General features: G+C 39.9%; 10 protein-coding genes, 10 non-coding genes and 3 pseudogenes across 31 annotated transcripts; 19 read left to right on the top strand and 4 right to left on the bottom strand.

Annotated features, from left to right (window-relative positions):
* The first annotated feature begins 330 nt into the window (after positions 1-330).
* On the top strand, positions 331-9,189 carry cacfd1 (calcium channel flower domain containing 1). The gene is made up of 5 exons (XM_063890077.1): positions 331-884; positions 5,525-5,597; positions 6,249-6,374; positions 6,529-6,636; positions 7,069-9,189. The coding sequence occupies exons 1-5, from the start codon at positions 773-775 to the stop codon at positions 7,157-7,159; spliced, it is 510 nt and encodes a 169-aa protein (XP_063746147.1). The 5' UTR covers positions 331-772; the 3' UTR covers positions 7,160-9,189.
* A 4,158-nt stretch (positions 9,190-13,347) lies between these two features.
* si:dkey-34e4.1 (carboxyl-terminal PDZ ligand of neuronal nitric oxide synthase protein) lies at positions 13,348-67,982 on the top strand. Of its 2 annotated transcripts, none has more exons than XM_063888891.1 (11): positions 13,348-13,941; positions 15,275-15,346; positions 41,089-41,181; positions 41,380-41,438; positions 43,598-43,706; positions 44,839-44,980; positions 46,986-47,158; positions 49,794-49,955; positions 52,045-52,243; positions 54,554-54,878; positions 60,868-61,056. In XM_063888891.1, exons 1-11 carry the CDS (start codon positions 13,837-13,839, stop codon positions 60,905-60,907), a joined length of 1,479 nt encoding a protein of 492 aa, XP_063744961.1. In that variant the 5' UTR covers positions 13,348-13,836; the 3' UTR covers positions 60,908-61,056. The 2 variants fall into 2 exon arrangements, with proteins under 2 accessions (XP_063744961.1, XP_063744960.1); XM_063888890.1 differs by lacking the exon at positions 60,868-61,056 and adding an exon at positions 65,934-67,982 and having other exon boundaries at positions 13,349-13,941.
* Positions 67,983-78,305: 10,323 nt separating this feature from the next.
* On the top strand, positions 78,306-181,336 carry garnl3 (GTPase activating Rap/RanGAP domain like 3). Of its 2 annotated transcripts, XM_063889801.1 has the most exons (33): positions 78,306-78,340; positions 98,266-98,358; positions 107,863-108,321; positions 133,644-133,713; positions 147,163-147,237; positions 147,955-148,054; positions 150,498-150,616; positions 151,440-151,504; positions 152,630-152,693; positions 152,831-152,857; positions 153,221-153,296; positions 153,804-153,902; positions 154,004-154,107; positions 156,060-156,168; positions 156,292-156,337; positions 156,956-157,062; positions 157,157-157,272; positions 157,800-157,904; positions 161,524-161,598; positions 162,948-163,062; positions 163,188-163,214; positions 164,331-164,435; positions 165,527-165,643; positions 166,810-166,961; positions 167,814-167,972; positions 168,307-168,373; positions 168,694-168,801; positions 170,019-170,137; positions 171,383-171,518; positions 173,587-173,646; positions 176,320-176,538; positions 178,258-178,378; positions 178,863-181,336. In XM_063889801.1, the coding sequence occupies exons 3-33, from the start codon at positions 108,224-108,226 to the stop codon at positions 179,026-179,028; spliced, it is 3,126 nt and encodes a 1,041-aa protein (XP_063745871.1). In that variant the 5' UTR covers positions 78,306-78,340; positions 98,266-98,358; positions 107,863-108,223; the 3' UTR covers positions 179,029-181,336. The 2 variants fall into 2 exon arrangements, with proteins under 2 accessions (XP_063745871.1, XP_063745872.1); XM_063889802.1 differs by lacking the exons at positions 78,306-78,340; positions 98,266-98,358; positions 107,863-108,321 and adding an exon at positions 127,961-128,190 and having other exon boundaries at positions 157,782-157,904.
* A 4,348-nt stretch (positions 181,337-185,684) lies between these two features.
* Positions 185,685-188,628, bottom strand: ptges (prostaglandin E synthase). Its single transcript, XM_063888811.1, has 3 exons — positions 188,440-188,628; positions 188,246-188,328; positions 185,685-186,720 (listed from the first exon to the last, which is right to left on the bottom strand). The coding sequence occupies exons 1-3, from the start codon at positions 188,554-188,556 to the stop codon at positions 186,471-186,473; spliced, it is 450 nt and encodes a 149-aa protein (XP_063744881.1). The 5' UTR covers positions 188,557-188,628; the 3' UTR covers positions 185,685-186,470.
* Positions 188,629-196,694: 8,066 nt separating this feature from the next.
* On the bottom strand, positions 196,695-214,868 carry usp20 (ubiquitin specific peptidase 20). Of its 4 annotated transcripts, XR_010166294.1 has the most exons (26): positions 214,697-214,868; positions 214,285-214,387; positions 213,793-213,846; positions 212,812-212,874; positions 212,588-212,728; positions 212,367-212,469; positions 211,712-211,781; positions 211,493-211,606; positions 211,280-211,379; positions 209,478-210,003; positions 208,538-208,687; positions 206,280-206,392; positions 205,429-205,601; positions 204,004-204,098; positions 203,881-203,914; positions 203,736-203,781; positions 203,460-203,640; positions 202,548-202,674; positions 202,293-202,462; positions 201,515-201,596; positions 201,166-201,274; positions 200,972-201,074; positions 200,546-200,614; positions 200,293-200,461; positions 199,865-200,000; positions 196,695-196,829 (listed from the first exon to the last, which is right to left on the bottom strand). XR_010166294.1 is itself a non-coding variant. In XM_063889772.1 (25 exons), the coding sequence occupies exons 2-24, from the start codon at positions 214,360-214,362 to the stop codon at positions 200,304-200,306; spliced, it is 2,859 nt and encodes a 952-aa protein (XP_063745842.1). In that variant the 5' UTR covers positions 214,363-214,387; positions 214,697-214,868; the 3' UTR covers positions 196,695-200,000; positions 200,293-200,303. The 4 variants fall into 4 exon arrangements, 3 of the variants coding, with proteins under 3 accessions (XP_063745842.1, XP_063745843.1, XP_063745844.1); XM_063889772.1 differs by having other exon boundaries at positions 196,695-200,000; XM_063889773.1 differs by having other exon boundaries at positions 196,695-200,000; positions 211,301-211,379.
* Positions 214,753-218,766, top strand: LOC134868758 (large ribosomal subunit protein eL8-like). Its single transcript, XM_063890061.1, is given in 9 exon segments — positions 214,753-214,925; positions 216,634-216,758; positions 216,947-217,096; positions 217,317-217,457; positions 217,684-217,763; positions 218,012-218,142; positions 218,446-218,515; positions 218,629-218,644; positions 218,647-218,766. Coding segments are annotated over 9 exon segments (987 nt in total). The 3' UTR covers positions 218,748-218,766.
* Positions 216,804-216,877, top strand: LOC134868996 (small nucleolar RNA SNORD24). Its single transcript, XR_010166361.1, has one exon. It is a non-coding gene; the product is annotated as a small nucleolar RNA SNORD24 (small nucleolar RNA).
* Positions 217,160-217,229, top strand: LOC134869002 (small nucleolar RNA SNORD24; annotated as a pseudogene).
* Positions 217,534-217,601, top strand: LOC134869012 (small nucleolar RNA SNORD36). The gene has a single exon (XR_010166373.1). It is a non-coding gene; the product is annotated as a small nucleolar RNA SNORD36 (small nucleolar RNA).
* LOC134868989 (small nucleolar RNA SNORD36) lies at positions 217,811-217,886 on the top strand. Its single transcript, XR_010166355.1, has one exon. It is a non-coding gene; the product is annotated as a small nucleolar RNA SNORD36 (small nucleolar RNA).
* Positions 218,767-224,644: 5,878 nt separating the features above from the next.
* LOC134868757 (large ribosomal subunit protein eL8-like) lies at positions 224,645-230,776 on the top strand. Its single transcript, XM_063890060.1, is given in 12 exon segments — positions 224,645-224,650; positions 225,259-225,342; positions 225,649-225,700; positions 225,703-225,747; positions 225,934-226,082; positions 227,264-227,369; positions 227,558-227,707; positions 227,929-228,069; positions 228,296-228,375; positions 228,633-228,726; positions 228,915-229,064; positions 230,700-230,776. Coding segments are annotated over 10 exon segments (867 nt in total). The 3' UTR covers positions 228,687-228,726; positions 228,915-229,064; positions 230,700-230,776.
* On the top strand, positions 225,791-225,864 carry LOC134868995 (small nucleolar RNA SNORD24). The gene has a single exon (XR_010166360.1). It is a non-coding gene; the product is annotated as a small nucleolar RNA SNORD24 (small nucleolar RNA).
* LOC134868993 (small nucleolar RNA SNORD24) lies at positions 227,415-227,488 on the top strand. Its single transcript, XR_010166359.1, has one exon. It is a non-coding gene; the product is annotated as a small nucleolar RNA SNORD24 (small nucleolar RNA).
* On the top strand, positions 227,771-227,840 carry LOC134869000 (small nucleolar RNA SNORD24; annotated as a pseudogene).
* On the top strand, positions 228,146-228,213 carry LOC134869001 (small nucleolar RNA SNORD36). The gene has a single exon (XR_010166365.1). It is a non-coding gene; the product is annotated as a small nucleolar RNA SNORD36 (small nucleolar RNA).
* LOC134869015 (small nucleolar RNA SNORD36) lies at positions 228,423-228,493 on the top strand. The gene has a single exon (XR_010166376.1). It is a non-coding gene; the product is annotated as a small nucleolar RNA SNORD36 (small nucleolar RNA).
* LOC134868992 (small nucleolar RNA SNORD24) lies at positions 228,772-228,845 on the top strand. Its single transcript, XR_010166358.1, has one exon. It is a non-coding gene; the product is annotated as a small nucleolar RNA SNORD24 (small nucleolar RNA).
* LOC134868991 (small nucleolar RNA SNORD36) lies at positions 230,555-230,623 on the top strand. Its single transcript, XR_010166357.1, has one exon. It is a non-coding gene; the product is annotated as a small nucleolar RNA SNORD36 (small nucleolar RNA).
* Positions 230,777-230,899: 123 nt separating the features above from the next.
* LOC134869014 (small nucleolar RNA SNORD36) lies at positions 230,900-230,965 on the top strand. The gene has a single exon (XR_010166375.1). It is a non-coding gene; the product is annotated as a small nucleolar RNA SNORD36 (small nucleolar RNA).
* A 1,789-nt stretch (positions 230,966-232,754) lies between these two features.
* Positions 232,755-241,218, bottom strand: LOC134868080 (nematocyst expressed protein 3-like). Of its 3 annotated transcripts, XR_010166240.1 has the most exons (4): positions 240,852-241,218; positions 235,111-239,512; positions 232,998-234,966; positions 232,756-232,878 (listed from the first exon to the last, which is right to left on the bottom strand). XR_010166240.1 is itself a non-coding variant. In XM_063888958.1 (2 exons), exons 1-2 carry the CDS (start codon positions 240,922-240,924, stop codon positions 238,884-238,886), a joined length of 702 nt encoding a protein of 233 aa, XP_063745028.1. In that variant the 5' UTR covers positions 240,925-241,218; the 3' UTR covers positions 232,755-238,883. The 3 variants fall into 3 exon arrangements, 1 of the variants encoding a protein (XP_063745028.1); XR_010166239.1 differs by having other exon boundaries at positions 232,755-234,966; XM_063888958.1 differs by having other exon boundaries at positions 232,755-239,512.
* Positions 241,219-242,701: 1,483 nt separating this feature from the next.
* Positions 242,702-247,507, top strand: LOC134868756 (complement component C9-like; annotated as a pseudogene).
* Positions 247,508-260,276: 12,769 nt separating this feature from the next.
* srek1 (splicing regulatory glutamine/lysine-rich protein 1) lies at positions 260,277-273,317 on the top strand. Of its 5 annotated transcripts, XM_063888944.1 has the most exons (13): positions 260,423-260,536; positions 260,684-261,629; positions 261,787-261,936; positions 262,381-262,503; positions 262,846-262,961; positions 263,050-263,196; positions 265,214-265,392; positions 265,560-265,690; positions 265,781-265,895; positions 265,988-266,092; positions 269,607-269,678; positions 269,814-269,928; positions 270,947-273,317. In XM_063888944.1, exons 4-13 carry the CDS (start codon positions 262,473-262,475, stop codon positions 271,121-271,123), a joined length of 1,188 nt encoding a protein of 395 aa, XP_063745014.1. In that variant the 5' UTR covers positions 260,423-260,536; positions 260,684-261,629; positions 261,787-261,936; positions 262,381-262,472; the 3' UTR covers positions 271,124-273,317. The 5 variants fall into 5 exon arrangements, with proteins under 5 accessions (XP_063745011.1, XP_063745010.1, XP_063745014.1 ...); XM_063888941.1 differs by lacking the exons at positions 261,787-261,936; positions 262,381-262,503 and adding an exon at positions 270,525-270,565 and having other exon boundaries at positions 260,277-260,536; positions 260,684-260,817; XM_063888943.1 differs by having other exon boundaries at positions 260,684-261,936.
* A 228-nt stretch (positions 273,318-273,545) lies between these two features.
* LOC134868064 (interleukin-31 receptor subunit alpha) lies at positions 273,546-281,422 on the bottom strand. Its single transcript, XM_063888939.1, has 16 exons — positions 281,246-281,422; positions 280,934-280,990; positions 280,730-280,786; positions 280,532-280,643; positions 280,287-280,450; positions 280,037-280,182; positions 279,095-279,236; positions 278,843-278,931; positions 278,518-278,725; positions 278,229-278,414; positions 277,505-277,636; positions 276,809-276,970; positions 276,528-276,671; positions 276,344-276,425; positions 276,171-276,252; positions 273,546-276,061 (listed from the first exon to the last, which is right to left on the bottom strand). Exons 1-16 carry the CDS (start codon positions 281,325-281,327, stop codon positions 275,591-275,593), a joined length of 2,316 nt encoding a protein of 771 aa, XP_063745009.1. The 5' UTR covers positions 281,328-281,422; the 3' UTR covers positions 273,546-275,590.
* Between the last annotated feature and the right edge of the window lie 6,936 nt (positions 281,423-288,358).

Below are 288,358 nucleotides of genomic sequence, written 5' to 3'. Positions count from 1 at the left end.
GAGTGGGGATTTTGTTCTCCAGCAAGTCCAATAAAAGAAGATTAAGAATGGATTTATTAAAGGTTACTACAGAAGGAATGATGACAACAGGTAAAACGCGTTCAGTGTTCACATGGGCATTTCATTGTGATTTCTGTGCAAACTTGAAACATTTATTTTGCTGTTAATAATTTTAAATACAGGACTTCAACTTGTAATTTCGTATTAAGACCTTATTGGATGGGTAGTTTTAATCAAGTGGAACATCTGGGTACTTTGAATACTACTAACATTCAAATGTGGTGATAAGAAACGTAAACAAACCTTGACGTGCGTCAAATCCTCCCACAATGCACCGTTCTTATCGGCTGAGTAGCCAGGGGGAACAACGGAGCTGCTAACTGAACCCAAACAAAACGAGGGGATTGTTATAAGCTTTTTAAAGAGACTTTGGGGAAGCTTTGCTCATTTATCTGATTACTAAAGGAAATTTAATACGGATTCTGTTTTGATATCCACTGCTAGCGGCAGCTGGTGGCTCTGCTGTTAGCATCAGCTAGCCGGTTAGCTGGTACCAACTGACTTTGTTGAACAAACAAAGGAAAAAACGAATTAAATATACTTTACATTTTGGATTGTATACAGCAGTGCTGAAAGGGAGCGCTTTGCAGTACTAAACGAGTCCGCAGTTAGTTTTTGTTATACTTGCTCACTTAATTAAGCTAGGTTCATAGAGGCTTCACATCTGTAAATACGGTTTAGCTTTTTTGGCTGACATCGATATAAAAACACAATGAACACCGAGGAGAAGGCAGCAGCCCCCACTGCACCCGCTCCGGAGGATGATGGCATGACATGGTGGTACCGATGGCTCTGCAAAATAGCTGGAGTTTTGGGAGGAGTATGTAAGTAAATATCAAAGTACTATTTTTTGTGGATTGATGAGTTACCTTGCACTAAATTGTAATGTATGTATAACCCACTGTCTATATGTTTCTGTAGTATATTTCTGTTGCTTAGTGAAATTGTCTATTAGTCTATGAGTATTCATATTGATTCAGTATTTTCTTTGTATTGTGTATAGTTTTCTCTCTAGTGATAATTGTACTTTCTATCTATCTATTTTCTTTCTACACATACGATAAGCCGAGATGAATCCTTTCATATCTACATGTACAGTGAATACAACTATTGAGGGTGCCAGTTTAAAAATACTTTTTTGTGTGACAGGGAGGTACATGTATTGTCTTGTCAGCATACTTTTATACTGTTTCTGTGTTTGCATTACCTGCATTAATATAAAACAGGACAGAAAGGGCATCAGATTGATATTTCGGGAAAAAAAACAACATGTTTTTTGGTTGCATATAATCCTCACTGTAATTGCTGAGCCATGCCAGACTAAAGCTTTGTCACACCCCATTGTCCCCTCCCTGCAGCAGCCAGTTTTGGGCACCGCCTGTTTGCATGGCTTGCTCATTCCATAACACTATGATATTCCTGGTTTTCAACTGTATGATATGAGCAAACAGTCCATAGAAGGTATGTGTACTCTTCCCCTCACAGACAGGCGATTTTGACTGCTGGCTTTGCAGTTTTCCAGCAGCATTGCAGCTCTCCTTCTCAGTGACACCAGAGCCACAGTGCCTGTATCACATTAACCACCTGGCATTGCATATTCAATGGCCTCTGTATTATTAAGGAGGCTGGATGGTCTAAAGAAGCTGGATATACTACATTATTCTTCCATTGTTTGTGATAGTGTGGGCTAGTCTCAACTGACAGTTAGCATTTATACACTATAAGGCATATTTACCCTCTCTTCTCACTGAGGTTCAGTCTTAATCTGCTGTACATTGTCACCTGTCAAATACAAATACTTTGTGTTGGTATATCTGGCCACAAACCATTTTAAAATTTGAAAGGTTTCAGCATTTTAGTTGAAGAAATGTAGACCTTTTAAGTACCATATCATTATACATGAGAAATAATTGACAATAGTTAATAAAAAGGCCAAGGCACATATATATCTTATTTACTCCACGGTAGTGAAATAAATGTGGCATGTGGGCAATTTTACTCCCTCGAAAAGTTCTTTCTCACATTTGACTTGTTAAAGAAGTAAAAGCAAAAGGGAAACAAATAGCATTTTGTTCTAAAAAGTAAATCATCAGATATTTTTTTTTGTGACAGCAATTATTTTAATCCTGTTTTTTTAATAATAAATACAACAGAAGTGCCTGGTTGATTGCTTCGTGTTGGATGGAAAACAACTAATGATTGCATTCAAAATATATATACAGTGGGGCAAAAAAGTATTTAGTCAGTCACCAATTGTGCAAGTTCTCCCATTTAAAAAGATGAGAGAGGCCTGTAATTTTTATCATAGGTATACCTCAACTATGAGAGACAGAATGAGAAAAAAAAATCCAGAAAATCACATTGTAGGATTTTTAAAGAATTAATTTTCAAATGATTGTGGAAAATAAGTATTTGGTCAATAACAAAAGTTCATCTCAATACTTTGTTATATACCCTTTGTTGGCAATAGCAGAGGTCAAACGTTTTCTGTAAGTCTTCACAAGGTTTTCACACACTGTTGCTGGTATTTTGGCCCATTCCTCCATGCAGATCTCCTCTAAATCAGTGATGTTTTGGGGCTGTCACTGGGCAACACGGACTTTCAAATCCCTCCAAAGATTTTCTATGGGGTTGAGATCTGGAGACTGGCTAGGCCACTCCAGGACCTTGAAATGCTTCTTACGAAGCCACTCCTTCGTTGCCCTGGCGGTGTGTTTGGGATCATTGTCATGCTGAAAGACCCAGCCACGCTTCATCTTCAGTGCCCTTGCTGATGGAAGGAGGTTTTCACTCCAAATCTCACGATACCTGGCCCCATTCATTCTTTCCTTTACACGGATCAGTCGTCCTGGTCCCTTTGCAGAAAAACAGCCCCAAAGCATGATGTTTCCACCCCCATGCTTCACAGTAGGTATGGTGTTCTTTGGATGCAACTCTGCATTCTTTCTCCTCCAAACACGACGAGTTGAGTTTTTTACCAAAAAGTTCTATTTTGGTTTCATCTGACCATATGACATTCTCCCAATCCTCTTCTGGATCATTCAAATGCCCTCTAGCAAACTTCAGAAGGGCCTGGACATGTACTGGCTTAAGCAGGGGGACACGTCTGGAAGTGCAGGATTTAGGTCCCTGGCGGCGTAGTGTGTTACTGATGGTAGCCTCTGTTACTTTGGTCCCAGCTCTCTGCAGGTCATTCACTAGGTCCCCCCGTGTGGTTCTGGGATTTTTGCTCACCGTTCTTGTGATCATTTTGACCCCACGGGGTGAGATCTTGCGTGGAGCCCCAGATGGAGGGAGATTAGCAGTGGTCTTGTATGTCTTCCATTTTCTAATAATTGCTCCCACAGTTGATTTCTTCACACCAAGCTGCTTACCTATTGCAGATTCAGTTTTCCCAGCCTGGTGCAGGTCTACAATTTTGTCTCTGGTCTTCTTTGACAGCTCTTTGGTCTTTGCCATAGTGGAGTTTTGAGTATGACTGTTTGAGGTTGTGGACAGGTGTGTTTTATACTGATAACGAGTTCAAAAAGGTGCCATTAATACAGGTAACGAGTGGAGGACAGAGGAGCCTCTTAAAGAAGAAGTTACAGGTCTGTGAGAGCCAGAAATCTTGCTTGTTTGTAGGTGACCAAATACTTATTCTACCGAGGAATTGAACAATTAATTCATTAAAAATCCTACAATGTGATTTCCTGGATTCTTTTTCTCATTCTGTCTCTCATAGTTGAGGTATACCTATGATAAAAATGACAGGCCTCTCTCATCTTTTTAAATGAGAGAACTTGCACAATTGGTGGCTGACTAAATACTTTTTTGCCCCACTGTATATCCTAGGACTGGTTGACTTACCACTGCTGTGTAAATTGCTTCAGCTGTAACACTTCTAAAATGTGTGATGTTGCCATATCACACATTATTTCAGAACCCCACACACACATTGACTAAAATCTTTCACGTCTTCTTTACCACTTATGAAAACACCAGCCCCGAGTTCAGGCTTATCCCATATTCCACTTTTCACACATTTCAGATAACATGTAGTAAGGGATTGATTTTAGGCCGGTTCCATTAATAATAATAATAATAATAATAATAATAATAATAATAATAATAATAATAATAATACATTTTATCTGAAGGCGCCTTTCTCGGCACTCAAGGACACCGTACATGATACACACACAAAGACAATAAAAGGAATCAACAACGCAAGTAACAAATAAAATAAAAACAATAGACGGTGACAGAGGAATTGACATCAAGTGGAATAAGCAGTTTTGAACAGATTTGTTTTGAAATGGGGGAATGAATCCATGTTTCTGAGTTGGGGTGGTAATGAGATCCAGAGACGGGGAGCAGAGTGGCTGAATGCTCTGCTCCCCATGGTGATGAAAGGGGACAGACAGGTGTATGGAGGAAGAGGATCTGAGGGAGCGGGAGGGAGTGGGAACATGGAGGAGGTCGGACAGATATAGGGGGGCGAGGTTGTGGATGGCTTTGAATGTTAACAGGAGGACTTTGAATTGAATACGGAACTGAACTGGGAGCCAGTGGAGCTGTTGGAAGACAGGAGTGATGTGGTGGATGAAGGGGGTCCGAGTTATGATGCGGGCAGCTGAATTCTGGACCAATTGAAGTTTATGGAGGGTTTTTTGAGGGAGGCCGAAGAGGAGAGAGTTGCAGTAATCCAGACAGGAGGTGATGAGGCTGTGGACAAGGGCGGCGGCAGTATGGGGGGTAAGGGAGGGGCGGAGGCGATTGATGTTTCGTAGGTGGAAGTAGGCAGACTGGGTAATGTTATTGATGTGGGATTGAAAGGATAGTATGCTGTCAAGGAGGACACCCAGACTCTTAACCTGGGGGGAGGGTGAAACAGAGGAGTTGTCAAAAGTGAGGGAAAAGCTGTCGGTTTTGGATAGAGTGGATTTGGTGCCAATGAGGAGAACCTCGGTTTTGTTACTGTTTAGCTTAAGGAGGTTTTGGGGGAACCAGGTTTTTATTTCAGAGATGCAATCGGTGAGGGAGGTGGGCAGGAGAGTGGATGAGGGTTTAGTTGTGAGGTAGAGCTGGGTGTCATCAGCATAGCAGTGGAATTGAATGTTAAATTTGCGGAGGATATTGCAGAGGGGAAGGAGGTAGATGATGAAGAGGAGGGGCCCCAGTACAGAGCCCTGTGGCACACCTGAAGTGACGGCGGAGGGGTTGGATTTAAAGGATTTGAGTTGAATGAACTACTTTATTTTTTAGTTCTAATTATTTGTATTTGTTTTGCTTCTACTGTTTATAGCGCACAGCCTGTAATAAAACAAGTGTAAATAATAAAGTGTAAATACAACTAGTATATATGATAGTTATCATGGCTTTTATAAATAATGGTCTGTTCTAATTTTCTCATAATCTATCATCATATGTCTTATATTAACAATAACCGTGTTACTTTGTCTTTCCTCTCCCAATCATGCAGCCTGTGCCGTGTCAGGAGTGTGGAACTGTGTCACTGTAAACCCTTTAAACATTGCTGCTGGAGTATGGATGGTGTAAGTCTTTAGCATTTGTTATGCTTACTTAAATTTAACTTTGAAAAATAGCTTTTTTCATTTATGTGCTGTTGGTATTCAGTAAAAAATCTAAACAGGCATATTATAAAACCACTTATTTAGACTGTACAATGCTCTGTATGCTGTTATTCATTCAAGCTCAGTTCCATTTTGCCACAACACACAGTTAAAGTGTGGTCTCAAACAGCCTGATGATTATAAAATAAAAAGTGAAATAAAAACTGCAATACATTTCATGATCCATAAGAGAATTTTTCTGCAGATTTACAGTTTTTGAATAAGCATTATGTACTCATATCACCAGTTCCTTTATTCTCTTTTTTAATGTATATTTTTATCATGTAGACATGTGGACACAACTTGCTGCTCAAATAACGGAGGAGTGAAGAAATTCTTGTCGAGAACCAACATGTTGTAACAAAGACTGCATTGAATTTTCCAGAATTTGAAGAATTTAGCACAAGACGCAGCCAGCCTTGGTTAACTTTTCTTCCCAGATAAAAAAAAACTGTCTGCATTCAAAGCTCAGCTGAAACGTTACCTAGGCTTTAATAAGATGAGAGAAACGATTAATTGTGAATGTAGCTGATAATTCACTGCTGTGTGTGTTTCCTCTTCTTCTCTTTCAAGGTTGACTGCCTTTGTGCTGTTCCTGTGTGAAGTCCCATTCTGCTGCCAGTTCATAGAGTTTGCTAATGCAGTAGCAGCTCGTGCAGACAAATTCAAACCTTGGCAGAAAGCCTTCTTCTACTGTGGGTAAGAACTATGCAGCAATGTCAACAGAGTCCGTACTTTACTCAAAAACATTGCGGAAGCATTTAGAGACACTCTTGGGAATGTTGCTGTTTAACTCCAGCATGTACTTAATATAATTTACTGACTTATTATCCCTTTTATTGTTCATTTTCAGGTTGGCTCTGTTTCCCATATTCTTGAGTTTCTCCCTCACAACCTTGTTTGGAAATGCCATCGCCTTTGCTACTGGAGTTCTGTACGGCCTAGCCTCTTTGGGCAAAAAGTAAGATGTTTTAAAATGTAATGACGTAATATGCTCTTATGATGTTTCAAAATTAATGTCATCTATTTCATAAAACACAATTTATTTTGAGTATCTATTTGAACAGCTGTGCAATATAGACATTGTGCAACTACTCATATGTCTTGATGTTTCCTTCATCAAATCACCCCTCTAAAAGGTCATATTATAACAGGCTCTCATTAAATTCCTTATTCAACATTAGAATGACTTCATAAGATCTTTATTTGATGCTTCTAACAACAATAATGAGCCTCTTTTTTCATTTACATTAACATCTGACAAGGTGAGCCATGTCCTAACCTTGCAATTAACAATGTTATGCTTTCTTTGTTTTTACCCCCCCTCTCCTTGGTCATAACTTTTCATTACCCTCCCCATCTTGCCTCTTGTCTTCCCTTTTTCTTTCCTCAGAGGAGACGCAGTGTCTTATGCCAGACTGCAGCATCAGAAAATGGGGGATGAAGAGAAGATGACAGAAAAGGCAAGCGGGGCTCCAGAGTGAGACATCTGCCACCACCTTTCTTTAGTCCTTACTGCCTTCCATCCATACAACGTCCTCTTCCATGCTCCTCTGCTTGTTCCCATTTCTGTCCCTCCATACTTATGGTACTGACTTTATTTATTTACTTAAACTGCTGTATTCTTGTCGTCCTGACCTGAAAGTATCCTAACAGATTGATGTTTGGTTAAGTCCAGTATTTGCTACCTGGCGTGTAAATGGGATCTCTCATTGTGACTCGACACCTTAGATTGTATGTTTTGATTGTATGGTTTTTAAGAGTTATTATCTTCTCCTGGGTTGTTTATATTATTGGTTACCCTTTGTTGTTTTTTGTTGCCGTTTACCCTTTTTCTGCAGGAAAATTGTGAGGTACACCTTTTAAGCCCAAGAGCCTTTCAGAAAATCCCAATAGGAATTAATGTGATTGTAAAATGTAGATAATTGACTTCAGGTTATTCGGTTTGCTTTTCAGTTTGCTTATAGAGAGTGGATAAAGATAATTCATGGGGTTCAGACTTGTTCTGGCAGCACACACACCCACATATCAACATCAGCTCTTTTGTAGCTCTAACTTCATTATCATTGCAAAGGGTTAGGCAGCCGAGTTTCCAAAGAGTTTAATGTGAACTCTGCAATTTATTTAAAAAATGTATTATCAAGAAGTGAATGTACTGAAAATGAACATTTGAATCCGAGGACTTGTTATTAAATTGTGATATATTTGTATTGAAAGAAATGCTTTAAAAAATAATTTAGACTTCAATTCACTAACCCAGATCTTTAAATTCCGTCAAGTGTTTCCTTTAGTTTTTGCCTGTAGTTTATCCAATTGTACCTTCATTAGACTTATTTTACATAAATCAAATTTGTAAGTATTACAATATTACTTCCCAATACAAAAACAAAAGTCTAATTTGCCACCTGAATGCATTTCCAAACATATATAGGCATTAGGGATATTTTTTGCATTGGAGAATGTATCTGGTATACCCAAAGATAAAGAAAATGATTACTTTCGTATATATTTTCGTCAGTTGTATTTGGCTCAGCACAGACATTCCTGCACTAAACCTTTGGAGGGAGTTAATACAAAATGTTCAGTGCATGTGTCAGCTTGTTTTCTTATATTTCCTCATGAAGAAGCAGCTGCTATCAAAGTTGTGGCTGCAGATTTCGTGGTACATTTTGTAATGGAAAAAGTGGAATGTGCACTAGTTTTATTTTCATTTTAAAACATTGTTGCTATTGAATATGCTGTTTCTTTTTAAATGAGGAGTCTTAATTAGTACACATCACCAAAACCCATAAAATATTCCCTGAGGGGAATGGATCTTTATTCAGGGACTTATTGGTCTGTATCCCACACTGTCACCAGAGCCATGGTTTGCCTTTTGTCACTCAAATGAGGTCTGCAGTGTTCAGCATTGTACAATTTGTGTTTGTGTTGTTCTGTTGCTTTTCCTCTGTTGTGTCATAATAACAAGGATGTTTTGGGAATAACTGTTTACCCGTACCTCCTACAGCTTTTTCTATCCTAAGTCTTTGACTGGCTGCTCAGTGACTGAGTGGATTATTCACACATTACCACCAGCTCTCAGGTGTCATACTTCACAATGCACAGCGTACAGATACAATATAATTTATGCATAAGTGGATGGTAACTAGCATAAGCATTACACTAGAACTACGAAATGACTATACAATTTGAGCCAATGAAAAAACATTTGTGTTGCACAAAACTTGCACATGTGATTAAACACTACACACACACCAGCAGTATTACAGTCTGACACTATACTCTCTTACACTACAGTTCTAGGATGCAAAATAAAAAACACTACTTCCTCGTCCACAGCCATTCATCCGGTTTTATTGTTTTTGCAGTGACATGCATCAAAGAATCCCTTGATTTGATTTATTTTACATTGAGTGCATATTGTTTGCTGTAAGGGATATGTGTATAATGAGTGTTGTGATGTGAATCATTATCCTGTTCTCAATTAGGAAATTAAACACACTTGCTACTACTACCATGGTGTTTGCTTCCTATGTTTACTGCCACCCCCGATACCCCCAACTCTTCCATGCCTTGACTACTCCTTTAGCACCACCATTTATGATTTAGTTATACAGTTTGACCACATTAGATGGATTAACATTTTGCTAAAGACATTAAAGGTTTTGTGCAGATAAATCCTGTTGACTTAGATTATTCATTGTTTTTTCTAGTGCCAACAGCAGGTTCTAGTTTTCATTAATTTCATCTACCAGATCGATTGCACATTCTTAGGTGTAGATCAATAGATATTAAATGCTGCCACACAAAATATCCTAGTGACTGCTGTTCTTTTGGCTGCTTTTTAAATGAATATATGTTAATAACTTTTGGGTGGATTGATGTGAAATTGTGTACAGATATTCATGGTCCACAGGAGACGCAATTCAACAATACCAACTCCCCCAAAAAATCAATTCCTATAAGCCTAGGCTGAATTTAGTGCTAACTTGCCAATGTTAACATAAGCACATGGTAAAGATGGTACAATTAAAGTTCATTCCTAAATTTTTCTAGCTTGGTCTCAAGTTGTCACTTTTTATTGGTTGTCAATCCGAAGAAGGCGTGTCTTAGCTGTCAGCTGTCAATAAGAGCCAATCTTGAGCTTCTATTTATTTGGGCGGGATTTGTTTGGGCTTTTATTTAACCGGTTTCGGCCAGGGTTCCCACCTGTGGAAAGGTACACCAAGGATATTCAATAAATTGGTCTATTAATAAGTTTGGATTCAACCAAAAAAGCTAACAAAATGGCCTTGGTAAATCATCATTTCCCAGTGCTATGTGGCTGAAACTGAAGGGAAGCAAGTGAAAATACCATCCTAAATTAATATAAATGATGCCATTAGCCCTTCATATGATGTGGACTTGATTATGGATCTGAAAAAACAGCTAGCGTTTTATTTTAATAACATTTGAGTATTTACCTCTGCCAGAAAGGATCCACAGAGGATGCATCTGGTTCCAGCAAGTCTCCATTGAAACAAGTATGGGATTAGACCCCTTTGATACCTTGCTTTAAAATGTGTGATATTATTCAAATGAGCACTTTTAATACAATATTAATCAATTAAAGTGGACCTGATGCCAAAGTGTAAAGGTTTATAACATCACTACTACAACTGCATACAAATCCAATTAAATCTGTGAGGTGGGCCTTTTGAATTATGTGTCCTCAAATGAATAAATCTGCGATGTTAACAATAATTCAGTTATTTTGGATCTGGTAGTTGTCCTCGCTTGTTGCTTTGAAATCTTGCACATCAAAGTGATGATTTTGAGAGAGGTCTTTTTAAAGCCAGTAAATGCTACTAATTGGCATTCAGCCTTTTTTGACTCACAGTGTTTGTAATTGTAAATTAAGCTACTTCAGATGTGGACCTTTTTTAATGAGATGCTTTCATTATTTTGTGATACCGCTGTTCATGAATTGCTCTTGAAAAGCAGATTTTCTAAAATTGCTCTTGTAACAAATAGCCTTGAAGATTGAATTAAAGCATTTAATTGACTTGTGTTTTTTAAAAGGACACAACCAGTTTTACCATTTGAATTCATTACTCTAAGTTTTTTCTCTAAGAGAACAGGGTACTTAGGCAACTTTTTCTTGAAGTTTCATGCTGAGCAACTGTGCATTTTAAACTTTAAAGAAAACAAAATTACGTACTTAAGTACTTAATTAAAAGTATTCCTTTATTGATATTATCTATCAGACAGATATGATTATGTTTTTGATTATTAGTGATATTATCACTGTAGACAGAACTGTCCAATTAACAGATAACATATTCACTTCTGTAAATACATTCATAAACAAAGCTTTTTTATTAAGTGAGGATCAGTTATAAAGAAAGAATGTGTGCCTTTTTGTAACCGTAAATCATATTTGGAGTACACCACCAAAGGTATAGAAATAACAAACTCTTTAAAGCAAGTGTGACATTTTACCCGTCAGAGTACCTTCATAATCCTCTTAAAGGTTTATACTTCTGAGAGTCAAAACACTTATTTCATGGTTTTCCTTTTTTTATTAATGATGAAAGAACACCTGAAAGCGGATTTTACTTTGACTGCTGAACATGTCAGCCTCATCACACAACTCCAAGTTACCATGGTGTATTTTATCTATATGCAGGAAGCGAATATGCATTTTTTTTCTTCCTGAAATGTCAAACTAGGCGTAGCTCTTTAAAAATGTTGTGATTTTTAATCGAACCCTTTCTGGGTTAACATTTCTAATATAGTAGAATTCAGAAATGCCTCCCTCTCTCAGAACCATTGGATTACTGAAGACGTACTGTATTTAATTTTACATCTTATGTTTTGCAATTCTTCGAGTTGTCTCAAGGTTTTATTCTATAAACAACACATCTTGTTTTACTCTCCTTGGATTATTGTATGCGGATGACTGAAGTGTGCTTAGTTTTATTGTTACATGGCACCACAGTCATATTGATTGCAAGCCGTATTAAACTGTTGTTTATGTGTTTCTAAAACATTATGTTTTACTGGTGGTGCCTGTTTGATGTATTAATCAAGGTAATGATTACCACATCTCCACATTTAATTAAAGTCTCAGTCATATCCCTCCCTGTGAGTCAGCTTCCCTCTCTTATAAAGCTTATTATTTGTCAATATTAATATCTTACCCTTTGAGTGCAGCTTGTAGGGAGTCCGTGCTTGTTTCTCATATTGTTATTATTATTATTATTATTATTATTATTATTATTATTATTATTATTATTATTATTATTATTATTATTATTAGATCTTAATTAATCTAATCTGCAAATATTTGTCTGAATATGTCCCACCTGCTACATATGAACTGTATATTTTTGGACAAATTAAAGTACTCTTTTATTGTATGTATTATTAATCGTGTAACATATCTAAAAAACATCTCAAATTGAATGTTTAACTTTTGTAACTTATAGTGACTCAACGGCAGAGGGCGCCATTGCATTATTTCCATAACATGTTTTAGTGTTAATTAAGTATTTAACCTTGTAGTTAATTAATCATGTGATATTTTACTACTAGTACAAAGAGAGTGCGCTCTTTTAATGAGAAACTAAGCATGTCTTCCAGGCTTATTATTAGTATGCACATGCATAGGTTAAATGTTAATACCCACAGCTGCAGCAGTAATATGACTAACATGGTGAGAGGTGGGAGCTTCATAAAGGCTGAGCATCTTAAAAATTAACATAATTTCCACTAAACAACCAGTATCTTATTGTCTGACCAGAGATTTAAGTTTGCAGTTTATATACACATTTACAAAAACAACACATTTATGAAAACTATGGCTGTTACATTTCTGGACTATTGTTATCCATTAATATACTTAATGGGTTCCAGTGGGGAAAACCATGATGATGAAAACGACCAAATGAGGTTTGTGTGATGAGTCTGAATCCCTTGATTATAATCCTCCTGACTTAAGACTTGTGGCCTACAGTAGAATCACTGCATGATGCCATTAGGTAAAACTGTCTCTATATATGAAAGGGAAAAATGTGTTGTTTTAATCACGCAATTTTTTATGACATAACAAAATATTAAATCTCTCAGAAAAAGTAATTGGATCAAGTACAAATACAAAATACAAGTGACTGCGAAATTAACCTAAGTAAACGTACCCATTATGCAGAATGGTCCCTCATTATGATGTACAATTATTGGATTGTTTTATGTTCTTTTGGGATAATACATCTATAACAATGCAGCAGATTGTATAAACTAATCATATGCAAACAAGTACAATATCCCCCCCCCCCCTACAGTACACGTACCTCATATACTTATGTGCAATATTTCAGCAGTGGTGTAAGAAGTACTCTTATCCTTTACTTGCATACAAGTAGAGATACCATCGTCTAAAAATGGTTTTGTTTATATCTCCATACTGTAGGTTTATTTACTTACAGTGGTGCAACTTAACTAAGTATTGTACTCAAACACAGTTTTGAGGTACAGGTACATTTTATACATTATTCTTCTACTTGAAAATAGTTTGCAATAAGACTATAACAACTTTGAAATGGCATTATTCTGTTGAAATTGAATTCCACTGTGCAGAATTTCTCCCCCTCAGTAAATCCTCCCTTGTTCCCAGGAATACGTGAATAAAAGTGTCTCCTGAGGGCAGGACTCAATGACTGCTCTCCTCCCAGCTCCGGGTTGCATCATGCCTGGGAACTTTGCTCCAATAAGGGGCTTGCTTTGTGACTTGTGGAGGGAGGCGGGTGCAGCGGTGCCATCAACAGGACGGGAATAAAGAAAAATAGCCACACATGAGCAACATCACCCACGGAGAGGAACCACTGTGTTGGATTTCCCCCGCGGATTTGAAACAGTCCACGTGTTTTTTGCGTGATTTGTGCATGGAAGGAAATCCGTAAGTGTATCGGTGAATTGTCACAGGAAAAAGGGGCGCCCAAATCTGTCCCTCCTGAGGACGGGACCTGTTTTTGAAGCTCAACAACAATGGACTGCGTTTCCACCGGGACCCTCTGTTGGAGACACACGTGGGATTTTAGCGCTTCAAACCCGGACGACATTTGTGTGTTTTAGTTTAGTTTAACGGCGTGTCGTTGAGGGGGGTCGGTGACTGGAGCCCGTGATGCCGGCGAGAAACAGGTATAACCTGGTGGATGATTTGGCGGACTCGAGGGTGCCGCTGCATAACGAGGAAGCGTACCAGCATGGGATTTCTTTCCAAGCCAAGGTGAAATAACATTTAAGAAAGGCTTTTTTTTTTAGAACCGTGTGAGCACACAGTGAATTCAGAGTAGAGTTGTTTTGGAGCGGAGTGGCAGGTGCACTGGAGCCTTTCATCCGGGGCCCAGCATGAAGTTTGAACGCATGGAATTGTAGTACTCAACCACACACATGTGGTGTATTGTTGCACGTCTTATGTGGATGATTGTTTATGTGTAATCTCTAAACATTTAGATGTATTTTTGTTTTTGGTGCTTACAAGTAGTGGTGGAAGAGGATTCAGTCGCAGTACAAGTATAGAAATACTCAGGAGGCTAACATTCATGCATTCAAAATTGTACTTTAGTTAAAATAATAAAGTATTGTAGCAAAAAATACTAAATGTTCGAAAAACACTCATGCATTTCAAAATCATACATTTAATTTATTGGCTTTTACAGCATATCACTTTCTTTTTGCGGCTAGTTAAGACAGAATTTCACTACTTTATATATTGCTGTGTTGGTTATCCTATAATAATACATCAAATTATGTGACTTGATATATTTTAGGTAATTTGAATTAATGATCTTAACCTGCAAAACACTTTATTACAAAATGAATGAAGGGAAGTACAAGTGCAATATTTGCCATAAAAGGTATTAGAGTCCAAGTATAAATAGAATAAAATGGAAAGACTCAAATGTACAAATACCTCAAAATAGAACTTAAGTAGTCTAAAGTACTTGAGTAAATGCACTTAGTTACTTTCCACTGCAGCTCAAAGTGAAGTGAACTGAGTGTATTTTCAGGTTTTCCCTAGTCATTGAATTATTAACATCTCCGAGAAGAAAGCTTGACAGTATTCTGTTTTTAGTGGCACTATTCACACAGCAATCTGTAGCTTTATTTTGGGCTTTCTGAGATGTTTTTTTCTATTTTTGGGGGGTAAGCAAAGAAGAGCGCAGTGGTAGAAAGGGTTAAATGGGAGTGTTACTTGTAATAAAGTTAAATCACAAACCTTTTAATACCCTTTATGCTGTTACAGTAGGACTGCATATCAACTAGGTTTCTCATCCATGTTGTTTTCTTTCTCAATATTGCTTTATTTGACTGAAGGTCACATCACACATCCATCCATGTGCCACTGTAGCAGCATGTCCATAATTACATAAAATGATCACCAATTCGTTTTTAAAAAAAGCATTATTACAAAATGACATGGGTTTATGGGTATATGGACCAACTAACAGATTATTTAACCCCCCAAAAACATCGTATCTAGGAGCTGTTAAATGTGCAGCTGTAGGGTGGGGGATAACATCTCTGACTGTCTTTTATTGTGTTTGTGTTTTCTACAGTATGTGGGGAGTCTGGACGTGCCCAGGCCCAACAGCCGGATGGAGATCGTGGCGGCCATGAGGAGAATCAGGGTAAGATGTAAACACAATATCATGTGTGTTTAAGAGCGCACACTCAACAGTCCTGTGATGATCTCATTTGAACTCTTATTACAATTACACACTTAGCACACACATCCTGTGTGTGTGTGTGTGTGTGTGTGTGTGTGTGTGTGTGTGTGTGTGTGTGTGTGTGTGTGTGTGTGTGTGTGTGTGTGTGTGTGTGTGTGTGTGTGTGTGTGTGTGTGTGTGTGTGTGTGTGTGTGTGTGTGTGTGTGTGTGTGTGTGTGTCCGTAGTGACGCATGCACTCACTGGCTGGACAACAGATCACGACTTCAGGGAATGCAATGCAGGGATGATGTCTGCATAAAGAAAAAGTAATAAGAGATCTCTCGGCTGAATCATGTGTTGCCATTTTCTATAAATGTTTGTGAAAGTTCAAGGACACAGTGTGTGGGCATGTTAATGCTACCTTTGATTGAAGTCGGTGTGTTTCCTTTCTGTTGAGTGGGTAGTAGCACTCTGTCGCCTGGCATTTCCTCATCTTATTCATACTATCATATTATAGCCAGGCTTGTTGGTTTTTCTTCTTCCCATAAAGCATCAGCAGTCAGTAGTGTTACTATGGGGATCATGTAATCATTTTTCCCTTTCATGTCCCAGTGGGTCAGCATTTTCCTCTAGGAGCTAACACAGAGCAGTATCAGAGAGCCGGGTTGTTCTGTAATTTAAGCGTGGCTCACTGTGCTCGCTTGTTTCAGACATGACAAGGCGCTTTACCCAGGCTGAGTTTTATTGTTACTGCTACGACAAAGCCATAATGTGCATTTATCCTCTGAGAAATGGGTGAGTTTAAAGGGGCCCTTTTCAGTGTTTTCCCTTTCCTATAGTGTGTTATATGTTTTTTTTGCATGTCAATGGTTTGCAAAGGCCAAAATCCCTGTTTTCTCTCCTACACACTCCCCCCCTGCCTTAAATGCCTCCATTGGACCTCCAATGAATTTTTTCATAGTGACATCACTTTGTAAAACTAGTGCTTCTATTGGGTATGCTTAAACACATTGTACGTGAAAGGCTAAGGGGCTTGACAGCTCTAAGCGGTTGACAAATCACAACAGAGCTGGTCAGCTAACCAATCAGAGCAGACTTGGCTTTGGTTTCTGACAGAGGGTGAAAAGAGGTCCTGCAACACAGGCAGTATGAGAAAAATAAAGAGCTTTCTGAACATTAAAGCATAGAGACATGTTCCAGTAGAGACACTAAATACAAATATGAACCTGATAATCCTCCCGTGTTCTTTTCAATGCTTTGTTTTTGCTCCTTTAGTGTAAATGATAGATGTTGTAGAAGGCTGCTTTACTAATTCAGAGTAAGTGTGAGGCTGTGTGTATAAAATCAGAGAAACCCTGCTGTTACAGAAAGATATTTTAGGCAGAGACAGACTCATTGTGTGTGTGTGTGTGTGTGTGTGTGTGTGTGTGTGTGTGTGTGTGTGTGTGTGTGTGTGAGAAATGGGCAGATAGTGTCTGTTATCTCCTGAAATTCCCAAAGCTGACACATCAATAAAGTTGTAAACTAAACATGATCATAGAGGTGATACATGGCAGGCTGAGGCAGAACATAAAACATCAGGTATACCCAGGCAGAGAAGATGCTTTGATGTGCTGCAAGAAAAAGATGACAAGCTTTTTATGTTTATTTATTTACCTCATGCTGCTATTCAAAGATATGCACTCATTAGTGCTTGTTTGTGTCCGAGTGTGATGACGCAGACATGCTCTGTGTCTTAAGTACCTCTTGAGGTCTAAAGAAAGCTGAAATTAATAATGAATGAGTTACTATTCTGAAGTTGCAACTCTCAGGCTATTGTATGGAATATCTTTGTTTTTAAGTAAAACAGAACACTGCTTCATAAAGTCCCCTGTGACTAATGTGAACAGAGAGTCTGCCTGATAGAGTGGACCGATCTATAAAAAAACAACCTCTCATTTATTATATATATATTTATAGAGTCATGTGTGTTTAATGCATTCTCTGCTGACTACAGAGATGATGCTATTTTTAGACAGACCATTGGATTGGCGTTTTTACTGTGTCATGTTATCTTTGAATTACATTACTTTTACTGTGCCAATCAAAGGATACTATAAAAATGTGTTTCCTGACATCGCAATATATTTTTACTGCAAAACTCCTCAAAAGAAGTGAGGAATATTCACCCTACATCTAAATTAAGGAGAAAAAGCTTCACTGTAATGAACTTTGGGAAGCAAATTAAAAGATCAACAACTATGTGCTCTTTGAACAAGTTTATGCTGTAGTTAACTCAAAAGTGCATTGGTTGTAGGTTAAAGATTTGAATAGCGATGACGCGGCCAAAATATCCCCCCCACAAAGCATGGTTATTAACAAAAAGGGCTGTTATTTCAGGATTGGATGGGTAGGTTGCAGACCCTTCAGTGGATTGAGTTGAACACGGGTCTGTATTATTTCTTTTGAATCCAGTTTTTTATCTGGAGAGGGAAATTGTGTTTTTTTTAACTTCGTTGGAAAGTCGTGTGTGTGTGTGTGTGTGTGTGTGTGTGTGTGTGTGTGTGTGTGTGTGTGTGTGTGTGTGTGTGTGTGTGTGTGTGTGTGTGTGTGTGTGTGTGTGTGTGTGTGTGTGTGTGTGTGTGTGTGTGTGTGTGTGTGTGTGTGTGTGTGTGTGTGTGTGTGTGTGTGTGTGTGTGTGTGTGTGTGTGTGTTTTTTCAAACACATGGTAAGCACTGATTGTTTCTTGTGGCCAAACTCTTCTGTAGGGTGACCCCTCCCACACTGTGCCTACACTGAATGAATGCAAACACAATTAGAGGGTGGGCATGCGCTCGGCATTGGCTGCCAAGTCAAACGTGATTAGCTTTGTTCAGCTGAATATCGACTTACTTTCCTGACTCACCTCATCTCGTTTCACTGAAACCTTGTCTTTTATAAAAAAGAAAAAGCACTACCGTTTAGATGAGGGACTGAGTGCAGAGTGTGATTAAAGAGTGTGGAATGAACTGATGGCACTGAGGACAGAGACTCCAGTCCTGAAATCAAGAGGGGTTGCTGCGTGGTGGCTGGCAGAGCCGTAGTCGTTTCATCTCCATCGGCTAATCTGTTTAGTCTCAGTGGATGTGAGGAAACAGGAGCAAACACAAGCAGAGAGGGAGAGCAGCCTGATCCTTGCTGAACAAACACTGAATCTGGTTTTGACAGTGCTAGTTCAGTGAAGTCCTCACACACCTGCCATTCCCAGAGCTAACAAAAAGAAAAAGACACAATTTAGTATCCTGTGGATCTTTTCAGAGTTGTTTTGTTAAACCTTCTCCCATTATGTCTGATTGGTCCTACTGTGCTGGTTTATAAGAATTACTTTCATTCAGTTTGACCGGTGGCTTAGAAACCGACCCAGTAGTGAGGTGTGTGTGTGTGCGCTCCAGTGCTTTATAATAGAGAGACCCCTTGCATTGTAACAACCACCACAACTGATTATCGAGGGCTGAATGATAAAAGCTGCATCCCACACGGAGAAATTTGGTTGCTCACTGCTTTGGAAAAGGTTTGTGCATGTACTGGAATTTCCTTGGGAAACAAGCAGGCCGCTGTCTCCTCTTAAAAAAAAAAGAGAGTTTTTGCTTACCATCTCCTCACTCTCCTTCTACCAGAATAAACTGTCTCAATTTAGCACATCTTTGCTATCTCCTCAGTGCTGACAGGAATAGATTAAGGCTGAGGGCAGGCTGTGCATGCCTCCCTTTGAATTTTGATCGGCTCTAATGGGATTTTAAGCCTCCCTCGTGTCCGTCAGGATGCAGCCTCCGTCCTCACGCTGCCAAGAGTCTTTCTGGAAATTGCCTGGCTCCCTTTGGACCCCTTGCTTATCCGGACATCTCAAGTTAGAATCATTCTCTGTCTTGCATTAAAAAAGCAAACCATATCTTTTTTTGGAGTTCCTCTATTTCAGTATGGGGCAGTTGAGCCTTTTTGGGAGAGCTGTCATGATTCAGAAGTAGATCTTTGACTGCCAAGAGGGATGCAGTGATAAAACAGGCTCTCTGGCCATGTCAGTGCAACAGAATATTTGTTTATTTTTAACTTGATGTGTCAAATCTTCAAAACTTTACTGGAAAAAAAACAGATTTTGAGAAAATGCCCCCTCAGATTTTTTACCAGTCGAATAATCAAGCTGGGCTAGGGCATGTGTGTTTGATGTTAACCATCTTCTCTTCTCTATGCTCATGTGACCACCTGTCACTGTGGCAGCACTCAACTCCATTTGCCTGCAGCCAAAATAAATAACTTCCACCAGACGAACAGCGAAATATCCATATTTCACTTTCACCTTTGGCAATATTTTGACTTACTTTGTATTCACTCAGGGAGACATTTCAGGACAGCTGCTGCATTGAATATCTCTCTGTTATCGTGGGCTTGTTTAGGCCATTATCATTGCCAAACAATATGGTGAATGATAATCCCACCTTATGCTCACTGTGAATCACATTTTTGTTTATCAATCACACATCCTGCAAGTCCCAGAAAAACCAGGGGGAGAAATGAGAGCACAGATTAACCCTGGGGGTAACAGATCTTAAGCCAAGTGAGGACAGGTGTTGTTCTATGTGCAATCACATGTGTGAAAGTGGGATATGTACTATTTAGGGGGGCATGACATATATTTGGTGGGGGGGCATTGTTTTCACTTTGTATTCATGGTAGTTTAATGGCAGATGTACAAGAGCATAGTGGCTGACCTATATGTGTACTGGATCAGACGTGATTTTAGCTTTGAAAGGGCACAGCTACTCTTTGTTTAACCGAACCCCCAGAGAAAGGGGGGGCCCATTCTTCTTTACAAATAATTAATTCACAATACATGATCAGCGTTTTAAAGTGTAGTGCTGCATGATCTGCTCTGTTAAGACCCGGTCACACCAGAAAGTGGCACAGTATATGCATGTGGCAATAATTCAATGTGATAAGGGAAACGCATTGGGATGAATTCATCAAATGTCTATTTATTTTTTCTCTATTATTACAATTATAATCTCTGCACTTAAGTACCTTATTATAAGAGAAAAAACTCTTAACGACATTTCACAAGTTTTTCTGACATAGACGAAACAACTATTCCATTCATCAAGAAAACAATCAACAGATTATTTGACAACTAAAAATGGTTGTCCAAAATGCTAAATTGCAGCATTTCCATTGTCATCTGAAGATTTCTTGAAAATAGTTTTTCTTAAATGCTGGTGTGACCCAGCCCCCCCTTTTTAAGTTTACATTAAACCTAATGCTGCACACTGGAAATTAGCTGACATCCGCACTCTATGGGAAACAGTGTTTTATTTTGCCAGCAGACAGTAGAGTCACAAAAACATGACCTCAGTTAATTCATTTTCTCTTCATGCTGAGGTGGATTTTTTACCTTTTTTAAAAAGAGCATTTGGTGCATTTCCCGAGTGAAAGCACTTAAGTTAATGTTTTATCGTGTATCTTTTTTTTAACTGTTTGTTACTGTGTGTGTTGGATAAATGTGCTGAAGGGACAGCAGGTCTTTGCTCACATGGATGGACAGACAGGTGGTGAGTGGTCCCTGCCTCCATAACCAGCATCATGTTGCACGCACACACAAACACACAGTCTTATGCTATCATCATCTCCCCTCCGGCGCCGCTGTGTCTTTCAGTGCAACAATTAGTCAAGTTTTATACACTCAGATCTCCCCACGCTCACCCAAAACAAGACCCTTGCAAAGAAAAATACATTTCTAAAACCCGGAACTCCATCCTGCTGCACAGCCTGAAGGCACATTTTCTTCAAAGACATTCCCTGACCATCGCTATCTGCTGCCTCAGCCCACTCAGGGTCTCTGTATTGGATACATCAACATAAAGCTTGTTATTTGTAGTATTTCCAGACTTGAAAATGTGATTTTCTAAAAGTTACACAACACAGATGCTGGATAAAACCTTCCAAATCTAATGTTGGCATTGTCAAACCAGGTCAGATGTGTAATTTGTTCTCTGTTTGGGAGAATTGCAATATGTCAGCAAGTCAAAGCTTATAGTTGTGTAAAGTGTAAAGGTCCCAAAAGAGCTCATAGCCAGAAACTGATTATATGGACAGTCATTTGTTACTGCCATCTGCACAGCCTGCTGTAACTTATCTCCAGGACAAACACAACTTAAATCAACAGACCAGACCGGACACGTGTGTGTGTTTGGGTGTGTGCCTATACACCTCTATGTTATATCTGCATTTATTTAAGTGCAATTGCATTAGAGTATTCATGTGTCCTTGGGTTTGCACAGAATAATGGATTATGAGTTGTAAAGGCAGAAAAAGTGTAATATTTACAAATGGTGGGCAAACAAATAGGAACATGTAACAATTTGCTCGATTATTGCGAAAATGGATTGAAATGATGAAGATTTATGGCATTAATGTCTATGGCGCTATTTTATGCAACATGACATGCTAGGTTAATATACTGTATATGCCTGCTAGCTGTCCATTCAATGTTAAAGGTCCCATATTATGCTTTTTGGGGTTTTCCGTTTCCTGTAGTGTGTTAGTTATGTTTGTGTGCATGTAATAGGTCTGCAAAAGCTAAAATCCCAAAGTTCAGGCCAGAGGGAGATTCACTCCCATATCCCTCCCCCCTGCCTGAAACGCCTCGATTGGATTCCTTTCTTTACTTCCTGGTTCAGTTCCGTATCACACTGACCTCAGCGTGATAAAGAACTGAATAAGCCAATAGCAGTGCAAGCCGCTCCATAAAGCCGACCCCAGCAGAGGAGCCATGGCGAGGAGAAGCAGCCACTTTCGCTGCGAACCAAAACTTGCTTTGTTTGCGATACCTAAGGAAGAAGATGTGAAGACCAAGTGGAATGCATTTATTTTTACCACTATTCCCCCGGAGCAAAAACCCAAATTATGGTTGTGTTCTCGACATTTCACTGAATTGTGGAGCTGTTGTGGGAGTTGAGCCGCAAGCACATTGCTAGCCTCGGCAACGTTGCAAGCTAACGCTATCAACGCTGTAACAATAGTATTATGTAGTAGTGTTTGTTTCAACACGGACTTGTTAGAGTGTGACACCTATGAACGGTAGCTGGACAGAGTTTGTTATACTAGGTTGTGAACCAGTGACGGATTTAAATAAACTGTAAGCAAACTGGAATATGCTTTAATCGTCCATTCTGTGTCGGGTAGAGACAGGGCAGAATGAAACATGGTGGCAGTGGAAACTTAAAGAGGACGGAGCAGAAAAACGGACTTCTACGGTGCAGCTAACTACCTAACGTTAGCAGACCGGCTAACAAGAAAATCGCGGGAGTTGAAGAGGACGCTCCAGTCAGTCGGCAGTGAAAAATGGAAGGTTTGAAACCTCCACCGACATTGTGTTTGGACACCAGCAACATAGCGAAGGCTTGGAAATCATGGAAGGAGGAGTTTACACTATACATGGATCTTTCCATGCCTGAGGCGGCAGAGGATGTAAGAGTGAAACTGTTCTACTACCTGATCGGAGAGACCGGTAGGGAACTTTGTGAAACTTTGATGAGCGATGTGACTTCTCCCAGGAGGAAACTCAGTGAACTGATTGGAAAATTTGATGAACATTGCAACCCTAAGGTAAATGAGACAGTAGAAAGGTATCGTTTTTTCATGAGAAATCAAGGACGGGATGAAAACATTGATACATATGTAACTGATCTCAGAGTGTTAGCCAGCACATGTAACTTTGGAGACATAAAGGACTCACTTATACGTGATAGAATAGTATGTGGCAACAACAACTCAGGACTGAGAGAGAGAGATTACTCAGAAAGGGAAAGCTGACATTGGACAAGTGTCTACAGTTGTGCAGAGCTACAGAGTTGTCACGTGAAAATAGCGAAACCATTGGAGGAAGCACAGTGGAAGAAGTACACATAGTGAAACAGACAGCAAGGCAAGATAAAAACATGGACACTGTGTCATGCATGTTCTGTGGGAAGACACATGAAAGGAACAAGGCCAAATGTCCAGCCTTTGGAAAGCGCTGCAAAAAATGTGGTAAAGAAAATCCCTTTGCAGTCAGGTGCTAATCCAATACAGAGAAATGGAAAAGAGGAAAACAGGTACACTATGTGACTGAAGAGGACAGTGATGATTATGAGGACGTCATGAGTGTCAATACTACAGAGATACTGACAAAGACTGGCAATGAGACCAGAGATGACGAAGCCAAGAACAGCCAGCTTTTTGCAGGGATGCTGGTAGGCAAAGAGCTTGTGAAGTTTCAAATAGATTGTGGAGCTACCTGTAATGTAATCCCCATAAATCTATTGAATCCAGACACTCAGATGGAACGCACAAAGAAAGTGCTGATTATGTACAACAAAACCAAGCACTTGGAAAATGCAAGGTGAAGGTGAGGAACCCGAGAAACCAGAAACTATACCGGCTGGAGTTTGTGGTAGTGAATGAGGACTGCAAACTGCCACTGCTTGGCAGGAAGACAAGTGAAGCTATGAAACTGATCAAAGTACAATATGAGAACATTCTAGCTATAGACAGCATCGTAACTGAAGAGGAACCATCTCAGTGTGAACTAACCATCAAACAAATAAAGAAGGAGTTCGGAGATGTGTTCACAGGTGATGGCTGCCTGGAAGGAGAGTACAGGATTGAGATCGATGAGAGGGTGGAGCCAGTGAAACTTCCTAAACGACGAGTCCCTGTTGCCATGATGACTCCACTGAAGGAAGAACTAAAGGATCTTCAAAGGAGAGAGATCATCACACCGGTGGAGAAAAGCACGGAGTGGATCAGCAGTCTGGTCACTGTGCAGAAACCTAATGGGAAGCCTAGGATATGCATCGACCCCAGACCACTCAACAACCTTCTCAGGTTTTTTGCAGATATTATAAAAGAAAATACACCTACTGAACTGGTTATAGTTTCCCCACAACTTATAATAATAAATTAGGTTTACTGGGGCTCTTTCACAAACATCTGCTATTAGTTTTAAAGTCAAGAACAGCTTTTCTAATGTCCACCAGACCATATTAACCAGACCATATTAACCATTTGTACCAAAACGAAACATACTTCCAACACCAAATGTCTAAATCAGCACTGAATGAAAACCAGCTAACGTCTCTACATCGCACCAAGTGAGCTACGGCGATTTGTTTACTTCTTGCTATTTGCACAAACCACACATCAGGGCAGTGGTGGCGAAGTCCATAGGGGCTTGGCCTGGGAACTGGAAGGTCACCAGTTCAAGTCCCCGAAAGACCAAGTGCCACCGTGGTGTCCCTGAGCAACCTACACTGCTCCCCGGGCGCCGTACATAATGGCAGCCCACTGCTCCTAACACTAGGATGGGTCAAATGCAGAGACCGCATTTCGTTGTCCTAGTACTTGTACTCTGTGCAATGACAATAAAGTTGAATCTTTCATCTTTCATCATATGAAACTTCAGACTCCACAGATTCCATTGGTATAAGTTCATCACTGTACGACCAAAACTCACTGAACTAGCAGCCAAGAAAGAGCAAGAAAACGCCTTCACTTCACAGAGCCATAGCTATAAACAGTTTTACCTTTGCTGTTTGTGATCAAAGTTGTGTTCAAGGGCACAAAAACGCTGCTGAAGGTTAATCAGGTGTCTCTGTCTCACTTTGAAATGATTACTGATCATTCATCATTATTTATTCGTAATAAACTGGTACGGCACAACAAGCAATGCCGTTTTTTTCAGTTTTATTCAGGGGCGGGACATTTGACAAATCTCTAAGCGGTTGACCAATCACAGCAGAGTCGCCAGCTAACCAATCACAGCAGAGAGCGCTTTTGGAAAGGTGGGGGCATGGGCTCTTCACAGCGTTTTCAGGCAGAGTGAAAAGTGGTCATTTATGCACAGACAGTGTGAGGAAAATAAAGCACTTTTTCAACATTGAAGCATGTAAACATGTCATAGTGGAGCAACAAAATACATATGGACCTGAAAAGTAGCATGATAGGGGACCTTTAAAACGAAGTACACTGGATATAAACTCCCCAAACAGGCGAATACATACCAGTTTCACCCACTGTCTCTGCTACCTCTCTCCATGCCTGGTTCCTCCTGTTTGTGTCCCTGTATGTGAAAAGGGACTGGTCATACAAGACCGGGTGATTCCCTACAGTTATAATTTTTTCTTTTTTCGTTCATTTTTGGGGAAATGAGCTTTCCTGGCATCTTTACATACACGCGGTTTGATTGACTAGCACTTGTAGTGGCATATTTGCATACGCGGGATTTTATTGGCTGGCGCTTTGGTCGATCGTTGAAAAGTTCAACCTTTCTCAACTTTCACCTTGAGCAACGGAGCCGACGCAACGGAACCACAATGCAGTTCGGCAACGCTTGAAGTCACCCCATTCAAAGTGAATGGGTAGGTCCGTCATGCGCCAACGCAACGGAACCATGTGTACGGGCCTTAAGAGCCGTTTGTCTCTTTCTCTTTCTTTCTTCTTTCTAGGGACTGTGTCTATATTAATTCAAAGTCATTCTCCGGTCTGTAAATGTACAAATTTGACCCAGTCACCAGGATTGTCCTAACAGATTTGAATTAGAGTAGAATTTCAATTGCATGTTGGTTTTCCTCAGCTCGTCTTTAGATGAATGGTCCTCTCGAGCATTTACTCCCTCTCGCTATTATCCTACAAATCTGAATTAACCACAAATGTCAGGCTGCTCCTCAGGTATCCCTAGCAACCAGCTCTGCCACAAAAACATGTTTCTCAACTCCTTTTTTCGGATTTGGGATAGGCTCACAGTTTGGTGCAGATTAAGAACCTGTGTTTGAGTTTGTGATTATAGCTGCACAGTAGCATTAATAGAAGCAGCACTATTATTTGTATACGTTTTCACAGAAATTAAAGTACTTTTCACTTATTCTCCATCTTACTTAAAATAAGCATGAGCAGGTTGGCAAGTCGCAAGTCGCAACCCTCTGCCTGGAGGTGTTTCTTCTAAGCATGAGTCGACAGATAAACTAGGCCCATTGTATTATGGGTATCGTTTGTTTAATAATGATTGAGGAAAGTGCTGCAGGCTTTTGAGCTGGCAGTTAGGCTGCCCTACTTTACTTTTTTTGGAGTCTTTGGAGTGTGTAGTGTCTTCTCTCATCTTGTTCCAGCATGCTACATAGCAACACTCAAAGTGTTTTACTCGTGCTCTGATATCTTTCAACTTTCCCATCCTCCCTCCTGATTCTCTTGTTGTTTCCTTACCTTCACCTCTCTTTCATTGTGACTGTTTTACTCTGTTCCCCTTCTCTTGTGTCAAGTCTGTGTTGGTTAAAACATACAGGAAGCAGTCAGGGTTTAAAAGCTTTGAGCTCAAGTTGATTTTAATTCGCCTCCTGACTTCCTCTTGTAAACACCTCCATTAACCCATTATTCACTTCATACTTTTATAGCTGGATCATCTTCCTAATGACTATTGGAATACCAAGCAATCATGAAGCAATCATGTTTTTCATATGGAGACACAGCCTGATAGATAGTGAAGTCATCTTCCCCTCACCTGACCTGAGGCAAGGATGTAAATAGGCTTTTACATGGATGTGAATGCTAGATGCAAATTTTCATCTAGCATTTTTAGCTACATTACATTACATTTTTCGTTTAGCTGAGACTTCTTTCCAAAGCAACTTGGAAGCAAGAAAAGTGCAGATTTATTGGCTGTCCTGGTATCAATGGGGAGCCAGTATGGCAAACAGGGTTGCAATGTGAACAGGTATGACATAATGGTTGCTTACTACAAATATTAGGGATGGAAATATGTTTAGACATCCTTACAATAAAAATGAATCTAAATGATTCGCAGGAAAGAGATGGCATTTTTAACTACACTGCAAAATGGAGACTCTGCAAACAGACACGGTTTCGCAACTATCTCACTTGTTATCTCACTTGTATCTTGCTTGTTCCTTACAAAAACCATTGTGTAACAATGAGACATTGGGGTTTTATGGAAGGCTATGTGCTGGACATTTTCTTGGTAAGGCAAAAAAAATAGGATTTCTCTGAGATGCCACTGATTTTCCATTTTATCGTCATGATTTTTTGCTAGGTTTATCAAAAACATCAATTTAATACAGAAAAGACTATCATATTTATTTATGATTTAATTGTATTTTTCGTAATACATCAGGTGCACTCTACATCTACGGTTTGCCGCTCAGTCTTTCTGTTGTCACTAAAACCTTCAGTCTATCTGTTGAGGTAGATGGATGTGTGGTTCCTGGATGCTTTTAGGAATCCATGACTTGTCAGTGGGATTGTGTTTTTGGCTTAATCCATTGGGAGACACACAATGGTTGCTGCCTGTTATCCTCTAATTGGATAAATGATGTGAGCAAACTGCCGCCGCTCACCCCACGGACTCTGAACTGCTCCATCCTCACAGCCGCTAACGGGATAACGTATTCTCTGTAGTCCAGATGACGGGGCTAATGTGACTGTCACTTAGATTAACAGCATCTCGCTCTCACAGAGGACCATGTCCCTGTCTGTCAAACTGTCCAATTACTAATGTCTGTCACTGATGGCAGCATCGTTTTTTCAATCAAAGCTGCATTCTCAGGGTTTTCATAGAGCAGAGAAGGTATAACGATACGATATGATAACACTTAAATGTCAAACCGAGTCTGACATTGTTCTTGCATCACAGCAGCTCCATTTGCAACATTAACAGGGACACATATTGAGACAGGATACAAGGGAACAGACATTTAGCACAACACACGATCACTGGAGAGTAACCTGCCTTAGACCTTCTATCGTACTTTAGACCTTAGATTTAACTATGTATCTGATTTTTGGAATGAGTGGTTGCGTCTCTGATTTGTTGGTAACAATTCATATTCCCCTTCCAGGAGATGGTTGGGTCCAGAGACGATGTTGTTGGCCAGCCTCAATATGTTATTATGATGGACTGATTCATAACCTGCAATCTTTGACCTGATTTTCAACTGGTGGAGCAGTTTTGACTTGAAATACCTGACTTTATATTATTTATATAACACTCCGCTCAGCAGTTTTTTAAGAAGCTGTTTTGCTGCATTCATTGTTATCTTCACTTGCATCAACCCATCAGGGCAGGATAGCTGAATATATAACGAGGGAGGAGACAACCCATAAACCTAATCATATGCACTGGAGGCATTAGCATATTTTTGGAGTGGAATCTCTATTTCCCCAAACTTTTTTCATCTTTTCTTTTTTGCTTCCTTTGAATATTTTGATCCCAATTGGATTTCATTATAATCTTTGACTTGTCTGGCTTTCTGTGTGTTTTGGGTTATAATAAATCCTGCGCTCCTCTGATCTCTTTCTTATCTTCCTGTCAGGTTGTCTCTGTCTTCCCTTGCCACCCCCTACAACACATCAAATAGGAGTGTGTCGTGACTTCCCAACATCATCCTGGCTCTATTATCCCTGCTGAAAATGTTCCTGAGCTGACCTTCTCTAGCAACATTTTGCCACAGTTACAATGGGTAGGAGACAAAGAGATCTCTGTCACCAAATGTCTGTCCCTTTTGGACTAAATAACACCAGCGTAACATCTTTAAAGGGTCTCCCTCTTGTTTTTGAGTAATAACATCACTCAGATCGTACAGTGATCATCATTATCGCACTGTGTCCTGATTACTGCTCCTCTCTAAGTCCTTTGATTCTGCACAAAAGGAATTCAGTGCTTTTGATCCCTTTGATTGCCGTTAATTCACTGCAGTGCATCACTGTTGGACAGTCACAGAGCTTCAGCAACAGGGATTTTATTTGGTGGCTTTCTAACTAGGGCAGGCAAGATGAAGAAAATCTAAATACCTCTATCGTGACAATATTGTAGAGTTGACTGTTATATCTTAAAAAAATATGAACAGAATTATAATTTTGATAACTAATCATCAGTAATATTGATTTAATGATCAAAGGCAATTAATAGAGTGGAGTGGGAAAAATACTTGTATCACTTGCGGTTCCTCATCTCGAAGTTGATGTTTTTTTTTGTTAGGTGTTTGTAGTTAAAAGCCAGAAATAACATCTCTGGATAACCCAAGATTACGAGATGTTCATGTTTTGTTGTATCAGATAAAACATGACATAAAATACTCCACCAGTGATGCAAAGCTAGAATTGTCTTGTAAGTTCTGAAATATACTCCACTTTACTGTAATGTAGCCATTAAAACCAGGAAAAGACAACAATTCCCTAACAATATCCAAAATGTAAATGATATCTAGTCTCATATAATGTCAATATAATGCCCAGCTTTACCTTCCACCTACTGATGGCTTGTTTTTTGTGCCGTTATTTAGCATATTTCATAGGTGTGAATGCATCTCACTTTGACCCATGGAGGGATGCAGACAGACAGAAAGACAGACAGCAGTCAGTAGAGTGGAGCTGACAGTCATCAATCAGAGCCATGTGTTGGCACACTTTACCCAACCTTCTGTTGTCATGCATACATGAATACTGGAAGAGCTGTCTCAGTCCTCTCAGACACGGATTTAAGCTACTCAGTCATCATTGAGCTTTATGAAAGCTCTCTCACACTCCTAAAGCCTCTTCCAAGGGGCTTTTTGGGGCCATGTTTGCATGTAAGGCACAGATGGCACTCCTGATTGACACCCCGTGTTTACCCCCTGAAAACAGGGTTAACATGCGGTTAATCAGGCAGTTGCATTTGGCCTCAAACCTGTCATTGTTTAGTAAAGGGTCATCTACCTCCTCTTTCTCCCTGATTTCCTTTCATCGTGTACCTTATTTGAACCATCTGTAGTGTGTGGTGTCATGTCCATTCACATTTGTGTTTCCCTCTTGTGATGGTGGACATTTGGCATTAGATATGTGCCAATAATCTACATTTGTCTCTGTTTGGTCCAACTTTTCTAATTGGAGGAACAGCAACCAGAGCAAGTTTATAGTTTGTCCACTTAAAAATGATTTAAAATAATTGAGTTCAGCTTTTGATTATTATATTTTAATAAACTGGCAATGATGTATCATAACTATTTTACAAATACTGTGTTTCTACTCAAGTCTATCTTGGTGTAGAAGCTGCTGCTCTAAATGGAGGTCAGTACTGTAGGTAAACTGTACAGGAGCATAACTGTGTTTTTACAGTATATGGGTGTAGATGGCTCCCCCCCTGCACTGGCTCCTGGGGGGATTTTAGAGCCTGTGATCTGACAGCGATGGCCTGTAATCCTATTACTCTGACTGCTGCTCTGCCAGACTCCTGAATGGACGAGCATTGCTCAGCATCTCTGTAACGCCAAGGTCCCTAAGTTCACCTCCGGCTGAAAGATGCTGTGTTTCCCCAGTGCTTTACCTTTCCTCAGCTTCCCTCTAAGGCTTTTTTAAATAAAAACAGATGTTTTTTTTTAATTGATCCGTTAAAAAGGTTTTACCTCATCAGTAAACGCTGAGGCGAAAAAATGCTTATTCTTAGATCATGGTTAAATCCTACACTTCCTAAATCCTAACTTTTTATTGGTTATGTAACAACATACAAGCTATAGAAAGCAGTAGCATACTTCACTAACCAGTTTTTCCTCTACATGTAGTGCACTCCCACTCTGAAAAATCCAGGGTCTAAGGATATGCGAATATGAATGTTTACAGAAGATGAACTACTAGATACAAAATCTCTCTTACTTATTTTACCATGATTGGCTCTCTGCTTGTGATGTCACAAGAGATGCTTGCATGTGCACCTTTTAAACTCATATCTGAGGTAACAGAGTATGTTTCCTCTTCAGCAGATACATTTCAAAGTGCACCTCGTACACCTTTCTGCAGAGTGAAGGTCAAACATCCAATTGGAGTAACAGTAGTCTAAAGTTTGTCAAATTTCAACTAGAAATGAATGTGTGCATATGAATATCTGAAGATATCAGTCATTGTTTTTTTTATAGATTTCATGCCATCGATCTGCTTTCTAATTGGCACAAAGTATCTGATTTATTGTGGCTCACATTTTCATTTCAGTGGAGTCACTTAAGGACTCAGATCTGAATATAAAGGAGACTCTGCCCTTTCACTGGCTGTAATGAATTGGAAGAGGTTTAAGATGAGCATTTTTCCGACTTTCTGCGGTTATATTAAAATATAGTAAGTAACCATTTTAAGACTAAGTCCATTTATTATTTTGGCTGCAGCTTAGAATTACATTAAATAATCAATTCATGGTTTGGTCTTTTGAAAAGTATACCCTTCCAATGCAAAGTCTTCAGATGTTTTGTCACTCCAAAAAAGATATGTATGGTAATGGACTTTTTGACCCCTCAACACGCTTTACATACTAGAAGTCATTCACCAATTCACACCCATTCATACAGAGCAGTAAACCTTGCTCTAGGAAACTAACTTTCATACACATTCACACACCGTTGGCCATGCCATCGGGAGCAAATCGGGGTTAAGTATCTTTCCCAAAGATACATCGGCATATTGACTGCTCGGGCTGGGGCTGAACCCACAACCCTCTGGTTGAAAGACGGCCGCACTTCCTCGCAGCCAGAGTCGCCCCTTGAATGGTGTTTTCTGATGGCATAAAACACAGAAATGTTCTTATTTTTCTATTTTGAAAACTGCGACCAGAGCATGCTATTCTTCTAAAAGTGGCAAATGGCAAAAAGTCAATTCGTAACATTTTGTAGGTTATAAAATAATGTAAATAAAGGAGTTTTAGGACTGAAGAAATCCGTTTGTTCCAGTTTCCTTTATGAGTGCACATGTGGATGTAAGTAGTGTGTATCCAAGTGCACCTTCTCATTGAGTGTGTGTGTTTGGCATGCTCAGGTCGTTCCTTTGTATTTCCTCCCATGTGACTAGCCCTGAGTATCCGCTGTCAGCGCCCTGGGACTGGCTGTCCTTTCACTGCCTGTCAGTGAGTCACTCAGGCGTGGGTCCATTGATAGGGCGCAGCGCTGGAGGACTGCCTGCCCGGGCCTGCACCGACGCTGCGCTGCTTTCCCTGACAAGCTTTAAGTGTAGTTGATTCCCATAGCTCTCGCATGCCTCTCAACTAACAATAATACTACAGAATAGGAAGTCAGAAAGCCCAACTGCTTCAACTTAAATAAAGGCTGTAAGACTTTCTCAATGTGATGAGGATGGAAGAAGCTGCCTCCTCATATTTTGATAGTGTGCGCTGAAAAAACTGAAACGTTGACTTTAATTGAATGTATTGTCAGCAAATTTCACACAACAGTATTAGGTTGGTTGAAATCAATAATATTAAGTTGAACCTAATATGTATTTATTTAAACTTAATATTATTGCTTTCAACTAACCTCATACAGTTTTTAAAAATCAGTTGAGATGATATATTTAATTAAAGTCAACTTTTCACTTTTTTCAGTGTAGATAACAGATTGTGGGCTTCGATAGGGTAATTCCTGGACTTTAACAATCTCTGCTGCTCCCCCGTCTCAAAAAACCCAAAACAAGCGTGACTCGTATGGAAAATCCATTTAGAACAGGGTAAAAATATAATCATTTAATTATAATTAAAGTATATCTTTGTTATGGATTAAATCATAAACCGTGCGCATGCATAAAACAGCATTGTAACCCCCCCATGTTATTGTTCTGTTTTTATTATTTTATTATTTGTGTTTGTGTAATCCTTGTTTTGTATCTTTGTCTTTCTTTTTATGAATATCTTTGAAAATACACAGTAAAATCTGAATGTGTAAAACGTGTAGTTGATTCCTCTGCAAAGCTAGCAGCTGATTCATCCTGCAGCACATTTTGCTATTTTAATCCATGATGGCTTTTCGTTCTGACCTTGCCGCTTGATATTAAGGGAAACAATGATGATCAATTAAGAGTAGCACATAATCTGTTGTCTGAGTTCAAGCGCTTTGATTTCTTCCCTGCCTCCAACCAGACGTATTAACACAGACCACAGCATTGATCCATTTTTTCTGTCAGCCTCTATAAACACACTTGCAGTGCTAGTAATGAAAGTCATTTATCTACACAAGACACCGCTGTAGCTCCCAGGTGGAGCAGGAGCACTCGGTGCCAGCTGTGGTTGCTTATCTGTCTTCCAGAATAGTATCACTAAAACTAAGAATAAACACACTTAACAAAGACTGAGTTAAAACTGTCCCAACCTCTTCTTGAAAGTTACACTATTCCTGTTGGAGCTGAATATGGCTTTATATTATTGAATAGTTAAAGTTAAATATAAAAATAAAAAAAAGATTTGGTAAGTCTTATGTTTTAGGTAATACAAATAATTCTTCATGTATTTTATTGAAGGCAGTTTTGGCACTAGGTGATTTGGGCACCTGGTGATCATGTATATATTGAAGACAGGTGGTAGTTTGGATAAGAGCCCCAGCATAGGCATATGGTTTTTTGGCAGGGTGATTCAAGTACAATTTATAGAAAAGGCAGCAAGAAGTTATATTTAGAGGAAACGTGTTTATTGTACCTTTGATGGATCATAGAAATAAATGTACGAAAAGGATACTGCTGCCTAGACTTGGATCATTTCCTAAGATTTGCTAACGTGTTCCTCTGCTGAAGTTTAATTTTGAGTTTTATTTCTTTATGATTTTTGCCGCTACAGTGCAGTATATTGCAGTCTTGCGTGTCACCCTGCTGTCTTGGTGCAGTCCCCGTTACGAAGCCCTTTAGGCTGTCTGGTTCCTGTTAGCACCGCCTCTCCCACAGGACAAGACTGCTGCTCACTCACTGGAGGCTGCCAACAGACCCAATCCATAATATGTGCACTCAGGCGGGAACCACTCACGTAGGCACAGACAGGCATCCAAATGCAAGCAGTTTTTAAAGATGTTTTCATCTCCTTTATCTTTATTCTTTCTTTCACGTAACACTCCCAGTGTGCATAAACCAAACTCCCATCTGTTTCTGGTCGGAGCCAAGGTCGTCGTCTGGGGCGACTGTCGACGTAATTGCTCCCTTATCACACTCCTGCTGACTAATGATGGGCCGTGCCAGTTCACTCCGGAGGTTTGGACTTCTGCAGAGTCATGGGAGTCACTCTGTCCTCCCCGTTTAGCTGCGGGGCAAAGAGGCCTGTCTGAAAATACCCCTCACAGTGAGAGACTAGTTGAGCAGCAGTGATTTAAGTCTTTGTTTCTACTAATGGGACAGTGTAAGAAGCGGAGCAGCTTGATGGCCGCTGTCTCCCTGATAAGCTTTAGTTGATTCCTCTGCAAAGCTAGCAGCTGATTCATCCTGCAGCATGTTTACTATTTTAATCCTTGATGGCTTTTTTATCGCGACCTTGACACTTTTCTTTGTGAGGGGAAATAAAGATGATCAATTTAGGTTACCACATCCCCTCACAGGTAGAGAAACTAGTTGAGCAGCAGTGATTTAAATCTTTGTTTTGACTAATGGGACAGTGTAAGACGCAGAGCTTCTTGATTGCCAAAAGCAGTGGTTAAATTCCGTAATTAGCAGTTGAAGTTAGACAAAATACGTTTTGTTTTTCCGTTAACTTGAAATTACTTCCATCAGCTTTGATTTCCACGAAGCGTTTTTCCTTGCCAGGATGTTAGGCAGCTGTTGTGATTCTCAGCTCCCAACAGTCATCTCTTTGTTTACCAGATTGGGGGAGAAACAGTGAAATTCCCTGGTACTCCCCAAATCCAGGGTTTTGTAATGAAGGGGTTGCTAGGTTGCGATCTATGGGGCCTATTGTGTACTCCTGTATGGATTCAATGGTACTACAGGGAGCATCAATGACCCACCATGCACCCCACATTCCTCTGTTTTACAGGGTCGAGGAAGGGGAATGGAGGGGGTTGCCCGTCATTTAAATCCTACTCAATGATTCACTCTAAAAATATCCATGAACAGCAAGAAGAAAAACTGATTTGTCTTTTTTTCAACTTTTCCATTTTAAGAGTTCTTTGAAGCTAGACCTCTAAGTATCATGAACTAAAGGAAACTGTGACCTTTCATTAAGAGGCTGCTGACATGTTCCCTTTTGGAGCCAGGTTTCTTTCTACAGTATCCGCAGCTACTTCCACGTAATCATTTGGAGCCCTTTTCCTACAAGGAGGTGTACATATGTTCACTAAAATACGTCATGTCCTCTGGGGCGTCCTCTAAAGTTTACCCTCCTTATCCCTCGTGGTGGTCAAGATTAAATCTTGATCTCGGGATCATGAGATCCAGATTTCTCTGTGTGTGAAGTTTGATTATTCGTCAAGGGCCTTAAAAAGATATCATGGTGGGTAAAAATATTTCATATTTGGGGCAAATGTGTTTCCTCGAATGTTGACTTCCTACCACTCTTTGCCCTTTAAAGAAAAGTTTAAGATTTGGGGAAAAATAACAATCAGATATTAGCTTAGCTTACTTAGCATAAAGAATCTATGAAACCATTTAGCCTAGCTTTGTCCAAAGAAATAACTTGTAAAAGCATGTCTTACTCCCTCCAGGAAAGGAACATTTCATCCACACGTGTCTTGTTTTCATACCACAAGTGTATCTGTAGCTAATATTTGCTGGCAGAATATATTATAAACAAAATAATTTCTAAGAAGCTGCTCTGAAACTGTCTGAATTCTATTGTCTTTGCTCGCTAAGAAAGTACTAATAAAAAGTGAGTGGCCCCTTCTAGTTGGATCTTGTACTATGGTTCTCTCTGTTTGGAAGCAGCTAACTAAACATTTACAATACCGGGAACACAAACTCCACTGAGAACCAATTTTCCCCTTCTTCATTTTGTGCACATAGCAACAACCATCGCTATTCCGTCTGACAGTTTCATTATGGATTGCAGAGAGCAGCGCTAGCTAAAATTTGTTACGCTGTCTGGGAAGACTGATGAGTCTGACGGCCTAAAGGCTCACATCCAAAGAAGGATTTGAAATGAATCGTCTCAGTCTGAAGCTTGAGCCTTGCTGTATACTGAAACAGTCACAGTCAGCATTGGAGGCATAGTTTTAAGACAAACCTTAGAAGTGTGCCTCTTTGAATTTAAAGTCCATCTCCTGTTCAATCCATCAGTTATACGCTTCTCATCACAACTCATAATTCCTAATTCCTCTAGTCTGTCCTCCTAAATGTCTCAAACATGGATCAGAAAGTAAACTGAGCTCCTCTCTGGAGTATAGTTTTGCCTTGCTGAACGTTTTCTAACACGGTGAGGCTTCCAGGGAACTCATGTCATGAACTTTGTTTTTTTCTCCTGCTGTTGATAAAAGGAAAAACAAAACAATCAAAGTGCATTACAAGCTTGAATATTTCAAAACAATTTGCACTTAGATAAGCAAAGGAAATATAAAAAATTCATGCATCCCAAATCCCAGTTTGCTTCACCAGAATGTTGGCGAAAACTGAATTATGAAAGTGCATTGTGTCATTGTATTGACACTGATGTGGTAGGAAAGGTAGTCGGTGGTTCTGTAAGACTGTGTGTGTCTATGTCTGTGTGTGTGTGTGTGTGTGTGACTTTGAAAGTCACTCATGTATTGAAGTTGTTCTTTTTTGCCTTGACTTTTTGTCTGCAGTTAAACGAAACAAAAAAACATCGCTATCGTTTATTAGACTTTGCTACAAGAGTTTATATGGTGTCTCTTTAGTGGTGTTAAAACACAGTATTTGGGTTATTAATATGAACAATGCTTCCTGTTAGTATAGATTGTTAGCTAGCTTAAAAAGCATTGTGTTTACAAGATCCAGGACACGTACATACCTATATAGTGGCGCAGGAACGAGGCCTAAAACCCAGAAGTGAGTTAGCATTTTACCACTTCCAGTTCCCTCGTCTCAGAGTCAAGGGATTTCTCCGTAGGATTTTGGAAAATAGCTCGAAATAAGGTCTGTTGTTGACACAAATTTAAAAGACGGTTCATGTTTCGTTCTACGACATTAAATACACCAGCAGTGATTTATCAAACAGGTTTGTTTTCCACAGATCTTATTTCATACAATATTCCAAAAGCATATGGAGAAATTGCAGTGCTTTTTTGTCGAGGGAACCCATGCTCAGTTTACTTCCGGGTCGGCTTACAAAAATACTTCATGCCTGCACCATTCTATATAACCTGTCGATTGGAGGGTCGAGAAAAATCCTAAAGGTGCCCGTCTTGTGCTTTTTTGGGTCTTCCCTTCCCTTGAGTGTTATATGGGTTTTTGTGCATGGTAAAAATGGTCTGCAAAGGCTAAAATCCCTGTGTTCCCTTCAGAGGGAGTTTCTCTCCCACACCTTTGTTTACTTCCAGATTGACATCACTGTGTAACACTCACGCTGCTATAGGCTAGTTCTCCTAATGTCACAGTAGAGGCTCAAAATACTAGTATGAACCTGAAAATAGGTATTAAAGGGCCCCTTTAAGATTTAAATGTCTTTACTCACTCCGTTTGAACTATTTTAGAAATAGGATGTTCATTTACATATTCAGATATATTCTGGCCTCATCGTCTTTCCATTTTGTTGGTATTTTTGTCAGGTTTCAATCCCTAAAATCAACCAACTCTGCTCAGTCACCTTTCTTTGAATGTATTCCTCTCAGTCAGGGATGGGCACAAATACATCAAAATGTATTTCCAAATAAAATACAAAATACCCACCTTAAAAATGTATCAAAATAAGCTACAAAATACAGCAGCCAAAAAATGTATCAAAATAAAATACTGTATTTTTGTATTTTCAAAATACTACAAAATACTTATTTCTAAAAACCTTTTTCGTCTATCCCTTCACTTGTGCACACTATCTGGAAAAACATCTGAAAGCAAGAGACTCCTTCCATATTCAGTTAACAGATTAGATATGCTGACCCCTCAGGTTAGACATCCCAATATGTTTGCCCTTACTCTATTGTTGTAATAGATTGCCCACTATGAAGCAGTGACAATAACTCAAAGACAAACAATCCAAATTGATGATTTATTTGGAAATGTAAGCTACAGTAGGTAGCATAAACACCACCACTACCACACTTGGTGGGTTTCATCACAATGCACAACAAAAAAGTAAAAATAATAATAATTTTAAAAAAACAGGTTGTCACATTAATACTGTAAAACAGGAAAAAGAAAGGAAAATGGCAAACTCAAGTGTTGTGATCTAAGCATGTGCAAAACAGTGTGTATAACCTAACAACAAGCAGGAAATTGCCGTGAAAGGAAGTGTGGAAAACGGATGTGACCAAAAAGCCTCCTTTTTTAAAGTATAAAACCTATTTCCTGTGAGCTTTTGCAGTCTTATTCTAGGTTCATACAACCCAAACTATTTCATGATCATGTCCTGTAGGTCCTGCCTTGTCCGTAATGTTTGGTTAATTGTTCCCGGGAACATCGTGCAGCTTGATTAAAAGGTCACAGTTTGCAGGATGTCCTTACATAACAACAGCTGTCTCCTCTACTTCTGTCTCCTCCTATCCACTCACCTCTCCTCTCATCTTCAATTTTTCATCCTCTTACCCTTTCCTTGTTTCCACACTGACTTTCATTTTACCAGCATACTCCTACACTTTAAAACAAGTTCACTTGGCTGCAGTGAGAGTACAACATTAAATCTGTTACTAATGCTGTATATTAACATTTGGCAGTGTAGTAAACGGCAGACTGGACATTTAAAATGTTTGTTTTATTGTTGTATATATTTTGTGTGAAAGGTAAAAAAAAAAACTGGTCACCTAACATTTTCTTCACAAGATTTAATAAAACCGGATAAATTGGAGATCAGTACCACTCATACTAATACTTATAAGCTCAACCCGACACCTTTAGCTTAGCATAAAGACTAGAAGAAGGATGGAGCTAGTTTGGCTTGTCAAAAAATGTCCTGTGACTTCTTTTTGGTTCAGTTTTCTTTTGTATACAGTACAATGATATTTGACAGGAGAAGCAGGAAATCCTCTCATTTGAAAAGCTGAATCAGAGCAAATTGGATTTGTTTTACCATTTCTGCCAGAGAAATGTCCAACAATCATCTCTCGCTTAATCTACTAGTACTACTTTACTACTTAAGCTTCTCTTGGATAACTGGACTTAAATTCACACTGTACATTTTAGATTTATATTCTGTTTAATATTCCATTCCTTACACACTTAATGTATATATAATATCCAGCTTTATAGTTTGTTCATATTTTGTGTAAACTTTTATTCCAACATGTATATTTTCTACTTTTTTTAATGCTATTTTATTTCTGTTGAGATGTTTAGATTTGTAATAGTTTATTCCTAGTCTTTTAATTTCTCTAATGTACAATCAGTTGTGTTTTTGCTACTGTAACGCAAAAATGTCCCAAATTGGGATCATAAAGTACTTGTCTGTCCGTCTTGTCCATCTTAATTTAATCAGTAAGCTTTATTGGTACAGACATGAGAATATGTTTTAACTTGAGAGAGCTAGCTGTTTCCAGTTGTTATGCTAAGCTAAGTTTCCCACAAGCTGAGTCCTTCTTCATTTAAAACACCAATATAAATGTGGTAACAATCTTTTCACAACATTTGTGACAAGAAAACAAATAAGCTTCCTTCGTTTGCACAATGTCAAACTGATCATTTCCACGTGTGTTAATAGCCAGAGCGCTGTTTTCCATTGCAGTTTTCATCGACCTTGTAAGCTGTATGAAAGCAGCTTTTTGTCAAACACCTGCATTGTGTCACACGGTGGATGCCTGTGGCTAACTACAGGGGAACCAAGCTTCATGTCTAACAGTGAAACTAATTTGAGTCGACAGGCCAGACTTCCTAAGTTCCTCTGCAGAAAGCTGGCCAGCTGACGAGGTGGAAACATGTTAGTCGCTCCTTGCCGACCCAGCTGTTGTGAAACACTCACATCCTGGGCCTTCACTTCAGTGATCATTTAGCTGGTAGATGTTTCCCTGTCAGGCAGAGATGGGGCCACATGACCATTTCTTGACACTTTCTAATTATAATATAAATATCAGCCATGTGACAGGTAGTCGTCCAGAACATTTTAGAGGACACATTTTTGACCTGTTGATACTGTTTTTCGTGACAGTCAAAGTGAAGTCCAAGATCCATCTCTGTTATCGAAGTGTCCTCTCACTGGAGTCCGAAGAGAGGACTTTTCTTTTAGTTGGCTTTGTTCCCAATCTCAACAGACTTTATCAGTGCTGCTATAGTGAGCTGCCAAGCTAGTGAAGATGGTGATATACTAAAGTGCACTGCAGATCCTGTTGTAATAATACTGTCAGATTGATCGCGATTATGCCATAATTCAGGACATACAAGAAATAAGTCGAAAGGGTTGAGCGGTGCAGGTACATGTGAAAAAACTCATACTTTAGCGGGCAACAACTTTGATAATTAATTCATGTTTAATCACATTTTCTTTAAATGTGCTGGTTTTAGATAATCAAGTGTTAGTGTGTTTCTTTTGTGTTTTTATAACGCCATGAAGAATATTTTGGGTTAAGTCACTGGTTCAAACAAGGATTTTTAAACAAGTTTAAATCATTTAAATAATTAATATACTCATTGGTTGCAGTAAAGTAAATGGTTTGGAAAGTTTTGACTCAGTTTTGTGGAACCAAATCTTCTCCATCAAATTAACAAAGCTACCTTAACTGTTGTGCAATTTATCTAAAACTGCCGCCTGTTGCAATCAAATAATATTTATTATGACTTATTCCAAACAGTGAAGATAAAATACTTTTAATAGGTAATACTGCTATCCTGATGTTCTTCTTTTTGTCTGTTTTTTTTTGTTTTTTTCAGTATGAATTCAAGGCCAAGAACATCAAGAAGAAGAAGGTCAGCATTGTGGTGTCTGTGGACGGGGTGAAGGTGTTACTGAGGAAGAAACAGAAGGTAATCCCCAGTAACAAACTAAGAGGACTAAGATAGGACTGTTTCAGTAATGCTGAGCAAAGAAGAACAATCTTTCAGCTTTGAATGAGTTTGTAAAATGGTTGCTTTAATACACCAGTACAACTGAATGATAATAAATGAATGTCTTGTTATGATGTTTTATTGATGCTTAATCACAATCATCCGTCTCATATACAGAGGAAAGAATGGACATGGGACGAGAGCAAGATGCTGATCATGCAGGATCCTATATACAGGTCAGTCAAACCTCAGTCTCTTAAAATGACATGTTTATGTAAAACAGAGACAAAGATTCAGAGAAATGGCAATTATTTTGACTGATATTGCAATTGAGTCAAGATATTAAAACGGATGATCATTTTAGATGATCCGTACCAAATAAATAGTTTATAGAATATGTTTTGTAGGCTGAGATATCTCTCCAGCTCCAAATTTCTTCATTCAAAATGTTATTTATTGAACCCTGAACAAAAATTGTTCTTCCTGCAATTTGAATTTGTCATTGCTTTATATTGACTATCAATTATAATGTTGATTAATTGTGCAGCCCTGTCACACACACTGAGGATTAAACTGCCAACTCTTGTCTTGGTGCTTTTTAGTCCCTCCCATCGGCTTTACCATGCAGGACTAATGTGCTTCAATGTACTTTACTGTATGTGTAAATGCACATACTACATGCATTAAATGGCATAATGAATAATCTATAGCGTGTGCTCGTCGTAGGTAGAGCATATGTTTGCCAGTATGTGATTTTTTTCCTAGGGAGGCATCCTACTCGCATTATGTTCACAGTAATCTGCTGTCTAAAGCCATCCGGACAGCAACGTTTTAGTTTGTTGTCTGTGCTAAGAAACCTATCACTGTCACCTGCCCTTTACATGATGGTATTACCCAATCATGACAGGCTTCTGAAGCTGCCAGAGACTGCTGAAGAACTCACAGAAATTCATCCATAAAGTGTCAAAATAATCCTCTCTGTCAGGTGATGAGAGGGAACATTTAGGATGGAAACCTTTTGTCTTTTTTATTTTTTGGCTCTCTTCAAAATGATGGTTAATAATGCAACCTCTCCATGGAAATAGACATCTGTGAATCTCAGCTTGTGTGAGATGTGTGTTTGTAAATTATGCATTTGTGTGTGGGAGGATCTCATTTTGCAAAGCCACACCTCATCAAAGGACGTGTGTGTATGGTACAAATATTTGCACTTGCCTGTGATTCTGCGGGTGTTCCAGTGGAAACGCATGCAGTAGTACACCCTGCAGTGTCAGGGGACTTTCATGAGTTGATGGTCATAATGGGGGGATGATGATGCAGGCTGATCCTCGGCTCTCACGGTTTACTGCAGAGAGAGAGGAGTGAGAACCGGACAGTATGCCTGTACAGGATAAGACACAGTAGTGGAGTATTCTACCGTAAAGACATTCTTTATCCCTGATTCATTTAATCTGTTGATCGATAAATAATGTTCCATATGCTTGCTTTATGCAAATATGTATCATCAGAAAGAAGAAACAGCTAACTTACCCAACACGACGACAAGGAATAAAATAACTGACAAGCCCCCAATTTAGCTCTAGGGGAACCTAGACATACCATAAAATGCACGCTCCCCAATCCAACTATAAATAGTCAGTCAATTAGACAAAGAAAATCCTTTTAAGCATTTTTTATGTCTTCACAGGTAATGCCAACAAACAACATTTCTTAACAAAAGTACCCTAAACTTACCTAACAAGAAAGACATATAACTAATCACTAGCTTCTAACCTAAGCTCCTACCGTCATAAACAGGAGAAAACAGACTCTTAAAGAAAATGGCTTCTCACTCCTACAGTACTACTGTTCTTACTTGAAATTCAAAATTGTGACCAAGGCAGAATATTTACAACTATACAAAAGGTTTACTCAGCAAATTCGCCACACAGTCCTAAAGATTCACCACTATATCTACAAATATGGGTCTCCAAATTACCCGATTCTGACTCTGATGGGAGCAGGCGAGCTGGAAGAGGGCCTGAGGGACCGCCTTGCTGCAACTCAAATAGTCCTGTGCCTTCATGTGGACCAATCAGAAATTAGGAGGCAGCCAATCTGCTCACTCACACACAGGAGGAGAGAAATATCTGACAAAAACACTCATAACACAAGGACCAAGGGTCATAACAATATTTATTGTTTGAAATAAATCAACTGAACAAAACCGTGAGAAAACAGTCCAAGATGCTATTTTAGGAATGTTTTTGTTGAGAGCAGTACCACTGAAATTCTATTTATTAATACCCATTTTGATACCTAATAAATAATTGTCAAAATTCTCCCTAAAAATGATTTTAATATTGTGAAGCTACTGTAACCTTTGCATGCTGAAATCTAGTTTCATGTTTTCCAGGATTTTCTACGTGTCTCATGACTCCCAGGACTTAAAGATCTTCAGCTACATCGCCAGAGATGGATCCAATAACTCCTTCAGATGTAACGTCTTCAAGTCAAAGAAGAAGGTACCACAGAAGTCCACTCGCCACTGACTACACACACACTCTTCTGGGGAATAGGGTTCATGCAACTACTTTCATGTTTCATCATCCTTGAGATTTCCTGTTTAAATAACACTGACCCTCGTACTGAATGAACCCATCATAGAGGGAGAAGAAAAACAAATGGTACAAACTGCAGCAGTAGCTCTCAATCTAACAGCTGTAAGACGTGTTGCATTTGGATTCAGGCCTTCTGAACTGTGCGCTTATTCCTCTCTCTACCCAATTTGCTGCTGTCACTGCTCATGATATAAATCTCCTCCTGCTGCATGCAGTGTTCGGCAGGCTGCAGGACACTGCTGCATGCAGACTGAAAAGTGATATCAGTTTTCTGCGACTGAGGGCTGGCCATCTCTTATTCCATTTTAAATGTTCTGATTATGTCAGCTGAGTTAATCGAATTTGGTTTTAATTTGTCATCCCGGTGGCTTCGTTGATATCCTGTGGTTCAGCCCTGGGGATAAAAAGCCTGCAGTGAATACAGAGGAGAGGATTCAAACTGCATACTTCCACAAACAACCGTTAATCTTAAGCATCTCGCTGCAGTTGTGGCTGAATTATCTGCTGCAGTCTTGGCTCACAGGTCTGGTGTTATCAGTCAGCTGTAATGAGAATTGTTCCACAGAAGGGAAGTTATTAGTCTCTGAATGGAGGTATTCAGCTGCGTGCCAAAGAATGACTGCGAGTGTTCATGCTTCCAAAGACGGCAGCAAGTGATTTCAAGCAGCCAGCAGGAACTCATCAGCATTAAGTATTTCTTCTCTTAACACTGACTTACCTTTTTTGTTATTACTATTGGGGCTAAAGCTCCGAGTATGTTTTCTTATTCTTTACAAGAAAGTATATGAACAGGCGTATGTGGGCGTGAAATCATCCCTCTTTTGAGTTCGACCTATGAGGAAAAATGAAATATTACTGCTTCGGTTTTTGGTTTCTTTTCTTTTTATTGATTGATCTTCTTTTTCTTTATTTTTCTATATGATTTGCTTATACTGTATGTAAAAATATGAGTTTATATTCTGGACAAGTGCATCTGTATTAAAAAGAAACACTGACCTTTTATCTCACACTCTCCCTCCTGTCTCCCCCTCGTCAGACGCAGGCCATGCGGATAGTGCGTACAGTGGGTCAGGCCTTTGAGGTGTGTCATAAGCTGAGTCTGCAGCACGCTGAGCAGGACGCAGACGGACAGGCGGACGGAGAGAGCGACAAGTCCACTGAAGAGTCCAGCAGTCATGGTGAGGCCCACCTGGAAGAGCTTACTGCTATCTGCTTATACAGAGGGTTGCATGTGCAGGGTACATACAAATACAATCAGACAAATAAACAGTTTGAGTTATTACATTGTGATTGAGTCGACAGAAACAAAGGTTTTTAACGTTTCTAATTCATTCCTGAAAGGGAACTAAGAGAGCTCCAAGGTCAAATGCACTATTTCACATTTTTATGAAGGTGAAAGATAATGTATCCGTCCTTTTATTGGATCCGCTTCAGAATTCAATGACTTGTTCCTTGGCCCTGGCAATACCACTTACATTGACAATTTGCCAGTAGTGTTTTATAATCCTGCTGACACTAGTCCACTTATTCCTGGACTTTTCAGCTGACTTTGTGAGCAACAGTCTATTTGTGCAAGTTATTGTGTTGTTTTTGTTAAGCAATGTGTAAACACCTATGCACCTTCACCCTGTTAGCCAACAACACCTTTAGCCACAAATTTAGATCATTTTTTTTTTATCTAGCCTTATCGTTGGAAATATTTTATGGACTGTTTTTTTAAATAAATGAGGTAATGCATATACCCAGACTTTTAATTGGAGAATTAATTGAAACGTTTCCTTCAACTCATTAATTTGTAGGAAGCCAAATGCTATAAAATGTATTGAGTTTTTAATACATGTTGCACTTTAACATGTGCAACATGTATAAACATAGAACAATCATGAAAACGGGGTATTTAATACATTTAAAATGCAATATTAACATCTGAACATGTAGTACAGTAACTAAATGTGTGTAGCAGAGTTTTTTGAGTTGTGTGATTGGATCCATACCGCTGATAAACAAAAAAATAAAGGCTTAACATCTAGAAACGGGGTCATGACCGAAAGAACGAGATCGCGGATACAAGCGGCTGAAATGGGATTTCTCCGCAGGGTGGCTGGCATCTCTCTTAGGGATAAGGTGAGAAGTTCAGTCATCCGGGAGGGACTCGGAGTAGAACCGCTGCTCCTTCGCGTTGAAAGGAGCCAGTTGAGGTGGTTCGGGCACCTAGTGAGGATGCCACCTGGGCGCCTCCCTAGGGAGGTGTTCCAGGCACGTCCAGCTGGGAAGAGACCGAGGGGTAGACCTAGGACCAGGTGGAGGGATTATATCTCTTCGCTGGCCTGGGAGCGCCTTGGAATCCCCCAGTCAGAGCTGGTTGATGTGGCCAGGGAAAGAGAAGTTTGGGGGTCTCTGCTGGAGCTGTTACCGCCGCGACCCTGACGGAGAAGCGGGAGGAGATGGATGGATGGAATATCTAGAAAGCAAATATGGATGTGTTACACTAAAACACACATTTTACATCAGTAACACATTTATCAATCACCTAAATAGTACTCAAAGGTACTTTAAATGTAAACAACATTTCAACGACAGCAATAACAGCTGTGTATGCACACAAAAAATGTATCTGTTTTGAACAATGTCTTTGTGAAAAAAAAAATCCATTTCTGAGCCTTTTATTGATGATTTCAGTTAAATAAGCCCACCTCTGTCGCCCAGCTGAAGCTTGACCTTTAATTTCATGCCTCTTTACGACCTAAATGAAGCCATCGAACCTCACCAGCACATTAATTCTGCGCAGCGGTCAAACGGCATCAGCACAGATGTCCAGTTACACACACATAAACAAATAAACATAATTAAGAAACGACATCACACTCCTGTTGAAGTGAATGTTCTCTGAGGATGATGAGTTCATTTCATGCTGGAGGGTAACAAAGGGAAAAATCCCTCTAATTATAACTTTCACGTCATGGGACAACACAAGAGGTTGATTACCAGTAATGAGAGTCATTTGCTAAGGAAATGAACACTTGTGTGGCGCTAAGCTACATTTATAGACAGGCAGAGTTGCAGTGATCTGCTCAAAATAGCAATAATTCAGGGTTTAGTTTAAATGAAGGCTTTCTGGTTTGCCATTTACATAAACCGTTAGGGCCATGTTTTTCCTTATTGTCTTTGTTTATTCTTTCACAGATCGTAAGCTGACGGGGACAGAGCAGGGGGAGGAAGAGGAGGACAGCAAGCTTAAAGGAAGACGAGGGGGGGAAGATCCTTCAGCCGGCACCTCGCTGTGTGAGAAGGCCCTCAGTGAAATCTTGCAGAGCCTCACCGAACTGAACGTGGTCAAACCTGGACAAACCATCATTGTAAGATACTGCAAAACACACACACACACACACACACACACACACACACACACACACACACACACACTGCATTGCTCAGGGCAGGGACACTATGCTGTGCTTGATATCTTATAATTGTCTTGCGTCTGCCCAGTATAGAGACGCACAAACTGACTTGTTTAAATTTGAAAGGAAACAAATAATGGAGATTACTTAACATCACATAACAATAACATGTTACAGGCAATTTGATAATACGTACAAATATAATCTCCCTTGATCCAAATAACTTGACGAAACCTCAAGTCTTTGTTATCGTTTTAATCAAGAGAACCCCAGTCACAAAAAAAAACTTATTGTGCATTTGAGGGAAAGGAAGCTAAGTTTAGTTGACTTGTCGCATGGGATGTATCTGTGAAAGTCCCTATAGGGGTCAAAAATCGCGAGGAAATGAATGTGGCTTTTAAAAACCAGTAACTGGTTCACTGCAAAAACTCCTGATATTGCTAAGGCTGGCTATCCTATATCTGGCCATAAACTCTAACTGAACTTGATTTTGAGAATAATTTACTACCCAAGAGCTGCTTGTGTAAGATGCTGAATCTTGTTCTAAGAAATCTTATTGTTATTCAGAGAAATCTTATTAAGTCTAATTATCTCACTGCGCTGGCAGATTATCGCAGTGGTTTCAAGCCTGTGTCAACTCAAATCGAACTTTTTTTCTATTTTTTTTCATAGTTAATGTAACATATTAACATGCCTTTTACATCTCAAGCAGTGCTTATATTTCCTGACAGTCGCAATACAGTTAAATCTTACAGCAACAGAAAGTAAAAGCAGCCTTATTATAATAAATTTGCACCATAAACACCACCGTTTATGATATTGTGTTGCGATCACATTGGTAGTGCTCCCCTTTATTATTGACACCTGCAGCGAGTTGAGCTAACAGCACCACACTCAATGATTCCAGTCTTACGATTGGCTCCAGGCTGCTTCTGTCTTTGAAGCTGCAGGAAATTACCTCCACTGTGTTTCATTGATTCGGCTTCAGTGATGTTTTGATGCTATTATCCAGGCAGTGTGTTGCCAAATGGCTCATTGACCGAGAGAAGTACAGTGTAGTGCTTCATCATGTCCTGCAGTACCTGAGCAGATCATCCCCTGCAGCTCTGCATGACTAACAAAGGCTGGCAGCAGACACTGTGCGTGTGGAAAAACACGGTCACACACGCATTACGTGAAATGAAAGACATTTTTCTGTGGTGCTTGAGGTTTAATAGAATTGAAATCTTTACGGAGTTTGGAACTGAATTTCCTTGTCTGTGACAGGATGAGGAGGCTCTGGTGTGTCACAATGTTTTCCTTTTGGATTTGTCTCCATAGTGAGAGCGCAGGAGACACAGCTGTTATCATGCTGAAAGAGAGAGGGGTTGGATCGCAGAGGAGAACCTGAATATTCCTGTTGGCTGTGAAAGGGGGGACACTTAATCCGAAAAAAAAAAGAGTCTGCTCCCTTTGATTTCTGAGAAATGCCACCCTAATCCCGTCGAGGGGTTCATAAACATCTGCTCCGTGGAGATAAGAGAGGAGAGAGGGTAGGAAAGGGATGGAGGGAGGTTTAAGGAGAGTTCAGGATAATGGGGTAAAAAGAGACTGGTCAAAAGATATGGATTACACAAGATGCAGGTTGTTGTGACAACACCAGGGTGGACACAATAACAGAAACACCACCAAGACCAGAGGAGTTGAAAAATTTGTTTAAGACTATAGTTTGAAAAGTTGTTTAAAATTGTAATTAAAGGCCTTGAAAAGCTATTTTATCTATCAGGTTCTCTGTAAACAATGTGGTGCTACATGAGCCACAGTTTCAATTACTGCACATTTGTTGTGTTTTTTTGTTGAGCTCCTTTTACTGGCAGAGCTCAGTTTGAAAAAGGGTGAAGTGAAAGTTTTGGGATAGTTTGCTAATGTTGCCAAGCCACTGTCAATCCAACCCTGAGAAACTTTACAGAGTGCTGCTACGCCCTCTAGTGGCGTCATGTAGGAGTTGCGATATATTATATCTACCATTCTTCCAATATCGGCTGTCTCTAAATATTGAACTGCCTCTGTTATCAGTAATGTTATCACAGTTTCTTAATTTTTTTAATGTTGTGTTGATTCGTTTTCCATTGGTTTAAGATTCGGTCATGGATGCCCTTAAAAACGGGGATTCATACTTAGATAATAATTTCTGAAATAATTGTATAAGAAGAGGGTGAAATAAAACGCTGATTTATTTGTGCTACCATCTGGAAAATGATCTTAAAATCCATGGAGGATTGGAGACCAAGATAAATGGAGACTTTGGGAAAAGAGTGTATCGCAATGATATTATTTTAGTTCTGATGAGGGGTTACTCTCAGGCTCAATATCAGTGGGTCTCAGTCCTGGTCTCAGTCTCTCTGGTGGTTTCTATCCTTTTGGTTCCCTAATTGCATTCGTCTGGTGTTCAATGTTTAAAAATAGCTCCTATTATATAGCGAGGATATATAACTGGCAGCACTTTGGGTCCTGAGGGCCAACATGTCCGAGGAATCTATGATGTGTTAACTACCTTGTACTTAACTATTTTCCCTCCAAAAACGTTCTGTATATTGCTGTGTGTGCTCAGGACTTTGATCGGAGGTCCCTATTCACCGTGACTTCCCAAGGAATAACTCCCAGCAGCCCTTGCTCCCGGTCTCTGACTCCGCTGGCATCGCAGCATTACCTGCAGCTCCTCCAGCAGCAGCTGCAGCAGCAGCAGCAGCACACACAGGTGGCCGTCGCACAGGTAAGAAAACACACAAACGGTTATACACAGGGTGCAGGTTGGGTAAACACAGCAGAAGGTCTTAATGACCAATTGTAACCATCAACTGTACTACACCTACAGCTCAGATTTAGGGATACATCTAACATGTTTTTTTTATTATGGATGAATTGGATGATCACAATGCCCCTTACTATCCTTTAAGAGTCTAAATATTTATTAATTTTAGTTCTAAAATAGGTATTATTATTATTATTATTATTATTATTATTATTATTATTATTATTATATGGATTTGTATTATTATAATCATTTCTTTAAAAAATCTATTTTTGTATTGCTCTGAACATATTTTCCCTTTACTTTTGTAGAATTAAAAATGACATCACACTACAGTGACTTTTACATGTTTGTATTAATTCAATTTTTACAATATGGTATGATTATCATTATTTAGATTTTTATTTGCATCGTTTAAAATGTATATATTTTTGTTTTATTGCTCTCAATTAATTTTCCCTATTACATTATTTCTGTATCAATACTATAACATTACACTAGAGCGACTTTTTTGACCTACAACCCCAAACCATATTTTAAAGCTGATATTCCTGGAAAAGGTCAATACCCATTGATCCCACCAGGTTTCCACCTTTGGTACTTCAAAAAAACAGGCACCAAACAAAGTATTTCCAATGTATTTATCTCAAAGACAGGAAGAAAATCTGCTTATAAAACAGAGAATTTGATTTCACAATTATTTGCTTTAGGAATGACTGATTGATTTAAATGTAATTGTTTTTTCCTGTCGATCAAATAGTCGTTCCATCTCCACTCGAATTGGTTCTTGTCTAACTGCACAACCAATCCTATTCAGCATTTCAATTAATGAGATTAACATTTTTTATAGTCTTTGCCCTTTGTACAATCTTTTATTGATGACAGCTTAAATCAAAATCAATATTCTCTTTTTACAGGGGAACACAATAATCAGTACGGCATAAATTAAACTGAATGCTCACCTGTTTCAGCAGCATGTACCTCTTATTGATCTCTGGATTGATCCTGACTCAAACTGTGGACTTAGCTCATTCTGTGTGTCATGAATTATTATTTATTATTCTGCTCATTCAGTGACACTGATGTCATCTTACTTTTGTCTTCGTCCTTCGTCCTGCCACATTTAAATATTATGATGTGTTCAGGCAAAATAAATAATAGAAAGAAGAATCAAACAAACCACCCACAAATACTGCTCAAATAGCTTGTTAGCCTCATGCTATCATTACTGTTTGTCTTTTACTGATGCTCCCCACCAAGGGGCAGCACCAACAAAGTAATGGAAGGACAGTAAGCGTAGCATAATGAAATACATGTTTAAACATTTGAGCCTCTCAAGTGATTCATTTACCCTCATGTATAGCGTAACGGGAGGAACTGCAACACAAATGCATATTTACTTCAGTACTTCCAGTCTCATGTGGTGGATTGCAATGCCACAGCCAAATCGACCCGCAAGTTAATGATGCGGCTAAAGAGCCATCCCATTATTCATTTGAGTTTCAGTCTTGAAATCATAGCAAAGGGCAATGATGAAATAGATGTAATCCAAATAATATAATGAATCAAAAGTGGAATTAAAGATTGATTAAAAAAAGAATAACATAAGTCTTGCCTTACAATTCATTTGTAATTTATCCATCACAATATTGATAAGTTTTATATTCAAATAACACGAAGTGCAATATTTGTCTGTATTGCAATTTGAATCTCAATTCAGATTCCTTCCTGTGATTTGAATATTGCATTGTGGTGTGAAGTAGTCTCGCCCTACAAGTGATGTTATCAAACATATTTTCTTGATACAATTCCTGACAAAAGAAATGTAAATTTATAAATATTTTTCAAAGAAATAGATCAAATTCTTGATCATTCTCACAAATATTGAAAATCATATTGCTATAACAACATTAGTCTAAATCACAATTATATATATGTTTTCTCTTTGCTCTAATTCTTACCATTGTAATCCATAATGCATCTTGATTTTGCCTATAAATCAAATCAAACACACCTAAACAAACCCACGTTCTCTCTGTGTTGGCTCCAGGTGCAGCTGTTGAAGGATCAGATGGCTGCAGAGTCGGCCGCTCGTTTGGAGGCTCAGGCCCGGGTCCACCAGCTGCTGCTGCAGAACCGGGACCTGCTGCAGCACCTGGCTCTGCTGGTGCAGCAGCTGAAGGAGCTGGAGGCCGACGCCCCTAAAACCCAAGCAGGACCCCTGCCAGAGCTACAGGCTAATGGACTCGGTAAGTGACCGCTGGGAGCAGATGAACTGATGTCAGGTCAGGTTCCCCCTGGTTCTGCTGGCCGGGTCATCGCTCGCTCCTCTGCTGGCCGGGGGACAGTGCAGTCACTCATGACACACATCGTGACCCCGCATTGGCTTTCTGCCTGCAAACATCCTCAGCTGTGTTTGATGAGGCAGAAGCAGAGCTACCGGGACTGAGCCCCCCCCCCCCCCACTCTGCAGGTGAAGGAGTTTCCCTTTGTGCCACCTGGGCAGCTGTAATTGAGCATTGTTTCCTTTATCTAAAAAAAGATAATCCTCCAGGTGTGAGCAAAACCAGTCGAAGCAGTGTGTAAATCCTAGAGTTTCTTTTTTAGATGTCTTGATCCCAGTATCAAAGGAGGCTTTCAAGTCATGCTTAATGAAGACTGATTAAAAGCCCTTGATCACGTTAATGATAAAGAATGAGGAGAAATGGGAGAGAGTGAGTTGGTGCTCAACATGGTTTGTAAAGATGATTCTTTAGTTTTTACATAAGCATATATGAGTTTTCACATTTTCTAAATAAAATACCATTTGTGTAAAAAGGTTAATGCCGTAGCAGCAAAATTTAAGCGGTTTAGCATGCCTGCTTTAGCTTATCGGCTAATAGGTAATACAAATTACAGCTTAGACTGATGGGATAGTCATTAGTTTGCAGCTATATACGATATCATTAATAATTTATTGTCAGTTAAAATCTGAAAAGGTTCAGATGCTCTACTTACAACAAGAACAAACACCAAAACAAGAAACAAGGAAACGTCACATCACCATCACTGAAGACAACAGTACATTCGACCCGGGATTTAACTGCGTTTCATTTGAGGATTGACTGCTGCACTAAAGAGTGCTTCAGTCTAACCTCATTAAATCATGGTCAGGACATTAGAAGAATATTTTTAGGCGTAATAAAAGTCTGCACCAGCATTGGACCAACCAACAGACAGATGCATGAAGCTACATTATTAGTTTTGCCGATAAAAAAATACACTTCATGTCCACTTTAATCAATCTAGTTCAACTATGAATCTAATATAGCATTTTTAATTGAGAATGTTAGTGTTTACACTGTTAGCGTAGTGATCATTTAACTACATGTTTGTTACTGAAGTGTTAGTGGTGTTGTTGTACTAGCTGCTTTGCTTTTGTTTTTTTAATGAGCTTTCTCCCAGATGTTTTTAATGTGGTTGGGAAAACATTTAAACCACTGCTCATTAATTGCAAAAGAATGGCAGACCAGTTAAATACTCCTGCCAACTATATTGATTTCTCCCCCCACCCAGATCACTTTTTTGAAACAGTGTAAAAACAACATTCTTACAAACAATAGCATCTCTTTGTAAAACCAAGAGCAGATTACATAATCAGAGTGGATTTAAAACCACATTATCTCACACTCACAGACTGTTCTCACTGAGTTTTCATTGTGTAAAAACCTTTATTTTTGGTGCACACACACACACACACACACACACACACACACACACACACACACACTGTCCTAAGGGAGGATTTTTGGAGGAGGGATGTATTTACAGGAGTGAAAAGAACTGCCCTTCTCGCCAAAATAACAATGAGTAACCACACACACAGTGGGCAGAGCTCTGTGTGTGAGTTTTGACGTGTGTGTGAATGTGTGCAAGTTTTTAAAATGCCACATTATGTTTAATGCTGGTTTTAATCACGTTAGTCCCTCTGATAGAAAATGCTAATCTCAGACATGGCTGGACTTAAATCTCCCTCTGGCACCGAGCCAACTTCTCCATCCTGTAATGAGAGTCAGGGCTCAGAGGGATCTTCAGAAATATACTGTATGAAAAATAAAGAAAACGTTTTTTGTTGGGTTTCGTAGCTGCACAATGAATTGGAATTTAAAGAGGCCCTATTATGCTTCCTCCAAAATCTCAATATGGTGAAGTGCAATATTCAAATCGGTGGAGGTGCATCATTTGTTCGATGCTAAATATGCTTAAATATGAATTTGGGATTATTGTGTTTCCTAGACGTCGTGGCATACAAATCGTATTTCCACAAATGTAATAAAATGATTTTGTTTGGCACAGATCCCTTAAAAAAAAAGCACACCATGATCTTTTTAAATGTGTCTTTGAATGATAATGAGAACGGCACAAAAATAATCAATCCCTCTAAAATTGTCATTCATATCGTAATTGCAAAATGACTTACTCTTCCAGATGATGCAGCCCTACGGTTAACTCTAAAATGCTTAGCTGTTGTGTTATTTATTATTGTGGCGTTTTGTTGATATATTTTCTGCTTCTTCCAGATGGTCCTCAGTCCCCGTGCGGCTCAATAACATCAGCAAAGGCTCTGACTCTGAATCTGAAGAAGAACTACATCCAGACGCTGGACCAGCTCATCACCTCCACACCTGCATGGCCTCTCCAATCCTCCCCCCTCTCCCCCTCCGCTGTGGACAGTGCTGAGTCCTACCTGAACCTGCTCAACCTGGAGAACAGCAGCGAACCTGCAGCGCCGTTAAACGGAGACGCTGACTCCTTCATCAGGGCCAACGGGAGCGCAGAAACCAAGGAGAGCTGCAGTGAGATCGTCCCATTCACGCTGAGGAACTCCGCCAACATGGATGAAAAGTAAGACCACTCTGCTTTTTTATTTAGAAAATAAAGTACTGCACCAGATCACAGAAATAAGTAAATCCAATGAAATGTTTTGTAGCAAAGCAAAAGGTTAAAGGAATGGTTCAACATATTGAGAAAAGGCTTTTTTATGCTGGTAAAGAGTTTCTCTTATGTCTGAGAAACACATCAATGGTTTATTCTGGCCTTAGAACTGTCGACATTTAAACATTCAGTGTAAGTTAGTTTGCTACTCCTTTCTGTTCCTCCATACTATTCTTAGTTTTATTCTATTTTTGAGGTTTTTTTGCACAATGTTTTTTGGGGATGTAAACAGGAAGTGTAATGCTGTGATGGAGTCAGTTAGCTAGCTGTTGGCTACGACTTGAGCCCTGAGGGATTTTTATGCCTTTGTGTTGATTTTCTTTTTGAAAATTAGCACCATTAAAGGTATACTCAATCAGCTCTTAGCATATCCTGTTTGCAATTCAACCAGAGATGATCTGACACTTTCACTGGGTAATTTAAATATTGAAGGAGACTATTATACTACATTTAAACTGTAAGTCACACTGAATCTAGTGTTCAGATTTCACTGAGTTATGAACCCAAAAAGGATTACACATTTTCAAATCAGAACAAATGGTCATGTTAGCAGTTGTGTACAAATCACAAAGTATATATAACATGTGAATTAATCAACTTTAAAGAGGCAAAGTACATTTTGTTACATTTGAACAGAGCCAGGCTAACCTTATCCCTCTGATTCCATTCTTTGTGCTAAGCTAAGTGCCTGCTGGTTATATCTTCATTTGTTACGGATAACCATGGAAGTAGAATCCATGTTTTCCCATCTCACTCGTTGCTAGAAGGAAAAATAAGTCTCAACATGTACAAACTATTCCTTTTAATGTGCAAACATGTTCCTAATGTGGTAGCAGTCTGTTTGTATTTGAGACGACAGTGACACACGCAGCCTGTAGCTTTTAGTGTTATTAGTGCAGAACTGCTACACTCAGCAGAAACAGCCTGCAGCTAATGAAAGTGTGACTGTAATCAGGGGATTACAGAACACAGGGAGGAAAGGCTCTAGTTCAGACAAACAAAGAAGGGATCAGGTTTGAGGTTGAAAGAGAGAAAGGGAATCAGAGAAAGGATGAGATTTAAGAGAAACCCGGAAACGCCATCAACTCCAACTGTTTCTATTTCTGTCAGGGTTTGGGGAAACAGGACCCAAGTGTAGTAAAATGAACGGGAGGCAGGGAAGCTTTATTTAAATTAAAGCTGTACTTTCAACGAAAAATAACCACACCAACACTAACCAGGGGATACAGGGACACTGGAAACAGGAGCAGACAGACGGACGGGCAGGAACAGGCAGGTAACAGGTACAACATCAGGGAAGAAATGACGACGACTGAACAAGAGACAAAAGGGGAACCAAGACTAAATACACAAGGCTAATCACCAAACAACACACAGCTGGAGAGGGGAGGAGAAACACAGGGGCAACAGGTGAACACAATGACACAATCAGGGGAAGGTGGGAAACTAAAGACAGGGAGTGAAACTTAACCTGACACAAGAGGGGAAAACCTTTCAAAATAAAACACACAACACAAAGACATGACGACACGAAACCAGGATCATGACATTTTCATGGAATAACTCGATCTGAAAAGCCATGAAATCGTGCGTTGAGAGAGAAACTAAGTTGTTTTCTTAGGAATCATTTATAGTGAGTTTTCTGCTTTACAGGGAAGTTTCTATTTCTCAATCTCTGGCACATTTTATCTTGCAAAGTACTTCCCCTTCTGAACTTTAAATTTAATGTCTGAATGCTGTGGCACTGCACCAGCAGCTCTTACCTTGATGCACATATAGGAGCCACAGCATCTAATAAGTTTTTAATGAGCTTTTAATCTCATTAAGGAATCTCATTAAAGCCATCGCAAAGACCAGGAATAGCAAACAAAAAAAATACTTGTACTACATCAGATCCAGCAGGACAAACTCTTTAGTCCTTTCAAATGTATCCCCCGCTCTCTCATCCTCGCACTTAATTCATCTCTCCTCTCGTTTTTCACTCTCCCTCTGAAAGCAATCCCCAGCGAATCCTCCAAGGAGGGCATGTTCAAGTTGATTTTAGAGCAGACAATGAGAAACATCAGGAGTTGACTCAGTGGTGTAGTGTGTCTTTGGCGTGCTTGTGGAAGTTGTACGTCTGCTTTGTTTTGTGTGAGGCTTTGCTCCCAGACTCACATCCTGTGGTGTCCTGCAGCATTCACTCCCAGCCCTTCACAACCTGAAACTCTACCCCAGTCTTCATGTCGGAATATCTTTTTTACTTTCGCATGTGAGGGAGAGGGAACAAAAGGGAGCTTCAGATCTCTCCCGAAGAGAGGCATTTTGTGACCTTATATTTCCAAGTGAACATCACTTTCATCTGGGAATGTTTTGTGTGGCAGGCTGAAGCCCCCCAATTTTCCCTGCCTGTCTATAACTCTTCTTTCTGAGCACCACATTTTCAATTATGTGTCCTGAACGCTTAACAGAAGATTTAATAGCTTAGAAAAATACCAGCGGGACGTTTAGTGTTGTTTATTTTTTTAAAGGGACTTCCCCTTCTCTGCCATCCTCCCCCTCTTCTTTATTGGATGCTGTTTGTCTCTCCTGAGTGACATCATTTTTCTGTTAATAGTCGTAAATGCTGGATTTATTCACAAATGGCACATAAACGTAATGAAAAGTCGGGTTATTGCATCAGACTTCTTGATGTGATCTTTCGGTGGCTATAATCTCTGTTTTTATGCAACTATACATCTTTTAATCGCACTAAATCCTAGGGACAACAAGACAAAATGAAGGTTATGTAAATGGGAACTTCATTATGTTATTCTGTTTCCACACAAATCTCCTCTGCATTACCTTCATCAGTCAGTCTCCCTCTCTCCCCCTCCACACGGCACATTTTATTACTTCCATTTGCTTTTGTTCTCTGGATTTCCCCAGCGAATCGATGTTTACAGCTTGAGTGGCCTTATTTTATGTTCTGGATAGCAGACAGACACTCTTCTGCCAGCCTCTCTCTCTCTCTTCCTCCTCTTCCTCCTCCATGAGCTGACCTCCGCTCTGGGTCAAGAGCTGCTCATGCAGGGTGATGGAATCCATTCATTTCACATTATTAGTGCAATTTAGCTCTAAATCACACAGTTATTACGCCCAACATGGTTCACATCCTTGTGTGCTCTCCAGCTGGCAGGCTGAGTCGAGTGCTATATGATCTTTGCATATGGTATGCTGGCAACGCCAACGCTAAAGCTAAACATGTAGTGAGTCACACTTTCCACGAGAAACAGGCGAGGCAGAATCAGGATGTCACAGTTAAAATACACACTGTGGGCAGAGGATTCCACTATGGTATTTGCAGCTTTTTTGAGTCATCACCCCTCTTTATCCTCTTTATTTATGCAAATACTATATTAGTTTTGGTCATCAACCAAAGTTTTGGACAATTTAAAATGTTGACCTGATGATGGCGCTAAAGGAAAAGTTAAGGAAAAATTCATAATTTGTTACTTTATATTTGTGTTTTGTGTCTCTCCTGTGACATGTCTCCATGCTTTAATATTCAAAAAGTTCTTTATTCTTCTCAGACTGCCTGTGCTACAGCACCTCTTTTCACCCTCTGAAACCAGAGCCCAGTCTGCTCTGATTGGTTAGCTGGCCAGCTCTGTTGTGATTGGGCAACCGTGTAGATATGTCCCGCCCCTTAGCCTATCACGTACAATGTGCTAGCCAATAGTAGCCCGGGTGTTTTATATCACACACTACAGGGAAGGGAAACCCATAAAACGTAAAAGAGATTGCTATTCATCCTGAGGGGAACATAAATGTATTTTCCAAATTTTAAGGCAATTTATCTAGAATTTATCAAGATATTTCATTCAAAACTATGCTACATATATTCAGTATTTTCCTTCTGTAATCACATGAAAAGTCAAAGAATCACAAAAAATCTGCCAGAGAAATCTTCTCCACATAAATATCTGTATAAATGTGTTGCGTAGCGATGTATCCAGTATTTATTTCTTGAGATATTTCCATCTCTACCAACATTGCTATCCTTAGAGACATGTATCTTAAACTGCAGAATGCCCACACAGGGCAAAAACACACACATGGTGGCTATAAGAACACTGACTATATATTATTCACCAGTGAGTCATGCTTTCCTCTGTTATCCTATAGACTGCTCTCCTTCTCTCAGTATTGTATGTTGCATAATCACATTTCCTGACCCATCTGCCGGTCTTCCTCCCCCGTATGCTTCATTGTTTTCCATCTTCATCATCAACATCATGAGACATGCACCGGTCGCGCCGTCGTGATTTGATTGCAGCGATGTGATATGAGTTTAATTGACCATGTTTGCAGGTGTCTGCAAGCCTGACTCTGCTACACTGCATCGTTCTCACACACACACATCATTTTTTTATAATCTCAGACCCATGTCAGGCTGAGTAAATATCCTGAAAGCTGTCAAATCGGCATGTCAGCCACTGAATAGTGTTTGACGGGGACTCTGTCAGGCTTTAGGATTCAATTGTTTGATTTTTTAAAAGTTTTGTAGTCACTTTGCGGGTCCTGTTATACTCTCACGTTCAGCCACCCACTTTACCATCCCACACACACAAATCTCTAATGTGCTGTGTTCATTTCTTTACCAAAGCAAGACGCTTTCACAAAGGCCCAGTGTCTCTTCTGAGATTGAACCTCCTACTTATACATCTATTTCACAGAGGAAAGGATTTTAGACATGACTAAGCAGGAGGACGGAGATGTTTCCTTTTTTCTCCACCTGTTGATCAGCTCCTACTGGTTGTTATTTAAATAAGTGTTGTGCTGTTATTTCCTGCTAGCGTCCTGATTGCCTGAGTTATTCCTGTTCGTTGAATGGTGAAGTAAATCAGCATGCTGTGATTATGAGTCATTTGTTTTGCCGACACAGAGGGGTTCCTTATCATTTTCTTTAACACCTTTGCCGCGTTTGCCTCTTTATTGATTTTCATGCAACATTAAATAAATTCTGGCAGTGAAGAGCCTGACACATCTCTAACAATAAAAGTGAAATCAATGACAGTAGATAAGTATGTTTTCACTAACCAACTACGTTCTGCTGAATATTTTCCAAATACTAGATATTGATTTAGCCATTCCTTGTTTCGAACGCCCTTTTATGGACATCATTGATATTTGAATAACTCAAAACTATGTTGATAATTTATGATTTGGTCATTTTGTGCCAATTTTGAAAACTGTTTTGATTCATCTAAGTCTAGAAGTATCGTAATTTAGTTTAGATACTGTATATCTGGTTCTTTGATTTAAAAAAGAAAAAGAAGGACCTGTCTCCATAACATTTGAATGTCCCTACAACTTCTCAAGTCCCTTTTCAATAAAAACATCCACATAAACCAGTTCTCGTACGTATAGTAATATTGGGAGCAGTAGCTAAATTGTTATAGCAGTTCTTCATGTAAAAATGTTTTCACCTATCAAATATGGAGGTTTACTGCTTATTTCTTTTGAGCATCATATTAAACTGAGTAGAATTTGGTAGGACTGACGAAACAAGAATTTTAAAGACTTCTCCATGGACTTAGAGAAACTGGGTTGGGTACTATAAACTAATAATGTAAAAAGCAATTGTCAGATTGCAGCCATTACTTTTTGTAGCAGTAGCATAGTGCTTTTTGTGTACACCTTCACAGCATTTTGAATTGTGTATACCATTTCAATTTGATCCTCATACTGCTGATTTCTACATTGCACCTGCGTCACATTTTAATATAAAATTGTCAGATCTGTATTAATTGTATAAAATCCTACACTTTTAATGTGCTAAAACGTGCAGAATCACTGACATAGGCTTATAAATTCCTATCCCCTGACATAGTGTGGTGCTCCTCTGTACTCTAACTGTTGCCTCTCTTTGGTACAGGTGCGAGGACCCTCTCCTGCTCTTCCTCTTCCTCCTCTAGCCATCCCTTCATTTCCCCATCAGAAACCCCTAAATAACTCTCAATCGAGCAGGCTGCTTTCTTAGACACACACTGATAGAGAAACGTTGACTTTAATTAAGTATATTATGTAAGCAGATTTAACATGACTGTATAAGGTTAGTAGAAAGCAATGTTATTAAGTTGAAACTAATGTTTTTATTCAAACTTCAAATTATTGCTTTCAACTAACCTAATACAGTTGTGTGAAATCTGTTGACAGAATTAAATGTAAAAGTCAACGTTTCAGTTTATTCAGTGCACAGCTCGTCTATTACATTGCCCACTCCCACACACCAGCCTTACTCCCTGGAGCTCTGCCACTGCCTAAGCCCCTTCCTCTTCCTCCTCTTCCTCTTTCTGCCCCTTCTCCTCCCTCTATGTGAGTATTTTTCATGACATCCAGCATGTGGACTGTGCACTGGGCATGTGGTGGTGAACAGTTTGGGTGTTAGCTGGTTCATGTTCAGGGCTCACCCCTGATTCTCTCTGCTAATGACTGAATAATCTCCTCCATTTACATGCAGATGTGGTTCAAACCACATTTGCATGGAGTTAATCAGGAAGCCACACATGTTTAATGCACGACAGCTCTGTCTGTGATTTATGCACTTCTGCAAGACTGTGAGCACTTGTTTTGTTTCGCACACTTAGAAGAAATACTCGTGTCAGTATTTGCTATTATCTTGTCAGTGGAGGTTCCACCTGAACAGTAAAGCTGTCACATCCGAGGCATAGGAGAATACCCAGTATGCACCTGTCTGGTCTTCACTGTGTTACAGTGGAGTTTGTTTTGTATTTGTGTGAGTGTGTGTTTGGCGTCATGTGCATGTTTTTTGCTTTACTGAGTCTGACCAAATAGTCTCCCAGTCTGAGGCAAACGCCATCAGAGATCTCACATGTGCTGTTGCACAATTGGAAGAGCAGCATTAGAAATATATCTCCATTTAATCATTGCTAGTAATAGCGGACAAAAAAAGCTGTATGTTTGTGTTAATTTGAATGAACTCAGCTAATTCTTTTATCAAGTCTTAGTCCTGCGTTAGATGTCCTTGTCAGTTTTTATTTTATCGAACAAACTCTTCCATTAAGTTAAAGTTTATTAAAGGTCTTTGCCTTTTTAGTTTTTTGCTATTTGAGTTAGTCATCAGATTATATTGAGTATTTCAGTTCATTTTAATCTAGTTAAAGTGAACACTTTGTTTGTTATCCCAAGCTATGTTATCAAATTATAAACTATAACTTAAAGCCTTCTAAAAAAGTCTAAAATATTAGACAGTTGGTGTTAAATTGAGTTTTTGTCTTATCATGTCATGTTTGTTATTCAAAAAAAGATAATTGATAAAACACTAGTAATAGTTTTTTTTAAATAAATGAACACTGCTTTGAGTGCATTTCATTGCTGTATTTAGCATCAGAATGGAATTATAACTTAAAAACCTGGAAGATGTGAAATAGTGTGTCTTTTAAACTGCATTTCCACTCAAAATAATCCCACTGAGCAAGAATACCCAATACATTTCTCACTGATGGATTGCGTACAGTATTTTTAGTAAATGTCAAGTCTCTAGAAGTCCATTTTCTATTCCGCACTGAAATGAGCTGAAGCCACGGGCCATTTAGATAACATTTATAACATTTAGACATTCCTCAGCAGTCGTATGAATTGTACGTGAGCAGCTGTCATAAAATGGCCTTTCTGGAACAAGCTCATAATCATTTCTTTTAGTTTGACAACTTGCTACAGTGAGCACAAGATGAGGGAGTAATGAGTCGTTTCTATCAGCCCCACACTGACAGTAAGAGAGGTGCTTATGCTTTTACTGAGGAAATATTCAGTTTAATCAGAAGACAGGGGTTTAATAAAGTTTATAGGCAAAGAAATCTAATATTTCTGGGATTGTATGGCCTTTATGATCATGCATACTCTTAATCTCTTAAAAAGATATCCACATTACGATTTCCAAATATAATAAATGTAAAACAAAAGGCAAAGGAAGAGAGAGATGAAAGGAAAGACAAAGAGAGAGTTCTAAAAGGCAGAGGTAGAAAACTGAGAAGACACAGTAGAGACAGATGAGGCAGTGCGGTGTGGGTGTCAGTGTGACAGAAACAGGAGTGCTGAGTCAAAGTTATGATAATGAGAGCAGCCTGCTCCTTGATCCAGCTGCAAATTCATCCGTAAACCTGGCAGCACGCACTGAGAAATACCAGCACAAGAAACCAAAGCTGAATCACAATTAAAACCCGGCTGTTTATCTTTGAAAGCCTCAAAGAAACAGTTGCTCGGTAAAAGAAAACAGGTATCCAAGGGTGTCACAATGCGGACTGTGGGCCAATTATCACTCAGCCTTAAATGAATCTTCTCAAATTAAGCGAAAACTACAATTAGTATGAAGAAGTATTACATTTTATTTTAAGTTGTAATATTCAAAAAAGTGTATTTTCATTTATTAAGAATCATCTTTGCTAGTTGTAAAGCAAACGTTATTTTAGTCCGTTTTTACAGGCTTTGATACTTCATTACATCATCATACTTCTACTACTACTATATGTGACATTTTACAAGGATACAAGTTCAAAAAAGAAAACTGGTAAACCCAAAATGTTAACACGTGTAGTTGACATTAATTAGCTCTAAAATGTTTGGTTAATTTGCAAATATAATTACATACCTCATTACTTATGCAACACAGTGTGTAAACACTGAAACTGAAATATTGGCGGTGGTGGCAAAGTGGTAAGGGGCTTGACCTGGGAACTGGAAGGTCACCACTTCAAGTCCCCTAAAGACCAAGTCTTACCGTGATGTCCCTGAGCAAGGCACTATTCTCTACACTGCTCCCCCGGGTGCCGTACATATGGCAACCCACTGCTCCAAACACTAGGATGGCTCAAATGCAGAATGTAAAATTCCCCTCTGTGGGACCATTAAGGGTATCCTTCTTCTTGTTTTTCTTCTACATGCACAAAAACCTATATAACACACTGCAGGAAAAGAAAATCACCACAACATTATAGTAGGGCCTCTTTTAAAAGTATTTCTCAGGGAAAGGGAAACTTTGATCTGCTGAAGGGCCTAGAGGGAACATCACAGGAATCATGAAAGAAATGTGGATTTAGTACCAGATTTATTTTTAATCCATCCAAAAGTCAAGGAAGTGAGTATGAACAGTGAACGTCTGAACAACATCTAATTAAAACCCATACAGTGGTGGTTGTGATATTTCAGTCTGCACCACAGTGTTGTATCACATTGTCATCCTAAGGGCCAAGGCTAATAAAAACCACCGATGCTTCCTGTGACCTTGGAGTCAGTGAACTTGACTTCTCCCTCACAAGGCTTTGTGCTTCTCCTTTTGTTCGCCGGGGAAACACTGTGTGATTATCTCTGGTGATGTTTTCCCAGCGCCATTATAACGAATCTGTCATTACTGTATCAACACCCATCTGTACAGAAAGGATCGAGACATCAGCACATCGCTTAAGCTCATTACTGAGAGCAGGATCCAGCCGCAGACCAGATTTCACGGGGGAACCAAGTTAGCATCTAGCACTATAATGTAGATGGGTGGAGTCAGAGCTGAAGCGAGGCGTGTGTGTGTGTGTGTGTGTGTGTGTGTGTGTGTGTGTGTGTGTGTGTGTGTGTGTGTGTGTGTGTGTGTGTGTGTGTGTGTGTGTGTGTGTGTGTGTGTGTGTGTGTGTGTGTGTGTGTGTGTGTGTGTGTGTGTGTGTGTGTGTGTGTGTGTGTGTGTGTGTGTGTGTGTGTGTGTGTGTGTGTGTGTGCGGGGCCTCATTTCCAACAGAATGACTGTAATTGTGTGTGGTTGTGGCTGCTGGTGCTTGTCGTGGATTTTCTGTGGTACATTCAGAGAGACTGCAGTGTAGCTATTTCTGGTGTGAGGAGGGGAAAGCCTGCAGCTCTTTTATCGCTTCCTTAACCCAACACTCTTTTTTTTAAATATATATATATATTCTATGGCTCCCTTTCTTCGCTCCCTCCTCTCTTTTCTCATCGGGGGAGCTGTGGGATGTAGATAAGTCCTCAGACTGCAGGAACAGCAGGAGCAGGGAGAAAGGGAGAGTTCCTGTCTTGTTTAGTAACAGCTTGCGTCACAGAACGACTCAGGTTAATGGGGTAATAATGTGATCGATGGGGGGGGGGACTGGCTGCAGGCTGAGTCTCATGCACCTGCCCTGTAGAGAGAAAGCTGTATTATTATAACGTGGACAAAAAAAGGATTTTATAGTGCTAGACCTGAATATAAATATATATAAAAATATTCAGAATCAGAGGTATTTATGTTGTATAAGTATAAATCACCTATCTGTGCTGTGATGCAGCTGGTATGCTGTTTCTGCGCTTGTGTTTTCAAAGCACTTTGTCAGGCCTAATACCAGGTTCAAAGCCTTTATGTAGGTCTATCATTTATCCATGATGGGAAAAGCTCTCACAAGCTGTTATTATGCTCTTGTATTAAATAAAAAACAATGCAAACCGCAATACTGTGGAATAAATATTGTCTTTAATTAAACCGAAAGATGTGTGGCCGTTTATCTCAGCCAAACAGTTTACAGGGAGGCTCAGAGAAAGGAAGAGCATAATGTGTGTGTTATGGTTAAAGATAAAGTGGTTTCAGGTAATTTAGCAGTCTTGACATCTTTCCCCAGGACAAAAATTAAAAGACACTTTAGGACAGACCTTTTTTAATATATCTGGTGTGGTCTGAATTATGTCAAACCGCAAGATTAAGCTATCTTTGCTTATTTGTTGTCTTTATGAACCAATAACAAAAAGATGATCCCGTAAACATCCATATTCCAAGCTTTTTTCAGAACATATGAATCTGATTTAGTGTTTGCCTCTTAAACTTATCTGCCCCATTGTTCAATGATCCTTAGCCAGCTGTGTTTCAGTGTGATCGTGCCACTGAAGCCTCTTTTATCTGAATTTATGGCATTTTGTCCGACTTCCCTAACCAAACTCCCTCTGTTCCCCATCTGGCAGATATAAACAGATGATCCCGAAACTCGACCCTCCGCCCTCCATGATCCGAAAGCGCTCCAGCAGGACTTTCTCTCCGGGCTCCGGAGAGGTCACAGGTAACGACGGGGGCCCCAGCAGCAGCAGCAGCCTCTCGTTACCCGACATCACCCCAAGCTCCCTGTCCTCCGCCGATTTCCACTCCCTCAGTAATGGCGAGAGCAGCTCCTGCTCAGCCAGCGAGGACTCGGGGGTCCGGTCCGAAACCAAGTCTCTGCTGTCACCTTTACGCGATGACGACGACTTGTTTGGGGACCGTGGGACGTTTTTAACGGCCTCCAGCGGCTGCGACGATCTCTTTTCCTCAGAGTTGTACCCTGCTGATCCCACCTCACAAGCGGACACTAACGAGCACCCACCGCCCTTCTCCTCCCCCATGAACGACACCTGCCTTCACATCAGCTTCTCCGAGGACGAGCTGCTGGAGAACAACCAGGAGGAGCCCAGCGTCCCTCAGAGGAGTTAGGAGGACCAAGACCCCTCACTTATCGACTCTTAATGCAATACTTACTGTCAGACCCTCTTCTCTTTGCACTGTGCTCCACATCAGGACCTTTAATTATTCCGTCCACTTTGACACAGTCCAAACATAGCATATTCCAGTTAATGATCATTAATCTATTGTATAAATGATTAGCCAATGGACAGATTTAGTATTTTTGTAATGAATTCTAATCTAATTTAACTTTTTAGTGACTAGAATGTGAAGCAGAATACATGTAGCAATTCTTGCACTGTTGAGGTCACACGTACGTTAGAAAGTAAGGGAACACATTTTATTTTTGCTAGTAGTCTACCTTTTAAAATGTTGTTTTGTATGATGCTTCTGCTGCGGTGCAAACTATTGTGGAAAATATTGTTTTCTGCAGATCTCAGAGTGATCAAAGTGATGTTGGGAAGAGCCTCGCCTTCTGAAAAGCACCTGACCCGACGATGGAGGTTAAAGACAGGAAACAGGAAGTCAGGATAAAGGAAAAAGAGAGGATAGAAGTAAGCAGTGAGTTCATTCATCCACATCACTTTGTGGCTGTGGGAGGTGTTTAGTTGTTATTCACAGAGTTGAGATGGTTTAGGAATGTTTTAAGCTATTTTTTTTTTTTTTTTTAGACTTGCAGGCTTTAAAGCAGGAAATAAATGCCATAAACGAATAGATTTTGTACTTGGGAGTTGTAACCCTTCAAAAGCATTTAATTTATCATATTTTAGTTGTGAGAAACAACAAAGTAGGAACGCAAACCCTCCGAAAATCATGCAGGAAAGCTTTGTATGTGTCAGTGTGGAGAGTGGGTTATTAAATGCCCCCTCACACACAATGGGAAGATAATTGGGCAATCACAGAGGACCTTGGAGAAAGACAGCTTGGCAGATAGATTTTGTCGCGCTGCCTCAATCTTAGAAATCCTGAACCACCAGCAAAATGTTTCATTAAGAGCTGTCAGGGTCAATTAAGCTGACACTGTATATACGGATATCAGTATAGAGCTACAACAATGTGTCAATAAGTCTTAATAAAGAAAATTAATCTACTGTAAGACAATTTACTCTGATTAAAGTCCGATATTAGGCACAAATGCCCCAAAATATACTGGTTTGAGCTTTTTAAATGTAAAAATTACCTGAATTTTAGGATCTTTTTATATTTTCCCTGAATATATTTAATGGATGAAGTGTTAAGTGATTGGCAGATAATGTAAGTAATCATTTTCTGCATGTATCTGGTCAACAAAGCAATTTTATTTGAATGTACATGCAAGTTGCAAGATTTTATGCAAAGTCTTTTTAGTAAATTGAGTGCCGGTCCAACCCTTAACAGGTAGAAGAAATAGTAAGTGGACAGGAGAGGAAAAACAGTGCAGGAGAGATAAGAGGGGCATGTTACGGTGCAGGTGTTAAACGCCCGGAGGCTAAGCTTTTAGCACCCAGAAACGAGGCTTTTCTCACCATCCAATGAGGCAGGAAGCTAAAACAGCAATAACACCTGGAAGAAAATAATAATAAAGAGGAATAGTGGAAGTACTTTTGCACTTGTTTTCTTTCCTGCTACAACACTGAATCCAGAGTATATTTGCAAAATCACACGCTGAGGTTTTCTGCAGGATATGGAGCAAATGTAAAGGTGTTTAAAGGGTCATTTAACTGCTTTAATTACCACTGCATATTTTTCCTGTCTTTCTTTTTTACCCCCTGCAGAGGTGAATGCACTGCAAGAAGATCAAGGGTGGGATTTTTTTATCTGCAAGGCCTTCATCTGAATTTCTTTTAGTATTCCAACAGGTGCAGTGGTGGAAAATGATAACAAGCTGCTCACAGCTGGATTCAAACCGTCGAGTAACGGTGCAAAGACAGGCCATTAAAAACAGTTTGCTTCATGTCTGCGTTCTGAATGGGAACAAGCTCTCCTCCTCTTTCCCTTTTTACTCTGCATTCATTGTCACATTTGGGTTTAAATATTCATGTATCTCCCACATGCGTAACATTGTAGAGACTTTCTGTCACTTTCTCCAAGGTGTTCTGCTCTCGAGGTGTCTTTTGAAGGCGAGCTGTTTCTCCCCGAGTGTAGAAACTCTCGCAGGTCACTGCAAGCTCCATGTGTTTAGTGGGAAGCAGTAATGAGAAACTGAAAGAGAGGAAATCCTCCAGCTCCAAGGTGTTGCAGCGCTGAGATCTCAGGAGTACAAACACCACCCGAGGCGCAGGCTACATGGGAGAATCGTTGAAGTGTGTTGTGCTTCACGCCCGCTTTCAACTTCTCCCAGTGGATCATCAATAATGCAAGATGTCCGTGCAGCTCAGGAAAGCAAAAGCGTCTTCCCTGCTTGCTTGTTCTTTCTCTCAGGAAAGACGTGGCCTGCAATACCAGCCTGCCTCTGATCTGCCATCAACCCAGATCAGAGCTCGACTCAGACATGGCTTAACATAAACGTTTGGCGTCCATTTATGCGCCTATTAATGCTGCGGAAATTTCTTCAGTCTTTGTAGCCTGTGATCAAAGCTGTGTGTGTGTGAGGCCGTTGATCACAGACACACATGGCGACCAGCGGACCAAGATCAAGATAAGACCACAGATTTTCTTCTTGCTTGTAGACGATTGCAAATTGTTAAAAAAAAAAGGCCGAGCGCTACAGGCTAATTCTGACAGAAAGAGGTACAAAAGTACAAGTTTTCTAAGACAAATATATACCATAGTTGTAGTAATATCAAAAATGTTCACATGTCTTCGCTATAACTTAGTGTGCAATGATACAACATGATACATTTAAGGAGAACAATGAGCGTTTAGAGTGGATTTAGCTAGTTCATTTAATGATTTTGAGTAATAAACTTAATCGACTCAATTTTGGTGTAATAATAAACTTTTATACATTAAAATATTCTAAGTTTAGTAGTTTTGTTGTAGTTTCTGCAAGTTTTTTAATGTTTATTTTACAGGAGCTGATTTACTGTATATGGCATAAAATGGTAAAAACCAATGTTGAAAAGTCAGATTTACAATGGATGCTTATTTTTTGAGCTACATTGAAATAAAAATGTGGTTTTCAAATCCTCTGAATAATTTGAAGCCATGAATGTGCTATAAAATTGTTGAGGAAAAGAATGATGTATACATATTTGTGTGTTTGATTTGTTGTACAGGTGATTTAAACCAAACAGAAATGCTTCAGACTGAACAGAGCTGCCCTGTCTTTCTGAGACTAGCCTCTGAATGTCATCACGGCTCTATGAGGAACACAGTCTCTCAGATATGTAAACAGTGGCGTCTGGCAGATGGAGCTAGGAATAACAGAACAGAGGAGGGACTGTGCGGCAAAAACAACACGACGGTCTGCTAGCTATATCTTCAGTGTGACATTTAGATTTGCTGACATTTATCTTCCTTTTAGAACGCGTATCTGTAGAGGTTATTAATGCAGTTATTCTTTCTCTTTTGTTAAAAAGGGGGAGACAAGTTCGTCAGTGTGGGAGCTTTAGGGGAGGCTTGCCTGGAGTCAGGCCCTGTAGGAACACAATCACATCCCGGGTTCAAACCATTTCCTTTCCACAGAAATGTTTTCCCTCTAGTCTAGTGAAGGAGAAGTAATACTGCTTTTACAGCCTGCCCAAAAAGGTCGGCCACAGTTTGAAGTCTGAAAGCCAAGAGTGTTTGCTCTAAGAGATCTTATACAACCGCGCCTTTTCCAAAAGCTAAATATACTTCAAGATGACCACACTGGAAAATAATGTTTGCTTTTGCTCTTTCTTTTAGCTAACAGGAGTTTCCCAGGGAAAGTAACACTGCTCTAATTTGTTCAGCTAGTTGAAAAGAGCTGTGCAGGAGATGTTGTTTCAGAGCTGCTTCTGATGAAGTCCAGGGACAAAGCTCAAAAGGAGGTGGGTTCAATTGTGTTATGTTTCTGTTGACTCTAAAATACCTCCACAAAGGCCAATGATGCATTATTGTTCTTCCCTAGTTTTGTAGTTGTTTTCGGTCTTCACTGTGTTCATAGCTTTAAGTCTTAACGATTTTACAAAGAAGATAAGTTGTATTTTGGTCCTCATTGCAGTTAAAAAAAACGTGGCAATCATGCATTTTTAAGAGTCTAGAACCATTGTTTTAGATTATTCCGACAACACATGTAATGAATGCAGCACAAATGCTATCTTGTAATGTGTACGTAAGTGAAAGGAAAATAATGCTGCCGCTTTATTCCGATTCACTGTAATGTGTTCCTCTTCAGCCCAATATACACCATTCAAAAACATAACTTTTTATTTCTTACATACAATTATTTTTACTGTTGAATCAATAGTGCAAAAACATTTTTGGAAACATTTGCTTTCTTGCAGAGTTAGATCGGAAGTTTATACATTTCTCCAATTAAGATTGGTCAGTTTTAACACCTGCACCTGGCCAAAAAATAGTCCAGAACATAACCCCACCGTTAAGCCACAATGTGCCATTATTCCATCCATCAATACGGTTATGATTCAGGTCTGTTTTCAGCCGGACTACTCTCTTGATTCTTCTTGAACTTAATGTAGTGTTGAGATCAAGTCAAATGTATCTTTGTATTTATAGAAACAGCCTTGGTCTGCATCGTTCGAGTAAGGGTGGTATTTTTGGTAAAAAATTAAGCAAACCAGAAAACAACAAAGATATTGTGTATCATCTCATCCTACTCTCCTAGAAAACATATTAGCATTTTCCCCCAAATATTCTATAACCCATGATATGTGCTCAACTTTAACAGCTCTGATACAGATAATGCATGTTCAGAAAATACAGAGCAACAGCAATGAACACCCAGTCACATGTGAGTCTCGGCGATGCAGAGAAAATGACTGTTCTTAAGTTGTTTGAATAACAATGTAAACATCCTTTTGTTGAAAGCCAAACATCCAGCAGGAACGTCAGGGTAATGACAATTGATGATTTTGCACAGAAAGTAAGGAAAATGGGTTTACAGCACAATATGATCTCTGGCAGCTCCGACTTAACACTCTGGATCTGCTGCAGGCGACTGGCAGCTTCTCACCAGGGATCGGAGGGGGAGGAGCGAGGAAAATAACGGCATGTTACTTACGGAGGAGCTAACACGGGTCGGAGGTTTGGCACCATTTGGTATTTGTGGGATGTGGTGCATAATACTAACGTGTTAATATTTCTGATAAGCACATTGTTCAACTGTGATTATTTTGTGTTTTTACAACCTTTAAACCTACACCAGGGAGCTAGATGATTATGTGAGATGAATATTTTAAGTAAACATGGTCATTTGCTTTATGATAGAACACTATAAATAGATATTTTACTCAACAGCAACCAACATTTACTTTGCTCATGTTACGGTCCTCGTGTGACACTCCAGTACACACAGTTTGTAGGTCACATGACACACACGTCCTTGACTTTGTACGTTTTTACCAATATTACTTTGTAGACACACTGTTTTAAGTTAAAACTCTAAATGATAAAGCAGCATGCTGTTGTTCACAATGTTCACTTTGGTTTAGCATTTCTGGATTTGTATTTTTGCTTGAATGACTGGAATAATTCCATCTGATTAGACATGCTTTGCTTTCTAAAGGACGTCCCACAGCAGTGCCCCTCTGAATGTGGTGGTGGGCTGGGTGTCATTTTTCATAACATTTCTACCTGTTTGCCTCAGTTCTTCTGGCTTATTTGCTTTTGGTTAAACATTGAAGTCTTGTAGTTAGACCACCCAAGCATAATATACATTTGTGCTGCACCTCCCAAAAAGTCCTTGGCCTAATTCATTTCCAGAATGTGGCTTATTTGACTTGGAGATGTCATTTGTCTGATCACAAATTAGTTTTATTTTATGCTGTTTTTGCCCCTAGCTTCCATGGCAGCATCTCTGCAGCCAGGCATTTTTCCTGTGAAATTAAATGCCCTTTTCACTAAGGATCACCTAGTTGGTCATTCCTGTTTATTTATTTTAATTTTCCATGAGAACATTTTGAAATATTGAACCCAGTCTTGGTAAAATACACTGCCTGGCCAAAAAAAAGGTCACACACTCTAATATTTCGTTGCATCACCTTTAGCTTTGATTATGGCACGCATTCGCTGTGGCATTGTTTCCACAAGCTTCTGCAATGTTACAACATTTATTTCTGTCTTGCTTTAATTTTTCGCCAAGATCTTGTATTGATGACGGGAGATTCGAACCATTGTGCAAAGTCTTCTACAGCACATCAATCGGGTTCAGGTCTGGACTCTGTGGTAGCCAATCCATGTGTGAAAATTATGTCTCATGCTCCCTGAACCACTCTTTCACAATTGGAGCCCGATGGATCCTGGCATTGCCATCTTTGAACATGCCCGTGCCATCAGGGAAGGAAAACTCCATTGATGGAACAACCTGGTCCTTCAGTATATTCAGGGAGTCAGCTGACCTCATTCTTTGGGCACGTTGCTGAACCTAGACCAGACCAAATGCAGCAACCCCAGATCATAGCACTGCCCCTACAGGCTTGTGACCTTTTTTTTGGCCGGGCAGTGTAGTTTACCACAAACTAAAATTGCGATTGTCTGAAAGCAAAATCAACCTTTTACAGCACATTAAAATGCACCAAAAATCATTGTTTTAGTTTAAAGGAGATCATTTGTCAGCATTGTGTTTACAGAATGTTTGCTCTGCCTCCAAGCGGCCAAAAATGCTGTTTTCGGATTATTAAGCTGCACTTATCAGGCTTAACTATCAGGCATAAATAAATAATATACCCTTAATGGTCCCATAGAGAGGAAATTTACATTCAGCATTTGACCCATCCTATTGTTAGGAGCAGTGGGCTGCCATATGCACGGCGCCCGGGGAGCAGTGTAGGGAACAGGGCCTCGCTCAGTGACACCTCGGTAGTTCTGTCTTTTTTGGACTTGAACCGGCGACCTTCCAGGTCCCAAGCCAAGTCTCTATGGACTTTGCCACCACTGCCTGTAAATAAGTGATTAAACAGTGAACATGAGTATAATAATATATTAAATAAAAGCTTAATTATTGCTGGCATTAGATGTGGCTTCATTCAGCATTGTTTCCCCATCAATTCGGTGTACACAAATAGCAAACAATGACTTTTTAATAGTCAATGTCTTTCTTTGCTTTGACACTCACAATTGGGTCAAACTGTAAATGGTTGTTGACTGAATTTATCCATAAGTCATTTCTCATCCTCTTACAGCCCACAGGCACAATTCTAGCTTACCTTGCTCCATTTCCCTCAGCTTTCCTTTGGCCTCCTGTCTCCCTGCTTCAGCATTGTGACTCTGTTTTACATGTTTGCCATGGTTGTAATGTGTTACAGCGACTTCTTCTCATGGTTAGCAACACGTCAATATCTTCTAGAGGAGCATCCCGCTTGCATATTTCCCAGCAGTGAACAATCACTTCATTAATATCCTCCTTCTCTTTCTGTGTGTGACCTTGCCTTTAATCTGCCATCTGGACAAAATGCTGAGCAAGGCCTTCACACAAGTGGACAGAGAGAGAAGTACTCACTGCGATGAGAAAATATATATTTATAAACTGCTTCACTTGCACTCACCGGCTTATCCTATCTTCAAGCGCTGCTTTGCCTTCAAAATAAAAAAGGATTTTATTTGATAATCCTTTGTTTGAGAGACTTTAAGTTTGTGTCAAAGTCTTAGCTTGAACTGTGATTTTTTTTGGTTCATGTTTTGCAACAAATTAGTCAAGAATTATAGAAGATGGTAAAAGAAAAGCTTACATGCAGTCCTTTAGTAAAAGGAGCAACAGTACAATGTGAAAAATACTGTGTTAAAAGTCCTGAAAATCTTGCTTAAGCAAAAGTACATAAGCATTAAAATATAATTAAAGCACCAAAACGTAAAAGTGATCCTTATGCAGAAAAGCCCATTTCAGAAACATACATATGATAGTATTTGATTAAAATCAGTAACTTGCTGTAGCTTGTAAAGGTGGGGTTTACTGTATTTGTATTAAACCAGCTTATCCAACAGTATTATAACTAATATAATTAGTTGATTTATATTTATATAAGCAAACCTCTTGATACACTTGACCCAGCTGAGGAGCTGTGGTTGGCCTTTGTTTTATGCAGAACCTTTTGATGGTAAAAGTTTGTTCATGCAGTGAAAAGCAAAGTTCATCCATCCAAGAGTGCTACGTTTACATTTCTCACAAAAACCTCATGAGGGTCCACTAATGCATTTGCAAGTCCTCCCAGGGCCTAGAAATACACGCAAATACATAAAAGGCTGTGACAAAGATCTCAAAACAAATGACTTTTAGACAGAGGTGAATGATACAACAGATTGAGGCACAAAGAGGTAACAATTACCATCCCAGTTTAACATGGAGGCAAACTCACAGGGATTTGAGCTTTTGCAGACCATTTACATGCACAAAAACCAATATAACACACTACAGGAGAGGGAAACCCGAGAAGCATAATAGGGCCCCTTTTAGATCGTTTAAAAAATAATACTTCGTAATTGATTTTAGATGGTTAATTGGTGCTTTGACTTCAGCAAATTATCTAAAAACTTCTTCCACCAATGTAAGTATTTAGCTGGCAGTTACAAGTTAGATCAGAGAGTTGAAATCCATCACATGCATCTTCACTTTCCGGAAAGACCCCTACCCACCACGGAACAACATGACAGGACTGTACACGCTGAGCGATGTGGTGTGTTGGAAGTTTGCAGGTTCAAGTCATCTTTATTACATTATACTAAAGCATGACTCAGCATTTTCTGCTGTTTCCTCTGCCTGTCTGTTCATTAGATGAGATGCCTGTCACCTCTGATCAGACCCCATGTGCCTGCTTTTTAATTTGTGTGCCTGCCTGACAGTAATAACAGCGCCGGCACACAGCGACGCCCGCTCACTCAGCTGTGCTGCTTCAGCTCTCTGCAAAGCTGATACCTTTTCACACGCCATTTATTTTATCACATCCCAAAGAGAGATCCGATTGAACTGCAGCAGCAGGGGAATCCTGGAAAGAAGCGACAAATACAAACAAAGCTGCTGGTTTCTCTGGAATTTACTCAAGCTGTAGCTTTCCAGGCTCCCTGTCACTCCTGGATGTCTTATGATTGTGTTGACTTTAAATATTGTCTTTCAATCAGTAGTAGCTGTAGTCTTTAGCCGCAAAATTTAGAGTTAGAGTTTAATATAATTGTTTTCATTAAATGATCAATTCACGAGCAATATTATACTTTTTGTTGCTGTTTTATCTGCTAATGTCATGCAAATTCTCCTGAGTTAAAAATGCACACGATATGTAGTAGTGTTCACTTTCTAACAGTAAAAATTTCACTAAAACTTTTTAAATACTATTTGTCCCTGATTTATAACATGGGATGTATGTTTTGTATCTTTGCTGTTAAGAATTTCATATATACATAAAAATAGCAATGCATTTTGAGGACTCATTCTGCTCATTTTCAGCTTCATATCTGTATTCAGTGTTAGAGATACTGAATACAGATATGAAGCTGAAAATGAGCACAATGGGACATGTCTCTATGCTTTAATGTTCAAAAAGCTCTTTATTTTTCTCATACTGCCTGTGCTGCAGCACCTCTTTTCACCCTCTGTCTGAAACCAGAGCCCAGTCTGCTGTGATTGGTTAGCTGCCGGCTCTGTTGTGATTGGTCAACCGCTAGGAGAAGCCTATCACGTACAATGTGTTGGAGGGCTAGCCAATAGGAGCGCAAGTGTTACATAGTGATGTCACTATGTTATGAAAGTAAAAATATTTTAATATTAGGTTTTATAATATATACAATTCTCATTATCTATCATTTCAAATTGCTTCTATTCATTATCTCCCTCACCTTTCAAATATATTCCTCAGCTCTCCTACCAGCAAAGAAACTTTTTTTTTAGACTCCCTGAAGAATATATAATGACCGTACCCCACCCTACCTGCGGTCACACTTGTTTAAATGAATTTGTCCCTTTATGGAGATGAATCAGATTAGCCTAGTGACAAATTGATTGGAGCGATGCTGAAGCAGCATGTGCACCTCTCTCTGGAGGGACACGCAGTGGGAAAACATCCCGTCTCATTTGCAGCATCAATCTCACAACTGTCACAAATAAAAGTGTGTGTACGCAAGGACACACACTTTTATTCTTCATGCCATAAACACATGAGCCAAGGAGCATTGATTTATCTGTTTCCCTAAAACTGATTTAATGTCTTTTAATCTGCCTCTGTTTTTTTTTATAGGGTGCGGTGACTATCATTGAAGTAACTTTGTCATGTTGCTAGGCAGCAGCCACACAAATGCCCTATTATTCACCATCAGCACATCAAACTGCATATCAGAAAATAATACTCTCTTGTTGTTTTAAAGCGTTGGTCTTGAAAGCTGCAGCTGTCATCAGGCTCATTCAAATGCATGACTTTGATTGGACTGCGGCCTCTCTATGACCCTACAGTCTTTCCTCCGGTCTACTTTCTCTCTTTTTATTTAGTTTTATTCTCATTTTGACTCAGATTGGTATTCTGCTCCCATTTCTGTGTATTTAGTCTGCTCTTCTCCTAATACAGTGCATCTTTTTGTTTCTTTTCACCTCTTCTCCCTTTTGACCCCCACCTTCTGTCATAATTAACATTACATACTGCAACAGCGTTCTGTATGCTTCACCTGCATACATCCTCAATAATATACAATATGTCCAAAACTCCGCTGCCCGCATGCTCACCTCCACCTGGCGCTCCGACCACATCACCCCTATCCTCCACGACCTCCACTGGCTCCCCATCAAACACCGGATTGACCTCAAAATATTACTTCTCACCTACAAAGCCATCAACAACCTCGCCCCCACCCTACCTCTGTGACCTCATCCAGCAACACACCCCTACCCGTCGCCTCAGGTCTGCTGATGCTAATCTTCTACAGATCATAAGGACAAACCTCCGGACCTGGGGTGACAGGGCCTTCGCTGCAGCCTCCCCCTCCCTCTGGAACTCCCTCCCCAGTCACATCCGAAAGGCTCTCGAATCCTTCAAAACATCTCCCATTTATTCATTCTAGCATCCAAACACTATTCATCAGCCCCCTTTTTAGTCTTTGATGGAACATGTTTATACTTTCTGCAGTCTTCAAATCGAACAGGAACTTGTTCTACCACTTTGGAGATTATTCTCCTACTACTTTTTCCTTTTATTGTTTCTTTTTCCTCCACATATTAGTTTCATTTTCCTCCATAATGGTGCCTTGAATGCATCTCACTCACACCTGTCTGCATGTCCCACCTGGGGTTTCTTCGTTAGATTAGGCGGTAATTGACGGAGGCAGATGTAACCTGAAAGGCAGAACATGAAGACTAAAACTGTTTACTCTAATCGACTCACTGGTGCAGCTGCTAGTCACACACACATCATGATATGTTATTGTAGCGGGGTTCTATTTCATACCTCCACAAACACAGGCATAGTCGGAGAAGTAGTGATGTTATTTTATTTTGCCGGTCTCCCAAAGTGAAAACTAAATGAAAATAGTGTAAAAAGACTGGAAACATAAATAGTTTACCATGTAACACAAATATTCACAACAAATGGAGTTCCTCAATAACTCTGACATACAATAACTCTCAAAACAACTCTCACTGGGTCTTACAGGTGCTACCTGCTCTGTAGCTTCCCCAGACTGACCCCCCATCCCAGGCCAAAACAGCCCCTTTTAACTGTATAGCCCCTCCCACTGGGCTTAACTTTCACATACCACCAATAGATTCATCTCGCAAGCGCGCGAGAATTCACTACTTAAACGGAAGAAATGGTGCGCCCCGTCTTGCCAGCCACTCTTGCCGGAAAAGGAGACGGTGGTGCATATGCGTCCCACACTTCAGGAACTGTCCGTCTAAAATCAGGTTTGTGTAAATGTATGATTAAATGCAACGAGAACGGCCAAGTGTGCACCCATGGTCGCGCTACTAACACAGAGGAGAAAACAGTTATAATAGTGAGGTTTGTCAACCAACATGCAAGAACAGAAGGGAACAGGGAATGTGTGTGAATGTGAACGTGTATGTGTGTGTGTATGCGCTGCCCGCAGCATGTGACGGAGCCGATCCGTCACAACCTCACTATTATTGTGCAGCTAGTTTTTGTCACTCTTTTTGAAGAGTTGTCAACCTTAAAAAAGACTTTCAGCCTGACTCTAACGTAGCTTCTGTCTCTAAATAAATGCTACAACAGGGTTTTTCTGAATGTTATACCAATTGTAAAAAAGATAATTGATGATAGCTACCATAATACAGGGATAATGCATATTGTAATTTTAGTTTTCAAGATGTTGTGCATGTGAATGCATTCAAGACCTTTAAACAAGTCTACATCCACGCTAATGGCGCTGTGAGGTAGCTTAGCTAAATGCAAACTTTGACATCATTTTACGAGCATAAATGTTCCCACAAAATGTTATACCCATTAATCCAATAGTAGTTCAGCATTGCACAGAGACAGATGTGTTTCTTTTATCTAATATTGTCTATATTTATATAACTATATTCACCCTGAAACGCTCTGTTTTTAGCACCTGTGTCTTTAAGCTTCTCACCCTAAAAAAGCAATTAGTGAAAGTATTGTGTATATTACAAATTATTTATTTATTATTGGGACTACTTGGATGCATGCAGCCTTCAAATAATTGTAGTACAGCATCCATATCTTGGTAATTGCATGAATAACGGATGCTCACCACCCCATGTAACAACTTGTTTCTAGGAATGCTGAAAAAATAGAAAACTGACATTTCTTAAAGGCTGCTAAATGAATTGAAATCATAAGCTTAATAAAAAAGCGACACTGTTGCATTATCTTGAAAGAAATGTGCTAATGATAAAAAGAAACACAAATGACATAATGGACTCTTGCACGCACACAGAAGGCGAGGAGAGTGTAATTCATTCGACAGCAGGAGGAGCAGAGTGTGATGAGAGGATGAAGATGAAGAGTCTGTTGTCTCTCTGTTTGTCCTGACGTCTGATCTCTCCGGATACCTTCACATCTTTACTCTCTGATAAAAAATGACATTGTTCTCACATCCTCCTCCTCGTGTCTTACTATCTCAATTCAAAAGGAGGGATACTACTGTTTGTGTGTGTCCATGTGTGTTTTATAAGCTAGAATGAATGACTAACCACATACAGAAAAATATGCAGTGAAACGAAGCATTGTGCAAGGAACAATAAGAGAGAAAAAGTCTTTGGACTTCAATTTGTTTTCCCCCTCTGTGATATTTATCCAGTGGAGGATATTTTACTCAAAGAGGATCTCTTAAGCTTTTTGGGGTTTCCCCTTTCCTGTTGCGTGTTATAAATACTTAGAGTGACTGTGGCTGGTCACCACTTTGGTTTTCTTTTGAACCAGAAAGTTGCTCCTGATAGTATAGCCAACTTTAAATGCATGTGTGTGAAAGAAAGCTTCCCTAGAGCAAGTGGTACTGCTCTGCATGGATGAGGTGTGAATGACTTGTAGTATTTAAAGCGCTTTGAGGGGTCGAAAAGACCTGATAAAGTGCCATAGAAGTGCAGTCTATTTACCATATGTTTCTGTACATGGAAATGGTCTACAAAAGCTAGTTTCTCTCCCACACATCCCCCCCTGCCTGAAACGCCTTCATTGGACTCCTTAACATACTCCTCACTATGTAACAACCTCACTTCTATTGGCTAGCTCTCCAACACATTATAGGTGATAGGCTAAGAGGCGGGACATCTTTAAGCGGGTGACCAATCACAACAGAGCCGTCCAGCTAACAAATCAGAGCAGACTGGGCTGTAGTTTCTGACAGAGGGTGAAAAGAGGTGCTGCTGCACAGGCAGTATGAGAACAATAAAGAGCTTGTTGAACATTAAAGCATGGAGACATGACACAGTAGAGGCACTAATTATGGCTTCTATAAGTAAATGTGGCAGTACTATCATCAAAACAAATGAAACTGTTCTGTTAGAAGAAAAAGAAAAAGTTCTGCATTCAAAAAATAACTTCAGTAAAAGAACAAATCAAATCAAAACAGAGAGCCGAGCATCTTCAGTTATGGTAATGAGAACAATAAAGCACAGCCGGCCCGTCACAGGGAAGGGGACATGAAGGACAGATTTGATAGTCACACTGTGACAGGACGAGCTACAGCCTTTAGACGTTCTGACAGTTTCCATGCAGACTCGCCTCCTGTGACTCTCAGATTTCCAGTTTCCTCTTGATCCTTAATCACAGCGACAGAAAAACACAAGCCAAGACCAAAACTGTCACGATTTAAAGTTTCTAGATTAGAAACTAAATTATTTTATATTATATTATTCTAAAATAATATCAAAAAATCACAATCCCTGGATAAAGTTATAGCTAGAAAATGTTAAAAAAGTTATGAGGAATCTAAGTAGCCTACGTTTTCTTCTTCTTCCGGTGCATGCTCGGAGATTTTCGGAGGGCGAGTTGAAGAAAGGAACGACACTTGTTGCGTTATATTTTCCGTTTATTTTTGTTTATGGGTGTTAATATAATATAGTTTATCGGTGGTAGTTTAATTTGCTTTACTTTTTGTGTCTTTTGGTGGTGGTTTTGGGGGGTTTTGCGGGCTTCTCCTGCCGGTGTCTCGCCGGCCGGCGTCTGACGCCATGGTAAATGGAGACTTTTCCAAACTCACGCGGAAGCACGGCATTAAAATATCGGCCGGCTTCCCATGCACTGTGGAGGATATCGGGCTGGCTGTGGGGTATAAGGTCGGACACAGCAGCATTAAGTCCCTGGCGTGGATGAACAGTGCAGTCGTGATCTTTCTGGACCAGGTGGAGAAAGTGAACCGCGTTATCGAGACGGGCATCACGGTGAGTGAAATGTTTGTGCGGGTGCAGCCGCTGACGCTCCCCGCAACCAAAGTGGTTCTATCCAACGTCCCTCCCTTCATAACTGATGAGTTCCTCAGTATCCAGAGAGCTATCCAGACACGGGAAACTTGTTTCTCCGGTGAAGAAGATGCTGTCTGGGTGTAAGTCTCAGTTACTGAAGCACGTGGTGTCTCATCGCAGACAGGTCTTATATGATACTGAACAATCGGAACGCGGAGCTCAACCTCCGTTTTTACGTTAAAGTAGATGATTATGACTACGTGATTTTTGCAACCTCGTCAGTTATGAAGTGTTTTGGTTGCGGGGAAGAGGGGCACACCGTGATTGACTGTCCGGGGCGCGGGGACTCGACTCCGCCTGGTCCGGATGTCACTTCTGCCTCCGTGCCGGTTGTAGTGGAGCAGCGGGCGGCGGCTGCTGCTGCTGAGGGAGGGGTGTCTCCAGCGGCGGTGTCCGCTAATGCGACCGCTGTGGCGGTGGGGGGCTCCCCTCCTGAGGCGGCTGCTGCTGCTGAGGGAGGGGTGTCTCCAGCGGCGGTGGCCGTTAATGCGGTTACCGCCGCTGTTATGCTCCAACAAACGGTGCAGAGAGGAAGCTGTTTTTACAAAAAGTGAATGATGTTTTAAACGGCTGTGCCACGGAGGATTTTTTATTCTTGGGTGGGGATTTTAATTGTACGGAAAATGCATCTTTAGATCGCAACCATGCAGAGCCGCATCCAGCATCCCAGCATGCTCTGAGGCAGCTGGTCCACTCCCACGGCCTGGTAGATGTATGGAGAAGGATGCACACAGATGATAGGCAGTACACCTGGTCCCACATCCGAGAGAATAGGATTTCATCAGCCAGACTAGATCACATTTATTGCTTTAAGCATCATTTTAATACTTTTAAAATGTGCAGTATACTCCCTGCTGGTTTTACAGATCACTCTTTGCTTCTATGCAATGTTTTCATTAGAAATGTTTTACCGAGAAGTGCTTATTGGCATTTTAATTCGGTTTTAACATTTGATAAACATTTTAAAGAGGCCCTTATTTATTTCTGGAGTGTTTTTAGACAGAGGAAGGGAGAGTTTAGCAGTCTTAGGCAGTGGTGGGACCATGGTAAGACTAAGAATGCTCTGTCAACAGCACACCCTCAATGTCACACAGGACAACATCAGATCTATGAAAGACCTGGAGAGTGATATAGTGGAACTAGAAGCAATAAGCAAGTCCACAGGAGATCGAGGATATATTGACATCCTCAAAGAGAAAAAGATGGCTCTAGCCAGCCTGCTGGACGTTAAAGTTCAGGGTGCACTGGTCAGGTCCCGGTTTTTAAACATAAATGAGATGGATGCTCCCACTAGTTTCTTCTTCGGCCTGGAGAAAAGGAATGGACAGAGGCGGGTAATCCACTCACTGCTGTCAGACACAGGGCAGGAATTAACAGAGCCAAGCCAGATCAGGAGGCGAGCTGTGAGCTTTTATTCCACCCTCTACACGAGTGAGTATAATGAGGACGAAACGCTCTCAGAGGAGTTTTGTGCGGAACTACCTCAGGTCTCTGAGGAGACTCACAGCTCACAGGGCTGTTGACGACGCAGGAGTTGCAGGCTGCACTGCAAGGCATGCAGGGACGGCGCGCTCCTGGTATCGACGGCCTCTCGGTTGAGTTTTTTAAAGCGTATTGGGACATCTTGTCTCATGACCTGTTGGACATTTTTAATGAGAGTCTGGCCTCTGGCTCTATGCCAATGTCCTGCAGCAGAGCGGTGATCACGCTGCTGCCAAAAAAAGGGAACTTGCAGGACATCAAAAACTGGCGCCCTGTGTCTTTGCTGTGTGTGGATTACAAGCTTCTGTCCAAGGCTTTGGTCACCAGGCTGGGGAAAGCTATTGAGCAGGTCATCCATCGGGACCAGACCTACTGTGTGCCCGGCAGGTCCATGGTGGACAATGTTCACCTGATTCGAGATGTTTTGGAGGTCTCCAGCTCATTGGGCATTGATACTGGTCTGATTTCTCTAGATCAGGAAAAGGCTTTTGACCGCGTTGAGCACAGCTTCCTCTGGAAAGTAATGGAGAAGTTTGGGTTCAGCGCTGGTTTCATAGCTAAGATCAAAGTGTTGTACAATAAGATTGAGAGTGTGCTGAAGTTCAACGGTGGGCTGTGGGCTCCTTTTAGAGTGTGTAGAGGGGTCCAGCAGGGCTGTGCTCTGTCTGGGATGCTCTATGCACTCTCCCTAGAACCCCTCCTCTGCAAAATACGCTCTAAATTGCAAGGGCTGTTTTTACCTGGTTTTAATGGAAACACGGTTTTATCTGCGTATGCGGACGACATCGTTGTTTTTATTGGTAACCAGAGGGATGCAGACATTTTAACCAATACAGTGACAGATTTTAGTTCAGCATCGGCAGCGAGGGTCAATTGGAAGAAGAGTGAGGCTCTTGCTGTCGGTGAGTGGCGTGGCTTCCCCAGGGCATGACATGGAAAAGAGATGGCATAAAGTACCTGGGTGTGTTCGTAGGGAACACAAATATAGTCCAGAAGAACTGGGAGAAGATTGAGGAAAAACTGTCCAAATGGAAGTGGCTGCTCCCACAGATGTCTTTTAAAGGTAGAGTTTTGGTTTTAAATAGGGATGCACCGAAAATTCGGCCACCGAAAATTTTCGGCCGAAAATGGCCCAAAAGTGCATTTTCTGTTTTCGGCCGAAACACTTTTGTCACCGAAACAACAAGGCCGAAACAGAACGTTGTGATGATGACGCAAGCAAAAAACCGCGAACAGCACTCGGGCCAACATGTCTGCGGTGTGGACGCAATTCACTGTGTCTGAAAAAGAACAACGAATAGCAATTTGCAATACGTGTAAAGCCGAAATTTCTAGAGGGGGTATATCTGCAAAGAGTTTTTCCACGTCGGGTTTAATTCATCATCTTAAATCAAAACATCCCGATCGCTATTCTGAATTTGAGAAAAACGCGGCACAGAAAAGGAAAGCCATTCCGAGCACACCGACTCCGTCTGTGGCAGACGTTTTTGAAAAGGCCAAAAAGTTTCCCAGTGATGGTGCCAAGGCTAAGGGCATTACACAAAAAATGATGGAATTCATTGCCTTAGATGATCAGCCGTTCTCTGTTGTAGAGGACGTGGGATTTCGTAGGCTGATAGAGCACATTGAGCCCCGTTATGCCATACCGAGCAGACGACATTTCTCAGACGTATGTTTACCTGAGCTGTTCAATGTTGTTGCAACTCACGTCCATGAGCTTATGGCATCTGATATTTCAGCAATCAGTTTCACGACCGATATATGGAGCTCAGACGTCAGCATCACGAGTATGCTCAGTCTAACTGCACAGTGGATCGACACAGATTTCAAGCTGCAAAAGATTCTGCTTAATTCACAAGAGTTTCGATGCACTTGACTTAAATGCACTTTGTTTTTTTATGAGAGAACATATTTAATTTTACAATATTTCAGCAGGCCAGTCAGTTTACAGGCCTGTACATTATTATTTCATGTAGGCTACACATGTGTGGTCAAGTTAAACATTTAATTTTATTTTATATTGTGCATAATGTCAGTTCTAAATAAATATTTTCATAATTTCGTGATTTATTTATTCTTTGAATTGCAACGCCTTGATTTTTAGTAAGGTTAGCACACAGTCATAGCCATAAATGCAATGGTACTAATAATTGGAATAATAATTTATTTCGGTGTTTCGGTTTTCGGCCTTGGTTTCCTCATTTTCGGTTTTCGGTTTCGGCCAAGAATTTTCATTTCGGTGCATCCCTAGTTTTAAACAACCTTGTGGCATTCCAACTGTGGTACCGTCTTACCTGTGTAGACCCTCCCTCAGGCCTACTGGCCCAAATACAAAAGAAATTGGTAGATTTCTTTTGGGATGGGCTACACTGGGTGCCACAGGGGGTGCTGTTTTTATCTAGAGAGGAGGGGGGACAGGGCCTTGTCCACTTGGCCAGCCGAACAGCCACTTTTAGAATGCAGTTTCTGCAACGGTATCTTACCGGCCCGGCTGATTTGGTGTGGAGAGATGTGAGCAGCTGCATTCTAAGACGCGTGAGTAACCTGGGGCTGGATGCTGCTCTGTTTTTAACTGATTTAAACATTTTAAAGTTAAGTGGGTTACCTCCCTTTTATCAGCGTGTTTTTAAGTCTTGGGCCCTTTTTAACCATAAAAGGTGTCTGTCAAGTTATCCAGATGTTAAGATTCAGATTCAGCTCTGCCCAAACTTGAAAACGGCTTGTTCAACACAAATAATGCAAGGGGACAACTCTGTTCCGTTCTGGTGATTTATTTTCTTTCAGATTGATGGCACAAAGTGAAATTCCAGAGGAAGAATAGGTTGATAACCTTTAAGAAACAAAAGTATGCATCAGTATGCATCAATCATGATCATTAAACTAAACATCTCATTTAAATTCAACACAGATCAAAATCAAACAGAAAACAGCAAACATATGATTCTTTCAAACTAAATATTTGAAGTCCATACCAGTTGCGTCTGTGGTTGAACATGAGCTGTCAGTAGGCTGAGGAGACCGAGCAAAGAGGGCTCGCCGAGCTAACTCCAAACATTTTATACTCATGCTTGATTAGAGGTGCGCAGGTGAAATCGGTCCCTCCAGAAACATGGGTTGCATCCTGTCTGTTGGGCGTCTGGGTGAGCTCTCTCTGCCCCCTTCAGGCCTGGAGTTCCTCCACAGATACTGGTCCTATGCTCACACTTGTTTGACGCCACACCTCCCACTTGACCTCCTGGTTCTTGAACCCAAGGAGGTCACAGCACCTTAGTGTTGGGCAGGGTTTGTTTAAGTTGCCCTTTCAGTGTTGCTCTTCAATCGGAAGTATGACAATGATACGCCTGACATCTCTGTGAAAAACTGTAGCTGATATTTTGGTTTTGAGTCTTTTTGCTTTCTGGTTTTGAGCAGGCTTCATAGTTGGGACAGGGTAGCTAGGAAAAGTTCTGACGTGAACATCCCTGACGATGCCCTTCTTGTCAGCGTTGACATCGATCACTTTGGCGAGCCTATACTGACCCCTCAGGGCGTTTTGGTCCGCTAGCCAGACAACATCTCCAACTGCCACATTCTTTTGCACTGTGTGCCACTTAGTCCTCACGAATAGGTTGGGCCCAGCTAACTGACTCCATTTCCTCCAGAATCGGTCGATTTCTGTTTGAATAGCCCTCAATCTTCTGTAGGGGTAGCCTTCAAAGTTAAAGCTTCCAAGATCTCCTCTGGGTCCAGTCCGTCCAAGCAGAAGGGTATTTGGGCCAATGTAGTCTATGCAGTCCTCCCGGCTCTGCACCCTGGCATCAATTTGGAATCTTCCTCCACAGAGCAAAAGTCCTGTGTCCTTGTCCTTGTACACGACAAGTCTGTTCAGTGTGGTGTCTGGAAAGGTTTCACCTTCTTGAGCCGCAAGGAATAGATCCCGGAGTGCATCTTCACATTCTGCAATGGTGAGTACAGCTTCTTTAGCTCGGGACGTTATCTCTGGTGTTGAAGGAATTCCCTCCCACTTTGGCTTGCTAGAGCCTGAGGTCTTTGTCAGTAGTTCCTTCCACTTCTTTACAGCTCTCCATACCCAGGCGATGACTCTGGTCAGCTTGGTCAAATTGCTGAACTTCCTGATGTCAAGGATTCTCTCCATTGCAGAACCAGCTGGTACCCTCTGGAATTGGATCTTGGGTTCAAACAAGTGTGAGCATAGGACCAGTATCTGTGGAGGAACTCCAGGCCTGAAGGGGGCAGAGAGAGAGCTCACCCAGACGCCCAACAGACAGGATGCAACCCATGTTTCTGGAGGGACCGATTTCACCTGCGCACCTCTAATCAAGCATGAGTATAAAATGTTTGGAGTTAGCTCGGCGAGCCCTCTTTGCTCGGTCTCCTCAGCCTACTGACAGCTCATGTTCAACCACAGACGCAACTGGTATGGACTTCAAATATTTAGTTTGAAAGAATCATTTGTTTGCTGTTTTCTGTTTGATTTTGATCTGTGTTGAATTTAAATGAGATGTTTAGTTTAATGATCATGATTGATGCGTACTGATGCATACTTTTGTTTCTTAAAGGTTATCAACCTATTCTTCCTCTGGAATTTCACTTTGTGCCATCAATCTGAAAGAAAATAAATCACCAGAACGGAACAGAGTTTTCCCCTTGCATTATTTGTGTTGAACAAGCCGTTTTCAAGTTTGGGCAGAGCTGAATCTGAATCTTAACATCTGGATAACTTGACAGTTGATAACCACCTTATATCCAGCGTGGCAGTGAAGACCCCAGGATTAAAGCCTGAAGAAAGGAAAGCTGTCATTGCAAAGGGAGATAATTGAAGATCTGGAGAAATTTCCTGCTTTAAGAGCAAACCAGCCAAGGAAAGTCATGGACATGATTCGAACCATTGAGAAGGCCCTGAACGATCTCACAGAGCTCGGAAACACTGGAGCCATAAAGAATCCTCTGGTGATAAGATCCATAGAGAGCAAGCTGCCAGACAATATGAAGAGAGACTGGCTCGTATTCATGGTCAACCCAAGAAATGGCGTGACCCCAGACACTCACTTCGACAGCCTTCTTGGATTCCTGAAGACCCAAGAGGAAATTCTTGAGAGACTGGAGCAGCTTAGTGTGGGTGAAACGCCTGAAAGGAAACTTACTTACCTGGACAAGAAGTATGCCTCCACACGTTCCACAAGGAGGGGAGGATGTATTATCTGTGGAGATGAAAAGCACCGGGAGAAGATTTTCTTTTGCAAGTGGTTTAAAGAACTGAAGCCTCGCGAGAAGCTGAGTGCTGTGGAGAAGTTGGGAGCATGCAAGCGATGCTTAGTCTGTCATGGAGAAGATGAGTACTGTAAAGACACTTACCTGTGCAGGAACAGGGACTGTAAAAAAGGGAGCTCTTCGGACCACCATTTCTTTCTTTGCTCAAGAGGAGACTTCAAGATGAAGGAATCTGATGGAGGAAAATCCACCTGGAGAAAGCAAAAGCTCACAGAGGAGCAAGTAAAATTGATGTCTGAACTCACTCCGGAAATGGCAGAAAGATTCAGGAAAGCTTTTACCAACACCACTGCAAGGGCCAACTGTGTTGTGAAGGATCAACGTGGAGTGGTGGCGTCAAGAACACCTGAGCTACCAGTCATTCTAATGCTGTTAGAGGTAACTGCCAATGCAGGACAGAAGATTGGAACTCTCATTGACTTAGCATCAGACACCAACTACGTCACCCACAGTGCTGCCAGGAGATTGAATCTGCTAAGTGAAAACATCACGCTAATCGTCCATGGAGTTGGAGGGATGGCCATGGAGGTGAAAACCAAAAGATACTCACTCAGAGTGAGGGTCAAGACACCCAACGGCACGGAGAGAGCTCATGAGCTTGTCTGCTATGGCTTGGATGAAATCGCCAAAGTGCACAGAGTAATCAAACCAGAGCAACTCAAAAAATTCTTCCCAGGAACCAACCTGGAAGAGCTCAAAAGACCAAAGCACATTGAGCTACTCATCAGTCACTGGGAAGGAAGACTTGCTCCACAAAGAGTGAAGGTGATTGGGGACCTTGTCCTTTGGGAAAGCCCATTAGGAAAGACGGTTGGTGGAGCGCATCCAGACCTCTTTGAAGAAGTGGATATGGCTGCGCATACATCTAAAACACACTTTGCGCGATCCATGAGAACTGCAGCAGTGAAGTATCAAGAAATCACTGAAGCACAGGAGTTCAAAGCTGAAACCAAAAGTACGGTTGCTGGCAAAAAGTTCTTGGACTGGTGGAGATGGGACAGCATTGGAGCAGCCTGCGAACCAAAGTGTGGAGGATGCCGGTGCGGCAACTGTCAACCAGGAGGCAAGGAAATGACTCTGAGTGAAGAAAGAGAGCTGGAGATCATAAGGAAAAGGCTAACCTACATCAGAGCAGATGCGCACAGTGATGGACCACACTGGGACACCAAGTATCCCTGGATTCAAGATCCAAGTTCCCTTCCCAACAACAGGAGTGGGGTGGAAGCCACTTTCTTGAGGACAGAGAAACAACTCAAAAAAGAGCCAGAGTGGAGAATGGCATACACAGCTCAAGTCCATGAGATGGTGGAGAGAAGAGCAGCAAAGAAACTCACCAAAGACATCACTGCAAGCTGGAAAGGACCAGTATGGTATGTCAGCCACTTGGTGGCACCAAATCCGCACTCGCTCACAACACCCGTGCGACTGGTATGGAACAGCAGCCAGAAGTTTAAAGGGCTCAGCATGAGTGACCTTCTGCTGAAGGGGCCTGATGTCCTCAATCCCATCCGAGCAGTACTACTCAGGTTCAGAGGAGGTGTCCATGCTGCCCTTGGCGACATCAAGAAAATGTACAATTCTGTGTGGCTGGAAGACCTGGAGATGCACCTCCACAGATTTCTCTGGAGAGACACTGAGGAGGGAGAGATCGAAGAGTATGCCATTACCAGAGTCAACATTGGCGATCGACCAGCAGGGTGCATTGCACAGCTGGCCATGAGGGAGACAGCAAAGCTGCCCATGTTTGCTCACCTGGAGGAGGAACGTAGGATCCTTGATGAGGATGCTTATGTCGACGATGTCCTGACCTCCCATAATGACTTGCTAAAGCTGGACCAGAACACCAAAAGAGTTGAAGAGATCCTGAAGGCAGGCGGCTTCTTCCTCAAGCCCTGGGTCCGGTCAGGCCAAAGTGGGAGGCAGGAGGTTGTGCCAGGAGAACAAGGAGCAGAGGAAAACAGAATACTCATTCTTCCAAACCAGATGAGGGAAGGAGACAACAAAGCCCTTGGAATTGGATACCTCGTTGAAGAGGATAAACTTTACCTCATGACCTCAATCAACTTCTCAAAGAGGAAAAGGAAAATGAGAGTCGGCCAAAATCTCCTTGGTGAAGAGGTGAGAGAGAACACTCCAAACCCACTGACAAGAAGACAACTGCTAAGCCAAGTAGCAAGCCTGTATGACCCAATAGGCCTTGTCACACCTGTCAAACAGAAGGGTGCTATTCTTGTCAGGAAGGCATTTCAGGAAGCTGGAGGCAAAGCTCTGACCAGAGACACTTGGGACAAACCTCTGTCTGAAAAATTGAGGGAAGAAGCTATCCTGCTGTTTGAGGAATACACACGTCTTAGCCAAATCACCTTCCACAGAAGCCTCACACCAGTCGATTGGATTGGAAAACCTTGGGGAGTAACATTCTCTCATCCCAGGATCCCAGGAGACCTGAACATTGCTGACCTCGTAACAAGAGGATCAAGGCCAGAAAACCTTAAAGAGGATTCTGTGTGGCAGAAGGGACCAGACTTTCTGAAGGACCCTGTGGAAGAGTGGCCAAAAAAGTCAGCCAAAGAAGTCGCTGCATTTGCCAAAGAAGGCATAGACCAGCTCCAAAGGAAGTCTTTCACAGCAGCACTGACCAGAACCAAGGTCAAAAAACAAAGTGATGTCCCTTCTTTTACTGCAATGCCAGAGTCTCCAGTCTCAATTCAAGTGATGAGTGACCAGGAAGATGCACAGCAAAGTAGCCCTGATGGAAAAGACTGACTCTCTGCACTGGTTGTTAAAAGAGCCTCTGATTCATGGAACCAGGCTGGACGTTAGCAGCAGCGAGACACCAGGACTGGCGGTGGCGCTGTGCAAATCTGGGACCCTGAGCCATCAGCAGGTGGTGGATGCAGTGGGGCCGGAGCTGAGCGATGCCCGGGCCTTGGGCTCTCTGCTGGGTTTACACTCTGTCCGGGTGGCCCAGAGAATCCTGCAACTCTGGAGCTGGAGCCTCTGCGCTGAGGAACAGAGACTGTTAAGGAGCTACGGACAGGGCAGAGCCAAACCAGACCCAAAAGACCCGTTCCCGGAGATATACCTGAGCCCAGGGCTCGGAGAGCTGATGGGCCCCCTGCTCAAGGTTGCAAACCCAGAGAAAATGACCATACACAAAGCGGACAAAAAGACTATATACATGAACATTGTCAAAACCATAAACAAAAATGGACTGAAGGACAGGGCCTCCACTGTATGGAGCACTAGACTGGGTGCCGGAAACGGACCAGGCCCACAGTGGAGGATTCTGTACAAACCTCCCTTTAAAGAAAGGTACTTCCGACCTCCAGTGGAGAATTTTACACGGCGCTATCGCCTCCAATTCTTTTATTTCCATCGTTAATCCTGCTGTTATTAACAACTGTCCATTTTGTGGTTTTAGAGAGACTGTTTTCCTTGTTTTTACAGAGTGCCAGAGACTCACGGGTTTCTTCTCTCTTTTAACATTGGTTTTTAGTCTTTTTAGTATAGTTTTTACCAAGAGCGTGTTTATCATGGGGGCTCCATACAGCAAGACAAGCAAAGAAAAGTGGCAGCTCCTAAACTACCTCTCTGGTGAAGCAAAAATGGCTATCTACCTAAGTAGGAAGAACAGAGTGGAAAACAGGAAGGGACAAGAAGCAAAAGCGATCTGGCTGTGCAATATCAGAGCCAGACACTGGCTAGAGCAGTGTTTCCCAACCTTTTTTGAGCCATGGCACATATTTCACGTTAGAAAAATCCCACGGCACACCACCAAATAAAAATGTCACAAAAAGTTTATATAATGAAATATAATGAAAATGTAGTCTCATTTTACTTACTCAATGTGAAACCTGGGCTTGTTTAGTTGAACACAAATCTGATATTCTTGCAGGAATTGAAGAAAGGCAAACACGAAGATCTTCCTCAACAGCTCTGAGTCTCTCTCTTTTCTTAGTCTCTAAAGCCTCCTAAGGCCCAAGATGTTTTTTTACATGCATTTTTTATTTCTCTTTGCTATTTGGGCTTTTTGGAACCTAATTAGAATAAAAACTAATTTTCATCTTTAGATGTGGTGTACTTTTAGAGAAAAATGATGTCCACATATGTGGATTCTTGTTCCGAATCTCCATAAAACACAATTAAGTCACCTTTATGTAATAGAATGAAAAACTATTTATTTCCACCTTGAACAGCAGTTTTTTTCACATAGACACACATTTTTGAACATGTTTTGATCAGAAAGTTAAAACAACAGGGAAACATTTCATTTTCACACACACACACACACACACACACACACACACACACACACACAGCAATGATGTCACAAGGAGTACATGTGGAGATTCATGTAGGATCATGTACACACCTTGAAAATCACTGCCATCTATGTGTGAAAAACTGAGTAACAGTTGCGTTCGGTTTGTAAGCACAACAACACTTTGCAGGTAACACAACGCACTCGGGTTCTTCCAGTGCAGCCTGGTTGTCTGCAGCGCATCGCATTCTTCAGGCCAATCATCTCTGGGAGGTGGGCATTAGCCCTTCTGCGGACGGAGACATGGGGCAACTCTGTCACATGACGTTTTACCCCTTGATTTGAATCTTCCTCTGAATCTTCCTCCGATAGGTCAGCATCTGCACCGTGATGCTGGGCCAAGAGGATCTTTGCCACTTCCATACGGAACTGGAGGAACTGGATGTGTCTTGTCTTTGGTCCAGCACATATTGCATGGTCTTTGCGGTAGAGTAGCCAGCTGTTGGCTAAAGCCAGATCGGTGAAGTGCATTACCATCCGCATTGTCCACTTCTTAGTACGGGTGCTCATGCGATAGTAACTAATCATTCTATCTATCAAGTCAACTCCACCCATCTTGTTGTTGTACTGACGGACAATGCTTGGTCGCGAGACAGTGACGTATTGTTTCATCTTCTTGTCCCAGCGCTGGCAGGTGTCTTCAGGCTGTGTACCATGAACAACAGACATCATCAATACTGGTTTGTTGTCATACCACTTGACTACACACAACTTTCCATCTTCAGCGGACACTTCTGCTGAGGTACCTCTTCCTGCATTTTTCATGTCTTTGTCACTGGGTAACTTGTGGTTCGCTCCAGTGAGTCGGTTCTTCATTATTGTACCTGTGATGTACAGCTCCTTCTCCATCATTTTTTGCGCACCTTTGATTGTGGTGAAGAACCGGTCGCAATATACTTTTGTGCCACGTTGAAGAGTTTGGCACAGACGCTCGATGACTAAGCTTGCCAAACCCAGGCCCTCGGGTTCTTCAACCTTCTCAATCAGTGAATTTGTACCTTGATAGAGCTCAAAGTCGAGCACAATGCCATCTGCTGTAGCACAAACAAAGTTCTTTATGCCAACTGGGTTTGGCTTCATTGGCAGATATTGCCTGCATGGACAGGCTCCCGTGAAGGGTATCATCTGCTCATCAATTGATGCGCAATCAGGACGGTTCAGAGACTTGCAGCCTAGCAGAATCCGATCGAGAAAAGGCCTCACCTTCCAAAATTTGTCAGACTTCCTCAGGTCTTCAGGCACATCATCATCAATTACCACTTTTATTGCTCCCCTCAGTTTGAAGAATCTGGCTCGCGTGAATCTGTCAGTGATGGCAGTGATTTTCAGTGCTTTGGACCAATACATTCTTATGGTTGGGTACCTGATGCAGGACATCCAAAATGCAGGCACCAAAAAAGTGGTAAACCTCATCAACTGACATGTTGAGTGGGTCCCCCACTCTTAGACAGTGTCATTACATTCGAACATTCTGAAATCAGTGTCATCAGATCTCTATCTATGTACTGTTCAAAATAGTCTAGTGGGTTCCAGCATGTCTGTCTAGATCAGTTTCGTCCTGATGCTGATACTCTGCAAGGTTTGGCATCAATGGAGTAGCCTTCCAGCGTATTCCACGTCCTGCACAACCAGAATCAGAATGAAATAGTATTTATTGCAGTAAGTTACATTTTACCCATGTAAGCAAAATTGTATTGGTGCATAAAATACTTTTACATGAAATTTGAAGATTTACCCTCAAGGCGTGCTAAAATAATAACAATTACCTTGTTTGGACTCTCCCTTTTTCTTTTTTTTGGTTTTGCTTGGTCCTGGTGTCGGCTCCTCAGAGTCATTTTCTGACCTATCAGTCTCAATTGTCTCAGTTCGACGTTGACGCCTGGGAGTGCTGGATGAACCTGTCCCTGTACTCTCTGTCCCTGTCAATGAACCTGTCAACAAGTGTTGTAAATAAGCATTTTGCCTTCAATCCTTTGCGTAGCCCGAAGCCCTAACTACATAACATAAACAAAAATCTACTGGGTCTTGGCTAACCATTATCTGCACCACGGACACGTTTACGTCCTCTGCTGTGCTCAGTGGGCTCAGGAATGGGGTCCTCATCATCACTACTGTCACCCTCATCCTCACTGCTGCTTTGCTCCTGTGGTGATGGTTGGTAATTTTCATCCAGGATGGGATCATCATTGTCAGACAAGTCCAAATCTGAGTTGTTTCCATCAATTAACCCAAGTAGCTCCATAGCTTTTTGCAAGGAAAAACGCTCTGGAAATAAAAACATGACAAATTCACATACAAATCAATGACATTCATGTACTTATGCATTATTTATTTGTACATTATTTCAGTGGTACAATGAACAGCTTTTAGCTGCAGCAGAGTTAGCTGCAAGCTAGTTTAGTTTACTAGCATATTACATTTTACTGACATTTTTAACCCACTAATCTATGTATGTATATATGTATTTAGTGATTGAATTGTTATTTATTATATTTAGACAATGTACAGCTTTTTAGCTGCACCAGAGATACTTTTTTTCTCATTTTACATGTGTGCATGTTTACTAGCATATTAGCTGTTTTGAGGAGCGTTAGTCCATAAGTACACATACGTGTACTTAATGTTTAGTGATATGCTAAGTTCTTATTTTTACAATTTTTTTTCCAAATTTGCTTGTCACAACAAATGTCCAACGCTTCTATAAATATCTAAATAAGAATAAGCCATAAAATAACACAGGACTTCTTACCTGGTCGATGTTTGTGTTTGGAGCGGCCACTTGAATCTTCCCTCATGTTCGCCGCCATTTAGAATTTTACCGTAGTATGTTAGATTCTTCTGACACCACCAGATGGCAGTGTAAGTGCCCACGTACATGTCCATAACAACCCCAATTCAGCAGTGAACACGATTGTGGACATATGAGCTAAAGAGTGCTGTCCACGCATGTGACCGCTAAGCCTTAGGAGGTTCTAAAGTAGTCATGCTTGAAAAGCCCAGCTCACACAGATAGGTGGTGGAGAAAGGGAGAAGAGCTGAAATTGCTTTGTTTCCCAGAATAGGAAACTCCTTGGCAGCAGTCAGCCAAAAACTGTCCAAAGGTAGATCAGCAAAGCTCAGCTTTAGACCACGATTCTGTCTCAGTTCAGTTATTTCTTCCTGCTCCTGCAATGTCATGTCCCTTCCAACTGCAGTTGAGCTATATGGGTTCCTCACCCAGTCAAGGCAATCAGTGGAAAGTGAAGGGAAATAAAATGACAACCTCTGCTCAAGACTTTGCAGATGTTTACCTATTGTCTCACACAGTGCAGCACTGTTGACACTCGGCCATTTCTCTTGCCATTTCTGTGTGTTTTGGAACATTTCAAGATTGGCACTTTCCACATGTTGTTTCCAGAGCAGCACCTTTGAACGAAATCCCTGTATTTTATCTGTACTTGTGAGCAGGTTTTCATTTCGGCCTTGCATTCGTGTGTTCAGGTCATTCAGATGTTGAAATATATCTGCCAGATATGCTAGTCTTGCACACCACTCATCACTTGAGAGCAACTTAGCGTCATCATACTTCTCATTTGTCAAAAACACTTTAAGTTCCTCCCGCAGCTCATACACACGAGCTAAAATTTTGCCACGGGACAGCCACCGGACCTCCGTGTGCAGCAATAACACTTTATGCTCCGCTCCCATTTCTTCACACAATGATGCGAACATGCGGCTTTTCACAGGTCTCGTTTTCACAAAATTTATCATGCGCACAACATCTCCCAGTACAGGAACTAGGTCTTCTGGCAATGTTTTGGCAACGAGTGCTTCCCGGTGCAGAAAACAATGCGTCGCGATGACATCTGGATGTTGTTCTTTCACCCTGTTAACAAATCCTTTGGTGCGCCCGACCATGGCAGCTGCTCCATCGGTGCACACACTTACGCAGTCTTGCCACTTCAGTCCTCCTTGTTCAATGTACTCTGACACAACTCGAAAAATTTCTTCTCCTGTTGTTCTTTCTGGCAATTCCTTGCAAAACAGAAACTGTTCTCTGATGGTGTCTCCGTCTACAAAGCGCACATTTGCCATAAGTTGCGCATGTCCACTGATATCCGTAGATTCATCAAGTTGTAATGCAAATTTAGCACTGATGCGCAACTTTTCCAAAACTATCTTTTCAATGTCTGCAGACATGTCTTGAATACGTCTGGAAATTGTATTATTTGAAAGAGGGACTTGGGCTAATTCTTTAACGGCACCAGGGCCGAGCATCTCTTGCAAGATAATTTTGCATGCAGGCATTATTAATGTCTCTGCCACGGTGTGTGGTTGTTTTGATTTGGCGATGAGTTCAGCAACTTGGTAGCTAGCTTTAAGAGCTTTTTCACCCGTCTTGGTGGTTTTCCTCAATAACGCTGCCTGTTTCCCAGTCTGTTCACGCAGTTTAACAAAATAGTCTGTATTCTTGTTTTGAAGTGACGGGTGTTTTGTCTCTAAATGGCGTTTGAGTTTACTTGGAACCATGGCACTGTTGGACAACTTTTCCCCGCACACCAGGCATAGCGGAGTTGGAGCACTTGGTTCCCCGGTAAAGGTAAATCCAAAGGCAAGATAACTTTCACTGTACTGTCTTGGGCTCACCTTTTTTGTTTTCTTCTGACCAGTACTCGTGCTAGGGCTTTCATCTGGGTCGGAATTTTCTTCAGGACCCAGGTCAGATTGAGTACTTTTTCTTTTCAAATATTTATCCATAGTTATCACCTGCACTGTCTCACTCGAAGCATGGCTATGAACTTCCGGCTGCTGCGGGACATATCACTCTTCTTCTTTGTATTTTTTAAGACCGTTGGCAACCAAACCAGCAACAACTAGCATTACCGTCACGACATATCGCTCTGATACACTGCCCTCTATTGGAAGAGCATCGAATTGTTTTGCTGTCACTACATGCCGCTCACTTAGAACCAATCAGGTGAAATTGGATAATTTTCCACGGCACACCTGATGATTTGTCACGGCACACTAGTGTGCCGCGGCACAGTGGTTGGGAAACACTGGGCTAGAGCATCGTTTTTATAAACACATCGGGGACTTGGAAGCTTTTAAACAACGTTGGTGCTATAAAGACATTGTATGTTCTGTGGTTAATGAGGATTTGCACTTTACACAAGTTTTTAAGGCTTAGCTTTTTTATTTATTTATTCTAGGTAAATAGATTTTTATTGCACAATAAAGCACTTTATTTGATGTAAATGTACATTTGTTAAACCTGTAATAAAGTATTTTTGTAAAAGTCAAAAAGTCTTCTTCTTCCTCTTTATCTCCTTATGGCAGACTGACCGATTTCAGTTTAGGCTGAGAATAGAGGTGACAATTGACAGAAACTGTAAGAACCATCACCATTTTCTTTTTAGGGACGAGTAGAGGAGGAATCTCAAATAAGATTGCATTTTTATCGCTGTGTGCATTAGCTCTAGACAGGAAAAGCCTCTCTCAGGTGATGGAAAGCTGTAAAGATTGGGAATCCCTGCCTGCAGCGACTGCACCTGCTCACCTCTTGCTCAAAGGGTAACATCAATACTGTATTTCCTCTTGTGCACGCCATACGGACAAATAGACATGTGAAAAGTGTTCCCATCTGCTGTATCTGATGCAAGAAAGAATAATGTTTCTCATCTCGGAGCATGCAAACGGTCAAAGTGACATTTAAAGAGGAAGGATGAGGTTATTACATGCATGCATCAGACAATCCTAATCCCCTCTCTGGGAGACACACAGACCTCATGAATAACTGACATCTGTTCCTCTCATCCTCCCACAGCCCCAGGAAGCCATCAACGGCCAGATCTGCTGCAAAACGGGAAGAGGCTGATTTGCATTGCTGCTGCGTAAAGGACGTGTTCTGCAGATGAGAGTAATTATGTTGAATTATCCTGTAAAACTGAGCATTGTGTAATAGGCTTATGGAGGAAATCAGCAGAGAGATAGATAGCGAGCAGAGAGGATGTTGACAAGTTAAAGAGAAAGATGGAAGACACGTATTTAGTCATCCACGTCTCCATCTGAGGGATTTCCTCTGCAGAAACATAACACTTCAATAAACATTTGTTGTATGTTACAGTCGGAGGGATGACTTTTTTTTTGTCCTGCCTTTTTTTTTGTCCTGCCGACATCACTATGTTCTGGAAGTAAACAAAATAGTCCAATGGAGGATCCAATTGTTAATCCTTTCTGTACTGTCTGGAGTAGAATGGTGGACAGATATTGGCACTCAAGGAGTCGTAGTCCTCACATTGCTAACACCAAACATTGCATCCTTTATACAGTAGGACTTGATGAACTTTGGGCTGAGAGACACTGATTGTTGGACAAAGTCAGACCGACACAACTATTTTTTGGGGGGATTTGTTGTTAACAAAAAGAAGAATAAAACGATTGGACACACTTATCCTAAAATGTCTCTTTTTAAGATTCTGCTCTTCTGTTTCTGCCTCTGTTTTGTTTCATCTAAAAGAGTCTAGTTTACTTTCACCTGGGCTCATCTTACAGCCTATTGGTATACTTTGGATGAGTCCACTGGGAGATGGCAGACATAACTCCAAGTGAAGCGATCCTCTCTGACTCTCTTATCAAAGCTGCTGGAGGGGAAGCACTAGAGTGGCACCATCTGCCCGTTCATCACTGCCCCGACTCTGATGAGCTCAGAGTGGGAAAGAGTGTTACTGGCATCCTGATAGGAGTAGGTTTGCGAGTGTGTGCATTTGAGCGTGTGTACTTTAGAGGCTCAGTAGTGATAAGCTGTGAGTCACCCTGTAGGTATAGGAGCCAGGGAACATAGAGACCTACAGACAGAGTTTACTAAAGTGAGTCAGCAGGAAAACTCCTGCAGGCGCTCCTGCTTCTTCGTCCTACAAATACATACTTTTGCAGTTCTGCCAAACCTTACTACTTCTATTTTATTATAAGCTAACCCTGGTAACCACAGCATGCATAAGCCTTAAAGGGAAAATTCTCCCCCAAATCCAATTGTTCATTTCTTTTCAAAATCCTAAGATAGGTTAAAGCCCTACACTTTCTAATGTATTTTCTAAGGCTTGTTTTAGTCTACATGCTTTTTATGTATCATCATAATCATCTCTTGCATTATCATCGTCACTGATGCAAAAGGCAACACATTTTCTTTTGACAAATTTTTTCTTCCTGCATTTAAGCTAATCTAGTATTTAATTCACATAGAAGACAGCACTATGTTTCTTTGAAAACAACACTATCATTGTAGTGTAAACGAAAGCACGCTAGAGTGTTTTAGTGTGAGTTGGAAGTATCAATCGTTGAGATAAAACTAGATGTCGTGCTCAAAACACCCAAAAAAACCCCAAACAAAACACATTTGAAAACACAACAGAATGTCTCTTTCCAGAAATAGTGTTGCTCTGGATGATTCTCAGACCTTACTGTCAGCAGTTTCATGTAGGAACTATTTTCTTTCTGACAAACTACACCGTGAATGGCTGTTGCTTAGGGTGTAGAAAGTTGTCTAACAATTGGAGGGTCTTTGGTTTGATCCATGGCCCCTGCAGTCAACAATTCATTGGGCAAGAACAACAATGTGATATTGGCCTCTGTAGAGGTGCTTTGTACATCAGCTTGCATAAAAGTGTCAACTAAAAAGAATGTAATGTAATAATACGCCTGCCAACCATGTCACAGAGCAGAAAGAGGTGTGCACAGACAAGAAGTTACTCTTTAGTGGGTATAGTTTGGTTGTTTTGGTAAAAAAAAATAAAAACGGGTCATAATATCAGGAACAAAATTTTGCTATTTAATTATTCAAACGTAATTTTTGGGCGCTTTAAGGACCACAAACTCTTATTCAAGTTATATTGGAGAGAAGGCAGATCTCTCTACAGCTAAAAAGGGGTGAACTTTCTCTTTTAATGAACAATAGAGGTAGAAACGTGCTCAAATGAGAGTTTAAACTCACCATGATACAAAAATAGATACATGGTAAGTTTCACATTCACACACACATTCACCCACACATTCCCACTGACAGCCATTAAGACGACATCTGTGATCACAAAGAGCAGACTAATTGCTTGTCCTCTTCTCCATGCTGCTGCTGAGGAGGGTTCAACTTTAACCGACACTCAGAGAGATTCAAGAGGCGGTCTGATGAACACCTGCTCCATCAGATCCAAAACAATAATCCTGATGAGACGACGCTTTGATGATTGATTTTTGTTGCGAGTGAGTCAGAAAGGTGTCGATATAACTCTGCATTGTTACTTTGAGCAGATTCGCTGCAGGGTCCTTTCTCCCTTAATTATCTCCTTATCTCCAACATTATGCTAATGTTAGCATTGTTAATCAGTCAGTTGGTCTACGACTTTGGTCTAGATGAATCTGGTAGACTTTGGTCCCTGTTCTACCACAAACACGTTTTTTATTGAAATACCTTAACAGCAATTGGATGGATTGCCATTACATTTGGTACAGACTTTCATCCAAGGCCAACTGGCAACAATACATTTTTTTCCAAAAAGTCATGACCTCAGCTGACCTTTCAATTCGTAAAAACCAACATACTGAACACAGTACCGTGAACCTAATACACATAACACCAGCTATTCTTATTGTGTGTGTGTGTGTGTGTGTGTGTGTGTGTGTGTGTGTGTGTGTGTGTGTGTGTGTGTGTGTGTGTGTGTGTGTGTGTGTGTGTGTGTGTGTGTGTGTGTGTGTGTGTGTGTGTGTGTGTGTGTGTGTGTGTGTGTGTGTGTGTGTGTGTGTGTGTGTGTGTGTGTGTGTGTGTGTGTGTGTGTGTGTGTGTGTGTGTGTGTGTGTGTGTGTGTGGCACGAGAACAGCCTCACAGAGCTGCTGTCCATGCAGATAATTAATGCAGTAAATGTAAAGTATAAATCACCAAATTGTTCAAATAAAACGTTTAAAATCATTGATCTCAAGAAACACACACGTTTTTCTTCTTGTTTCAAGTGTTTTTTATTTTTTGAAATGTAACCATTAGAGAGGTAAATAAAGACTCAAGCACTTTCGAGATGGCCAGTTAGGAGGATGCAGGTGCAAGATAAGTGGAAGAAAGATGAAGAGGAGGTGATTGAGAACAGAGGATTCCTTACACAGAGATTATTATGTGCTCCTGTGGGAGGACTGAGATTAAACAGATGAACAAGGACATTACATTCACAGGCACGCACAGCATATCCGTACAATATGAAGTAATCCATAAACATCACTATCTGACATTGATTGTTTCTGTGTTACAGATGTTAAAAACTCCCTGGAGGCAGCTGGAGGATTGACATGAGAGCAAACTGTTTACTGTGTCACAAGAGGTCAAAAATACACAGCATAGAATATTTTCTCTCCTCAGCAGACGGTTTGAAAGGAAACCTTACCTCTTTTATTTAATCTTTAAGCTGATAATGGCTTCAAAGTGCACAAACAGGCCTGTCAGACGCTCTACGGAGGTGCTTTTATGATACATTTCAGCTGCAATTTGAGAGCGAATAACCACAGCACATCAGTATTCAGATGTTTATCAGGCCCTCTGGATAATCGCTCTGCATCTAAATTGTATGTTTTTGGTTGTTGTGAATGTTCTGGACTCCATGTGGCTGATATTTGTTACAAGAACAGAGTGGCTTTCTTTCAAACGTATCCTCCTCTGCAGATTTCATCTAAAATAATGTTCCTTCTAATCATGCTTTCAGTGATTTCTCTGATTAGCTGTGTGATTTAAGCAGGCCGGAGAAGGAGAGGGAGAGTTGTGTGATGTTTAACAGTAAGATTGTATGAGTGTGTGTTTGCATCTCTGCAGTAGAGTGAGAAGCAAGCAAACAGAGAGGTCGTCCTTAATCACGCCAACGATGCCCTTGAAGACTTTTTCCTCAGCCTACATGAACGCTGACTACCCTGACGAAACCCCCGCACCTGTTAACACAGCTACGTGCAACAAACACACACACACACACACACACACACACACACACACACACACACACACACACACACACACACACACACACACAGTTGATCTTCAGCTTTGAGCCTCCTCTAACTGGATTTGAATAGAGATCCGAATAATCATGTTGCAGGGGATTGCAGCATGAAACAGTTTCTTTACATTTTAAACATTTTAACTGACTATACAGAAAGAATATTAGTAAAGGGAGCTTAGTTTCATGTTTTCATGTTTTTATTTTTTATGTAAGGCCCTCCCCCAGAACAATTCTATTTTCATTAAATTAATTTAAAATAATTCATTAATCAGCAGTCTGGGTCACTCAGATATGCTTTATTGCTCCCATTAAAGGTGTCCACAGTCAAAAAAGGTCCTCTGCTTTAATTCTCATTCACGTCCTACGCTTCAATTGTCAGAAAGGGCTGAATTGATTTTACTGTGACTCAGAGCTTGATAACAGCTTCTCTCTGTGCTCCCGTTGAAAGTGTGATTTTAGCATTTGGCTCTGTGCTTCTCATCTCTGCACACTGCTGCCCATTGAGCCTGCTGACACACACACACCCTGCAGCCGCCAGAAACCCACAGAGACGTGCCAATGTTGGCATCGCTTGGCTCAAATGTCCCCACAGTGTGTTTTAGATTTGGGCTGTTGTGGTCTCCTGTCAGCGATGGACTCATCTCAGCTGGTGTTTGGCCCCCCTCTCCTCTTTGCTCTTTTTTATTGCGCAGGTCAGCAAGACACAGATGATTCAATCCATTCACAGGCAGTGGAGACAGGAGGTGAAGAGATACAGAGGAGGCTCCATGTGTTATGCTTCTCTGTGTTTTCCTTTACCTTTAGTGAGTTGGAGCTCTTTGTGCATGATAATGGTCTGGAACATAATGACATCACTATGTTAAACTCCCTCAGCTATTAGCTGTTTCTGCAACACATTGTACGTGATAAGCTAAGGGGCAGGACATTGACTAATCACAACAGAGCCGCCCAGCTAACCAATCAGAGCAGACTGAGGGTGAAAGGAAGTGCGGCAGCACAGAAATTATGAGAAAAATAAAGAGCTTTTTGAACATTAAAACATGGAGACATGTCCCAGTAGAGGTACAGAGTACATGAATCTGAAAATGTGCATTATAGAGCCCCTCTAATTTACATAGTTATCTTTTTTCTATTCTTAATGCACTTTTTTCGTATATTATATATTTTTTTATATTGTAACTTAGTAAGAGTTATTTTAAGTAGCTTTTAAAATCTATATATGCTCCTTTTTTACAAGCTTATTCCTTCTTTTGTGTTTATACTTTATACCGAATATGTGTAAAGCAGCAATCCTGCAATCCAACTTGCATTTTCGAATATCAGCTGCAGGTTAGAGGGAATTGGTTTCATGCATTTATTTCTTTTGGACTTTGTTAAATTACTTTATGCCGTGCAACAGAAGTCCTTTATTCAGAAAATTGTTCAGAAATGTTGGGTACAGATCATCGTTCAGCTCCCAAAATCCTCCTGCAGAAACAGACACAGCAGGCTGGGATACTGATGAGAACTATTATTTAATAACTACATAATGAGTTTCTCTCTTTTTGCTTTGTGATGCATGCCCTCTTGAGTCTAAACCAGCAGGAAAAGTAATTTGGGGGAATAGCTTATTAATTTTCTTGCAGAGAATTAGATGACAGGAATGAGGCCGTCTACATGTCTCTGTGCAGAATATGAAGCTACATCCAGGAGATGGTTAGCTTAGCATAACATTAAGACTGGAAACAGTTAGCCACAGTAACAAAAGAATACTTACATATCTAAATGTATATATGATATAATTTCCAAACACCAAGGTCACAAATTATGTAGAAGAAAAGCAACTCTGATAAAATAGTCAACATACATTTTGTAGCTGCCCCTGACTGAAGCCGTACATTGTTTAGCTTCTTTGCCGATATTCCTGTCTGTTTCTGCAAAATAAAAGCATGCCGACCACCATCTACTGTAGGTAATACGCTTACTGTGGATAATAACTTAAACCACCAAACTTTAAACAATTCAAACTACCCCTTTAAGTGTGTGAGTGTTACGTCTCGCCTCTCGTCCCAAACTGCCACTTCCTGACTAATGGAGGCTGCACACAGAAGTACCCTCTGCTGCTGTCGAGATAATATGACCTCTAAGTGCTTGTGTGAAAGTCATTGGTCAGTCTGGTGATTGAGCCAAAATCACACCAGGAGGCCAGCTACGGATCATACGCCACACTCCCCGTGACACTGGAGTTTTAAAAATGACAGCTGGTCATTACTGTGCAGATCAAGCTCATGAAGCACGGATATGGAGCTCGGGATCGAAATCAGCCATTTCATAAACTCTTCTATCATCAATCACATATGTGTTGAATCTTTCCAAAACTCACTCATGCATGATTCATTCAGATTTTAAACCAAAGAGTCTCAAAGCTACAGCCTAAAAGCAGCAATACTTACATGTAGTCCTTTTTATTATTATTTTAGCCAACAGTTAGACAAGTTTTTTCACAAGGCCAGAATTTGTTCAGGCTTTTTCAGACATGTTGAAGGTTGCAAACCCAGGAGGCCTTTCGGTGTCCTCCATGTTCAGTAGATATAGAAAAGAGCATTGCATAACCTCACTGCTGCTCTCCACCTGAGAATACATGTTGTATTAGATATAGTACTTATTTGGAAAACATGTATTCCTATATGTAAGTGACAAGCGAAATAAATATCCTTACTAAATTTCCTCATGGAAGTGTAGATGACAGTAAATGCTGTGTCCCTAACGTTAAACCTCAAAGCAAAAGTCTTATTTCAGCACAGCGGGTTGCTCTTTATCGTGCTGTAAACACACGATGAGATTGAAAAGCTGTGTCAGTGAGAGGAAGGCTTTTTAAGGCGTCTCTCTCTGTTGCCATAGCTTTGGATGTGAAGATATGGTTAGCTGTTGCAGTGCAGAGAGTCAGAAGGTCTTAGCAACACATCTGAAGTCTCTCCGATCACACAAACATGGCCGGGTTTCTCTGGATGCAGCTGTGTGAGTCACGTTGAGAGAATTCCTCATGTAAACAGTGGACAGACATGCTAGACAGAGTGAGTGTGTGTGTGTGTGTGTGTGTGTGTGTGTGTGTGTGTGTGTGTGTGTGTGTGTGTGTGTGTGTGTGTGTGTGTGTGTGTGTGTGTGTGTGTGTGTGTGTGTGTGTGTGTGTGTGTGTGTGTGTGTGTGTGTGTGTGTGTGTGTGTGTGTGTGTGTTTCTGTCTGTCTGTCTGTCTGTCTGTCTGTCTGTCTGTCTGTCTGTCTGTCTGTCTGTCTGTCTGTCTGTCTGTCTGTCTGTCTGTCTGTCTGTCTGTCTGTCTGTCTGTCTGTCTGGTGGGTGGGTGGGTGGGTGTATTTTTGTGTGTGTGTGTGTGTTTGTGTACATATGTGGGATTAATCAGCTTCTCTTTTTTTGGATGGAAAAGGTGAAAAATACAAATAAGAACCTCCAACATGCAAAAGAGTATCTCCCAATCAGATCAGAGACATTTAAGAGACCCTATTCTGCTCATGTTCAGGTTCATTTCATTTTGTGCCTCTCCTGGGACATGTCTCCATGCTTTAATGTTCAAAAAGCTCTTTATTTTTCTCATACTGCCTGTGCTGCAGCTCCTCTTTACACCCTCTGTCTGAAACCAGAGCCCAGTCTGCTCTGATTGGTTAGCTGGCCGGCTCTGTTAGAGATGTCTTAGCCTATCACTACTATGTGTTGGAGCGTTCGCCAATAGATGTGCGAGTGTTACATAGTGATCTCACTATTCCTAAAGGAGTCAAATGGAGGCGGGGGGAACAGATTTTCTGGCCACTTGAGGGCACCATAACAACAGTGCCATATTATCGCCTTTTAAGATGTTATGGCAAATAATTGATTTTTAATATCACATTACAGAACGACATTATCATCATTGTGTTTCTATCCTGACGTGTTTTCGCCTGAGGGAAAGGTCTGGCTCTTCAGCTGCTAAATGTCAATTACATTAAATTTTACTTAGAGAGCTAAATAATAAAAGTTATCCCAGTAAACATTTAATTGGAAGCAGGAACAGACTGTACTCTTTATTATATTAGACATGAATGTCATTACAACAGGTTAGGGGGTTTTGTTAAGGGGAACTTTCACAAATGTTTTATACTTTTATTTGAGACTAATTTGATTTTCAAAAGAGCATCGTCAAGATAAATTATTATGACCTTTGGAAAAAGTTAAATGGATAGAAAAGACACACACACACACACACACACACACACACACACACACACACACACACACACACACACACACACACACACACACACACACACACATACACACACACACTCTGACTGTCTCCCTCTCAGTTTGCCTTCTGAATCCCCCTCCTCGTTTGGCCCTAATGAGGCGCAGGATGAAACCTCCACCCACACCTTTATATGTTTGGAGCTAATCAGCTAATCCATAGCACCCATAGCTGGGTGCACCTGCAGCAGAGCGATGGTTTAGCAGAGTAAACACTGCTTCAAGGTCTCCTCTGCTGCTGCACTCAGCTGTGATATCCTGAGGTTCCACAGCTACAACTCAAAGACTAAAATATAGATGCATACTATTAACGTCAACAACAGTGCATTGTGCTGTAGGCTGTAGAAACAGACACTTATGTGTACTCAAGTTCTTCCTTTCTCACAGTAATTTACACATTTTATTCTAAACACATTCACTCTTACTCAGACTCACCACAAAGCTCTCTAGCTTTATTCGTATGACCAAAACACATTACAGTATTGCCAAAGAATAATGACAATTACAAAAGACTATACATATACAGGAATATGCTTGTATGTATATACATTCTGACAAAGCAATATTAACATGTTTTCTGTACAAGCAAACCAGTGAACTTTTTTGATCACAAACAAACAAATTCAAAATGTTTTTTTCTGATTTCATAAGGTGTGGATGTCAAAGAGAGAATTTGGGGGGGGAAATCCCAACAAATTCAACAATAATAAGTGTATATATTCTTAGGTAATAATGGGTGGGTGAGTATGGCAGCATATTCGAAAATATTCTCAAGAATGTAACAAAATAATGTCTTTCATAAATTGTGGATGTCTATAAGACAATTTAGCAGGCAAATCTTAAAGATTCAACCAAATCATTTAATTGTGACGTAAAATCTAAATAAAACCTAATACCACAATATTAGAGATGTTGGGCAAATAAATCCCCAAATAACAAAACAAAAAAATGAATTTCTTAAATGATTGAATAGGTTTTGGATGTTTATATGAGGATTTTCGGAAACAAAATGTTCCCAGACAGGTTTAAATTGCGGGCATTGTTTGAGGAAGTGCTGCTCCACACTCTAGTCACAGTCTCTCTCTCGCTCCCTCCCCCTCCCTCTCTCTCTCCATCAACCCTCAGTGCCGGGCAGCAGCAGAAGGAGCGCTGTGGCTCCACACTTCAGGATCAGTGGATCAGGACTCTCAGGTTGACAGCAGCAGCTCTACAGCCCGCATGGAGACACCTCCTCCCCGGACACCATGCACCTCTAAGAGCTCCAACAACACCGTCTTTTGTCTCGCCTGAGGGGGGGGGAGTCTGCAAGATTACTTTGCTCGGACCAAGCGTCAAAGGATTTTTTCCACCTCTCTTTTTTTCCCACCAGCCCGTTTCTCTGTTTATCCTCTGCCTCCTTCCGTCTTGCATTTTGGGACTTTTATTTCTTCTCCTTTGGAAAAAAGGCGCTGCTGTTTCCCCGAGTCTACCTGCTCGCCCAGCACCCATGAATTCAGATAAAAATGTGTACCTCGGCAGAGACAAAGGCATCATGCGGAAGAGAGCCCTGCTCCTTCGGAAAGGTTGCAGCTTCGAGATTACCAGGTAGGACCTCTTTCTGTCTTTCTCTCTTTTTACGATGTTTGTTCTGGGACAGGCTCGACTACCCCACGGAAACTGGCACTTTAATTGAAGCCATACAATGAATGTTTTAACCTTGTGAATTTGGAGATTTAGCCTGTGTGTGTGCATAGATTAGGAGCCCTGTACCCTGAGTGCATCTCAAGAACTGAGATTGGAGTCAGATTTGAACATAAAAGCTTAATTTATTGTGTTAATTTAATCTTTTTTTAAATCCTAACACCGTGCGCTCTCATTCCCAGTATTTGGAAGCGTTACGCATGGATACATCTTGTCTGCACCTGCAATGTTGACAAAGCTGCTTAGTGGCAGGACGCGGTCAATCGTCATTTTATTGCCCAAATCTGTTTTTTATTGGGCGGACTAGCAGTGCCTGAAGGCTGTCCAATCATGCGCCATAGAGTGGCTGCGAATATGCAGGTTTTAATTCCACCTACAGGAGGTATACATTTTGGGGATCAAATCACCTGCTGTAGTGTTTAAATGAACACCTGTGAGAGCACACACATAGTGAGGGGACAAACACGTGATAACAGGGTCAGTGTGATGGATGGACCACATATTGTGCAGCTGATTTGTGGTAGGAGTGTTTTTTTGGCAAACCTCCTGGGGATGTTTTAGATATTCTGTGTGCAGCTCCAACAGGATGACACTGGTTGTTTTACCTTAGCCTTATGCACCACAGTCTGTCATTTTGTGTCCTGTGGATAAGTTTGCATTATTCAAAGGCTCTCACTTTTACTCTGTTCACACAGTTTCCTTCCTCTTTGCATAACCACTGGTTCTGCACAAGACTTCCTCACTAGCTAAGCATTGATTGCTAAGAACTTGTGATAGTGTGAGATTTGTTTTCACTTGGCTTGCAACAAATCTTTATTATCTCCTTATCGGTTTAATCATATGGTCTAATCTGTATCTAATCTGCATCTTGTGCAGTTCTCAATGTCATATGCACATATTTTTGGACTTATAACCCTAGATTTATGACAGTTTTAAGGTACAATTTTAGTTAACACTGAGTCAAAATATAAATTTGGTACTAAGAAACATAGTATGGTGTCACTGTATTGACCAAAACTGGGTCAATTTGAACCCAGTGACCTAAAGTGTGCAATCCCGTTTAAAAGCACAACTTGACAACTAAAAATGTTTTTGTTTTGAACAGGAAGGTCACCCTGGCACTCGAAATGTAGTTATTTACCTAAATAAAATCTTTCTTGTGGTTATATGTTCTTACATTTTTAATTGCCTCCATTCACCGTTTTCCGAGAGCAGCTGCCGCCTTTATCTACGTTTTAGTAAACAGTTGCCTCCTTCTTAAATGTCTGTTTTGTCATAACTACTTTAAAAATCTAAAAACTATTCAATTGACATTAAGTGTAAGACTGCTAAAAGGTGTACATTCTCACATTTGATCACTTTAAACCATCAAAATGTTTGACAATTTTTCTGAGGAAAATTACTTTTTTTCTAACAAGTGGCCAATTATTTTCTTTCAATTGATTCATCTCCTTAACATTTGGAGCTCTAGCTCTCATTATCCTGATCTCATTGTCTGTATTGTTCTGATCACATCATCTCCCTTTCTTCCACCTCCACTGTCATTTCCTGCTATTTCCGACAATCTGCAGAGGTGTACATGCAGTGCAAATTTACTCATGAATCTCGCTTGCCCTTTTCACTGATAACTTTCTCTCAGCATGTGTGTTGTGATATAAGACTCTTTTGTCGGAGATGTGTCTCCATCCAGGCTGCCAGGTCGCACTCTCCAAATAAGGGTGTATGCGTGGGCTAGATTTGGCCAGCTTTGTGCCAAACACTTACTTTCAAATTACACATCTCTTGTAATTAGCTTGATTTATCATGTGTGGTGAAGAGGCTTGCTTCTTGTCTGCGTGCTGGGGACCCGGAGTCATAGAGCAATGCTTCCTGGCAGACTGTCTCTCAGACACCAGCAGTTTAACACACAATCAATCAGAGGCGGGCCTGGAGTGCTACTGCAGGGGGAAATAGATTCTCCGTGATATGAAAGACACTTAAGGAAAAGGGCTGCGGAGGACTCTGTGTATAATTCATTGTGCTGCAGAGGTGCATGACCAAACAGCTGTAACACATGTAGACAATACACACCGTATGTTAGGAATGTGCTTTCTCATGCGTAGAACCCACACACACACACACACACACACACACACACACACACACACACACACACACACACACACACACACACACACACACACACACACACACACACACACACAGGATGAAGTGTTTCCTTATGTTTGCCCGTGGAAGTATGTCATGAGATGGTTTTATCTGGATATCGATCTGCCCTCTTTTCTCCTCCAGGCTGCAGGCGCAGTATCAGAGACAGTGAGCAGAATACTGCGTCCCTTGATTAAGCACCAAAACAACAATGGGAAAATACTCTAAACACTACTAGTTAAAGTACATAGGGGTTATCAACTAAATGCAACTAAAGTATCAAAAGTGCAAGTACTCATTCTGCAGATAAATGGCTCCTTTGGCTGATATATTATTACATTGTTTATATTGATGCATACATTTATAAGGAGCCGGTTACAGTAGATGGAACAATCAATCAGATTTTATTTATATGGCCCAATATCACACATTTAAGATTTCTCTCAGTGGACTTTACAACTTGCTCAGTATATGAATATGATACCCTCTGTCCTTTGACCCTCACGGTGGACAAGGAAAAACTTCCAAAGAAACCCCCCAGTTAATGGGGGATAATGGAAGAGACCTTGATGAGAGCAACAGAGGAGGGATCTCTCTCCCAGGACAGCAATAGATGTTATGTGTAAATTAAATAGATAATACATTTACAGCATAGGTAGTCTTAATGCTGGAAAATGCACACCACAGCACCAGCCACAGCCACGACTCATGATCCCAGCATAGACAGACACCAAAAAGACATTTTGGGTAAGCTGGGTTATTTGGAACATGAAAGAAGTAAGGCGACAGTATAAGCCTATAGCAGCAAAACTAGGGGCTGAATTTCATCAGCCCTACCTATAAGCTCACTTAAGCGCACTCTTGGATGGATGAGGTGGAGCTTTTTGTGTTTATATTCACTTTGGCAGTTTGTAAAGTGGTTCGCAATCTAGGGGTCTGGCCCTTCTAAAAGGTCAACTGGTAAGGACGTGAGATGATAAATAAGGCAGGAAATAAAGAATAAAACAATTTTTACTACAAACTTAAATAATTATTTTTTCTTTTATCCAATTTTTCCTTTTTTGTTTAAAATATTTTATTGTAAGTGAAGTTTTAAAGAGGCCCTATTGCGCATTTGGGGGTTTACCTCTCCTGTAGTGTGTTTTATAGGTTTCTGTGCTTGTAAATGCTTTGTAAAGGCTAAAATTCAAAAGTCCCCTACAGAGGGAGTTAGAGTTTAGAATTAAGTTTTGAGTAAATGTACTTTGTTACTTTCTACCACTGACCTTAGTGTATGTAATCAAAATCGAAGATCATGTTACATTTTAGCTAGACGTTAGTGTTGTAAAAAGAAAGTATTTTGTGGCTCCAGTGGGAGTTGACAAAATCTGATAGATTGCCTCAGGTGATGTCACATGATGAGTCAGCATTGGTTATTCAAAGTTTGGAGATAATGTGAGGCTATCAGATCTCTGTACCCTGCTGTTAATCTCTGCTCGGAGCTTGCAGCTTATGGCTACATTAGCCAGTATTTGCATAATACAACAAAATAGTTGTCTGAATTTTCTGTAGTCAAGTAGCATTGTGGGTGATGTAGGCGCCAGGTTATGACATGAAGAAGACTGACTGTGTTTGGAATCTGGAAAGTATTTATACCATTAATACAAATTATGATGTAAAATTGATTATGAAGTGCTTCATAATCAGTGACTCATTCTTTGTTTAAAGAACATTTATTTACACATGCGCCACAACATGGAAATGTTAGCTAATAGTCTTTGGTGATTAGACCCCCATCCTGATATCGTATATAGGGGGAGAGGTAGCTGTGAGTATAATAGAAACCCACCAGGGTCTAGACACTGGTGGTGATATTGAAGATCTGGATTGATAAGGAGATGGGAAGAAGAAGAGGATGTGTGATGAGGTCTTTGGGTTAGCTCTCCTGGGCACTGGATGTGATGACTGGAGGTGGTTGGGGTGGAGGCGGGCCACGGCATAACCACCTCAGATCACAGCTGATTGCAGGAGAGAGGAGAACAATTTTAAAGCTTGACTGCATCACGATGATTGGCTGCTGGAGATTGTGGTGAAATGTGATTGGTTAAAAGAGAGTGCCCATGATGAGCTAATTATATGCAGCTGGGGAGTGAATTAATGTATGCCCAGTCTTCCTGAAGGAAGTGTGCTGAGCTTCATTTGTGGGTTTTGTCTATGTGAAAAATGCCCGGATATATTTTAGATTAGCAAGTGAGCCTAATGGATACTCAACTACTACTACTACATACTAGGTGTATTCTTCGTATGCTCAAAAGGACTGGTTGTACTAGATGTGCCCATAATTCTGATTTTTTGGCCAGAGCTTACTGGATATAATGACATTTCCCGATATGCATTGCGCCTCTACAGGCTGGGCAATGGCAGAGATTTAGAGCCAGGCTCTAGACCGTCATATGTCATTTATTAAGTTCCTATTGATTTACAGACATGAAAGTGACCAATAGATTCACAGTATGTGGTCAGTGTAATAGTGTCTGTTTGGAGATTGGGAGAGATATGAGAGCTGCAGGCCGGGTCAGACTGTCAGTCGTGTCAGGTCTCATGAAATGAAAGGCTAAAGGCATACTTAACCTTTTGTTTAGTAGGCAGTATGCAGTGCGTACTGATGGAGCATATAGTATGCAGTATGTTTGCAAAACAGCCAAGATCTCTGCTTCTGATAAGGACAAAGGAGTGCTGTATCATAGGAGTACTCTCAAACAAGTATGCTGGCGCATAAAACAAGCACACACAACTTTGGGCAAGTTCTTTCTCCTTCAGTCATGAAGCATGTGGATATACTCCAGGAAGAACAAATCCAGACCTATTGAACGTCTTTTCATTTTCATAACAAATCAACTCCGCCTGTCACTGAACTCTCGGTTCTGGTCCATCTCAAACTTCACAGAGTAAGCCCAAACTAATTGTGAGGGAATGAGATTAGGCTACACAGTGACACTTGAAGAGGCAAATAAATCACTGTCAGAACAAACATAACTCTGAGAGGACAGAGACAGGGAGACAAAGCAACATCTGAAAGGCAGTACAACACATTAAGAAGCAACAAACATGCAAACACTGACCAACAGAGGAAGATGAAGCCAGAGCTAAACATCAGAAAATGTCAGCCAAAATGGCAACATCAGGAAATGGTGCTGTGGTGGAAAGTAACCACAGCCGGTGGTGTCTTCAGGCTCGCTTGTTAATCCATAACAGAACTTTTGTAGTTCATTTAAGGAAAGGCATGCGCTGGTGGGGAGCAGGAAGCCCATTTATCACCAGGCTAACACAGGCCAATGTGTGATCAGAACATGTTACTATGGTTTAATCTGGTAACACAGACTTAACAAACACTTTGAGATAAGGCGCTTGTTCTGATATACAGATGGGAGGTTAGCGTTGACGGCCCTGGATTATTTTGCTTTGTGTGTCATTCATTAATCAATACAGCCCAACCCTACTTTCATTTCTGTCCATGCGAACCTGAATGAACAAAAAGCTTCTCATAAAGCAGCGATGACTTCCCTCTGCAACATCAACGGAGCAAAAATAGATCCTGCAGCCGCCAAAACTCTGACGGACTCTAACTCCCTCTGCCTGAACCGCTCATTTCAGAGGTCATTTGAGTGCATGTGCTCTGAAATGCTATCAGTTTCTTCATTAACCTCTCCTGCTGCCAAACTCACAATGTTTTGTGACTGCAGTTGCCAGGGGGTTACCTGCTTGTCAGATTGGCACAAGACTGGAGCCAGATGTAGCTGCATTAAGGTGCTTCAAAAAGGGTTGGGCGAGGCAGTTTAGAACAAAAATTGTTTTTTTAAGAGAGGAAAATGTGTCCAGATGTACCCTCTTGTTGTTTTTACAGTAGGCTTCAAGGCAGCATGTGAATGATGAACATATGTTCTGAATGTCAGACATGTTTTCTATGTTTTGAGTATTAAAAATGCACTAGCCAAGACGGAGCATTTGCTAGCAGACAGAAGGAAAGTGGAAGGCTTTGCTGCTGCAGGGGCTCGCTCTGCGTTACAGTCTGTCATAAAGCCCCCAGCGGGAGGTGGATTGATGGACTTACTGACATTTTTGCTGACTTAAGGCACTCCTGTGCTTCGCATACTGTGAACTCATTTAGCTCTTACACACACACACACACACACACACACACACACACACACACACACACACACATACACACATACACACACACACATACACACATACACACACACACACACACACACACACACACACACACACACACACATATGCTAGAAGCAGACCTCACACACACAGATCTTTACTTTACGTATAGTGCTCAGCGTAAATGAGTACACCCCCTTTGAAAAGTAACATTTTAAACAATATCTCAATGAACACAAAAACAATTTCCAAAATGTTGACAAGACTAAGTTTAATGTAACATCTGTTTAACTTATAACATGAAAGTAAAATTAATAATATAACTTAGATTACACATTTTTCAGTTTTACTCAAATAAGGGCGATGCATAAATGAGTACACCCCACTGAAAGTCTCTAAAGCAAAGCTAAAGTTTAGACTACAAATGTCTAATTTAACAATAATCAACCACAGGTGAGTCTAATGATCCATTACACAGCTGTCCAGCAGACAGTTGACTATAAAAGGGTGTTACTTAAGAAAACCCCTTCCCATTTCATGTTGTTAGCAATGGCACCACATGGAAGAGAAAGAAAATAATGTCTTTACACCGCAAAGGTGAAGGCTACAAAAAGATCTGCAGAGCTTTACTTATCAGTCAGAATGCTGTAGCAAAAGTGCTACAAACACTTAAAAAAGATGGAACTGCAACCATCTCACAGAGACGTCCAGGTCGTCCACGGAAGTTAACACAGCAGCGTCTTCTGAGGAGAAGGGTGGAAGAAAATCGGCATGCAAGAAGAAGAAGAAGACATACTTTTATTAATCCCTTACAGGGAAATTGCTTTCTCTACTCTGTTGTGTTGACACACATTAAACACACAGAGGATATACATGCACAAACACAGAGGAAATACATGCACACACAACCACATGCAGAGGAGAGGTGGCAGAGCAGAGAGGCAGCCAGGTACCCGGCGCCAAGGGAGCAGATAGAGGTTAGGTGCCTTGCTCAAGGGCACCTCGGCAGTAGCCTAGGAGGAGAACTGGCACCTCTCCAGCTACCAGCTCACTCTATATTTTTTTTGGTCCGATCGGGACGTGAACCGGCGACCCTTCGGTCCCAAGACCAAGTCCCTACTGACTGAGCCACTGCCGCCCAAATTCCCAGCAGTTATCCAAGGAAGTAGAAAGCCAAACTGGGGTGACTATTTCCCGTGACACGGCGTACACTGCAGAGGAATGACATGGCATGGGTGCCGTCCACAAAGGAAGCCTCTCCTAAAGCCCAGGCACAAAAAAGCCTACCTAGAGTTTGCCAGGGCCCATGCTGACAAAGATGAAGACTACTGGGACTCTATACTCTGGAGTGATGAGACCAAGATAAATGTCTTTGGAACTGATGGCTTCAAAACTGAATGGCGTTGCAAAGGTGAGGAATACAAAGAAACAGGCATGGTGCCTGCAGTGAAACATGGGGGTGGCAGTGTCCTTATGTGGGGTTGCATGAGCGCTGCTGGTGTCAGGGAGCTGCGTTTCATTGATGGCATCATGAATTCACAGATGTACTGCTCTATACTGAAAGAGAAGATGCTACCATCACTCCGTGCCCTTGGTCATCGTGCACTTTTCCCACATGACAAAGATCCTAAACACACATCTAAGGCCACTGTTGGATTTCTGAAGAAGAACAGGGTGAAAGTGATTCAGTGTCCAAGTATGTCTCCTGATCTGAACACAACTGAACACCTATGGGGAATTCTGAAGAGACAAGTGGAGCATCACTCTCCATCCAGCATCCGGTCTCTGAAAGAGGTCATTCTTGAAGAATGGAAAAAGATTGATGTAGCAAAATGTTTCCAACTTGTTCATTCCATGCCTAGAAGACTTGGTGCTGTCATTAAAAATCATGGAGGCCAAACAAAGTACTAGATGTGATAGTTTTTGTTGTGGGGTGTACTCATTTTTGCATCGCCCTTGTTTGAGTAAAACTGAAAAATGTGTAATCTAAGTTATATTATTAATCTTACTTTCATGTTATAAGTTAAACAGATGTTACATTAAACTTAGTCTTGTCAACAATTGAGATATTGTTTAAAATGTTACTTTTCAAAGGGGGTGTACTCATTTACGCTGAGCACTGTAGTTGGATGTGTGTTACACAAGAAACGATGGAGAAGCAGTCAACTTGGTTTTAATTGTTTATTTTTGCATTATAGTAAAGTCAGAATGAGTCGGATTTGTCTGTTAGTAATCTTAACATTCAAATGTAATCCTTCTTGCTAAACTCAAAAACAGAATTGATGCCCTTTTTTACACGGTTAGGGTCACATGTTTTGTTATCAGGCTCTGGTTTTTGATAAAGCTTTATTGGGTTGTTGTTTTGCCTCAATATATTGGCAATTTTTGAAAGCTGTTAACACAATTGCATGCATGGTCAAAGTTTGTGAAACATTGTTGGTTATTTAGAATTTATTTCTTCATTAACATTGGAAAATAGGCAAGGCAAGTTTATTTATATAGCACCTTTCAACACAAGGCAATTCAAAGTGCTTTATAGAAACTCCCCTGGAGGAAACTTTAGGATTTTAGCCTTTGTAGACCATGCATTTGCATGCAAAAAAAACCCCTATATAGCACACTACAGGAAAGGGAAAAGCCCCAAAAGCCAAATAGGGCCCCTATTTGGAAACTTAATTTGAGTATCCACCTTGTGATCCGAACCAAAATAAATTATAGGTTTTTCCTTGGCACATGATGCACCTTTCCGACAAGTTTCATATAAAGCGGGCCAGTATTTTTTTCCGTAATCCTTCTGACAAACAGTCAAACTAACCAAACCAAGAACATATCATTTTTGGTGAATATAACATAAAAAAAAATAATGATCTGGTTCAGAGAGCTATTTCTTCATAGCACGCTGAACATTTCTCCTCGCTTCAATGAGTTTCATCGATATTTGAGGTTTGTTCTATTCAACTGCAGCCATTACAGCTTCGATAAGTAATCGTTCCAGCTGAGGTATTGTGATTGCATGTCCAGCATTGGTGCAAAACTGTAACACTTGTCTGATTTCCATAGAAGGTTGCAGTGGGGAAATGTAAATGGTGTGTGAGGCTGGTTGTGTCCTGCTCAGCCGTACTGTGGGTCCCTCAGTGAGGTCTGATAAACACTGGACTGTAATCACTCCCATATGTGGCTGCATAGCTCAGCTCAACCCGGCACGGTTCAGCCATGCGCACAATGCAACGCACCGGCCTCATTCAGACAGAAAAATAGATTCAAATTACTGGAAGGGGGGAAAAAAAAGGAAGGAGAAAAATCCCTTGCTTGATTACAGCCCTATGTAAACTTCTTCTCTCTAACTGAAACATCTGCTTCCATTTAGGGCTTCATACCTACACATTTAAAATGCACTGCTCCGGGAAATCTTGGAAACAGGGAAAACATTTTCCATTATAGCTGGCTGCAGCGCAGAGTGAGCTGTGCTTGAAGAAAAGGTATCGGTTGAGATGCCACAAGCCACTTTTACCCGTACAAACTTCCCTTTTTACCACGGTAAATGGATGACGCAAAAATGAAAAGTGAGTGTGTGTTGAAGCATGAGAGATCAAAGGAAGGGTGCACAGAGTGAGCGCGGTCCGTGTGTATTCTGCCCACTGCCCCCGTCATAACCCCGACAAACTCATCCAGGAAATGGAGCCTGTGAAGGGTTACTGTTGTACATTTTTACCCTGCGGTTTCTAAGGGAGGCCCGCCAAGAAACCCTCCTCTTGGTTAGAGAGCGAGCAACCGAACAAAATGGTGAAAGAGATGGGAGTGCAGATCTGTGTGGAAACTATCTATCTATTTTCAGCAGAGGTTGAAAAGATGTGGCTCTCATTAAAATGTCTAAGTGTTCTTTCAATGAAATCTCAGGGACTTTCCAAGACTGTAGTGTATGGCTTGCATTGCATGTTTCCATTTCTTTATGCGCCATCTTGAAATTAGAACATCTGTTTGTAATTTCCTGTTTTCCGTATTGACTTTTAGGTATTTTTGGTAAAATAAACCTATGTGATGTATAAGATACAGGTGCACATTTGCATGAAATGTGTACCAAGAAATGCATCTTCAGTAGTAAGTGACATTTAGCTCTCTGATGCACCACTTTTGCATTCTTAGACATATAGATATTTAAATCTTATATATATATTAAAATATCGTGTTTTTGTTATTGCTATTTTATTTTTTATTGAGCTGCTGCAACGTCAAAATTTCCCAAATTGGGATCAATAAAGTATCCATCTATCCATCTATCCATCTCCTTTTTAAATCAAGGCAACTTATTGAGAAAATAATGTTGACGTTTAGCATGTAGCCCATACTATTTAACATGATCAAAATCATATAGCTCAGCATGCTTACATTTTCTAACTAGAGTTTAACATAAAGTGAGGCTGAGGTTGATTTTAGTTTTGCATTAATTTAGCTAAAATACCTAAAAAATACCTCAACCTAAAAGAAATAAGAATAAACAAAATGATTACAGGTACAACTGGGCTGCTGCCATGGCTATAAAAATAAAACCATGTGCGTTAATCTTCAAAGAAGCATAATTGATGGCAAATGGACATAGGCTACTTTTCTTTCTTTTTTTAAACATATATTACTAAATTGGGATTTTTCTATTTGTTACTTCATGGGGACACAGGCAAGACTGTATGTAGGTTTAATCAATCTGTAGCGAACTCACAGAAACCACACCTACATTGTCCTTTAAGAATTACATAAATCCAAAGCCAAGAATGATTCATAATTGACATTTATGATTATATGAACAGCTTTTACTGATGTGTAGGATGGAAATAATAAACGGGAGATAACAACATGGAGCCAAACGCATATTACATTTTCTTAGAAAATCTCTGTTTCATGAACAAAAGTCTCAGACAATAAAGACTAAGATTTTAAAAATATATAATTCAGGATTAACAAATTACTTCATACAAAACCATTTTCAATATGTGTTTCCATTTTAATGCATGTTTCACTATTTTCTTCACAAAAACGTTTTTGTTGGTGTTTTTACACCCCTAACAACATGTTTGCCCTGAAGCAACAAAACATATTCTAGATGGACTGATAGTTATCATCAATATCCGGTCTTGAAGAAAATGGGATAGAAATATTGTGGATATTACTGTACTAATACATCATATAAATAATATATCTTGAATTTATGCATGTATTTCCTGTTGAGTTGTGCTACAAGTTTTAACCACAAGAGGGCAGACTCTCCCTGTAAAAGCACCGATGTTGCCCTTAAGTGGACACTCAGGATCTTTATGCATATTAGTTTAAGGTTTTTTATTCTGCACAACTCTGAGAAAATTAAGCTCAAGATGTACAGAAGCATTAGAAGTGTAAGCTATTTATAAATAAGTGAAACATTCTATGAATGACATGCTTTTCCACAATGAGGAGAAAGTGCATTAAGACGCAGTGACATTTATGTGGAGAGCAGCTGGACTCGAGTACCTTCAACCCCACTGAGTTTCTTTGTGTTCTCTAAAATGGAAATGCTAGTTTTTGACCTTAAGTACTAATGCATCTGTTATGTTTATTCAGGATTAAAGTGCATTGTCAGTGTCCCAAAAAAGTATACAAATGGACACGTGTGTATATGCAGCATGTAGCCAAAGGGCGAAGGGCAGAATGGTGTACAGAGCCGTCCTGATGGTTACAGATGAAGGTTAATTCTCCTGATCACATTTAATGAGAGTGCCATCATCAATCCCTATGGTTTGACACGGTGGCATTTCACAGAGGCTAAATGGTGACCTGCTGGCATTTGGGACGCACGAGAAACAAAGAGGCCGAGGTCTGAATCCAAATCATCTGTGTGTGTGTGTGTGTGTGTGTGTGTGTGTGTGTGTGTGTGTGTGTGTGTGTGTGTGTGTGTGTGTGTGTGTGTGTGTGTGTGTGTGTGTGTGTGTGTGTGTGTGTGTGTGTGTGTGTGTGTGTGTGTGTGTGTGTGTGTGTGTGTGTGTGTGTGCCATTTGCTTTTGTGTGCAAATGATCGCCATTAGAGAATATGGTAAGCCATCAAAGCAGCATTATACTGATTGAGTGTAAATACATCAAGTTATAAAATAAGCTAAAAAAAAATACAAATAGAAACCAGAGATGATAGAAGCACCCAGGTCTTTTCTTTAACTGAAACACGGCTATGATAAAAATACTCCAGTACAAAAAATATATATATATTTTGATCTGCAGATTATTTAGTTGATCATTGATTAGTCATTTTGTCTAAAAATGCAAAAAATAGCCTTTAGTATTACATTTTTTGGTTTTAAACAGTATATAAATATATTTTATTTACTTTTAATCTATGACAAAGAAAAGCATTCAATCGCACATTTCAGTAGCTGAAACTGGTGAAGATATTGCACTTTAAAAAAAAAAGGTTTTAAAAAACAACTTATAGTTGCTGAATAGTTATTTGTCGCTCGATTACTCAATGAATTTGTGCCACTGCACTGCAGTTGCAATAGGGCAGTGTTTTGGCAAAAAGTCCATAGGGACTTGGCCTGGGAACTGGAAGGTCACCGGTTCAAGTCCCTGAAAGACCAAGTGCTACCGAGGTGTCCCTGAGCAAGACACCGTTCCCTACACTGCTCCCCAGGCGCCGCACACAATGGCAGCCCAGTGCATTTCCAAATGCAGAATGCACATTTCCCCTCTGTGGGACGATAAAGGGTTTATTCTTCTATTTTATTCTCAATTAAGATATGCCTGTAGACAAAGTACAGAATTATTAACATAAATATGTATTTAAAGTACATAAAGATAGTTATTTTTGAAAATGTATTTTGTTTTGTCTACATTAAATACAGTGAGGTTGTTCAGTCCAGCATCTCCCTATCTGGGGGTCAGGCTCCTGGACAGATTATGAGACAATTGGCCCCTGGGGACGCTTATATTAATACACACTGAAGCTGTGGATTCAAAGAGACATCTTTTTGGTAATTTTGAATGTTTTTGTCGAAGTATCAATACTCTTTCATGTCATTTTACATCTCATGTAGAGATTGAATGTGAATTTTTGGTAATGTTGCATCTTTTTGTAGATTTTTTGCATCTCTTTTGGGTTGTTTGGTGTCTCTTTGTGTTCATTTTGTTTGCTATTAATGACTACCCAACAACAAATGTTATCAGTAACTGCAAAATAAGGCTCTGTACCCAGTAGTAAAAAGTTGAGCTGTTTTTTAATTAACTTTTCTCATATTTTTCTCTCTTTTTTGCTATAAAATGTGGATACATTTAGCGCTTATGCTCTCATCCACTAATTAGTTGAAAGTGTATATTGAATTACTGTACAGTAACTAACATTTGAAGAGGTCGCAGCTGTTTTCATCATTAACAACCTTATTATAATCTAAATATGAAAAGTAACTGTACTGGTCATGCAAATACAGCAGATTTTAACCTATTATATTTCCTTCTTCTAATAAGCTCAGTACTTGAGATATATTTTAGTCCATTCCTTGAGTAAATGTACTTTGCACAGATGCCAACAACTCCCCAATCTAAACTAAACCTCTTCTGAAATGAATTATTTTCCAGAGTGTGGAGCAGGTGTAATCACGCCAATCAAATGAAGCCTGTAACACCAGCTTCCTCCTCCAGGTTACATATTATCCAGGGAGAAAAGCCCGATCAGCTATCAATGATGGGTAACATCAGAGCAGCTGTGTATATTTGCCTGTTGTTTCTAGATGTGTGTGACGTATACAACCCCTGATGTGTTGAGGCTTTTGGCAGTGCGACACACACTTTGCGTTACACGTTTTAATACTTTCCATACATCTATTTAGAGACATGCCTTCAATTGGATCCAGTGTAGCTGCACATCTAATCACATTGTGACACACACACACACACACACACACACACACACACAACACACACACACACACACACACACACACACACACACACACACACACATAGTACCAGGGTTTTGTTTATCCGACGCGTGGGAAAGGTGCAGTGGTTTGCTTGGTGAGACTAAAAGGCCGGAGTGGCAGCCATCCAGAGAGAAGGCGGCGGAGCTTCCAGGGATTAACACACTATTGAGTCGAGAGCTCCTGATCCGCATCATGCAGCTTCACTGGCTTCAGCTGCTTAGTGCTTGTGTGCATACACACACACACACACACACACACACACACACACACACACACACACACACACACACACACACACACACACACACACACACACACACACACACACACACACACACACACACACATTTTTTGTACCTGCATGTGCACCATTACAACCTCTACTCGCATGGACACATGGATCGAGCCCACGCACGATAATGCTTACACCTCCAGTTATAACCTGAGCTTTGAAGTTCGCTTCTGTCTGGGGAACACAAAGCCTGGGATAGTCCAACACTGCTGTGTCCCACACACACATTCACACACATGCATATACAAGAGTTGAAGATTGAGGGTTATAGTTTATATTTCACTTCTTAACTCATTCTGAAACCCATATCAATGGAAAAAGATGCAATGATTAATCAGCAGGGTTGGAAAGTTGCGCTTGGGGTGGGTGACCAAATCAGGTTTAGCACAAAAGCTCATTTAATTTCTATATAATTCACTGATTCCACATACTTAAAAGTGATTCCCTAACTTTCAGCTATAATATGGATACTGTAAGGTTTTTTACTGTTGGTTTCATGAAACAAAGCTACTTTAAGACCTTGTGTCAGGGAATTACTTTTGCAACATTTTGTTGGTTTTCTAATCATTATACATATGAAAAAATCTCCAGATATACAGCCTGGTGTTGTACTAGTACCCTTTGACTTATATAAACTCAACTGTTTATGCACATCCAAATTAAGTGAGGAAGTGTGGTGCCCAAAAATGATCTCTAAGTCTCCTACTCTCTTACATACAAAACTGTATCGGCATTTTTTATAAGGATTCGATTTTGGACTCATCACACATTCATCCATGTAGAAAAGGACAACGGCATGAATGCATGGGTCAAAACACTAAACAAAATTCAATGTTGATTCATTTAACTTTAAACATGTACTTATTTTAAACCAAATCATGATTTTTTTGCTAACCATACATTTCAATTTACAACACTTACCAAATGTTTAAAATTGAAAATGTAAGCTAATCGAAAATGCAGTTTGTCTGTATCGGAACGTAATTGCAGGACACAGGGTTGCAATTAAACTACAAATTCTGTGTTAGTTGAGTCTGTATACAATAATAATTCAACAGCCAGTTTGTTATAGATAGGGGAGATGAAGGGATTCATCAGGACAGACAAACACCTGTTGTGTTTCATGTCTTCTCAGCCATTGTTGGTATCAGTTGATTAAACAGGATTGACTATATTATAGTTATTTCTGTCATGGCAGCTTTCTTAAGTATTCAGGATGAAAATGTAGCTCCTGGGCCTCATTAACACACTGATCTGTGAACAGGAAGTCTTCCCCTTCCGACTTCGCTTTTTGCAGCCTTTACAGGCGACCGTTAAAAAACCAGAAGCCTGACGCAAAGGCTTATGCGGGCTGTCAAAGTGTGACAATGGGAGGGTCTGTTTATGTGTTTGAATGTCTTTATGTGTGTGTGTGTGTGTGTGTGTGTGTGTGTGTGTGTGTGTGTGTGTGTGTGTGTGTGTGTGTGTGTGTGTGAGATCTGCCTCGGGCTCTAATTAGAGGCGGGGGTGTTCAGGTGTCTTGTTTGTAACTCGATCCCGACGTGAGAAAACAAAGCCTTTATTTTCAGAGGTGTCTTTTGAAAAGGGTCTATTTTTCTTCTCCAGGCTGATGTAGAGTTTTTCTGCACTTCAGCATGAGCTATTTTTAATATTAGTCGCATTGGCAGAGAGAGAAACCGCCATGTGTGTTGGTAGCTTTTGGTGTTTTCCTCTGGCATGGCGTGCCACAGAGGGGGGTTTCTACTGATTAAAAATTGATGAGCAGCTGAGTGCCATGTAGCCTGAGCCGAGCATTCCTGCACTCTTTAGTGTGTGTGTGTGTGTGTGTGTGTGTGTGTGTGTGTGTGTGTGTGTGTGTGTGTGTGTGTGTGTGTGTGTGTGTGTGTGTGTGTGTGTGTGTGTGTGTGTGTGTGTGTGTGTGTGTGTGTGTGTGTGTGTGTGTGTGTGTGTGTGTGTGTGTGTGTGTGTGTCGACTGAGCTGGAGACACAGGCTGTAGCTTGGCTATTGTCAAGGTATCAGATTTACCTTAGCTCACATTTCACCTGCTAGTGTGTGTGTGTAGGTGTGTGTGTATAGGTGTGCAGAGAGAACATAATTAGGTCTGTTTTGACATGTTTTTGCCACATTCCTTGCTTTTCTGTCCATGTGGAGTAAAAACTGTGTTAAGAAAACACACTTACTGTTGTTTTATCTCCCTAATATTTGGCTATAATTGATTACGGGGTCCTAGAGCAGCTTTAAAGATGCTGCTACAGTATGTCGGCTGGCCAGTCTGAGCATCTCCCAACGCGTTCATAAAACCTGCTGCATACACATAATATTACTTTATTGAGGCCATAACATTTTCATCCCAGCTTTCACTCATGATGCGTAGCCTGTAGCTTCACTACCGTAAATGTGAGCATAGACTAACTTTTAAACCCAGGAAGCAGGAGCAATGCTGAATGGGCCCTACACTAAGTAGGAGCAATGCTGAATGGGCCCTACACTAAGTAGGAGCAATGCTGAATGGGCCCTACACTAAGTAGGAGCAATGCTGAATGGGCCCTACACTAAGCAGGAGCAATGCTGAATGGGCCCTGCACTAATTTTCTCATAACTTATCAAATGGTATAAGTTGTATTATATAGTATTAAACTTACAGACTATTATCATCTAAATCAGCAGCCTCTTATGACGTAATGAGTTTTATAGTGAGTTTTAGCCCATTGTGTTGTCCGCGATGATAAATGTTTTAGTCTACTCCAACCTTTCTTATTGTGTGGTTTTCTCCACAGCCAGCAGCTGTTTTCTCTCTAAAAGGCCTCTGTACACGATACCTGCTTAGCAGCAAAAACAGACCCACATAGTTGGCGACTCACTGGTGAACATAGTGAAGCATTTAGCAGCTAAAGAGCCAGTTATTTCCCTCAGGAGTTGTAGGAAATGTGTGTAAGATGTGTATAAGCAGTATTTTACAGTGGAAAATCAGTCAGAGGTTGACATATTAGGTAATGGAGACACTGTTTCCAAATGACCTTAAAGCTAGAGCTAAAGGCAAACGTAACACAGGCAAACATAACAAACACCAGCATTTTTAAAAATGCAGCTCTCATCCTGGGATTGTCTTTTCTACTGATTTAATCATCCCAATCCTTATCGCTGTGCTGTTGTATATTTCCAATTCAATACAAATTAATTTTCTTTCTTGTGGGCTTGTAACGCTCTTAAAGATGTCATACTGTGATTTGAGTCTCTAGCGAGCTACAATATCGTTGAAGCATTTATAATATCTACCTAACAAGGTAGATATGTAAGCCTGAAAACAAAAGTCTAATTTTCTAAACAATGTGTATAATGACGCCAGGAAAAAAACTGTTGGCTTAAAACCTTCATCTTTTGAGGATCCCAGTGTATCCTGAAAAATTATGCTGTTGTAAAATATGCTGTTGTAAATTATGCTGTTGTAAGATATGCTGTTGTAATAGTCTGGCTTCAGTAATAACAATGCTTTATGATCGTTGCAACATTTTTGTTGAACTTCATTTATTGTGCACGCCCAGTTATTGGCAAATTAAACCACTTCAATACTTTTCGAAATACTGCATTTAGTTTTAACAAAGATAAAACAAAAGGCCTTAAAGGGGAAACGGTAGGTAGATATCTGTATTAATATTTTTTTGCACATCCAAAATTGGGATCTAATAAATGTGGCAGCAGAGTAATAAACAGCAATCGCATATCAGTTGTACCTGGAGGACTGACCACCTAGTGTTAAAAAGGTTGATGAAAGGCCGAAAAGTGCATTTTAAGAGGTGAAAAGAGAGATGAGAGTGAGAGATAAAAAATAAGAGAGGAGAAGAAGGAGGCTGCGTGAATGACCTCATTATATTGGTCCGGCAGTTGAGTGGGATTATGGGTAGACCCTGGAGAGCACATAAGAGTGATTGATTGGTGAGGATCTGAGAGGCCAAAGGAACACAAAGACCAGCATCTTCTTTGAGAGATAGAAACATTGGTCATTTCTCTAATACATCCCTAATAAAATGTGTGGGTTGCCAGTAAACTTCCTTTTACTGGTTGACCAAAAGCTATGTAAAAATGTGTTAAGATTACCACTCCAGACCTTTTCTTTATTATCAACATATGGCAATTATAACTTTAAACTTATGGAGGGCATCCATTTATTGATAAATATCTAACATTTGTACCTGCATTCAAGCATATTGAGAAAGATCAGGCAAACGGATTGATCCTTGGGAAATAAACATTATTTATTAACATCATTTTGAACAATAAAGCATGGAGACATGTCACAGTAAGCACAAATACAAATATGAACCTGAAAATGAGCAGAATATGTCCTCTTAAACATGCATAGTTACTATTTATTTTTCAAATATAAAAACATGTTATAATACTAATATTCCCATCATATTTTCTTATTTAATAACTTAATACTGTAAAAAGAGCTTTTCTGCTCCAGCGAACAGTGTATTTTAATACTGTAGTAATAATATTTTCACTAAAGAAAATATTATTACTTCGTCTACCACTTATAAATATTGATTTCAAAATAAAAGCTGATACGCTTTTAATATTTGGACATTACATGATGCAAAACTAATCCAAGACTAGATATCCTGTCTTTTTTTGCTCACAACTGACATGAAATAGCATTTGAAAGTAGTAAAAACGTCACATTTTCTCTCAGTGCTCCCACCGGATGACATGATGCGAACCTGCAGCCTCAGTCCTCCTGCATCCTGACATCTCTCTGCGCTCCAGGATATAGTTACTGTAGAGGAGCTCCACATAATTGACAGTGATGTAACAGCAACTCAAAGGGGGAAAAAAATGATAAGCATAATCTGCTCTGAATGGTGCCTTTTGCTCTGCAGAGCCCCCAGCAACAAAGTGTGTGAGAGAGCGAGAGAGAGAGAGCGAGAGAGAGCGAGAGAGAAAGAGAGAGAGAGAGCACAGTAAACACAGCTTCTGTGGCACAGAGCCGTTCCGCTTCATTATCATGCTGTGACCAGTTGCGCGCAGAGACCAGAGACCACCAGCCGGGTTTGGATCAGTTTGTCGGAGTTGTTTTGCGCTGCAGTGATGTTCCTGCGTTCTTGAGGAGAAACACAGGGATAGAGGGGGAAACAGAAACAGAGGAGCGGGTTTGTTATCGACTTGTCCGCTGGACTGACATCGCATGGGGACATGAACAGTGTGGATCAAGCCTCTAACAAACTGTTGACTTTCAATCATCGGTAAAACAATTATATATATATATATATTTATATATATATCCCAAACAAATATCCTGCTGTGTTTCTGCATGTCATCTGTTGAATGCATTGCTCCCTGTCGTCGCTCTGTCATATCCCTGCAGCACTGTTTTATTATGCAGAAAATGAGACAAAGCTGAGGACAGGTGTGCAAAACAAACCATGTGTTGCTGCGTAAAGTGCCTTATTATTACGCTTATTGTGTTTGCAGAAACCGACGGTTTTGGGGTCTAGTTGTGTATCAACTGCATAATTTATTGATCTTTTTCCGTTTGTTCTGCTGGCAAACTGAGCGCCACGGAATCCACAAGTATCCAGGCTGGTATTGACGCTCCTCGACAGACTCTTTTAATTGAACCAGTTTATGTGCAGCTTTGCAACACTTTTATGAATTGTGAAGTCGGTTCAAGTGTACGGATATTGCTTATTAATTCATCTGTCCTTTTTTCCCCCTTCTGGAGTACAGACATGTGCAGGGAAAATGATGACTTATGCATGAGATGCTCTTCAGTTGAGGTGCATGCAGCTCTGCCTGTGTGTATGACAGCGACAGAATAACATATGTGGCCATACTGAAGGCAGGTTCAAAGCTAAGTTCAGTTTGATTCTAAGGGGCCCAAGTGTAGCAGCTCATTTCCAGCCTCTTACATTGATCAGAAAATGACATGCTGCAGCTCTTTAGCAGCAGGAGGCTGGCTGCAGTGACACTTGAACAGAGAGATCATATAGTGAACATAAAGCTCTTATGGCACAGTGCTGCTGCCAATAGCACAGACTCCTCCTTTCTATGCTGCACCAATTGTGTAGAGAGGGAAGAGGGAAGAGCAAAAGAGTGACTTGTTGTTATGGCATGATTTGCTTTGTGTTTGAATTATTGTCCCTATATTGCTTATTTTTGTACATATGTCTAGCTAAATGACTTTGGTGCCTGGTTTAATAAGATTAATCTTGATTCTTTCAGTGACCATTTAAGAATGGGTTAGCAATTAATCTGCATTGTGGGGCTGCTCCCTCCTAGTCAATAGGTCGGCTAATTGGACATTTTAGAATTAGTGGAAAGGTCTTTTTTTACGCCTTTTATTTTCAAAGTATGCTGAAATACTTATTTCTAAGAATCGTATCAGCATATCCTTGGTAAATTTGAAGTTGTGCTTTTGCATATTTTTTTTTTTTAAAGAAACTCAGTTTGACATATCTGTTGATTAAAACAGCTAATCGGTTAATCGTTCAAATGTACATAAAACATTGTTTTAATTAATTGACAATTAAGTCTTTGCAGGTGGATGGGATATAGTTTTAATTGGATATAAATGGTTTAAATCCCCCAAACGTTCTCCAAATATGTGCAGTATCTCCAAAGGTTTGCTGCAGAAAATGGTTGACTGAAGTTTGAATTATTTAGATTGCTCCATGTATTTGCCAGATGTGGATGTGTGAGTCAGAAAAGCTGTTGGATGGTGGATAAATTCTGAAGGCTGGGGCTTTTTAAAGGTTGTATTGTCCATCTCAAGAGTCTTGAGTTAGCTTCTTCAGCTCTAAGCACCAAGGTCTTCTGGTGTATTTGCTTTTCTTTCCAGCGCAATCTCAAAAAGAGCAACTCTATTGAATGCTTTAAGAGTTTAAAGGGTCTTATTTAGCATAATGGATAAAAAGGATTGGCTTTTCTTTACTTGAGCAGCACTGTGAGTTTCAGTATGATCGGTGGCAGTGTGATTTATTCTTCACAATTCACTGTACTTTACAGAGCCTTTCAGTGGCGACTTTCCAATGTCTTGTGACAGAAACCACAATTTGTAACCTTTCCTGTACACCATTACAGAGGGCAGCGCATTTGACATCATTTCTCTTTTGTTCAAGCTTTCAAAAGTCTTTTTTTTTGATTGACAGCCATTTTCCTGCTAGAAAGTGACTGAAGCATTGTGATGCAGAGTTTAGGTTATGATGTCCAAACATATGGTCAGCTTTGACTGTAGGATAATGATTTTAATATATCTAATATATATTTTACTTACCTTACTCTCCTGGCATGCTGCTTAACATGTTAGGGGTTGATAGCTATGTTTTTATTCTTGTATAAGAAGGAATACTTTATTAATCCCCTAGGGAAAATTCAGGTTTGACTTTGCTATTGATATACAGTTAAAGTTCCAATACATAAACACACAAACAAGACCTGTTGGCATTCATCCCAAAATACAAACGTGCACAAACGCATGCATTAATGGAGAGCTGTCAGGGAAAAGGAGCTGCAATATTTCTGTTCCTGGTACAAGCTTCCTTAATCAAATATAACATGTTTTTTGTGCGGTTTGTCTGGGGAGTTGAATCGGTGACCATCCTCTGAGTCTACAAACTGAGCTGTTGCCAGCCACCTGAAAAAGTCATTGTGTTTCGTTATCTTAGAACAGCCGTTCCCAAACTTTTTTTGCGGCGCACCCCCTTCTACGTCCCAACTGGGTTGACGCAACAAAGCTTTGTTTTATCGCCATATAAATAACTTTGTCATGAGACGTTCCACTTGACAGTTTCCCTGACTTCAGCCAGTTAATCATATTTGAAAGAATGAATGAAATGAGTTGGCGCGCAAATATCCTAGGCTACAGTGAAACGTAGAAGAAGACAGCCTGTCTTCTTCTTCGTTTCTATCAAAAACTAATAAATTATAGGTTTTTGATTTAAAATAAAAGGGATTACAAAGGAAATGTTTATTGTTCCTGTTTTTTATTGTAGCCCATTTAAAAAACAACACTGTAATATTTTTACACCAGACCACCATTACATTTTTCATCTCGCGCACCCCCTGGTGGCTGCTCGCGCACCCCCTGGTGGCTGCTCGCGCACCCCTGGGGTTGCGCGCACCACACTTTGGGATCCCTGTCTTAGAATAAGCCCTCTATATCTTTATATGAGACGTCCTTTTGAATGGAGTCAGCCATGTGACACCGCTTGATTTAACAGTAGCTCAGACAGATAGGCCCTCATGTATCTTTGTGTAACCTGTTGACCACCATACTTCTTGTTGTACTGCTTTTGTAACGCAAAGGACCACCTGTATTTGGTTCTTCCATGAGTATTGGTGGGTTGGAACTCTAAAATGTGCTTATTAACAAAGTAAATCTAAAGCTGATGGGATGGGAATTGTTTTTACAGATTTGGTGACAAACCATCCCATAGCATTACATGCTTCAAGATTAAGGAGTCACCAAAGTACAGCTTATCATGTGGAGAACATGAATGTCAATACCAAATATGGCACTGCATCCAATAATTGTTGAGATGTTTCAGCCTGGACTGGACTTTTTGACTGCTACATCGACCCACTGACTGATGAGAAATTGGCCGTATATTAACCAGAGCTTTCTGAACATTAAAGCATGGAGACATGTCACAGTAGAGGCACAACATACTAATATGAAGCTGAAAATGAGCTCAATATATGATTTTCGAAATGATGGATCTACAAGCTGTAATATGTCAGCATAAAAAGAGTTCAATAAAATAAATCTTGGAACGCACATTTACTTGACTTTTGAAGTGAAAACCAGATTGGATTATTCTCAATCCTTACTTTCTTTAAGTTTATGAAACAATAATTCCTGTTTGTTTTATGTTTTGTTTCTTTCATTTCTCTCTCGCATTCCCCCTTCGTGGTTCATATAATCGAGAGATGTCCACACAAAAACCTAAATGTTTCCTTTTATCTGTCACGCCTGCTTCTTTAAATCAGCCCTAAATTAAAATGTCTATCCCTAAAAACCTTTAAAAAGCTGACAGTGATGCAACCTCTAAAGGGAAACTGTCTGGCGCTGATGGTGTGAAGCTGCAGCACAGTGTCCGTCTTTGTGCTTGATTATATTATATTGCAGTTATTTAGCTGAATTTAATCCAAAGCACCATGCATACTATACTTTAGACATGCTTACAGGAAGAATCTGGGGTTCAGTAAGAGCTTAGCCTCTTGCTGATGTATTGGTTTTGTTGTCTAGGCTGGATGAAAGAAAAATGTTAATGTTTGGTGGACTTTCCGAACACCATATTTGTTTAAAAGTATAATATGCTTTGTGCATATATCATCTGTCACTACGGCCTTTTTAAATCAGCCCTAAATTAAAACATCCATCAATAAATACCTTTTTAAAAAGCGGAGCCTCGCTGGGAGATGGAGGTGTTTTCATTAGGAAGGTGGGTGGGGTGCTATCACTTAATCTTTCCAACACCAATCCTCTTCCTGACCCCTCTCTGAGGAAAGGTGAAGGGTAGGAAAGATTGCAACATGGGTGCAGGGAAGAAAAAGTGGGAGCACATGAAGGTAAAAGATGTGATGGAGGCGGAAGAAAGTGGGTGAGGAAAAAGTGATGGATACTTCCTGTAGCATGGACGCACTTTAAAATGCGTCCCTTTAAGCTTAGAGTGTACATTATGTATTACCAGCAGCACTCTGCAGAGAGAAACCTGAGCAGGGAGGGGAGGGAGGGGGGATATAAATGGAGGGGTGGAGGTCCAAAGAGACAGGGAGCAAAAAGCATGCTGTCTATAACAATATAGTATGTAATAACCAGACAAAATGAAAAATATATATATATTAAGTGATAAACCCAAAGCCTGAATGCAATATGTAATTCATTTCCCTGCATTTTCAAATTAATTATTCCATATGCCAGTGGTTATTTTTATATATATATATATATATATTGAAATAATGTTTTAAATGACGTTATTATGTAAAAAAATGTTTTGCACAAAACAGCCTAAATACAATATGTATTAATTGTGTCCGCATTTTTTAAATAAACTGTTGCTCATGGCAGTGTTTACAACAAAATGCAGGAGTTTATTATCTAATATAAACCATATTTTTTAATAAACAGCCTGAATGAAATATGACATATTTGCATTGAAACAATTTAGCTTTTCATACTGGATATATCCAATACATTTTCCTGAATACGCTTTTACTTTATTACTTAATACAGGTCTATCACTCGACCAAATACAAAATGTCAGTGTAAAGTGGCTTTTAGTGCCTCATAAACTTCTCAAAAATCTCAAAACATCAACATCCTGCTGTTGTTCATGTTACAATCAGATATATATTCAACCTTTACTTGTATCTGATGTGTGTTTAGTCTCTTTCTAAGCATTATGAATGCATCTACTCTGCGCTTTTGGCGATCTGATCAGCAGTCCGCTCTCTCAGACAGTCTCCATCTATCACTGAGGCCTAATTTAATCTGGACCCACGTCTCAATCAGGAACTGCGCTGGCCACCAGTGGCTCCACAACACCGACACACACTCAGACAAGAGGAAGGCTAAGAGAAAGAAAGGGGGAAGAGAGACATGACATAAAAAGCAGATGCAATAGTTTATGTATGTGTGTCTGTGTGAGATGGAGGAGACGCAGGCCATGTGTGTGACTGTGTGTTTGTGTTGCAGCTCTGCCTCGGAGGACTTGGGCTGCAGGCGTGGAGACTTCAGCAGGAAACACTATGGGTCTGTGGAGCTGGTGAGTCCGTCCCACAATGCACTCTGTCTCGTTTTGTCTGTGCCTCTCCTCACCATTTTCATCCTTGATTCTTCATCCTTGATTCTTCCTCCACTCCCTCACTACTTTTGCCTTTCTGTTGGACAACAGAGAGGACTGATGAGTCATGACGTGCTGGGTGTGGTCCGGCGATGCTTTGCCACCATGGGTGTTCCTCTCACACTGATGCAGCCTCTGAAGTTAATTTGTTTGGCTCTGCTGGTGTGAAGCTGCGGCACAGTGTGTGTCTTTGTGGTTGATTACATTACATTGTGTGTTATTTAGCTGAATTGAATCTGAAGCACCTTGCATACTATACTTCAGGAAGAATTTGGGGTTCAGCAGATGTTAGCCTCTTGCTGATGTTTTGGTATTGTTGTATAGGTTAGATGGAAGAAAAAAGCAAACGTTTAAAGTACTTTTGAAACAAAATATTAGTTTTGAACTATAAAATGCTCCATAAAAGTATTAGTCATAATTATTTTAATATCAAATGTGAGGGATATTTTTTTTTAAATACATCTTTTAATGTTTATTTTTGTTGTTAAGATATTGGCGATTTTGGCTACAGCCTCCAAAACTGAGTATGGGTTGGGCTATATGATATATTCAATTTATTTAAGATTCCAAATCTACTAGCTGTAAGAGCTCTTAAAAGTTTGTAATTATTAATGGTTGAATAATACGGTTTTTTTTCAAGATGATTTTAATCTGATATACTTTTCCTTTTATAAGATAATTTTACAAAATCATACCTTTCCCAATCAAGCAATTTGATCATTGCTTATTTTCTTTGTTAAACATTATCTTTATTGATGTTGTAAGTAAGAATTAAAGAAAAAAAAAGGGACAAGTGATTGAGGAAAAACAGGAAGGGAACAGTTAACAGCCTTTGTGTGTAAATCTAGTCGTGAAAATTGGATAAAAAGAAACAAAAATAAAACATAACGGTAACAAAAACAATAACTAGGAGCTATAAGATATAACTCAGCCCTCTGACTCGCATGTGAACTCTCCACTCTCCCCCCCTCATACATGATCTTTTCATTTGGTATACACAATGCTAATTCATTAGGCCATCTAGCAACTGGAGGTGTTTTTATCTCCTCTCCATGTTGCAGCTGGCAACTAGAAGGTCATTTAGATTACTTTATAAACTGCATGGTAAAGATGTAGTCAGTACATATTGTAAATTGTTTATTTAAGTTGTGTTTTAACAATCTGAATCTGCAAAGTAACTATAGTACATATAGTGCAGATATCAAATAAATGAAGTGAGGCATAAAGAAGCATAACCTTGAAATATTGAAGTACCTCAAGTAACATTACAAAGCTGTTGAGTCATTGTAGCTTTAGGGAAGTGTTGGTGGGTGTGTGTGTTAGTGCACTGTGAGTGTGTGTCACCCGATAGCCAAGGAGGACAGGAAGTCGTAGGGTTTCTCTCTACAATCGTTCTTCCTACCAGAGACATGTTGTGGGTTTGTTTCCATGTGTGCGACAGATTAGTGCTGAGGAGAAACCGCATGCTGTCTATCAGCACCAGCAGACTGACACCACTCACCCTGTGTGTGTGTGTGTGTGTGTGTGTGTGTGTGTGTGTGTGTGTGTGTGTGTGTGTGTGTGTGTGTGTGTGTGTGTGTGTGTGTGTGTGTGTGTGTGTGTGTGTGTGTGTGTGTGTGTGTGTGTGTGTGTGTGTGTGTGTGTGTGTGTGTGTGTGTGTGTGTGTGTGTGTGTGTGAGAAAAAGAGTATCCAAACACTGCAGTGAGTGTGAGCCAGGATGAGTTCAGTGTGTGTGATGCCTGTTCCTCTTCCACCACACATCTGCTGCACGACTTCCTCAGCTCTGTCACCTCTGCTGCCCTTACACTGTAATATTTCTGCTGTGTGGAACAAGTAGTGCTGCGACTGATGATTATTTTCACTATTAGTAAATCTGCAGATGTTTTTCTGGATACATTTGAATCGTTTGGTCTATAAAATGTTAGAAAATAGTGAAAAATCAAAGAATATGTCTTTTAAATCTTAAGCCAAATATTGTTCAGTTAAATATTAGATGCAACAGAATAAATCATTAAGTCTCCATATTAGAGAGGCCAGAAACCACATTTATTCATAAAAAATGTGTAGCTCTAATTGCTTTGCCTAAGAGTCTTCTGTGTTTCATCATGAGGGATGAACTAAGAGATATTGAGGTATGTAAAGATCAGTAAAATGGATTTAGAGACACTAAACAGATCAAACTTCACAGGTTTGATGCTAATAAGATGCACATATCCTGTTGTCATTACCTACATGTTCAGTATAGCCTGTAACTAAAATGTTTTATAATGTATTCTTGATTTATAAATAGTTAAATCTATGAAATGTTACATAAAAGTGAAAATGCCCTCAAAAACAGTCGAAAAACCCAAAGATATTAAATGTCCTATTATATTGAGCAGATAAAAATAGGCAAAAAGGTTACTTACTTTTGCAAATTAATGATTATCAAAATTGTATGATTGGATTTGATTCTCTGACGTATATGACCTACAGACAATTCACATTGGAAAGAAAGTGTGTGATCTGGACTTGTTAGTTTATTTTTTATGACGACTAGAATCTTTTTCTAGCAGTAATCATAATATTATGTGGAAAACGTCAAATTACAAAGCCATTATGTGTCATTTTTGTTCGGGAAGTTTACTTTTCATATTTTTGCTCATTAAAAGTGATCAGGATATATTGCCTATTCAGAGCTAACAACTTTTTCATTGGAATTCACAGGAATAACTCACATTGAAGTTCCATTAATGAAAATCTCATAAACCTTAAATAATTATCCTTTCCTGTCTGTTTTTTAGACCTGGCAATTCCTCGAGGAATTAAAAGCTGCATGGTATGATTGATAGAAGTGGATTATGGGAAATTAATGGCAGCACTTGATAAACCTAGGTTGATCATCAGAAATAACCTCAGGCAGGATGAGCTCAGGGTGAGCTGAGGATGCTGAGCTTATTTTAGCAGTTATCTTTGTTTCTCGGCTCAGAAGTGAATCTCTGTTTTCTGTTGGAAAGAGAAATATAATTGCTTGTGTGAAACACAAACAAACAACAATGTGTTTTGTCGACTTTGTAGCTCACATTGTTTGAGGCTAGTGCAAAGTGGTAAAAATTCAACAAACAGATACGTGTGTTGACAGTTTTAAATCTGTGTAGATAGTCTTCATTTCTGTCTTTCCAGTGTCAAGTAGGCAAGAACAAGTTATATATTTCTGAAAACTAAGATACCCTCTCTTGAATATCTAAGATCTTAAAAAGATGTTAACACCACTAACAGTTAGCGCTCCTTAGTATTAAATCATAAATATGGATTATTTTTTATTTTTCTTGATTTTAATCTGATTTCTTTTTCTTTTTAAGGCTGTATACTAACCTTCCCAACCCACTGTTTCACTACCAAAAACAAGAATCAAATTACTGTTTGATTATATTTTTTATAAAACTTATTTGGTTAATGTTGGAAAGCCTTCTCCATGCTGACATGATGTCCTTCTGATGGAGAAATACTAAATCATTTAATAATAATATGTATTTCCATGAAATTTGCTTAGAATTTGACAATTTAAAAATATTTAGTTTAAAAAATGAGACTTCAAAAATAATCATTTTAAATGAATGTATCCAGATAAAATATACTGGTGGGAAAAAAACATTTTGGAATATGACATGTTACATGCTAAATCCTGAAGTTTTTTCTGGCATAATCTGTGGACTTTAGAGCACATTTCAAAAAATTAAGAATGTAACATTTTTCAAATTGTCTCAAAAAGTAGTTTATTGCATTATATTAATCTGCACTTTTTAGATTCTTTTTTTTAAACATAACGAGATACCTTTCCCAGAGTTGGTGCTAAAAGCACTTGTGTCGGCTGTGCTGTTACAGTGGCAGAAGTATAACCCTCATTATTCAAGGTTTCAAGGTTTCAAGGTTTTATTTGTCATATGCACAGCATATACAACGTATATGTTGGCAATGAAAATCTTATATCCCATGCTCATCCAACAACTCAACATACATGGTGCGCAACTCAACATACATGGTATTATTCCGACTACTCTCAACCTTTGTGTTGTATTTGTTCCAGTTTTCTAGACACGACCCTAGAAGAACATGTTTTCAAATGTCTCCTCAAGAGTGGGAGTCACAGATTCAGAGCAGGGTCTCCCTAATAAGACAAAGACGAGCCGTGACTCACCATCACCATCGTGTTTTATTTCTGGCTTCTTGTATCAGCCTGTAGCAGTGAGTAATACCAGGAGGCACCTCCACAGACACCAGCGTGGTGGAGGTATGATTCACTCTAGTCCACAAACACACACACACCTTTAAAGAAGTGAAAAGGATCTGGTATGGAATAGAAACTCTTTTTTTATAAGCGGAATCGATCAGAAATCAAGGACCGTTTGGGACTTAACGAGACATCAGAATTGCTTTTACTGAATCTCTCCTTGTGTGTATGGAATCTAAGAATCAAATCTTCAGGATTATGCAAAAGTCCCTTCAACAGATAAACCCACAGCTAGCTGCACTGTGAGGATGAACTTAGGCTTTGAACTTAAGGCTCATAACATGCTCACAATAAAAGGCTAGCATGTCGCTGGTCAGCATGTTTGCATTAATGTCATTATTTTTGCAGGTTTTAGGTTAAAAAACAAAGAATTTAACTTAATGGTGGCGCTAAATCAAAGGTCCTTTTTGCAGACCACAACTCAGTATGTACTCATTTCCATGGAATAGTTGTGCATATTTCAATAAAAAACAACATTTGTGACGCTTGTGAAAAAAGTCAGAGGATCTTCAAAGTCTTTAGGATTTATCCTTGAGAGACATGAGTATTTTTACAAACTTTTGCAGCAACCCATGAATGATTGTGATATACTTTAGTCGAGACTGACTGAAAACATCCTGATCCGGAGACACTGACTTCACCTACATTCTGTCTGAACACAGCGTAAAATATTCATGTTGTCCACTCTTCACTACACAGGAATATTGAATCATAGGCTTTTCTTGGCTAGGTTCCCCTCTCTCAAGTTAAGGTGAGTGTGTTTGGAATCAGTGTTGGTGGTATCAGCACTCTCTCTTCAAACACAGCACACACATGATGGTAAGTGCATTTATTTAAAACAAAGCCATCTCCCACTCTGCCTGTCATTTTTATTCAGTGACAACTCCACGGCTCACTTTTAAAAGCTTAATTGTGTGGGTAAAAGCTGAAGGCAACAACAATTCAACCTGTGTCATCCTGACTAAACAGCTCGGAGAACATGGTGTTGTTTTTATTTATTTATTTACAGATAATTTAATTGTCTTCATCTGAGTCCCACGGATAAAGGCGGTGACAGATATAGGAGAGAGGTGGGCGCTGTGTCTCTGAGTCTGTGTGGTATGAATCTTCACGGGAAAGCTAAAAGAAATATTGGATGGAGAATGTAATCCTTCACACATTCATGTTGATTCTTTTGTGTTTGTGTCTGAAAACAAGGCCAGAGTAGGCGCGTCATAATGCTCCTTCAAAACAATTGGCGTATTTCAAAATATGTACATCATATGTTCTCTGTGGGTTTGGGCCTTGATGCTGTGTGTGTGTGTGTGTGTGTGTGTGTGTGTGTGTGTGTGTGTGTGTGTGTGTGTGTGTGTGTGTGTGTGTGTGTGTGTGTGTGTGTGTGTGTGTGTGTGTGTGTGTGTGTGTGTGTGTGTGTGTGTGTGTGTGTGTGTGTGTGTGTGTGTGTGTGTGTGTGTGTGTGTGTGTGTGTGTGTTAGAAGCTAGCTGTCAGTCCTGCACAGACACTAGTGAGCCGAGGGCTTCACTCCCTCCGTCCTACCAGTGTTACTGTCACGGCCCCAGAGGCTTTTGGACATCACACTGAATTCATGGCATACCTCAGCAAATGTGCAAGTGGCAATAACAAATAATGGCACATTGAGTTTCATTTCATGAGGTATGATGAGTTTAATAAATGTACCACAGCTATTTAGAAACATATATGTAGTTCCTTAAAAGCAAAAGGATGATTAAAGGCACATGAGGAGGATTCTTTCGTTTTGACTTGGTGACAAAATTCTAAATCTAAATTGGCCCAATTGTGAAGCTCATGATAACTGGGTTTTCTGATGGAGACTACCTGTTCTTAAATCCTCATTTTTATACGGGATGTTACTCAGAGCTTTCTTTTTTCTTTTGTCTTTGTCTCTCAACTTTCCAACACTTCAGTAAAGCTGCAGGGTTGAAACCTGGTACTACTAAAGGTTGTTGTAGCTGTTGCATTTCATGATCAATTTCACATTTTTATGTCACTTTCTGTCTCTTTCAGACATAGCCGTGCTGTCATTTACCTTTGGAGAACTGTACCTGAGTTTCTAAAAACAAATTGATGCATACTTCTTTTTTCAAAAATGAATTTGCATCCCTAAATGTAATTCCATTTCTATTTCCATTAAGGGGGCGCTATTCTTCTTATTTTTAGGTTCATATTTGTATTTTGTGCTTATACTGTGACATTTTTACATACTTTAATGTTAAATCCTCTTTCCAGTCATTTAAAACAGCTTACATATAGTGGGATCTTATCAAAACATTCAAAGATTAATCTCCCTCTCCTGCTCTTGTCTCTCCATCTGTCCTCCTCATCCCATTTTCCCTGATACATAAGCAATAATGTAATAAAGCAGCTGATGCATGGCGCTCACTGCAGCATCTGCCCACTCTTCAGTGTCCTTAAAGCGGCGCCACCTTCCTAACATGACTCCTGGGTGGGTGGATGTCTTTAGTCCCAGTCAATACATTAGTCATCGCCGTGTTGCTGTGGTACAAATGGGCAGATTATGGATGTGGTGCCGCTGTTGTTAGCTGGATTTGTCCTAGCCGCAGGCGGCGTGAATGCTAATCAGGAGCAGTCAATGGCTACTTAGCAATCAGCCACGTTACAGACCTGGTTTGTCTTTGATTTACAATTTTCACCTTCACAGGTAGTCGGTTAGTGAGTGTACAGCAACATCATGCATTATACATTATTAATGGCATTGCAGGAGTGTTGCCGTACATGAAAGGGCTTTTGCATGCATGTCGAGCAGTTTGTCTGAACGCAGTTTGACCCGAGGAACTCCTAGAAATAACATGAAAACATTGGTCCTAATGGTTAAAGGTTGGTAGACTAAATTCATTCTCAATTATTTATTGAGTCTGGTTTTTATCTTTATTTTTTTATTGTCAAAATAACTAAAAGCATGACTACAACCAGCAGGGAAATTACACAACTAACAAAAATAGTGTGTATCAAAAGCCACATATAGCTTATTTGTTGAGCTCCAAAGAGCTTTATTGTTTTATTAAACTATAAAAACACAATGGGCTTCTGTTGAACAGATGAATCAGGCTTTGACTGCACAGTAAATAATTTTTATTAGGTTCAGTTCATTGTTGGTTTGGATAATGTCATGGGATTTCTTGATTTATTCTTCTGACACCATGCAATAAGGGCCCTTTGAAACTGCATAAAACAAACACAATAAAAAGAAAACTGTGTATTTGTTCATCACACAATGATTTCAGATGCCACGGTTCACTTCCTTTTCTAAATGCAGTGGCTGTAGTATTTTTACTGTGAACTGTCTGAGTCACTGAAGACCTGTAACACAGAGACATTTATGTCCAAACGGCTCTCAGTATGCAACCTTGTAGTGATTTAACTCTCCTGATCTCATGCTCCACCTTCTTACTGTGTAACCTGAAACAACCACAAACACTGACACACACTTGTCTGCCTTTACTTTGATGCTTACTGATGCCCTGCCATAGTAGCTCATATTGCTAATGATTACAGTAAGAGCTAGAAAGACCAAAACCTATTGACAACAATTTGGATCACTGATTACATTTGCAGTGATTTTTAATGCAAAATTAAGAAAGAATTGTTTTCTGCTTTCTAAAATATAGAGATCTCCTTTTTTTCTTATCATATTCAGGTGGATATTGGGTTTTGGACTAACAAATGAAGACATTTGAAGTCATTGCATTAGATTTTTAGAAACTGGGTTGGACATTGTGTCCCTTTATTCCAACATTTTACACAGTAAATAATACTTTGAATACTCTTGAAATCGGTTATGACAAAAATCACAGTCCTATTGTGATTACGTTATAACATGCTAAAAGAAGAAATAGCTGGATTCTCCTGGTAGTCATTTTCTTTCCTGCACAGTACATAACATACGTAACATGTTTGTATTGCCGTGTAGAGCCAATTAGTTAAAATGCATATATGTGGTCATTTTGGAGGAAATAAAATAGTAATAGTAATAAAATAGAGGTAGCATAACCTAGATAGCCAGGCAACATTTTCATCTGGCGAACAAATACATAATTTAATCAATTTCTTACACTTTGGTGCTTCAGTTTTTGGTTTTGACTTACAAAGTTTGACAGAGTTAAGAAAGACCACAACAGTTTGTAGATTCCTCTGGATACTGCCTTCTTATTCTTTTCTGCCTCTTTTCATCTCCTCCCCAATTTTCCTCTTTTTTCTCTCATCCGTCATCTCTTCTCTCTGACTATGCACCTGCCTTTCTTCACCCGCCCCCCCCCTGCTACTCGCTACTTCCCTCCTCACTTCCTCTCTCGCTCTGCCTTCCTGAAGGATTGTGAGTGTGCATGAAGAGGCCCACTGATGAGATCAATTATCTGTCAACCGTCACAAAACTATTGATTTAATACACCGACACACACACACGCTCACACACACACACACACACACACACACACACACACACACACACACACACACACACACACACACACACACAGGCCTCCCTCTCTGCACTGCAGCGCCCCTTTGTCCCGCAGGCCTTGGGGAAATCAAAGACTCTCTGAATACGCCGTGAGCTCGATTGTGTTTGTGAAATGTTCAAGTCATGCCCTAATATGTTAGCTGTTTAAGTGTGTGTATAAGAGAGGGAGCGTGTGTGTGCATCTCCTCTCCGTCTATAAAGCTCTAAAGACTTGTCCCTTTCCCATGGGGTTATGCACGGTGGAGACGGCCATTATTCTTCTATCATTCTGCTTTTTGTTGTCACCCATTGCTCTCTTCCTCAGTGACCTCATCCTTCATGCTGTCTCCCTCTTTTTACATTTGATTCCCCTTTTTCTTTGCTCTCCCTCTGCCCCTATCCATCTTCAATTACTCCCCGGTAGAGGTGATGTGTTTTATTGGTTGTTTGCTAAAGCGTAGAAGCATAACATGCTGCCCCTTCTCCCCTGTTTTCTCCCCCAGCTCACTGGGGGATCGTTGGAGTGCAGCTTTTCCTTGTTTGCCACTCTTCTGTTGCAAGATTTAAAAGCAGTGGTTGCTTGATGCATTTGTGTGTGTGTGTGTGTGTGTGTGTGTGTGTGTGTGTGTGTGTGTGTGTGTGTGTGTGTGTGTGTGTGTGTGTGTGTGTGTGTGTGTGTGTGTGTGTGTGTGTGTGTGTGTGTGTGTGTGTGTGTGTGTGTGTGTGTGTGTGTGTGTGTGTGTGTGTGTGTGTGTGTGTGTGTGCGTGTAGACACACTCAGACTCCCCAGAGCACTTAATGGCTTCACTCTCCTGCTATTTTTCAATCTTTCACCCAAGAAAGCATATTCACACATAGCAGCACAGCCACTTATGTAAACACACATTTAATACAGAATGTCACACATTTATTCCTCTCTTTTTTCACACAGATACACTTTGAAGGTGATGCATTACTGTGTCTGAACACAGCATTATGTTCCTCTCCATTATCCTGCCATTTGACAGTTAATTTTGCAGCAGGCAAGAATAAGATAGAGACCTATATAGCTTCCACATTTACTTTCTTTTCCATGCATATATCTTAACATAAACGCTGCAACCACACCAGGAAGCATGCACAATATATATTTGTTTGCCGGCAATAATATGCATATGAAAGAAGAGCCGGCAGTATTTCCTGCAGCCTCTCCTCTAACACGGAGCCAATTATTGCACAGAAAGGTCTCTGTCGTTTATCAGAGCTTTGCACCTAAAGTAAACATGCTGGGCTGGATGTATTATCTCAGTATATAAAGCGTACCATAGGAAAGAAGTGCAGCTAGTGCATTACTTTAATGATATATTAATGGGAATGTTTTCAAGATATCAGTTAGATGTTTATTTTTTTTTCACTGTATTGCGATGAAACTCCTTTTTGTTAGATTTAAATGACTTTTTGCTTGGAATCACACAAAAATGACTTGTTCTATCATCAAAATAAGAACATTTGATTGACAAAACATGGATGATGCACCTAGACTTGAGTTGGCAGTTTATATACGTAACACTTAAAGAGGCCATGTTATGCTTTTTGGGGTTTTCCATTTCGTCTAGTATGTTTATATAGATTTTCGTACATGTAAATGGTCTGCAAAGGCTAAATTCCCTGTGTTCCCTCCAGATGGAGTTTCTCTCCCACACACATTCCCCCCCGCCTCCATTGGACTCATTTTTTAACTTCTGCAACATAATGAGAGGATTATGTAACACTCACTCTTCTATTGGCTTGCACTCCAACACATTGTACCTGATAGGCTAAGGGGCGGGACATCTCTAAGGGGTCGGCCATCACAACAGAGCCAGGTGCTGCAGCACAGGCAGTATGAGAAAAATAAAGAGCTTTTTGAACATTAAAGCATGGAGACATGTCCCAGTAGAGACACTAAATACAAATACGAACCTGAGAATTAGCAGGATAGGGCCCCTTTAAGTATAATCTATTAAATTAGTCTGTTTCCACGGGGAAGAAAAGCCCCTGAGACAATGAAGAAAGCTTTTACTCATGACTATGATTTAATTATTGAAAAATGCGCTCAGAAAATATACAATTTAGAAATATATAAAAGTACTCCTATTTAAAAGCATCTTGGTATGTGGGCTAAATGTTTGTAATGTTAAAATCAAACTGTTTATTTACGTGACACAGTTTGTACACCAAGCTAAAGTTTCGGAATCTCATTTAGGAGCTTTCAAATCCCCGAGCTACAGTACTGCATATCAGATTTAATTTAGCATGAACAATAAAGTCAGCGTGACAGTTATTAATGACTTTATTCAGACAGTACAGCTCTTGTCTTTCCTCCTCACTTGCCCACAGGAATGTTATGAATGGACTTTAACCCCCCCTCTCTAGGATAAGTGCTCTCTCATCACTTTCTCTCGTTATTGTTCTGTCTGGCATCTAATGAGCCGCTGAAGTGGGGCACTACACCCACTCTCCAAATTGATAAACACGGCTTAGTTTGGTTGTTTTTTGCCGTTCACAATCTGGTTTTAGATATCTGTTAGCCATTGTGCGTAGACCCTTAGAGTGGGAACACTTTAACGATGTCAGACATTTTATCTGAGGGTACTGCTTTTGATCAAACCTCAGTTTTCATTTCCCTGTGTGCATGATCATAAGGATATCCATGTTTTTGATCATATGCCTGCAGCATGCCTTTGAACCATTGATGCCACTTATTTCTGAGCCGACTGAAATACCTCAACAGTTAATGAACACAGGTGGTGCTGTATGTAACTTCTCCATCTCATCATGGGAATAAAAATATACAATTTCTCCCACAGTATTTTGTATTGTGTGACTCTAATGTGACATGTTTCCATGCTTTAATGCTCAAAAAGTCTTTATTTTCAGACCCTCTGTCTGAAACCAGAGCCCAGTCTGCTCTGATTGGTTAGCCGGCTGGCTCTTTTGGTCAAACGCTTAGAGTTCTCCCGGCCCTTAGCCTATCAAATACAACAATTAAATTAAACAAAGAAATGGGGGATTGTGTGGGAGAGAAACTCCCTCTAGAGGGAACACCGGGATTTTAGCCTTTGCAGACCATTTACATGCACAAAAACCCATATAACACACTAGAGGAAAGGGAAAACCCCCAAAAAGCATACTCTCTAAATGTATTTTTGTCTTGGACTATGAGACAGAGAACATTAAAAGTTTGTGCTCTCTTTGTTGTCAAATATTCCTTAAGGTTCCTAGAAGTGAGTTAAACTAAGAGGTGCATTTTAGCTTTCCCTGTCCAGTCCCTTTCTCCGAGGAACTTCCTTCTCATCCTCCTCTCGCTTGGCTCTTACAGGATAGTTCAGGCCATCTGGACGTTTTAGTGTGCAGCCAACTTTTTTTATTTTTTTATTTCCCGTGTCGGCAGAGCAGAGACCTCTATTGGGCGACGGGAGCAAAAATATAGCCCGCTGGTCAAAGAGCAAAGGGGAAACACGCAGAGAAGAGAGGAGAGGAGAGAAAGGGAGAGGCAGGAGGAGAAACTGCAACAGGGAGGAGAGAATCTGCGGTCCGTTGCCTAGCAACAAAAACATCATTCAGTGTGATGGTGTCGGGGGGGATAAAATAGAAAAGAGGGGAAGTGAAGAGGAATAGATTGAAGGGGTTTTGAAGAAGGTGTCCAATCATTCATTACAAGTGTTGGGATGTCCGTATCAAATGGAACGCACAGAGGTTTTATATCATATAACAAAGAGGTAAAACATCAGTCAGTGAGGGGGAAAAAGCTCAATTCCGACATTTTGATTCGGAATCCACATTCAAATGTTGTGCAATCTTCAGAGAAAGACTGTGCATTCATATTAAAAATGTATATATTTTTTAATCCAACCAAATCATCTGAAAAACTCACAAGTTATATTTGTTAAAGAAATTTGATCTAAAGACTAATATAAATATAAAACATTTCTAAACAACAAACCAACCAGCCAATGCCGATTGCATGATTTAAAATGATGATGTTTAGACTCTTTTGCAACCATTTACTAAAGCGCTTAATCACAGGTAACATACAGTATGTATTGCTGAGGCTACAAAATGGGCTGGACGTCACCAAAATGGAACACCCTGCAAAAGAAGCATACACTATCACCCAAGAAGTGGAACCATTACTTCAAGTTGTACGTGCTCTCAGGATATGTTCTGTTCTCAATCTTGCACCATCATTAAGTGTCCCATCCCTCTCTCAGACTGTCTGCTCTCCAACGCTGTGTGTGGAGAGAGGTGAGTCAGCAAAACATGGATAATTGGGGCGATAAGTAGAGGCTGGCAGATGAAAGAAAGAATAAAATACAGCATAAAAAGCAGGTTTTCACAGTGTAGGGGGAATCATTGCAAAGTAATTATTGATGATAAAAGAAGAAAGGTTATGTTCTCGGTGGAGGGCTGCTGAGGACAGATGTGTTTGTTCCTCGTGCTGTTGTGTTCACACGGGGACTCGCCATACTTCCTCCTTTCCTCCCTGATGATAGCCCACTAATGTATTTATGTCTGATTATTACTGTCTGCCACAAGTCATGGTTTGTCACATGTCTAATTTTAAGCATGTCTGTCTGTCTCCCTCTCTGTGTTTCTCTCAGCTAATTTCCAGTGACGCAGATGGGGCCATTCAGAGGGCAGGACGCTTCAGGGTGGAGAATGGCTCTTCAGATGAGGTCCAAACAAAATCCTTTCTAAACACTTTTGTGCACACATGACATGCCTCCATCCACTTATCCATACCACAGTAAAGAGTCAAAAGATTTCAGATTATGATCATTTTTGATGCCAACGTCTTTACGCTAAATATCAAGCTACAGCCAGGATTAGCTTAGCATAACGTGAAAACTGGGGAAAATGGCCTGGCTCTGTCAGAAAATCTTCATACAGCAACTTTAAAGTATAATCACGAAAACATTTCTTTACATTGTACCAGAAAATACATTATTTGCATCAAGAAGATACAAGATAGTGCTTTTATCAAAACAAAAGTAACAATTGGTGAACGAAGAAGCTAGGATACAGATTTGTTATAATTTGAAACGAGCCATGCTAGCTGTTTGCTAACGCCTGCTGGCTCATGTATCACTCATAGTTATGTCAGTTTCTCAGCAGTCTATGTCTATGTTGGTGACCTGTCCTCATGTGATTCACTCCCTAGCTTTTGTCTCACATCTCGGTATGGATTAGTTCCAACATGACAAAAACAGAAACCACACAGACTGTAGCTCACTGTGGTCTGGCTGCATCTGATTTCCTGATCTGAGTGTTTTAATCGTTACTGCTGCATTGTGTAACAGTTTTTCAGAGAAAACCACTGTGACTCAAGCTGTGTGTGACCATCATGATGACAATGTGTTTTTTGTTTGTTGTGTTTGTGTGTGTAAAAACAGGCTTTGGACTACACGCCAGGAACCTGGAGGAGAACCGATGTCCATCTGGAGAATCCAGAGTACCACACCAGATGGTTCTTTAAATATTTCCTGGGAAAAGGTCAGTGCTGCTCTGTTAAAAAACACACACACCAACCCACACACACACAGTGTGGTTACACAGAGCACTACAAAAGGCTGGTTCCTGCTGGTTGACTTGTTGGTAGTTGTGCTCTAATCCGACCAAATTCGGACAATCGCTGGTAGTACTTTTAAGTAGAAAAGTGCTTTCTTAGCCATTATTTTTGGGGGGTTGGAGGGGAATTTCTGTAAACACACAGTACAGTTATTTTCAAAGTCCTCAGAATACTGCTACTATAATGTGAAGGTTGGCATATGAACAGTGGTTGACAAAGCAGTTTTTTGTAAATTGGGTGATGGAGAGCTTTCATACTCATTGGGTAAGTAGATGCGGGCAGCACATGTGCGAACCTAATAGAATTGTCGTATTTCAAAAAGCCTGGTCTTTTTAATAGCGAAATCATTTTTATCATATTGCTGTAAAACACATCCAAACACGACAGTTTTCGTTGGTGCTTTCTATTGGGCTGGTGAGGGCACACCTCTCAGTATGTATCTTTCAGTATAAAATAATATTTATTATGTTGCATATTTTTGTTCATACATCATAATTTAAGTTACCAGAGCATTGGGACTGGTTTGGTTAAACTACGCTAACATGCATTAACATTTTGTTGCTTGAAGAGTAGATTTTGATTTGCTGAAGATTTCCTTAGGTGTTCTACAGCTCAAGAAAGACATGGGTTGATCGAGAGGGAGAGCCACAGAAATGAAACAGCGTCTGAGTCTCTTCCCTGGTCCACAGGACACTTCTTATCTTATGAAGTCAGCCGCGTCCTTACTCTGCACCACTCTTCATTCAGGGCCAAAACTTGTTAGCATCCAGCAATATCCCCACAGTGAGTCTCAAACACACTCTAATCCCATACTGTGCCTGGGGAGGAAGCCCTAGGGGACACACACACACGGCAGAAAGAATTGCCTCCAACAGATAACGCAATTAAGATCGGACTGTTGGCTCCTGAAATGAGCCTGGCGCTCTGCAACAGGCAGGCAGGCAGGAGCCATTTGCTGTGATTGTTAATACATATATATATATATATATATATATATATATATTTTCACCTTTGTGACTCTCATCATCTCGCCGTCCTCATTATCACCGCACCTCGCTCGCAGTGTGGGCAGCACAGAAAGTTGGGCAACAAAAGATCATTGTCCAGGGTTTCTTTACCGTGACTCGAATCACATCAGCTCAAAAAAGGATGAGATAAAGGACCGATGAATGGAGGTGATTGTGAAGAAAAGTTAGAAGTGTCTCCCCAACCAGGGTGTAATCAAGGTATGGCACGGGCAGTTTAAAATGTCGCCATGTCTCCAGAAAGTTGGCTGCAAACCTGTTTGGACTGCAGCTGAGCCATCTGTGTCTCACAGCCTGAGCACAGCCGACTGCATCGTACAACACAACACATTACAAACCCAGGGCCAATTATTCTAACACTGGCACTTCCTGTGTAATGAAGCATCCAAAACAAAGGCTTGAATTCTCCATGTCTTGATGATTAGGTGAAGAAGAAGAATACAGTTCGATGTTGTTTCGTCGTTGTGTTGCGTAAGGTATGAATACAATTCCGATAACAATGTGCTTTTCTTCCCAAATAAATAACAGCTCAAGCTGTCTAAACTAATATGTCTATAATTGCAAGCCAACCATGCACCAAGTCATCGCTCACCTGAAGCATGAAAACATTGTTAATGGAGAATAAAGAGAGCTAAAAGCCGAATAGAGAAGGAAAATGTGAGATACAGAAAACATTAGACGGTGAGAAAGCACCAGGGGGAGGACAAAGGAAGGGACGGCAATGCAGAGAGATATCCTGCGTCTAATTGGGTTTGGAGGTCTGTTCAGCATTGTTTTTGAAGATGTTACCCTGTCAACCCAAGAGGAAGAGGCATGAATGTGTGACTCTGCTGCTGAGATCTTTGTCTCGGAACACACTCAGAGGGAACTGGTGATAAATGAAAGGAAGGCCGAAATAATGAAAGAATAGGTAGGACAGAGGACAAAAAAAGCAGAGAAACACTGAGAGTTGAATGCATTTTGGTGGCATTCTACCTTTTAATAAGTACAACTAAAACATCAGTTCTCTGATCACTTTGTACGATAACATAATACTTTGTTAGATGAAGTCTGAAATGTTTCTGTCTCCGTGCTTTAATGTTCAAAAAGCTCTTTATTTTTCTCATACTGCCTGGGCTGCAGCATGTCTGAAACCAGAACTTACATAGTGATGTCAATATGTTATGGAGGTAAACAAGACAAACTCCCTCTGGAGGGAACACAGGGATTTGAGCCTTTGCAGACCATTTACATGCACAAATCCTATATAACACCACAGGAAATGGATACCCAAACAGTATAATAGGGCCATTTTAAAGTGGTATTTGTGTATAATTCTGTATATCTGCTCTGTCTCCCTCAGTCCACCAGAACTATGTGGGTACAGACGCAGAGAAGAATCCCTTCTACCTGTCGGTCGTTCTCTCGGATCAGAACAACCAGCGGGTCCCTCAGTACCGAGCCATCCTCTGGAGGAAGACGGTGAGATTAACATCTGCACAGCAATGGTGGAACAAGTTCTCAGATCCTTTACATACTTCAACATAGCATGAAGTCAGGGTCATACATTTTGCTGGCAGTAGCTCAGTCTGTAGGGACTTGGCTTGGTTAACAGAGGCGCGCCAGTTCAAGACCCCAAAGGGAGCAAGGCAGTAGATTATACTGCTGATTCTGAAGCAATGTGTCTACGTAGCACTTTACTATCTGAGGCAGGTCAGAGAATAAAACTGCAGGTGGTATATTCTCTGGTTCTTGATACAAGGCCGCACAAATTGCAATTATGACTGATCCTGCAACTCTATTTGTGTGTGTGTGTGTGTGTGTGTGTGTGTGTGTGTGTGTGTGTGTGTGTGTGTGTGTGTGTGTGTGTGTGTGTGTGTGTGTGTGTGTGTGTGTGTGTGTGTGTGTGTGTGTGTGTTGCATGTTTATTATTGAGTGTTTGTTGTGTTGTGACTCAGCTTCATGAACAAGATAGCTGGGATTTAATTTTGCCTCATCTGTAAGCTGATTAGGGTGATGCACCTCCGCCGCCTGATCACACTGATTTGTCTTGTCCCTGTCACACTGCTGCAGGTTGTTGTTGTTGTTGTTGTTGTTGTTGTTGTTGTTGAACAGAACAATTTAGTTTGATTTGAATTGTTCCTGTTTAATTTTGCGATTTATTTATGACTGAAGAAATAAACTGTAAATATATCTTTAGTTTAATACTGAGTTTGCAGGATGCTATTTTATAAATGAGCAACAGGTTGAAAGAAGTGACTCGTGGGAGAAAAGAGTTTGTAATCCCTGATCTGTGTTCGCTCAGGGCACTCTGAAGATCAGCCTCCCCTACAGCCCCACCAAAACACTATCCGTCAAGTCCATCCTAAGGTGAGTGTGCAGCCGGCAGCTCAACACACACATTTCATTCACTCTGTACAACACATGTACTGAATGAGAGGTAATATTGATGGTTATGTAATGTTCCGGCTGAGACATAAAGACTGAAGCAGAGCCTCAAATTTGCCCAGTAGCTGTCAAACCCTCAAAAATATAATAGAGATAGTCTATGGACTATACATGACATGTCTAATGTTTAAGTGCATGCATACTGTATTTGCTACATTTTGTGATTGTTAATCTAACAAATCATCACTAAATCTATATGAATCATTAAGAAAGTGTTCTTTTTAATGATGATATCATTCTGTTAGAATAAGAGATGCAGCTTGGTCTTAACAAAGTAGAGTATATACATTATAATTTAAGGTATATCATTAGTTTCATTTTTTTCTCACCCTCTCATGAATTTCTATCAGAAGAAAACATTTGGTCTTTTGTGCTGAGGGTGTTTAATGTTCTATTTTTCCTCACTATTTACTCAGTTGTGCATACACAAGGAGAATTTGGAAATAATAAAAATTCCAAAGGCCAAAAAAATGCCATTGATTGAAATACATAAGATGGACATAAACAAAGAAAAGAATATATGGAAAAATTGAAATAAAAAAGCCAATTGAAGGAGAAGATAAAAAAGAAAAGAAAAATGACAGGGAGAAGAGGATCAAACGTAAATAAGCCTGGATAATAAGGTTTTGAGCATTTAAGGAGTTGAATGTCACTTGATTTTGTTGGCTATCTAATGGCCTATTCTATCTATTGGCTAATAATGTTTATTTTACAGCACAATCATATAATAATAGTACGATTGCTTGAAAAACGACTCAATCTTGAGAATCATATCTTGTGTTTAGTATCAGATTTCCTGAGTGACAGGTAACAGGATATAACAAGATGCATGAAGCAGGAGATTGGAGATTATGAATTCCTCCGGCTGAGCCGCATAACTCCTCACACTGAGGATGAATGAGGACAAGAAGGAAGAGAAATCTTCTGTATCAGGTCGCGCTCATTTCTCTGTGCAACCCTTTAGGCTATTTGTCTTCCATCGATCCTAAGCACCCCCTTTATTTTTCTCTTTATCCATTACTTCTTCTTCCTCTTCCCTGTTCCCAGTGCAATGAACTTGGACAGGTTTGAGAAAGGCCCGAGGGAGATCCTCAACGCGGAGATTCAGAAGGTGAGATCCAGAGCAAATGAGATGTAACACAGGTCCATTTCATGCCACGCCTGATCAGCAGCATATACACTTTACACTATCCTCAGGCTGACGTGCTGGTCACTGTTTATTATAATTATTATGTCCTCTTTCCTCAGGATCTGCTAGTGTTGGAGGAACAGGAGGTATTTTAGATTATTTTGCATTTGCATAGAAATCCTTGACATGCATACACAAATTGATATTGTGATAGGTCTTTTAGGGAAAAATCATCATATTTATCTTCAAGTTAATTCCTTTTTGAATGCACACATAGTATGCACAGTAAATGCATGTTTTCAATACTGTTTCATCTTGTGTAAATACCCCTCTGTGTATGGTGTTGTTACTTTTACATTCAACAGTAATTATAAGCACTGTGTATCTTTTGCATCATATTTACTTGCAAAGGAGCATCGTATGATAAATGAAATAATAATAATAATAATAATAATAATAATAATAATGCATACATTGTAAATAATTCTAACCCAGCTATAATTTTGTAGGGCTCTGTCAACTTTAAATTTGGAGTCCTGTTTGCCAAAGACGGCCAGCTCACAGATGACGAGATGTTCAGCAACGGTAAATCCTTTTTAAGCAATTTTTATATTTTGGGAAATGCAATTTCGTGCCAATACTTAGATTAGAAGATCAATAACATTTGAATATACGTTTGTTGAAGGCAGCAGCTTAGTTTAGCTTTCAATTAAGACTAGAAAGAGCGGGAAAAAACTGGCCTAATTCTTAAAAATATCAAAATCCACCAAGAACCTCTATATCTCTCGTTATAACATGCTATATCTAGTTTACTGCCACAGCCAATAAATAGTTCAGAACATAACCCCTGTTACTTATGTCTTTCACCTGCTTTTTGTACATGTATTGAAAACAAGATATAACTTGTTTATTAGTGAGCATTAGAGTTGTTGCCATGTGGATTGTATTACTTTTGGATCCGTTGATTTAATGAGTTTGATATCAAAGTTCTTATCCAACCCCCCGGCAAGAAAACAAATCCCTGTATCGAAACAAAATGTGCAATACATAAAACTGATACCTGCAAAGTTAAAAGTCCTGTGTTTCTTTCAGAGTCGGGGAGTGAGAGCTTCGACAAGTTTCTCAATCTGCTCGGTGACTCCATTACGCTGCAGGGCTGGGCAGGGTACAGGGGGGGGCTGGACACCAAGAGTAAGAGACCTCTGAATGACTACATAATTAAAAAAGAAAAAGCTTTTTAATATGCCAAATTCTCATTGTCTTCTTCTACTTCTGTCCGTTTCCTCCTGCAGATGACACTACAGGAATGAACTCCATCTACACGGTTTATCAGGGCCATGAGCTCATGTTCCACGTGTCCACCATGTTACCCTACTCTAAAGAGAACAAACAGCAGGTGGGTGTCTGCATTATTATCTGTTACACAGTTCTTAGCTTCAGCCCCAGTAAAATATCAGCCTAATTGCTCCGAATTAGATACCGACATCTCGTTTGACATGAATTTGTTTCAAGATTCAGGATACCTGGAGGATAGATCCTAAAAAACTTGACAATCCCTAAACTTATTCCTCTAGCTAACATTTTTAACCGCTATCAGATGGTTTTGTTTTGTTCACGTTCGTGGTCCCCTGAAGATTTAACATTTTAGCTTTGGTTAAAATGGGTCCAAAGCTTTGGTTTATCACTATAAAAGTAAGGCAAGGCAAGTTTATTTATATAGCACCTTTCAACACCAGACAATATAAAATGTTATTTACAAAAAATGAAAACTATTAGGAACAATAAGATATAGTGCAGCAGAAACATATTATACAAGGACATTTAAATGCATTAAAAACTGTCATTAAAATGCAAATAGAATAGAAAAACATAAACTATAACAGAATAAAACAGGTCAAAAAAACCATAAGAATAAAAGTTAACTTTGAGTCTAAAAGATGAAATAATATTTAATTGAATAACAAACAAACAAAAAACAAGATTTAAATTGGATCTGCTACCCTGGCTCTCCCTTTCCTGACTATTTTAAGCTATTGTTATAAGGCAAAAAAGCCCAAAGATTCCCTTTTGGTCCTGCTTCACACTACGATTAGAGAAATTGCAGAAATTCTAATTGCACATCAGTCACGGGTCCTCATCTCTCTGTCAATTAGCAGAAAAAATGCCCCACTTTAACTGATAGGAAGCCAGTAAAATGGCAACCAATGTGCTCACTGTAAAAGGAAAGAAGAAGAAAGGACGTCAATGCTTCACTCTAAAGCTCCATTGTGTTATGTCAATATTAGTGAGTATGATTCAAAAGGGCTGCTGCTTTGCAGATCTGACGTATAATTGGATTTCTTTTTGTGTAAAAAAAACAACTCAATAATAAGGAACGGTCTGTGGTCTACTCCTTCTGAGTGTGGCTGCTAGTCTGCCGCTTGTCTCACCTGAGAGACGACAACTGGAATCATGGGAAGAAATATGATTCACACCTGAGAGGAATAGTGAGTTCAGCTTAACGTGTGAAGTTGTATTGTTGTTATCAACCCAGAAGTGTGTTGTATTAAAAAGAAAAGCCTTACTGATAGTTTGGATAAGCAAAAGTTAAATCTGGCATGAGAAGAAATGAATATTAAAAACAACAGGATTTATATTCTTTGGAGCATGTTTGTGCAGAGGTAATCTAATAGCAGTTGTTCTCTTAGATAATGAAAGATTTCAGCCCCAGAAGATGGCTCACAACTTCAAAAATAGAAATGCTTCTTCCTCTAAAAAACATGAATAACCTAACCCTTATTAAATATGGTCTCTACCTTATGGTAATATATTTGAGAGTGAATATAGTACTTTTCTATTTTTTTATGGTTGTGTATTAGATTTACACACACAAAACAAAACAGAAAATGACAACAATGCTAAAATACATAATAAAATACAAATATATCAACTGAAATGACATAATTTACATTGAAATAAATACAGTTAATACATACACATAATGATGATGAACATAATAACAATAAAACTAATTCGATCATTCATATAATAAAATAATAATACATAAATCATATAATAAATATAATACAACACAATAGAATACAATTATTTATCATATTATATGATATAATAACATACATAGATAAATATTTGTCATCAGCTTCTCAGTACGCATGCTAATTTCTCCCTGTGTTTGTGCCGGATGCATCGTAACAACTTTAAACGGTGACTATATATCAATGCTGTGTTTACGGTTTGTTTGTGCCCCTAAGTGACCATAAAATCAATTAATCCAGGTTTAAAGACTTCCTCCTGTCTCACATGAATCACAGAGCTCTGTGTTCACCTTGTGTCTCTTTCGTCTGTCAGGTGGAGAGAAAGAGACACATTGGAAACGACATTGTTACCATAGTATTCCAGGAAGGGGATGACGCATCGTCGTCCTTCAAACCGTCTATGATCCGATCGCACTTCACCCGTATCCTTCACATGGACAGTGATTGTCAGAAAAAATTAAGTAGTAATCAGTTCAGAAGCTATGAGCAGATATCCCATCATTGTGTCTCCTTTATAATCAGTGTTTCCTTCACTCCACATCCAGATATTTTTGCATTAGTTAGGTATAATAGCCAGAATGACAGTTACAGGTGAGTACTTTGATTAACACTGTGTTTTAAGGTGGTTCAATCCAGACTGAGCCTCTACCTTTTGAATGTTCCTTTGATGAAATGATTAAACAGAGAGTTCACCACCTTCTGTGAGGATGTCCAATCAGTGGTGTTGAAGGTTAAAGAAGTCTTTTGAGACAATAAACACCTCCTTGTGCGCCATATTAACCAGCAAAGACTTCATGGTGAACATTTGCTGCACTTCCTGCATCTTTCCTGCAATTGAAGTTAAAGTGACGTAGTTTGATGCAAAATAAGAACTTCAAACTTTTTCAACGTGGATTTCTAATCTCCAATTCTTCGTACCAAGGCCTCATTCCTGCACTAGATGCCACTCTCAGGTCGTAATACTTACTTACTTGTTCTTGTAAAGTGAACTTACTTGTTCACTTTACAAGAACTACAAACCACCCTAATTGGACTTACATTATCAGCAGTTTTTAACTGAGCAAAAGTACACAGCAGAAAAAATGTGAGAGAATAGCCAGCAGGAACTCTGAGTGCTATGCATCCTGGTACACGTAGGCAGACTGTTTGATGTGCTTGACATCCATTATAAGTTCAAGAGTAATATTAAATAACTGCTCTTTGTCACAGGTTGAAGATATTCTCAGAGGAGAGCGTTCCACTGTTCGGACCACCTCTCCCATCTCCACCTGTGTTTACTGATCACCAAGAATTCAGGGACTTTTTATTAGTCAAACGTAAGAACATTTGACAAAAACTGAATACAAATATGGCCATTAAATAATACCCTTATCCTAATTCTCTCATCTACTCTTGCTTCATCCCCTGCAGTAATCAATGGAGAGAAAGCCACACTGGAGACGCCAACGTTTGCCCAGAAGCGCCAGCGGACACTAGACATGTTGATCCGCTCGCTCTACCAAGACCTCATGCCTGACCTGCACAAGGTACAGCCGCCCAGTGACTCTGTGTCCTGCTAATTGTTGTCCTTTTTTTGTTGGTCTATCCAAGTTCTGTCCTCCTCGTCACTTCAGTCACTGCTGACTATTGTTCTGCTGTATCCACTGCAGCCCTCTGCATACTGCAACACACTGGACTGCTGCAATGCTGACTTTCTCTGCAGGGCTCTCTCTCCTCACGTCACTTTTTATCCTAATTCTCTTGTTTTTTCCCCATCCTTCTCTCCCTGTTGCTGCTAACACAATTTAATTCTCGCTGCTGCTGTCTCACCCCCTGCCAGGGTTATTCTCTAAGACCCCTTTCTGCTTTCTTCTTCCCCTTCCTGTGTGTGTGTGTGTGTGTGTGTGTGTGTGTGTGTGTGTGTGTGTGTGTGTGTGTGTGTGTGTGTGTGTGTGTGTGTGTGTGTGTGTGTGTGTGTGTGTGTGTGTGTGTGTGTGTGTGTGTGTGTGTGTGTGTGTGTGTGTGTGTGTGTGTGTTGTTGTTGTTCCACATTTAGGTTCCTTTTTCTCCCCAGAACATGTTAAATCGGCGGTCCTTCAGCGACGTGCTGCCTGAGTCTCCGAAGTCTGCACGCAAGAAGGAGGAGGCACGGCAGGCAGAGTTTGTCAGAATAGGGCAGGTAAGGAAGTGAAACACACACGCACACACACACACACACACACACACACACACACACACACACACACACACACACACACACACACACACACACACACACACACACACACACACACACACACACACAAAGGCAGTATTACCAACCAATTAGAAAAACGACCACTTGTACACACACATGGAAACCAGGATACACACCCACATAAAAGGTTAAAACACACAACACACCTCGTGAAGAAACTTAAACACTATGCACATGTTTATACAGATGTTTACATTATTAAGCTTTTATCTAACTTGTTACCTGTAACATTTTATACATACACTTACCTATTGTAACCTTATTGTAAATGGGGCAACAGATTTGTTTTTAATTTGTCACCATTACATTTAAGACCGGTTCAGTGTTCCTCAAAATCTCAGTCCTTGATTTGTTAAAACATGCATTCCAGATTTTTTTACAAATCAATATTTATTTGATTATTTCAACAAATCAATAATAATACTAATAATAATACATTTTATTTTGGGCGCCTTTCATGACACCCAAGGACACCGTACAATGTGTTAAATATGCTAGGATGCAACAGAACAGGAAAAAAACACAAACACGAAATCATGGTTATCCAGAGGAACAGATTATGGAGAGCACTACAGTGTGTAGGCTGATTTGAACAGGTGGGTTTTTAGTTGGGATTTGAATATGGCGATTGTGTCAGACTGTCGGATGTGTGGGGGGAGGGAGTTGCAGAGTCTGGGAGCAGAGCAGCTAAAACCCGGGCACCCATGGTGAAGAGGCGTGGGGTGGGGACAGTTAGCAGACCAGCAGAGGATGAGCGGAGGGAACGAGAGGGATTGTACTCCTGAAGAAGGTCAGCCAGATAGGGTGGGGGCCGTGTTATGTAGGGCTTTGTAGGTGAGCAGTAGGTTTTTGAAGTTGATACGGGATTGGACAGGGAGCCAATGCAGTTGGATGAGGATGGGGGTGATGTGTTCAGAGGACTTGGTGCGGGTGATGATCCGGGCTGCAGAGTTCTGTATGATTTGAAGTTTATTGATAAGTTTGGTGGGAATGCCTGAGAGGATGGCGTTACAGTAGTCGATGCGGGATGTGACAAATGTATGGACCAGGACTTCACTGTTCGATTGAGACAGGGATGGTCGGATCCTGGAGATGTTGCACTATGTGGAAGAAAGCAGTCCGGGTGATGTTATTTATGTGAGGTGCAAATGAGAGGGAGCTGTCCAAGATGACACCAATGTTCTTACTGTAACTTGGCCAGATAAGGGAATAGAGCAACCATCAATGATGAGGTAGAGGCAGGGGAGGATGAAGTTTTGAAGAGGGTGGTTTTGGTGCCAACGAGCAGGGCTTCAGTTTTGCTGGCGTTGAGTTTCAAGAAGTTCCTGCTCATCCAATCAACAATGCTTGACACACCTTTGACTTGCTGTGTGTAAAAACTTCCCATCAGTAACAATATCTACTTTCTTATGTAGAAAAATAACTTCAACTTAAAATATAAAAATCTGTTTTATTGCATGAATATATTTTTGCCCACACCCATCGTTTTTGGGATCTTTCAGGAACCTTTAAGACACATTTTGACACTATTATATATTAAGCCAAAAAGAGAAACTGCAGTTGTAGCAGAAGCGACAGACATCCTTTTAAAACTGCTTCTCTCAATTGTGAGGAATATCTGTGACTCTTTATACCACATAATGTAATTTAAGAGCTGTAATTCCAGACAGACATCATAGTGAACTCGACACCTGCTCTCAGGAGGGTCAGGGTGAAATGATATACTGTAGGAACAGATCTCTGAGAGTCTGTCTAGTACTCATTATCGCGCTGATGTAATCACCATAACACTTCTTTTCTAGGCACTTACAGCTGATATAACTGAGTATACATGAACAAAGTCTGGAAACACAGAGAATAAAAGAAAAGAGTGAAGAACTGTCCATGGTGCTGAGCCTAGACGACCTCTGGCGTTATAGAAATAAAAAGTCTCTGGTTGTTTGTAAAATAATTGATATTCTTTGGACAAATATGTGGTCTGTTGTAAAGCGGAACATAATAAATAATTAATCAGTCATTGTTGTTGATAGTTTTTTTACCGAAGCAAACCAAATACAAAATAAGATTATTATTTCAGCTTGAAAATGCTGATAAAAGAAATAAGTTGGCAATGTGTGGCCCCTGTATTGATAAAGAAAACTACAAAATAAGAACAATTTATCAGGATGTGTTGTGAATTATACCCTGACTAACCAAATTCAAAAGCTCCAAAGAAGATTTTTTTATTAGCTGAGAAACGCAGATAAAAGGGTTTGCAAATTCAGAACCTTTTTTAAAGGGGCCCTATTTTTTGTTAGTTTTTTCCTGTAGTGTGTTATATAGATTTGTGTGCATGTTAATGGTCTACAAAGGCTTAATTCCCCCCCCCCCCCCCCGCCTTGAAATGCCTCCACTGGACTCCTTTGTTTATTTCTCGAACATGATGACATCACTATGTAACAATTGCACTTCTATTGGTTAGCCCTCCAACACATTGTACATGATAGGCTAAGTGGCGGTCCATCTCTAAGCGGTTGACAAATCTCAACAGAGCCATCCAGCTAACCAATCAGAGCCGACTTGGCTCTGGTTTCAGACAGAGGGTGTAAAGAGGAGCTGCAGCACAGGCAGTATGAGAAAGATAAAGAGCTTTTTGAACATTAAAGCATGGAGACATGTCCCAGGAGAGGCAAGAAATACAAATATGAACCTGATAATTAGCAGAATAGGGCCCCTTGAATAGCTTCTAAAAAACACATGTTTATGTTTCCAAAGTATTTCTGTCTCTTGTTTCCGTTGTTTTTCATCTTCATTTGCTAACCCATGTTCTTGTTGGTGTTACTGCTTTCCTCTTGCTCCTGTCGCTCTCCGCTCATAAACACAAAGCCAAGGCATCGACACAGTGTGCTGTAAAGCATGAAAACAAAGGAAGGTAGACGTGTCGAGGCATTGATTATCCAGTTTTGTAGAGACGAGTCGTTTTTCCTAAACTAAACAACTAAACCAACTCCTTCAATGCACATTCAACACAATGCTTCATGTTGTCATGGACTCCTTATAGGTCAGAATATGTATTTTTATGGATATTTTCTCACGGATGGCAAAGGACACAGCACAGCCTGACCATTGTTCTGTCAGGTGCTATTGATTTCATTATCTCCAGATTGCCTGTTTATGCAGATATGTAAATAGAAAGGCTTGACTGTGCAGCTTGGATGGACATGCTCAATCTGATCAGATTGTTGAGCATTTGTGCAAACATTATTCTATTTGAAATTTAAAGCAATTACACCTTTTAATTTAGTGTGGTGTGATGTTTTACTGTGGCCAGTCTGCTCTCCCCCTCTGTGTTCAAAATAATCAGGAAACAATGACTCAGCAATGGCAGGCTAGTTAAATATTAGTGATGGAATAATAGATGCATAATTCAGAAAGCTCAGTCCACAGCTGTCCTTCTTGGAAAGCATTTATATGCACTATGTAACTACCTCTTCCTCGAGCACTATAGGCTGAGAACTAAAAGATGCTGTTTTTTCATATCTGATGGCATTTCGTTTTTTAGGCGCTGAAGCTGAAGACCATTGTGAGAGGAGATGCCCCGACAAGCCTTGTCACCACCGGCCTGTGCAGAAAAGAGGTGAGAGAGCATATATTTTTAACTTCAGTAACACAACATCTTCGTCATTTAATCTCTCTAAAACATATTATTTTACAAAAGCCCTAAGAGGTTATTGAGAGCAAATAGAAATCTGGTGATAATTTTTCTAAGTTTGTCCAAATACAATATGTCTTTGTCATGCATGGAGGAATTAAAAGATACCCTAGAACAGCGGTTCCCAAACTTTTTTTGCGGCGCACCCCCTTCTACGTCCCAAACGGGTTGACTAAAAAAACAACAAAAAAAACGCTACAAAGCTTTGTTTTATCGCCACATAAAGACTCATGTTTAATCATGCGCTAACAACATCAACAAAGTTTCAATATAATGCAACAAAGAAAAATTGCAACGATCCACAACATTAAAGAGCATGGGCTCGGAAACAGATCAAATAAATAAAAACGAGGATCAATCATTTCCTGACTCCCGCTCATTTTCTTCTCTCGGATTCGTTCCTATTCTCTCCGTCTCTGTTGCCTCCAAATCCTCACTCTCTCTTGGTCCCTCTCTTCCTTCATGACTAACAACTTTATCATGAGACGTTCCACTTGACAGTTTCCCTGATTTCAGCCAGTTAATCATATTTGAAAGAATGAATGAAACGAGTTGGCGTGCATATATCCTAGGCTACAGTGAAACGTTTCTATCAAAAACTAATAAATTATAGTTTTTTTATTTAAAATAAAAGGGATTACAAAGGAAATGTTTATTGTTCCTGTTTTTTATTGTAGCCTATGGAAAAATCCCACTTAAAAAACAACACTGTGTAATATTTTAATACCAGACCACCATTACATGTTTCATCTCGTGCACCCCCTGGTGCGCGCACCACACTTTGGGAATCCCTGCACTAGAAGAAACCTGCATCTTTTTTCATGAGGCACCTACACTCCTTGTTTCCGAAGGAGTGTTACAACAACAAAAACAAATCAAAAATTCCCTGAAAAATCTTGTTTTATTATAGCTTTTATTTAGTTATAAAACCAGGAGTGAAAATACTTTAAATCAAACTCAGAAAATAAATAACCATATGTTTTGTTTTAATCTCTCCTACCTTTTAATAGGACTTTCTTTTAACTTATGCTTTATTGTTAATATTTTCAAAACATGTTTTAAAGTCATATAAACTGGAGACTAAAGAATTTGTTTTAAAAAGGACTAAGAAAACAGATCAGGGATATAGTTTTTGAACAAATGAAAACAGAATCTTTAAAAAATATTTCCAAAACAACATCCTACCCAATCAAGTAGATTCTTATCACATTATGTGTATCTTTTTGTACATCCACATGTGTCTGTATGTTCATATCTGCATGTTTTCTTTGCAGCCATGGGAGTCCCAGCTGTTCTGCAGCACCTTCCCGTACGAGATCGTGTGTTCAGACTCCTGGGGTCAGTCTCTGCTGGCGGCCACCGACGCAGCGGGGGTCATGCTGCTAGATGGTGAGGTCATCCCATAATCAATATCTCCCTATGTCCTCTACAATAAAGCCACTCATCCATATCCTTTCAATACTGCACTCAGCAGAATGCCAAAGCAAACAGATAACTTGATGATGTTGTTTCAGGCCCTGATCCAGCTTCCTCCAACGCTGGTGAGTAAAACATCCACTGAGGATTTCTCTTTTTCCACAAGATTTAAAGACTCTCAGGATTCAAATGTTGTATTGTCCTCTGCACAATAGCTACAGCAAAGTTGTTGGCAATGAAAATGTTCAGTCCCTCCAACTCCAAAACTAAATACTTTTTGAAATACTGAATGTTACAGAAGTGAAGGAATACTCTGTTACAGTAAAAGTTCTGCAAACAAAATGTTACAAGTACAAAAGTATCAGCATCAAAATGTACTTAAAGTAGCGACAGTAAAAGTAGTCATTGTTTGATTGGTCCATTTCAGAATAATATATCTGATATGTTTTATAATTATTGATCAGTAAAGTGTTCTCAGTGCTGGTAAAGGTGCAGCTAGTTTTAATGGCTTTGTATACTGCAGGGTAGCTGCTGGATTTACTCCAGGTGAACTACAGTCTGATTTAAGGGTGGATTATATTTACCATCATTAATCCAGATCTGTAAAGTAACTAAAGGGATTAAATAAATTTAGTGGAGTAAAAGATTTACCTCTGAATTGTAGTGAGTTAGAAATACAAAGCAGCACAAAATGTAAATTCTCAAGTAAAGTGCAAGTATCGCAAAATTGTACTTCATTACAGTACTTGAGTAAATGTTCTTAGTCACTTTACACCTCTGTCAATAGATGAGTGGAAACGGCATTATACATTAAATAATTGTCTGTTGTTGAATAGCCTTGGAAAAATTGATTCTATATTTCCCACAGAGGGCATTCCTTTGCATGAATATGCTTTTTATTATTCCCTTGTTGTGGGTAATATCATTGGAATGATGATTGTGCAAACTGTAATATGGATGTATGGATATGTAACTATGTGACTCCAAATAAAGATTAAAAAAACAACTCTTAAGTATCAGGCCCTGCCATCTGTGCAACATCCAATATACTTTGGGACGAAAAAAGTGCAATTGAAATACAGGAATTAGAATACAGCGTACATTTAAAAAAGAACTTGATAAAACTGAATGTAAACTTAAATAATGTAAAGTAGAATAAATACTGTCAAAACATTTAACAGTTGTGACATCATCATCATCAGTACCTGTTTTTTAATGGTGATGTATGCGTTGTGTTTCAGAGATGCAGTCCGTGCCCCCGGTGCAGGTGTTTGATAAAACCATGGTGGTGAAGCAGGTGCACGTCCTCGAGCCTCAGGACCTGCTGATCACCAGGGCTGACAAAGGTAGGCATACAACCACCACACACACACACACACACACACACACACACACACACACACACACACACACACACACACACACACACACACACACACACACACACTCTCCTACCCTGCATCCTTCCTCATCTGCCAATTCATTCTTAATTCATACAGTATTTACAGCTCTTCTTCTTCATTATTATTCCTATTACTTCTTCATTATTATTCCTATTACTTTCTCTTAATCATATCTCTCTGTTGTTTTGTACTTTCTAACCCTTTCCACCTCCGTTGATCTGTGATCTGTTTTATAGTTATTAGTGTGTTCTTTGTGATAGCACTTTTATATATACAAGTCTGCATTCATTTAGTGGCAGATGTTGCCACATCCTCAGGCAGACTCTTTCACACCCTCACACTGTCACACAGTTGGCCATTGGGAGCAATTTGGGTTTAAGTATCTTGCCCAGGGTCACATCGACATGTTGTCTGCAGGGTCTGGGGATCGAACCAAGAACCTTCTGATTGGAAGAAGACCATCAGTGCTGAGCCCCAATAAATACAAGAATGTGTAACCTACACAGACAACTAGAAAAAATCCACAAATATATCATTTTATACAAGCATAAATCTTATCTTACATTTATATAAAACGATAAATATGTGTGTGTCTGCATTGGAAAACATTTTTGTGTATAGAGTTATATTTATATAAATCCCAAAAATACTGTGTCAAATATTTTTGACTGTTCTGATCCCATAGTATCAACACAAAGTCTTTGTGCTTTAACAGACGGCTTTAGGATTCCTCCAATGTTTGACTCAAATAGAAGAGCATGTAATTAATTACCCTGCAGATGATTAGCTAACCCTTATATTGACAAACAGGGTTGACTGGGGTTTGATGGTGATTATCGTGACGGCAGCGCAAACATTTTTCACGACTGCGTGTGGGCTTTGATAAAGCTTCTGAGAGGGCACAAGCCTCCGAGTAATCCTCCTGAATAACAACACCATTTTCTGGCCGTGGGAGGATGCTTAAAAAGGAGACGGCAAATTAAGAGTAACCTTTTGTGCAAAAAAAACAGAAGTGTCTTTTGTTTTGTTTCCAGGGAAGGACGCCCGGCTCTATGTGTACAGACTGAGCTCGCTGAAGAAAGGCCTGGAGGAGAAGCAGCTCGTCAGGAGCAAGTGTGACAGCCGGGAGAACAAACTGGAGAAAACTAAAGGTAAAACTTAACAGTAAACATACCGTGCACATACTGCAATCCATACAACTTACAGGAGAAATGTAGACTCTAAAAGACATTCAAAAGATGATATAGATGGGCGGACGGGCGGGCGGACGGGCGCGGACTGACGGACTGACAGACAGACGGACTGACGGACGGACGGACAGACAGACAGACAGACAGACAGACAGACAGACAGACAGACAGACAGACAGACAGACAGACAGACAGACAGACAGACAGACAGGCAGACAGACAGACAGACAGACAGACAGACAGACAGACAGACAGATTCATACATGAATGCCGCTGCTTTGAGGAAAAATATTTCCCGAATTGGGATCAATGAAGTATATCCAATCTAATCTAATACATAGATAGATAAATAAACATTTTGCAATTAAAGTGCCTTACAAAATAACTTTACAAGAATTCTGTTTGCATGAAGAAATGCATTATATAATGACATTTAAATAATTATAAACAGTCATTAAAAAGGCACAGGAATACAAATTAAAACAAGTTTCAATTAAATAAGAAAGTTATCAAATAAAATGATGAATGTTACAGTGCAGTGGAGGTAATTAATAGTTATATTGATTCAATAAAAGGCAGTATAAAAAGAAGGGATAGAAAGTCATTAAGACGGACAAAAAGGAAATATGTGAAGGGAAATCATTTGATGAGCACTAAAGCTACACAATTATCTGTAATCTTATCACTGTTACAACATGATCTAGTGAAATGTCCAAATCCCAGGAAGCATAATATTTTGGTATAAGCAATATGTATAGACATGTGTGAATTGCAATACTCAACCTTGATGAGATCTATCCCGAAAACAGATCAAAATATACGATAATGTAGAGAAATGAACTTTGATTCATCTGCTTTCAATTATCCCTCCTGTTCACACTGGCCATTAAGAGATCCTTCCTAATGCTCTGAGACATGTGGGCCTGCAGCAGATACAGCGACCTTTATGAACGTCCTTTTGGCAGCGCAAACAGGAAACCTTTGACTTGCTACTGGTGTCAGGCCAGCTGTTTGTGCGGGGTGCATTGATCTGTGGGATGCAGCCAGGGAACACCACCTGCTGCACATGTTCTGTCTGCTTCTCTTTTATCTCCCCCCCCTAACCCTCCTCCGCCTCTTTGTCCCAGGCTGTCATCTGTACTCCATCAACACGCACCACGGCTCGGAGCTGAGGATAGTAGCAGCCATCAGGAACAAACTCCTCCTCATCACCAGGAAACATCCCCGCTTCGAAGCCCCGGGAGCAGACTCACCGGTGGAGGAGTTTCAGTACATACGGGTACAGAAAAGCTCTGCGTGAGGGGGAAAATAGTCAATTATTGGATAGATTTATTGATTCTTGAGCAAATAAATATGATAGTAAGGTGAAGTGTCCCTTTTTACAGCATTTATATATATTGCCCCAATTCGCGTAACACATTTTCGATTAGACTTTTTTTTTTCATCTATTTTTCTATATTTTGAACAGGTATGCTATGTTGTGCATACCTGTTTTTCTTCAGTATCAAATAATCCAAGAATAGATGACTGCAAATATTTGTGTAGATTGCAAGAAGGAACTGCTAATAGCCAGTTTTGCATGCTTTTAATGATTGATAATATGATTAAAAGCATCTAAGAAAATCAACATAGAGCATTGTTATCTGTCATGTCCAAGTAATAAAGAAAGATACTGTGATAATACAAATAAATTATCGGTCGTCATCTGAATAAAATAAGCAGCTTATAGCACCCCATATTTTCTTTTTTTGTTAAACCTTCTTTTCCTAAACAAGTAGTTACAAAACGTGTAATAGAAATGTCATATAGGTTGTTTTGAATTTCACTCTCAATCCCCCGATGCTACTGTTTGGGTATGAGCTCATGATGTTTGTCCCTGTCTTGTAGTGGAGTGGAACCATGAAGTATCAGGGCAAGTTAAAGTAGCCCAAAGTGTACTTATTTATGTGTTTATATTATATATTATTTTATTTTTGCACATTTCTGAGATTGTTAACCACATGGTGAAATGTAGAGTAAGGGGTCACTTCTTCACACTTTAAAATACCCTTCCTAAAGCTACCCAAATGTTATATAAGGACAACTTTCGAGTTTGAGAATACGAGTTTTTCCTGTTTCCTCCCTCCATCAGGAGATCTGTCTGTGCGACCCTCCGGTGGTGATGGCGCTGGTGGACGGGCCAACGGGGGAGAACGACAACATGATCTGCGTGGCTTATAAACATCAGTTTGACCTCATCAACGAGAGCACGGGAGATGCCTACCGGCTACACCATGTAGACGCCAACAGGGTGAGGCACATTTAGTCTCTTCTTGCATGTGATGTCTTCTAAAGTTTGGCAGAATTGAGATGGCCCAGTTAGCGTCTTTATGTTAGCTGCTGGGGTGAAACAACACATTGTCATTCAAAGCCACCAGCTGGAGAGTGAGTGAGGAGGCTGCAGGACGAGCAGCTGTTCTAACATACCAGCTTTTTCAGCTCTGACCATTTCCACTTTGAAACACAATAAGAAACAAACTGTTGTCTCGACTGTTACCCAGTATCTTGAGCGTTTGTCCCTTGGCATGATTTGTCTCTAACACCTGACCTTTGAAATGAATGCACTGAACCATCTCTGCCTGCAGGTAAATTTTGTAGCAGCCATTGACGTGTATGAAGACGGAGAGGCAGGCCTGCTGCTGTGTTACAACTGTGAGTCCCTCTTTAGCTCTTCTGCTGGAAGGATTAGCATGTATAATGAATTATTTGTTAATAGTGAATGGTGCTTTTCACCATGCGAATATAAACATTTGAAGTTCAGACTTGATGTTTTTCTTTTACCACTGCACTTTTCTAGAATAAATATTGCTCCTTTTTAAGAGATTAATTTTGAAAATGCACCGACAAACACCAACTTATAAGCTATTGTTTCCTTGTTTTGTGTCTGTAAAGCTCTATGAAACACTGGAAAAAAAGGAAGAGAATGAAAGTAAATGTCTAATTTTCGAAGTTGTTTCCTGTGTCTATTGCAGACATTTGCTCCTATAAGAAAGTCTGTCCGTTTAACGGCTCCACACCAATGATCCAGTCCAACGCCTCTGATTTCCACTTCAGCTGGAACCAGATGCCCAACGCGATCGGTAGGTTACCACGGCAACAGAGCCCGGGCCGCACCCAGCCCATGGTGCTGACCTGGGCTTGCTGTCGCCATGGAAACACTGTGTGTGTCTGTGTCTATGTTTGTGTCGTGTTTTTATGAATGCAGATAGCGATGAAAAGCAAATACAATTGTTACAAAATCTGTAAAGCTGACCCAGTTCATAACAACAAGCTCCTATATTCCTTTTCAGACAGAAAGACACACACACACACACACACACACACACACACACACACACACACACACACACACACACACACACACACACACACACACACACACACACACACACACACGAACACACACACTCAAACACACAACCACACACACACTGGAGAGCCTCAGTTTCAAACAGCAGTTTTGATAAATAGGTGTAAAATTACGATTTAAAAAGTAGTTTGTATAATCAATTGTTCAGTCATTGAAATGCAAAAAGAAAATTGTTACGTGAATATAAGTGAATATTTTTTGTGTTTCTGACTGATCTTAATGTTTAATGATCACCAAAATAAATTTTCCACAATTTTCTGACATTTTAAAGACCAAGGAATTCATTGATAAATGAAAGTTTGCTTAAGACTTGCAAAAAAAAAAGACTTGCATTCTCATGCCTCTATCCTTGGCTTGTGATGACATTTTAAAATACCATCCTGGGTGATAGCATTAAATGTCTCGTATGGTTAAATTTGGGCAGTTGAGCACATTTCTATGGGGTCAGATCAGTCTCGTAATACACAAATTTCACACGTATTTCATGATCCGCAAAAGCATTCACACTTGTATTTTCAATGCACACACAAATGTGTTTGTTTCACATACATGTAAATACAATCCAAATACAGAATTTTTTTTAAATGTGTATTTTTGATTCACACATATTTGTTTTCCGTGTCAAACCGCTGAACCTGCATACACAAACTGCTTTCTGTGCATGGATCGCTGTGCATTCGTGTGTGGGTTTTTTGAGAATCCCCTGACCGCCACCCGATTCGTACTTGTAATGTTAGAAGGGGTGCTGACAAAAATCCCATCCTCTGTGTTTGGATTTTATTTACATGTATGTGAAACGGAACACATTTGTGTGTGCATTGAATATACAAGTGTGAATGCTTTTGCGTATCATGAAATACAAGTGTGAATCCTTCTGTGTGCATTTGTGTATTATGAGACTGTAATATGCTCATATTTATTTTGCAGTCTGTGCATTTCCTTACATCCTGGCCTTCACAACGGACTCCATTGAGATACGGCTGGTGGTGAATGGAAACCTGGTTTACACTGCGGTCGTCCCTGAGCTGCAGCTGGCTTCTTCCCGGGTCAGTACGATCAACAGCTAACACAATATCACGTCTGTTTAATAACAAATTGCACTAAACCATTTTATCAATGAACAATCTGTATTCATTTAGCACCTTGCATGCATAGAATGTCAAGTGTATTTTATTATTTTAAAATAAGAGAAAATCATAAATGATTAAAAAAAAGACACCTGCTAGCTTGGATTTAAATAAAAAACATTTGGACTGTCTCCTTAAAATATTTTTTGAGGGATTGTGGCTATTGGTCCCCAAAGCTTTTTGGGTGACTTTGGGAACAGTTAAAAGAGCAGCTGTTGATGTTTTGGTCAAAGATCATAAAACAAAACAAAAAAGAGTATAAAAGGGGACAACCCATTAAATGCCATTTAAAAAAAATGAGAAGAGCTTTAATCACTTCCAAAAGCTGTAGGGAATCAGTGTAGATTGTGTAAAACAAAAATAATAAGATATCTTATTTTAATTTTTCTTAAACTCCTCGCAGCAGCTTTTTGAATGATCTGTCGTTTTGCAAACGGAAATGGTTTCAGTAGGCTAGTAGGCCTATTTAAGATTCTGCATGTTGCTGCATCAGTAGTGATATTACCTTTGCTTTATTGTCCAAATGATAAAAGGTAGTTTTGGTCAAACAAATGATGAGTATTTATTGATACTTGTGTAATTACATCGGAAACTGGTCAAAAGGTTGTTAATTAGAAAGTAGAAATTGATTATGGGTGTACCTACATGACACTGGGTTTCCCTATAGCTAAAGTCCTTTATCTTGTGAGTGTGTTGAGTGTTGGGAGGCCTCTCTCTGCATTACGGCTGTTTCAGCTCCCTCATTTCAATCAATCTTTATTACCCTGGTGGGAAATACGGCTGGCAATCTGCATGGTTGCAACTCGATAATACTCTCATTATTCATACAAATAGAACATTTGAAAAACATCACAGTGCACATGGCATAGAACAAACACTATTTCCTTTACCTTAAATCTTTAAATAATATATACATATTCTTGGTAAAAACATACATATATTCAGACGAGTATTTAAACACTATATAATATCCCGATTAAATGAGAACACTCTGTAATTTATAATCTACTAAACATATAGACATAGTGTACTTCCTTACTTATCATAATTATTTTTGTTATAACTTCCCATGTTTCAGATTCCAAACATTCTTTATGTCCATGTCTTCCCTTTACATGTCTTTATACTGACCTATATTTCCTCTCGTCTGTTTTCCGCCCACAGTCGGACATCTATTTTGTTTCGTCGGCTCCGGTGAGCTCAGCCTCAAACTGCAGTTCGAGAGACACCAGTTCTCAGAGTTCCCCACAAACGCCCACGGGCTACGAGATGCCTGTGTTCCCTTCCCCTCTCGGCGATGGTAAGCCCCCGCGCGCAGAGAAAGCACCATTGGATGTTGATAAGAAAAGCGTCGTTATTAAAGGTTTTCATTTGGCAGCGTTGCCTGCAGAGCTGTGTGACTTTGGATGCTGCCAAGTTAGCCTAAAGCTGGAGTTTGATTTACATAAGCTGCAGCTAGAGTTTCTCACAGTTGAATCGTGTGTGGGTTTCTAGGGCAAGATAATGAATTGCATAAATTTGCCCTATCATTATTACCTCATCCTTTCTCACTCATGAAAAAATTTAGTTTGACAAAATGACCTCGTAGTAGGCACTACTGGAAAAGATCTTCAGACAGTATTTCACTTCACTTTGAGGCTGACCATTTTATACAGATTTGTGATTAATCTCCACCTATGCAGCCATTTGATTCCCTTTATTTTAGCATGTATAAATAACAGAATAAAAATGCTCAGCGGGAAAAGCATATAGGACATAAAAAGATGAAAAATCCTCTGCATTTTGAACTGATTGAAACAATGTTTTTCAGAGCTTTTGTGCATAAAAGACAGTTAAGAACAGTAAAAAAGGACTTGCCTTTGTTTAACCGTCACTTCTTCCTTTTTTTCATTTTTAATGGTTTTGGATAACAATGGAGATCTCTGGCACAGAGGAATACATTAAACCAGAATACATGAATACATACAGTAGGCAATGTTGCTTTTAGTCATAGGGTTTGTTGAGAATAGGAAAAATATAGAATATCGCCCTCACTTATTCTTTAAAGTTTATCACCTATCACATTGTGGCGCATCAATACAAACACATAAAAAAAACACTATGATCCATATCAAACTTTAATGATAACATGATAAACATGAATGTCTGTTGACACTCTTGCAAATGGATTTTCCTCAATAGTTAAATGGAGAATAATTGTTGCAGCACAAGAATCCAATCTAGAAAATATGGAAAATGTTTGGGTGTTATGTAGTTATTATTTCTACTTAAAGGGCTAAAAGCATCACTATGATCCTTTCAAGTCTTACAAACCACAAATAACACAAGGAGGAAGAGACCAATCACCTTGTACCACCGCCAGTTCACACAGTAAGTGTCCTCCCAGGAAGAGGATGCTTTCACGGATGATGGAGGATCAATATGAACCCCTCCCTCCAGCCCACTTTCCCTCCCTCCTCCGTCTTTTATTCTGTATTTGACCGTTCCCCTCCCCCTGCAGCGGACCTCCCCCTCAGACTGACACAACTGTCTGAAAATGGGGCATATTTGAGATGCACGGCTGTCGTTAATGGCATACAGCTTTGTCATTCAGACTGATGGATCATGGCGACTTCACTTTGTAGATGTTAAAAGGGACACAAAGTCGTCCTCGGATGCATGTTAATCTGCAGGAGAGGATGAGGCTTGAGGAGAAAAATTAAAATGTCATGTGTGCAGCATGGAGGAAGACTTTTCTGTGCTTCCTTCTGGGTAGGTCCCATTAAGGCTAACAGGAAGGAAAGGTATGACTGTTGCTGCTGCAATTAGCTCAAAACAGGGCTTTATGCTTTTAGGCTGGTTCGGGTTATCATTTCTTTGCAAATGGAGCATGTTCACAGAATCAAGTTAATTGCCAGGTACGTTTGAACATACAAGGCATTTGCTGTTGTGTATGATGGTGCAAATGTAAAAAACAGAAGAAAATAAGTTTTAGGAGAAGGTCGAAATAAAACTATGATAAAAAAAGTAAGAAAAGTATGCATATTAAAAAAGGGGGGAAAAAGATTTAGCATTAAGAACAATAAAGACAAGTATTTACATCAAATTTAAATATACAAAAAAAACAAATATAAGATATCATATGGCAAACTGCAGTGTATTATATTTCAAAGTGGAGGGCTGTGCAAAAATGTGTGCAGAAATGTGCAAAATATTCAGAGAGATGACCATGGCTCACAGTATTAAGAAAAAAGAAGAACAAATAACAGTATGTTGTTGCATATGCAATATGTACATGATTCCTCGTGCTAACAGAGAGCCTACTGTATGTATGTGTGTGGGTGTGTGTGTTCAGTTTTGTGTAACCCTGTTCTTCATCCCTGGTTCAGATTCTATTCGGATCCCCTATGGTACCAAGCTTTCCCTGTACATGTCTAAGGATGCCGAAGGTACTGCAGGATTCTTCCCCACATGCTCATGAAAATAACACTCATATCGCTAACCCCACTGACATGCAAAAGCTCCCAGAGTGCACCACCCTGTCTGCTCCACGGCGGCATGTTGACTTGAACGCTGGTCGAATGTTAAGTGAACATTATGTCTTCCCCATCCCCCCCCACCTTGTTTCTGTCTTAACTAATTAAAGAATTACAGCGAGGGGTAGAGTTAGAGGGAGGTGATGGAGTGCAAAGTGAAAAAGTGAGGCAGAGGAGATAACGTCGATCAAGGGAGGAGGGTTTTTTAAATTAAAGGAGGGAGAAGAGGTTGGGGGGATGCAGAGAAGGTATGCATGAGGGGGGGAAAGGGAGGGGTTGTCTACAAGCTTGGGAGAGAAGAAGGAGGGAGAGAAAAGGGAAAGAGGGAAGGAAAAGACACGTCTGCCGCAGCATGATTTACAGATTGCACTGTCGCCATGGAGACTTTTGTCAGCCCTCTCTTCGATCCAAAGTCCAAATAGCGGTGCCACAACCTGGGGGTGAGTGAGGGAGGGAGGGGGGTAGAAATGGGGAGATGGAGGCGGGAAAGAGGTAGAAGGGGTGCTGACAAAAATCCCATCCTCTAACTGCCTGCCGTATCTGCTCCCTGGGGAGGGTTTGATCTGATGTAATCGCATCAGTAATGTGATCAAGATGCTGGCACTGATGTGGCTGCTACTGCTACCAAACACCTGCAGCAAAAACCTCCCTCTTTGGGGGAGAATTCGACTCCAATTAGTGCAAAAAACACCCCCAATATTTATATTTCATTTCATGCAGTGACACTTCCCCTGGTCCAGAAGTGCATGTGGAATATATTGATCTGTATGATTTGTATATTCCAAAATAATTGCATGCTCTTCCACCCGTCACATTATTGCCATTTTCACTGTGTGACAGCGTGGGTGCAGGAGAGAGGATCTGTGACAACAGGAACACAGTGTTCCTGTCAAACATCAGCTGTGACCCTCTGTTTTCTTCCATGGCTCTTCACTCACCTCTCACCCGCTGACATTTCAGAAGAGACAGTCCTCTTTGTGCAATGCTGTAGCCTCCACATCAAGTCATCCATGTTTCTATCCGCCTGCCTCAAAAAAGAAGCAGAGTTTTGGCTGCTCAATTGCAATACTGCTCTCATGTGGCACGATCTGTTCACTGCAGCTTTACGCACTGCTGCAGATCATGAGAAACTCCATTTAATGTCTCCCAAACAGACTTTAAGCATTTAATATCCACGTTGAATAATTGATGGCCTGCTATAAATGGCTACAACTGAACAGTTAGCTCTCTGTAGTAAGGATGATTAATTTAAAGATCACATGCTGTTTCGGTAAATAGGACTATTAATCACTTCTGAGTGTCTTCATGGGAATATGGAGGATTTGTTTTATTTTATCAGCTCATCAACCTCCAGGCTCAAAGTCACAAAAAAAGGTCCTTTAGCAATCTGTTTTGATTGATTCCTACCATCCTAGCGAGACGTTATTCACAATTATGTTTTACTGTGCTATGAAAATCCACTAGGAAAAATTAGCTCGACATCAGTTATCCTTCACGTTAAACACTCTAAGCTTTCTTTATTTAACAACATCTGCAGGACATTTGCTTTCTGTTTGTGAAGTGAGTTGGATTTCCATAAGTGCAGCACATGAGAGTAATGTTGAATGTTCCTTGAATGCACCACCAAAAGGGTTTCAAAAGAATGGTTTGACATTTTGTAAATATCATTGCGGAGGTTGATATCATGTCTGACTGGTAAATATCAAGATGTATAGTTGATTACAAAAAAGGGTGATTAGTTTATCAGCAAGGGAAACAACTAGCCCCAGTTTGTTTTTCTTATTTATTAGCATTAGTTTATTCAAAGTCAAAGATGTAAGCCACTGTTTCTCTAAAATAAAAATACCTAGTGCATTGACAAGAGTCATTGGCACCTATTTTACAAGTGCAAGAGTGTTATCCATTTTCTTATATAGCTCTCTCCAAGAAATAATAAAGAAAATATTTACGAAAATTTCAAACAATTTAAAAAATAGTCTTTAATTTCAACTTCATGTAATTTTGGCAATCAGTAAGTACGATGAATCTATATTTATAGGCATACTGTTCCTGTTTTACTTTTGTTTTATATCAATCTGCCACTACTACTGATTTAATCCAAAAGATAATTGTATTTTCTGATGTTCTTTTTATTCTAAGTCTAGGACTTTTATTCTAGGATAATAGCTTTATTGGAATCAGACTGGTAAGCCCAGTGGATGGACACAAGTCAGAATGATACTATTTAACGGACACACTTTATATAACGCTTTGCAATAATTTGCTATCTCGAGAAATAGTCACTATACTCCCAACTTCCTTGCCATGCAACAGCAATACAATTTGGCAATGTGCCCTGAATAGAAATGGAATTATGTGGCTAATAAATCAAATCAAGCAAAAACACTTATGTGCTTCAAGCATGGAGTTTCATACATGTCTCATTGACTGCTACACAGCTCACCCTTTATATGTGTCTTTTTTCCGACACTATTCCCATCTTTGCTCTTTTTATTTCTTGTTCATATCTTGTCACCTGCCTGACTGTCCCCGCTGCTCTCTCCTTCTTCCCCCCTTATTCTCTCCCTCTGGTTTCCCGCCCTGCAGGTGAATCAGCATGTAAGCACATGTTCAAGATCCCTCTGTGTAACTTGGTGGGCCGAAGCATTGAAAGGCCCCTGAAGTCCCCTCTGGTCAACAAGGTGCTGACGACTCCGGCCCCCACCATGCTGCCCCCCACTGCCCTCATCTCCGCCACACACTCCCTCTCCTTGTCTCGCATGGAGATCAAGGAGATCGCCAGCCGCACACGGAAGGAGCTGCTCGGTAAAGATTAAATAACTCAATTAGTTTTATTTATTTTTAAATCAATACATCAATCCTGGTGTTAAAGCAGTAGTTTTTCTTTCTGGGAAATATTCTTGAGTGGGATTAGAAGATCATTACCTTGTCATTACGGCAGTGGCGGCTGGTGAAAAAAAATATTGGTGGGGCTAGTGTGCCAACAGATTTCCCTGCCTAATCTAGCATAAGCATTCAAATGAACAGTCGGAAAATGACTACAGTTCCACAATAATAATTTAATTTCACAGTTTCCAGCTTCACAGAAAAAGTAACAATTTACAGCTATATTAGACTTTATGCTATCAAATACTATACAATACAATCAAGGGATAAATTAACAACAAGGGTATGATTTCAGCTGAATCTATACAAATCAACAGTGAGTGAGTGAATGAGTGAGTGTGGGTTGAGAAGAGAGAATGAAACAGAACTTTCCTATTAAAATGTAACATATACAAAGAATTTAGAACCAAGTTATTTTCAAAAATGTTACATAAACAGATTATTTTAATACCCTCTCTCAAGGAAAAATGCATTTACTTGGAGAAAACAGCATCAGTGCCATACAGTTGTCATTGCATGTCACAGCCTGAGAGAAACAACAAAGCATTCTCCACAACTATATTACAATTACATACTATAATATTATTACATATTACATCGCCATCATCTCTCTTCGTCGTCGCGCGTATTTTTTCCCCAGGTAGCGTAGGACAGAGTCTGGGAGTCGCACTACGAAAAAAAACTATCGCTGGCTCCTTATGTAGCTACAGCAATCCTAAACCTTCACGCATTTTACGTAGCAGTTGGGGCTAAATTTCCAGCGCCCCACCGGCGTTAAATTTGGCGACGTTGATAGGCCAATTATTCATAATTTCCCCCTAGCAACCATAACCGGATTGGCTGTTTAGCTGCCGGTCAGGGGCACTTTGCCGATCGCCCCATGAGAGAATGATACACTGTCTGTCAGTGGAAATTCACTGTTTAATGAGTGTTAGTTGGTGGAAATGTTGTTTAAATGATTTAAATTGCATGTAGGCACACACACTATTAAGTAAAACTGACATTGATTTAAAAAAAAATATGCAAAAAATATTTTTTCCCCTCAACAGCTGGTGGGGCAGAGCCCCAGCGCCCCCTATGGGCCAGCCGCCTCTGCATTACGGCATGCTGAAACTACAGCAACCTGTTAGCTTAGCTTAGCATAAAGACTGGAAGCTGAGGAAAACAGCTAGCCTGGCTCTCTCTAAAGGTGACAAAACCCAACATCACCTCTAACGCTCATCATTTGACCTGTTTTGAATTCGGATACAAACTAAAATTCTTATGCTTCTTTCTTTCTTTTTATATTTAAAGATTAAATAAATCACATGTTATTAGTTGATAAAGCGCACCTGTAGCTGTTAATTCACTTCTTAACCACATTTATATACACGGGTATAGTCTATTGATTATATTGAATAGTTTTATCTACCTATTTTATTATTTTTCTCATATGTACCTCTTTTGCTTAATGTTGTTAAAGTACGAAACTATTTTAAATATATTTCTGTCTTTGTTTGTCGTCTTTGTGATAATAATATTCATAGAGTTTCAACATTGCTAGTAGCCAGGCTAACTGTATTAAAATGAACATATTCTCCCAAACGTTTTACTATTCAATTGATTTAACATATTTCTTGTTACCTCTTACTAACTAAGGCTTGACAGAGGAACCAAGTGGGAAGTCCGACAGTGGGACGGTCAAACAGAGGAAGATTGGCAAGAAGAACACCGAGGAAGAACCCAAAGCACGAGCACTGACGTCAACAAACAGTGACAGGTGAAGGGTTAAACACTGTTCATGTTAATGCACTCTGTTTTGTAGCCCAAAAACGTTGTTTATTAGGTCATCATTTTATGTTGTCATTTCCCTCGCCACTTTATATCAGCTCTTCTGTGTGGATTTTACATAAACTGGACTACTTTTCATTTCTATAGAAGTACTATTTCCAATACCGGTGAAGAGACAGTATTGGAAAAGCAGATATTGTTGAAGGAGCCTGGGATAATTTAACTTTCATTGCCAATAATACGCTGTAGTTATTGTGCATATATGACAATAAAGCATTTGAATATTGTAGGGAAAACATACTAAACACCATACGGTTAGACCAATTGCAAATATGTCCAAATGAGTAGTTTACTATAAAAACATAATGATTAAAGGAGAAAGGGATGAATGTGTAGAAGTTGCTTGAATTCAGCGATTTGTATGTAAATTATTGTTTAATGTGTATTTTAAATAACAATTTTATGCCCAACAGGTTAGCCTCAGAGTCTGGAGAGACGGAGCTGGACGTGCAGCTGCACTGTACGTCCGGTCCGGAGGTGGAGCCGGAGAAGGTGGTGCTGCTGGCGGAGAGCCCGCCGCTGGCCAGCGCCTTCGCCCTCTCCACATCCTTCGAAGAGGATGTCCTGGACCTAAAGTGAACACAATCCCACCGTGCACTTCTCTGCCCATCCACTCCCGTACTGTCACCTTTATTTCACGTTTCGGTTGGTTTGCTTTTGTTGAATTCTTTTTTTGTTGTTGTTTATATCCCTGTATCTTGGGTATCCCCATTCATCAGACAAGATGGGTGCAGCGGGAGCGTGACGATGTGTGCGTTTGTGTCCGCAAGAAGTCTCTCAGCCGCTGTGTGTTTCGGGTGTTTGTGTGCCCCCCCCACCCCCACAGCAAATAACCCAAAGAGGCGCTGAGGCTGTGTGAGCTGCCGCGGTTTATTCAGAGCTCTGCAACAGCCTTGAGGTAATGTTAAAGGTTTGATCACAACCCACAAACTGAATGTAAATCTGCGCACCGAGCACGACGTAAATCTCACAGAGCCCTCTGAAGTTGCTAGAGCTTCATATGTGTTGTATATTATGTGATATTTCCTTTAAAAATGTTGTATGATATGCATATGTATGTGTACATCTGTTTATACATGGAGTGCATACACAGTGACGGGCATGTATGCCTGTCATGCCTGTGATGCATATTTATAGATATATTATAGAAAAAATCATTTTATTCCCATATTTAGTAAAAGTAGGATGTTTTATGCTCTCTGCACATATTAGTCCTTATTCTTCTCCTTATTCACAGTAAACAGGTAGACAGGGCTGGAGGCAAAGTCTCCCACAAGTGCCATTTTCCAGCATCCTCCACTGAAGTACACCTCTTAACAGCCACCAAAATCTGGTGTCTGACAGTAGCAGCCATGATTGTAGTCCTATATGATTACTATGGTGTCCCACTTCTCCATTCAGATGAAAATCACCTACAGGAGGCACTCTTTTAAAGCAACGCAGAGACGTCATTTATTCTGCATGACCTGCCTTTGCTACATGTATTAAGACTCCTGCACCAAAAAAAATCTTCTTTGGAAACCACAAGGTCTGTGATATCATACCAAACAGAGCTGCAGAAAGCAAACCACAAGCTGAGATGAGAGTGGATGTTTTATTGACTGTGTTGTCAACAAAAGAATGTTAGACAAAACAACAAATATAAAAATCTAAAGTTCAAACACAGTATACAGTTGCAAACTGAAACAATACAACCAGTAGATTGTCTATTTTGACTTAGTAAATACACTTAAATACAGTTTAGTTTAGTGTGGAAGAAATAACCCTGTTAGAGATTCTCCTCTCAACATACAAGCCCTGGTGGTTTATATCTTACTGGTTCTTTAACTCGACAAGACAAACACATATAAAAACATTAATCTCAAACAGAGAAGAGATCATTTACCATATTTTAGGTAATGGCTAACTTCGAACTGCAGTCACTATAAGGCAGTGCACAGGGTTAAGTGATGACAATTACACACACATTCTGACATCAACTATTCTTCATACACTTAAAGAAGACCCTTTCCTGTAGTGGGTTATATAGGTTCCTGTGCATTCTCTAGTGTAAATATGCTTTCACTTTGAACTTCAGAAAGTTACTTCAGTCTTGTTAGAACGCTGAATCTAACATAATACAGGTCAAAAGTTCTAAGTAATGGACACTACACAGTCAGTAAAACCAAAAGAGAAGTCTTTAAGCATCCACTGGAAGGTGTGGCATCAGACTGGGAGCAGTGGTTTGCTGATGGGTATGACGGCGCCTCTCTGTGGTGGTTTCTCACAGCAGCCTTCAGATCTTGCATGAGTCTCCTCTTCTTTCTCCTCACACCTCCTCTCCTTTTCTCCTGCTTGTCTCAGTGTGAAACCTGCAACACTATAACACAACTCAGAAAAACTAAAAAGGGAAGAAGAAGGGGGGGATTTTTTAATAAAAAGGTACTTTAGTGTTTATAACTCTGAATGAGTGTGGGATGCCTGGCAGTTTGTTTGTCACACTGCTTCTCCCACTTTACGATGTTTCTCCTGTATTTCTGTCGAGTACTCTTTGTTCCTACCTCCCCTTGGCATTTTCACAGTTTTTTGTTTAGTTTTATTTGTATTTGAATCTATATTTACTGTTTAGACTGTTGCTGAACCTCTCTGTGATATCAAAACGAAAGAAAAAAATTAACAAAAAAAACACCAAGTGTCTTAAAATATTGTATCGCCATCGTTTTTAATGCCAAGTACTACTTGTAAATGTTTGTGTATCAAATGTGGCCTCAAATGAAACTGAACTATATTATTAATATTATTATTATGATATTATTTGAGCAATTATTTTAAACAAGTGCTGTAGACCACTGCTGTGAAAGTAGTCGATTCTGTTCATTGATATGTAATAAATATTTATGAAATTTGATCTGTTTGGGTATTTTTTCATTGGTGTTTGTAGTTTTCCTCTAATTGTATTAATTGTATATTAGGCACTCAAAGGCAAACATTCAAAATAATGTTATTTGTTTGCTTCATTTACTTTGCTTTCTTTGTTTACTTTATATATTTTATGTTTGCTTATTTGTTTACTTTTGTTGAATATATGGCCCTTGCTATTTATAGTGCTTCTGTTGTGTTTCTACTGCTTTCTTTCATTGTGCAAACACATACTGCCTCATATCTTTCTCAGGAGACTTGGAGACAGTGAGATGTCCAACAGAGTTGTTAATTAATTTAGGAATAATCTTCCCTGTTTCCTGCAGAGCAACTGACACGGGCAGATGTTTGGAACAAATGGTAAACAGACTGACTGTGAGGTTTCTGAAGAGTTGTCTGATACAGTACAGCAGGTATGTCAAACTCAATTTCATCGCGGGCCACATTAGCATTATGGTTTGTACTCAAAGGGCCGGTTTTAACTTTAAGACATTATAAATATACATATATAATATGTATAAAATAACACATTATATTACATTATTGCCTATGCATTGGATAATTATTGGTTTTGGTAATAACTATATCTGAAAGCAGAAGTCTAGGGCAAATAATTGCAAGGGAAAAGGGGCAACAATGACAAAAATGTTACAATTTATTTAAAAAATGAGTTTGGTAGCATTAACACATAGTTGTGCATTTACATATGGTGCACATAGACACAGAAATACTGTATGTGGGTGCACACTTTTCTCTGTTAAATAAATCCTATACATTTATGAGATTAAGTTAGCCTTATTTCATTTTTTGGATCAGCACTATTTAAGTATTTATAATTTGAATTTTGAAATATTTGAATAGTCTGAAAGCCAAGACTTTGAAACCCTCTGTTCCAGACCCTGGTGTATCACCTATTACTCATTGTTTTCAGGGATGAGGAGGCGCGGTGAGGACGAACAGAGAGGTGACGGTGATGGCGGAAGTTTTCCTCCTGCCTTCACAAACTTTACACACGTATTTACAAGTATTTATCGTCTGAATATAGAGAAAACTAATTCATAAGCCGCAAGGCAAGACCTTATATCTTTCTCAAATCACAAAAGTGGAAATAACCGTAATGCAAGTTTATTTTAAAACATAAATCCATGTGTGTCTCTGAATGAGCCGTAGTGACATCGGACTGACTAACAGAGCGGGTCATTCTATGATGAAGCAGCCGTCTGTTGGTTCTGGTTCCGCTGTTTCTTGCCTTGGTTGCTGAAGCAGACATGCCTCCGTGGTTGGTGTGGCTGTGCCACTGTAACTCTGTCACTCACTGCCTCACTCGATACTGACTGAAGTCGCTTCAGTGCGCATGTCACAAAACGAGATGAATTGTGGGACATGTAGTTTATGCGCAACGACCTTCTGTAAAGCGGCGTGTAGCCGTATAATAAACATAATATTCTTTGAAAACTCTCGCGGGCCACATACAATGAGTTTGCTGGCCGGATTCTGCCCCGCGGGCCTTGTCTGGGAGACGTATGCAGTACAATCATTGAAAGGGAGCCATGTGATGGAAGACAGACAGGCAGAAAGAATCAATGCCATTGTTTTGTGATTGCAATCTTAGACCAGACAAACACAAAATCAGTTGTTCAGATAAGCTTTTATCTGCTGAAAACAAAATGGAAACAGTCATCCATGCAGTTATAAAGTTATATCCTGCTACTTTAATGCACTGTTAACTGGTATAAATTAAATGTCACTCCTGTTTGCAGCTTGATTTTCAAGAATATAAACAACATTTTAGTTGACTTGTTATGTCATGTGATCCAGTGACTCCAAATGCATACATTGGAAAAACTTTTATTTGTTATTATAAATTCCTAATCAAGGCAGCATTATATTACTGCACTTATGTCATGCCTATTTTTGTTTGATTTTTTATAAAAATTGTTAGGAATATTCAGCAGTTCCTTTATTAAAAGGTCTCATTTCCTTTCAAATGCTTCCAAGCTATGTGACCCAATGACTCCAAGTCAGTGCAGCATCATATTACTATACTAGACAAGCTGGACACACCTCTGTTCTTGTTTTCAATTTGAACATCTTTCTGAAAATTCTGCTGTTTTTTATTGAAAGTCTTGATTTTTTCAAAATCTGCCATGTGACCCAGTGACTCCACATCAAAAACACTGGACAAGTTGGAAACACCCCTTTTTATTCATATAAATCAGGACTTGTCAATACAAAAAATACAAATGATATTTAACAACAATATTTGTATAAAAAACAGAAAAACCTGAAATCCAATAAATTAATTAATATTATTATGAAAATTCTGCTGTTTTTCTATTGGAAAGTTGTTTTTTCACCTTGTTATTACATTTTAGTGCTGTTGAATGAAATCATAGCCACAAGGCCTGGATAAACAATGATGTAAGTGTACTCCATCAAAACCACAAAAAAACCTTTCAGCCTCGGTTTTTATCACTTGTTGAAGTTCTGCCACTAACGGTCCCTTTTTTCGATTGATGTGGGCGAGCCTCCACCCCCTGAACAATAGACCATCAGGAAATTCAAGCTGATCTCTATACAGAGACCAGCCTGGGGCACAAAGAAAACAAAGCTTTATTCAAATCCATCACCTGATCTATCGTAAAAAAAAAAAAGGAAAGTAACATTTTTATGATGCCCTACATTTCCAGTTACTCAACACATTTTGTCAGATTGTGGTTTATGATTCTGTGTAAGTGAGTCAAGTCTTGTTGCTTTTCACTGGCGGAAAATGTGAGTGACAGAGAGGAAAGAGAGGCCTTTTTACCCTGAAGGTACAGACAGGTTGAGACGACCCCTCCACTGACTCATGCAGGAAATAGTCACACCCCTGTGTCCTTGGCATGTCATTAGCTTTAGGTTTCACGCAGATCATATGTATGCTCACGCGTTAAAACCAAAGGATTAGGTTTTTCCAGTCCTCCCACGTTCTCAGGGTTTGTTATTTTTCTTTTGTTTGGAAGAAATACTCCATAATCACATAACCTTACAGCCATGCAATTTCAAGTTTAGTCATCACAGGAAACGGGATTACTGGAATTATTGCCTGGAGCCAATTATAAGTCACATTGGAGTGAGGAATCTCCAAATCAAAGACGCCATGACCAAATATCAACAAAGCATTCCGCCCAGGATGCAACAGGTGATTTGGGCAGGTTATCGTGCAGACCACACATGCTGTAATCGTTGAATGAATGCATGACATGGTGCTATGCTGTGTGTTAGCCCCCACCCCCCGTCCCCTCAGGATACCACAGTGAACACAGCACAGACAAGGATCTTACATAATAGGTGGAGGAATGCAGAAGCTTTGCCATGGACTTCTGAATCACCTCACTCTCACACACCAACACACACACAAAGTGGGGCCCATAAAGGGAAACTTATCCCCATATTCATAAAATTCATATATTTCGTCCTATTGCCAGTTGCAGAGTGCAAACAAAAACCCATTTGAAAAGCTTTAAAGTGATGTCTCTTTCCAGAAATCATGAAACTGTTACTCAGGTTCATTCTCAGACCTTATGTCAGAAGTTTTATGTGGAAAATTTCTTTTTCTCGATAATCTCACTCTCACACCAACACACACACATAAAGTGGGGATCAGTCTGCTAAAAGGAAATGAGGAAATACCTAGTTATTTCTCCTCTTACAAGTGCTGTTATTTATCAATATTGACTATTTTGGTATGAGTGGCAGAGTCCTGGTGATATTGGTCATTTTTATCTGCTTTTTTCCCAATAATAGTCAAACTTGATTGCATCCAAAGTGGAAAAAAAACTGTTAAAAAAACGTAAAAGCAAAGTCTCTTTACAGACATCATGACACAGTTATTCAAGATAATCGTCAGTCCTTTTGTGAGAAGTTTTATGTGGAAACTACTTTTTTTAACAACAAAATACACCATCCAATTACCAAACATCCTTCTGCCCGGTGATCCAGTTGGAGGGTGTAGTTCAGTAAAAAGCAAATAGTTTCTACATGAAACTAAGCAAATAAAGTCTGTGGATTATCTTGATTAACCAGGTCATAATTTCTGGAAATAGACATTAGTCTTTCAAATGTATTTTTCGAGCAAGTTCACAGTTACATTTGAGAGAAAAAGTTGATTAAAGCATTACACGTAAGAGGAAAAATATGTATTTTTGAGACTGTGGTGAACTATATCTGTAACACCATATCACACTACAGTCTCTGCTCAACCAGGCAAATGCAACACAATGATATCTCTGTTAGAAGAAAATCTAATTATATTTACAAAATTAATAATTACAAAAATAACACTCATGTCATCTTGGTTTCATGTGTTAATTGTTTTATTGCCTCCAAAAGAATACATGTAGGGCTTCAAAAACATAACTGTATACATTACATTGAATAATAAATTATTAATACAATACTTTAAAAATAGCCTCGAAATGTGTTTTCACAGATAAAGTTATTTCACTTGTTCTCTGCAGGTGTTTGTGAGACTCATTCCTAAAGTCCAAACTCAGTGATAGGATTCATTTCTTTAAATTGACGAAACTTGAGAGACAGCTTGACCCACATAGTAAAAGTGGTCTTAAATCTCTCAACACATCTTCAGTCATCATGCGTAAGCTTTTGTTGAACATAGTACACAAACAAATGTTAACACAACAGATGGAGTATCCACACAGGAAGCAGCTGAAGCCACGGGGATGCAGCAACACGTGAATGGTGGTCTGTGTTGTGTGTAAACACAGAATGGATGCAGGGAGGAATATTGCAAAGTGGCCTCAGGGAGTTTCAAAAAAAAAAAATCTAGTTACAAAGACAAAAACGACCTTCATTTTTCTTTTTTTAAATAGTACAGTACAAGATGTCAACTTCAAATAAGAAATTCTCACATTTCAACGAAAAAAATACTGATTAAATCTCACAAAAACCCAGCTGTGATGTAATCACACACCTATTATTGCACTCATGCTTGTCTTTTATGCTTTTCCCCTCAGGAGACCTCTCCGGTGTCATCCTCTTGCTTTTTATTCAGATACAGATCTCAGATCCCAATCTCTCCTGCCAGAAAAACCCCTCAAGTTCATCCCACTTTTTCTGGATTTTCATGCATATGCTGCGACTGCGATGAGGATCTGCAAAGCCATGGACACACAAGGTATCTGAGCCACAATGTAGGCCAGAGAGCGGGTGGGAGCTCGCAGCGCAAACAGGTAGGCGACACTATGCAACACACGAGCCAGGAAGAAGACCAGAAAGTGGAGGCGGGCCACAGAAAGTGAGGGTCCCGTCATGGAGTAGATAGCACCCAGGAAGAGGAAGGGGAGGATGTTCTCTAAGTCGTTAATATGAGCTCTAAAAGGGGGAGGAAAGGAGATTCAATCACACGGACATACATCTGTTTTCAATATCCTGCAATGTCATGACTCAGTGAAGGGATGCTGTGTACGCCCAATATATTTCAGTGAATGTATTGTGTTTTTTTTGCATTTTTTCCTGAAAAATCATAGCTCAATGTGACTTCCTTTACCATTTATTAAACATCAACTGACTATATGACTTTTCTGCTTTTCGCTTCCGGTCAGTCTGCTTATCATCACTTCCCTGCTTCCCCTCCGCCCTCTGGAATCAACTTTAAAATAATATTATTCTGGGAAACCGGCCTTGCTGACAGCTCTTGCGGTAAAGCAAAATAACATTATTATTATTATTATTGTAACAACTCGTATAAATTAACTCACAACCAAACCAGAGCAATATTTTAGCAATATACTCAGGAATTCAATGCACAGTTGCATGAATGTTCCAGGATACAAATCCAGGGGGGAAAAGGTAAGGGAAAGTGTTTACAATAAAATGTGCAGTCTGTCAGGGATCATCATCGTCATCATCATAGCTGACAAGTTAAAACAAAGCAGAGGAGCGTGTCTCCTACAGGCTGCCAACTTCTGTTGAAAACCAATGAACTAAATCATAGGATCTCACTGCAGAGTTGCATGTAAATGGAGATATTTTACTGGAAAATATACTGTACTTACAAGAAAGTCAACATGCCGTTCATCATGTTTTGTTGTTTGGCTCAGGCATATTTATAAAATAGCCACAGACAACCAGAAGGTTTTATAAAAACTGTTAACACCAAAACTTTTTAACACAATCTTCAGTAGTTTAATCATTTTGAGTTGATTAAACTACACAAGATGCCATCCTCTGTTAAATATACTCAAGTATTGTACTTCAAGTATAAACATTTGTGATACTTTATTCATTTCATAACCCTTTGTACTTTTTCCATATCCTTTCAGATACATTTAGTATACTTTTTCCATATCCTTTCAGATACATTTAGTATACTTTTTGCCACACTATATTTCTTAATAACTAATGTTACTTCACACATTTGGATTTTTGTTATGACAGTTCACAAAATAAATGCATAGTTGCCTTGAAGATGACCTTACCCAACACCATACTAAATAGGAATGCATTTTCGGTTGTTGAAATGCTACTTTAATGCAATAGTATTTCAATATAATAAAGTATAACACTTGTAGGCAATATCCCTGTGTTGAGTTATACTTTTAATCGCATTTTTCTGATGTACTAAGTAACCTGCTTCAATTGCAGTATTTTAACGTTGTAGTAAACAAAAGCTACTTTTTACTTTGTCAGTTTACTTATAAAAATGTTGTTTTTTCCTCTATACCCATAAATAAAATAAATCAATAAATTAATCAAGTTGTATGGAAACTTCCTCCACCTCTGGTTGTTACAGCAAAAGTGGTCAATCTAGTCAAAAATAAGTGATGGATCGCTTTGGCAGTACTTCATTGTACAAATTAAAAGCATGTCTTGTCTTGAAAGTGTTAAACTTCCTTACCTCCGGCACCTCTCCACGTATGGGTCCTCTCTGTGGTACTGCAGCCCTCCGTGTCTCAGCGCGTCCTCGGGGTTTGCAAATGCCTTTTAGGGAAGAAGAAAAAAAATACTTTGCATCAGAAAAAAGTTTCCCGGAGGAGAAATGATGTTGCTTTCTCTTATTCTGATCCTTTTGTCTGATTCATAGCTACTCACCTTTTTGCGCAGCCTCACTTGTCCCGTTATTATCGCTATAATGTACATTTTTATCACCAGAAGCACGCCGTAGAAAACAAAGCAGGAGAAAACTTCATTTCTTGTCAAGAATGCCATGTTTTTTTGGTAAAATATCCAAACTGAGCTGTGGTGAATTAAAACAGGGAGAGCTCTGAGGTCCGTGCGTAAAACTCCAGACAAGTGAGAGTGAACGTAAGGAGGAGTCTTTTTGTACTGCTAGAGATCCACCCACTCACCCAAATTATGATTGGAAATTAACGGAAGACACGTAATCATTCATAATTCTGTGAATTCCATACTGAGAAATCAAAATCATGCCAATGACTAATTGGTTTCACGAGGATATACCTAGAAAAAATCACGTAGGAAATGAAAGAAGTTTTCAGATACTTACAACAAGTAGCCTAACACTGTTGAAGTGCTCTTTTAGAAGCAAAAGCCCTGTATTCCAAATTGTACTAAAGGACAGTAGCCTACTACTCACAAAAGTATTCAAAGTAGTAAAAAAAGTGAAAGTAGGCTACTCAATATGCAACAGTATGTAGTCTAATTATGCTATTAAAGAACATTTTTATTTATAATTTATTTTGAAAGGTATTTGTATTGGCATTTCGCAAAACACATTATACAAATGTATATCCTCCCCCAAAAAGAATAAGAAAAACTAAATTAAAAACTAAATGAATGCAAGAGAAACAACAAATACATATATATATATATCATATTATTATCATTTATTATATTAAAATATTATGATTGATTCAAATAATGTAAATCAGTATTTCCGGTAGCTTGCAGAGGAGGAGCAAGATGTAATATGTGTATCATACAGTGTTGGGTGTAACGCGTTACAAAAGTAACGGAGTTACAGAAATGCATTACTTTTAGCTGTAACGCAGTAACATAACGCGTTACTTCTGAAATTTGGGTAATACGCAATTCTCAGTAACGCAGTTACAACACATTTTAACCTGAAATGGTGTTTTGTTTCTAAGAATTCACAAACATCGCGAGACATTCCGTCAACAGAGAAATAACAGCGGGTAGAATAACTCAGTAAGCCTGTTTACTATTGGTTCAGAGGGTTGAACAGATTCGCAATGCAGAGCTGCAGGCTCCGAGTAAAGAAAAGAAAATCACAGAGTGCGCGCAGGCCAAAGCAACAGAAGGTCACTTTCTCTTGGTCTGCCTCTTGAACCCCGAGAAGTTCAGAGACTCGTGGCAGAGTGTTGAAGATATGCAGCCTCTGTCCTCTGTGGAATCGCCGGCTTTCAGAAAGCTTGTCAGCCAAATCCCCGTTAACACACCAATGACAAGGTGAGCTAACGTTGCCATAGAGACTCGTTCATATACAGCAGGTCACAGGGCCGTGCAGAGGCTCCACTAACATGTTATTAATAACACACAGAGACGTCATGTTACCGGTATCACATATTATTTAGCCCACTTAAAAGGAGCATGTGTTTAATTTTGAGCTCTTTTACCCATTTTCAGCATGTACTGCCATAGATAGATAGATAGATAGATAGATAGATAGATAGATAGATAGATAGATAGATAGATAGATAGGTAGGTAGATAGGTAGGTAGGTAGGTAGACAGACAGACAGACAGACAGACAGACAGACAGACAGACAGACAGACAGACAGACAGACAGACAGACAGACAGACAGATAGATAGACAGACAGATATCTAGCTTTAATTATTGAGCTGCAATAAACTACATTTGAGCATTTAAAGCCATACTTTTGCGGTTATTTTGGTGAAAGTAACTCAAAGTAACGCAAAAGTAGTGTATATCAGAGACAGTAATAATGTAATGTACCTTATTACTTTAATATGTAGCCTATTACATTTTGGAAGTAACTTGCCCATCACTGGTAGCATATGGATTTAATTTGGTGAATTTATATGTTGAAAATATTCCTGAAATCAGAGTAATTTCACTTGTAGGCCTAAGTACTTTTGAGGTCCATTTTAGATTATGGTTACCTCTTTTGTATCATTATTGTTGATATTGTCAGAATAAATCACTGGTTTAATGCACCTAAAGTTACACAAATCGAACGCACCCACGATTTTGAGTGACCTGACCAACAGGTGATTGCTGTGTTTAGCTAACATGCTAAATGCTAAAATGTTTAAGTCGGATGCTCCAGCGTTGATGTCTGCTATCACTGAGAAACCTTTACCTCCAGGGAGTTGTTTGAGGCTTTTCTGCTGTTCGTAAATGTTATTCTGGTTATTTTATTTGAGAATGAACGAGCAGAGAAGTCGCACCTGGAGCCGATTGAGGAAGATGTCGTGATGTGGTTCAAACAGGTGAGTACAACAAAAAAGTATGGTGCATTTTTTATTGCAGCTCTCTTTTAGCTTTAATGTGTGTCTGTTTTGGTGTCGTTTTATCTGCTGTATTCTCCGTGTATTTTATTAATGTGGCTCAATAATGCTTGTCCTCCTCCATGTTGTCTGTTGATTTGTCTTTGGAATGGTCTGAGTCAAGGGCGTAGAATTGGGTAGGGACGGTAGGGTCATGCACGAACACCGCTAGATGAAGTAACTAAGTAAGGGCCAGTGCATTTTATTTTTAAATACGGGACGATCCCGTGGCAACAATACAAGTTAGTGTGTGTCAAAAAAAAATGGCTACAATATTTCCTCCTAAATTGAAGTTCAAGTATGAAAAAGTAAGATAAAACTAAAATAACAAGTTCCCTAAAACTGTACCCAAGTACACACTTAACCTCTGCAAGAGAAAGTAACATCTTCGTTTTGAAAGTTGAAGTAAATCCAATCATGAACTGACTCAGGGTTAAAATAATTGACTTTGTGAGCCAGCATGTCTTTTCATTTACGTATTGTGGCGGTCATGCTGAGAGATGAATGCGTAAGCCTGATGGCAAAATATTGGTGAGCGGATGGTTGCAAAATCCGGAAATGTTCTGCCGGTTGATACAGCAGTGATGCCTTGCCTATGATCCGGTATACTCTGGTTGCCCAACCCTATAAACCTGTCATCATTCTAAGTAGTAAAGTATTATGACTAAATGTTTTGATGATGACATTGATGGAAATGAACTATACATTTGCTTTAGTAATAATAATAATGTATTTTATTTATATATATATAAAAAAAATGTAAATTCGCATACATTTTTTTGAACTGCTATTTACTACTATTTTAATCAGAATATGATGACAAAAAAACAAACAAACACATCCCATAATTAGTTCACCACATTTATTGCAAAGTCCCCACACATCCTGGGTATTTTCTCATTTAAACCTTAGTATCAGTACAGGTTGAGTGCTAGCTGTCAGTGGTGTGTGTGTGAGCATCTAAAGACAGCGAGCTGCCGGAGCTGCTGTCCTCGCAGCAGTCCTCTGCGTCGGAGAAGGAGGACATGTAGTGCAGGCCGGTGACTCGGTGGTACTCGCCCTGCAGCATCTGAGGGAACGCAGTGAGCTCCATCGCCCTGCGCCCGCTCCGCCTCACCCTCACCGTCCACCTGTCACACAGCTGCGAACACATGGTGCAGCCCATAGTGTGTGTGTGTGTGTGTGTGTGTGTGTGTGTGTGTGTGTGTGTGTGTGTGTGTGTGTGTGTGTGTGTGTGTGTGTGTGTGTGTGTGTGTGTGTGTGTGTGTGAAAAGTTCAGGAGAGATTATACAGGTGTAAACAGTTATACTACACACAGGTGATGGATGTAGGTCTCCACAATTTCATAAATATGGACTAGTGCAACATCCACATCACAGGTGGTACAATATCAATATTTGTTTGGTACAGATCCTCTTAAAGAAATCTCATTAATATCATTTATTTATGTATTTTATAAACAAATACTTCTAAATGCGGTTGTAAATAATGATTAATTACCTATAATAGTTCAGGTCATAATGCAAATGCAATATCAGTCAATATAAGATAAGATTATACTTTATTGATCCCAGCCCTAACAGTATGCATTCTCAGCCTCATAGTGCACCAGCTTCACGAAGACATTTTGCAGGCGAGAAAAACTGTGGAAACTCAAAATACAGTGACAGTAATAGAGCCTTTACCTTTTAATCAAAGCTTTTCTCTATGTGCTTAGTGTTTAAATATGTATATTCTGATTTATCTGGACATTGTTGTCGATGTGTCTGTTTCAAAGAGGTCACATTGCACCCGTCAAGAGTCTCATCAAGTTGGAGGACTTAGAGGGACACATTATCTATGTCCAGGCCGGAGAGGACAACATTTCCCCTAAATAATAACACTTTCACTCAGTTTACGGGTAGGATTACAGAAAAACTACTGGCCTGATTTTAATGAAACTTGGTGGAGGGTTGAAGCTTGGACCATGCGGACTCATTAAATTTGGCAGAGGATGAGCCTGGGTGGAGTTCTCTTCTTGTTGATAATATATATATATATATATATATACGGAGATCTAACGTTTTAGATAACATTAAACAATCCAGTGTATTGTAATGTATTGTAGAATGGACACATTTTTCATATAATTCCCAGCTAAATATAAGATGTTATATTTTGCAATCATTCGTGTGAATAGAAGTATGTTGGCATTACATTAAGGAATGTGGATTTCTCCTTTCACAACGCTTGCACTTAGAAGACAAAAAATAGACACGCGAAAAAAGGGAGGTGCAGCTCGAAGTACCACAACAAGGAGTGCAGCTACTGGAAGTTTCCACGTGTTTTTAGCAACCGAAAAACCATAAACGAATCACATCCAGCCCTGCCTGCAGGCCCCGGCCAGGGTTAGCATGAGTTAAAAAGGTCACACAGTCAGATAATCTCAAGGTGTTCTCCGTCTCTAAGAGCTGCCAGACACGTCATGTAAATATTTACAGCCGCAGAGAGAGGAGCTGAATCAATGCGGACTGCAGTGCTTCTTCCAGGATTTCTTTGTGGTGACTCGCTCCTCTGAAGATACTGCAGCACTTTGATTTTCTGCTTTTAGATGTGTGCAGGATCACCTTCAGGACTGCTCATGTTCGAGCTTCGAAGGAATTGGCTTCTGTGTCATGTTGGTTATCCTCTCTTCAGCCTGATGAAGCACGGCTGTCAGATAAGATGCAACATATTTCTGAGGAAAGAAATGCATCGGAGGTTAGATGGCGACAGAACAAAATGACAGTGCACTGGCACTTTTCCAGAAGTTAAAGGACAACATGTTTCACAAGTCTAAAGTATACATGTAGAAAGCATGCACAGAAGAAGTAAAAACTGAAACTGAAAAGCCAATGATATAGGACAAAGTACACTCTCAAACAATAAAAAACATTTTTACACATGAATATGATTTTTTTTAAATTAAGTAAGGCCATAAAAGCCAGGCTGCAGATTTAGTTATAAATGTAAAGATTCCAATACTTTGAGCTACTCTGAGATCCCCTGAGCAGAACTTTATTCATTTTTGCGACATATAAACTTAAAACTGCCTCACTTAAACCTTATATCCTGCACTTTGGAATGATAAAGAGCTTTTTGCAAGATCATACATAAAAAATATGTCAGATAGGAAAGTTCAAGACCATGAAGAGCACCAAAACAAGCAATTCTTTTCAAATCAACCCAAAAATGTAGCTGAGGATTGAAAATGCATATCTTTTCTCCCACCTATAGTACTATTTATCAATAGTTGTGGAGTGAGATAACGAGTGTTGGAGGTACCGTCTGTAAAGATGTCTGCCTCTACATGTTTAAAGCACGAAAAAATACATTTTAAACTACTCAACATTAACGTGACTTTTCAGAAATCCCGCTTACTCAAGATAATCCACAGACCTTGTTTCAAGTATGAATTATTTTCTCTCTACCAAAACCTGAATGCCATCAAGTTCAATAATATGAGCGAAAAAGCAGACTTATTTACAACTTGTTTATTGTTTTATGGCCTCCAAAAATGCCTGTAGCGGTTCAAAAACATCACCGTATACATTAAATTGAATAATAAACACTCATAAAAATATTTAGGAGTAGTCATTAATGTAGTAGTTCTAAAGTTAGGTGTAAAATTAAGAGGGTGGACTGTCCCGTTTTAAAATAACAGTGTAATCTTCTCCATTTCTACTGTAGTCAGCACTAACTCGTGACTCTTGTAGCAAACATGCAGGAGTGCTGTGAGCCCCGCAGGAGAGAGGGGTAACAAGTGCAGCCTGAGGTAAAACGTGGGAAACACTCAACTGTCCATAATCTGGAATATTAAATATGTATATAAACCCAATCAGCATTTTTTTGGAAGTCGGAGGGATACACCAAGAGTTTTTTTAGCAAATACACTGAAGAAAACCCATGCAGCTGATTCCTGTTTGTACAGATATTTCCATGAATGATTAGTAATTATTCCACCTCATTAGTTCATATCTCAACCTGCCCTCCTAAATCTGTGATGTTGACCTTCATCATGCGAAGCAGAGAGCAGGAGTGTGAATGACATTAATGAAGAGGATGGAGTGGTCTGCTGCTGCTCGCCACACCCATCCCTGTCCTGGATCCTCTCTGTATTCAATGTCCTATAGAACTACTGCTTTGGGATGTTAAATTATTCAGCAGTATTTATGGTGTGTCACCAAAAGCACCCCTCAAAGCATCCTGTTTGCCGAAACACACACACACACACACACACACACACACACACACACACACATTGCAGGAAACATGCCATTTTTTTTAGGTAATGTGATGCATGCTGCAGCTGCTTTTGCTTCCTCTAAGCCAGTTTTTGTTTTGGTCTCTTACCTGCACAGATAGTCTGCTGTCCTGTGTTGCAGAGAGCTCTCAGTGAGCATCGTATCCTCCCATCTGCCCGCTGTGTTTTCCTCTCGTCTGCTTCTGTCTGGTTGCAGCTCGGCATACGTACGCTGGACTTGAGATGACATCACAGCTGCACACTAGAGAGTTGCCCCCACTCTTTTAAATCATGATCAAATCAACCCTGTCACTCTGTGTCTAATACTTAACTATATTTGAACTGTAGACTAAACAAGTGACAATAACAGTAAAAGATGTGCATCTTTACTTTTTTTTTTTTTTTTTTAATTAACTCTAGAGAAGTAATGAACTGATTGTGGGAGGTCAGTGCGTCAAGGGAAGTTGATACACATTACACTAAGATATTTATCTGATTCTGGATACTTCATTTACGTATCTGTTTAAGTAAGGTAGCATTGCACCAAGAGCCCCGTTAAGTTATGGGATTCAGAAAAACAGATTTAACAATATTTTCTGATCGGTTGAAATCAATGCAGCACACAAAGGGTTTCCATGTATGCCATTTTTCGGTAAACCAACAAAATTGCCAGCAGGATTACGGAAAAGCTAGCAGCCTGATTTTTGTGAAAGGATGTAGCATTGGCCAATGATGAGTCTGCTAAATGTTTTGATTGGATCCGAATCACAAGGGCACATATAGATATGTATACTTCATATATAAAGTATCTTTTGCATTTATTAGCATTGGGCATAGCATTAGAGGAAGTCAGGCTCTCCTAGTAAAAGTAAATGCATACATCTTATACAACGAATAGCTTAGACATTTTTGGAAATGTGCTTATTCACCATAATGAGTAAATGATGATTTTGATACCACTCTTGCGTCTGATTGCTAAATATGGAGCTGGAGTCAGTTAGCTTAGCATAAAGACTGGATTCAGGGACAAACGGTTAGCGTAGCTCTCTGTCAATACATTTTTGTTTTTGTGTAGATTATCAAAACTTATTTGATTCGTAAACCAGAAGGACTCTCGGAGAGTTTAGATTTTTCCTCTCTGGGATTCAGATCTTGTTCAGAATATGATGGGTTGTTTTATGGGCCCATGCTGCATCCTTCCAAATTTGACTAACAGTTGTTTTTCCCAAATGCTGCTGACAAACAAATGAGCAAAACCAAGAGCAGAACATCCGTAGGGGAGCTTGGTAACTGGCACGTAGCTTCAGCTTCATATTTGATACTCACATATGACTGTCATCCCTCTTCTTAATTGACTTGCAGCCAGACAGTGCATGATCACATTTTCTAAAATGACTATTACAATTTCTCCGACTAAGCTCAATGTTATAATGCATCCAGGGGTTTATTTTCTTATTTGTTTGTGTTGGTGTTTTTTACTATTCCTATCCTGTGTATGAATGAAAATGGCTACAAAGTTCCCAATTTTGGATTTGAAAAGTGTGTCTAATCCAATATAATTTATATCACAGAAAAAAGAAAATGCAGATCAAATCAAAGACCAGTCAACTTTAATCATTTAACCAGTCAGGAGTAATTACATCAGTTATACAGACATTAAGACATCTCATTGAATTAAGGTCCACCACTTAAGTCCCGTGTTATCACCATGATCATGCCACAGCCACACTGTAAAAAGTGGGGGAAACATGAGTCAGCAAAATCTGTTTCGCTGTCTCCAGGCTATCATAATATTCCTGATGAACTTTCTCCAACCACAGCAATACTTTGATTTCCCTATGAAATAGAAATCTCACACGCATAGCTACGTGCTGTAACACAAGCAAACAAACTCCCAGGCGGGGGTAATTAAGTAATTACCACGCTACACTTCCTAACACACATTGCACAAAGATTTGTCATTTTTTTCATTGCACTTAATCCCCCAAAATCTAAACATAGCACACACTAACAAATCTCTATAGCATCAATATAATCTCTGCTGGATACAGACTGGACACGTGTAAAAAGAAAATACTACAAAACAATTTTTCTTAAGACAAATTACTTCATAAAATTGGTGAATTGCTCTTTGGACACATCAACAAAAAAATGAAAACATGGAGATTATTTTAGACCATGGTCTGGAATAAAGTTAAAGAAAAAGAGCTAAGGGAACATTTGAAGTAGAATTAATATAATCATAATGGCTTTTTTCCATTAAGTATTAAATGGTTTTGATCACAGGATATTCAGTAGGGTATGATTACTCCTGAGCCACAGCTGCAGATTTGACATTTTATTCGATTAAGTAAAATGATATTCCAACTGTATATTTGTCTTTTTATTAACAATGTATTAATAAGAAAGGGGTTGTGGGGATGATGCTAAAGACAATTGTCCCCCAATTTTGCAGCTTCACTCTGTTTTACACAGCTTTATAGTTTAAGCTCATTGTTTAGCTTTCTGTACCGCTATTTCACTGTTTTAATTCACTCTTATACCGCCATCTTTCAGGGTTAAAGCTGCAAAAATCCTCTGTACACTACCTGCTCCTAACTAAACAGGCATAGTTAGCGACTACCTGATAAATATACTGAAGGATTTGGTAAATAAAAAGGCAGGTATTTCCCTAAAGTGTAAGTCAAAGCCAAAAGAGTAAATATTGGTCTCCTTTTTATCAGAAACATGACTCCAACTGATTGAAAATGTTGGTCTGGGATGGCTAAATGTGTCATTAGCCACGGTTTGCTAGCATCTTCACAATATCAATTTGAATAGTTATGCCTGTCTTGTGTTCCCAACCTGTTTTCGATGTCTCCAAGTGGCAAAAAAACAGTTTTTTAAAATGTAACTTTGCAAAAGACTGAAAAAACTGAAACTGTCAGATAAAATAAAAAAATAAAAGTGTACTCGCACCGTTAGCTCATATATCCGTCATACTTTCATTTATTTTATAGAAATTGTTAATGGTATTCGTAACGCCCGCTTTTCCTGCTGTGACAAGTCAGAATATTTACAGTGAGAAATGTCTGTTGGGTATTTTTGGTTACCGTCTGCTCGCCTTGTTTGAGTCAACTTATAAACAGTTTAAAATAATTGTGCTATTTAAACATAATTTAATTTAACTGAAAGATAATTAAATGGGTTTTCTAGATTGTTTTTTTATTATAAAAATAAGAGAGAAACACTCGACTTTCTTGTTTCCCATCGCTCACTCTACCACAACAGCAGGCTTTAATGTGTCGGCACACTGCAGGTCTGTACAGTAAAAAAAAGGCAAGCATGTGATTTATCTACAATGAGATATAGGAGGACGTGATTTTTTATTTACTTTTTCCCAAAAGTTTCGACTGGCTTCCTGCCATTTCTCCTAGATTTTACTCTGGCACTTTAATCTCAATGTATGCTGTATAAGAAGAAATGTGCACAACAATATTTAGGGTGATTTTCAGATTTAAACGGAATAACAACTCTTAGCAACTCTGCATGGTAGCTTCTATAAATGGAAGTCAGAGGTTGGTATTTGGAGGTCTTTGTAGCGTCTTAAATGTTGTTTTTAAATTGCACAGCACACTCTGGTTTATGAGTGTGAGCTAAGGATATACAAAAATGGCGAAAGATCTTAATACGTATTTCTCGATTTAAAAAGTGTTGCGGTTAGAGGAATGTGTTGATTCATCGCTTCCTGTGTGGGTGGAGGTGTTCATACGCATTAAGATTTTGAGTAAACAAGCTATAGTGAAGACGTGTGTTTTTACATATCATTTTAAAATGTATCTTCAAGAAGAATGCAACTTGCAGATCCACAGATATTTATACCATAGTGTGAGTATAGCTTATCTTTCTGATGACAAAACATGCACAAGGAAGTTTGTTTGTGGAAATAAGAAAATAAACTTGATCAATCAAATAATAATCATAAATAACTTCTGGATTTGTGCATTTTGTGCAGATTATTTCGGTATTGTTAAATGATTACGTCATTGACTAGGTCTCTGTTGAAACAAGTATTGCATTATTTTTCATTAGAGTAATGTCTTCTAAAGAACTGAGATGAGGTCATTCTTGCTGTCAAATTTGTGAATAATTATGAGGTTTTCTTGTTTCCTCTTTGGAAGTTGTACCACCTCTGCATCCAATGTGTACTCGTCCTCTTCATGCCCTTTTTCCATGTTTCACTTCTTCAAAATTAGCTAACTGCCGCACAAGAGTGACAATATATTTCCATCAATTTCACCACAGAAGATATGTGGATAAAGGAATAGCAAATTCATGCATTTTGAAGCTTTTCCAATTACACCCTGAAAAGTTTGTATTTCTTTTTTTGGACACATGGATGTTTTGCGGTGTTTTCTTGAAGATCTGATCATTTCCCCTGGCTTAACCAAACAAAAGACATCCATTCCTGAGGGCTCAGTTATACCGTGTATTTAAGGTTGGAGGTGCAAGAGTATGATTTATGTGACATCTCTCACTGAACTTGTTGCTATGTAACTAGTAAACAGGCAAACAGAAAGCCATTAACGTCTCTTTTTGACGTTTTTGCTTGCAGTGAAGAAAAATGTCCTCGGTTCTCCTCAGCAGTATCTGACAGCTAGTCACTGACACACCATAGCTACCATAAACACCCCCAGAGATGTGACACGACATCTTTTTTTACACATCTTAACATTGAGGATCGGAGTTATTCAATAAATAAACTATGTGACAATTTAAAGTACCATTTCACCCTCTTTGCAACACGGCCTCAGAGTAAGCGTTGCTACATTTACAAAGTGCTCGCCACGAGGTTTCTCCACCACGGTGCAAATTCCTCAGCTTCCTGCGAGAACAGGAGTGGAAAGAGAAACAGAAGACCTGTGGGAAAAAGGGAGCAAAGACAAGAAAAATGTACTCTTAAAGCAGCCAGCAGGGTAGATTGGAATTACAGATGTTTGGCCACATGTGCAATCTTACTCTCTACTGACCAAAAGGAAATTATGAGCTCATGTGGGTGGAAAAAAAGGGGCCTGATCTAAGACCGGCTTCCAGTAAAGTGTTACACATCCCCCCAAAGTATATTTATTGTATGAAAGTCTGTGTATATGCATGGGGTATGTGAGGGATTATGGTGATTTAACAGCGTTTCCCAACAAGTAAACATTCCAACCTGTTTTTATCTCAAAGTGCTCTGGTTTCTGCCTCGATCTTCCTCTCCCCGTGGAGGCTGTCGGGGTCGGCTGGGGCCACGTTCTGCCTCACTGCAATCTCTGGGCCCCCACCATAAATTCCCAACAAGTACTGCCATGTCTCCTCTGAGATCTGACCGTAGTCTGCGCCTAAATAAGGAGAGGAACATAAAATAGTTTATTGACTTATTAGTTTTTCTCATTTCCACCCTCACAACCAGGGCTGAGATTTACCTTGCTTGAGTTGTATGTGCCCTCCTTTCATAACGCCAATTTTACTATTGTCGATGGGACCAGGTGGCTCTGAGAAAACAAACAATGCAAATAGATAGATGTAGTATTTTGTTTCTCTGTACAGCGTTTCATTTAACATTCTATTTTTAGCTTATCTTATTCCATTCTACTTGTATATAGTTAACTTCTCCTGCATTATTTTATTCTTATTGCCCTATTTTTCTTGTTTTCTGTTTGTTTTATTGTCTTATGTCTTGTATTTATGTTGCATTGTTAACTTTAACGTTAACTTGCCTGGCACTAGAGTTTTTCACTACACTGTAGTCACTGTGCGTATGAAAATAAAGCCTATGAACTTGAATATATTTTGTAAATCTGATAAGAACTTTAATTTATGATTGTGTTTGTGTTCCTACAGGGTTGTACCGTTGTCCTTGCCCTTCACAAAGCACTCCCACTCTCTGAACCAGTGCATGCTGATGCACAGGATCACCGTCGGAGCCTCTTCAGCCTGAAACTCTTTGTTCAGCTGCAGACAGGAGAGGAAAAACTGCTCGCTCAACCCGAAACATGAAGATACATTTATGATAGGTAAACTCGTGCAGAATACAGGCTGTTACCTTGATGAAGGTGTCTATTTCAGTTTTTCTGCGTTTAGCCAGAGCTTCAATCTCTACCTGGCAGATGGCGCACATATACAGGTGGTTCACTGCAGGGCCCCCTCCAAAACTGAGGACAGAAACACCAACATTAAAAAAGAAAAACACGTAAAAGATGTATACAAAATAATGTGAACAAATGCAAATAAATTAATCAAATTTCAGCTAAGACCTTCAATTATGATGACTTCAGTTACTTGTATTTGATTATGACATTTTAGTTTGCAGCAACATTTGATACATATGTCTTCAGCTGTGATTAAAAATATATCACAGTTAAATATCAAATGGTAGAATGATGGATATGTACCTGTTGTAAAGGTACTCCCACACATTCTGAGGAACAATCACAACCAAGTCATCCACGTATTGGTATTTATTAGGAGGGATTCCTGTACAGAGATGAAACAAATTTAAGTTAAAGCAGAACATCTATAAACTTTGCTGGCAGAGTTTTTCTCCTCATACACTACACCCTGTAGCCCTAGTAAACAATGAAAGCCTGTAACCCAAAAGCCATGTTTTTTCAATTTATACATATAGCTAGCCAACTACCGTTAAAATCTGGATAAACCTCCAGTTCAACAAGAACAAGAATGATTTGTTTTATTGCTGAAATGTTTTGAGGCCAGAAACCTCCTGAATCATGAACAGCTGAATAATATTGATAATAAAAACTGCGGAGAAGACGGCAGCCGGTTTTTAGGACACTGAGTTGAATATATTGATTTGTCCTAAAACGTAATGTAAAACCTTAAATTGAACAACTAAAAGAATCAAAGTGATTTAGAATATGTCTGTTAACAATACAAATGGAGCCTCAAAGTGACAAGTTCTATTGTACAGCTCTTTAAGAAACTTTGGTTCATTTTAATTGGTCAAAAAAATTAAAGGGGCTCTATTCTGTTCATTTGAAGGTTTATATTAGTATTTGTGACTCTACTGTTTCTATACTGTGTTGTTCAAACAGCTTTTTATTTTCCTCATACTGCCTGTGCTGCAGCACCTCTTTTCACCGTCTGTCTGAAACCTAGACAATAAAATGCCAGGGACATAGTGATGTCACTATGACATCTTTTGCCACCCACCTCCATGCTGACAGAGGAATGTGTGATTGCTGATGGGGCCCGGTTCTGTGAAGGTGTTAAACTTGTTCAGCCACTCTCTGGAGATGTAGAACTGCAGCAGGCTGGGCTCCTTCATGTTGGCCAGAGCCACTACCTTCTGTCGCTCTCTCACAGACTCCTCGCTGCTTTTCCTGCAGGAATAACAGTCAGTAACAACATCTAGAATAAATAGTCTCAGTATAGATGCTTGAAATTATGGGGTCTTTGAATGCTTACCTATAGAACAACACGTAGGCCTCTGCATTTTGCACCACCGTCTCATGGACTTCTGTCACATACTGGTCATCAAACTCATACCACTGACCATTAATCACATTCTGACAGTAGGCTATGTAGTGTCCACCTGCAACAACAAATGTAGGACAAAGAGAGTGTGAATGCGGGACCCACCTTCCGTTGGGCATATTAATGGACATAGAAACGTTATTACTTTTTACAAACACTTTTGTATATAGTTAGATTAAACTTGTTCTGAAATATGTTCATGTGCAAATGCAACTTTAATATTCAGTAGGCCAAGTTACCATTCTAAGTAAAGCCCACAGCTAGGTGTACTAAAGGGGAGATGCAGAGGCACCAGATGCATCATGCAGTAGACCTAGCCGACAGTTTTAAGCTACATTGCAGTAATTTGCTTGTTTTTTCTGTATTTTTCAGGTTAGAAAAAGCAGTGACAAAGATAACCAATGGACCTGTTAGTGTAACAAACTAGTGGTAATTCTAATATGATATTTATATAGCATTTTTGTCATGTCAAACAGTGTGTCACCTGTTCGCTAATTTGTGCTAATCCCAATAGTGTAACAACCTGTAGCTTGCAACTAATAAGTTGTCAGTTAGTGTGTTTCTATAGTTAATTGCAATTCAATTGGAATTATTGAAATGTTATATTCTATGCAAGTTGAAGAACGTACATGAATATTTACAGATGTATGATTTATTAGAACTAGCCGAAAGTATGGAGCTACGTTTTATTGATGTGCATGTTTCATTTAAACCTACACATGCATGTTGCACACTTTTCTGAAAAGTGTGCAACATGAAAAAAAACCACCTCTGCTGATTCTGTCTCTACATAGGTGTAACTTTCGATATGCTCTGTAGGGAGGAAATGAAGTTATCTCGTACTTCCTGCAGTGCCGTGATGACAGATTACTGACAGGAGGTCATAGGTGGTGACCTGGGATGGACTCTCTTTGGCAAGGAAAGGCCGCATGTCCAGGCCCTCCAGCGGGAACGACACGTGGCTGCTGATCTTAAACGAGTACATGACCTCGTGCCGGAAGCGTTTTAGGTGAATGCACAGAATCTACCCAAAGAAAACACACATTATTAAGCCAAACACAAGCAAAACTCAACCTATTATCTGCAGAAAGAAGGAGATCAGATAAAAGAAAAGTGTACCTCTGGAAGCCTAAGTACTTTGCAATATTTGACACCATTTCTCAACCTGTAGAAAACAAAAAAAACATTGTAAATAATTTTAAATGGACAACACCCTTAGTATATGTTGTTTAAGCATTAAATAGGATCATAATAGGATCATTACTTTTTACATCTCTCACAGCTGTACATGTTGTCCCCTGTGAAAGAAAGACAGTAACTGTAAATTCTGGCATGCTTTCTTATCTACAAGTATTAAAGTAGAACAGAAGAGGGTTGTATCATTTACCTTTGAGTTCGTCTGCAGCAAAGAAGGCAGCGAGGCAGTCCTCCAGGGTCACCATGGGCCCCCAAAACCAAGTAGGGATGCATGAGACTACGAACCTGTAATAACATAAAGAGACCTGATCATTATGGTGACAGAGACCCCTTGACTCTGTCCCCTCACAATGATCCTGCAGAGAAAAATGACCTTTGTGTTGGTCAGAAACCTGTTATGAGTAAATGACCCTGAAAGCTGCTTTCTGGAACTCCTGAAAAGGTCTTTGGTGGCAGGTTTGAAGGGCGGCTTTTAGCCTTCATACATCTCAGTATCTTGAAAAGCTTACTCCTTAGATGGTAACATATGCACACATAGTGTACTCTTTTCTTCAAATTGCACATGCTCAGCAACCACGCTCTCTGAAAAACAGGGTGGAGGGAGGAGGATGCATGGACGTGCATGATGGTCATTGTTAAAGAATTTACCCAAAAATCTGAAATACATGTTTTTTATTATACCTCTAGTGCCATTTAACTTGCTTTGCTGGGATTCCCAAAGAGCCACAAATATGTTGTTCTATGAACAAATCAAACAAGATGGCACTTGTCTTGTGTTTCTCAAAGCACAGAAAAATACATCCCAAAAACTAAACAGATCTGTGTCTCCTTCCAGAAATCATGACTAAGGTTCTCAAAATAATCCACAGACTTGTTGTGAGCGGTTCATGTAGGAAATGTATCTATTATCAAATCTACTCATGGACGATCGATGCATAAATGCACACTTCCTTCTGCGCGATGACACGGTTAGTGGGTGTAGACGGCTAAAGGGAAAATCATTTCTACATGAAGCTGAACGCAACAATGTCTGTATCTTGAGTATTTGGGTCATGATATCTGGAAAGAGACATTGCTTTAAAGTGTGAAACATAAGACCAATGGTTGTTAGTCTGTCCCTGAATTCTTTCAGGCCAGAACACTAATAGGACCCTCATCATATCAAACAACTGGAAACATTAACCCAACAATAGGGGCATTCACTAAATATTCAAGCAAGGGGGATTTCTCATTGAAGGAAATTAACCGGGGTGACTCTTCTTCCTGTGAAAAGCGAAGTCCCTTCATGCTCAGCCTCCTAACAACACAAGTCAGACAGAAACACATATAGCAAAGATACCAGCATGCCCTGAAAGGCATCATCTGCACTTTATTTTCAGAGAAGACATGGAGTCATAATCAAGTACGCATCACTATCTATTACTCATGATTCCACTTGCCTCACTGTAAGGAACTCTCAAAGTTAATTGCATAATGATAAAATAATCTGGATTACCACATAGATGTAGACCTTGAACCAGAAACCTGCTTAGAGAGGATTTCAAAGATCCCAGCCTATCAGTGTGCAATCAGACAGCTTCTTTTCAACTCATTTGTTTTGATGCGCTCCACTGACCGTCGTATGGAGTCCATGATGAAGGTGATCCAGCCCTGTGAGCCATAAGTGTCGGGACACACTCCAGTTTTTACCGGGAGGTTCTGATGTATTGACGAATGAAGCTTTGCCAAGTCCTCTTTACCCGGAATAGGGAGGGACAAGTCCTGGAACGTTTCCACTGTCGTAGAAACCTGCCACACATACAACATAAGAGCGTTAAAGGATATGTTGATACTAGGGCTGCGTGATTATATTGACGGATATTGCAGTTGCGGTATTAGAGCATTTTTTTAGAACATTTTTAGTAAATCAAAACAATCATGCTGGGGTTTTTTCAGTTGTTATTTTAAGAGTATCTGTAGCAACAAGGATTTTTGTAATAAGTCTGTATAATAGTATTTCTAGGCTGGGATTAAATTCAGAATATTTCTACAGATGTTCCTCTTTAAAAAATATTGAATTTACTGCATTGAATATGCACTAGTCCATATTCTGATTAAAAAAAATATGTGATTAATTGTGCAGCCAGGTTTTATACGTGGACTACAAATTATTGTCAAAAAAATCAATCTATGGTGGATAAGCTACTTACTTACTTATTGTTAATATAAATCATATAAGGTCCTTGTTTTCAAAACATAATAAAACCTATATGTGCAAATAAAAACAGACCAAATAATCTCAGCAAATAAAGGTTTTATATTTTATGCATTTTTCTTTTGTATTCATTTGCATCATAAAATAATGCACTAACTCTCATAAATCTCACATGCAAACATAAATGTGTAATTTTAGTTATAAAGCAATTAAATGATGGTTTCTGAGCATGTAGCCCCCCCTGCTGTTTAAACATGTGAAGTGCAGCTCACCCTGTCGCAGGTCAGACACTGGACCAGACTGAGGATGGAGCCATCGAAGATGTCAGAGATCACACTGCGGAAGTGAGACTGTTTCTTCTTCCTGGCACTGAGCAGCAGCTGAGCTGAGTGATTCATGTAAGCAAGGAGATACAATGTTATACTGTTGATGTAAACAACACCTAATCACTGCTACCTGCCATACTGTGTGTGGATAAAGGCAAACCAAGCAAGTAGAGGTCTCAGTATATTTTAGCAGGCACACTTTATGACATGGAATTAAACTTACTGATATACTGTGTGTGATTCTGAAAGGAAGGGATGATTGAAAAAATAATTGTATTTTTCCAGACCAGGCTATTTCACACAGAAAATGTAAATGCATAAGTATAAAAGAGGCCTGGTGTATATGTAAAACATAAGGAACTCTTACTGGAGAATCAAATTCACATCCAAATCAATAAGGCAGGTGGGGCTTTGACTTCCTTTTTCACTAAAAACCCTCACATAGATCCCACTGTCCGAAACAACTCAATTGACTCTGTTGTGCAATTGCAAATATACAATGCAGCGGTTTGAATAAATGTACAGTGGGGCAAAAAAGTATTTAGTCAGCCACCAATTGTGCAAGTTCTCCCATTTAAAAAGATGAGAGAGGCCTGTCATTTTTATCATAGGTATACCTCAACTATGAGAGACAAAATGAGAAAAAAAAATCCAGGAAATCACATTGTCTGATTTTTAAAGAATTTATTTTCAAATTATTGTGGAAAATAAGTATTTGGTCAATAACAAAAGTTCATCTCAATACTTTTTTATATACCCTTTGTTGGCAATGACAGAGGTCAAACGTTTTCTGTAAGTCTTCACAAGGTTTTCACACACTGTTGCTGGTATTTTGGCCCATTCCTCCATGCAGATCTCCTCTAAAGCAGTGATGTTTTGGGGCTGTCGCTGGGCAACACGGACTTTCAACTCCCAGCAAAGATTTTCTATGGGGTTGAGATCTGGAGACTGGCTAGGCCACTCCAGGACCTTGAAATGCTTCTTACGAAGCCACTCCTTCGTTGCCCTGGCGGTGTGTTTGGGATCATGGTCATGCTGAAAGACCCAGCCACGCTTCATCTTCAGTGCCCTTGCGGATGGAAGGAGGTTTTCACTCAAAATCTCACGATACATGGCCCCATTCATTCTTTCCTTTACACGAATCAGTCGTCCTGGTCCCTTTGCAGAAAAACAGCCCCAAAGCATGATGTTTCCACCCCCATGCTTCACAGTAGGTATGGTGTTCTTTGGATGCAACTCTGCATTCTTTCTCCTCCAAACACGACGAGTTGAGTTTTTACCAAAAAGTTCTATTTTGGTTTCATCTGACCATATGACATTCTCCCAATCCTCTTCTGGATCATCCAAATGCCCTCTAGCAAACTTCAGACGGGACAGGCATGTACTGGCTTAAGCAGGGGGACACGTCTGGAACTGCAGGATTTAAGTCCCTGGCGGCGTAGTGTGTTACTGATGGTAGCCTCTGTTACTTTGGTCCCAGCTCTCTGCAGGTCATTCACTAGGTCCCCCCGTGTGGTTCTGGGATTTTTGCTCACCGTTCTTGTGATCATTTTGACCCCACGGGGTGAGATCTTGCGTGGAGCCCCAGATGGAGGGAGATTAGCAGTGGTCTTGTATGTCTTCCATTTTCTAATAATTGCTCCCACAGTTGATTTCTTCACACCAAGCTGCTTACCTATAGCAGATTCAGTTTTCCCAGCCTGGTGCAGGTCTACAATTTTGTCTCTGGTCTCCTTTGACAGCTCTTTGGTCTTGGCCATAGTGGAGTTTGGAGTATGACTGTTTGAGGTTGTGGACAGGTGTCTTTTATACTGATAACGAGTTCAAAAAGGTGCCATTAATACAGGTAACGAGTGGAGGACAGAGGAGCCTCTTAAAGAAGAAGTTACAGGTCTGTGAGAGCCAGAAATCTTGCTTGTTTGTAGGTGACCAAATACTTATTTTACCGAGGAATTTACCAATTAATTCATTAAAAATCCTACAATGTGATTTCCTGGATTTTATTTTCTCATTCTGTCTCTCATAGTTGAAGTGTACCTATGATAAAAATTACAGGCCTCTCTCATCTTTTTAAATGGGAGAACTTGCACAATTGGTGGCTGACTAAATACTTTTTTGCCCCACTGTAACTCCCCGGGAGTCTTTAGACAGTGTGTTATATGAGCAGGAAATCGTATCTTTATAAATCTGGGGCATTTCATTACCTTTTTTGAAGGCGTATGCAGGTCCTGCAGAGCGCAGGGGGCTGGAGCGAGGCGGGCTGGAGGACAGTTTGGGATGCAGCTCCTGAAGCGTCCTCACAGGACTGCAGGGAGTGGACTGCGTCTGGGTCATTGTCACTTCATTGTCTGGCTCTAGAAAACAGCATGTTGAAGGCATAGAGTTGACAGTTTAGAGAGAAATGATGCAGATGCTAGATATAAAAAAAAAAACAACAGAAAAATCCACCTTAAAGGGATAGTTTGCATTGTTTGAAGTAGGGTGACATGAGGTACTGATCCATAGACAGGTAAATGTTGGTCGGTGCCACTTTAGTTTGGATAAGCAGATAGGAGTACTAGCGGGAGGGGGGGGGCAAACCTTCAAAATAAAAAACGGTTTGAATGAAAACTGTATTTTGAATATTTCCCATGCTATTTGTGTGTTAGCCCTTCCTGTTTGGAACTATAGCCGTTATGTTTTGTCTTGAACTAAAAGGTTGCTGGTCTATTACTCCATCAATCGATTACTTTCTGGTGTTCTTAAGTTGTTAATTTGGATTAAACACAAACAAACTAATCAATGCAGTGGTAGACCTGCAACTCCCCCAGTATGTGGGATAAAATCCCTGATTTTGTCAAGAGAGTCTGGTCGATTTAAAGAAAACATAGATAAGCTTCGGTTCCTTATCAAAAAAGATGCGTCTAAATGCAGAATAAAGCTTGTAAATAAAGCGTAAACCTAGACTGATACTGATTCTTTTATGTGGCTTTTTATCCTGCCCCCATCCACAGCAGATAATTGCTTTCCTTCCGTGCCGGTGCTCCTGTCGGTTTGGTCAATCTCGGGGTGTGCCGACCATCACCTACTGTAGTAATACACCAGCTATGAATAAGTGCCTCATACAGCCCCACTTCAAACACTCCGAACTACCCCTTTAATAACCTGAGGTGTTGCTGCTCTGGCTGCTCTGCCCTTGCCCAGTATCAGATAACTGGTTGTTCTCTTGGTTCTCGGCCTCAGTGTTTGTGGTCGGCGTTAACTCCTCTTCGTCTACCCGCTCAGGAGCCCCCTCCTCCTCAGCGGCCGTATCCACATCGGCGTCTTCGTCCATCTCCTGCGAGCCTCCTCGGAGAGGAGAGCCCGACACCCTCCTCTCCTTCAGCCTCTCCTTCTCCGAGATCACCCCTCCGGTAACGGCGCCCACCACCCCTCCTCCTGCCGGCGCCCTCACCCCGTCGCATTCATCCTGCAGGAGCAGCTCTCCGTCGCCCATGCCTCCCCCCCCCTCCCCCCGGTCACTGCTGGAGCCAGAGTCACATGATAGGAATTCATCCTCAGATGGGGAGCGCTCTCCGTCTCTTATCTCCTCACCATCACTGCCCTCCCCGCTCATGCTGCATTCTGTCAGAGGCTCCTTCAGCTCCTCGTGCAGCTGGTCCATCAGGCAGCGCAGGAACTCCTGAGTGTCCTGCAGCAGGTAAACACAATGCATTCACTCAGAGGCAGGATGCATTACAGCTGATGCATAAACACACAGTCAGGAGCTTTGCAGAGAAGTTCATTCATGGACAGCATTGTGAGTAATGGTGTATTTCTTATTTACAGCACAAAAGCATTTTGTATATTGGTAAGAAGTGATACAAGGAGAACCTAATCAGACACAACAAACACTATTATTGAAAACACTTTTACAAGGTAACTACAATACAACAAAACCAGATACTTCCAATCAGACGTGCACTAAGCCTGAACCAAATTGAAAACATTTTAAAACTAGTTTCATACAAGAATTAGACAATCTCAAAGGCTTGATTTTAGGTGTTCATCAAACATGATGTTCTGCTTTTCATTTCAATAGAGCCAGACAAAGTCACAGGTGTTTTAAATGTTTAAGTATGCAGTTTGAATGTATGTTGAGGTATCAGTTTAGCCTGTTTTAGTACTGATGTCGACTGGACCAAGTAGTCTCTCTTAAGGTAAAGGATATTGTATGTGACAGCGGGAATAAACTTTTTTGTTTTATTTCCATAGTTAGATTACAAGAGCAATGCCACTAATTTTGTGCACAAAATATGAAGCTGAGGCCATGGGTTTGGTTAGCTTAGTTTAGCATGAGTTTGTTTAGCTTAGCTTAGCATAAAGATTGAAAGCAGGGGGAAACAGCTAAACTGTTGAAAGGTAACAATATCCATATAACTAGCACATGTCAAGCTCACTAATTATTTTATGTACAAAAACAGAATGAAATAAATGACATGTTGTGGCTAGCTAGCTTCCCTCTGCTGTGCTGAGTTAAGTTAACTGCTTATCTGCAAGAAAGTGACAAAATGTCAAAGATGTTTAAAGACTATTGATTAAAAACAATAGGTTAAGAAGGTTGGCTGGATTAAGATAGAAAAACATTGTAGTTTAAGCAATTAAAAAGTCACTAATGCAATGATTACCAGGTAAATAGTATCTAACCTCTGCTATAGTTTCTCTCCACTGTTTTCTACAGAGACACATAACAAAACATCTATGACTTTGTCTGGTTTTGGGGATTGTAAGAAAGATATTTCCCCAAGAACTGATGTAGAATTAAACAACTCTAGTTAAGCCTTTGATTATTATTAACAAATGTGGTGGTTAATAGCAGATAGAAGTCATTTTAGCGAAAGTGTGAGGAACATACACAGGGGTTGAGAGTTTTTTTAAAAAAAGGACAAGACCGTGTCAGGATGTAGAGTGATGCCAGGTGTAATTACCTGCTGGGTGCTTGCCCCTACCTGCTGAGCGTAACCACGAAACATGGGGTTTACTAGTTTGATGCCATGAGACAGACTGGTAGGCACGACATAGCTGGGCCTGCAAGGGGTACCGCCATGACAGTCAGTTAAATATAAAGGACTCATTAGACATAATCGTGTCATATAGCTGCACTCCATGTATCTTTGTGTCTCTTCTCATGTGTTTATTACCGTTTTTTATGCCAGAGTTCGGAGATTAGTTTCTGGTAGCTCTTACAGAGAGCGGGTTTCTTATCGGTCCGGACCAAGCCACTGCAGTCCAGGAAGAACTGAGTGAGAGGAGGACTGGGGAGGAAAGGGAGGAAAATATGACATCAATACAAGTGTTTAAGTCAAGAGGAGACACTTCCCCAGTAATGGACTAAACGTAATGACAGGAAGTGACCTCACCAGTTGGAAAGAGCTTGAAGAGCGGCATTCATGTAGCAGGAGTTACCGATATTTTTCATTCCTGTCAGGCCTGCAAACAGGAGAAACAAGAGCCATACAGTTATTTAATTACCAAAAATACAAAAGTTCACAAACCAAGCATTTTAGTTAAATATATTTTCTGAGTTATTTATAAATGCAATCTGGATTAGAATAAACAGCTCTTATACCTATTCTAAGGACTCAAAGCAATTGTATCTAAAGATTGTAGTGAAGATAGCCCATGTGACCTAATAGCAACAGCAATGACTTTAATAATAACAATACAAATATTTATTCAGAGCAGAAAAATTAGTCAGAGTAATTTGACAGTGCATTAGGGCCATTGTAAGTAATTAAAAACAATTATAGAGATGGGGGGGATTAGAAAAGAAAAAAAACCAGAAGACATTATTGTAAATGTTTGATTTATATCTTAAAGAGACAGTGACTTAATTCAGTTATTGTACATTTGTTAAATACATTTACCACTGTAGTAGTCGAGATTTTGAGTTTTTCTATTTGGTATATTATCCCCCCCAGTGCACCATTGTGGATTATTCATTTTTTATTTGGGAAATTAATGTTTATAATGTTTTATACATGGAGAAAAGTGTTCACAGCAAAAATGTTGTACCTCTGGGTTTAAGCTCATCTTCCTCTGACTCTGAACCCTCTTCGTCTGCCACAGCAATCGGTACTCCTTTCAGTGGGTGACTGAGTTGCTGAGGAGGCGCTTCCTTTTAGGAAAGTTTAAAATATACTATTAATATGAAGGTGAGTATGAAACAGGTTTGGCATAATTTGCACTTCTGTTTATCCGTTTAAATCAAAGGAAGTTGATGTGCAAGGTGTTACCTGCTCTGAGGCTTTACAGGTGTGAGGAGCAGCGGGGACAGGCAGCAGCGCCGGCCTGTGCTCCAGAAACACTTCCCGCTCACACACGTAGCACCAGATCCTGAATGTGGTCAGGTTCACCGTCAGGTTGTGCTTCTCAGCCTAAAGGAAACACACTGAAAATCATTCAAGGAACATTTTTCAAGGAAGATGTACACTGGTATATTTAATGTGAGGGCTTTTACCTGAGCATGCAGGGTGCTGTGATCCGAGAACGACTCTCCACAACCAACATACGCGCAGTCGCTCTACAGAGAAAACTTCTTATTTTATCTTGCATGACATTACATCATCTTCCTGTCTTACCTCTATGAATTGGCAGTTCCCCAACAAATACATATTTATTTATCTTATTTGCACATTACATTACATTTATGCCCCACATAATCATTCATTTTTAAGCGTCAACCTGGCCTCTTCCCTAGAGGCATCTTAACAGTCTCTCGCCCTACACTTGGTATTGCTTATTGAAATCTCCAAAAACTCCTTTTGCATACTCTGTGCATGAGGGAATTGTTTCTCAAAACATCAGGTCTGCTGCAGCTGTTTTAAATCAAGGCTGAAGAAATCTCTCTTTACTTTTTATTTTATCATTGTTTGTTTTATACATCTACACAAACTCTTGTATATTATATCTGTTGGTTTTGTTTGAATGGTTTTACCCTTATCCTTGAGTTTCACAGTTCTGCACTGTCTTGATGCTTTTGATGTTTTATGTAGAGCACTATGAAATCCTTGTCACTGAAATGTGCTTTATAAATAAACCTGCCCTGCCTTACATAATAAATGTATCCCTGACAAAATGTTTGCAAAATGTCAGACCCCTTCTTCTTCTCAGAGATCGCTGCATGATTGATCAGTTATTTTAGCAATATTAAGATGAAAACTATTACTTTTTGTTTTCCACTGTTATGTTTTACTACCATTAAATATGCATTTGCATTCTAATATAAATTAAATGCATGTCTTTGGTCTTTGTCTTTGTTCCCCTGTTGTTTTGTTTCTGTTGGTTGTCCTCACTTGATTTTTTTTTCTTTATCTTGGTTACTACTTGCATCTACCGTGTTGACCAAAAGCAAAAACTATTAACCTAGCCTTCCTACCTGAAATGCAGCAGAACTAGCACTTAAAGTAGCAACATTTCAAAACATGATATGAAGGTTTACCTGCAGACAGGCCCACAGGTTCGGGCCCCCTGCTCCACAGGACTGGCATGTTCCCTGTAGATTTATTAGAATAGAAAGGAACTGATTCAAATATTACAAAACATGTTGGTTCACTTTGACACATCAAGGATGCTTTTATAGATACCTTATTAACAGTAGTAGTAGAGGAAGTATTCAGATACTTTAAACATACTTAACACTTTGATAGTACACTGTCAAGGTAAACGTTCAGTGTTTAAAGTACTCACATAAAAGTGTGCATGTATAAAAGTAAAAGTACTCTGATGCAATGCATATACCAATCCAAACTATACTTATCTCAGACTATACTAATAATATGTACATAACAGAGCATACATTCCAGCTCATGTTGTAATTGTCAGAGTGAAATAAGGCTGCTACATAAACCTCATGGGATTTGAAGGCCATTACAAACAGCTAATGACCTGAATATGGCATCTTTTATTTCCCAGTAAATTAATGAAAACCCACCTTGGATTTCTCGAGGAGGTCCTCCTTTGTCACCTCTCCTATGGAGTCCAGGTGTGGACACATTTCTGGTTCAGCCATAGCTACTCTTCAGGAGTACGTCTTGCTAATTTGAAAGGGCAGTAATAACACAACTGTAGTGATACAGATGGCAAGCTGTTGTAGCTAAAGCTAGCTGTATATACAATAATCTAAACTCAATAACAGGATCTGTGCATCAATCACATGCACCTTGTCTCTGTCTGCTAACTGGAGGAACAGTTAGAAACATATTGGTTTTAATCCCATCTTTTCACAATAAAACCCCACATAATCTAATATCTGAAAGGCCTCATGATTACCAAACGAGAGCTCCGAAATCATCTCCTCACTGCAGCGATGACAGCAGCAAATGTTATGAATGACTCGTATTTACCAACAGAAGCAGCTGACACGATGATCATCCATTTTTCCCATTAACAATCCATACTGATGCAGGGCAGGCCACAGTATGCTAGTAAGATATTGGAGAAGCCGAGCCGAGAGAGACGGACGCGATACCCCCGGCCCACCAACCCCAAACAACTCGCCCCCTCCTCCAATCCTCCGCACAGCACGGAGCGGAACGACGCAGGTCTGGAGGAGGAGGAGCGACACGGAGCGACGTCAGTGTGACAAATCCAGCCCACCCAGTGTCTTCACAATGAAGGCATATTTGTTCAATTTAATTTAATACAAACAATAATTAAATATACGAAAAGTCGTTACTTTATAATTTTTTTGCCAGATGCAACGTTTTTATTGATTAACGTTAAATATACCTGTTTACGGAAGTGACGCAATATTGTACGTCGGTTAAACGACCCCACCCCTGAGCCCACTTTTGATGAGCACAACAAACCGTTATTTAATACATAAAAAAATAAAACCAGGCAATATATGGAATTTTTCGTCCCGTCCAAATATAAAAAGGATATCAAGACAATAGATGTGTCCACTTATTTGATTGTATTCTTATAACTGAATAATTGTTTTCAGTTTCTTTGTATTAATGTTGCCCATTGCCATTATTTTTATTATTTATTATTTTTATTTTAAATTAATTTCAGTCATATGTCGCATGTATGACATTTTTCGATTATAAATAAAATATTACATTAAAACAATATGACGGTGAAAACGCATTAACACTCTTAATTTTAACACTGATCCTGAGTCAGTCTTTTATCTTTTATATAGCAAAGCAGAAGCAGTTTAGCCTCTGTAAAATCTGACTCCAGATCGGTGCGTAAACAGGGCCACGTAATCACGGCGCAAACCTCGCGGTATTTAGGCTACCCAGAATCCCTAGGTCTTCCTTTCTATCTGAACCGACATGGTGGGTGCATAGCCGTTTTTTCTGTTGCTGTTCTATCTGTTTGCATCCTTCAGTGTATACTTATTTCAACATCCTATAATGTTACAATGGCTGAAATGAAGTATGTTCCTTAATATATTGTAAGAATTGTACGTCGATGTTTTGTTGTTTTGGGGTAAAACTTAGTTACGTTGAAGCTAGTGTAGCCGGTATGAATACCACCGTGACAGAAGCTAACGCTGGTTAACATGCTTCTTTTCAGAAGCCGTTTTGCTATTATTTTGAGCAGACATTTGAACTCGTTGTACTCACCTTGTTTACTCTAATTTATTTTGTGACTAATGGAAGTGCACTCGGACTGGTAACTTGTATCCTTGTGATTTACCCGGTAGTGTTAAGATGGCTTAAGGGCCTGAGAAGTGCTTCGATTTGCTTGGATGGTAATATGTTAGTCAGCAGTCATAGCTCAAATCTACTCCACATTTTAGTAACTTTGGTGGCTTGCTACTCATGCAGTGTTAGATTGTCTTGATGTTTTGAGAATATCTTGGTTATTTAACGTATAGCTCGTCAGTGGTGGCGGCTAAGCTAATAGCATCGTCTGTAACTTTGTATGGCATGCTTACTGTGTAGACTGGTCAACATGGAGATATGACTAGCTCCATGTAATGCACTGTTTGGAGACAAACTCCTACATTTAGCCTCAACTTTGGTGAGAACCAACTGCTCTTTATGTTCAGTTTAAACTATCTATACTTGGAGAAAAATAGTTGTAAATAGGATAACCTGCATACTTAGCAGTTGATGCTAAAACCCATGCATAATTGGTTAAGTGCAAGTATCCATGTTTATCAGAGCTGACATTTTTACTCTATAAAAAGCATAGTCATACATAGTCTCTAAAGGCTGTCATAGTGGGATAAAATGTGTTGTAGATGTAAATGTTGATGCTTTAAACTTGTGTTAAGTAGTTTGTCTTTTTCTCTATAATGCATCCTAACACTTGTTTTCTTTTGACAGCCTAAGGGAAAGAAGGCTAAGGGGAAGAAGGTGGCACCAGCCCCTTCCGTGGCCAGGAAACATGAGGCCAAAAAAGTAGTCAACCCCCTCTTCGAGAAGAGGCCAAAAAACTTTGGCATCGGTGAGTAACCATAGGTTGAGTTTTGTAAGAACTAGGTCACCACTGTGCAGATGATGTAAAGAATATTTGCTATCTTAAGAACATTGAAGACAACTTTCATCACCAAGATCGCTGATGCACTTGAGCTTGAGAGAGTAAAGTCCTACTTTAATATCAGGTACTGACCATTATTGTCCTTTCCCCCACAGGTCAGGATATCCAGCCCAAGCGTGACTTGACCCGCTTTGTGAAATGGCCTCGTTACATCCGCCTGCAGAGGCAGCGCTCCATCCTCTACAAGCGTCTGAAGGTTCCCCCTGCAATCAACCAGTTCACCCAGGCTCTGGACCGTCAGACCGGTGAGTTGAAGCTGTATTGCTAATAGATGGCTTCTTGATCCTCAACAGTACCCCTTGTAGCTTTGCAGATGCTGTTAATAATATTTGCTATCTGAACAGCTGTGCTGACATTTCCACCAAGATCCCTGATGCAGTAACTTTACGTTATATCCACTTGTGATGCTGAACCAGCTATGGCTGTAGCTGCTGTTTTTAAATGTTCCCTAATGTTCCCCCTCAGCCACACAGCTGTTCAAGCTGGCCCACAAGTACAGGCCAGAGACAAAGCAGGAGAAGAAGCAGAGGCTGCTGGCCCGTGCTGAGCAGAAGGCTGCTGGAAAGGGAGACACCCCGACCAAGAGGCCCCCTGTCCTCCGTGCTGGTGAGTAACGCGGAGTACACAGTGCTTTATTTGTTTGTTTGGACTTTCCTATTAAGTCTACTAAAATGTGGCCTTGATGCAATGATGACAAGAATTTCTTCACCTGATTACCTGATGCTTTTGAGCTTTTTAACCCTGAGCATTGGCCAAAATAAACAAGAATAACTGGGTTGTTTAGGGAGTCTTCTGGTTGGAAAGTTAATCAAATGCTCCTATTTCTCTACAGGGGTGAACACTGTCACCTCTCTGGTGGAGAGCAAGAAGGCCCAGCTCGTCATCATTGCCCACGATGTGGATCCAATTGAGGTAAGCGTCTCATTATTCTGTAACAGTTGAGTCTAGAAAGTGGTCACTAGCAATGATGTATGAATTTCTTCACCTGAATCCTCTGTGTGGATCAAACCTTCGAGCTTTTTAACCCTGAGCAGAGACCACTAACTGCAAGAATGCATGTTGACATTTGTCATGGACATCAGATTTAGTTGACTTCTTGAGCATAACCTAGAGATGTTCATTTGTTCCTAAAACGTTCCTTTTGTTCCCTGCTTCTCCAGCTCGTCGTCTTCCTGCCCGCTCTGTGCCGTAAGATGGGTGTCCCCTACTGTATTGTGAAGGGCAAAGCTAGACTGGGCAGACTGGTGCACAGAAAGACCTGCACTTCAGTCGCCTTCACACAGACCAACCCGTAAGTCTGCACATGTTGTGTTGACAATATAAGATCAGCATTACAGTAACTTAATCGTTTCAACATGGTCTTGTCCCTTGGTATTTAATGGATGAGTAGTTCCGAGTTTTTACTCCAAAATATAGTTTTTGATTGCGGTCCTCTTGACCAATTTGTTTCCAAAGTAGTCTTAACTGCAAATTTGATGAGACAGATTTTAAATTGTTAAATGTTTATAAAATAAATATGTTTTAAAGTCAACATGATCATCAAATAAGTATCTCTAGTGTCAACTCCGTATTAACTAGCTTTGTTCTCTCCCAGTGAGGATAAAGGTGCACTTGCCAAGCTTGTGGAAGCCATCAAGACCAACTACAATGACAGATATGAGGAGGTAAGAATTAAATTAAGTTCACTTTTTAAAAAGTCTCTCCATGAGTAGAATTGCATTAAAGTGTATATAAATCAATTTGCACCGTTTAATATCATTTCTAACTTGTTTTCCAGATCCGTCGTCACTGGGGAGGTGGTATCATGGGCCCCAAATCCACAGCCCGCATTGCCAAGCTGGAGAAGGCAAAGGCCAAGGAATTGGCCACCAAGCTTGGTTAAACTGTTTGGAATAAAAAAATATGTGTCCTAAAAGATTGTGTTTTGTTGTTGTTTCTAAATATACAGTACTTGGACTCAAAATATAACTATATTTTTTTACTGCACAGTGATGTGTTGGGATTACTGTTTGAAGTTGGCTCACCAATAAGACCCTTTATAGCAGTGGTGTCCAAACTACAGCCCGGAGCCCAAATCCAACCCGTGGGCCATTTTGAATCGTCCCTCAGCAAATTCTAAAAGGGAATCTGACCCACAAATTAACTTTTTCTTGTTTTATATTATACTTCTCAAATATATTAATGAGCCCAATTATCAAATAAATCCAGTCAGTTAGAATTTAAAACCTTTTCCTTCAAATCTTAGTTGATAAAAAACAAAAAAAGCCCAATCTTCATATTTACTCTTATCAGCAATCTACGCTTTAAGGAATGGGCTTCCAACAAAATAAATGACACCCTAGAGAGAGATGGGATGTAGGCTGTTGTTTCCTTAAGCCATTTGAAAGTATTGTGCATTATTCACCTACATTTGATTTGTTCTGCTAACTTATAACTTCACTTATGAGGCAATATTCACCTCTGTGGCCCAGCTCTCCGTATATTTTTCTGTATGTGGCCCTTGGTGAAAAAACTTTTGACACCCCTGCTTTATAGTGCTCTTCCCTCAGCAAGACATGAAAATAAAAAATTAGAACAGATGGGGATTTTTTATTTTTTAAAATAATATTTAACTGTAGGACAAGGATCCAACAGCTTTGCCTTTTTTTTGCCTTCCTAAATGTTTCCAACCTTTAACCTTTTTTTGATTGAGTGAAATGGCTTCATCAGACTCAGAAATGGATTTATTGCCATGTCGGTTAACGTAGAAGGAATTTGTAACGTTGCTGGTTGTGACCATATTTACAGATATCATGGTCAATGAAATGCTAAACAACTTATTATAATTCATGCTGCAGTGTTCAGACGGTGAAGAGTAATTCAGTTGTGCGAGGACGCGGCCTCTGAAGCGGGAACGTTCGAGTTTCTCCTCCAGCCAAGAGAACGGCATTATACAGTATGTCCTGTTTATTGATGTTTGTTTTTATCTGTATGATTTATTTGACTTTATTTTTTCCTATTTTGATTTCATTTTATGTCATTGGACCAGTGTCCAAAAACATGCTGAGGATATTTTTTATCTCCTGCAGCGCTCAGATGACTTCAAGACCTTTTGAATGTCTTTTTTTCACCAGGCAAGAGATGAAAGATCATTTTTAATTTAATTTAATTTTCAATAGTTCATCACAACACGAGATGAAAATGGTGTCCTCTTTTTTAAAATGTAATGAAGTGTTTATTTCTTTTGTAAACAGTTAGTAACAGTGTTGTTTTGTTTCTCTTGTATCTCTGACTTCTTGGCTCTGATCTGAACCATGACGTCATCCTCCTTGCTGTCTTCATCCTCAAGGCTCTGAGGATAATACTCAGACAGAGCCGTCATCTGCTCTCTGAGTGACGACGAGGTGACAGCATCGTCTGTTGTGACGTCTTTTGTAGATGATGCATCGCCATGAGCATCCACATAAATTAAAATATAAAACAACCAATATACATGTAGTAATGGACACTGTTTATGGTCATTTGTAAAATATTTAATTTGATGCATTTTTCCTTCATTTTTTTTAATGAAAAGTACTTTAAAAGTTAAAAGGAGTCCAGTATGTTCAATCGGTTTAGTTGCTAGCTGCATTCAACAAATACATTTGCTTAAGTGTAACGGTGCTTGAACTGATACCTATTAAGAGCAATTATTGCTAAAAGTCTAGAAACAAATTACAGGAGAAAATTACTATAAAACCATGTTCACTTTGCCCTAATGAAAGCACTGGATTTTATACAGTGGGGCAAAAAAGTATTTAGTCAGCCACCAATTGTGCAAGTTCTCCCATTTAAAAAGATGAGAGAGGCCTGTAATTTTTATCATAGGTATACCTCAACTATGAGAGACAAAATGAGAAAAAAGAATCCAGAAAATCACATTGTAGGATTTTTAAAGAATTTATTTCAAATGATTGTGGAAAATAAGTATTTGGTCAATAACAAAAGTTCATCTCAATACTTTGTTATATACCCTTTGTTGGTAATGACAGAGGTCCAACGTTTTCTGTAAGTCTTCACAAGGTTTTCACACTGTTGCTGGTATTTTGGCCCATTCCTCCATGCAGATCTCCTCTAAAGCAGTGATGTTTTGGGGCTGTCGCTGGGCAACACGGACTTTCAACTCCCTCCAAAGATTTTCTATGGAGTTGAGATCTGGAGACTGGCTAGGCCACTCCAGGACCTTGAAATGCTTCTTACGAAGCCACTCCTTCGTTGCCCTGGCGGTGTGTTTGGGATCATTGTCATACTGAAAGACCCAGCCACGCTTCATCTTCAGTGCCCTTGCTGATGGAAGGAGGTTTTCACTCAAAATCTCACGATACATGGCCCCATTCATTCTTTCCTTTACACGGATCAGTCGTCCTGGTCCCTTTGCAGAAAAACAGCCCCAAAGCATGATGTTTCCACCCCCATGCTTCACAGTAGGTATGGTGTTCTTTGGATGCAACTCTGCATTCTTTCTCCTCCAAACACGACGAGTTGAGTTTTTACCAAAAAGTTCTATTTTGGTTTCATCTGACCATATGACATTCTCCCAATCCTCTTCTGGATCATCCAAATGCCCTCTAGCAAACTTCAGACGGGCCTGGACATGTACTGGCTTAAGCAGGGGGACACGTCTGGAACTGCAGGATTTAAGTCCCTGGCGGCCTAGTGTGTTACTGATGGTAGCCTCTGTTACTTTGGTCCCAGCTCTCTGCAGGTCATTCACTAGGTCCCCCCGTGTGGTTCTGGGATTTTTGCTCACCGTTCTTGTGATCATTTTGACCCCACGGGGTGAGATCTTGCGTAGAGCCCCAGATGGAGGGAGATTAGCAGTGGTCTTGTATGTCTTCCATTTTCTAATAATTGCTCCCACAGTTGATTTCTTCACACCAAGCTGCTTACCTATTGCAGATTCAGTTTTCCCAGCCTGGTGCAGGTCTACAATTTTGTCTCTGGTCTCCTTTGACAGCTCTTTGGTCTTGGCCATAGTGGAGTTTGGAGTATGACTGTTTGAGGTTGTGGACAGGTGTCTTTTATACTGATAACGAGTTCAAAAAGGTGCCATTAATACAGGTAACGAGTGGAGGACAGAGGAGCCTCTTAAAGAAGAAGTTACAGGTCTTTGAGAGCCAGAAATCTTGCTTGTTTGTAGGTGACCAAATATGGTAGCCTCTGTTACTTTGGTCCCAGCTCATACTTTTTTGCTCATACTTTTTTGCCCCACTGTAAGTGGTAGTTACAGTAGGGCAAAAAAGTATTTAGTCAGTCACCAATTGTGCAAGTTCTCCCATTTAAAAAGATTGTTATCATAGGTATACCTCAACTATGAGAGACAAAATGAGGAAATAAAATCCAGGAAATCACATTGTAGGATTTTTAAAGAATTTATTGGTAAATTCCTCGGTAAAATAAGTATTTGGTCACCTACAAACAAGCAAGATTTCTGGCTCTCACAGACCTGTAACTTCTTCTTTAAGAGGCTCCTCTGTCCTCCACTCGTTACCTGTATTAATGGCACCTTTTTGAACTCGTTATCAGTATAAAAGACACCTGTCCACAACCTCAAACAGTCATACTCCAAACTCCACTATGGCCAAGACCAAAGAGCTGTCAAAGGAGACCAGAGACAAAATTGTAGACCTGCACCAGGCTGGGAAAACTGAATCTGCAATAGGTAAGCAGCTTGGTGTGAAGAAATCAACTGTGGGAGCAATTATTAGAAAATGGAAGACATACAAGACCACTGCTAATCTCCCTCGATCTGGGGCTCCACGCATGATCTCACCCCGTGGGGTCAAAATGATCACAAGAACGGTGAGCAAAAATCCCAGAACCACACGGGGGGACCTAGTGAATGACCTGCAGAGAGCTGGGACCAAAGTAACAGAGGCTACCATCAGTAACACACTACGCCGCCAGGGACTTAAATCCTGCAGTTCCAGACGTGTCCCCCTGCTTAAGCCAGTACATGTCCAGGCCCGTCTGAAGTTTGCTAGAGGGCGTTTGGATGATCCAGAAGAGGATTGGGAGAATGTCATATGGTCAGATGAAACCAAAATAGAACTTTTTGGTAAAAACTCAACTCGTCATGTTTGGAGGAGAAAGAATGCAGAGTTGCATCCAAAGAACACCATACCTACTGTGAAGCATGGGGGTGGAAACATCATGCTTTGGGGCTGTTTTTCTGCAAAGGGACCAGGACGACTGATCCGTGTAAAGGAAAAAATGAATGGGGCCATGTATCCTGAGATTTTGAGTGAAAACCTCCTTCCATAAGCAAGGGCACTGAAGATGAAGCGTGGCTGGGTCTTTCAGCATGACAATGACCCCAAACACACCGCCAGGGCAACGAAGGAGTGGCTCCGTAAGAAGCATTTCAAGGTCCTGGAGTGGCCTAGCCAGTCTCCAGATCTCAACCCCATAGAAAATCTTTGGAGGGAGTTGAAAGTCCGTGTTCCAAGCGACAGCCCCAAAACATCACTGCTTTAGAGGAGATCTGCATGGAGGAATGGGCCAAAATACCAGCAACAGTGTGAAAACCTTGTGAAGACTTACAGAAAACGTTTGACCTCTGTCATTGCCAACAAAGGGTATATAACAAAGTATTGAGATGAACTTTTGTTATTGACCAAATACTTATTTTCCACAATCATTTGAAAATTAATTCATTAAAAATCCTACAATGTGATTTTCTGGATTTCTTTTCTCATTCTGTCTCTCATAGTTGAGGTATAGCTATGATAAAAATGACAGGCCTCTCTCATCTTTTTAAATGGGAGAACTTGCACAATTGGTGGCTGACTAAATACTTTTTTGCCCCACTGTATGTGCAGAAATATGCACAAGTTATGATGACTTTCTGAATGTCTCGAGTTATAGTCTGGGTAGAAGAAGATTCCTTTGAGAGAAATAAAATGAATAATAAAATAACCAGCTCAAGTAATTGCCAACATAGACTGAAAATCTTGTTTAAGTCACCTTTGAGGATATTTGGGTCTTATTTTCTGACCACAAATATACACACAGCCACATCCTACCTAAAGTGATGGAAAGGTACAATGTCATCATTCACACTGCAAAAGCAACACCCGACATCAAGGGTGTCCAAACTACGGCGCGTTGTCCATACTTGAAATGGCCCTCAGCAAATTCAAAAAGTAAATAGAATTTAGCCCACATCTGAAGCTTGTACTTTCCTTATAATGTACTTCTTAAATATATATGTAGACAGTATTCATGTGTTAATAAGCCACATTTTTAAATAACTTCAGTCAATTAAGGTTGAAAACATTTTCTAAAAAATCTTAGTTGATAAAAAAGCGCAATAACTTATTTGTATAACACGCTTGAAATATACCCTTCATATTTCTCCTCTCGCAATCAGGGGCTTCTGTTTTAAGGGCTGAGCCACCAACACTTTTGCAACAAGATACATGAAATCCTATGGACAGCTGTGATAGGCTGTTTTTTTTCTTAAAGCATATTGAATTGTCAAGAATAGTTGACTTACACTTGATAGATTTAGCTAATTTATACCTTAATTGCCCTTAATGGTGTACAAGCTCTGACTTTCCATGGCTTGAAGCTTGTTTGTATTGCAATAGTTGATGATAATGTACAGTTTTAAGCCATTAAACACTGGCAAAAGGGTTATTGATACTTCAAATTGCTCACAGGAAAACCTTATGTTTATTAGCCTCCGTATGTTAACTACAAATCAAAAAAGCAAAAGGCTGGGAAAATAATAGAATAGGATATAAGTAGTAACCTTTATACGTATACGGAATATGGTAGTAAGACCTCTATAGCAATGACGTTATTACACCGATAGGAGGCAGCAATAAACTAAACTGTATCTAGTCTGCCGTAATTCCAAAAGTAGAAGAAGAAGAGGGTATAAATTTGACTCAGCCGAAGAAGAAACTAAGGAAAGCGTAAGGTAAGTTTGAACAGTCGAGTCATCTGTGCTGTGTAATCTGTTTTCATCCTTTAATGTGAGCTTGATTTTATTGTATAAAATGTATCAATGACTTAAGTGAAGTTTCCGCGGTTAATCATGTCGATATTGGGTAATTTTGGGATACACGTGGTTACGATTAAGTTAGTTTTGCCGTTAGGAAGTAGCACCGTGACTCTCCATCAGAAGCTAAGGCTAATAGTCGTAAATTAGCTTGATTTCAAGAACACTGTTTTTATTACTAAATTTGTTCACTCATTTATGAACTGCCAGTATTTAACCTGGTAACTCAACTTTACACTGGCTAAATGAATGCGCACCAGGACATGTAACTCGTTGTGTCGTGTAGTTTATCACCTACAGTTCCTCTGCACTTTATACTTAGACACGTGTTTTTCCCTCCAGTTTGATTTGGGTATACAAATGTGTTTTCTGTTTCCACAGGTCCGCAGGGACATTCAGTCCACATTTTATATGACATGCTGTGGCCTCGTTACATCCACATGCAGACTCAGGACTGCCAGACAGGTGAGTTGCTCCTAGAGTGGGGATAACTCTAAGAGTTGGGTTCTTAAAACAGAGTCTCATAAGGCTGGCATAGTAGCATAAATGCTAAAGCCAATGCATGCTTGTACATTCGATAGGTGCAGCAATTATTACTCTAAAAGTAGAATAGTTGCATCAATTCAAAGGGTGTCATGAGTTTGGCATAGTAGGATAACACACTAAAAATAGATTGTAGAGGAAAATGTTAAGGCTTTCTTGTGTCTAGTACTGTGTTTGTATTTAGTTCTTTAATGCATCCTAACATTTGTTTTCTATTGACATCCAAAGGGGAAGAAGGTGGCACCTGCCCCTTCAGTTGCTAAGAAACACGAGGCGCTAAAGGAGTCAACCCCTCTTTTGGTAAGAGGCCAAAGAACTTTGGCATTGGTAAGTAACCTTTTTTTTTACAGCTTTTTCTAGGTCACCACTGTGCAGATGATGTAAAGAATATTTGCTATCTTAAGAACATTGAAGACAACTTTCATCACCAAGATCGCTGATGCACTTGAGCTTGAGAGAGTAAAGTCCTACTTTAATATCAGGTACTGACCATTATTGTCCTTTCCCCCACAGGTCAGGATATCCAGCCCAAGCGTGACTTGACCCGCTTTGTGAAATGGCCTCGTTACATCCGCCTGCAGAGGCAGCGCTCCATCCTCTACAAGCGTCTGAAGGTTCCCCCTGCAATCAACCAGTTCACCCAGGCTCTGGACCGTCAGATGGTGAGTTTCACCTACGTGAAAGCTGTATACGCTAAAAGATGACTTCTTGATACTTAACAGTACACCTTGTAGCTTTAGCTAACTGTATTTAATGCACTGTTTTGGGACTAAGTCCTGGATGAAGGTTTCACATTATTGACAACATACTGGTCTTCTAATTCAGTTTAAACTATGTATAGTGTCGCAATGGATGCTAAAACCCATGCATAACTGGATAAGTGCAAGTATCCATGTTGTGTTATTTATCAGAGCGGACATTTTTTCTCTATTAAAAGCAGGACAATAGAATGGTGCAGGGATGATGTGTTTTTGTAGGCCGACCCGGACGTAAACTGCGCAAGGGTTCCCTCGACAAAAAAGCACTGCGATTTCTCCATATGCTTTTGGAATATTGTATGAAATAAGATCGGTGGAAAACGAACCGTTTGATAAATGCATGTTTTGTTAAGCCGGATAATCTCCACATGTCTATCCTACTTATCATTTTAGAATCATAAATCTAATCACCAGAAGCGAAATGTCAACGTTATGCTATAAAGGAACTACAGAGTACAACAGCAGGGTCGCACGACTTCAACGTCACGACAACTTCAGATCTTTCACCTGACTTTCGCACACTTGCATATTTTAACAAAGCTTTTCCTTTTAGCCACACTGAATGTAACGAGAAGTCATGGCTGTTTCAACACCAGTCTGATGTAGTTTTACAAAGATGAGCTAACAAACTTAGCGGGAGTGTTTACGTGTTCGGCGTAAAGACGTACAACGTCCTCGACAACTTCTGTTGTCTTATTAAGCCACTTGTTTTTCAGACACGTAAACTCTTCAAAAATCTCCCTGGGGGGGGGGGGGGGGGGGGGGTTCACTGCTGGTGTATTTAATGTCGTAGAACGAAACATGATCCGTCTTTTAAATTTGTGTCAACAGACCTTATTTTTGAGCTTTTTTCCAAAATCCTACGGAGAATTCCCCTTGACTCTGAGACGAGGGAACTGGAAGTGGTAAAATGCTAACTCACTTCTGGGTTTTAGGCCTCGCCACTCTATTGCCTACATAGTCTCTAAAGGCTGTCATAGTGGGATAAAATGTGTTGTAGATGTAAATGTTGAGGCTTTAAACTTGTGTTAAGTAGTTTGTCTTTTTCTCTTTAATGCATCCTAACACTTGTTTTCTTTTGACAGCCTAAGGGAAAGAAAGTGGCACCAGCCCCTTCCGTGGCCAGGAAACATGAGGCCAAAAAAGTAGTCAACCCCCTCTTCGAGAAGAGGCCAAAAAACTTTGGCATCGGTGAGTAACCATAGGTTGAGTTTTGTAAGAACTAGGTCACCACTGTGCAGATGATGTAAAGAATATTTGCTATCTTAAGAACATTGAAGACAACTTTCATCACCAAGATCGCTGATGCACTTGAGCTTGAGAGAGTAAAGTCCTACTGTAATATCAGGTACTGACCATTATTGTCTTTTCCCCCACAGGTCAGGATATCCAGCCCAAGCGTGACTTGACCCGCTTTGTGAAATGGCCTCGTTACATCCGCCTGCAGAGGCAGTGCTCCATCCTCTACAAGCGTCTGAAGGTTCCCCCTGCAATCAACCAGTTCCCCCAAGCTCTGGACCGTCAGACCGGTGAGTTGAAGCTGTATTGCTAATAGATGGCTTCTTGATCCTCAACAGTACCCCTTGTAGCTTTGCAGATGCTGTTAATAATATTTGCTATCTGAACAGCTGTGCTGACATTTCCACCAAGATCCCTGATGCAGTAACTTTACGTTATATCCACTTGTGATGCTGAACCAGCTATGGCTGTAGCTGCTGTTTTTAAAATGTTCCCTAATGTTCCCCCTCAGCCACACAGCTGTTCAAGCTGGCCCACAAGTACAGGCCAGAGACAAAGCAGGAGAAGAAGCAGAGGCTGCTGGCCCGTGCTGAGCAGAAGGCTGCTGGAAAGGGAGACACCCCGACCAAGAGGCCCCCTGTCCTCCGTGCTGGTGAGTAACGCGGAGTACACAGTGCTTTATTTGTTTGTTTGGACTTTCCTATTAAGTCTACTAAAATGTGGCCTTGATGCAATGATGACAAGAATTTCTTCACCTGATTACCTGATGCTTTTGAGCTTTTTAACCCTGAGCATTGGCCAAAATAAACAAGAATAACTGGGTTGTTTAGGGAGTCTTCTGGTTGGAAAGTTAATCAAATGCTCCTATTTCTCTACAGGGGTGAACACTGTCACCTCTCTGGTGGAGAGCAAGAAGGCCCAGCTCGTCATCATTGCCCACGATGTGGATCCAATTGAGGTAAGCGTCTCATTATTCTGTAACAGTTGAGTCTAGAAAGTGGTCACTAGCAATGATGTATGAATTTCTTCACCTGAATCCTCTGTGTGGATCAAACTTTTTTTTAACCCTGAGCAGAGACCACTAACTGCAAGAATGCATGTTGACATTTGTCATTGACATCAGATTGTCAACTTCCAATTTGTTTTAAGTTCTCAAGCATATCCTAGAGTTGTTCGTTTGTTTCTAAAACTTCCTGTTGGGCCCTGCTTTTCCAGCTTGTCGTCTTCCAGCCCCTTCCGTGGCCAGGAAAAATGAAGCCAAAAAAGTAGTCAACCCCCTGTTCGAAAAGAGACCAAAACTTTGGCATCGGTGAGTAACCATAGGTTGAGTTTTGTAAGAACTAGGTCACCACTGTGCAGATGATGTAAAGAATATTTGCTATCTTAAGAACATTGAAGACAACTTTCATCACCAAGATCGCTGATGCACTTGAGCTTGAGAGAGTAAAGTCCTACTGTAATATCAGGTACTGACCATTATTGTCTTTTCCCCCACAGGTCAGGATATCCAGCCCAAGCGTGACTTGACCCGCTTTGTGAAATGGCCTCGTTACATCCGCCTGCAGAGGCAGCGCTCCATCCTCTACAAGCGTCTGAAGGTTCCCCCTGCAATCAACCAGTTCACCCAGGCTCTGGACCAGCAGACCGGTGAGTTGAAGCTGTATAAGGGATGGCTTTTTGAGCCTTAACAGCACTCTTCAAAATGGAACGCCAGGCCAGGCCAGAGAAGAAGCATAGCGTCGCTGTCCGATGAAAACCTCGTATGTCCATTTTTGCCGATTTTGAGATTTTACGATGGATACAATGTCCAGGTTCATTTCCGTATACAGTATGCGTCGTGTACCTAAGTGACCAATGAAAAGTTGTGAAATCATGTCATCTGATTTTCAAGTATATCCATTTGGTGTCAAAGCTGTCAATCACGCCGCGTATCTCCCGCTCTGTGGAGCCATCTCAGCTGTCTTGTGTCATCTCATTAGCGTCTCTGGAAGCGCATCATCGGGTAGCTGAATAACACTTTGAATGTAAGGTATTTCGTTTTTTTGTCAACTGTACTCAAGTTTAATCTAGTTGCAATATATTCACAACTGTTATTTACCGGTAGGCCTAAATTATCTAGATTAAGTAATTGTCATCTAATTAAGTAATTGTCATCTAATATTTTTATTGTGAACCTGGCTGACGAACGTAAGATAATAACTAAGCTCTCCACAGTTGCTATTTTATAATTCCACCTGTAGTAGCAGTAGTGAGCCTAATTAGTCGTGCTTGAATCACCTGAAGAAGAAAGGGGAATAAACAGGAACGGGCTAACTGGAGTTTAGTGAAATGGCAGCTTCATTTTTCATTTTCTTTTCTGCAATACAGTGCCAAATAAATATCATTTTGATGATAGCCTGGTGAGACAATAGCTTTCCTTTACAGTGGGCCTAACTTTATCGCTAGAAAAAGTTTTCCCCTTGTCGCCTGAGACGTAGGTCTAGGAGTGGAGGAGTGACGTTAGACCTACCGTAATTCGTTTTTTTGGCACGGTAGGTCTCGTTACAACCTCTGTCTAGCTTGTTAGCGTACTGATTCATTATCCCATAGTTAGCAGGAGACATAATTATGAAGGGACAATGAATCAGTTCACTGATTTTCATACTGACAAGATAAATAGGCTATGCTCAGTTTATTAAATAGCCTTAGGTTGGACTTAGGCTATTTAATAAACTTAGCGTAGCCTATTCATCTGTCAGTATGAAACGCGACTTGCCCATTCATGATCGGAAGAACGCGTATCGACCACCGTTACTGTAAAATATGCACGTATATCCATTTAAACTAGATTTTGGTAAAATGTGAACTATACCTTCACACTGGCAATATTACGATTATAATTAAAGATGACGTACCAAGTATGACAATGCTACGTTTAACTGCTTTGAAATTAGGGTGTTTTTTTCATTTCCTGAAAAGTAACCGTTTTGGATGTACGTGAGTTTCATCGGACAGCGACGATAGGCTGCTGGGAAGGGTGAAACCCTGGGTTTAAAGTGGGAAGCAATAAGGATGACTTGTGGAACTTGCCAACAAGTATATTATGGGTTTTACTTGTGGAAAGCGCTCCATTAATAGCGATCTTTAATGTGGCCTTAGTGCAATGCTGACAATAATTTCGTCACCTGAATTACCTCATGCTTTTGAGCTTTTTAACCCTGGCCACAATATACTGCAATCTCGAGGGTGGGAAATGATGTTTTCTGGGTAGAAAGTTAATCAAATTTTCCTATTACTCTGCAGGTGATGACACTGCCACCTCTGTGGAGAGCATGAAGGCCCAGCTCGTCATCATTGGTCACGATGTGGATCCAAGTGAGGTAAGCTTGTGTCTTTATGGCTTCTGCAGCAATGGAACAGTGGACACTAGCAAGGATTTATGAATGTTGTTACTCATTACAAGTTAGTTTATTTACAGTGACTCGTCTTCTTTATTGGCCTTAATGCAGTGATGTATGAATTTCTTCACCTGATACCTGATGCTTTTGAGCTTTTTAACCCTGAGCATTGGCCAAATTATTTTAAATATGTTCAAGAAAGGGGAGGTTGTTTTCCAGGAGTAAAATAATTATATTTCTGCTCTTCTCTGCAGGTGTGAAAACGGTCACCTCTGGAGAGCAAGAAGACCCAGCTAGTCGGCATCTCTCACCATGTGGATCCAATGAGGTACGCCTATAGTGCATCATTTCTCTGGCAGTGAAACAGTTGAGTCATTGTAACCCTGAGCAGAGAACACTAACCAAGCAATAATTAGTTTTTGTTCAATTTTAAGTTATTCATGCATTTGTTCTTAAAAGCTCCCCCCCTGCTTGTCCAGCTATTCTCTGGTCCATAACATGTATCATGAATAGCAAGGATAGACTGAGGCACAGAAGTCATTTTAATCTTCATCCAACTTTACTTCCAGATCTGTGTCGTCACAGGTGAGGTGGCATCGTCGACATCCTGTTGTGTGGAACCGGCTCCCAGTGTTAGTCTGGGAAGCTCTCTACATGTAGAGTAGACTTTCCTTTATGATGAAGCTTATAGTTGGGGTGAGAGATGAACACCCTCCTAGAATCTTTATTTGATTAATTTCCACTTCATGGTTTTTGTCATTTGACTTGTCTGTTATAATTCTATTTTTTCATTTTGATGTACAAACTGTAAAGTGTGATTTGATAAATTGTTTGAAATGATAAAAATAAAATGATCTCCCATGAAAACTTGTCCATTTGATGATCAGTATTTTGGAATCAAAATGCCACTCTACATTCATTTATAGGTGAATGTTGGTGAGATATCGTTTTGGATTTAGCTGCACTTAGGAATGTAAATGTATTACATATTAAACTGTCCTTTAAATAACTTTAAAGTTGAACCACTAGAATAAGAGAAAGGCTATTAGGACTATGACATTAAAACAAGTCAGAAGACAATAGTATAGTCCATACTGCGTTAAACCTGGTCTAAAAACATTTCCCTCTAAGATGCTATGTCCATTAGGTAAATTGAATGTGCTACCACCAGCTGTTTCATAATGGTCAATGGATTTAATTTAAGTTTTGGAAGTGTTTGTGTGTAGCATAGTACACTCTCTTCCCCAATGTTTAGCAGTGTTTGTATTTTGTCAGTTTAACACTGAGCCCTTTTTAAACACTCACAGCATGGGGATATTATCAATTTAATGTGACTCTCCTGAGGCAGAAAGTGTTTTCTTCCATAAACTGGTGACAGGAATTCTGTTGAAGTCTTGCAACTACATGTTCCTCTGGCGCCACCCTCTGGTTAAAGGTCGTCTTTGTTTTCCAGCTATAAGAATAGCGCTACACTTCCTCCATTTTTCATTGTTACAGCATCCTCGTTTTGCATTCAAACCAAAAGCACCAGATGCTTATTGAATTAATGTTATATTACATAAAACTGAACTGCTTTGTTTCTGCCTAAACAACCTTTGCTGTGATTCAGTCACTGCTTATCAGTCGGAGCTGTCGAATGTGTGAACTACATTTTTACCTGTTTGATTCTTGTATATTTAGAGTTGTGCTGGTGGAAAATGTAGTGATAATATAGTATAGTGTGTATCTGTGTTTTGACCAAATTCTCTTGTTTTACCTCTCTGATCTTTGACTGTTTCTCTTAACATTTAAAAAAAAAAAAAGCATTTGGGTTTTGAAAGACTCCGTGCTTAGCAGACTTGGCAGCATTTTAGCCACTATATATTTTATGACACCTGCAGTTAATACACTTAAAAAAAGCTTCACATTATCCAACATCACTGAAGTTAAAAACAAACATCTCACAGCAGAAAGATTGCCTTTAGACCGGTCAAGGTGCTTTATTGAATTCAACAACAAAACAGTGACAGTGCTTTTTTGTTGTCATCTTAAGATACCTCCAGACTGAAACAGACGATTATCTCTCCAGCTCTCAAACTATGTCTCTGAAATAAGAAATGAATGAGACGTGAACAATACGAGTAACATGTTTGACATATGAATCGTTAAACAAAGCTACATTAAGGCTTGCAGGAAATGTATGAGTATTGTCAATGATTGTTACCTCTGTTTGAACACCAGCTTGTCCTGCAGGTCTGATGGGAGCGTTTCCTCTGGACTTGTCATGGTAACTTTATGTCAGTTTGAAGCTCACACTCACCTTGACTGTACTGTGAACAGCAGGAGCTCAGGAAGTGGAGTTCAGAAGAGAAATATACATAATGGTTAGTAAAAATAAAATGGCTTAATATGGTTGTGTGTATGAATGAGTTCAGCTTACAAGGTGCAGATAGTTTACATAAAGCATTACATTTGCTCAGCTTTTTTAAATATTTGACTACTGTTTCTATCTAGTGAATCGCAGCAGCTCAGGTTGTGGAGGAAAGAGAAGAACAAATAAATAAAATAGTGAGTAAGACAAATAATATTGAAGTTCTGGATCAATGATATCGGTTTACAGGAGAACAGTTTTTTCTCTATGTTGACTTAGAGGCTCGTACCTACCTTGATGTCCACAGGGAGTGGCAGCAATCTCTGAACTAAAAACACGTATTACATCTATAGAGAGAAGCTTGAATTAGTGTTGATATAAAAGCAAACAATAGAAACATATGCAGTGGATTTTGTTTTTAGTGTTAGTCAGAAATGTGTACTCATGTTGGTTGTCCATGGTGAACAGCTGCGGCTCAGGCGGTGGACTTTGATACATTTAAGGTTAGTAAAACATTTATTTGGTTTATTAAAAAAGTATGGATGAGCATACTTTATGGATAAACAGAATAACAAAGCAGTAACACTTATTTCCTAGTGTGACTTTACATTGTAAACCTGATACGTGTCAGGATATCCTACCCTTTCACCCACATTGAGCAGCAGCGTTTATCTGTAAATGACTGAAAAAGTGACTTTATAAACAATTGGATTAAGCATACAGTTTGAAAGTAGGTTACATGATAATACTTTTTGTGTTTTTATATTGTAGGACCCTTTCTCTACAGGACAGAAGCTCATACTTATCTTCTTTGTCCTCGGTGAACAACAGCATCTCAGTCAGTGGATTTAGAAAAGATCGAGGCAGGGACAAAGATGGTTAGTAACACCAATTATCTCTGAATTGTTGAACATTAACATTTTATTTTTGATTATTTTTTTTGAACAGAACCCGGGGGCGCACATCCCATTTTAAAGAGAAAAAGGAAAAAATAAAAACCATGAGGTTAGGTTCATACAAAGCACAAGTATAGTCAAATACAATCAGATCTGATTGGTTTTACGTACTCAGTCCATTTGGACCAGGTCTTGTAAAACTTTACTTTCTCAACTTTTAGGGAAAAAGAGATCTTCTCCATAACATAAATGTCATACACAATGTCATTCATCAATGGTGGGAGGTTCCACTTTTAACCATTTCCTCGTGACACATTTCTTACTAGCTGCCAACAGTATAGCAAGCAATGTTTTGTCTTTTATGTTCCATGTTTCAAACAATATATTACCCAAAAACAAAGTTTCACATTGTAATGGAATGGTCACACTAAATACATTATTGATATGTTTGTGGATCTCTTCCCAGTAAGACCTTATTGCTTGGCAGTCCCAAAAAATATGAAAGCGGTTGGCTCCATTAGATCCACAGAGCCTCCAGCAAGCGTCCCCACTGCCCTGGTGTCGTTTTTGTATGGGTGTGATAAGAAATCGTATTATATTCTTCCAACAAAACTCCCGCCATGTATTTGACCTGGTTGAGAACCATTGCAGTTGCACCTTTAAAAACACAGAAGTGCTTCACAAAACAATAAACCAGTCACAAATGTCATAAAACCACAAGTAGTAAGCAAGAACTCAACAACAAATTGAGACCAGGAGAACTCAAATGAAGTGCAGGATGCAGTTAACATAAAACAAAGGGGGTAGACATGACAACAAATAATAAAATGAGATACAATGAACAAGATAAGAAAAAGATGCAGGTTTTAAAAATGTCATCATAGTCCTTGTTTCCATCCGTGTTTCCATCCGTGCCATCCGCCCACCTACACACACACACACACACGCACACAATAATCCACAATGAGAGAGGAAGAGAGAGAGAGGTCGACGTGCGCGCAGAGTGCAGGCACGCTCTCACACTTACACAAACAAGCCGCAATTGAGAGAGAGGAGGGGTTTTGACTCACCATCAGTGGGAGATGTGAGCCTGGTGCGACGCACACAACCGCCCTATCCAGGGATGGATGAGAGGCAGACACGGAGCTCCTGGTCCACAGTCCTCAGGCGCTCCCTGTACTTGTTCTTGATGTATGTCAGGCTTGAAAAGCTCAGTTCGCACAGATAAGTTGTGGAGAAGGGTAGCAAAATAGCAACAGCGCTACTTGAGGCCACTGCTCTTTTTCCACTGATATCCAAAACCTGTCCAATTCCATGTCACCAAATCTCATTTTCAATGTGCGGTCTTCCCTGATCTCCATCAGTTGCTCCTGCGTTGGCAGTGACAGGTCTTTTGCGCTCTCCAGTGCACTTGAACTCCAAGGATCACGGACCCAGTCAAACTGAGCGTAAGATTCCGATGGAAAATAACTAAAACGCTCCTCGAGAGATTTCAAATGCTGGGCTATGAGGGCAGAAAGTGTGCTGCTGTTTACATGCGCGTTGCACAGGGGAAACATATCCAGCCTGCCCTGTCCCACAAAGGAACGCCAGAGCGTGAACTTAGATCTGAAGCCACGCAGTTTGTCAGATGAGGAGAGGAGGTTTTCTTCTTTGCCTTGCATTTTAATGTTCAGCTCATTGAGGTGCTTAAAGATGTCAGCCAAATACGCAAGTTTTACGCACCATTGTTCACCTGCGAGCAGCTCTGCATATGCATTTTTCTCTTCTGTCAAGAAAACTGAGTTCTTCTCTTAACTCGTACAATCAGCCCAAAACCTTCCCTCGCGACAACCAGCGGACGGCTGTGTGTAGCAACAAGCTCTGATGCTCTGCGCCAATTTCCTCGCACAGAATGGAAAACAGGTGGCTCTTTAACGGGCGCGCCTTTATGAAATTAACAATATCCACTGCTCTGTCCAGTACGTCGGAAAGTTCTTTTGGGAGCGTCTTTGCGGCAGTGCCTCTCTGTGAAGGAAGCAGTGGGTTGTTCGGATGTCTGGGTTTTGCGCTTTGGCCCTGCTAATGAAACCTCTGGCACAGCCAGTCATTGCAGCCGCACCATCAGTACAGAATGCAGTTTTTCCAACTCAATCCTCCATTTTCAAGATACTCAGTTGTCACACGATAAATTTCTTCTCCTGTCGTTTTGTTTGATAGGGGTTTGCAAAATAAAAAATTCTCTCTAACACGGTCCCCAGCCACAAACCGAACATTTGCCAAGAGCTGCGCGTGCCCACTCACGTCTGTTGACTCGTCAAGTTGTAAAGAGAAATGTCCACTTGTCTTGATTTTCCCAAAAAACCACATCTTCAATATCCACTGACATGTCGTTGATTCGCCTCCCTATTGTAGAATTCGACAGTGGGACCTTTGCTATTTCTTTTGCAGCTTGAGGCCCTAGCATTTTGTTCACGATTGCTGTACATGCTGGCATAATTACAGTCTCTGCAATAGTGTGGGGCGTCTTTGTTTTAGCCACTATTTCAGCTACGAGGTAGCTAGCTTCCAGTGCTTTCTCTGAGACTTTTGCAGATTTAATCATCATTTGTTTTTGACGGCTATGCTGACTTTTCATTCGAACAACATATTCAGCATCCTTGTCAGCAAGTGATGGATGATTAGTGGTCATGTGTCTTTTAAGTTTGCTCGGAACCATCCCTTTGTTTGACAGTTTCATGCCACATATTAAGCACAAAGGGAGAGGACATGCTGGATCCCCAGTACTGACGAAGCCAAATTTGAGGTAACTGTCATTGTATGTCCTCTTTTTAGCCTTACTGTTAGCGTCTACCTTTGTGACATTTGATGCAGACTCAGGGCTGGTGGACGAAGGCTCGCATGCAGGCTGAGGCTCCATGTTACAGTCAATCATGTCCGGTTCTTGTGGGGCTTTTCTTTTTAAAAAAGGATCCATGCTGTTGTTGCTTGTTCCTTACTCTTTTTGAAATGGGCGGGTCCGCGAGTCAGATTTTTAAATTTAAATTTAAATTATTATTAAATAAAAATGATCAACATTAATTTACAATGTTAGTAATCCATTAGTAGGTAAAATAATGTATTTAAGTATTCAAATTTAAAATATTTTTTTGGGGGGGGATTTTTTTTTATTTTTATGTCAGAAACGTAATTTTTTTGGCGGCACCCCTGACACAGTCGGGGGGCACCCCAGTGTGCCGCGGCACCCACTTTTAATTGTTTTGACCTATGGAGAAAAAATATTCAGGAGGCATCCTTATGAGATGCCCATTTTTAGAAGGCTTAAATCAAATCTAATTTTTGGGAGTTTTTTTGGTTCAATAAAGTTTCTTCATGTTGGATGTTATGTATTTGAAGGTGTCCAGTGCATTGCCCAACAATTGGCGAGTAAAGGTGCTACGAGATTAAAGTGCCATGTGTTCTCTTTGATTTTGTTGCTTATTTCCTGCTTCTTCTTATGTCAGTGCAGTGGTTTGCAGTGATGTCTTTTCATGTTGACCTTGAGAGCAAAAGACAGCAGAGTCTCCCAGGGCACACAGTACTGTCAGCTTTACTGTGAGGGCATGACAAGAGGGTGAGTCAAGCAAACCCAGCATCAAGGTGAAGGCTCCAAGGTCCAACGTTGATCCACCGTGCAAAAAAATGAGATGGTACACCAAACATCCCCTGTGCAAGAACCTTCCTGGGGTGTTGGCAGCCCGCAAGACGCAAAGGCCAGTCCCGCCATGTAGAAAGTGTCAATCAAATCAGTGCAAGATGTTACCTGGACCCGCCCCGGCGGAGAAAAAAATTCAGGATACATCGAAATGAGATGCTGTTTTTCAGCAGGCATAGATGAAATCAGATTTTTTGCGAGGTTTAAAAGGTGTCCAGTGCATTGCCCAACAATTGGCGAGTAAAGGTGCTAAGAGATTGAAGTCCCATGTGTTCTCTTTGATTTTGCTGCTTTTTTCCTGCTTCTTCTTATGTCAGTGCAGTGGTTTGCAGTGATGTCTTTTCATGTTGACCTTGAGAGCAAAAGACAGCAGGCTGCAGAGTCTCCCAGGACACACAGTGCTGTCAGCTTCCCTGTGAGGGCATGACAAGAGGGTGAGTCAAGCAAACCCAGCATCAAGGTGAAGGCTCCAAGGTTCAACGTCGATCCACAATGGTAAACCAAACATCCCCAGTACAGGACACTTCCTGGGGTGTTGGCAGCCTTGCAAGACGCTAAGGCTACCAGGGGCTTTGCTTGCCCAGCCAGACGCAAAGGCCAGCCCCGAAATATATAAAAAATGTCAATCAAATCCGTGCAAGACGCTTCCAGGAACACCCCGCCAGATACAAAGGCTAAGGGGCAGCGTCTGCCCACAGAATTAAAGAAAGAAAGATTGAGAGACAAATAATAAGATACTACACCAAAAAAAATGCCAAGGCAAGACGCTTCCTGGGTTACCGATAGCCCCGCAGGACGCTACGGCTACCTGGGGCTTTGCGTGCCCAGCCAGACGCAAAGGTCAGCCCCACCATGTAGAAAAATGTCAATCAAGCAGGAGCAAGATGCTACCAGGATCCGCCCCGCAAGACGCTAAGGCGACCAGGTGAATCATGTGGTCCTGCTGTGAAGAGGAAGAGATGGAGGGCACATTTTGCTCTGATGTTTCAAGGAGGATTTTCAGCCCAACCATCTCAGACTCAGTCCTCGTCGCTGTCCTCGGACCACCGCGGCCTCTTTGCAGCAGACTCCTCCTCGCTGTCTTCCCTGCCTTTTCTTCTGGAGCAGCCAGAGCGAGAAGTTGAGGGAGATCCAGGAACAACAGCGTCTTCGGGCTCCTCGAAAAAATCTTCAAGGTAGTGGCCCGATGTCGAGTCCGACGACATCAATCTCTTCATCCTCATCCTCAGGCGACTGCTCGCCATAGTACCTGATCTGCCTAAGATACTCATCAATACCATAGTTATCAACATCATCATCATCTAAAGGATGTGCATCATGGGGAGGTGCAGCCTGAGGGTAGGCAGGAGCAGCCTGAGGGTAGGCAGGAGCAGCCTGAGGGTAGGCAGGAGCAGCTTGAGGGTAAGTAGGAGCAGCCTGAGGGTAGGCAGGAGCCGCATAGGGGTAAGCATAAGGATCAGTGAAAGGAGGAGGGGCAGCATAGTGGTAAGCATACCGATTAGACCAAGGAGCATAGCAAGGGTAGGGAACAGAATAAGGAACGGCATAGGGAACAGAATAAGGAACGGCATAGGGAACAGTGTAATAAACAGCGTAATAAACAGGAGAAGGAGCAGCAGGAGGGGGCTGCTCACTGTCTCCATTACCTCTACTAGGCTCAGCCTGAGCCTCCTGAAGCCCATCCACAGCGTCCACCCCAACAGCGTTGGCCTCTTCCTCATCGACCTCAGGGAGAACAGGGTCATCGGGAGGAGTCGCAGCATCGGGGCAAGCGTTGGTCACAGGCCACAGGGAGCCACCTGAGGAACCAGACATTTATTTGAAAAAAAAGTCACATTCTGCACTTCTATGAAACTGATTTAATCAGTTGGTCTAAAGGCGTCATACTGACCTCTCTAAAAGTATTATCATTAGTGTGCAATTCAGCCACTGTTATTGTTATTACACATTGTGACAGTATAATAGAGTGGTGTTATAAGGCATGATGAAACACAGGTAAGGGGCTGTTGTGTAATCATGTTATTTATACATTTGTTATTATGCAGGTTGGTGTTGCATATTTGGCTGCCAAAAACTGTGATGAGGGACATGTTACTGCATAAAGTCTCTGCCACCGCCTTGAGTGGCCGCCTGTTTTAGCAGCTCTCTATCCCTGAACTTCCCCACAGGGATAACTAAAGTCCATCTTAATTTGCACTTTCAAAATAAGGGCAAATCAGGACAATGCTATGTAGCTTTAGCCAAATGATATATTTTCCCTATAATAAGCACAGCTGTAACAGGGACTCAGTGAGGCAATAATAAGTCGATTTAATAACACAATAATCCTACTCTACTACTGAAGACATCTTGTTTGGAAAACACGGGAGATGTGGCCAAAAAGTTTGATGGGCATTGGGCACGGACCTACATGCGAAGATACGCTTCAACGCTTCATGAATTACATCACAATTAAAAACAGGGATTCTCCAAAAGAACCACATCCGAATTTGTGCGTTTTGGGACAGCAAATAAATTGCCTATAGTTGGTGAATCTCTTTTTTTACGAGATACAAATAATGATGTGCGGGGACAGCATATTGGATACGCAATCAGAGACAAACCACTGATCTCTTCAGAAAATACAAACGATATATGAATTTAAGAATATTTAAACTATTTGGAAATAAAGTTAACACATTTGTTATTGTTAAACTTAAAAGGACCCCACAACATATCCAGATACATTCAAAGCAGCAAACAGAGAAACTACCCTGGACATGTAGCTACATTCTATTATCCCATGGTGCTGGTCGCCATTTTGTTTTGTCAATTTTCGACACTTTAATTCAGAAATGTGAGACCTTTAAACTAAATAACATTTTTTTTCAAATCTCTACACCTTTGTATACACATCCTACACCTGTCCCGACTAAGTTTTCCAAGTTCTATCATATTTTTTTCATTTAACACCGAAAAAAACGTTGAGCGACCCCAAATCTTGTTTTTACCGACTTTCAAGCCAACATTCCATGGTTTCTCAATCTTAATATTCAACAATTTCACGTAACTGAATGCACATTTTTTAATGCAAATAACTTAAAATGACTAAAGAAACATAATAAATATATTTGGACTTAGAAATAAATTATTTCTTACCGGCAAAGCCAGTGAACCACCGTGTGACACGGGTCAGCAGGTGCTCCTCCGCAGGGGGTCCAGACGAAGCCATGTTTTCAGCTGGTAGATTACTTGAGGTGTTTCTGAAGCTCAGTTATCAAACAGGTTGTTGTCTAGAAGTTTTTGGGATCAGGAATCCAAGATTTAAAATCTCCAGTTTTCGCAAGCGAACTGGGGTCAAGTCTGAGTGCAAATGACTGATTAGAAGCTCTGCAGCGTTTTATAACCTCGGTAGAACGTGAGTGACGCTCGTCCATACCTGTGCATGAGCTAGAGCGCGCGACAGTACATTTGTTTGTTTAAAGTAGCTGTTTCCGTACAAAAAGTGATGCTAGGCTTCATGATGATGAACACACACACGTCTCTACATTTGACCCAGAGTAGAATAATAAAAGTTAAAGCAAGAATAAACCCTGAAAAGATGTTCAGTTTTCTCTTGATTTTTTAAAATAAAGATAGCATACAAAATAAAGAATCCAAATGTAGGCAAACAGTTTACACTTACTAGAGCATGCGCGTGCAGACTCAGCAGAAGCCAGCAGATCACATGACAGATCATTACGTGCAATGGTTTAAAACTTCCTGTGCATTGTGCATCAGTTATAACTATATTTATTTAAGAAAACAGTGTTGACTTGCCATTGAAAGACTTTGTTTATGTAAATTATGTAAAGTCCTTATATTAGTGTGTTCCATAGCCCTGTACATAAACAGTGTGTGGACCGAAGACACGAACACACAGTACTATAAACGGTTGTTCTCTGTTCAATGTTTCCCCCTTGTGGATGAAGAGCTGCACTTCAGAAGCGAAACCCTGTCAAAGTTCATAACAGCTTGGATCCCTGCAGTTCCAGCGAGTATTTACGCTGTTGATTTTGATAGTTTCCCAATATCACATGTTGACCTAAATGTGCACTGAAAGTTCAGCCAAAGCTGCCCCTTTAAATGTTTGCTCTGCTTTGCTGCGAGTCTGCCTGAATGATTGCATAATCCTGGAAAAAAACTGAAACTAGGAAACTGTCTCCAATGAATTCTTAAAATTAAATGACCTTTGGCCTTTGGTATAAACCATGTGCCTGCACAAAAAGGGGACATAATTATATTTATATACATTCTACAGTATAAACACATCTTTACAGTCGTTTGTATTAGGTATTGCAATGACTATGCTTCACTATGTGCAGTGTACATTTAAGACTAAGGAAGGAAATATGTAGCATAATGCTTTGTCACTGAATCCCTCATTAAAAAAGTTAAAGCATTTGAGATCATTTTCTTTTCATTTATACTTTCTGAATATTTCAATAACTGTCTCAAAATAGATGTAATGCTATGTAATAAAACCTACGATTTTCAGTCATATTTCTTTGCAGTTATTTGGGGAATGGTATTTTGAAATCACAGTAAACTAGAAACATAAACATGAACATATATTTTTCTTTAGTACATTCTTATGTTTTGTTCGTAAATTAGGCTGTGGTTCAATTGATCAGCACATAACTAAAGGAACAGACAACAGTTATATAAACAGTTTTGCAGAAATTATGAGAAGAAATTAATCATTTTTACTAATAATCATGTTTTTTAGGGCTTTGCATACAGTGTGAACAACAATACATACAGACACCCATAACTAAAACAAACATTTAAACTCTGCTTTTTGGAGTTTCCGACCAATGAGTCAATATGCTGCACCTGAAATCCAAACCATTGACTCCGATGACATCAACTTGGCCCTTTTGCGGTTAAATAATCATTGACAGAGATGTAGCTTTAAAGGCTTAACAGGGACAGTCTCAAAACACCAATTGTCTCTTCAGAGGTTCATCATGAGGATCGCTCTACAGCTGGGCCTCTCTAGCCTGTGTCTGACTCTGACGCTTCTTGGAGAAGGAATGTATGTATATTCTTATTTCATTATTTTCATTTGAAGCATCTCGTTTTTATGAACTAAAGATTTGGTACAGGATCACCAGCAGTGAATTGTACTTGCAGCCGCTGGTCAGAGTGGAGTCCTTGTGATAATTGCACGAAAACCAGAGTGAGTCAAAAGTTAAAACTGTCAGTGAAAACTCAATTTTCAAATGAGTTTGATGACAATATTGTGCTAGCTGGCATGTACTGCATCAAATCCAAATCACAGTAACTTCATGGTGAAAGTTGAGTTAGAATCAGTATTTCAGTATTCATTTTAATTCATTATAGTTTTGTTGTTCATTACTCTTTTTTGGTCTAATCTCTCTCTCTCTCACACACACACACAGGTTTTGTTTTTGTTTGTATTTCATTTCCTGACAGTTTTACCAAAGGGTTAGGGTTAAAAATGCTGTAAAATTAATGCAGAAAGCCTTAACTATAAAATAATTAATTAATTTACTGACTTTTCCCTGATAAATATGTAATTGGTAAAAAAAAATCCTGAATTATGTGTGTATTCTGTGAAAGAGCCTGAAATACTAAATTGTTATCTTCAGGAAGCCTCACTCAGTCCAAGTGTAAGAATATCCCATAATGTAAAACTATTCTGTTTATTACAAGTTATAGAACATGTCTCCTAGTTTACTCAACTGTACAGCTCAAACTTTTGTAAGTATAATACTTTTCATAGTGTCCATGCTCCACAATCAACATCCTGGGTGCAGATCCTCGCATGAACCCGTTCAACAATGATTACTTCAACGGGAAGTGTGATCGAGTGTGGAATCCCGAGCCTGGGATAATTGAAAGACTTCCCTGGATTGTCAGTGTGTTCAACTATCAGGTTAGCCAAAACCGTTTCACCTGTTTTACCCCTATCTGTCAAACATGAATGAGACTATTCTGTAAGATCTGCCATCACAAAATGTTGTCTCGCTGTTTTCCAGACGATAGTGGAAGAGACATCTTCTAGAGATATTTACGAAAACAAACACGATCCTCCTGAGGGAAATGCTAAAAGAGATGAGTTCTAAAGTTTATGCCGGGCTTTCCTTCAAATTCCGCCCATCTGAGGGATCCATGTCAAATAAAACATCATCAAAAGTGGGTTTAGATTATGAATATGACAAGAAAAAAATGATAAAGAATGTCTCACAGATCTCCGCCATCAAGGTAAAAGACACTACTGTGTATATACTCTCAAATAGATGCCATCTGTGTATTACTGATGCCTCTCCCCTGCACACACAGAACTGGAGCTTCATGCGGTTGAAGGGCTCCGTGCAGCTAAGCACCTACAGGATGCGTTCCCGCGATCTGAAAATGGCAGATGAATTCTTGGAGCATATCAAATCTTTGCCTCAAGTATGAGAAGGGTATTTATTTAGTCTTCCTAGAGGACTACGGAACTCACTACACCAAAAACGGGAAGACGGGCGGCGAATAGGCTACGAGTTGATTTATGTTCTCAACCAGGACACCATACAGGCCAAAAGTACGTCTCTATTCAAACCAAACGTTTTTTGCACAATGTAATAATAACTCACTCATATGCTTTCTCATTCTAGCAGATCTGACAGAGAAAGATTCAAGGATGTTTCAAATTGAAATTGGGCATAATCGCAGACATTTCAGGAAAAGTTGATGGACATGTGAAAGGCAGCGACTGTAACGATGTAACAAACAAAGACAAAGGTCAGCTTTCCCTGTGTTACCTGATCATACTGATAGGAAATCTAATATTTAAAGAATTTGTGAAATATATCTTATACTAGACCGTACTCACACGTATGCTGAGATGTGTAGCTTCAATCCTTCCTGCTGCCAATACTGGCCATTTGTATCAGAATCAGAATACCTTTATTCGTACCACAGAGAGGAAATTTACATTTGCTACTGCAACAACAGAGCCAAAGACAACAAAAAGCATGCATTAAAAAAAATATTAAAGATAAAAAATAGAAAATAAATATGAATTTAAAAAAGGGGGAAAAAAGGACAGAATTACTCTCAAGTTCCGAGGAAGGCTTACATGCGGCTTCAACAGTGAAACTTAGGCAAATTGAGTGGGTATATTTGCTTTATTAGCGGCATTAAGAACAATTCCTCTGACGAATCTAAGAAAGCAAAAACTGGGAGAATGTTGTGTATTCAAACAAACCAGCAAGAATCTGAACGTAACCTCAGAAACCAAGCCTTATGAGTAGATCGAGCACAGCTATTGTAATGTGTATGATTAAAGTTTACGGTAATGTATGAATGTGGAAAGTCACTAAAAGTCTTCCCTTGTTGCCACACAATTGAAACTCACGGAGAAGCAGTGGTGGACAAAGAGATGACATCGGTCAAAGGTGGCACTCTACAAAATGCTATGGAAATGAGCGCTGAATTGAAGGATGAAGCGATGGATGTCGTTACTTATGTGGAGTGGGCCCGGACCATCTCTGATGCCCCTGCGCTGCTGACCATTAAGGTAAGCTGGATGGGCTTTCTTGCACTTCTTCTGGTTGTGTGAACGTGGTTGAAATGCAATCATTAAAAGAGGCTTGGGAGAAAAAGTATCAGCGGAAATAATGGTATGTTACATAAAACGCTAAGAAAGATTGATCGGCATAGTGAAGCTATAACAATATCATTAAAGATGACATGCTGTGACAACAATCTTTTTAGCAAGGCCATCACTCTGATACAGAATACACTATTGCAACTATTAGATTACTTTTTAAACAAACTTCTTGGTGTCCGGAGGATGAATCATAAAGACTTTACCTTTCCCCTGAATTTGAATTCTGCACCATTAATGTGACGTCTAAGGTATCACTTATCCTATGAAATATCTACTCGATAAATTGGGAAACATCTGATGCTTTTAGTAAAAATTCTCATAAGTCACTGGATGGATTTCTGTGAAATTTTGAACAAACATGCATGTCCTCCTTCTGTTTTCATATCACAGCAAGTGCAATGATGCTCATTGTGTGTTGATTCTGACAGTCTGAAGCCATTTATATGTTAATTCCATTGGACATGCCAGGTGCTAACTCCAGGATATCCAACCTGAAGCGGGCCACCACAGAATATGTGGCAGAGTATAACGTGTGCAAGTGTAAGCCCTGTCATAACGGAGGCACCCTTGCACTGCTGGATGGGAAGTGTATCTGTATCCTAACCTGTTTGAAGGCATGGCTTCACAGAATGTCAAGGGGGAAAATGCTAAAACTCCAGGTAAGAGTAAACAGAAATAGTATCTCACTTACCAACAAGGCCTATGCTGCCCTCGCAGTGCGTTCCAGTCTTGCAAAACTAGACAGCTAGCTAACAGCTTTATCTTGTATGAAGAAGTGGAATTCAATTCACAAGGCTTTCTTTTCTTGTTTCTTTACTGAAGTTGCAGCAAACATACAGAGTTATTTCGTTTTGTAAAACTGTAATAAATAAAACGCACATGAGTTTACACTTCTTGAAGTACAAATCAAGCTGTTCATTGCTAACACACGAGAGCTAGCATTGCTAATCAGATTACATTTTAGACGTATATAAGTGAGAATCCTACACATTTGACGTAATTCTTGTTAATCTAAACAGAGTCTAGCATGAAATCATATAACGTCTACTTACAGACAAATAATGTCCGAAGCTCAAACGTTTTAGATTTCCAGGAGCGGTGTTACAGCGTGGTCTTTCTTCGTCGAGTGGTTCAGGAAGAGAACGAAGCTAGGGATGCAACTACGTACACTCACTCTAGTACCACAACATGACCACAGGGTGGCGCTATCTACCAATCAAAAGGCAAGATACACAAGAACTTAAACTGAAAACAATGCATTTCCTATGGAAGGTAGAACAAGGCCTCAATGTCCCTTTAGGTCGTTTTCCCTAAACATTTGGGAAATGTTTTGCAGACCAGAAGGTAACTGGTCATGCTGGTCCAGCTGGTCCCATTTGTAGGAGCTGTAACACCAACGGGCTTCCTGTGGCCAGGTGCAGAGGAGACACCAATAGTGAAGAGCACTGCTGAGCAGACACATTTCAACAATCACACACATGGTCACAGACCCTTTATGTCTTTTTTCTTTTAACAATTTTTATTTGAATTTTCAAGTTATATTGCACTGTGTTAGCAGCACACATTGGTCAGAAATGTACACAAACATAAAATGGCTGCAATGTCCAGCTGAATTCCAATTTCCCTTGCCCATCCCTCCCAATCCCACCCAATCAACCCTCCCCAGCAATCCCAGCTGTCCCCTCGAGTTCAGATTTAATAAGAGTAATTGTTCAATATATTTGTCACACCAAGTATATAGGAAAAGTGCATATGATATAATTCAATGTACAAGGATAACAAAATATATCAGTCTATAAAGAAGTAAAGGAAATCAAATAAAATCAATGGAAAAAGAAAAAGAAAAAAGTAAATAAAGAGTAATTGAAAGAAAGAAAGGGGGGGGGGGGAGACCCTACTCGTCCTGGTTTAGTGGTACTTGAAGACTATCATAATAATCTAAGAAGGGGGTCCAAATCTGTATAAACTTCTGCAAAGAGCCTTTCAGTGTGTATCTGATTTTCTCAAGTTTATGGAAGTGCATAGTGTCTCTGATCCATCTTGTAAAGTTGGGAAGTGCTTGGTCCTTCCAGGAGAGAAGGATCAGTCGTCTAGCGATCAGGGAGGTAAAAGCTGTGACTGCCTGAGCTCTACCTTTAAGGGAGCCGGCTAGAGGAGTGAAACCAAATAAGGCACATATAGTGTTGGGAGTGATGTCCTTTTGAAACATCTTGGAGTAAGCACTGAAAATGTTGCCCCAAAATGTGCTGAGGTTGGGGCATGACCAGAACATGTGCATGTGATCTGCTGGTTGATTGCCACAGCGAGGACATGAAGGGTCTATATTAGGGAACAGTTTCGCCAGCCTTGCTTTGGTATAATGGACTCTCAGAACAATTTTAAGTTGTATTAACCTGTGCCTAGCACGCGGGGAAGAGGTATGTATTAAGTCCAGCATTTTTTGCCATTGTTCATCTGCTATTTCCTCACCTAAGTCGTTCTCCCAAAGGTTCCGGACATCCTGCAGAGATAAAGGAGTGATATTGCTTATAGTGCTATAGAGAATAGAAACTAACCCTTTGTTGCATGGGGCTAAAGAGAGAATATGATCGACGGCATTGTTCATAGGACGGTCAGGAAAAGAGGAAGTTTTTTTTTTAAAACAAAATTCCTAATCTGGAGACATCTGAAGAAGTTAGAATTTGGTAGATTAAATAATTGAGAAAGTTGTGTAAATTATCCAAATTTCCCATCAACGTACAGAGCACCAATGGATTTAATGCCCTTTGAGTCCCAGATCCTAAAAGTAGAGTCAGAGAGGGAGGGAAGTTGTAGTTATTCTTGAGGGGAGAGTGTATCGATGTTGTCTGCAAACTGAAATGCCTTTTGAACTGTGACCAAATTCTGATGGAGTCATATACCACTGGATTAGATTTGAATTGGCATAAAGGAGGAGGTGACGGAGCACATAGTACAGAACGCAGATTAAATGGAGTACAGGACTGTTCCAATTGTACCCAGGTCTCACGCCTGTCAGGTTCAGCTCCCCTCATCCATTGTAACAGTGCTTTTATGTTGCATGCCCAATAGTAGTGAATAAAATTGGGTAGGGCCAGGCCGGCAAGTTTTTAGGTCTCTGAAGTGCATTTCTCCTAATTCTTGGAGGTTTGCCATTCCAAATAAAGGATGATATGCTCCTCTCCAAGGAGTGAAAAAAAGACTTTTTTATCAAGATAGGGATGCTCTGGAAAAGGTAGAGAAATTTTGGTAACACAGACATTTTAATTAGATTAACACGGCCGATTATGGACAGTGGAAGGTTCATCCATCTAGACATGTCTTTTTTGCATTTTTCGAATAAAGTGCCAAAATTCTTGGTAAAGAGGGATGAAAAAGAAGATGTAATCTCAACTCCAAGATATTTAAAGCCCTTTTTGACAATTCTGAATGGGAAGTTTGCTGCAGGGATTAAAGAGGCAGATTGATTGAGGGGAAACATCTCGCTTTTTTCATAATTAGTTTTGTAGCCTGAGATTTTCCCAAATTGATGTAGGATATTGAGAATAGGGGGGACAGATGTGAGTGGGTCTGTAACATATAAAAGAATGTCATCGGCATATAAGGATATTTTGTGTGTAATGCCTCCGCGTGTCACACCAAGGAAGTCATCGGATTGTCTTAGCGCTATGGCTAGAGGTTCCACGGCAATGGCAAACAGAAGGGGAGATAAAGTGCAGCCTTGGCGTGTGCCTCTGCCAAGAGGGAAGTTTCCAGAATGTTGTCCGTTAGTAATTACAGTGGCTAGCGGTTGAGAGTAGAGGAGTTTAATCCATGAGATAAAAGAGTCTTCGAATCCGAATTTTTTAAGTGTAAAAAAAAGATATTGCCATTCAACTCGATCGAATGCTTTTTCAGCGTCAAGAGATATCACCATTTCGGGAGAGCAGGATGAAGTTGAGTAAACAATATTAAAAAGCCTGCGGAGATTGGAGCTGGAGTGTCTGTTTGAGATAAAGCCAGTTTGGTCTGAAGAGATTAACTGCGGAGTGATCTTCTCCAGCCGTGATGCTAGGACCTTAGATAGAATTTTGTAATCTACATGAAGTAGGGAGATTGGACGATATGAGGCGCATTGAAGTGGGTCTTTGCCCCCTTTTGGTATGAGTTATTGCAGTTTGTCGTAAAGTAGGTGGAAGAAGGCCAGATGAGAGGGATTCATTAAACATGTCTTTAAGCAAGGGGCATAGTTGATGCGCACATTTTTATAGAATTCTGAAATATCACCGTCCGGTCCAGTTGTTTTATTACATTTTAAAGATTTGATCGCTTCCAGAATTTCTTCTTTGAGATCTGACCTCCCAATAAAGAGTTTTGTTCGGCTGGAACAGAAGGGAAAGGAAGTTTGTCAAAGAAATGGTTGAGTTGTGAAGAATTATCCCACTCCGAGCTGTATAAGCCGCTATAATACTCTTTGAAAGTGTTGTTGATTTCCTTTTGGTCTGTGACTATTTCTCCTGTTTTATTATGAATCTTAGGAATAAGACGAGAGGACTGGGCTTGACGAGCCTGCCGGGCCAGTAGCCTGCCAGCCTTATCACCCGAGTCATAAACAGCGAATTGAGATTTTGTAAGTAGATGTGTGGCTCTGTCTGTGGAAAGTAAGTTGTATTCTGTCTGTAGGCGTAGCCGTTCTTTAAAAAGTTCAGGACAAGGCGATAATGAGTAGCGATTATCAATCTTCGAAATAGAACGTGAGATCTCACTGATTTTGGACTCTCTTGCTTTTTTTGCCCTGGAGGAAAATTCTATTATTTGCCCACAAAGGTAGGCCTTAAGGGTCTCCCATAAGGTTGAGTGAGAGATATTTGGGGAGGCATTAGTTTCAAGAAAACATACAATCTGAGAAATAATATGAGTTACGAATTGTTTGTCAGCTAGGAGGAGGGAGTTAAGTCTCCAGTTGCGAGAGGGTCTAAAGGAGTTTGTTAATGATATTTGAAATGAAACTGCTCCGTGGTCTGATATTGTAATACTGTGATATGAGCAGGAGCTAACATTTCCCAGTAATCTCTTATCTAAAATAAAGTAGTCGATACGGGTGTATGTGTGATGAACATTGGAGAAAAAGGAAAAAACTTTCTTGTTGTTGAATTTAAATCTCCAGATATCAGAAACACCATTTTCAACAATAAAATTGTTGATAACTTTGGCAGATTTGGTGAGAGGTTGAACCCTGCTGGATGATCTATCCAATGCAGTGTTAAGCACACAGTTAAAGTCTCCCCCTATTATCAAATTGTAGTTGTTGTCATCGGGTATGATTGAGAATAGCTTGTTAAAGAAATTATAATCATCACAGTTTGGAGCATAAACATTCACCATAATGACAAGGCTGGCAAATAACCGACCCGAGACAATGACAAATCTCCCATTTGTGTCAGCGATCACCTCCTTAGCTTGAAATGGAATGTCCTTATGTATGAGGATAGCTGTCCCTCTTGCTTTGGCATTAAACCGCGAATGATAAACCTGGCCAACCCATCCCCTCTTGAGATACTTAGCGTGATCGTTTTTGAGATGCGTTTCCTGTAGAAAGACTATGTGTGAATGTAGCTTTCGGAGATAGGAGTCTATTTTCTGTCTTTTCACCCAATTATTCATACCTTTAGTATTTAAAGATATAAAGTGGATGGGCTGAGTTTGATTGCAGTTAGATGCAGTTGTCATGTTCTAAGAGATTAGAGAGGCAAATACCAGCAGTAGGGGTGAAGGGGGGAGTGGAGTAGGGCAAAGAAAAAAAAAGAGAAGAAAAAGGAAACTGAACAGATGGCATAAAACACACAAAAAAACAAAACAAAAAAAAAACTTGGTGAAGGACAGCATCCCAGAGGGGACGTGGAACTCGAACTGTGCTCTTAACTGCCAGTTCTCAACACTCAACTTACACAAAACTCTGTTATCAGCAGTAACATTTGCAAAAACAGTATACAGGTTCACATGAACTTGTGCAAAAAAACCCTGAGAGACTGGTTATAATGAATGGTAGAACTTTACGTAACGTAAGTAGGTAACATGGAGAAAAACTATTTTGTGTGTGGAGTGTGGTGTGTGTATGCGTGCGTGCGTGCGTGCAGGTACGCGTGTGTGTGTGTGAATGAGCGCATCTATCTGACCGGGCATCTTTGTGCATCTTAATTGCCATTAAAGAGGAGCAGCGTTGTGTGGACCAACTATAAAAGTTCAACAAAAGTCTGTCTGTCCCGGGTTTAGCTCCACACAAAATCCATGCACATAAGTAAGAAAGACGGAGCCTGGTGAATTTAAATACCTTTCAACGCATCCACAACTCCATCTCTGTGATTTTCACGGTCATTGTACACGTTTATGAAATAGATGGAGAGGAAGATGTACCTGGGAGGCTGCCGCGAATGACCTGGAGCTTTGCAGGAAAAAACATCCTGTATGCGAACCCGGCGTTTCTCAGCTGCTGTTTGACCGCGGAGTATGTGGCTCTTTTCTTGGAGACCTCCACGCTGTAGTCCGGGAAAATGTGTATCTGGGCTCCGCGAAAAGAGAGAGGTCCGGTCTCCCTCGCTAGCTTCAGGATGCGCTCCTTGGTCTGGAAGTGGTGGATCAGTGCCGACGCTAAGGGGGGGCATTCGAGGGCCGTGCCCCCCCTAGCGGTCATTGATGCCCCTCCTACCAGCTGTGAGGCATATTCTCGATCTGTCAATCGACTATAATTGACGCTGAGTTCGAAGTTGCTAAAGAGTTTTTAATGTCACAAAAGCAAGCAAGCCAGTCTCTCATAGTCAGGACAGTAGGAGCTGAGTGTCAGCCGTAAGCAGGCCGCAAGGTGGTCATCAGTCATGGTGGATCTGTATTTTGACTTAATGATTTTCATATGTGAAAAGGCAGACTCACACAAATATGTTGATCGAAAAAGTGCAGTCAAATTCTTTGCAGTTTGTCTGAGGTTGGGGTACTTCTCTTTCTGCATTCCAGATTCCAGAATTGGACATTTGTGTCCGGTGTAGCTCTTGATTTGAGCTCAATGTCATTATTTGGTGTGAGGATCTCATTCTCAATAGCACCGCTCTCCAGGTTGAAGAGTGATGCCACTTTGGACGTTATACAATCCACATCTATATTTTCCCCAAATGGAAAACTGAGAAAACTGACAGGCTCAATGGATGCAAAGTCAGTAAAGCGCCTGTCAAATTCTGACAAGATGCTTTGCACTTGATCATTATAACGTGCACTCTCAAGCTCCGCACAGTCTTTGCCCTGACGCTTAAGTTCTGTGTCCATGTGTGGAAAGTTCCGCAGATCACACTGTTGCAACCTGCTTGATAGCAGCTGTAACTTGCTTTTAAAGGTGTTCTCGGAGCTGATCATGGTGATGATGTGTTTGTTCTTACCCTGCAGCTCTAGATTCAAGTGATTGAGCTTGTCAGTCAGATCAGTAAGTAAGGCCAAATCCAAGAGCCACTGACTGTCTTCTAGCTGTGCATATTCAGTATGGTTTGAAGGTTTCAGAAATTCTTTAATTTTCGGGCAACAATTCAAAAAACCGTTCCAGAAATGTACCTCTGCTGAGCCACCTTACGTCTGTGTGCAGCAGCAGATCTGTGTGTTCTGCACGGGTCTCCTCCAGTTGCGCACGGAATAATCGCCTCTGCAGACTCCTGGCCCGAACAGAACAGGCAATCTTGTTAGCCACGTCCATCACGTCCTTCATATTTAAAATCTTCCCGCACAACCCTTGCGGGTGAATTATACAATGGTAATTCAGGAAATCCGGGAAAGATTCAGACTGTTTGCACAATCCAATGAACCCAGCAGTACGTCCAATCATTGCTGGAGCCCCATCAGTTGTAATGGAGATGAGTTTGAAGAGGGGCAACTTGCTCTTACTAACGAATTCCATACAAACCTGAATATCTATGTGTGCCTCTTGTGTGCCCTCTCAAAGGCAAAATGGTCAGCAGCTCTTCTTTTACACTCATGTTGTCGAAAACCGTTCTAATGAACACAAATAGCTGAGCCACATCCACAGCGTCAGTGGATTCATCGAATTGCAGAGAAAAACACTCACGTATGTCAACATCATTCCTCAATTGCTGTTCAACATCCTCCGCCATTCCCTCGCATCGCCGTGTAACAGAATTTCTTGATAGCTGCACATCCTGAATAGCAGACACAATCTCCTTTCGATTTTTAAAATCGGCAAAAAGAGCATCTGCGGCTTCCATGAACGCTTCTTTCACAATCTCACCATCCTTGAAAGATTTCTTTCCTTTTGCAAGAACACGACAGACATGATAAGAAGCTATGGTTGCAGCCTTACTCGTGGTATTGGGCCTGGTAAAAATGGACTGTTGTGCTGCTAGCTGACTTTTCAATTCCTTGACTTTTCGGCCGCGCAGTGGTGATTTAGCTGGGAAGTTTGTATCGTAGCTCTTGTGGACCTTCTTGAAATGCCGCTCCAAATTCCCTTTCTTTGGTAAAGCCACATTTGCATTGCAGATAAGACAGATGGACTTGGCATTCGAATACACGAAAAAATAATCCTCCTCCCACTCTGAAAATGATAAGTTTTAGATTTTTTAGCTTCTGCCTCCATGGTAGTATCCACTCGCTCTAGTCAAGCTTCTCGCACACTTCCGGGTCCTTAGTTAGAACCTAGCAACCATACCATGCGCGCGCAGATAGAAAGAAGCGCATGAGATTTCTTCTTTGATTATGCCTGATCTACCTTACTATAGCTGTACAAATCTACACACTGCTTCACGCGATCAGCAGTTCATTGTGCCTATTTAAGATGTTTTAAGTTGGAAGTTTTAATGTAGGCCTATTTTACACAACAGTAGGAGGATAGCCTACACACAACATTTTCTCGCGATCGACTGGAACTCAGCCTGCTGACTGGTAGACCGCGATCGACTAGTTGGGCACCCCTGGTCTAGGTTTTAGCTCCGGAAGAAATTAAGAGACCACTACAATTTTTTCTTAAATCTTTATCTCTACATGTATGGAAGCCATTCCAGTGTCTGTTGAATTCCAACACAGAGAAAAATTGTCAGTAGTTTATAGAATACAATAAATAAATAATAAGACATACTTATAAATAATAAACCAGAGAAACTGATATTGCTGAAGTGGTCTCTTAATTTTTTCACGGCTGTATGTTTACCAAAGAAAAAACACTTTTGAGAAGTCAGATTACAAAAAAACAGTAAATAAAGAAGTGTCTGTTGATGAAAGGGTTTGTTTAAGCTTAACAGCCTTTGATTTCCATGTTTGCGCATGGATTTAGTCATTTAGCGGCAACACTGCAGGCAACACTACAGGATGAAACCCTCTTTATTAGTCACATACAAGCACACAGCAGAGCACACAGACACACAGTGAAATTTGTCCTCTGCATTTAACCCATCCTAGTTCTAGGAGCAGTGGGCGGCTATTTTGCACTTTCCATATTTTCAAGTCTGTTCGGGGACTTGAACCGGCAACCCTACGATACCCAGTCCAAGCCCCTACTGACTGAGCCACTGCTGGACGGGATGTCAGCATAATGGAGTAAAACTTTGGGACCTTATTGAACTCTAGGGAGACCCCATTCACTCCGGACAGCACCACAGCCTCGGGCCATTATCTTAGCCTAAAATGTTTTGTTCTTTCTTCAGCCTTCAACAGAACAATTAGCACAAAATAATGAACCCCTCTTCATCGATAGACTGCCCGATTCTCTTTTTACTAATATTACCTCATACTATAAACTTAGTGTAGTGGAGAGTTAAAGGTAACTCAGTGTTGGCACTAGTTGTCTAGTGTGTCACTAGGACCACCCTGGTGTGTCGGCCAGAACACCACTTAACTTAAGGCCAAAGGTCCAGTGTCCAGAAATGAGGAGCTGAGATGATGCTTGACCTTCTTTATTATGTCTCTTAATGGTTTGGGTGTATGTATTTCCAAACAAAAGTTGTGAACTAAATTCCACTGCGTTAAACTGCACATTCAATTCAGGGCAGCTTACAGTCGCTAAGAAAGATGCCTTGTGCACAAAATTTAACCCATATGAAACTACAATGAGCTGAATTGCTCGTCTGGGGCCTGCCACCGATCTGACACTCCTTGTGCCTCAATTGTGCAGTAATGCGATAGATGAAAACATAACTATCACCACTATTAAGTACCTGATTTGTGTCAGTATACAGTAGAGAAGCACCATCGTACGGTTTCATTCTTATCGCGTCAGGGATCCAAACTAGAAGACTTCTTCTTAGTTGCTACCATGCTTGAAATTCAAGTAGGGGCTGTCTTTGACAGTTTCTCCCATGGATCAACTGACCTTAGTATTGTATCGCACGAGAGGTATCTTTAGGAATGTAATGGTGATAAAATAGGCCACAACTGAAGCAATTCAGTTTAAGTGTCAAAACAGAGAAAGCGTCGACTTTGTGACATTGGAAAAGCACAAGCAAGAATATGCATCCAAAAGACTCAAACTATTAACTATGTGGTGGAAACATAATTGCTGTTGGCTGTTTTTCTGCAATACTTGGACCGGACGACTGATCGTGTAAGGGAAGAGATATGAATGGGGCACATGTATCGTGAGATTTTGAGTGAATAACCTCCTTCCTCAGCATGGCATCTGAAGATGATGCGTGGCTGGGTCTTTCAGCATGACAATGATCCAAACACACCCCCAGGGCAACGAAGGAGTGGCTTCGTAAGAAGCATTTCAAGGTCCTGGAGTGGCCTAGCCAGTCTCCAGATCTCAACCCCATAGGAAATCTTTGGAGGGAGTTGAAAGTCCGTGTTGCCCAGCGACAGCCCAAAACATCACTGCTTTAGAGGAGATCTGCATGGAGGAATGGGCCAAAATACCAGCAACAGTGTGTGAAAACCTTGTGAAGACTTACAGAAAACATTTGGCCTCTGTCATTGCCAACAAAGGGTATATAACAAAGTATTGAGATGAACTTTTGTTATTGACCAAATACTTATTTTCCACAATCATTTGAAAATAAATTCTTTAAAAATCCTACAATGTGATTTCCTGGATTTTTTTTTCTCATATTGTCTCTCATAGTTGAGGTATACCTGTGATAAAAATTACAGGCCTCTCTCATCTTTTTAAATGGGAGAACTTGCACAATTGGTGGCTGACTAAATACTTTTTTGCCCCACTGTATGTGTGGTGTTCTTACAAGAGAAATGAACACAATACATGAATACAGGGTTCGAGTTAGGTGGGAGCCAGTGGTAGCCAGTGGGAGCTGAGCTCCCATAGAGTGAGGACTGGCTCCCATGAAAGCAGTTGACTCAAATATCTGTGGGGGTCTCTGAAAATACAACAGTATGATATTTTAATTACAAATAAAGCTATTTTCCCTTTCACATACAGAGTAACATTGCTGATAAAGATAAATAGCTCGACATGACAAGTAATAAGAGTAGCCTAAACAAACTTGTGGGCTAATAAAGCACCGTGAATGCAGCATGGCTGCACTACACCACCACACCACTATGAGTGCAAGTTGCGTAAAAAAATGTACATCCACCGTGACAGTGTTGCTCACAACCGAGCTATGGAAATAGCAGACCTTAAAAAGAAAGATATCTTTCCAACAAAAGTTGTGGAATTAAATTCCTCTGCGTTAAACGTGTCAGCCAGTTCATTCAGGGCAGCCTATACAGTCGCTAAAGAAAGATTGCCTTTCACAAAATTTAACCCCATTATGAAACTCAATGAGCTGAATGGTGCTTCAGTGGGCCCTGCTCACCGATCTGACTACTCCTTTGCCTCCATTGTGCAGTATATTGCAGATAAGATGAAAACAAAACTTATTTCCCACATTAAGTCACTTGATTCTTGTGTCAGTATAACGCTAGACGTAAGCACCATGTCGACGGTTTTCATTTTCTGTATTTCTGCGTCATGGATCCAAACTAGAATGACTTTCTTCTTAGTTTGCTATACATGCGTTTGAAATTCAAGTAGGGGGTGTGCTTTTGACCAGCTTTTCCCCATGGATCAACTTGACCCTTAATATTTATCTGCACGTAGGTTCCTTTATGAATTGTAAGTTGATAAAATAGGGCCACAACTGAAAGCAATTCAGTTTAAAGTGTCATAAACAGAGAAAAGCAGCACATTGTAACATTGGAAAAGCTACAAGCAGAGAATAAATGGCATTTTTGCTTCATGACTCAAACTATTAACCTATTGTTTAAATAATTGCAGATTGTTTTTCTGCTGAATACTTTTATCTGCTATTATAATCTTTAAAGAGTAGAGGTCCATGAAGTAGGACTTGTATCTACTTCTAAATAAACTATTTCACTTTCCTTTTGGTCGTGTGTATTTGGGTCTTGCAGAGTAATTCAGCGGTAATGTATTGTTACAGAGGAGGATCACAATGGAGGTATTCTTCAAGTGTGAAAATCCTCTTCAGATATTTAAATATCACACCCATCCATCCATTTTCAATCTCAAGAGTGACAGCAAATTCAGCCGATCACAGAAAGCGACCAAAGCTAGATTCAAGTAATCGTTATATTTTAAATTGGTGCTGAATATATATTATATTTGATATATTTAGTCAAAAAATACTGACCCGGTCATGATGGCATCCTTGGATAAGAAGAAGCAGGGGATGCACAAGTCAACAGATGCTTGTTTGTGTATTTATCTAAACCTACTAAACCGGCTATGGCTCTGGGTGTTGAGGGACTGTCATGGTTGACACGTCTCATCAACATTGCGTGGAAGTCGGAAACAGTACCGAAGGAGTGGCAGACCGGGGTGGTGGTTCCTCTTTTTAAAAAGGGGGATCAGAGGGTGTGTGCCAGTTACAGAGGCATCACATTACTCAGCCTCCCCGGGGAAGTTTACTCTAAGGTGCTGGAAAGGAGGGTCCGACCGATTGTCGAACCTCAGATTGAAGAGGAACAATGCGGTTTTCGTCCTGGTCGTGGAACGACGGACCAGCTTTTCACTCTTGCAAGGATCCTGGAGGGGGCCTGGGAGTACGCTCATCCGGTCTACATGTGCTTTGTGGATTTGGAGGAGGCGTATGACCGGGTTGCCAGGGAGATACTGTGGGAGGTGCTGAGGAGTATGGGGTGAGGGGGTCTCTACTCAGGGCTATCCAATCTCTGTACTCCCAAAGCGAGAGCTGTGTCCGGGTCCTCGGTAGCACGTCGGACCGATTTCCAGTGAGGGTTGGACACCGCCAGGGCTGCGCTTTTTCACCAATCTTGAGTCACCAAGTTTGTGATATTCATGGACAGGATTTCGAGGCGTAGTCGTGGGGGAGGGGGTCTGCAGTTCGGTGGGCTAAGGATTGCACCACTGCTCTTTGCAGATGATGTGGTCCTAATGGCTATGGCTTCATCGGTCTGTGACCTTCAGCACTCACTGGATCGTTTCGCGGTCGAGTGTGAAGCGGCTGGGATGAGGATCAGCACCTCCAAATCTGAGGCCATGGTTCTCAGCAGGAAACCGATGGACTGTCCACTCCAGGTAGAGAATGAGGCCTTACCCCAAGTGAAGGAGTCAAGTAGGGTCTTGTTATCGATTGAGGGAACAATGGAGCGTGAGATGGGCTGGAGAATCAGAGCAGCGGGAGCGGTACTGCAGTCGCACCGTTGTGACGAAAAGAGAGCTGAGCCAGAAGGCAAAGCTCTCAGTCTACCGCGCCATCTTCTTTCCTACCCTCACCTATGGTCATGAAGGATGGGTCATCATGACCGAAAGAACGAGATCTCGGATACAAGCGGCCGAAATGGGATTTCTCCGCAGGGTGGCTGGCATATCCCTTAGGGATAAGGGGAGAAGTTCAGTCATCCGGGAGGTACTCGGAGTAGAACCGCTGCTCCTTTGCGTTGAAAGGAGCCAGTTCAGGTGGTTCGGGCACCTAGAGAGGATGCCACCTGGGCGCCTCCCTGGGGAGGTGTTCCAGGCACGTCCAGCTGGGAAGAGACCGAGGGGTAGACCTAGGACCAGGTGGAGGGATTATATAGATCTCTTCGCTGGCCTGGGTGCGCCTTGGAATCCCCTAGTCAGAGCTGGTTGATGTGGCCAGGGAAAGAGAAGTTTGGGGCTCTCTGCTGGAGCTGTTACCTCCGCGACCCTGACGGAAAAGCGGGAGAAGATGGATGGATGGATGGATGGAACAACAACTTATTTTCTAAATAATGTTCAAGTAGAAACATCTTGATAGCCAGATGTGAAACTCTTGTGTGAAACATTTCTACATTCACATAAAAAACATATTCCAGATACTTTTCATAGATTTAAAAGGTCCAAGAGAAAATATAAACGCAATAGGCCTATCTAAAAAAAAAGCAAAGGGTTTCTTTTCTTTTTGTTAGATATTTCATTTTTTGTTTCAGTTTTTCACTGTGATTATACAACCGTAGCAATCATGATTCCGTAAAGGAATACCTTGAAAGTTACAGTTAATAGTTATCTTGATTTAAAGTTCTTACATATTATATTTATCTTGCCCATACGTCACGGTGATGCTCTTTTAAAAGGGTTTCTCTCACTGCAAAAGTCAACAATAACCCACTTCAACTCAACTTTTAAACCATTTACAGTTCACACTTTTACTTTTATTCCACGGGAGCTGGAGACAGTCTCACGAAGGAGATAAATAAACAAAGCTTCCATGATTGTTTATCCGCTCCACAGTTTACTCACTGTACACAAAGCCCTCCTTTAACCGGTCAAATAGAAATAACTAGTGTGCCTCTCAACCGTTTATCGAGTAAGTGCCTTTACTCCTTATACTTTAAGTATATTTGCAATCATTTTACTTATAATGCAGTATATTTTACAGTGTAGTATTAGTACTTTTGCTTTCCACACAATAGAGGGCAGTACTGCACCAAAGAGTTTATTATCAACCGGGTTTAAAAATAAGAGGAAGACCGTGAAACCTGTCGCTCCGCCCGCTTGGATGTACGCTGCTCGGCGACGAGCGGGATGACAGAGAAATAAATATTGTATAAAAACACCATTTATAGGTTGCCAAGCGTTTCTATCAGGTTGCACAATGAGCGGGATACCAGGGACTGCTGTCGTCCAGGTCACCAACCTGTCCTCGGCCGTGAGCAGCGAGCAGATGCGCACCCTGTTCGGCTTCCTCGGAGACATCGAAGAGCTGCGGCTCTACCCTCCCGAGTAAGAGCACCCTACCCCGGCATGGCTAGCTATGCGACACCGCAGATCTGAGGCCTTCTGCAACCAACTTAAACATGCAAATTAAAATATAATGGATGAAATAAATAACTAACCCATCTTGTTTTCTGTTTGTGCTTTACTTCACAGTAATGCCCCTCTGTCTTTCTCGTCCAAAGTGTGCTATATAAAGTACCGAGACCCCTCAAGTGTTGGTGTGGCGCAACATCTCACCAATACTGTTTTTATTGACAGAGCTTTGATAGTGGTGCCATGTGCGGAAGGTGAGTGAAAGTCGTTTTCTTTAAAGTAATACAAATGCAATGTACGAGTTGCTATGAGGTCCTCCCTTTAAATTCAACCGTTTGCTGTTTTGGTTGAATTATGGGTTGTTGTTTTCTTTTTTTCACATGGAGTTGTGCCAGTTGGGTAGTCTTGATTTTTAGCTACTTATGACACTAGTATTGTACACAGGTGTCTGGTTGTATCACCTCTTAAAACCCAAGCCATCGTATTCCGGTAGTGCCCAGCCAAGGTTTCTGTTTGCAGTCACAAGGTTGTTTCTATCATTAGAGCAGTGATGAGTGTTTTTGAAGCTGCACTACATTGCTTTACTCACTGTAAACACTGGATTATGTGAGACAAGTAGCTTGAGTATTTCCTGTAATAAACTGCCATTACTTGTTTCATTGAAATGACAAAATAAGTCCATGGTATCACAGCTTAATTAATCCTTTTCTCTCTTTTTCATTTTTGGTGCTCCCTTTCTTTTAACTTCCCCCCCTTGTGTACAGTCAAACAAATGATATCACCTCTAACTTGATGCTTTTTGTCCACGTGACTTGGTGCTGGATGGCTACTGAGTTTATTAATTTGGTTTTGTATGTTTTTTCTGTGTGATTATGTGTGCATATCAGATGACTAGACTGGCCCAGCTGTTACACTACACTAGCCTGAGTCAGGCATTGTTTTCCAAGCCACTATCCCCGATCGGGCCAACGCAGCCTTCAAGGGGGAATGTGACCAGGAGAATAGCCTGCTGAGCCTTCCAAGATGGACACCTTGTCTCTTTTTATTTATTTATTTATTTATTTTGGTTTGTTTCCTTTCATACTTTCCCATGTTGTCCACTCTTTACTGTCTCTATCTAGAAAATATAGTATTGCTTATCTCTAGCTTTGTGTTTATATTTGTTATTTTGGTTTGTTTTGATTATTGTCCAACCCCCACCCCCCTCTCTCTTTCTGCTACAGCTGCAGCTTGTGTGTGATTGAATTCTGTCCAGGTTGCTACGGCATACCGGTGGGATGTGTATCACACATGGGATGCTAGGAGGATCACTAACACTTTACTCTCTTGTCGCCTACTCCTGTTCAGATAGTGAGGGGCTAGACATTATGAATGTGAGAACCAGTAGAATCTTTTAAGTTCTATTTACACTTTGCTGAAAACCATATTGAAAGGTTTCCCCTCACATTACAGCTCTGCTATGGATGTTTAATACATAATAATAGCACTAAGTCACGCCATCCAACATCATTTTCTCTTTTCAATGTGTGACACATGATTTAAAGCTTTGCGTCGCTATTTGTTTTATATATTTCCAGCACTACAAGAACATTTCTAATGGTAATCATGCTCAGGGCTTCCAGCTATAATGAACTGAATTTGTATTTTTTGTTTCTTAGTGGTCTTAACGTAGCTCTCTTCTCCAGCTATAAAAGCAGCAATCCTTAATTGAAGTGGAATCAGAAAAGATAAATCCTAATTGGTTGTCTTGGCTAACATTTCCTACAGTTCTTAAAATTGTTGTTCTTCTCTGTATCTGATGTCCTGTGTGCTATTAGTGATGCAGCCATTGGGGTTGTCTTGTGTTGCACACCTTTCCAACACTGCGAAACGATCGCCCCCACGGAAAAGCGCCCATGCTTGATATCGTATGGTTCATGACCAATATGTTTCCAGTACAGGTGACCCATGCATCAAAGTGTTGACTCATTCTCTGCATTGTGTTTTTTCTTATTCTTTTTTGATCTATGAAAAGAGACCAAGGACAAAAAACAGTGTTTTTGAAAACAAAGTTAAGATTTTCATTGACAATAATAATTCAGATTGACTGAAATGAATAATTAAAAAAATGGAAGTAATGCTGCTCGGTCTCCAGTAGTAGACAGTAGAACACTTGTAGGCTGTATGGAGAAGTGTATGCTCTCTTTCTCTCTAGAATACAGTGGGCTAATTGAGCAGACATAGAGGAGACATAGAGACGAGTCCCTCTATTGCCTTCACTAATATCTGCTTCTGTCCTGCAGGGAAAATCCCAGAAGAGGCCAAAGCCTTGTCTCTTTTGGCTCCTGCCACCCCAGCACCTAGTCTGATTCCTGGTGGGGGGCTGCTGCCAATTCCTTCTCCTGCTCCCCTTCAGAATGTGAGTCAGCACCTCATGTGCTCTTCGATGTTTCCCCTTTGAGCTTTCATCTTAAGTACAACCTGTATGTATGTTTTTTTTCCTGCAGCTGAATGTCCCTGCAGTGAGTCGACTGTCAGCTGCTCTGGACCCCGCAGCATCATCACTCGCCCAGCCCCCCCTCATGGGAAATGTGGACCCCTCAAAAGTGGATGAGATCAGGAGGACCGTCTATGTTGGCAACCTGAACTCACAGGTAACCAACCTAATGTCAAATTGTTTATACCTACCTAGTGCAGTGGTTCCCAACCTTTTTTTTTACCAAGGAACCCTGAAAATATTTCTCAACCCCAAGGCACACCAACTTTTCATAGATTTGAAAAACCACTTCAGAGCTTAAACTAAAAACAATAAATACACCATAAATTTGTTTTCAAATGTGTATTTTATTTAATAGAAAATGTTATAGAACAAATAATCACATATAAGTCATCCTAAAAACCATATAATCCATCATGTAATAACAAGAACCATACTAAAAACGTCAACACCATTTCTTAGTATGATGAATTAAATATTATAAACAGGCGTACAGTAGGCCCTTTAGTTTTGGCTGAAAATAGTAGGCCTACCTGTGTAAAAAAAAGGTTCCATAAGTTATCATTTAACATTTGAACTTAAAATAAATAATGTCTTAATAATAATTATAACAGAATAATCCGTTCAAACAGCAAAACAAAATAAAAATATGTAATGCACATGTTAGTGCCTGCTTTGGGAGTCTCTCTATGCGATGGGGGAAGGTGGACAACGCAACGCGGATGTCCTGTTCCCCTGACAGCCGGGGCGGTTCTTGTTTTTGACATATGCAAGTGAGGAAAACGCCAGCTCGCACAAGTAGGAGGTAGGAAACTGTAAAAGCACGTAAATGGCACTCTCTGAGAGGGATGGATACTCATGTCCCACAAGCAGCCAAAAGATATCCAGATGTAGTTCACCGTGCTTCAGTTTGAGGGAACGGTCCATAGATAGCTCTGCGAGTTAATCTTGAGATCTGCTGTTTAAAATAATGGCTGATATTAATGAGAGAGGATTAAACGGATCCCGGAGCCAATCCAATATTAATCGATGGCATTTGGCAGTCAGCATTCGCTGTACTGTCTGCTTTTAGACTTCTTTTGCACTGCTGTTCCATCATGTTCTGCCATACCTGCCTGTGTTGAGGGCTGGAGTGCTTCTTTATTTATTGTCACTACATAACGATCCATCTTGTAATGTTTTGGCACGAGGATAAAAAACTGCTCTGCACGCCGTAAACAATGATGGCTGACGTAAGTCATGAGAAGCATGAAGCTATATTCAATTTAATATTTCTAAATCTGTGCAATATATACGTTTTATTAGCTTATCAACTCCATTGTACAAGTAATAAAATAAAGTTTATATGAAGTGAAGTTCATTAAGTGAGAAAAAAATGTTGAACATAAAAAAAAGGTTCTACGGCACACCTGGACAGTGCTCGCGGCACACCGGTTGGGAGCAACTGACCTAGCAAGTATTTACAGCAGCAATGTTGTGTATGTAACATGTAACCCAGTATGGCTCATTTGTGTATTTTCAAAGAACAATGGAGCTACAGTATACGGCACATTAATAGAATAGATATTAGGCTGTGGGTATTAAGTAATTGTTAATTAATTTTCATGTTAGGTCTTCTTGAGATTCGTCTGCATAAGAAAGATACTGAAATCAATAGATACATCTTTTAAACGCACACTATTTCCGGCCACTAAAGGTCTTTCAATCAAAATTAAAAAAGGCAAAAATAAAGTTTTCTCTGTCTTACTTTGGCAGACATTTGACATAGGGGGAGCTAGCTAGCTAACTAACTAACTAACTAACTAACTAACTAACTGCTTATGTTAGCTTTGCTTGTTTCTCTAATAACCTAAGATCCATACATGTGATGACTAAAATACTTCCCCCAGTTAAAATATATATTGAACATGGCTAAGATCTAACAAGTGTATTGTAAAAATGAGGATCACTGGATACAATTCAATTGATGACAACTTCTGACAGACAACCACAACCCCCTTCCATTTACTGCTGATGGTGTATGATAAACAACCACTAAAATGTGCTCAGACTCTCAACCACATTGAGTCAGGCTCATTAGAAGGAAGTTATAAATGACAACTGTTGTTACCTACAAAGCACCAGTCACGCTCAGGCAGAGAATCAAAGCATTGCGTTCATCTTTCTTTCCACAGACCACCAATGCAGACCAGCTGCTGGAGTTCTTCAAGCAGGTGGGCGATGTGAAGTTCGTGCGAATGGCTGGAGATGAGACTCAGCCGACACGCTTCGCCTTCGTAGAGTTCGTTGAGCAGGAGTCCGTCAACAGAGCCCTGACCTTCAATGGAGTCATGTTCGGAGACAGACCTCTGAAGTATGTTGTTTTGAGAAAAAGACAATTTTACTGACCCAGTAGCACTTCATTTCTCTTAGTATTGTTCTGAAATAAGCAGATATGTGCTCAAAATGACATGAATCATCACAATTAATCCAATATTATTAGTAGGTAGTGTCAGTTGATTATTGTTTTATGTCTTTCAGGGTGAATCATTCCAATAACGCCATTGTCAAACCCCCAGAGATGACGCCACAGGCTGCAGCTAAGGAGCTTGAAAGTGTGATGAAGAGGGTGAGGGAAGCCCAGTGTACCATTGCTGCTGCCATAGATCCAGGTGCAGCATCTTGATTTTCTGCATGTAGAAGGGATTTAGCAATAGATAAATGAAATTGTCCTGACACTGAGACTGCTGCTCTTCCTCCAGCTGACTTAAAGAAACGCTCCTCCAGTAGCTCTCAAAGATTACGTCGCTCCCGCTCACGGTCAAGATCCCGCTCACAATCAAAGATTCACAGGAAAAGATCCCGCTCGAAACACAGGTGCCGACTTATACACATTTGCATGATGCTGTGATCATATGGTGATGATTTTTCAAGTCAGTGACGTGTTCTTTTTTGTCCTGTTGGAGCAGACCGGCGCCAAAGTTGTTGCCGAGGAATGACTCCCACAATCCCTGCAGCAGCCACAGGAGGCGATCTCGTTCCCGAGACAAGAGACACAGTCGCAGTCGCTCTAGGTATGTTGGGAAAGAACAACACAATATGCAACACTCTCGAAATGATGTTTAGCTTCAATACAAATCCAAACAGTGTTACAGCTGGATGTAAGGCACATTCCGTTGCTGTAATTTCATTTGAGACATTTGCCCAATTCCAATTCCAAACCACACCCCACCCACCACCACCCATAGGAGGGACACTCGAGGTTTAACGGGGCTCCCTCCTTTCAGGTAGAGATTTAGATTAGATTAGATTCAACTTTATTGTCATTGTGCAAAAGTACAGGTAAAAGCCAATGAAATGCAGTTAGCATCCAACCAGAAGTACAAAAATGTTCTATAATATATACAGAGAGAAAATAAATTACTATACATATGTTATACCAGTAAGTATTTAGGGATTGTATATCCAGTATCTACAGATTGTGTATGCGCAGTATAGACAGTATAACCAACCTGTACAGTTGGTTATGTGTACATTACTTATATGAACAGTATATTAATTCAATCAATGCAGGATGAATAGTGCAATAACTAGGGCTGTCCGTCGATTAAAATAGTTAATCGCGATTAATCGCACTTTATTGATCTGTTCTAAATGTACCTTTTTAAAAAGGATATTTTTCTAGTTTTTGTAGGTGGATAAATATGATTGCTTTATAATTAATCCTAAATTATGTTTAGTTTAAAAGTTATAATGTAATAATTATTATTAATTATAAATAATGTAATTATATTTATTCAAGACAGTAAACATCATGTTATTGCAACAATCTGCGACGAAGTTATGAATCTTTTTTACAGTGGCGTCTCTCCAAGGCTCCTAAGATGGTCGTTTTGACTCTAGCAGAGCCTCATCCTCCACAGTGTTCACTGACCTACAGTCTGTAGCCACCATTTAGCTATTATGCTGTCCTCTGTGGGGTCTCTGTGCATCAGCGCTATGCTTGGTCAGCTAGTGATATTTTAAACTCGGCGTACTCTGGAGGAAACTTAATTCACTTTGCAGCACGTACATATTACCTCGGTCTTTTCGAGAAAACCACCCGGCAGGGCTATGTAGCTCAACTTTACATTCAAAGGTGACTTTTCTTTCTCCATTTGTAGTGTGTTTCTGCTGTGATCCACAACGTTACCATGGTTTGCTGATATTTTCTCAAACTACGGAGCAGGCCCAGGGTCACAGAACGCACAACGTGCGTAAAAAAAAATAGTTCTGTTAAAAGGAAGGTGCGTTAACGCCGTTAATAACACATTTAACTGACAGCCCTAGCAATAACATGTTCGTTATTTACAGTAACAGTGCAGTAGTGATTGCAATGATGTGATATGGGTTATATGTGCAAACAGCAACAGTATAAACAGTATAAGCAGTATAAGCAGTATAAAGTTTAAGCAACATGTACAGACAACATGTAGAGCATGGCTGCCCAAATTGGGGCCCGCGGGCCAAACTTGGCCCGCGACCGATTATATTTGGCCCGTGCCTTCCCGCACTGTCCCACCATAAACGATCAGAAGCTCTCGTTGAAAATTATTTATTGGCGCACTACCAAATATTGCCATAGAATGGCGCTGTTGAGCTCCAGTCAGCTCCTAGCTATCCGATAACGCCCAAGACCAGCGAGTGAGAGGATTCAAGGATGGAGAGTAGTAGGCTGTGGCACACAGACAAACGAAAATTTAAAAAAACTTGGGAACAGGACTATTTTTTTACCGAGGTAGATTCCAATGCAGTGTGTCTGGTATGTAAGCAGAGGGTCGCTGTTTCAAAGGAATACAACATTCGCCGTCACTATCTAACAAAGCATGCGGCTGAGTTCGCAAAGTACACTGGAGAACATCGCAAGGTCAAGTTAGCAGACTTGCTAACAAAGCTAACCACCCAGCAGCGAACTCTACTTCAGCCGTCGACTGCACAAGAAAATGCCACTCGGGCTATGTGGATGCAGTCAGTGAGGAGCTTCAAATGGAACTTTTGGAACTTCAGTCTGATTCAGACCTCCATAGCAGGTTCAGAGAGCTTTCCTTACAAGATTTTTACAGGTCTATTCCCGCACACAGATATGGCAAGATCCGCAAACATGCCCAGGTTATGTTATCCCTCTTTGGAAGTACTTATGTCTGTGAGCAGGCTTTCAGCCTTATGAATCTTAACAAGTCCAAACTGAGGAATGCTTTATCTGACTCTCACCTACATGACATTCTCACTTTGTCAGTTAGTCAGCTTGAACCTGATATTGAGAGGCTTTTAAAAACCAAGAACAGGCTTCATGTTTCCCACTGATTGGACTACTACAGGCAGAATATGTAGGCCTGCCCTAGGCCCCCATTGTGTCACCTGGGAGTATGGTAGGCCCAAGGACTGGTAATGTTCCACACCTGTCCACAAATATTTCATAGTGCTTCAGTTATTTTTTTAATTTAAAGAAGCCAGATCGATGTTATGAAATGTTATTGACCTAAATGTGAAGCACAATAAACAGTGCAATTCATTTTCAAAATGACTTTGTGATATAGTGTTTATTTTGCACACGTATGCTTAACTTACACACGTAATGTACTGCACTCATATATTTACCGCACACTTAATGTACTGCAAAATTATTATTTTGGCCCTCGGCCCTCCCCTCACGTTCAATTTTGGCCCTCCATCGGGAAGTATTTGGGCACCCCTGATGTAGAGGGTGTTAATACAGGCTTTGGGACGACCTCCCCTCTCTCTGGCAGCACAGGAAATACCATAACTTTCCGTAACAACACTTTCAAATCAGCTTATCGTGGACAAAAAAATGAAACTAAAATAAAATTCTCAAATCATTGTCTTTGAGTTAAATTATTATTATTATTACTTTTTTTTGTATTCTATAAACTACTGACAACATTTCGCTGTGTTGGAATTGAACTGACACTGGAATGGCTGCCATACATGTAGAGATAAAGATTTAAGGAACAATTATAGTGGTCTCTTAATTTTTTCTGGGGCTGTATACCCCTGTTTCTAGACTAAACACGGGTATACGATCTTAATAAAAAAGGTAACCATGACGTTTTTGACATCTGTATGTTGATATGAAATGTCTTTCTTGTCTTGCAGTTTATCAGTAAATGTTTTCACAGAACTGTTTGTAAAAAGCGTGTTTCATGACATACACACACGGCATTGAGATGGAGACTCTCCGTTGGATGGCTTGATAACCCACTCCCCCTCCTCCTTGCTGGTGTGGGCATTTGAGGCAGTTTGGAGTTGGGCCTAAATCTACTCTAGTGGCTTTCTGTTCCTTTTCCTGAACAGCAGGGGTCCCCAGGCACTTGATGAGTCTGTTGCTGCCAAGATGTGGCTCCTGTTGTGCTGCATCTGGCACCAATGAGAAAAAAATCCTCCTATTAATCTTTTAATCCATTAAATTGGATATTTATTATGTTTTTATCAATGTGTTGTCCTTAATGCATCAGGTCTCATGTTCCTGCTTATCCATAATGCTCATATTGTTTCTAAATACATTAAATCCTGTTAATGTGGTGTTCTCAGGGGCCATAGGAGGAAGAGTAAGGATAGGTCCAGGAGCCCCCGGAGGAAAGCAAGGTCACCCTCACCAAAAAGGTAAACTCATCGTCTCCTATGTTAACCTATGTCTTTACTTTCAAGGTGTATTTATTGGTTACAATATCAGTGATTTTGTGTGCATGATTACAATTGGTTTCCTTTTCGTCCTTATATCTGCATTGGCTTTTTCAGAGGAAGGAAAGACAAGAGGAGGGAGCGCAGCAGAGACAGGAAAGAACGCTCAACATCCAGGAAGAGGAGCCGCAAGGACGAGGACAGGATGAAGAGCAAGGCCAAGCCAATGAAGGTAATGAAGCTGTTCATTAAAACACCTTACTTTAAAAGACCCCCCTGTGCAGATACCACAATCTGCTTTTCATTTTCTCCTGCTCAAGCAGGCAAGTAAAGCTGTCAGACCACTGATATTTTAATGAGCTGAGCTTTGTAACACTGACAGACATGAGGGGGATGAGATGTCTGTTCCACTGCATGTCTTCAAATCTCAGATTTCCTGTCCCCTACAAATCCCCCCTGAGTAATCCGTTTGTTTGATCGGAATTTACAAAACCGAAGAATCAAACCTTGTGAACACGGACCTACTTTCTGAAGTTTGCATTTTAGATCACACAAAGCCATGAGATAAAGGTGTCACATTTTAATCTTATCGCCCTCCATCTTTGCTTTAGATAACAATCAGAACTTTTGTTCAACCAATGGCAGCTGTTGTTCTCAGAAACCACTGCTAACCTGCGAAGTGCTTGCATAGCAGAGTCTGTACAGTGTTGATAAGTGTCAGAGTTATTTCGACAGATACAGCCAAAATGTGTTTTTAGCATAATACACATTCACCCTGTAGACCATTGTACATAGAACACAGTGTAACAGCAAACCTTTATATTTTAGATATTTTTCACATCCCAGATGATGAACAAAGGCATCAAAACGTAAGTGTTGTTGAAAAAGGAGACATGACTTTACTGGACTGAATTTTAACTGGGACTTATAAATAAGTCTTATTCCTAGGTTATTGGTAATTGGTCCCGTTTTAATTTTGAGAATGAATAAGAAAAAGCAGAACCCACATGCACATGAGAAAATACAGAAGATAAGTGGAATGCAAACTTTGACTTGCCATTGTGTATTCAGATATATAGATAATGTCATTTGTATAGAATTATTTAAGTAATCAAAATTTGTGGGGCAAGAAGCTTATTTTAATTGAACTTACCTGCGGATGTTCTGTGAATGTAAATCCTTGACCTTCGACCTTTTAGTACCTGAACTTTCAGCCGACCAGGTTTGATTGTTACTCGTTCAAATTTCAGGAGCAAAGGGACTACGACCGGGAAGAAAAGGAAGAATATGAAAGTGACAGAGAGGACACGCTCAGTGAGGACATAATGTCATCACCCTGCGCCCAGCATAACGGCAGCTACAAGACTCACAATGAGTATGCATCAATGGACAGCAACAAGGGACTATTCCATTGCCATGGAAACTAACCCTTTTTTTCATCAAATTATGTCAGCATCCATCACATGAGTATAACCACTAACAACAGCATGTTTGTCTCATCATCATCATCATCATCATCATCATCATCATCATCATCATCATCATCATCATCATCATCATCATCATCACCATCATCATCACCATCATCATCATCATCACCATCATCACCATCATCCTCATCATCACCATCATCCCCTGGTGTACAGCCTGATTTCTAGAGTACATCGTTGCCAACACATGGACGCTATTATTCAGCTCCTTCTCCATATCCCACTTTAAGGGCACTCAATTTTGGGACATGCAGCAGATGCACTTGATACAATGTACAAAATCAGTACAACACTAAGTAGTGCAAGCTTAGGAACACTGCAACAAAAACTGGAATGTAGACGTGTTGGATGCATAACCTGACATAAAACAGCAAATGTAGTAAACATCTTGACCACACCTGGTTGTTCAGAAAGCCTGTTATGCCTTCAAAATGATCAGTAATAGTGTAGTAGTGTAGTAGGTATGCATTTTCTTTATAAATGCTAATTTCTTGCAAATTATTCAACCAAATAATTGGTTAGAACATTTCATTTGATTTAAAGGTGCCCTGTTATGCTTTTTGAGGTTTTCCTGCAGTGCGTTATGTACGTTTTTTTGCATGTAAATGGTCGGCAAAGGCTAAAATCCCCACTAACGGCAAGCTGCTGTTTTCTCAATGTATAGACAACTCCCTTGAGCTCTGACTGACTTATTGCTTGGTTAAAAAATTGGTGCACCTCTGTTAAAAACGCACTTTTATGGTTCTCGCCAGAGGGAATTTCTTTCCCGCACCCCAAATTAAAAGGGCACTTTTAAAACAATAAAATAAAACCCTCTCTCTGACTGAGGTCTCATGAGGTGCAACTGTTTTTCTCATATTCTGCTTCTCGGCCTAGTGTGGCTTCCCCTATTCTGCTGTTTATTTACAGAGTGAAATAAATGATAACTTTTATAGGTGTAAGAACATGAAGGCCCTGAACACATTGAAAAATACATGATAAGTTGCCCTTTGTGTGGCGTTAAAGGAAGATTTGAACAACCAGGTTTGTAAAGTCATTATTTCCCCCTGCTCTGCCTCCTGGAACTGGCACGTCCTGCAACATGCTCGCTGATGAGACTTAAAGTGTAATGTGAGAATGCATAATGGTGTAAAACTGTTCCTTTCAACATGTTGCTTATATGTTTTTTTAAAAGAAAATGTCTCGTAAGGTCTCCATGAATACATTGTTTTATCAGTGTTCTTTCACGTGCTTTTTTATATTTCGGGTTAGTTGCTGAATATAGCTGTCACAATGTTTCTTTGTCCTATTGTTGTAATGCTGTGAGATTAAAAAAAAAGATTTACTGTTTTTTAAATACTAAACAAGCCGATACTGTAAAAATGATGGTGGTGTGCAACATGTGTGTTGGCTCATATTGCTCTAAAGAAAGTGAGAGGCAAACAAAGCCTGGATATGTCAAAGGTCAAATAACTGCACGCACAGGAAGGTCAAAAAGTGCCTAGACTCAGATTGTACAGAATATTCTAATACAACATGGAGACTCATTGACAGATGCAACTTGGATTTATTGCTTAGGATATAAAATACCTGAAGTTTGAGATGTTATTTAAGTATCGTCAGCTGTCTTTGGTAATGAATAGAGTAGATTGAGCCTTCATTAGATTTTTGTGGATTTGTCTTTTATTTCACAATCTTTTCTTCTGTCGTCTTTAAATTCGCTGTTTCATTTTGCAGTATTGTGATTGTGTCAAAAATGTGTTGGCATCTGGCCCCGCATTGACATCAGTGCTTTTAGGAAAGCTTTCATTTTAAATGGAATTTAAATTCCACTTTTATGACTTTTACAAACCTAATAGTATTTTCTTTTCCTGCTTTTTTTTATTTACACAAAGCTTCAGTTTGAAGTGGTGAACTCGTGATAATGTTACATAAAAAAACACAATAACACAAACCGTATTTTGGATCCACCATGTAGAGTCAATATTCATGGTTTGGTTCTGGGAGGTAAGGCACTTATTGATATCTGTGTTTGGGACTTATTTTAAGATTGGTGAAAACACTATTTTTGAAGAGCCTGGATGTAAGTGGTCCTTCTCAGTTTGAAAATCCATTTCCAAAACACTCAATAAAGACACTTGTCATTCAGTCATTTGGTCTCAGTTGTGTCCTTTCACCTAGCGTAATTGCTGAATCTGGACATTTGACTGTAAAATACTGCCGTTCCTAATAATTTGAGTCATTGCGGAAAATGTTTATGTTTAAATGCATTTTTTTACTTAATTGCATATTTTTACTTTCCTGTTTAAACTCAGCATCTCTGCACAGTTGCATATATAATTTAGAAAAGGCATTGAGACAATGGTCGATTGGACTACAATTCAAAGTGATTACAATCATTTCACTAATGCTTATGGGGCATGTGAATGAGGGAATTATTTGCCATTTTTATTCAAATTTCAAGGTTATCTCTATGTACAGATGAAAATAGGATACTGTATGTTAAAGGATGTATCTCAAGAGATGAACATTCACAGTACTACAGAAATGAGCAGAGATAATGATGTGCATTTTCAAGTAACGCAGATATACATGTAAATACAGTATAGAGGTAGGAAGAAGGACAGTCTTAAACTGTCTGTTTTTAGCAAATGGTAATTTTGACATCTGGGATGAACATGGAGCAAAATACTGCACTCTCCTGATTATTTCCCTCATCGTGCACTTCTGGATTTTGTGGAATACCATACATACATGCAGTGGGGCAAAAAAGTATTTAGTCAGCCACCAATTGTGCAAGTTCTCCCATTTAAAAAGATGAGAGAGGCCTGTAATTTTTATCATAGGTATACCTCAACTATGAGAGACAGAATGGGGAAAAAAATCCAGAAAATCACATTGTAGGATTTTTAATGAATTAATTGGTAAATTCCTCGGTAAAATAAGTATTTGGTCAATAACAAAAGTTCATCTTAATACTTTGTTATATACCCTTTGTTGCCAACGACAGAGGTCAAACGTTTTCTGTAAGTCTTCACAAGGTTTGCACACACTGTTGCTGGTATTTTGGCCCATTCCTCCATGCAGATCTCTAAAGCAGTGATGTTTTGGGGCTGTCGCTGGGCAACACAGACTTTCAACTCCCTCCAAAGATTTTCTATGGGGTTGAGATCTGGAGACTGGCTAGGCCACTCCAGGACCTTGAAATGCTTCTTACGGAGCCACTCCTTCGTTGCCCTGGCGGTGTGTTTGGGATCATTGTCATGCTGAAAGACCCAGCCACGCTTCATCTTCAGTGCCCTTGCTGATGGAAGGAGGTTTTCACTCAAAATCTCACGATACATGGCCCCATTCATTCTTTCCTTTACACGGATCAGTCGTCCTGGTCCCTTTGCAGAAAAACAGCCCCAAAGCATGATGTTTCCACCCCCATGCTTCACAGTAGGTATGGTGTTCTTTGGATGCAACTCTGCATTCTTTCTCCTCCAAACACGACGACTTGAGTTTTTACCAAAAAGTTCTATTTTGGTTTCATCTGACCATATGACATTCTCCCAATCCTCTTCTGGATCATCCAAATGCCCTCTAGCAAACTTCAGACGGGCCTGGACATGTACTGGCTTAAGCAGGGGGACACGTCTGGAACTGCAGGATTTAAGTCCCTGGCGGCGTAGCGTGTTACTGATGGTAGCCTCTGTTACTTTGGTCCCAGCTCTCTGCAGGTCATTCACTAGGTCCCCCCGTGTGGTTCTGGGATTTTTGCTCACCGTTCTTGTGATCATTTTGACCCCACGGGGTGAGATCTTGCGTGGAGCCCCAGATGGAGGGAGATTAGCAGTGGTCTTGTATGTCTTCCATTTTCTAATAATTGCTCCCACAGTTGATTTCTTCACACCAAGCTGCTTACCTATTGCAGATTCAGTTTTCCCAGCCTGGTGCAGGTCTACAATTTTGTCTCTGGTCTCCTTTGACAGCTCTTTGGTCTTGGCCATACTGGAGATTGGAGTATGACTGTTTGAGGTTGGGGACAGGTGTCTTTTATACTGATAACGAGTTCAAAAAGGTGCCATTAATACAGGTAACGAGTGGAGGACAGAGGAGCCTCTTAAAGAAGAAGTTACAGGTCAGTGAGAGCCAGAAATCTTGCTTGTTTGTAGGTGACCAAATACTTATTTTACCGAGGAATTTACCAATTAATTCTTTAAAAATCCTACAATGTGATTTCCTGGATTGTTTCCCCCATTCTGTCTCTCATAGTTGAGGTATACCTATGATAACAATTACAGGCCTCTCTCATCTTTTTAAATGGGAGAACTTGCACAATTGGTGGCTGACTAAATACTTTTTTGCCCCACTGTACATCTGTGGTCTGATTGAGATATGATTCATGGACAATGGTTCTTGTGTTCCTGTTCCAAACTGTTTTCACAAAATCGTGGAAATCTCCTTGCTGTCCAAGGTCGGACTGGTACTAAATTGGCTTATATAGTCCAATCCTGATTTCCCCACAGTCCACTCCTTGTCCTCTGGTTCGCTTTCTGTATCTTGAGTAACTGATGTCCTTACTGGCATGCTCTGAGGAATCCCCTGCTGAAACATTTCTATTGTCGTATAGTCACATGGAAATGTGAAAGGAGAGCTCTGGGGGTCTGTCATTTTGATGTCAGGGATAATTTTTTCATTAATGTCAGATGGGATTTCTTCAGTTGAGTCTCCTGTGTCTCCCTGGATCCAGTTACAAGTCATTTCAGTTGAGTCTTCCTCATCATCTGATGCGTGGAAGACCGGCAACATTGATGTTAACGGCCCAGCAGGGATCACTTCTTTTTTAACTATCTTCAGGCTGTTTGTATCCCATTCTTCCACCTTCAGATGGTTTATGGATCCTAGTAGTTCCTGAGTGAAGTAAAAAACAGTTCCTCATTAACTTAAGTTGCACTTTGGCACAGTTTGGTTGGTTGTTGGATGTTGTGTTTTGCTTCATAATGTTAAAACAGACACTCACCAGTTCACAGGGCTCTTCTATTTTCTGCATTGCGTTGCTTTTTCCAGGGTTAGGTATGCTTGGCCACAGAATGACTTTTGCTCTAGTTAAAGTAGGTAATGTAGAGTATATATTTACCAATACAAACATTAAAGGGCAGCTTGTTCAGCATGCATGAAAGAAAGTGACTGTACCTTTTTATTACCGGAGATCCAAATATAAGCACAATGCCTATAACTGCAAAGATTGCGATGATAGCAATGAGATTAGAAAGTTCTACAGAAAGGAAATGGGCAGGAAATTCACATTTAGTAAGGCAGTCTTACAAATGACTTTGTATGAATGTTTAACAATGAAAATATGTTTTATTAATTTAACCTTGATAGTTTGTTTTAAAGACGATTGCTGTGCTTCGTACTCCAACTCTTGCCTCAGTGAAACCTGATATCTGGACTCCATATGCTGTGCCTTGTTTGAGATTCCCCAATTCATAGCTATTTGACATTGGATCCACTGTAATATCTGCAATGAAAGAGAGACCGTCCTTCTGACATAAAGTTGTTTTACATTTTTTAAATGGACTTTACAATTGGTTTGACCAGAACAACAACAAGAATAAAAGCTTATAAGTGAGTTAGGACTTGGTAGATAATACTTACTTCTTTCTGTAGTGGACCCTCTGTGGTGGTACTCGGTGCAGTAGATTATGTAACCCAGAAGGAAACCTCTGATGTCGTCCACTGGGATGGGCAACCACTGCAGCACCACTGTATTCAGCGTCACATTGTAGATGCTGATGTTTGTGGGAGCACTGACAGGATCTTTGGGAGCACAGTATCAAGGAATCAGTCTGTTCGGTTCTTGATAAGATAAGAAGAAACAAGCTTACTGAGCCTTAGATGTGATCTTTATCCTTGTTATTAGCTACTGTATGCTAGCTGTATAGCTTCTGTAGGGATTGCAATATGGTTCAGGAAGTCTACAACTGACACAGACTGAAGGATCCAAACAACAGTTTGATGGATTGCCATGAAAATGTGTATATTCATGGTCCCCAGAGGATGAATCCTTATGACTTTGGCGATCCCTCAAATTTTCTCTCTATCACTATCAGAATATTGTTTGATTTAGCAGATTCTCAATTTCTCAACCAATTTTGGATGGATGGCCATGAAATTTGATGCAATCATTCGTGTTCTTTGTAATATTTGGTGCATATTCATCACTGGATCAAATCTTGTTCTATAATTTGGTTTATCTTTGTCACTATTTTTTTTATTCTTACAGTAAGCATAACAGCCTCAGAGTAACTAGTTTATTCCATTAACATTATAAAATAGTGGCCTGTGACTTACATCCTTCAATGAAATAGAAGTGTGTTCTCCCATAGGTGCTCTCACTGTTGTTCACCTTCTTCATGTTGCAGGTGTCCTTGTCTGGCCGTGTGTGCAAAGTGATGCTGTATCTCTTATACGGCATCAAAGACTCTGGGGATTTAAATTAACCACATCTATTAACTCAGAGGAAGGAAACTGAAACCGAAGATTGTATTTTCATACTACCTATTCAAATGAGCAAACAACGGTTTATTAGAAGCATAACGCCACCTAAACTATGTTAATAATCAACAAAATGTGGATTTTTATTTGCTTATCCTTACATGTTTGCTCATATCAGATACATCTTGAATAATGTTTTTTTGTGGAGGTTCCTGGCACAACTTCACACACTTCTAATGTGCATAGAGAAGGAAAAAGTCTAAAAAGGTCAAACTCTCCAACAACACTTGAAGCATTCAGAAAAACACTTGTAGTATATTAAAACAACTTGTGGACTCTGTCAGGGTCATGATAAATATTTTCCCTTTCCCTAGCCTTAACTTGGCTGTTGGCTGAACCTTCAAACAAATCCTTTTCCCTGTCGAGTCCTCTGCTTTGTACAAAAACACGTATATCCTTTGGCCTCTGAATATGGGCTAGACACCTATTCATTTCTATTGAAATGTACTTGGCAAAACACTTAATTAAAGACATTGAACGGGACAGGGTTGATCAACATGTGTACATATGTACACCACACCTGGTAGAGACGTAAAGGTCCTGTAGTTGTTTTCATCCTCATAAAAGGACATGAACGCTGCTTTATGTCCTTTCTCCATCCACTCCACAGAGTAGCACACATAGTTTTTTTTTAGATCGTCTTTCCAATAAACAGTAAAAGATGTATTGGTGTGGACTGTCACGTTCAGCATCCCAGCTTCCTTACCTGTGATGATACATTTATAGAGTATATCTTTAATCCTTTTATTGTGCAGGGAATTATATAAATCATATCTCCAAAATAAAAATAAAATGAGAAGACAACTAACTTGGTGCGTCTTCTCGCTGCGGTATTGTCTGTCTCACAGCTGGAGATGTGCTAGCGTTGTTCACAGCACTGATGTTGAGATGATATTCTGAATATGAAAGAGCCAGTCTGATTTCTGGCACAGTGGTGTTCACCCTCTGACATGGGGCCTCTCCTGATGCTTTCCCAATCGTCACATGGTAGCTAACATTTAGCTCTTTCGCAGGAAACTAACAGACAGGGTAATTTAAATATTGTAATACCAGCTATGGTTAAACCAAAGATATAGTCCCCATTATATTTCTCGTGTGGGAAAATGTGAAGAGATACATTAAAGAAAACAATACCTTCCAGGTTAAAGAAATCAGCCGTCGGCCTTTTGTCTTTGCAATGTCAGTTTCTTCCATGTTGACCATGACAGGCTGTGTTGTCAATTCTGAAGGAGAAAAATGTAATTGATCTCTTCAGTTCCAGAATTTAACAGTTTAACAGCATTTATCTGACATTAATCACAATCACCACAATAGAATCAAAAACCTTCTTATTTTTAATGTTAGAATTTGTTTTAAACCAATAAAATTTAAAAAAAGCAAACCTACCTGCTGGGACAGTGTAGGCTTTACTCCATGGACACTGTGAGCATTTATCATTGGTGACGCACTGTATCTGCACACTGTAGACTACAGAGGAGTTTAAATTCTCCACTGTACATTTCTCTCCATTTTTAGACCGCACGAGTGACTGTGAACAACACAGAAAATATTTGAGGCCTTTCTTCTTTCCTGTTATATAAATGGTAGATTAAATCATAACCTGTATTTAATCATCTTATCTCTTTAAGATCTTGTTTGCTAGGGAGACTCAAACAACAAGAGGCCCCCTCTGTAGTTACATTAAAGGGGCCCCTCTGTAGTTACACTGTTTTCACCCATAAAGGTCAGTTAACTCGCCATGAAGTAAACTACTCTGCCGTTAAAAACAGCTGTATATGTATTTTGTAGTTCCGGACCGGGCTTTATGTAGTTTTGAGTTCTTTGTTTTGTTTCTAGTTAGCAAATGTTAGCATGCGAGCACCCATAACTTAGACGGTTAACATGGTAAACATTGTCTTTGGGAACATATAAGTGTGGTGTGCCTAAGTTTGTAAAATGTTTGTCTTGTTCAAACCTTACGAGTCCCAAAAGTTTACTCTTCAATGTTGTACATGCTGTAATGAATTTGAAATGTATCATATTTGATGCATGGCACAATACTAAACTGGATAAGATTGTTTCAACATGGAGAGCAGCATGTGTGTTGTCAAGTGTGAAAAAGGGATTTTGTAACCTCAAGAGGGAATCCTGCTTCATTCAGATAAGAAACACATGTTTATTTTTTAGTTTCTGTGCCAGTTATTACTCATGAAGTTAAAGTAAGACAGCTTTGTTATCAAATCCCCAGATATGTGTAAGATTAAACTTCCACTAAAGTAATCTTGCTCTCCCTTTCAGATATTTAACATGAAAAACTTGATTTATTTTAAACAAATGTTTTATACTGACCTTGCTCCATGAGAGGCTGCCCAGTGCTTTATATCTCACAGAGTAATACCGAACGGCTTTTACGTCCTCATTTTGCCACCTCACACTCACATCTAGTTTTCCTGAGTGGCGACTGAAGAAAACATTATGTGTAGGACCACATCGGACTGAAATAATAATAAAAACAACATATATTCAGTCAGAGATGAATCATCAATCAGAGAGAAATTATCAGATGCTTGCACTTATAAATAAATGTTTGTGGACTTACACAAGCTCTTTGGTGACCCTCTGAAAACTGCTTTTGTGCAATTTGTTGACGCGCTGTTTTCAAAGACCTCAGCGCTTATGTTGTATTTTTCGTATAAATTAATCCCCTCAGGGACTTTTGTGATGTTGTAGAAAGCGTTGCAGTATTTTAACTTATAAGAATTGCTTTAAGAAAGTGTATTGATACAAATCATTACAAATGTTATGTATGAACAGTTTCATGTTAGATAGAAAAAGCCTACTTACTTTTGTTCTATGATGAGTGTGTATCTCTTTTCTGATGCACTGTTTCCAGGCTTCCACACACAGAGAAAGGATGATCGATGTTCAAAAAAACAATCTAAATCATGCACTCCAGCTAAAAGAGAAACAGTGTAGAGTCACAGTTAAAAATACGTCTCCAATCTAATGATTCAATCTGAAATAACTCAAATGTAATTTTACCTGGGTTTATCCCACAGTGCTGATATTTTGAGGAAAGTTTCTGTGACTTGCAATTTACTGGAACATAATCAAGAGGTTGTGAAACTAGATCAAATACAATTTTCTCCATTTGTCATTTTACAAGAATACTTTTTCTCACTGTTCAGTAAGCAGCAGTATGAGGATTTTTTATCTGAATTGTTGAAACAAAAAAACATTTCCAACCTGAACTTGAAGCTTGAACATGAGCGGAGAGTGTTATGTAGTTAACAAAGATCATACCTTTTAAAGTGAAGAAACAACAGGAAGGTTTAGGGGAAAACATATTTCAATTCTTAGTATGAGCGTTGTTTGATTAAAAATGTGTAATGATAGAGCAGTTAATAAAATATTGCATTCGTAATACATTACAAAAAGGTTAAAACCAAGCAGAAAACATTTCAATCATTTACTTATTTTCTATAAAATGCTCAAAATAATGATTAGAAAGCAAATAAAGATAACACATTTTTAAAGGAAACGATAAACAACACTTACCAAGGAGCAAAGAATATGAATTGATTGCACAGGAAGTGCATTTTGAATGTAAAAAAGAAAAAAGAAATCCGCGGCCAACCATGTCGCCTGGGACTGAATGAAGACTGAAACTAAGAAACCAACGAGTGGGTTTGAGGTGACCTCACCCCCACATTGTTCTCTTCATGATGCACACAGTAGCTGCTCACTAAGAGTGACTGACAGGAAAATATATTTTTGGGAGTTATACTATACAGTCAGCATGGAGGGGCGGCAACACATTTTGATACAGTTCATAGGACTCATAGTGACAATAAACTGACATCTTCTTACTTCCTTTTTCCATAAATAGAGCTGCTTAGCATGCGAGGTTGTCACAATTCTGATAATACTGATATGCAGGAGGTGCCTTACAAACAAGAAAAGTGACGGACAAAAGGGCAAAGGACCTTCGCTTTGAATGAATTTCTCTTTTCTACCAGCAGTTACCGAAAACAAGCTCTCTCAGACCCTGCTGTGACTCAAAGCATGAAAACAAAGGACTCTCTGTTAAGTGATTTCAGGAATTCTTCATGCATACTTTGCTTTCAAGGAACTCAATGTCATTTTCATTTGAAAATCACAAATTGACGACACTAACCGACAGATTTGTTTGACAAATGTTTTAAATTTGAATCAGAGATGGACTGATCTGAGTGTTTTTGAATGTTTCAGGGAACAGACTTTGACTCTAGGGAGCAAAGGTAGAAGAAATATGTATTCTTTGTAAGGACAAATACTGCTAAGATTTCCTCTCTGTTAAAACAACTGTTTATTATTGTAAATGGAAAAAGAAAACCTAAAATATTGCCAACTCAACAGAAAATTATGTTTAGTGCAATCATTTTTAAAAACAATATTTAAAAGATGATTTCCCCCCCTGAAGTTATTCGAAGTAAAACAAAAAAAATAATGCTTGTATGTAAAGTTGTGTACATACAAGCATTATTTCTAGTTTGGAAGCCAATTATAGTGCAATATCCAACTTTTTAGTGATCTAAATGACAACTTGTTTGCAGCTTTTAAAGCAAAAAATATTTGCATATATTACATACTGGATTTCTTAATGGAGGAAAATAATGAGATGTTATTAAAAATAAACTAGTGGATTGAAGTTTCTTTAATTGACAAAAAAAACATTATACACAAATTATGTTTTAAGGTTGTTTTGAGTCTGTAGGGGATCCTTAATTGAGAGTTTCAGTGAATAATTAGCAGGAGGCATCTGATGTGATCAAAAGCTCCAGAAACGCCCCCACCAACCTTAAGCAAGGGTTTTTCCAAATAAAAAAATGACCTTTAAACCTCAGCTATTAATACCTTTAGCCATTTTAGACAGGTCACTTCCTCTATACTAAACCCTATCAGAAAATTTAGGGGTGATATGAAGTTCCCTGTTTTACACGGGCTTCACATAATGTTCTAATGTTCATAATCATTGCTTAATGGGTGTTTTTCTACTCAAAATGTAGAGCCAGGAAATGCCACCTTGCTCTGTGCACACTTTTACATTCTTGAAGAGTTGCAGTATTGAAGCATGCAGGGGACCAGTAAGGGCGGTGTATACAAGAGTAACAAGTATATAAAAGTGCATGCTAGTATTGTAACATGTACGTTTTTCATACTCATGTTCTCTAATCTGCATGTTCCTCCTTCAGTGCAGAGTGAAAACACAGGAAGTTTACTTCTCACCTCACTGACTTCACTTATAGACCTGAAGATCAACATAAATGCTGGTTATCATGGTCTGGATCTTAACACTGAACTTTAACGTTGAACCAGCTGTGAGGCTGTTTGAACCTCAGTTGCTGTTGTTAGGTTTGTTCTCTACTCAAGGTTAAAAGGTTGATCAACTAGAAGTAAAGACAAATACCACATAAATGTTATGCTGGATGTGTTTACAGAGTATGATGTAGGCGATATTAAATTGCAAGTGGATTTTTAAAACAAAACTAAAGTAGTGATTACAATTTGAAAAAGATCCTCGCCACAAGAAATTTGTTTCCGCTCGATGCCTGCCTACTCATGTTTTTGTCTCACGTAAATTTCCCCTCCTTTACTCTTATCATCCCTAAGATCAGTGATGTGCTGTTACTGGCTTTGGGCTGCACAAGTTTAAAGACTGTGTGGGTTGCTTTCATGAAATAAAAAGAAACTGTGATCACACATTTTTTAGTCTGGGGGTTGCATTGAGGAAACAACTGAATGAGCAAAGGACGTATTAATCATTTCTACCAGGAACTGCTTTTACTAATTTCTTCTGTGTGTACAGTAACATTCTGCATTTGAAATGTACCTTCACTACAAAAAAATTACTTGTATTCACCTAAAAGTGTTATTAAAAGCAGGACATTTCAAAAGCATAACATCGTTATGAGAAATGAGGTTAATTTAAAGTTTTCATGACCTTTATCATTTATATGAGCATATATGGATCATCACATACTGTATACACAAACAAAATTTGTTCTACTATTTTTGTTAGATGGAATACTTTCATCAGTTTGCATTTATTGTGTTTTTGTATAAAAAGACTATACAAAAACTGTGCAAAAGTGAAACCATCATTTGCAACAATGTCTGTATAATTAAATGATCATGTTTGAGATGATAGTCCTTAAAATTAAAACATCAAATATATTCTGGGATGATCTTTTCTTTCCAGTTTGAACCCTCACTCAAAACTCTACATAGTTTGAAAGCATAATGTTTGGTGATTGGATCTGTTTCACATCTTAAGCTCACATAATCACTTCTTGATTTGTGACAAGGCTGGATACAAAACAAGCTGTCAAATTAAAACAAAAATATTGAAAAAAACTAAGAAAAAGGAGGAGAGATCATTAGATCTGTTGTCCCTGTTGAAATATGTTGTTATACCACTTGCAAAGAGTCCCAATACGCAGGACTGTAAAGAAATCTGTTCATGGATAGGGGCCTTTTTATTTTAAACATCTCCTTATTGGGCTTGTACATAAAAATTGGTTGCTTTTTGAAGTGCTTCAACATTAACAGCATAGGAGCAACAGCCAGTACACATTATGAGTCTATTGTATTACAAAGTCAGTTGCTCACCTCTTTTATTCACCAGCAAACATTACCCTCTTGTGGAAAATAATTATATATGCACCCAAACCTTTTCATAAAAAACAGTCATACTAGGAACAACAAGTCATATATGAAATTCTCTGGTGTTTTTCCTTTGAAAATGTTTTCAAGGAAATTACTTAGAGCTTGACTGCAGCTATGAGTCCTGAACTATTTGTATTAGTACTATTTGCAGGCACTTGGTTATGAAAAAAGTAGGACTGAAATTAATTTTGATCTGATGATGGTGACAGAAAAAAGGTCATGTGATCTCACCATATTAATTTGCTTTGTGTTAACTAACATGAATATAGGACACATTTTGATGTCATTTTGATATTCCATTTAAACGGTGATTTTTGTACTAATGCAAAAAAGTCAGGAGTGAGAGGGGAAGTGAGCCTCAGGCATCACGCTGGCCAAATCTCAGTTTCTGCCTTTAATAGTCTGCGGAAATCCTGAAAGCAAAGTTGTACTTCAAGATATGAGAAGATATCAACACTGTGTCAATCACAACCGCTATGTCATTGCTGGCCATTTGTGTTTCAAAATCAACAAACAAAGAACATAGAACAAAAAAAGAGAAGAGAAGATATAATAGCAGTGATAGGATTCAGACAGATTTGACCAGTCTTTGAGCTATGAGAGTGTTTTTCTTATTATGACAATACATTTCTATATTTTAAATTTGAAAGTGAGTGCTGTCTCACTGTCTCAAACAGGTGTTATACAGAAAAACGTTTTAGATTCATGAACTGGATGACCTCAAATTTATGGACTTGAACTTTGAACTTCAAACCTGAATTTAGTGAGCTGTGTGTTTTATGTATCCAGGTGCAGGGTGGGTTTGTGTGTTTTTGGTGACAGAGATCACACAGATATTATTCCCTGTGACAATGCTTCCAAAAGAAGCAAGCACCTACTGCTCCTTTCCAGATCACAATAAGTGAAGAGTAATTTTTAAAATGCCATGGTCACCCTCTTAATTTAGCATGCTTAGAAACACTGATAAGTAGTGATTGTGACTGCAGTGTTATCTGCTTTACTCTAACTGAGTATTGGGAATCATTAACACACTTGCAAGCTTGCAATTTAAACAGTATCTGTTTGATGTCAACACTTTCTCTGCTGTTGACACATCACATAGATCAGAACTGGCTGGGTATAATGGCTCAACACTTCAGGAGTCTATTTGCTCTGCGGAGCTCCGTGGGATGGATGAGAATTATAAAGGAAGCAAGCTTTTTATGTTCACTCACTGCATGTGGAGTGAGGCTAGAGGGGTTAGGGTTAGGGTTAGGGCTGTGTGCTGTTGACTGTAAACATGGTCTGGATAGAAATAGCTCTCGGTTTTTTTTTTTCAATGTTGACAGCATGTGTGCTTAAGGGGTTGTGTGTGGGCAATCTAAGAATTGAAACGCTACTGTTTGTTTTTTAACCAAGGATGTAGGTTTGGTTACAGAAGCGACACACAGCAAAAGACTAAATGCCATCATTAAAAACCTGTCTTGTGAATTGCTGCACTGCTGATTTTCTAACCAACCTTATTTGTTAAGTTTATTTAAAGGTGTCCTTTTTTGCATTAAGTTCATCAGGGTTCCTTTGAGGTTGCTTTGTTAAACCCGTCCATGCATGAGTGATCCAGCAAATTAAAGTAATTATCAGGCTTTCCAGACCCACTGTGATTTACAGATCAGTTAAACTGCCTTCCTCTGCATACAGAACGACCACACTAATAATAATCCCAATGGAAACGATCTTCTTGCTTATGAACACAGATCCATCAATTGCATGACAGGATTAATGTGGTGGGAAATCTTAGAGTAAACATTGGTAACCAGAAAGATGTTCTCTGGGTGTGGCCCACTCACATCGTCCATTGCTGTAGTGCTGTGTAAACAACAGGCAGAAATGATACATTCACTGGCGATCTAGGGTCATCGGATTAATCTCTTGCAAATGTGTTTTCAATTAAAGTTAATCAAGATGATCAAGGGGGGAAATCTCGAAACAATATTTTCTTCCAGCATTTAATTGTGTTTATGAGTTCAGAGAGAACCAAATCGATCTCAAGAATTTAGGATGACTATTTGGCCAGCTATCTGTACAATTTTGTGAGCACAGATTGAGTATGTGTTTAAAAAAAACAGACCAAATGAATCATGAAATAATAATATCCAAGTTTGGATTCTTTTTCCAAACATTTTGGAGCAAATTTCACTAAAATCACACGCAAACATTTTTATACCATTTTTCAAATTATCATTGTCTAACATCACTGATTTCCAAACTGAATCTTCTTGTTGAAGTTTAATACATATTTGTGATTTCTTTTGCAATTCAAGTTTTTTACTCATTTCTGTTATCAGCTTCAAAAAGTGTGCCACCTACAAATAAAACAGCTTTCAGTGTTTTGTTGTCAGTTATGTTGATACAAATAAATTGGTGATGTTTTCAATAGTCTATATATTTTTTTCAAAATAACAGAATATTTTTCTTGAGTTTTCAAAACACTTCTTTCTATTTGGATTAGAAAGTGCTCCAGATTAGTGGATTCATCCAGATGGTTTAAAGAGTATTTTAGGTTCCTGGAAATCCCTTCACAAAAATGAGTGTGTTTACATGCACACAAATACCCAAGTTATGTGTTGCACATGTAAACTTCACATCCTGGATTCAGAAACTTGAAGACGCCGAAGCGGAATCAGCTTTACTTCATTGGCCAAGAATGTGTAACCATACAAAGAAATTGACTTTACTCTCAATATACGTACATGAAGTTCTAAGAAAAATATTTAAGGAAGATAAATAGCAAAAGACAAACAGCAAACAACAAAGACAGGTACACAGTAACATTTAACTGTAATGTCTAGATATAACTTTGAAACAATATTGTGCAGGATGATTAGATTAAATATTAATGCAACAGGTGACTTGCTGTAATATGCATGAAGTAGGTATAATGTATAGTATATGTACATGTCTTTAATTAGAATCAGTGTGCTAAGATGTATTTTGACAGTGATCATTTTAAGTGTGTGTTGTCTTGAATAGACTATAAATTGTATAATGTATAATATGTAGCAGTGGTGGAATAAGTACTCAAATAAATATTTCAATGTGAAAATACAAATGGATAATTATTTAAGGTTGTATATAAAAAATCCTGAAGGAAAACCTTATCCTTTAGTCTATTAGACACATTAAAAATCACTAAATAAGAGATACATGTGTTTCACTGGACAAAGCAATAATGAAAGAAAATCTGAAAAGTAATTTTAGATTGTACAACAAATGTAATGGTGTAAAAAGTACAATCAAGAGGTTTTGTGAAGTAGAAGAATACAGTTGCGTAAAATGGAAATACAGGTATCTAGAATTTGCACAGTATTTTTCATTTCATTTCATTTTATTTGTTCCGCTCATGATGGTGCACAACATAAGAAAAAAAGAAAAGAAAATTAATTCACATTCAAAACACAACTCTTTACACCTTCCATGAGCGAAAAGGAGCAGGGAGAAGAATGAATCTTATTTTGCCTGCCCCTTACTCAAAACATAAATAAACAATTGAAATAGATGATCTGTCAATTATAGTTACTTACAACAAATACTTACAGTAATGTGAGAAAAGAAACAAGCGACATACACACTAATTCACAATCAACTAATATTACCTGCCACTTCATAAAGTTTAGTTACTCTTTCTTTATACATGTTCTTGAACTGAAAGATATTTATACAACCCTTTAAATCATTATTTAGACAATTCCACAGTTTGACTCCAACCACTGAAATACACATCTGCTTTAAAGTAGTCCGTGTATACTGATGCTTAAAATGACATGTCCTTCTTTGGAAATATCATGTTATGGTAATACTTTGCTTTTTGCCCTGAATATAACTAAAAGTGTCTGGAACTCAACTAAATCTTTAAGTTTCAAAAGTCCTGACTTGATAAACAGAGTGTGTTCTCTGAAGTCCACTTTATGAATAATTCTTACTGCT

The sequence above is a fragment of the Eleginops maclovinus genome, chromosome 8 (genome assembly GCF_036324505.1).
Source record: "Eleginops maclovinus isolate JMC-PN-2008 ecotype Puerto Natales chromosome 8, JC_Emac_rtc_rv5, whole genome shotgun sequence".
In the NCBI taxonomy this organism is placed as follows: Eukaryota; Metazoa; Chordata; class Actinopteri; order Perciformes; family Eleginopidae; genus Eleginops; species Eleginops maclovinus.
Note: the sequence above shows the minus strand (reverse complement) of the source record. Positions and strands in the feature narration are given on the sequence as shown.

Coding starts and splice junctions, on each gene's coding strand:
- si:dkey-34e4.1 (XM_063888890.1), top strand. CDS start 13,837: ATGCCGGCGAGAAACAGGTATAACCTGGTGGATGATTTGGCGGACTCG. Junction 15,347..41,088: donor CGGCCATGAGGAGAATCAGG/GTAAGATGTAAA, acceptor TGTTTTTTTCAG/TATGAATTCAAGGCCAAGAA. Junction 44,981..46,985: donor TGAAGAGTCCAGCAGTCATG/GTGAGGCCCACC, acceptor ATTCTTTCACAG/ATCGTAAGCTGACGGGGACA.
- usp20 (XM_063889772.1), bottom strand. CDS start 214,362: ATGGCTGAACCAGAAATGTGTCCACACCTGGACTCCATAGGAGAGGTG. Junction 202,463..202,547: donor GCCTACGTGTTGTTCTATAG/GTAAGCATTCAA, acceptor TTATTCCTGCAG/GAAAAGCAGCGAGGAGTCTG. Junction 200,615..200,971: donor TGTGAAGGGCAAGGACAACG/GTACAACCCTGT, acceptor TTGTTTTCTCAG/AGCCACCTGGTCCCATCGAC.
- garnl3 (XM_063889801.1), top strand. CDS start 108,224: ATGAATTCAGATAAAAATGTGTACCTCGGCAGAGACAAAGGCATCATG. Junction 165,644..166,809: donor CAAACTGGAGAAAACTAAAG/GTAAAACTTAAC, acceptor TCTTTGTCCCAG/GCTGTCATCTGTACTCCATC. Junction 170,138..171,382: donor TGCAGCTGGCTTCTTCCCGG/GTCAGTACGATC, acceptor TTCCGCCCACAG/TCGGACATCTATTTTGTTTC.
- LOC134868064 (XM_063888939.1), bottom strand. CDS start 281,327: ATGGTTGGCCGCGGATTTCTTTTTTCTTTTTTACATTCAAAATGCACT. Junction 280,991..281,245: donor TTCATATTCTTTGCTCCTTG/GTAAGTGTTGTT, acceptor TCACTTTAAAAG/GTATGATCTTTGTTAACTAC. Junction 280,183..280,286: donor AGGGTCACCAAAGAGCTTGT/GTAAGTCCACAA, acceptor TTATTATTTCAG/TCCGATGTGGTCCTACACAT.
- cacfd1 (XM_063890077.1), top strand. CDS start 773: ATGAACACCGAGGAGAAGGCAGCAGCCCCCACTGCACCCGCTCCGGAG. Junction 5,598..6,248: donor GCTGCTGGAGTATGGATGGT/GTAAGTCTTTAG, acceptor TTCTCTTTCAAG/GTTGACTGCCTTTGTGCTGT. Junction 6,375..6,528: donor AAAGCCTTCTTCTACTGTGG/GTAAGAACTATG, acceptor GTTCATTTTCAG/GTTGGCTCTGTTTCCCATAT.
- srek1 (XM_063888940.1), top strand. CDS start 260,409: ATGAGCGGGATACCAGGGACTGCTGTCGTCCAGGTCACCAACCTGTCC. Junction 260,818..262,845: donor AGTGGTGCCATGTGCGGAAG/GTGAGTGAAAGT, acceptor TCTGTCCTGCAG/GGAAAATCCCAGAAGAGGCC. Junction 265,393..265,559: donor TTCGGAGACAGACCTCTGAA/GTATGTTGTTTT, acceptor TATGTCTTTCAG/GGTGAATCATTCCAATAACG.
- ptges (XM_063888811.1), bottom strand. CDS start 188,556: ATGGCATTCTTGACAAGAAATGAAGTTTTCTCCTGCTTTGTTTTCTAC. Junction 188,329..188,439: donor AAGTGAGGCTGCGCAAAAAG/GTGAGTAGCTAT, acceptor CTTCCCTAAAAG/GCATTTGCAAACCCCGAGGA. Junction 186,721..188,245: donor TACGTGGAGAGGTGCCGGAG/GTAAGGAAGTTT, acceptor TCCCCCTTTTAG/AGCTCATATTAACGACTTAG.
- LOC134868080 (XM_063888958.1), bottom strand. CDS start 240,924: ATGGCTTCGTCTGGACCCCCTGCGGAGGAGCACCTGCTGACCCGTGTC. Junction 239,513..240,851: donor GTGGTTCACTGGCTTTGCCG/GTAAGAAATAAT, acceptor CTGGTTCCTCAG/GTGGCTCCCTGTGGCCTGTG.